Source organism: Mytilus californianus, unplaced genomic scaffold (genome assembly GCF_021869535.1).
Source record: "Mytilus californianus isolate M0D057914Y unplaced genomic scaffold, xbMytCali1.0.p SCAF_6, whole genome shotgun sequence".
NCBI classification, from domain to species: Eukaryota; Metazoa; Mollusca; class Bivalvia; order Mytilida; family Mytilidae; genus Mytilus; species Mytilus californianus.
Window position 1 is genome coordinate 75361272 of NW_026262712.1, and position 288358 is coordinate 75649629.

The 288358-nt window shown below is 32.5% G+C and overlaps 8 protein-coding genes and 1 long non-coding RNA gene across 16 annotated transcripts; 6 read left to right on the top strand and 3 right to left on the bottom strand.

The window, feature by feature from the left end:
* The first annotated feature begins 23543 nt into the window (after window positions 1-23543).
* Window positions 23544-41657, top strand: LOC127705036 (glutamate receptor ionotropic, kainate 3-like). 3 transcript variants are annotated; one of them, XM_052209283.1, is made up of 10 exons: window positions 23544-24162; window positions 27848-28035; window positions 28794-28979; window positions 30079-30264; window positions 32285-32379; window positions 33390-33480; window positions 34334-34661; window positions 35787-36004; window positions 37618-37883; window positions 40307-41657. In XM_052209283.1, the coding sequence occupies exons 1-10, from the start codon at window positions 23988-23990 to the stop codon at window positions 40740-40742; spliced, it is 2169 nt and encodes a 722-aa protein (XP_052065243.1). In that variant the 5' UTR covers window positions 23544-23987; the 3' UTR covers window positions 40743-41657. The 3 variants fall into 3 exon arrangements, with proteins under 3 accessions (XP_052065243.1, XP_052065245.1, XP_052065244.1); XM_052209284.1 differs by lacking the exon at window positions 23544-24162 and having other exon boundaries at window positions 27958-28035; window positions 28794-28852; XM_052209285.1 differs by lacking the exons at window positions 32285-32379; window positions 33390-33480; window positions 34334-34661; ... (1 more) ...; window positions 37618-37883; window positions 40307-41657 and having other exon boundaries at window positions 28794-28852; window positions 30079-30205.
* Window positions 41658-49266: 7609 nt separating this feature from the next.
* Window positions 49267-57015, bottom strand: LOC127704696 (radial spoke head 14 homolog). The gene is made up of 10 exons (XM_052208833.1): window positions 56832-57015; window positions 55313-55418; window positions 54691-54777; window positions 53561-53695; window positions 53102-53178; window positions 52064-52212; window positions 51429-51545; window positions 50988-51102; window positions 50243-50305; window positions 49267-49949 (listed from the first exon to the last, which is right to left on the bottom strand). The coding sequence occupies exons 1-10, from the start codon at window positions 56922-56924 to the stop codon at window positions 49866-49868; spliced, it is 1026 nt and encodes a 341-aa protein (XP_052064793.1). The 5' UTR covers window positions 56925-57015; the 3' UTR covers window positions 49267-49865.
* Window positions 57016-57171: 156 nt separating this feature from the next.
* On the top strand, window positions 57172-83848 carry LOC127706614 (uncharacterized). Its single transcript, XM_052211269.1, has 16 exons — window positions 57172-57236; window positions 60348-60460; window positions 62670-62893; window positions 63467-63529; window positions 64602-64661; window positions 65910-65961; window positions 69156-69276; window positions 69484-69618; window positions 70244-70301; window positions 74490-74562; window positions 76028-76076; window positions 79083-79183; window positions 80501-80976; window positions 82126-82314; window positions 82692-82781; window positions 83265-83848. Exons 2-16 carry the CDS (start codon window positions 60373-60375, stop codon window positions 83472-83474), a joined length of 1989 nt encoding a protein of 662 aa, XP_052067229.1. The 5' UTR covers window positions 57172-57236; window positions 60348-60372; the 3' UTR covers window positions 83475-83848.
* A 14702-nt stretch (window positions 83849-98550) lies between these two features.
* LOC127706233 (sodium channel modifier 1-like) lies at window positions 98551-113961 on the bottom strand. Of its 4 annotated transcripts, none has more exons than XM_052210711.1 (7): window positions 113877-113961; window positions 108435-108510; window positions 107501-107571; window positions 102360-102448; window positions 100959-101059; window positions 99658-100442; window positions 98551-98694 (listed from the first exon to the last, which is right to left on the bottom strand). In XM_052210711.1, the coding sequence occupies exons 2-7, from the start codon at window positions 108483-108485 to the stop codon at window positions 98604-98606; spliced, it is 1188 nt and encodes a 395-aa protein (XP_052066671.1). In that variant the 5' UTR covers window positions 108486-108510; window positions 113877-113961; the 3' UTR covers window positions 98551-98603. The 4 variants fall into 4 exon arrangements, with proteins under 4 accessions (XP_052066671.1, XP_052066673.1, XP_052066674.1 ...); XM_052210713.1 differs by having other exon boundaries at window positions 113863-113938; XM_052210714.1 differs by lacking the exon at window positions 113877-113961 and adding an exon at window positions 113741-113829.
* Window positions 113962-113966: 5 nt separating this feature from the next.
* LOC127706232 (CCR4-NOT transcription complex subunit 4-like) lies at window positions 113967-149005 on the top strand. Of its 3 annotated transcripts, XM_052210708.1 has the most exons (21): window positions 113972-114036; window positions 115612-115662; window positions 116983-117051; window positions 118511-118576; window positions 119769-119815; window positions 120558-120647; window positions 121192-121339; window positions 124703-124867; window positions 125369-125436; window positions 126415-126519; window positions 126990-127220; window positions 127686-127960; window positions 128546-128665; window positions 128978-129115; window positions 129774-129839; window positions 131121-131203; window positions 131558-131678; window positions 134493-134591; window positions 139026-139139; window positions 140407-140499; window positions 147094-149005. In XM_052210708.1, the coding sequence occupies exons 2-21, from the start codon at window positions 115639-115641 to the stop codon at window positions 147102-147104; spliced, it is 2133 nt and encodes a 710-aa protein (XP_052066668.1). In that variant the 5' UTR covers window positions 113972-114036; window positions 115612-115638; the 3' UTR covers window positions 147105-149005. The 3 variants fall into 3 exon arrangements, with proteins under 3 accessions (XP_052066670.1, XP_052066668.1, XP_052066669.1); XM_052210710.1 differs by lacking the exon at window positions 134493-134591 and having other exon boundaries at window positions 113967-114036; XM_052210709.1 differs by lacking the exon at window positions 129774-129839.
* Window positions 149006-157380: 8375 nt separating this feature from the next.
* On the top strand, window positions 157381-159433 carry LOC127705313 (tubulin alpha-2/alpha-4 chain-like). Its single transcript, XM_052209630.1, has 2 exons — window positions 157381-157516; window positions 158168-159433. The coding sequence occupies exons 1-2, from the start codon at window positions 157396-157398 to the stop codon at window positions 159298-159300; spliced, it is 1254 nt and encodes a 417-aa protein (XP_052065590.1). The 5' UTR covers window positions 157381-157395; the 3' UTR covers window positions 159301-159433.
* Window positions 159434-165652: 6219 nt separating this feature from the next.
* Window positions 165653-179889, top strand: LOC127706615 (polypeptide N-acetylgalactosaminyltransferase 13-like). The gene is made up of 8 exons (XM_052211270.1): window positions 165653-165695; window positions 168040-168196; window positions 168845-169008; window positions 169650-169820; window positions 175235-175442; window positions 175720-175837; window positions 178242-178376; window positions 179743-179889. Exons 1-8 carry the CDS (start codon window positions 165653-165655, stop codon window positions 179887-179889), a joined length of 1143 nt encoding a protein of 380 aa, XP_052067230.1.
* A 6303-nt stretch (window positions 179890-186192) lies between these two features.
* Window positions 186193-193261, bottom strand: LOC127706616 (thiamine transporter 1-like). Its single transcript, XM_052211272.1, has 5 exons — window positions 193030-193261; window positions 191714-192367; window positions 190701-190899; window positions 188241-188382; window positions 186193-187062 (listed from the first exon to the last, which is right to left on the bottom strand). The coding sequence occupies exons 1-5, from the start codon at window positions 193259-193261 to the stop codon at window positions 186916-186918; spliced, it is 1374 nt and encodes a 457-aa protein (XP_052067232.1). The 3' UTR covers window positions 186193-186915.
* Window positions 193262-257594: 64333 nt separating this feature from the next.
* Window positions 257595-259702, top strand: LOC127705164 (uncharacterized). The gene is made up of 3 exons (XR_007983733.1): window positions 257595-257764; window positions 258566-258683; window positions 259514-259702. It is a non-coding gene; the product is annotated as an uncharacterized LOC127705164 (long non-coding RNA).
* The last annotated feature ends 28656 nt before the right edge of the window (window positions 259703-288358 follow it).

Below are 288358 nucleotides of genomic sequence, written 5' to 3' on the forward strand. Positions count from 1 at the left end.
CATCAGTAAGTTAAAATCAAACTAAATAATATTGTTATATACATATGCACACTCACGGTTCTACAATCTGGCGATACCTGTGTTTTGGCATTACACAAGGTCATGTTTTTCTCTGACCGTTAATGACGTCTTTACACTAAATTCATTGCATGTGGACTGATTGGTATTTTAGTCTTAGATACAAGCTTTTTAAATTAGTTATTGGCTTTGAACTAGCTGTCAGTAACTGTGAGTACTCTTATATCTGTACTAAGTGTCTTTTTCTCGGGATGTATACATTCCATGCCACATTCGGTCTGTGTATTTGTTAGTTGTTTTTCTGCTTTGTGTCGATCTGATGAGTTAAGCCCTTTTAAACTGATTTGTATAGTTTGTTCGTATGTTGTACTGTTACACCACTGTCCCAGATAAGGCGGAGGATTGCGTGTCAGAAAACATGTTTAATCCCATCACATTCTATCTGTTCCTCTCCCAAGTCAGGAGCCTGTACTTGAGTGTTTTTTTGCTGTTTCTCATATTTTGTTTTTGTGTTGTGCCGTTACACCACTGTCCCATATTAAGGGAAAGTTTGTGCCTTCAGACGTGTTTGATCCCGCCACATTCTGTATGTGTCTGTCCAAGTCAGGAGCCTGTTATCCAATTGTTGTCGTTTGTTGTTGTATATCACATTTCTTTTCGTTCATTGTTTTGTACATAAATCAGGGCGTTAGATTTTTCGTTTGAATAGTTTTACATTTGTCATTTCGGTGCCTTTTATAGCTGACTTTGCTGTATGTGTTTTACACATTGTTGAAGGTCGTACGGTGACCTATAGTTAGCTTCTATGTCGTTTGGTCTCTGGTGGAGAGTTGTCTCATTGGCAATCATGCCACACCTTCTTTTGTTTTAATATAATTTTTAAACTGTCATTGTCGTTGACATATCTAGACTCAAATGAAAACACTGCAGGTAAAGGAGAAGGTATATATGATAAAACATTTTTTTTGGCTTCTTGAATTCGATAATAAAAATGTAGTACAAATGTATAAATCGTCCACATAACATCCTTCAGGCGTTCATAAAACATTAGTCATACAGATATCAGTTTTCACTGAAATACATTGTCAAATATTTTTCTGGGTAAGAGCCTTGACTGATATCTACTTTGTCCGAAAAAATATATGCCAAATTTCCCTAAGGTCTTGAATATTTTTGTAATTAAAGGGGCCAAATAATGGATCTTATCCTTAAATCACTTAGTTTCATGAAATTGTTCTACATGTATAAGACATAACATAAGAGATTTTTTTATTTGAGATTCTTTAATTGAATATATCTAACAAAATCAACTTTGTTTTATCAAAGTAAAATACAATTACAATGTGGTTTCACTACTAGATATGACTGGAATCGTGTGACAGGTGGCGCATGAATATAAGGCACTGGTTACCTTGTCGACGTACCATGACAAATAAAATTGTCCCGAACCTTCATGATAAGGTACATATCCTGCCATATTAGATAATTATGTATATGTTGTAGAACACAGCAACTTCTATTTAAAAAATTCGGTATACTGTAGATAGGCAGAATTAACTGATTTGTATAACTAAAAATTTCTAAATTTAACAATTTATGTATAACGTTTTGATACTAATAAGGGATGAGTAGTGAAATAATTTACTTATTTTGTAAAATAAAGGAGAGATATCCTTAATGGATGTTCAAACTCAGAAGTCAAAAATAAACTGACAATACCATGGTAAAAAAACGGAAAACGACGTAACGACAAACAAAAATAAACAAAACACAACATAGAAAACTAATGACATAGCAACACGAACCCTGCCAAATACCAGGGGTGGTCTCAAGTGTTCATCTATATTTTATTATTTTAACTACATATAACAACTACATCGGTATAAAATGATCGATGACCTCATTTTTAAATTTACGTTATTTTAATCTGAATATGATCGAATAATCGTTTTGTTTTCAAAAACAATCAAAATATCAATTTCAAAATTTACTACGTATGTGGAGAATATAATCAACATCCAAAGGGAAGTGTTTAGGTCAAATCAATTGACCAGATACAAAAAGAAATTTAAAATTTTATACCTCTTGCTCATTAACAAAATAACTCTAACATTGAAATGTATTATATGTAATTGGTTTCTGATAATATTTACCTTTAAGAGTTGTGCATCATAAAGATATAGGTAAATCTGCCTAACACTTGATCGTCCATGCCGTGATATACTTTATTTTTAAACACCAGTTTAAACTCCTACCTTATCAAGAGAAAACGTGAGAAAACGTGAGAAAACGTTAAGAAGACTATCAGGGATATATCATCAACGTGCAATTTCCTAAATGGAAAAACCAGTTAGACATGCCAAAAGAAAACGATTGACGACGTTAGTAACAAGGCAAACTCGTATGTACGTGTAGCGGGTTTTTTAAAACACGTTTGAAGCAACTAGTAGAACAACACAATAAAAAAAATTATACGCCCGTTTACGGGACGTATTATGGTATACCGTTGTCCGTCCGTCTATCCGTTCGTCCGTCCGTCGTCAACATGGCGGACAATACCTCAAAAACGCTTTAACCAATTTGCATGAAACTTTGGTGAGTTGTTTATATCTATTGACGTGAGCTCCCTTTCGACTTTTATAAATTTTAGATTTTACGTTTCCGAGTTACGGGCTTTTATTCATTAAAAAGGGGGATTTTTTTCCAGTTTTCGAACAATAACTCAAAAGTGCTTTAAGCAGGTTTCATGAAACTTTTGTGAATTGTTTATATCTTTTGACGTAAGTTCCTTTTCGATTTTTATAAATTTTAGATTTTACGTTTCCGAGTTATGGGCTTTTATTCATTAAAAAGGGGGGATTTTTCCAGTTTTCGGACAATAACTCAAAAGTGCTTTAAGCAGTTTTCATGAAACTTTTGTGAATTGTTTATATCTATTGACGTAAGCTCCCTTTCGATTTTTATAAATTTTAGATTTTACGTTTCCGAGTTATGGGCTTTTATTCATAAAAAGGGTGGATTTTTCCAGTTTTCGGACAATAACTCAAAAGTGCTTTGAGCAGTTAAATCAACCTCCCTTTAGTTTTTTTTTTATACATTTCTGATATGCCTTTGAGGAGTTATGGAATTTTATTCTTTAAACAATCGACGGGCGTATCATGCGCTCATAGCGCAGCTCTTTATTTATAAATCTTATAATCTTACTTGATATGACAAAAACGCTCAAATGTTAAATTTTGAAAGCCAAGGATGTGTTTGTGAACGTCACATACCGTTCCGAACCCCCTCCTCTCCCCTACAAAAAAAAAACAAAAAATATATCTGAAACTCTGAAAGTCGAGATTTAGATTGAACGTGTTTTGCTGTAAAAGTTAGAGTGTCATAACCACCACCTTTTAGATCAGCGTGCGGAGCTAAATGACCAAAAAATACCTAAACAAAATAGTCAACTCAATCTATGATGGTAAAAATTCCAAGAGTAAATCTATAAAGAAATTCAATGCGGAAATAAAACAAAAACATAAGGCGATCGTATTGATAACTTTGGCTTCGGGTATACCCTTTGAAGATAATTCCATAAACAGATGTAGTACGTGTTTAAATTGGTATTATTAATTTATATGTATAATAACTATCATTGAACTTGATCAATTTAGACATGTATTTTCAGGGTTACAGTAATGTGCGATAAATAAACTTATTAATAATTAACTTGGGAAAAAAGATTAATAAATTTAATCTGTCAAGCGTAACCGTTTTAAACATATAAATTATATAAAATGTGAAGGGACCCTGACTTAAAAATTAGAATTGGGATAAGAATAACTGACATATACAAAACACCATACAATTAAAAAAGGGGATTTCAATTTCTCATTATAGACTTTCTCCATTTCAGTGTAGCAACATTCCAGAAGCGTATACGCATGTAATATGTGTATCCTGATACAATATCCAAGGGCTTGCATTTTTCCATTAACATTTCCTTGATAGAGGGTTGCTTTTAATTATAAAGCCAAAACTCATATCTTTTAAAGTCTTAAGTATGATATCATGAATTGGTTGATTATTACGGAACATGTGTATAGCATACAGATGACCATAGATAAGTCCCAATTATTTCGGGCAAAATCAAGTCTGATTTTCAGCATTTTGCCCATCCATAAAAAAGACGCGTCACCACATTTTTACATTCCATAAGCAACTCAAATCAACTCAATATTGGAGCAGTTAGTGCTCACCATTCCGGAGCAGATCTTTACCGTTGGGTTTTGGTGGCTTTTGTTATTCAAGAATCTTTTTTTTTAAATGTAAAATGGAGGGCTATTTTTCTGTTCGTCGTATTTGAGACATGGCGTTATCTCTTGCTCTTATACATTTTTTTAAACCCCTTAAGTATCTTCTCTCTCTTTCTGTATAATTAGAAGTTTCACTTATGTCCTTTAGAAATATGTCAATGACATTATTCAGTGTTGGTAAGGTTTCATTTTTGTATTGTATAGTTATGGATCGAGTTGCGGTGCCTGTCATAAACAAAGAATAAAGGACTACTTTTTAAATATTAAACATAATTTCAACTGTGTCGATGCACTTCATGTCTGCTGTATTAGTATATAAACGATGGATAGTCTTATAGATGTTTAAAATGATACTTTAACTTTGACAATTTATGAACTTCTAATGATAGTGCTGCACATCAAAGGTGAAAGTTGAACTAGTAAAAGTAATCTTAGGTGAATGAAATTTTTATCTTCGGGGCCTCGCCCATATGTCTTGTTTATTTAAAATCTTAACATTACAGGAAGCAAGATATTTTCTTCTTAGATAAAAGCTTTGTTTTCTTCTGTATGGAAGATTCGTTGAACTTGATCGCGGTTTGGTTGAAAAGCACTTTAAACTCAAACACAATGCATGCTAGAACCAAATCAATCACCGTATTATGTAGAGGCTTATTTCCTTCTACTGACAATTCTAATGGGTGATTAAACTACCAGCACTGACAATAATATTCAATAGTTATAAACCAACCGGCAACTTGATACTTTAAAGTTTATAAATCCTCAACAATCTGTAGATTTGAAATAAGTGGCGGAATAGTATTACAATTGTTAATACTTGTAATTTTTTACTGTCATTTGGGAAATTTCCTTGATTCAACAGTAATTCTGATTTTAATATATTCTGTTGAAATCTAGTGTTGACAGTTAAAATAATTCAAGCTACAATAACAACTGCTGGTAATGTTAAATTCGTGTTTCTTGAAGACTTTTTTGTATTTTATTATATATGATTTGTAACAGGTGCGGATCCAGAACCTCGATATCTAGGGAGGGGGTTGGGGCACCATGAAACCAAAATTTGATATTTGTTCAGATATGTTTATATGCAAGTGCAAGTGTGGGTGGTAATGGTTGTGGTGTGTGTGTGTGGTGGGGGGGGGGGGGGGGGGGGTCAGATCATTGTTTCTATATTTCTATATCTTTTAAGTTTTTACCATTTCACTCTATTCTTTATTCTTTGATCTCTATTATATTCGTCGTAAACATGCATGAAATATTTGCCACTGAACATTAAGCAACCTCCAATCAATCAATCTATTTTTTATATTTCATCATCTCTTTATTCTGTTATCTATAGTTTTTGGTCCTGCTCCTAATCTAACTTTTTGTCCATTATTCTCTTATCTGCAAACCCCATTCATATCCTCATAAATGGTGACCCATTCATAGTCTCATACATGGTAATTGAAACAAGACATATATTCATATATTTATTTACTGTATGCTTGGACTAATAAATAAATGTATCAGTCCCAGATTATGTTATAAAGTAGGTCTTATAAAGGTACAATAGCATTTTATTGATGATTATATATATATTAGATAACGCCAATTCATTTTGTTTATTTTGGAAAAGGGGGGCAAGGCGCTTTTAAAACAAATTGTTGGTTTCCTTTGAAAATAAGAGGGAAAAGAAATCCGACATTCAGTTAAAAAAAATCTTGTATGATATTGAAAATTTTTTTTTTGTTTTTTAAGAAAGTAAAGACAGTTTCGAGAAAAAATGCATTCACAAGAAATGGTAGTGTGAGTGGTTTAGTTGAATGCCAACATCCTTTGATCTACCGACAATTTACCTGTAAAATAATGTTGGCATTCAAGGAATAGGTGTAAGTAGTTATCACAACAGAAGTCAATGCTTATCAAAACAATCATACCAATTAAATAGATAGGTAAATTACAGGTAGCTAAATCTAATTCATGTTCAAGTATATGTAAGAGCGTTAGCGAGTACTTATCATGAAGTAAGGGATTATCATTCTCTTACAAACTTAGAATATTGTAAAGTGCTCAAGGCTCAAATGATCTATTCAAGAATTAGTTTCATTTTCAGTGCAATGTTTATAATTGATGCATGACTTCCTTTTTCGGCATGTCATTTATGGATAAGTTTAAGTGATGTGAGGACTTTCTTATCATTTGGGAAATATTTTAAAAAAAAAATGCGTTATAGATATTAGATGACACAACAGTAGAAAGAAAAGGTATGAATTGTATGTTTCCTGATTGTGAGTATGAATGTAAATCATGTAATATTTTAGTGAGGAATTATCCTGTTTTATTTACAGTTTAAATCAATTAATACATTAGATTGAAGACCCATTTGTGGCCTTCGGCTGTTGTCTGCTCTATGGTCGGGTTGTTGTCTCTTTGACACATTCCCCATTTCCATTCTCAATTTTATTTTTATTAGAGTTACAACTAAATTTTATTTCACAACCAATAATTTGGTCCGGCTTTTTACATCAAATACTGTTTCATTATGTCAGGGAAATGCTAAAAAATAATGCCCTTAAAAGTTTTTAATATGTTTAAAATTTAATTCCTATTTTTTATCGGAATAATTGTATTGGAAATAACTATTCTCCCCAACCGCTGATCAAGTAATCAAAGTTTTGGAAAGCTTAAGATTTAGGTTATTTTTTATCTGACAGATTTTTTTGATTTTTTTTTTTGCATTGCTTTGGTAATGCTTAATTTTATAGTAATTTGAAGTTATTAATATTTCCATAATAAAATTCACGGTACCAATTTTACTGCACCAGTAAACTTCAACTTATTTTGAGATTTTTGTTTGTTTCACAATTCAACTTTTAGTCAGTTTCAATCACTGTGTGATAAAACCTTTCAATCTGATAAATATGCTTCGGGGCAGTTGTAACTCATTTATAGAAACTCTTTGTTTTGAACTGTAAATAGACCCAAATAATAGGATAATCCCTTACTAAGAACATGATTTACATTCATTCTTCACAATTAAGAGGCATCCAATTCTACAATTTCATTGGTCGAGAGTACTTTGCTATATTCTAAGTTGTTGAATATCATTTTTTGCTGTTACTGCTTGAACAAATGTGGATTCTCTTATAATGAAACTTTGAAAAGTGTTGCATCACAAAGCCAACATGTGTATATTGACAGGAATTCCAGTTTGCACAAATTCTGCAATAGTCTTTTTGGACTTTGAAGTTTTTTTTCAATATTTCTATTGTAGTGTGTGCTGTAATATCCTCCCAATTTACTTGATGGAATTTCTTTAAACTTTGTATCACGTGTAAGATTGCTATGTTTAATTTTGTTCAGTTTGTTTAGGATGTTTTTCTTGGGTATAATACTACATCCTTTTTTTTATTGTAAGTGATTCATAAAATATTATTATTTAGGTGTTTAGAAGAAGAAGAAGAAGAAGAAGATTTTTATTTGCATTAAATGGGCTCACAGGGAGCATAGTACAATATAAGACATAAATAAGACAATAACAAAAAGAACAACAATATCATTGGTGTTTATTATGTTCGCACTTCATCGGAATTCTTGTTACCCGATTTTATGGATTTTTCTTGAAACTTTGTAGAGTTTCCAGCTTGGAAGTTATAAATTTACTAAATTATTTCAGATGATTTTTAAAAGTTTAATTAATTATTCAATTGAAATCTTCATATATTTCATATTAACTTTATAATATTTAAAATGATATGGAATTAAATAAATCTCCAATATCCTATTTTAGTTTGAAATAATTGTATTTAAGTAACATGTCTTTAATATTTCTAATATGTCTTATGTTAATAAACATTTGCATTAAAAAAATATCATTTTTTTAATAAAAAGTAATAAAAATGTTTTCATTTTCTTTATTTCTTTAAAACTCATAATAGTTTTAACCCTAAAATCTATTATTTTTTCTTTTCAAAAAGTGATAAAATGTTGCAATTTCATCAAGTTCACTAATTATTTTTAACAGTTAAATACTTATAAAAACACCTATTGTTATTATATAAACATCCATTGAAATATTTTTGTTGGCATTCAAGGAATAGGTAACATATAAAATGTTGGCATTCGAGGAAGACACCGTGTGAGTATTTTGTTGTGAAGACATATCCCATAATGATACCTTCATTCCTGACACTAATAAAATTGAGAATGGAAATGGGGAATGTGTCAAAGAGACAACAACCCGACCATAGAGCAGACTAAACATCTATTTGTACCTTTTCTTTAAAACACATATTTTAGTTGTTAATTTCTTTCCTGATCAGAAGATTTAACCAGTTAATCAATCTTAATCTGTAATATTGTATTAAAATCAATAAAAATATACGTACTATTCCAATCAACATGTGCATGTAGTTTACATAAAAGCTTTTTCAAAGAGACATTACACACAGGTGTCATATTTACAGGTAAACGGACAGAACGTCACAGGACAAAAAGTCACAGGGCATAAAGTCACTAATTTGATAGGACAAAAAGTCACAGGACAAAAAGTCACAAATAATTTGTTGACAACTGTTTGAATATATAAGAGAAAGATCTTGAAATATTTTCTTTTTATTACAAATATTCATGTTTAAGTTTAGGAAATTGTTCATAGGCCTTGATAAATGAAAAATTATTAAATTTTAATCATGCAAAGGAAATATTTCTTGGAACAATGAAGCCATTTCAGTACCAAGCCACTTTCACATTTTTGTTTTCATAACAATTATTTGATCATTATTGATATTTATTGAATAAATTTTAATTACAAAGTTACTTCATATATAATAGTTCAAGAAAAAACAAAAATTTTATTTTTTAAATTAGTGTTTTCTTGTTTAAAGAAAAATAATCTCAAAACTGAATTGTGACTTTTTGTCCTGTGACTTTTTGTCCGTGACTTTCTGTCTGTGACTTTCTCTCCTGTGACTTTCTGTCCTACATTCATATTTACACACCCACCGATAAGTTGTCATAAATGACGCATGTTGAAGATAGGGTTAATTAACGGCCAGTTTAAGAATTCAAATCAAGCTGACCAAAAATATTTCTAACATAATTTTATTGCTACTGAATCTGCTTATCTAGAGCGAAAATTAATCACAGCTTGATTTGACGTCAACAGCGGCGGACTGTCAACAGTGGCGGACTACTGGGGGGTACGTGTCCCCTGTGCCCCCGGTAAATCCGCCACTGTGTAAGGTTAGTATGTTATATATTATGACAAGTTAAGATGAAATTTACTTATGTACATGCCGCAGTTTGTTCAATAAATACACCAATTAACATGCTCTTTATGAATTCGATTAAAACTTGTGATTAGATCCGTAAATCTTAAAAAAGATCAATGTATACCTATACGACTTTTAAGCTTTCATAAAGGACTGTTGTTTGTGGTTTGTTGTCACATTATTTCAATAAAACAAAAAAGCCGACATGTAAATCAAACTATTTCGATTAATTACCAGCTTAATAAGGCAATACCATTGGAACAAACTTTTCATATGTTAATCTTTAAAAGACATAATGTGGTAAACATAAAAAAAACTCGTTGCCTTCGAAGCACTTATATGATCAGACCTAGAACTGTAAATTATCAGAACTAAAATCAAAAGCGCATTGAGCACGGTACGTCTAAACACTGTTAAGGATTCCTTAGTGCACTAAGGACTAGAAGGGGTGCTGTTACATGTATTTTGTTTTCATATTATGGTAGAGATTGTTATTTAATGCATAAATTCCCTATTTTATAGAAAAAGAACCACAAATAAATGAGTAATTGAACAATATTTAGGCACGTGCCAGTTTTTCCTTGATATTGACGAAAATCAGTGAACCGATTGACACGAGCCAACTTGTATAACAACTGATTAAACAATCAGGTCAACAATCATAATCTTTTTATTTAAAGTAATTAACAATTGTAAAGAATAGTGCTAAATATGTATAATCAAATGTTTTGTTTTTATTTACATAGATACAAATATTTTTTTTCTTTTGTTTTATTTCTCTTCCGACAAGGTTATTTGCCATAGATGCACGACTTTTGCGTCAGCTATCAAGGTAGAAAAATATGAGTAAATTATGCAAAACTATAAACCATGATGCTTGCTACTTGCTCCATAGTTCATACGAATTGCGATTATATAAAATTGAAAAAATCATGTGGAGTCCTTGTGGTTTATCAAACCGCTAGTTTTCAACAAGTTTGATAGCTGTTTTTCAGAGGCTTCATACGGTACTTATTTAATTTTTTTTTATCTAAAAGTAAATGAATTTAAAAAAAAACATTAATCGAACTTTAATCAAATGAAGTTTCGTTTTCAAATATATAAAGGAGACAAATATTTAAAAAAAATGTTCAACTGTTTTAAGTACATTAGTAATAATATACGAAAAATTACCAGAAAGCTCACTTTTGTCATGATTGTATATTGTAATTGCTTATTTATTTGTATTACATGAAACTATAATGAAAATTTTAACATTTGTAATACTTGATGCTTCATAATCTGTTTCTTAAACGACTTCTCGTCCTGAATATGCATGAAATATTTGCCATTGTGTGTTAAGCAACCAACAATCTCTCGATCAAATATTGCACTGAAAAATGAAATAAACAATAAAAGCAACAATTTTATCCATCATCTGTTGTCTGTCGTCTGTTTGTACAGTAAACATACTGAATTCTTTTTGTCCAGAAATATATTCCTTGAACGAGTTCAAGTATGTAAATAGATTCATAGGGTATCTTGTGGTAGTTGAATTATTCAGTGCAATCATTTTGTGTCCGTCGTCGTCTGTGATACATATCAAATGTTGTATCCACTGTTTGCTGTTCGTCGTCTGTTGTTTGTGGCAGTTGGGCCTCTGTCTCCAAATTTCAGCCCCCACTTGGGCGCTTACCAATCACTGGGGGGGGGGCTATTCTTTTCGGGACAAACATTTTTCTTTGCTTAAAAAAAACACTAAACAATTTTCTGTTTTATCATTAAGTTAACCGATGTATACTTTAGATTTAAACTATGGACGTTGAATTAAAAAAAGATTTAAAAACAATAATAAATCCCTAAATGTTTTTATGGGAAATATATTTTTTTTTTGGACAAGAAAAGGGATGGGCTTATCTCGGCCAGTTAACACAATCGATAACAATAGGTATTTACCGGGCTTATTTTTGCCTTTATTCTATCAATTTAAATCTAAATTTCTGTGCCACTTCTTCAGTGTCCTTCTTTAATGGTAAGTATATCTAATGTCTGGTTATTTTCTTAGTATATGTAAGAGAATCATAATCCCTTTCTTCATGAATAAGTACGAGCGTTAGCGAGTACTTATCATGAAGTAAGGGATTATCATTCTCTTACAAACTTAAAATCAGTGAACCGTGAGACACGTGTCAAATTACATAATTGATGACACTATTATCTTAAAAAAAAAAAAAGAAAAAAAAATTATTTGCATTAGAATATAGCAAAGTACTCTCGACCAATGAAATTGTAGGATTGGATTCCTCTCTGTGAAGAATGAATGTAAATCATGTTCTTAGTAAGGGATTATCCTATTATTTGGGTCTATTTACAGTTCAAAACAAAGAGTTTCTATAAATGAGTTACAACTGCCCGGAAGCACATTTATCAGATTGAAAGAATTTATCACAGAGTGATTGAAACTGACTAAAAGTTGAATTGTGAAACAAACAAAAATCTCAAAATAAGTTGAAGTTCACTGGTGCAGTAAAATTGGTACCGTGAATGTTATTATGAAAATATTAATAACTTCAAATTACTATAAAATTAAACAATACCAAAGCAATGCAAAAAAAAAAAAGGAAAAAAATCTTTCAGATAAAAAATAACCTAAATCTTTAGCTTTCCAAAACTTTGATTACTTGATCAGCGGTTGGGGAGAATAGTTATTTCCAATACATGTATTCCGATAAAAAAAACAGGAATTTAGTTTTGAACATATTAAAAACTTTTAAGGGCATTATTTTTGAACATTTCCCTGACATAATAAAACAGTATTTGATGTAAAAAGCCGGACCAAATTATTGGCTGTGAAATAAAATTTAGTTGTAACTCAAATGTATTAATTGATTTAAACTGTTAATAAAACTAGAGGCTCTAAAGAGCCTGTGTCGCTCACCTTGGTCTATGTGCATATTAAACAAAGGACACAGATGGATTCATGACAAAATTGTGTTTTGGTGATGGTGATGTGTTTGTAGATCTTACTTTACTGAACATTCTTGCTCCTTACTATTATCTCTATCTATAATGAACTTGGCCCGGTAGTTACAGTGGAAAATACTTTGTAAAAATTTACAAAAATTTACAAAATTTATGAAAATTGTAAAAAAAAAATTGACTATAAAGGGCAATAACTCCTTAAGGGGTCAACTGACCATTTTGGTCAAGTTGACTTATTTGTAGATCTTACTTTGCTGAACATTATTGCTGTTTACAGTTTATCTCTATCTATAATAATATTCAAGATAATAACCAAAAACGGCAAAATTTCCTTAAAATTACCAATTCAGGGGCAGCAACCCAACAACGGGTTGCCTGATTGGTCTGAAAATTTCAGGGCAGATAGATCTTGACCAAATGAACAATTTTATACTCATCAGATTTGCTCTAAATGCTTTGGTTTCAGAGATATGAGCCAAAAACTGCATTTTACCCTATGTACTATTTTTTAGCCATGTCGGCCATTTTGGTTCGACTGCGGGGTCATCGGACACATTTTTTAAACTAGATACCCTAATGATGATTGTGGACAAGTTTGGTTAAATTTGTCTTTATAGTTTCAGAGGAGAAGATTTTTGTAAAAGATTACAAAAATTTACGAAAAATGGTTAAAAATTGACTATAAAGGGCAATAACTCCTTAAGGGGTCAACTGACCATTTTGGTCAAGTTTACTTATTTGTAGATCTTACTTTGCTGAACATTATTGCTGTTTACAGTTTATCTCTATCTATAATAATATTCAAGATAATAACCAAAAACGGCAAAATTTCCTTAAAATTACCAATTCAGGGGCAGCCATCCAACAACGGGTTGTCCGATTCATCTGAAAATTTCAGGGCAGATAGATCTTGACCTAATAAACAATTTTACCCCTGTCAGATTTGCTCTAAATGCTTTGGTTTCAGAGATATAAGCCAAAATCTACATTTCACCCCTATGTTCTATTTTTAGACATGGCGGCCATCTTGGTTGGTTGGCCGGGTTACCGGACACATTTTTTAAACTAGATACCCCAATGATGATTGTGGCCAAGTTTGGTAAAATTTGGCCCAGTAGTTCCAGAGGAGAAGATTTTTGTAAAAGTTAACGACGACGGACAACGACGACGGACGACGACGACGGACGACGGACGCCAAGTGATGAGAAAAGCTCACTTGGCCCTTTGGGCCAGGTGAGCTTAAAAGGATAATTCCTCACTAAAATATTACATGATTTACATTCATACTCACAATTAGGAAACATACAATTCATACCTTTTCTTTCTACTGTTGTGTCACCAAATATCTATAACGCTTTTTTTTTTAAATATTTCCCAAATGATAAGAAAGTCCTCACATCACTTAAACTAATCCATAAATAACATGCCGAAAAAGGAAGTCATGCATCAATTATAAACATTGCACTAACAATGAAACTAATTGATAGATCATTTGAGCCTTGAGCACTTTACAATATTCTAAGTTTGTAAGAGAATGATAATCCCTTACTTCATGATAAGTACTCGCTAACGCTCGTACTTATTCATGAAGAAAGGGATTATGATTCTCTTACATATACTAATTTTTTTTAATTTTTTTTTTAAGATACAAGTGTGGACACAGATGAATGTGGATAGTATGTTTGGATGTTTGACAGTGTTTTATATGACAAAAGGAGTTCTATGTTTTTCCTATATGGTGTTATTAACTGTGTTGCCCGATGACAACCAACCTGAGCATGAGGAGTGTTGTTTATTTAATATTTAGATTTTATGTTCAAGAGGGCATGGAAGAGACACTATTTGCATTAATGACCAAATGATTATGATAGAATATTTTCCACATCTTTGATTTTGGATAAATTTTGTAGCTAGGAGAGCAACACATAATAGGTTCATTTTTTCATGTGATTTTTTTTTAAATGGGAGATGATATCTGAGAACATGATATCAGGAGGCTGTAATTCAGTGGTTGTCGTTTGTCTATGTGTTACATAATATTTGTTTTTCGTTTATTTTGTGTACATAAATAACATAAATGACTATGCGTTATGGGCTTTGCTCATTGTTGAAGGCTGTACGTTGACCCGTAGTTGTTAATTTCTGTGTCATTTTGGTCTGTTGTGGAGAATTGTCTCATTGGCAATCATACCACATCTTTTTTATATGTATTTGCTCACTATTTGTATGGTTCTATTTATATTACTTTGTGGTGGATTGTCAGTATCATTAGTAAAATATTTTGTTAAAATGTTGAAATTGTTTCTCAGATTAGAAGACATTTATTGGTTTTTAGTAATGAAAATGCCTGACATGATGCTTGGGGCTAGATGAGCTAGAAAGTAAACTTCTGTGTTGTTTTTTATCAATTCTTTGATAACATCTCCTCCAAAGCTGGCCGAAGCAAAAAAAAGTTTTGACCAATATGAAAACGATATCAACAAAAAAACCTTTGTGAGCATGCTTCAAAGACTCATAACTGCTCCAAAAGTAATTTGATAGAATTTCAAGCATGTCAAGTGGGTATTATGAAAATCTACTTAATATGTCTAAATATCAAAAAAGTTATAGTATTCAATATGAAAAAGGTATTGCAAAATTATTCTCTTTTCATTTTTTTTTGTTATATGGATACAAATATAAGTGATACCAATACAGTATTTGTTGTGGTATGAAAGTGTAGTAATTAACATTTACTGTAACAATGTTAATTCACACAAATTAAGAAATAAACAAATGAATGAAAAATGTTGAACATGTACAATGAAATATAGTTTTAGAAATCAATTAGGCCAGATAGGCCTTATAAATTTTTTTTTTTTTTTTTAACATACTGAATGACCATTTACACTCAGGACCGAGTCATCAGTAGGCAGTAAAGATGTATTAAAACAACCTAGCATCATATTGCTAGTAGCGAGTGTAGCATTGTCGGGTAAATTTGTTCTTTTTTTAAAATTTGGTTAAAGGACAAAAAATGTTTGGTTCAAATCATAATAAAATGCTTTTATCTCCTTATTACTTACATTGTACATAGAATGGATACTACCCTGACAAATCCTTGTACATGAGAGTTGTCTGTCAAATCTTTATTTCACAAAGAATGAATTGCATAACAATGAACTGAGATCAAAGCAAAGCACTTTAATAATACACTTAGACAAAGAGCTCAATCCAGTGATATACTTTGTACTACAGGTCCTTCATGAACATCCTATCCACCAAAACCATATCTCACAAACATGTCATACTACATGTACATGGTTCAATCAGAAGTCCTGAAAAAGATATGAATTTTATTATCATATTTTAATCATACATATTCAGGTTAAAAGTTATATACTCCAATGGCAGTCTTTCCTGCTAAAATGTCATGTGTAGAATGTGATATATCATTTTTGGGTCTATATGGGTACTGTCCTTTATATTCATTAGGTCATTTTGACACAACAAAATATATAGAAAATGTTAACTTTGATCTGGAAATTGAGTTCTTTTTCACAAAATAAACCCACTTAAACTAAACTTAGAATGCAAAAGACCCCTAAATGGCTAACAGATATTGCTATAAAGAATAGTCCATGATGATTATTGTTATTAAAGAGTTCATGAAATGTACACCGATTCTGTCAGTTGAATGGACTAGAATGAGATAAGTTATATAAACATGAAGGTTTTTTCAACAGTTGTGGTGTAAATTAAATCAGTTTTATTTTATGGTTGACATATGTAAGTATATATGTAGACCATTGGCTTTTCAACACATTGATATTTTACAATATCGATTATCTATTTATTGTTATATTGTTGGTATTTTTCACCTTCCTAAAACAGTTTTAACGCAACATGAACGCAAGCTTAATAGATCTTGATAGGGTGTCCTCACATATTTTGACGTTGCTGAAAAATTTTGGTTGACATATGTATCCTCTTCTCATCGGTTTTCGTGCTATTAAGAATGCATACTGTCGTCACAATTTCCATTGAAAAGGCATGCATAGTACAAATTCATATGACGAACGAAAACATATGATCTGTCCATATACATGTACATGTATGTATAGGTTATCAGCTTTTCTACACATATTAGCCAGTAAGCCGCAATGAACCTATTATGGTGAGTGAGCGCAGGTAATGAGCTAAAATGAATCAAATTGTGTCCTCAGTGGGGGATATTTTAAGGGATCTATATGAAGAAAACCTGATCATCTGTTTATCGTTCTATTACTGGCTTTTTCACCTCCCTAACTTGGCCTAAGACAGTTTTTACAGACGAAAGCAAGCTTGATAACTACTCCTCACACACATGTATAGATTATCGGCTTTTCTACACGAGTCATGAATATCGTAAAATGTTAGCCAGTGAGCAGGCCCGCAATGAACCTTTTTAGAGAGTGAGCCCAGCTAATGAGCTAAAATGAATCAAATTGTGTACTCAGTCACAGTTGGTGATATTTTAAGGTATCTACACAAAGAAAACCTGCTTATATAAATCTCAGTGGCGGATCCACATCTTTTCATAAAAGGGGGGGGGGGGTGGCCGCTGACTGACCTAAGGGTTGCCCACTCCCGTCATGCTTCCCCAGTGGCGGATCCGGGGGGACGGTTCCGAGGGTTGGAACCCCCCCTTTTTTTGGACGATCAATGCATTTGAATGGGGACACATAGTTGGAACACACACCCCCACACCCCCCACCATTTGTCCCTGAGTTGGGAACCCCCCTTTTATAAACTGGCTGGATCCGCCCCTGCTTCCCTAGAAAATCAACCAAATTTTCCCCACCCCCTGGATCCGTCTATGTAACTGTTTATCGTTCTGCGTAATACTGGCTTTTTCACCTCCCTTACTTGGCCCTAGACAGTTGCTTATCTGTTTATCGTTCTGTCACTGGCTTTTTTTAGACTAGAGACTTCATGTGTACAAACCTGACGTCAAACTCGTGTACTATAAAAGAAGAGACAAATAATTTCACATTAAATCCTGTAACATTACATCTAAAGATAATTACAATCCAAAGTAAATTATATTACGATGTCAATGGACTAAATTCCCGCGCAAATGTCATCACTGGGATAGACCAAAACGAATTTTAGGTTTATGTATCATTCACTTTCCGATCAATTTACTCAGTTAAATAAAATATATGTGTTAACTATTTTTATATTGGTTTTGAATTTAGTTAATCTATCAGAAAAAAGGATTTATTTCTAGCAGATAGCCCTCAATACTATACACCAACTCGACACTAAAGCTATAAAACCCTAAAACATAATAGTATATGGAATCGTCCAAACGGATTACCTAATATTGATATAGGTGAAATATGTAGATTCAGAATTGTGTACACAGAAATAAGATCAGAAATAAAGTCCTATGTAAGGTGAAAACAATAACACAACTGTATAAAATCATTGTTTATTAAATTTGCTTGCATAAGAACCATGAAGTTAAAATTTATAACGATTACATTTATCCTGTCAACCCCTTTTCTTCATTGCATCAAGGCTTCCGTTGCTTTACATCGAGCAGCAATTCAACCAATCGGGGAATGTTAAGTTGGGACATACCTCTATTTTTGGAAGCGTGATCTTTACATCGAGGCTTGCGTTGCTTTACACCGAGGCCACAGTAGTTCGACCAATCGGGAAATGTTTATTACGGGCATGTGACCTATTGAACTGCAGGTTTTATAATATTTTAATCGAAATTGTAGAAAAATGAAATGTTGTTAGTACATACAAAACAGAAAATGATGAATACTTTTAGTAAAAGATAAATTGGATCCGGGTTCTGTGTATTCACATCATTTGTACAACTCTCCTTACTGATGCCATTTTTTGGAATTTCTGTGACCTAAATGGTTCGCGAAAATTAATATTTTATTATATATATAGTAAATAGTGTCATCAATTATGTAATTTGACACGTGTCTCACGGTTCACTGATTTTCGGCAATATCAAAGAAAAACCGGCACGTGTCTAAACATTGTCCATTTACTCATTTATTTATTTGTGATTCTTTTTCTATAAAATTTGGATTTTATGCATTAAATATCAATCTCTACCATAATATGATTTTTTTACACGTAACAACACCCCTTCTAGTCCTTAGTGGCATACTATAAGTTCTTAGTGCACTAAGTAGTCCTTAGCAGTGTTTAGACGCACCCATTGAGGATGAATAGCAATTTTGTTGAAAGTGATATACAACTGTTAAAAAAAGAATTTTGAAGTTGTGGAGCCATTAATTAATCAGATTTATCAATTCACAAATCATCGAAATATATGCATTAAAACGTGGCTAGTGCACTGGCATCGATTAATGGTTTAGTGACTCCACCCCTACAGTACCCAACAATCTGCTAACCGTGGTATCGACTTTGTTGCAACACTCCAAAGCAACATAACATAGTCTTGTTGTTTGTCATAGAAATATTATGTGTTGAATTTAGATATTGATAAATAATGTCCACTCTTAATTAGACCAATTTTGTCATATAAATTAAATAAACTGAATTGAAGAAAAGTCAACACAATTAAGGAAATGCCTCATTAAAGCTATAAAACTACGGCAAATACAATAGTTCGATACAATCTTCAATAAAGATTATTTTTATAGAACAGTTATAATGCGTATTGATTTTCATTCTTTCTTGTTATTACATATTAATTTTCAATACTTGAAAAGAGAATTTTGCACCTTAAACTTTTGCTAGGACATCGATAGAAGAAAAACAATCTTTGAAAAGTCTAAGCATAGTGTACTTAAAACATGTCTGTGAAGAATGTTGTTAAGTTCATTTTGGTCATACATATAATGATAATGTTAAAGTCGTTTCAGAATGATTAAATAAATATAAAATTTATTCTCTGGTATTAATTTCATTCTCTATATATCGATTCTATTTTTTAGTTTAAGTAAAACGAAATGTACAAATGAATATATATATAAAACATGACCAGTGCTGAGGCATCGATAAATTGTCAGTAAATACTTCCTAGGAAATAACTCTTTACATATACGTTTTTTTATCTATCTGCAGATGGTGAGCTTATTTTTTGTTTATGAATGTGTAATGGCGAGTTTACCGATCGAGTTTGTCAGCTTCGTTTCGACTGACGCAGTTTTCAAAGAATTGCTACTCTGAAAAGCTCGATCATTGGAACTGATTTTTTCTGGACCATTTCCCCGTTGTTTCTGTAGATATGGAGTTGAACGTTGATTCATTAGAGTTTAATTACAAGTAACAGATCATGTTCAGCATATGACCTATGGTTCATGGAAATACGATGGGCATTCGTGTCTTCCCACATGTCTAGTTTGTATTTAGTTTTAATTTTCATTTTTTAATCACATAAGATTGCTTAATCTATAATGAATTTTACAAGCTGGTTGATAAAGATGAAGATCAATAAAAACAATCAATCGTTGAGCTGTTATATATTTTGTTTTGTCATATGACTGAGATTGCATCGGTAATATATAGTTGTTTTCGCCTCAATTAAAATATCAGATTTAATATGTGCAACGAGTAAAAAATGTGACAATTGCGTTTCTAATGTAGCAAATTATTATTGTCATTAGTATTGTATACATTTTGTCAATATCCATCCAACAGGAACTCGGCCTACTTAAAACCATATAGTTTTACGACTATCAGGTTAATTATTAATATTATTAATATTAATATTATCATTATTATTATTATATGGAATGACCATCCCTACGCGATATTAATGGAAAAGGATTGATATTTCCTAATAATTATGTAAGTTGTTAACTTAGTTTTGTATGTCATTTTCAAGTAAACGCATACCAATATTTCAAATTTGCTCAATTTTTATGGAGATGACGGCTGAGTTTGTCCTAAGTCAGGAATCTGATGTTCAGTAGTTGTCGTTTGTTGATGTGGTTCATAAGTGTTTCTCGTTTCTCGTTTTTTATATAGATTAGACCGTTGGTTTTCCCGTTTAAATTGTTTTACACTTGGAGCCCTTTATAGCTTGCTGTTCGGTGTGAGCCAAGGCTCCGTGTTGAAGACGGTACTTTGACCTATGTTGGTTTACTGTTATAAATTTTGACTAGGATGGAGATTTGTCTCAATGGCACTCATACCACATCTTCTTATATCTAATGACGGCTGAGTTTGTGCTTGTTTAAAGTGATATGTCTTTTTATATTTTATTCTTAACTTTTAGAATGCTCTTAAAGTGGGTGCATGTCATTTCTGGCCGTTATGGTACTAAAATAATAAATAACAAAATCTTGATATCAGTTTATAAGAGGAATCGTTGCTATTTACGTTCAATATATCAATACATTATGGCATTAGGGTGATGACATTTCCATATATCCCAACAATGAAAAAACAAAGTATTTGTAGGTTAATTAGTTCATTTTTAAAATAAAGCAAGATGTTATATTGAGATATATTTACAACAAATCAAGCCATGGTTACAAGATTTATTCCGGATTTTAGTGTAGATCGTTCAATGAATATCAGGGAAATATTTTTTTCGTTCAGTATTTTTTGTGTTTGCCCTGGTGTTATATGTGTAGAAATAGTGATTTTGTTTAATTACCCTCTTAGTGTTCTTTTACTTTTAATGTTTAGTACGAACGGACGTACGCAACGACCAATTTTTTTTTTTTAAAACACGATAACACAGTCGTTCTTTTTACTGAATAAAATCCAACAGATATTTAACTTAAGAAATTGATGATTTAACTTAAGTGAACAAGAAAGATCTATACAGATAGAAGTTTTAATGAAATATATTAACATTATGATTAATGACTGTTTAACGACCATCTATAAATACTACATGCTTATTTAAGACGATAGCATGATCATGTCAAATGAAAATAAAAATAAAGATATGTGGTATGACGGCCAATGAGACAACTATCCCTTTTTGTACAAAACCGACACTGTGAATCGAATGTATTGTAAGGGGCTTACTTGCTCGTAAGGTCCGCAAATAGATATTGGCTTTCAATTAGCTGTCAGTGACTGCGAGTATTCTCAGATCAGTTCTTTGTGTCTATTTTGTATTTAGGGATGTATAAATACACCGCAACATCCGGTCTGTGTTTTTGTTAGATATTTTTCTGCTTTGAATCGATCTGATAAGTTCAGCCCTTTTCAACTGATTTTTATAGTTTGTTCTTTTGCTGTGCTGTTACACCACTGTCCAAGGCTTAACAGGAGGGTTTGGCGCCAGCAAACAAGTTTAACCCGACCACATTCTATATGTGCCTGTCCCAAGTCAGGATCCTGTAGTTCAGTGGTTGTTGTTGGTTCATGTCTATCATATTTGTTTTTCGTAAATTGTTTTGTTATAAATTAGGCCGTTAGTTTTCTCAACTGAATTCTTTCATATCTTTCATGTCGGGGCCTTTTATATCTGACTATACGGTATGGGTTTTCCTTATTGTTGAAGGCCGTACGGTTGACTATAATTGCTTACATCCACTTCATTGGAACTTTGGTGGATAGTTGTCTCATTGGCAATCCTACCACATCTCCTTATTTTTATATAATTTATGTCATCCTGCCTGCAAACACGATATACTAAGTCTTGCAATTATCGCGTGCTTATTAGACATTTTCGAAAACTATTCGATACCGACACCTACGCCTATGCCTACAGGTAACCTTTTTGAGAAGGGGTCATCTCCATATGCACAACGACCACAGGCATTTAAAAACCAGATGGAATATCACAAATTCATTACTTAAAATAATCTAAAACTAATGAGAGCATTCGGTGTTTCTAGCTCCGATTCCGAACAAGAAATTATATATTTTTTTCATATATCTGCAACCAAGTTTTACGAGATCATTCATTCAGTATGTTTTGACATTCAAGTTGATACGGTCCATATATTTTTTTTGTCGGTGTAGGTATCGGTGTCGGTGTAAGTGTCTATATGGACGACTTTTCGAAAATGTCTAATAAAGAAGAAGCTTTATATGCAAATCTGTTAAAATATTCTTTATTTGACCCGCCCATGATCTCCTGCATTTGAGTCGAGCATGCTTCCATGATATCATTGAGTCGTGTTTTTTTTTCTAAAGACAATTATATCTATAGTGAAAACGTTTTATGTAACTAAACAGGGAAATACAATCAGACCAATTAAACTGGTTGCCAAAAAAGTATTTTCAACACCAGCAACACTGAAATCAATACTTTGGCACTAGAACAATTGCTCAGATTATGAAAGGTTGCGGTTTTCACAAGATTTGTTTGTTAAACGTATATAGATTTCGTTTATAATTACTTAACGTTATATAGTTAGATCATAATATAGGATGTGTAGACAAGGAGAACAGGACAATGGCTTATGGTTATATTTACACGAAATATTGAGTAGCTACGATCTTTCATTATCAAACTTACACAAACTTGTTCAATTCAAACACAACAGATGCATATGGTAATGTGGTATCTAGTCGACCCTTTAAAATTCTAGATCTTAATTTGTCCTTCTTTATATAGGAAAAAGACCATAGTTCCCTACAATCAAACTCTTCGGAAATAGAAAGTAGCACATGCTTTTTTTAAAAACAAAACCCTTTTTGTTACAATAACAGACATGAACTATAATATAAGGTATATAAGATTCTTTCCCAGTCCAATTTAGAAGATTAAATTGATGACGTTATAACAAATGCTGATAAATTTATTCTGAACAATTCAGAAGTATTGTATATCCATAGTGTGCTAATATCTATTATCGACGACTTATTGTATTATGATTATAAAAACCGGAAAATTTTATTACAAATAATAATATAATGCTTCATGGTCATTAACATCATCGTAAAACCAGGCTCTTTAATTCACGCAGTAAACATTAAATTGTGTCCTTAATAATCTATGAGAACTAATTATTCACATGTTTCTAACTTCTGTCATTTTATGCTGTTAGGTGAAATGTAAATGGTTTAAAAGTCATCGACGATAAGGCTTTTAATAAAACACATCAAAAGAGCATTTCCTGTACATTAGACACACCAGTAGGGGTTAAATGAAACATATGGAAGGACAAATCAATTAATAAGATTAAACAAGGGACATCACGTCCGAATAAACAACTAATTGGCATCTATTATTAAGTACATTTTCCACAGAGGAGCTTATTAGATATTTATTGTTCAGAAAGATTATTTACTCTTTTTCGATCAAATGGTCTTCGGATCATTTTTCGGATCAATCGATTTCTGGGAATTATAACTATTTATTTAATTGTTTTAAGTATTGATGTAGACCTCATCTGGAAATCTCACACTCGAAGGGATTATTCAATTTGTTTTTTCTAATAACAATTAAAATATAAAGTTTGAAAATTACAGTGTTATAATCTACAATTGTAGTTTTATTTATGGAATAATTGAAACAGGAAATATGACAGCACGTACAATGAGCTGTCCTGTGTTGAACAACTGTCCAAATCCAACCGGAAATATTGCGCATTTAGGACCTGCAATCAACAACATTAGCAGTACTGTTCAGACATTGATATCAGTGATAACCTACCTCAAGTGGTCATCCGTGTGTGTTGTCTTTGATAATGCTACAGGTAAGTTATCCTTTGTTATTGGCATAACCAGTGTTTCAGATAAACACAAGACAATTCAAACAGTTCAGTACATTTATAACCAGTGTTTCAGATAAATACTAAACAATTCAATTAGTTCTGTGTTTGTATCCAGCGTTTCATATAAACACTAGACAATTCAAATAGTTCTGTGTTTATAACCAGCATTCATATAAACATTAGACAAAATTCAAACAGATAATCATTAGAAAATTCAAAAAGTTCTGTGTTTATAACCAGCGTTTCAGTTAACACTAGACGATTCAAACAGTAATGTGTTTATAACCAGTGTTTCAGATAAACATTAAACAATTCAATTAGTTCTGTGTTTGTATCCAGCGTTTCATATAAACACTAGACAATTCAAATACGTGTGTTCTTATAACCAGAGTTTCAGATAAATATTAGAAAATTCAAATAGTTCTGTTATTAAAGTAAACATACTTTTCCATGCGTTTTGTAATCATAGTAGTAGAAGTTTGAATTATTCCTTGTTTGTTTGGAACAAAGCATGTCAGCAGTTTATACGTTTAGTTGTTGCCATTATGCCCTTTTCCCTAATACGCTTTCTTTCAACAGAGAACATAAGGATGGAAAACTGCATAAATTCAACATGTTTTGTCATTTCACGATGAAAGCACATATCATGACGTGGCTGCACAATTAACGTCATTACATAAAAAAAATCTTGTTTAATCATCTTCATTTCTTAATTTTATCAATTGTCCAAACATGATGTGCATATTAGAAATAGTTCGAAAGGCTTCATTTTCTTGGACCAACAATAGGCCTAAATACCCCTTTCCATGATAGTCTGAATTGTTTATGACTTTCTTAGGATTTTTCTCATAGTTTTCGTTTTCGGTTTTCGTGAAAACGGTTCCTGAATATATAAATATTTGTGCAACAGTACTGAAAAAGATACATACAAATATTAGATGCAATAATATCATACAGAAAGGTCAATCGGCTTGAATGACGTTATTGAACAATCACCGAATCGTCTATAACGCCGGGTGACGTAGCAATTTAAGCCTAGTAACATAGGGAACGTACGGGAAACTGCACGAACTTGAGTGTTAACCTATTGACACTGACCATGACCAATTGTTGTGTCGCATTATTTTTTTAAGTCTATAATTATTTTCTGCTCAGGGAGAGTCCTAGCGTTAAGTTTCTCCTGTTATGTTGATAAATGTCACGAAATTTTCGTAATGATTCTATTACAACAAGAAACAAATCTGAAAAAAAAACATTTGTCAAGCATGAAAAACTATATTTCATACACATAATTATTACAGTAGAAATTGTGAATGGTAACTTTGTAAAGAAAATATTGCAGTTCTTAGACAATAATGTCTGCTTTGATAAACAGAAATGATTACTTAAACCACCGTGGAATAAAGAGCTTTGGAATCATATCACGTTTGGTGAATTATATTTCCCTCTCATGACCTAAACATTCATTTTGAATTATTTTCTTATGATTAAACTGAACTCAAACATTGTTGTGATCGATTATTTGCACTTATCTATGTAGTGTAACTTACATTTCATGGACATTTTTGTATGATTGAAAAACATAGAAATAACATTAACTGAGTAATGGCTGCTACATGCATTTTCATTACGGTATCATGTAAATGTGATGCATAAATATCCTGTAGAGTACTAGACCTACACGATTAATGGGATGTTTAAGATATCTGACTCATAATTCTGACTCCGAGCCGCCCAGTCTTTCCTTTCTCTGTTAGATATACAGAAATATTAAATATATAGCAATTTATACAGTCGATAATTTTTAAAAAAGTAAGTGAGCCTGCCATTCGATAAAAAAAACGACAAATGTCCTTAATCCATCTGAAACTATTTCCATATCAAACGCGTGTCTCCGAAATAATCTTTTAAACGGTCACACTCAAGACCACAAGTTGAGAAGCCAAAAATATGTAACACAAGACATGGCCCAAACAGAACAGACAAAAACGTTTAACCTTACTATATGTAGCATAATATTAACTGTTTGTATTTGAAATATGGTATCTTTGTTATCTGTTGGGACATAAAGACAGACGATGTACTTCAAAGAAACATTGCTCTACTCCTTAAAGGTGCCAAAGTTGGAGAAATGTTTTAAATACTACCACCCTAAATTTCCTGATTTCGACTGGTAAGCTACCTTAATAGCGATTTTAAATTCGTTAATTGCACGCGTTTCTCGTCGTACATTAATCCGTTTCTTTGATGTCCAAAATTGATTGTAAAATAGTCAAATATTTTTGCACAATATCGAATTTTGAAGAATACAACTATTCCATCACGAAGAATTTTTAAAAGAAGTTTAAAAATATTTAAAAATCAATTATTGTTATCTTTGTTGTATCTTTGATCAATACAATGTATTATACGCATCTAATATTTTACTGTTTTTTCAGTGAAGAACTCGGAAAACATTTTGAAATCAGCTAATTGTATAGCCGACTATGCAATATGGGTTTTGCTCATTGTTCAAGGCCGTATGGTGACCTATAGTGTTAACTTTGATGTCATTTGGTCTCTGTTTGAAAGTTGTCTCGTTGGCAATTATACCACATCTTCTTATTCTTATATATATATATATAAAGAACATCCGTTGTTCGACCTGCTAGTCAAATGCGTTTTGTTAAAATATATTTTTTCACTCATTTGGTCTTTTGGAAAATGTTGTTTGTGCTGTATTTAGACCCCTCTACCAAGAAATTTGTTTTGCATGCACACGTATAAAAATTGCGGTTTTTATCCAACGCAATCATAGGATAGAACGTCGTTTTCAATTTAGACTTGTATATATATATATACAGTATTTAAAGTAGATATTCAGCTTTAACCCTAGGAATTGTAATTGGGTTTCTATTTTCATTTTATAATTTCAAACTATACAATCACGACATTAGAATAAAACATGTAAAGAAATAATTAATTATTTAGGGTCTGAGCAGCCTGATCAAGCGTGGGCCTTTATGTTAGAAAGAAAATACAGAATTGTTTCGGCCAATTTATATTCGTTGCAAATAGATACAAGTAACATAAACTCGGAAGCTCTTAATGACAATACAATTTAATGTAAAACAAACAGTTCGTTAGATCCACGTCATTTGTACTCTGGTGGATAATTGTCTCATTGGCAATCATACCACATCTCCTTATTTTATGTAGGATGCATGCATGCTTCAAACACAATAGCATTAACAGCATAGATAAAATCATTATAAGCACTGATAAGCATTATAAATCCTAAAGCAAATCTATTTTAGAAAAGACATGTAATTTAGATTATGATAAGCAGCATGTTGTTAGAAAATAAGCGCATACTGCAGTATTCCAGAAACCATCTTCCTTGTACAGTTGTGATGAAACTCATATAAAAATAATGTTTATGCTATTATGATGAAACTCATATAAAAATAATGTTTATGCTATTATTTAGGATATTTAAAAATCATTTAACGAAAGTTATCAAAATTTATTTTAATATCGTTTGCTGTTTTCTGAATCTTAATCTATAAAACCAAGAAAATGTCAATTTTGACTCTTAAGCCTAATCCAAATCAATAAATCTCTTTTTTAAAAATAATTATTCAACTTTTTTAAAGTGTAATAATTACAGTAATTACATATTTTACAGAACATGAGGCAGTAGATTTACAAAATAGTTTATCAACTATTGGAATATTCGCTGTACTGTACAGAATGGAGGAAGTGACATCGTCTCAAATAGATGCACTTTCGCAAAATGAACCGAACAGAGATCCAGATAGATTAAATTTTACAGTCTTATGCCGCCTTAGTTCATGTCAGTCATTTCTTGAAAAGGTAATCATATTCATCTATTGCGGTTATCAATTTTTCCTTTCGTAAATTATAAATTTTGTTTTAAATTTTACGGTAAACATTTTTATTCTCACCTAGACACCAACCTTATCAACTGCAAGCGAGGCGAAATTTCCAAATATTTTGAAATTTTTTATGACACCCATTGTGTTACATAGGGAATGGGAAAATCCGTTGATAAGTCACGGCTATGAAAACTGATTGTATCCGAGGTTACCTGTGACAAAGATAGTATATATATATAATACAATATAAAAAAGACATTTGAGTTGTAATGAGACATCCAATGTTTACAAATGAAAATAACACTTTAAATAAATCTCGGGCGTCCGAAGCGCTTTTCTTGGCTTATCCATCAGGAATGCTCAAATCTAACATTTGAAACCCAGGAATGTATACATACGTACTGAGAAATGTTAGGAGCTAGAACATACCCTATTCCGTATAGTAAGCTATACAAGGCCCCGGGATAACAAAAAAAGAAAACCAACGATTTAAGCTTATGACATTAAACGGAAATATATTATGGCAGACAGTTTCCAATGGACAACCACTGGACTGCAGGCTCCTGTTTTGGGTCAACCATATAAAGAATGTGGTGGGGATTGAACATGTTTGTGAGCACTCAAACCTCCCCAAATCTATGTAAGTCGCGCATTAGGACAAAATCTGAAGAAACTATGAAAATCATGTCCATGTCGTTATTACTCAGATCAAAATAGCTTTTTTTTTTATTTCAGCCTTTCGATTTTGGACGGAAAAACGTTTGGAGGAATTCCTTACTGTATTTTTCCAGTTGGTTAGTTGGTATATTTGACACAGGAAACTTGACGATCCTAGAAAATAATAGTAGTTGTGCGTTTGATAATATAGCTATTATAAAATATCCGACAATAATGTTGAAAAGTCAGCAACAACGGCAAGCGGTAAAAATTATACTATTCGTTATTAATCCAACTTACATATTACCACCTCGGTGGTTTAGTGGTAGCATGATCGTCTCGAGTGCGGAAGGTCGTTGGTTCGAACCTCGGCCGGGTCAAACTAAAGAGTTTTAAATTGATATTTGCTGCTTCTCCGCAAATACGAAGCTTTAAGGATAAAGAGCAAAAACTGGTCGCATCGGAATCAAATTAATGTGTCCGGGGAGGGTAACATGTCTTCTTACGGACTGTTACCGTGTGAACTAGCACGTGTAAAATCCGACTCAGTGTGTCTCTCTAGTACAATGCAGAGCTAATATTCATATTCAATTCGTCCTGATTATGGACATTAAACATCCATCCATCATCATCATCATCATCATCATCATCATCATCATCATCATCATCATCATCATCAATTTACATATTCGAATACATTAATCAAGTAAAATGTATATTAGAAAGAAGAAAAAAACTCAATGTTTACACATACTTCTCCATACAAATTAACTCTAAAACTGAGAGATACAATAGAAACATATGGGACTGCAAAGTTGATATTGAATTTTCACAAAATCAAATCATATTAATGTAGCTTTCAAATCAATGAACTTTTGAAATGGAGAAATGGCGTCAATTGAAACATGTGTTACATATTAAGTACTATTGTACGCTCTTGTGGACTGTGTGATTGTATAGAAGATCTAATAAATACCAGATCAAATCAAACCAGAGCGCTTCAACTCAGCAATTTCAATTGGTTAATATTCTTAATTTTACATTGGCGATCCAAAACTCATTTAAAAAATGATTAACGCTGTCATACAGGACTTTCAATACATTATTCAAGTCAAGTGGTCCAGCATTGAAGAGTATAGTTTCTGACTAGGTGAATATAATATCCAGTAGGGTTCAATAAAAAACCTTTTGGGCACTATCGCCTCAACGTATGCTACTAAATTCGAACATAATGAAATGATTAAGACCTGTCTCTGTATCAAACAAAATACCCTACACAGCTTTTATAATTGTTTTTTTTTACAATACATCAGTTAAGTTGAAAACGTCTATTGATCTTGTAGTATTTCTTATATGCCTTCAGGTTAAAGCTGCTGCTCATGATTGTGAATGGTTCCCAATCCAAACGTTGATGTGGCATAAAACAGGGCGTGGTTTATTGCAGATTGGATTTGTTCATTTAAATGGAAGCTTAATAAAAATAAAAGACATATTTCCGAATGTAAGATTTGGCTATAATCAAAGGAAAATTCTTGTCAGCACCCTACCAGTGAGTAAACTAACATTTTATGTATTGCCAAATAAATAACACAATCTGATAAAGTATGCACCACTATTTCACATTTGAATAATGTTTGGGGGATTAAGGGATCATTAGTTGTCTTTGGGACCAAATAACATTCATTTGACGTCCATTTTCTCTGAACTAGTACATATTTTTGTTTAGAGGCCAACAAAAGCCGGCCTCCGGGTGCGGGATTTTCTCGCTGTGTTGAAAACCCATTGGTGGCCTTGGGCTGTTTTCTGCTCTTTGGTCGGGTTGTTGTCTCTGACACATTCCCCGTTTTCATTCTCGATTTTATGTATTAGTCCCAGGTAGTCTATCATTATATTTCAAAACGTCTGTCACTCAGGATGACCCAGTACGATAAAGATAGATAATAACAGTATATAAATTTGATGCGTCCAAAGCGATTTTCTAGATTTATCTTCATCAACAACATTCAAAGACATGTACTTGAAAGCCAAGATGAATACGTACCTTATAGCCAAACCCATCTAAGTTCAACTTTGCACGAAGGAGTTGGAATCTTAGTTTCTTAATAATTTATGATAAACGGACAATTTTAGAAAGGTATATTTTAAATCATGTCGGTACCGAAGCACTGACTACTGAGCTGATGATATATTGGGAGATTTGTTGTCCACCAGCACCGGTAACACAGTGCTATAAAACATGAAAACGACACTTTATAAATTTGTTGCGTCCGAAGCGTTTTCCTGGATTTACCATCATCAGGAACGGTAAAAGCCGCATATTTGAAAGCCAATGATGTATAAGTACCAAAACACATAAAACGCTATATGACCAAAAGGAGCTAAACATGAAATAACTAAAATAGAGATAAAATTGAACAAGTATGTTTTAAAACTATTTTGTGGTTGAGACAAAGTACAAGCAATAACTAGACAAATGACTGTATGTTATATGATATCAACACATAATTACTGTCTTAATAGCAATTCAGGCTGGAAGCCCATTTTGGTGAACTTTTTGTTTTATATTTAGCATATTCGATATAAAACGAAGTGATTAACAACGAAAAAAATATTTAGCAAATAGCCGATAACAAATACCAATTAGCCACAGTTATTAACTGAATAATCAGTAAAACCACCTTTTGAACATCTCAGGCGAAATCAAAAAAGTATATCAGTCGTAATATGCGTTGGTACAGATCTTGACGACTCAACACATATATAATTCATACGTAGCAATCTCAGGGATAGTTATTAAGTCAAAGTTCAATATGATAGTGCCGTGTTGTTGGTACATTTAATTTCAACTTCCCTGAGGCAAAGGAATACTGAAGTGGTTGAGAGATTTCAAGTCACCGTTAAATCGAGTGAAAAAGAAAACAAACCCAGGAAAAAGAAAAGAAGATGATGATCAAAAAGTATTTACAGGATCACAACCTAAAAAGTAAATATTCCCCCAATCATGCTATGAATAATGATTTTGATAGCAAATGTTTATCATACATAAACTGCAGGTCTCTTTTGGAGAAGTACATCCAAGTTTTTTTTTCAATATTAGAAAAAATATATGTATTATAAACACGGTCCGGACAAATGGGAACATTTTATTATTTTTAATCACACTACAGAATAAGACAAATAAATTGAACATTTGTTCATTAAGTAAATTTTTGGATTTTTTTTTTCAATGTCGGACAAGTAAGAGTTAATGTTTAAAAGAAGATTTAAAATGAATTCATTCCTCTTAATTATCATTTATTTAAGATTACTTCATGTTGCTCATCCTCTGGGCACAGGTAAGGGACTGCGACTCGCTTTTCTTGTCTGTTTAGTGATTGTTAACATATCTAAAATATTTTGCGTCATACTCTTTTAAAGACCATAAAATGTAGGATAAAAAAATATTCTTAACCGACTGAAATGGGTTTTGTGTTGTGTTGTGTTGTGATATTTGCTTTTGTTTTGTTTTTTCTTTATCTCATCACTAAATAAATAATCCACTACATTAATAACATTATCGAACCTTTCAGTGGCCACCATTTGTTATACTGGATAACAAAACAAAACAGTATAGTGGAATAACAATTGAACTGCTGAAAGAACTGTCTAACAGTCTAAATTTTACGTATGTATTTTGACCATATTTGTGTTTCAGTTTTCTGAAGCTGAAACTTATATCAAAAACAGATATATTATTTGTAAATGAAGTAAGTTTTTACAACTTTAATTTAGTTTTCACAAATTTTAAGGGCTTATAATTAGAGATCAAGATGTTTCAACTATCTTATTTTACATATGTATCTGCTACAAGGAATAATATTACATGTTCCAAATACATTGTACTCTTTCCGGTTTTGTCGTATGCGCATATCTATTCACTATGCACTATTTTTTTTTGTGTTCAGAATATCATTCTATACAATGATTTGTACAAGTTTTGGCTTTAAATGAACTATAATACATTGATGTTTTACACTATTTATGATTTGGCTTCTTGATTCTATCTTGAAGAACATTGACCATTTTCTAAAAGAGAAATTAAGTAAGAAGGCATAATAACCTATAGTTGTTAATTTCTGTGTCATTTGGTCTATTGTGGAGAGTTGTCTCATTGGCAATCATACCACATCTTCTTTTTATAATTTATCAGCAACAAATAATTTCTTTTTTCAAACCAATGTCTTAGTTATATTTAGTTGTGTTCTGCTCCAGATACCCACCCTACACATGGTATTAGATTTTCAAAACGGGTGCACCACATAAGCAAGTGTTTACCTCCAGGCGGGAGAGGTCCAAGGATTACCATATTTCTATATCCTAGTCAACCCTTGGAATGAAGCGAGGAACATAGCCCTGTGTGCACCTCCAACGCTTCTATAACCCTCAATAAGTACAAAAACGAAGTATATTCGCTTAACTACATACTAATGCTACAAACATGAAATACAGTGTGACGTTGCCATTAAGAGCAAGTGTAGTTATGGATCTTACATTGTCTTGGAATACATCAACAGAATAACATGTAAGAATGGTCTTGGCAAATAAAAAAATCATTCTCCTGTCTCATCCTCTTAAATTGTCACCTTAGATTTTTGTTAAATCAATTTTAATTCTATCCTCCCTTTTACAATAAAGGTATGAAATAAAACCACCGCCGGACGGGAAGTGGGGTGTAGGATCTGATAATAACACGTGGAATGGGATGATAGGACAACTACAGCGAAGAGTGAGTAAGACAATATTTCTAAATCAAAAGTCAATTTTCCTCATTCAAAAGTTAGTTATTGGCTGTGTTTCAACAAGATAATCCTAGTCCTTTCTTTTTTCTAACAAAATTGATAATCTATTAAAATAGTATTTGCAGGCTGTTTTCATGAAATGTTCATCTTAATTCCAAATATTAATAATTTAAATTTATCTTAGATACCATGTTTCCACAGATTAATTGACGAGAAAATGCATTCATCAAACTAAGTATGCCCTTCCACACTTAATGTAAATGTAATATCGTAACTTTCTGAAGAATATTACCTAAATGGTAGCTCTTAGGTAGGTAATATGAAATTTACTAATAATGTGTCTACATTCAGGGCGGATTTAGAGTTTAATAAATGAAAAAAAAGGCATTTGCATGTATTGTTTAACACCGTATATTGATCATTTTTCATGTTTCTTTGCATCTATTGGTGCTGTCTCAGTAACGTTTGATCCATGTGTTTTTTTATTTGTATGTATACTATGACTAACGATAAGAAAGTCATCAGCACCAGAGCCTCTTTCATTTTGAACTTGAAACAGATCCATGGGAAAAAACATCATTATACATTCTGGGCTTTTCAATCAGGTATTCAACCAATAAAAAATAACAATATGAGCATATTTCGCTGTATCGTGTAAAACGTGAAGAAAAGGCGTTGACAAAGTTTGATAATTGCTTACATCAAAAGATGCACTTTCATTTTATTCTTCTTCAAATTTTGATCAAGACATGTGATAATATCGTAATCTAGTTAAGATAAAATGCTTTGTAAACCACTTGTTACAAAAATAAGTAATTGATTCAGTAGTCTCATTTCCAGGAAATAGATATGATAGCAGCACCTTTGGGAATTCAGTCACATAGGGAAACAGTAATGGATTTCACGCATCCATATTACTACGAGTTTTCTGCTATCCTTATGAAGAAACCTAACCCAAATGATACACGCTGGGCAACATTACTTGATCCTTTCAGTCCTAAAGTATTAATGTACATAGGAATTTCATTACCAGTTGTATCGCTTTTCCTGGTGGCATTCGAGAAGTATAACCCATTTTACGGTTACGTTCAGAACCGAATGAAGACTAGAGGACTTCATCACTTCTCAGATTCGTTTTGGTATATGTATGGTGCATTGCTAACTCAAGGTAAACTGTTATTGTTCTTATTTTCGAAATTTCAAATACTCAAAAGTTAAAATAATAAAAATAATTTCAGACTGTTTACATGAGCTTCAAGTTGAATGGATTTATTGGAAGGTTTTAATGAATCTATCAAACTCCTATAAATGGTAGTAAAGTAAATGAAAAAGTGGAAATATAAACACAAATGAATATTGGGTATCCTCCTCTACATTATGTGTTTTCACAGCACGCAAGACAGTGATACCTCGCTGAAATTACACTAGACGATAAAAAGAGTCGCCATCAATAATCTTACTCTAAGTAATATAGTTCATGCTACAGTTTCTTTGAATAGCACCTAAGCAGAAAAAAAAACAATGAACACCAGATCAGTAATGTTACGTTTACTGGACACTTAAATAGCCGTGCCATATTTACCGCCTCCGAGCTATCTTTCTGACTATTATTTCGCCGACCATGTGAACAAAACGGAAAATATGTTGTTATAAAACAAATGAAAGCATATTAGAATATTTTTGTAGCTTTATTCAATATGGTATTGAATTGTAAGGAATCATGTTGTGTTTTCTTTTCTTCTTTTTTATTTTTCATTCGTAACTGAAAAGAGATGTTTCTGTTATTGAATGGTATGAAATAAAGGAAAATGAAAATAAATATAACGTCAGATTGAAATCCATTCACATGCAGATATGAATTATAAGGATAATACAAATATGCGTTTTACTTTTACAAGTCAAATCATACAAAGAATTGTTTTTATTACAAATACATGTGCCTATATTCGTGCAAAAATTTACTAAAAAAGTATAACAAAAATACCTAACTCCAAGGCAAATTCAAAAAGTAAAAGTCCATAAAAACTGACAAAATCAAATACTATCAATCAACGGAACAAGTGAAAAACAACTGCCATATACCTGATTTGGTACATGCATTTTCCGAAGAAAATGGTGGGTTAATCATGGTGTTATAGCTAGCTAAACTTCCCACTTGCGTGACAGTTGTTTATAGTTACGTTATATTGACAAAATTGGGTGATCAACATTAACAGGTATCATAGGTTAATGTGGAATCAACCTGCGATATAGTTATATTTACTGGTATTTCAGCTATTTCTTTGATTTACAGGCGGAGAACATATAGCCAGGTCTTCGGCTGGACGAACACTCTTGAGTTTCTGGTGGATTTTTTGTATTATAATGGTGGCAACATACAGTGGCAACTTTGTGGCCTTTCTAACAGTCTCCAAAACAAAATTACCGTTTACGAATCTTGAAGGACTAGTTGCTCAGAGTTCCTATAAATGGGGCACAGCAGGGGCAACGATATATGAAACAATTTTCAAGGTACTCCCTAAAATGTTAACAAAAACCAACAGATAAAGACTGACGAAGAAGAAGAATTTTATTAGCTATATCTTTACAATACACGTGATACCTTCTAAATCTCATGCTTATAATTTTTACTTGTTTTCGTTTATTGCAGTCTCATTGTTTAAAAGACAACTTTTCCAAAATAATTTATAATTTTCATTTTGCTTCATTGTCAAACCAGAAGGTTATCATTTAAAAAAAATATTTTCATTTTTGAAGCGATCCCTTCGCCTTATTGCTGGCTAAATTTATTAACATGATATGATAATTATTCCTTTGAGTTTAAAAAATATAGCTAAAATTCCATAAAAGATGGAAGCGCCTGTGTATTAAAAAAAACCAACAGTACTTTACCGATGTTCAAATCTCACAAATCTCATAAATTGATAAAGGAGACAAATCAAGATAACAAACAAAAACTGAGGGAATCGTTTGGAATCCAAAAAGTGCCAGATCGGATGTGATGACAGGCTAAACGTCTCCTGTAATGAATATGAACAGACTACATTCCCGATTAAGCCTTTGAATCAACTCCAAGAAGATTTTTTGCAAATTTGATTTGACGTTTTACTGTTTCCATCGATTTATATTGTGATTCAAGTGATTGATGTTCTTCATAATATCAAATGGCCATAAACACTACAATAAAACATAACTGGACTAATACAAGAATTTAAAAGTTCTACACATGAAATTTACAATACTGATGAAAATTCCAGATGTTATAAATAATATTCCTTAGTATTTGTATTATGTGCAATGTTCAACCAATTCATTATCTAAGAAAATAACTTTGCAATTTTCTTCTGAGTTTATCAAATAAAATAGTCAAGATTGACCGCTAATTAAGTCCCGTTCGTCACCGTAACCATAGGCGGATCCAAGTAGGGGCAGCCCCCCCCCCCCTTTTTGTGGGAAAAAATTGGAAATCACTAGAGCATGACTGGAGCGGGTCCCCTCTTCGGCAGTCAGTGGGCCCCCCTTATGAAAATTTTTTGATCCGCCACTGGTAACCGTGTACCTTGTTTAAACTATATTGTGTAATCCATTTGAGGACTATGCTATAAGTACTGAGTCATTACTGTATGAAAGAAAGGACAGTGTAATGTCACATGATTACAGTACTTTTCAAATGGATGTTAAGTCATTTATATAAACAAAAAATAAGTAAGGGTTTAAAATACAGCTCTTTTATGTCCAAGCTATAGAAGGGGACATTTCAGTAATACCATCAGGAAATTTAAATGCAAATAGAATTTCTAATGGATCTCTTTTAAATTTCCAGAGTGCCCTTTATGTTATGTTTGAATTGTTTGTATTCCTAGTGTGATAAACGCTAACTTGAAATCAATGAAAAGGCATTTATTTAGATGATTTCAAAGCATTATCGATGGTTAAATACTTATAAATATTTTTGTTGAAAAAACGATAAAGAAAATAAAAGGAAGGAAAAAGAAGAAAAATCGAACAATTAACAGTCATGCATGTACTTTTTCCAAAAAAAAAAAATAATGTTTAAAACTTGTTCATTGAATTGAAGCGACATTTGAACAAGTTTTTTTCAAATTTTGGCATTTTTTCAACAGAATTCTGAGTTAGAAGAAAGAAAAGAACTTTGGCGTGGAATTATAACATTCAATGCGACTGATCCGTCCATATTAAGTAGTGATCCTGAAGTACATATTACAAAGGTATTAAAAGGAGAATACGCTTATGTTGCTGATAAAACATTCATGGATCTTGTAATGACGAACAACTGTGATTTAGCCATTGCTACATCCGACATTTTACCTGTCCAATATGCTATTGGTCTACCTAACAATTCTCCATTTGTTCAGATGTTCTCTGATGAGTAAGTATTTTACTGATATGCAATAGCAGAACAAAATGAAAATGAATGTAAATGTATTGAACAAATAAATAAATAAATACATAAATGGCAATAAGATGACAACCGAAGATGGTTATTAGTATCATACTTACTGAAATAACAATCATTTCAAATCAATGTTTATATATATATATATCAAAAGGAATTTTCAATGATTTAAAAGTCTTTGTTTTTAATGTGTTATACATAATGTGTTTAATAAAAAAAAAAGTCTAAATCAAATACGACACATTAGAGGTTAGGATTAGAACTGTTGGATAGATGAAAGACATGGCAATGTTGATACACCTTATTTACCACTGATATTCCAATTCAACAGCGAGTGATCCCTTATTCGTTCTGGTATCAGTTATTAATAACCACAACAGTTGACAACCAGAAGTGTCATAACTGGTAACAACAGTCATTGAATGCCAAGTATGAAAGCATTTACTGTAAAAATACAAATAGTCTCTGAGATCAATATCTTCCAAAACTGATACATTAAATAAATTATTTTGACAGATTATATAATTCGTTCAGAGAAAATGTCTTTTAGATATAATCCTCCCTTTCACACTCAAAACACAGGAAAACAAACATTTTCAACGGAGCATGAAAATTTAGTTAAGTTGGATGTATCATGCACAATCTCATATGAATACAATGTTTGGTTATACAAACAGTTAGTTACCTTTAAGATGCGGTTTACATAATGTTGCACACGTACAATTTTATACTGAATGTATATACCAAATATATGTAGCCCATCACGCATGATTGTTGCGAAAATAACATGGCCACAAACACAACATGGTCACTGGAGTGCTCAAAAATTGAATCAAATCTTACTAAATAGGTGGATGAAAGACGAATATTTACTCCGCACACTTAATTCGTATTACTGATGACCTTTCGGCACCAAATTAGAATAGGGTCTATTGACCCTTTTTGAATGAAATTGTTTATTCTCAATAAAAGAGATAATTTTATTTTGTCGATACCACTGCTTATAGACTGCTATTCCTAGATGGTAGCAACAACTAAGCAGTCAGTGCTCCTGTCGAAAATATCATGTTTTCTAGCAAAAATATCTATTCTGCTCAACCACTTATTTCTTAAAACTAAACTGTGAAACATGATGCAATCTGTATTTGTCTTTATTTTTGTTGATCTTAAGTTAAGAATATCGCTAATTCCACATAAAGGGTCGAACTTTCTATTGTAAAATATTCTTTATTTTGGTCGTTGTCTATCTCGTTTCAGAATAATTGCTATACTTTAAAGTGGTCTTATTCAAATCTGGATGATGCAGATCTGGCCTAGAAATGGGGTTTGTCAAAAAATGTCTGTCACAGAAGCAAAGACAATTAAATTAATTGATATACAAATTGCATTTTATTTGATAGGCATAGGAGTTGGTTTGGCTTGTTTATTACTATTGTACGAATTTATTAGAAACAGGTGCTGCAAATGGCTACGCAGGAGTGAACGAATACAAAGAAGAAAACCAGTCCAATATATGGGAACAACGCCAAATATAAAAAAACTTGTTTTCATCAAATAGCACTGATTCACCTATAAATAGAGCTAATTATGTCCTTTTTTGGTAATATAGCTGGCAATATCTGGTAACAAAATAGACAAAATGCAAATAACTGATGACCTTTAGACAACAAATTGAGGTCACGGTCAGGTGGCCCATTTTTGAATGAAAATGTCTATTCGTGGGATACCTTTTCAAAAGGGATTAGTCTTATAAGACGCTTGTCGTTACTGCTGAGGCTTGACTTGCTAGTCCCCGAGGGTATCCTCAGCTTAGAAGCCAGTGCGTCGACGCTGACACGATTTATAACAAATTTTCCTTAAATTTTCTGTTGATAAAGTTAGAAAATATTTTAAAAATAAGGATCCAACTCACTCATGTAAAGTTGACCTTAGGCGGATTTGGCTATTTTTTGAAGGTCAAAAGTTCCTCAAGTAATCATGTAGGTATACATTCTTTGCTTTCTAAAAACATTTTTTGTTCTTGGTGAATGTATATCCAGTAATTAAACGCTTCGGAAGTGCCAAATACATTAGGCGTATTTTTCATTTGCAACCGTTTTCAGAGTCAATGGAAAAGCAATACATTTTGTATTTTCTATAGAAATGATAAGTTTTAAAGTCGCAGGCGAGATGATAAGAGGAGGATTCAGCCGAGCACATCATCTTTTTTCTTCAAAGTATTAGATCGCTTCACTGCTTTTTTCTCTCAAAACTAAACGCACGTTGCAACCTTCATTTGTCTTGTTTTCATGATATTATGTTAAACTTAAGTTAAGAAATTCTCTTATTCCATATATAAGGTCAAATTTCATACTCTAAACTATTCCTTATTTAGTTCGTTGTCTATTTCGTTTCAGAATAATTGCTATACTTGAAAGTGGTCTCATTCAAATCTGGATGATGCAGATCTGGCCTAGAAATGGGGTTTGTCAAAAAATGTCTGTCACAGAAGCAAAGACAATTGAATTAGTTGATATACAAATCGCATTCTATCTAATAGGACTAGGTGTTAGTCTGGCTTGCTTATCGCTTTCTTACGAATTTATCAGAAACAAATGCTGTAAATGGCTACGAAGAAGTGGACGAATGCAGAGAAGAATACCAGTCCAATATATGGGAACAAGACCAAATATAGAGGACTTCTTTTCATCTAATAGCAATGATTCTCCGATGAATCGAGCTATTTCACAACAAATTGGCAATAGTTGGGCACATAACAGACAAACTGAATCAAATGTGGCTACTGTTTCACCTAGAATAGATGTGTATGCATTGGATGGACTGGTCGAATAAGAAAGAAAAATACAATTGTTATTAATAAACAAGTTTAACTCTAATTATGATCCGTTTAATGCAAAATATGATAGTAAACAATCTGTGTGATTATTTTCTTTAAGAACAGGACTTGAATAATGAATCAGCTATTTATCATTATTTAAACGATTCACATTCAGTTTGGCAGTTTTCATTGTCCGTTCCTCTACCCGTCTGATAGTTAAGATGTATTGCGATGCTACATAATTTCAAATTAACAATTGAGATGATGATTACAATTCACAATTATGTTCTCCCCTCATACATTTTTATTAATATCTTTAGGAAAAAGAGATACAATATAATAATGTCTAGCTGCTTTTAGTACATATTTTTTCTTGGAACGAAATTGCGTCTCATATCAATAGCTGATAAATACTACCTTTATTTCGAAGTCTTTAATGTTTCCATAATTTCAATAATTTTTAAAATGTGTGGTGTTATATATAATTACTTAAAACAATGTAAGACGCAGCGTAAACTTTCAATCAGCTGGACTTACGTGAGTAGGTATCTATCTAGGCAAAAGTAATACGAATACCGATGTGGCGTATACAGCAAAAGGATAGCAACCACACACTCAATCCCATACAAAATATCAACTTCCTGAAAAGTTTTAGATAACAAAGATCTACCTACCATCAACACATAATATACATATGTATTATAACGTTGTTGATGTATGAGTCTCCCAAATTCAAATTGATTCAGACAAAACCAAGAAGCAAGTCGGCCTGTACATGAAGAAAAGTTATTACAAACGGGATATCACATCCTCATTTCTACGGTGATCTTATTTAAAGAGCCTAATTAATTAGATACGATCCATGTAAACTTATCGATCCTTGAATGAACTTTTTTTTAAAGGTTATCAATTAAACACTTTTTATCGGATTTAACTGATTTTGTTTTTAATAATTCAGAATATGATTAATTTGTATTGCTAAAAAGTTGGAAGCAATTATGATCCCACATCCAGTATAGATAATTAAATCATGATGTCGCACAAGGTCATGCTTTTCTCAGTCTGTTTCTGACGTCTTTATAGTTATACTAAGAGATGCACTCTTAGAGATTGGAGCTTTGCATTTTTTTTCTTTTTAAATTGTTAGTTTATTGTCACTGTGTGGCTCTCCAAAGTCAGCAGCATGTAATTCAGTGTTTGGCGTTATTTGCTGTCTGTCATTTTTGTTTTTCGTTTTTTTTTTAATATTTTTAATCATGAATTATGTCCTTGGTTTTCTCTTATGAATTGTTTCATATTTTGTCATGCCGGAATTTTTAACGCTTGGTATACATGCACTTTTGGTTTTGCTAGCTGTTGAAAGCCGTACGGTGGTCTAAAAGTAGTGTAGATTATCGTCCTTTGTTGTTTGATGATGATCATGAAGATAATAATGAATTTGTATTTAACATCCAATGGCAAGCATTTATATCAGGACGAGAACATGTTAATGTGATATGAATATGAACCCTGCTTTATAGATAACCTTAGCCTTATTTGGCACAACCTTTTGGAATTTTGGGTCCACAATTAATGCTCTTCAACTTTGTACTTGTTTGGCATTATAACTATTTTGATTTGAGCGTCACTGATGAGTCTTATGTAGACGAAACGCGCGTCTGGCGTATTAAATTATAATCCTGGTACCTTTGATAACTATTTAAACCACTGGGTCGGTGCCACTGCTGGTGGACGTTTCGTCCCCGAGGATATCACCAGCCTAGTAGTCAGCACTTCGGTGTTGACATGAATATCAATTATATGGTCATTTATATAAATTTCCTGTTACAAAACTTTAAATTTTCCGAAAAACTAACTTTTGGCACAACTTTTTGGAATTTTGGGTCCTCAATGCTCTTCAACTTTGTACTTGTTTGGCATTATAACTATTTCATTTGAGCGTCACTGATGAGTCTTATGTAGACGAAACGCGCGTCTGGCGTATTAAATTATAATCCTGGTACCTTTGATAACTAATTATACTAGACCGACAGTTTAACTTGCGTGGTAGTTCGCAAGGTAACAGTCCGCTTGAAGACATGTCACCATACCCGGCCACACTTCTCTAACTGCGAGCGATCTAGTCTTTGTTCTTACTCCCGAATGCCGTGTGCTTAGCAGCAGAGACGATGCAAATACCAATTTTCAAGCCTTTTGAATTATCCGGTCATGGCGCTAACCCACGACCGACCGCATTCAAAGCGAACATGCTAGCACGAGACAACCTTGAGGCTTCCAGTGTTCTCAGATGGATAGTTGTCTCATTGACAATCATACCACATCTCATTTCAAGAAGTTCAAAAATCTCAGAGGAATTCATACAAAATCTCGTGTAAATAATTTGATATACTAAAATAATAATTTGAATGGATGATTTTATGATCTATTCCGAATTACACTTCAAATTTTTTGCTGCTTGAAATGGTTTTTCCAAGCAAATATTCTGGTTTGCTTAAACGTAAACATCTTCGGTCATATGGTGGAGACTTCAATAATTTGTTATTAGTCTAATTGGAGGCTAACATTACTTGTTTGATCCTCCATTGGTTTTTTTAACCTCTTTTAAAAGTGAAACGATTACCATTTGGCTTTCTACAGAGACATACATATTTCGATGGTATTATAAAGACAGATGACAAATTTGTTATGATAACGTGATGATGATGGGGATTTTTAACGACCTTGACTGGCTATACAGCTCTCGCACGGTCGGCCTTGATAACGTGACAATTTTGTTTAGGCTTATAAGTGTAGGTCATTGTGTATTTTGTTAAGGTTCAAGGATCATGGTATTAATAGGTATGTTGAAAATGATCGATGGAGATCTAGTTTTACTGGTCATTTATGGATGAACCTGTTTAATCATTTCAATTGGATCTGCAAACATTGCTTTACACTGTTTGCCTGGGTTCTATGGTGCATTATATTCTGCATGGTCATTTATGATAACTGTAGATTGGGCCAACAAATATACTTTGAATAGATCGGCCCATAAAATTATAAATTGTTTCAGAATTTTATTTTCCCACTAAATGATAAATGCCTTTAAGAAATGAATCTTAAACCAATGTTATGTAAACCATTATGGATATGTGTCCATATAAAACATAATACCCACTACTTTAGTTCGAATTCTAATAGCAGTTCTGATAGCGTTTAAGTCAATCAAAATTCTTTGGTAAGCATTTTGGATAGTATTTTTTTTTTGTCTTAAATTTAAATTTCGAGTTCACAGCTTAAATTCAAGGTAAACCACCTACACATTGCTGACATACCCTATCGCACACCAATAGATTTTAAAAGTTATCAACATTCACAGCTTTCATAGATTTTAAAAAAGCGTATGATACTGTTAGTAGAAAATTATTGTTTTCTAAATTGGATGATTTAAGAATTAGTACACATTTTTTATGTACATTGAAAGCTATATATTCACATGTAGAATGTTGTATTAAACTTAATGGTAATATGACAGACTGGTTTAGCGTTAATTCAGGTTTAAAACAAGGATGTGTATTATCGCCTGTTATGTTCAATATTTTTATTAATAGTTTAATTGATGTAATAAAAGCACTAGACATTGGTGTAGACATTGATGGTGAAAAAGTTGGTATACTTTTATAAATATGCTGATGACATTGTATTTATTGCTGAAAATGAAAATAATTTACAGACTCTATTAAATGTATTAAGTAGTTGGTGTGTTACCAATTGCATGAATGTGAACTTAGATAAAACTAAAGTTATCCATTTTAGGAACCCTTCGGTTCAACAAACATCTAAATCTTTTTTGTTTAATAATAATACAGTACAAATAGTATCTTGTTACATATATCTAGGTCTACTGTTGACAGAATATCTCGATTATAATGAGATGGCTAAAGCTGTAGCAAGGTCGGCAAGTCGAGCTCGAAGTTTATTGATTGTTAAAAGTAAAGCACATGGTGGTTTCCAGCACAGTACCTTTACAACATTATTTGATACTCTGGTCTGGTCAGTCATAAGCTACGGTGCATCCATTTGGGGCACTCGTTCATTTTCTTGTATAAACGCTGTCCAGAACAGAGCTATCATGTTCTTTGTGGGTGTTGGCAAGTATACGCCAAATGATGCTATTAACGGGGACATGGGCTGGAGACCACCTAGTGTAAAACAATGGATATGTATCTTTAGGCACTGGGCAAGATGTAGTGTCATGACCAATGACAGAATAAATTATAATGTTTTCAAATGATCACATAAAAATGCTGTGAATAATAAGAAAACTGGTGTAATAGAGTCATGAAAAAACGTAAAGATTGTAATTTTGAATTGTATGCTTGTATTGATAGTGTGCTGCATAAGAATATTGTTCTACAACTTGAAAACGTTTTATTTAATAAATATATTGCAGAATGGCAAACGAAAATTTTTTCACAGGGTAATGGTAACAAGCTTCGTACTTATAAGCTATATAAATCACAATATTGTACAGAGTTATATTTAAAACAAAATATGTCTATTAAATTTAAAAGTCCTTATGCAAAATTTAGGTGTGGTGTTGCTCCACTTAAAATAGAAACAGGACGATATGAGAATAAACCAATAAATGAAAGATCTTGTTTTATGTGTAAAAATGAAATTGAAGACGAAAAACATGTATTTACTTTATGTCCTTTATATGCAGACCTTCGAAATATATTGTATAGTGAAGCAGTAAAACATAATGATCAATTTTATAACTTGTCTAATGACGAAAAGTTTATATTTTTATTCAGAAATGAAGAACTATGTCAGGTAGTTGCTAAAACCTGCTTTAATATTTTATGTAGAAGAACAAATTTCTTATTTGTATATAGCTGATGATGTATTTTAAATCTTAGATAATATATAGTTTTAAAATTATGTTAAATATTGTATATAATTAATCATTTAATAGTCTCTCATAATTCTTAATAGAATGGCGCTTGTATATGTTTTAGTATTTAAGCTAATGATATTTTACTGTTAGTTTTAATATACTATATGTTTTATATATGTTTTTCAATATTTTATGTTATACGCAATGTTTTATATGTATATTGAAATGTATAATGTTATACAAGTGGTGAGACTTTAATAAAATATTGAATCTGAATCTATAAATTACCTTAATAATTCTCAAGAACAGGTGCTCTGATAGTATTTTCAATTAGTTCACTACATAAGTGTTAAAAATGTGTAGATGCTAGTTCCAGGCATTTCACTTAAGTGTAAGGACTTAATTTACTTCATACTGTAATATTTAAAGGTTGATTTCACAGTCTTTTCAAGTATTTTCATGTTGCTTCATTATAATGAATAAAACAATATACTGTAAAAACAGAAATGTAAGTTGAAGTTTTAATTTCATGGATAGATATTATCGACGAAATTTAATCTCCAAAGAAATATTTATCTACAAAGAATATTAATTTCACATACTGGAAACTATGAAAACTATTCCCAGTGAAGTAAAATTTAGAGACAAAACCATAATAAAGTTTCTACAGTTTTGCAAGTTTGACATGAATAATGATTAGATATTATATTTTAGCTTTTTATTAAAGGGGCATTAGCTATACGAGGTATTAAACAAAATTTGATATTTTTTGTTCAATCATTAATGAAAGTGAAATAGTGAAATAATAACTCGCTTTTATATTTTATAATAATTCGGAATATGACAGTTGTTGTCCATTCTTTTGATGTATTTTATCATTTGATTTTGCCATTTGATTAGGGACTTTCCGTTTTGAATTTTCCTCGGAGTTCAGTATTTTTGTTATTTTACTTTTTAGCAGCCAATTTGGTTCAATTTTGCCATAATAGGCTAAGAAACATCGCTGATGAATTATTCACTTGCAGGTGAATGATTCGACCTCATTGAATCCATATTCATGTGACCTTCAATTTAGCCCCTAAGCTGGTTACGCATGTATTCGGCTATTAAAAGGGAAAAGGATGTCAACATTGAAAGTGGAACAAGGATGAACAATTTGGTTGACTGATTCGATCCACTAAAAATCATTCTTATACAGGTAAAAACGATGATAGACATACTTTTTAACCTACAATATGAAATTAAACAGACCTAGAAAAATCCAATTGCACGTCGTCGCTATCTATTTGTATTTATGTTTATATTGGATTATATGTCCGTCAGACATCTTCGGAGGTCATCTCAATGACGTCTAGACAAAAAAAACACACGAAATGTTGATACATATTATCGAGTCCATGCATTGTTAATTGTTTATTTTAGACTCACTTTTAGTAATTTGGATAATTATACGTTTTAGTTTGTTATAAATCAAATATGAGAATATGAGTCAAATCGATGGACATGAATTTGACAGTTAATGCCCCTTTAAGGAAAAGGGACAAGTAAAATTAGATAGGATAGTTCTTGACTTATCAAAAACTATGCAGGCGGATACTCGGTTGAAATTAAACAAAAGAAATGGAACTCTTTATTAGAGAAGGTAAAAAAGGCCAAGTTATTATATTTGAATTGTTTACATCTGTTTCTATGGGCTTTAAAAGTTTAATGAAGGTGCATAATTTACGATTTTATGCATCTTTTATACGTGTTTTACTTACATTATATTATGGAGCTTCGAGATATTTGTAAACTTTGAAATTAAAGATAAATTACATGTTGATCTTTTTTGTGCATATACATAAATTCGGCCGAAAAAAATCCGTAGAAAATTACAAGATTGATCTTTTAACAGCATTAATTTGCATCTCTGCCCCCGGCGACAGTTTTTTTTTTTTTTTTTGAAAAAAATCCTTAAAATGGGCAATATAAAAATTATTCGATTATAATTTCATCGAAAAGAGAAAGTTAAGTACACCTTTTATGTTTAGGCATGTTTGTGTTTACTATTTCGTCTTGAAAGCAAAAATATTTGATACATCATATCCCTTCATATTATTTTATTTTTATATATTTAGGCTACAGGTTGACAAATTAACATTAAAAATTCACAGTACCAAATTTTAAATATATGGGTCAAGTGAAATACCTTTCTAATGAGTCATGATAACAACAGAATAACACATTTTTACTAAAAGTACTCAACGTAACAGACTTTACAAGTGGATCTGAAAAATGCATAACTTCAAAAAAGCTTCATTTTTTGTGTGTGTTATCTAGTGTTATTAGTCTTCAACCTGTGAAAATTTTTAGTCTGCCCTTCCACGAAATATTTAATTAGAATTTTTTTAAATATTTTTGAACTGTCGATAATTCCCTTGACAACCGATCAGACAATAGTTTTGAAGTTTACAAAAGACATAAAAGTACATTAAATGATGCTCAATAGCTAGTAGATACATTTGTCTTTTTAAATACAACTGGCATATAAGGATCGTAATAATGCTATGTGGATAAATTTATTGGTTTTTAAGAGCTAAATTGACAGCGCGTCATCCCTACAATGGCCTCCATTATTACGATTGTAAAAATTAGGTGGTGTAATGAGGAGGTAATTTTGACGAAGTAGAATCCTGACTGTAAGGCAATAAGAGAGATCTAGAATGCTAGTCATCACTTTAATACAGCAAAGAAGATAAATATACAGAAAAATTCTAAATAGAGCCCTACATCAAAGCTGGATCCCTATCTTTTTCAGAGTGCCTTTTCATCCAAATATTTTTTTATCACCATTTCTCCTACAGTATGCTTTGCAATTGAAAGAACATTTACATAATTGTTTGATATCAAGTTGAGATGTCATGTCTTATTTTTTTTTTTTTTTTGATAAGTCCTTGTTGACTTATTTGTCTTTCATCGTCAAAAACTTAGATCATCAACATTTTTTTGTGAACACTCCAGTCATATAGTTATCAGACTTTTGACTAAATCTGGTATAGATTTGTTAACCAGAAGCATAATATTAACAGGTACATGTGACTATCATAGAAACAAACTTTTAGTCTTGAAACAGACTGAGGATTTGTTCAGATAGGTTTTCTCTTCATAAGGAATGGCAAACAATCAACAACTGACCACCTATATAACTCTAATAAATTAATAATTATAAAATCATTTCATCACCATATCAATGACAGAAAGCTTAAGATTTTATGGAAATTCTCTGTTATTGGATGGACAGCATTGTATTAATAGTATACAGCTTGTAATGAATGCAGAAGATTTGTTGTCCAGACATCAAAATGTGCAGATTTTCGGCTTGATATAAAAACTTGAGGTTTTGTGTAATGCACTTGTCTATCAGAGTGAAATTAAAGTAAAACTGTAATCTTTATGCTATGAATTCTATAAACACTCTCCAATTCATTTTGATTCTATTTGACACATAAATTTATCATAGGCTTTTAAAAAGTACATCTCTGAGAAACAAAGAATGAAAGGTATGACATGTATGATGGTGGTGTATCACTCTTACTAGTTACAAATCTCTTCAAGAAATGTATGGGAGAACTTTTGTTGTTGATAAATAAGGACAATAATAACAGAAAGGAACACACATAAACAATGTTTCATATTTTATATAAAATATTTATCACAGATATGACATCATAATTACATATGTAATACAATATGACAATGAATAACAAAATTGACTTAAAAATATTATTTTCCTGGTATGGAACATGAATGATTCTTTTAGAAATTTCAGTGAAAATATTTAAAGAACAATCATATTTTTGTGAAATAATCACAACTCAAAACAGAGGGCATAAAATGTAAGATAGCACTGAAAAAAAATAAGGATTCCATTAAAAATTATCTCAATACAAAATATGATAAAATTGGCAGGAATTGTACATTTAATCTACTAAATATATAACAAAAACATTAACATTCTTAAATAAATCTTTGAACAAATATATATTATTGGTCTATATAAAGAGTTCTATATGTTCAAAATAGTTAATCTTAGAAATAAAAGAAAACTTTCATAAAGTTCTCACATAAGCAAGAATCATATTCCTTTTATTCATAACTAACAATTAATTTCATCAGTTCTTAAAGTTTGTTTACAGAAATCATTTTTTCTATAAGAGCAGTTCTCCTGGAGAAATCCAACAATGTCATCTCAATTATCTCCCCTAGCAGGACATTATTTTCAAGGTTTCCATGTGATCACTTTGACAGCAATATTGGCAGCTTTCACCACAGCAGGAATAGAATCTGTTGTTCTATTTTTTATCTGTAACATGATAATTTTAAAGTTAGGAAAATATCAAACTTAAAATAAGGAACTACATTTAACTGATTGATATGCACTTTGTTCAGAAGTTTCATTTTATCTGTCAACCAGTAAACATTTAGATATTATTCAAATTTTTTATACTGAGAAACCAATCAAGTAAGTCTTTAAAGCGAAAGTAATTTATTCAATATTTTTTTATTCTACAAATGATAAAAAAGGAAAATATATATAATATTGTGATAAACTGATGTTTGTTATAAAATTAAAATTAAAAATCAAAATATAAATACCTTTTCCACATGTTCTAATAATACTTTTCTTCCTTCTGGTGCTTCTGATAAACATGTCAAAGCCTAAAAATAGAAAAAAAAATAGTTGAATGAAAAGTACTGATCATCAACAAAAACTTTTTTAATGATAAAATACAATAATCTTGACATTTTGATTCTGGATTTATTAGAAGTGCACTTCTCTGTAGAAAATTAAAATGAACTACATCAAACTAATTGTCCCCACACATATATCCTTTTATCAATTAGGTGTTCAGAATATGTTGCAATTTCCAACCAAATAGCTTGTCTGCAAGTAGGGTTGGTACATACTGTGAAAGAACTTTAATAAATAGTTTCTAATTTTTCGGATTTTTTGGACAAGTTTCTGGTTCGTGTATTTTTTTTATTCATGGTTCCAGGCACTAGGAGTAGGAATCAACAGAACATATCTATTTAATTTATAGCAAAGACCTTTATAACCCATAAATTTGAAAACTTATACCCAAGGAATAAAAATACTTCAAACCTATTTCAGAGAAATAAAATACTATGTAGTCAAAACAGAAGTAAATAATTATATTCTTGGTTCTTTGTCTATAGACTACAATAATCTCCATTTTCAATCATTATCATTGTTGACTGATTTTTTAGAAGAAAAAAAGGACCTCGTATGCCAAACAATGAATACATGATCCAGATATTTATGGCTGTATATTTCTTCAAAAGTTGAAATCAAATTAAAATAAATGGGAGATAACTCTACCTTTAATGCATTCAGTCGAACTTCACTTTTCTCATCATCTACTAAATCTACCAATGGTTGAATTGCTTTCCCTTCATTTATTGCTGTGTATTTTCCTTTTGTTGTAATTGTTATCCTGTAAATACATAAAATAAAAATGGATCTTCTTTTGATGGTGGTGCATGATAATAGTAGGATATAATGTTTGGATAACAAGGACTAAAAGTTGGAAGCTTAGAATTTGTAAACAAGATCATGCATCTTACAAAAACCATGCAACTTTTATAGCTGACTACATGGTATGAGTTTTCCTCATTATTGAAGGTCTTACTGTGACCTATAATTGCAAACATTAACTTCATTTGAACTATGGTGGATAGTTGTCTAATTGGCAATCATACCACATCTCCTTATTTTTATATCCTCTACAGATCTATGGAAAACTAGCATTGTATAACTTACATCATAAGTGCTCCTGCAGCATTGGCCCTGACATCAGCATCTTTATCCTTGAGAAGTTTGACTAATTCTGGAACTGATTTTACTTCTACTGCCTTATTTTTACCATCTAAAGGAACACTGTAAGTTAATTAATAAATAAATCGGTTAAATAATCTGTATTATAACTGGCCACACATAGGGTAACAGGACTAGATTGTTCTTACAAAATCAAAACAGGGTAAATTTCATGGTAAGATGCCAACTGTGAACATGATAAAATAAGATACATACAAAAGTTTCCTGACATATAGAATATTATGAATACTTTAAGGCAATTTATGTATATACAATTGTAACTTCTCAGAAAACGGATGGTATAGTAAACAAATTTACAAATACAGCTGGGTTGGTAGTTCTTCTTAACCAACGATTTCTTGATAATTTTTCAAGTATAAAAAAAATTATCTTCTCTTCAATATTTTTATGAGATTCTTCCTTGCCCGTTTTTTTTAATCAGATTTTATGATATTGAACTTTTTCTTTGAACTAAAAATAAAATCTTTACATCTTTTCACTGATAAAAAAATTGAATAAGCTCAACAAGGTATTTACTTCATCAAATAACTCAATAATATATGAAATAGTGGTAACCTTACCTTAAATTCATTATATCTCTGGAAGCTTTGGCTCTTATTACAGGTGAATTGTGTTCTAAAAGTTTTGTAAACATTTCCATAGCTCCAGCTTTTAATGCTTGTTCTGTGTCAACTGCCATGCAAAAATGAAGTGTATCTAATATCAATATCTGAAAATAAAGATAATTTCTGTGAACTGAAAGTGAATAAAGAATATTGGTTTTTAAATACATTGGTAAAATAATCCAAAAAAAATATATTACTCAGAATAAGGTATGCATCATGATCTAAGAGACATTTGTCTGTAAATTAATAACAATAGAAACAAATGTTTTTATATCAATTTTAAGCTTAACCAGGGTCAAGATAAAAATTTATGTTCATTGTTTTGTAATACTGCGCTCTTTGATAACTGTCCCATAGATATAATATGCATTGCAATCAAAATTGGGTTTAAAGAACAAGCATACAATTTAATTTTAACAGAAATTGATCTGAACATATATAAGTTATCATAATTTAAAATTATGAGATAACAATGTCCAAGTTCTTCTAAGATTAATGTTTCGGATCACACAAATACATAAATGCAGAACTATAAAACATAAATCGTAACACCTTGTGTGAATGTTTCAAGTATTCAAAAGCTTATAACATATCTTCAAAATTTTGAAAGACTCAGTGACTGTTATGAAATGTTGTTCACTAATTAGCTCTTTTTTTTATTTCATGTGTTTTTAGAATATTGATTATTTTGTTTTCTCTAATTTTGCATGCATCTAAACTGGTTCTTATCAGTTTAATAATTTAGAAATATCATGATAAATATGTCAGGTGTAATATCTTGCCATATCTATTCAGAACTCTACACAAGCCATTTTCCATCCAATCGTTATAAAAGCTGATTCTACCAAATTACCTTAATCACTACAGTATTTATCAACTCTCGATGAACAAATTTTCAAATTTGAACTATCTGGAGGGGATAAATATCTGAATAAAAGTGTTGGGTGTGGTATTTATATGTACCATTACAGCAACTACTTTTAAAATACTCACTTTTATTTCTTCTGTTTCTAAAGATAATTTTTTTACTAATGTCGGTACTAATTTGGCATTTACTATTCCTTGTGCCCCTGAAATTAAACAAAAATATTGGGTGAACAGAATTAAAGTTTACAAATAAATTTAACTGTTTCAGTGTTTGCTCATTGTATTAAATCATTTTGAGCAAACCCAACTTTTGTTTTAACTGGTTAGAATCTGTCAATTTATGCTAATGAATATGAAACTTTCATTTTGAATTTGGATTTTATTATACTGGGTATATCATGTTTCCTTTTTCAAAATTATTTCACTATTGATCTCATTTTTTATGTCTTATTATGCTAATATACTTATTGACATAATAACTTTATAAGTTACACTGAAAAATTCACACTATATGTTATACATAAGAAAACATGCTGGAACCTTTTTATGTTAATGTGGACTGTATTTATGTTTGGTTTTATTTACCTAAGGGTGTTTCAGAGATCATTTCTATTGCTTGGTGTGCATTTCTTCTCGCTACATCTTCCTTATCATCAAACAGTTTAGCTACTGGTTCCACAATTCCTTGTGCTAGAAATGAGTCTCTTCCAATTGCATGTCCTATAGCAACAAACAAACAAAATATGAATTTACTGAATTTATGCATAGCTGTTTATTCCTTCTACAAATTTCATATAAAAAATAAACGTGATTAAAACATTTAAGTGACATTCTCAACTGAAAAGTAAGGTTTGAAGAAACTCAGCCATCATTAAGTTTATCAGTTGAAATAATTTTGCATGTGGCTTATAAATGGAAACCTGGGAATTCTATTTACAAAGTTCAAACACACTCAGTAATTAATTTATTATAAAAGACATTTATCTTTTTAAAGGTCTATTAATCTTTAATGCAATAGATTTTATAAATGAGTCACAATCAACATGAAAAAGGATCTTTTCTCTACAAATTTTTGCATTAAATTACAGAGGTACTCTCATCAGTTTTGACATAACTGCAACTTAATATCAATATCATAAAATTACATCTGTTTCATAAGATTCCCTTTTTTTGATTGACTGGGGCATTCCAAAAGTAATTTTCTGTATAAAAAACATCATCTATGACAACACATGCTCTCCATGACAACATTTAAATGATGGATAGAAAAACAAATGAAAGGCTTGATTTAACTCGTAATTTCATGGTTGTACATGTAGCATAAAAATATTATTATCAGAACTAAATGCTTCTTTTTGCATTTTTTTAGGCTTGAAAAAAATGTTGAACCTGCACACATTTATAGTACATTGAAGGGCTTCTTGTTATTCGACAGCTTAGATTGTGTTAAAGGCATCTAATTTATTTGAGAAAATAAGAATATTGTTGAAAAATCTTTTTATAAAGGCTAACTCTCTACTACTACATGTTATAGCAATTTTACTTCTATATTAATGTCATAACATTATTTTTGCAATGTTTTAGAACATTTTTTATGAATATGTATTAGCACAGTGGTGCATAAAAAATCTCCTTTGAATTTTGAGGTACATGTATCATGTGTGTTTTTCATATGGGAAATGCATTATTATTAACTATGATTACACTAAACACACCTCCAATTACAAACAAACACTCTGTAGCTTTTTGTCTAACTGTAAGATCTGTGTCTGATAACAGTTTCTTCAAACTTTCAGCAGTGCCTGTATAGATAAAAAAAATCAATTGATCAATTATCATTTAAACAGACAGGCAAGTGAAAATAGCCTATAAAATCAATGTCATTTCATAATGCAATAAATGCTTTATTTTTTTTCTAAATTAAACAAAAAAAGTTTTTCTTCCGGTTTGAAACTTTTCATCCTAATTTATAATATTTGCTTTAGTTTTTACATTCTAGGTACAGCTGAATACACATGATCACAGTTCAATAATATATTTTTCATGTCTTAAAGGTTATAGGTAATATTTGAAATATTTATAATACTTTTGACAACAACTTATAAATCACACAAATTTGGATTTTTGTTTTACCAAACTGAGAATTAACCTCTTATGCAAATAAGACCTTCGGGCTTCCTAATAGATACTTTTTGCTAACTTTTCTAACTGTGGGCATTACATGTCTATCCTTTCTTTTAAAACTTTTAAATTTTGTTCATGAGTTTTACTCGAGAACTTTTAAGAAGAAAATGTACTAGCTTTGAATTTATAATACAGGTACATATACTAACATACCAATGGCTAGAGCTTCTGCTATATGTTCAGGGTCATGTAGGTAGTCACATAATGACATTACCGCCCTCTGTCTGACAAGTAATGTGGAATCATTTAGTTCTCTGTTCTAAAAGTAAAAAATGTCAATATTTTAACATGATAGTTACTTATTTGTTTGTTTTCATTGTGACAAATATTTTTTTTGTTTAGAATTTATTTTCAATAAATTTTTTGAGATTTCATGTATACTGTTTGTATGTTTGTGACTTTTTATGTAGTATGACTTTTTTTGATAACAAAAATATTGAAAAATCAACCTGATATTTTTTGCATACATGAAGGATTTTGTAATTTGCTGTGAAAATAATTCTGTCCTGTATATATATAATAATTTGTTATAACACTTAAAGACATTATATAAGTATTTGAAGTGTAAATCAAGTGATTTTAAATTAAAAACGTATTATTGACCCATACATGTCATTATTTTCCCTCTGTGAGCCTCTGACATTCTTTAAGTGTTCTGTATAGTGTAAGACTACGTCACATAGAAACGTTCATTATGATGGCGTTGTTGATGTTTCAATTGGGGAAAAAAAACCATTGTTAATACCCCAGCAGTTACCTGAATATATACTGACATATCTGTGTTGTTATCCAATCACAAAACTCAACACATTGGTAATCCGTAATATATACATATATATTGTCAGATCATATGTTGCTGTACGTCATATGAATTCATACTATGCATGTTTTTTCAATTGCAATTGTGACGTCACAATGCATTCTAAATAGCACGAAAACCCATAATACGAGGATAACAAAATTAACATAGACCTCAAGTCATCATAACATGTGTTTGGATATTATAAGGGGACGAAGTCCCCTATAACAGTAGAAAAATCAATAAAAAAAAAAAAAAAAAAAATCGGGAAAATTTCCCGAAATTTTCATTGTACTGCTGAACTCAAAATCGTTAACTTTTTTTTTGTAACTTTTTTTAATTCCCGCATTTGCGCAGAAATCTACTTCCTTCTTCCGGTCTCGTTTGTCATGAGACTTTGAGTGAAATATATATTTATCAGTCCAGTAAAATATAGGAAGGACAACAATAACAATTTCATTTCTAATTATTCTTTGATATGAAAAAACGTTACCTGATGATAGCGTTTCTTTGTTTACATTGAATATGACGTCATAACTAAAATAACGTCACAACTAAAATCCCTAACAACAGAATCAAAATCGGAAACATTACGGTATTTCCGTTTCTTTTTTAACAGATTTAGAACTTAAAATATGTTTGAATTAAAAAAAATAATTTATATAGACTTCGTCCCCTTTCACAGGTAATGCCTGCCTCATATTAGTTATCATTGACAATCAATATCAAACAAACGCTGAAACAACAAAAGCACTCAATGATTAAATTTATGCAATACACACTTGGAACATGTTAATTGATAAACTAATCCCTTATTCATTTATCAGATTAAATCCAATATGAATAAAATAAGAGATACACAATAAAATTTACCAGTCTGGGAACTGCTCTGTCTCCATAAGCTAATGGTGTTCTTGTTGGATCAATGTGTGGAGGATATTTGGCTGAAATAACAGTGTGTGCCATTTTCAACGGATGTTATCATACAAACAACCAAACTGTTACAAACAACCTGTTTATATTGACCAACTTCCGCTTGGTGGTAACTATGGTTTGGCGCATGTCGGAGCGTGTTCAGACAAAGCTAGGAAAAAATAATAAATGTTTGATTATGTTTATTTGCTTTAAATAGTGTTATTTCTTTATAATGAATTAATTACTGAACAATTAATTGATTCAATGATTAATTAAAATGGAAAAGGATTAGTTTCGTAAAAAGAAAAAAAAATGGCCTGCAGCGGGAAGATTTAAAAAGTGTTCAAAACCCTCTCTGTATAAGTAATTTGAATAACCCAGATTGATTATTTTCATCCCTAGAAACAGGTCAACTTTGTCTGTCTGATACACCAGACACATTTTCCCGTATAGTGTGTCAAGGTTGCTAAATATGATGTCTCAATTAAAAAATTTTCCTAGATTATAGATAACAACTTGCATACATCATGTACATGATACTGATAGTGTAGACTGTCCCTGTAACAAGGAGGCTTATACGCATACTTAAAACAAGCTCTATATTGAGCACTTGTCTATATATAGAAAACTTGCAACTAACAGTCAGGGGTGCTACTTAAACAAGTGATTTCATCATCACTTATTTCAGTGATTTGATAAATTCAGTTATCACCTATTTAAGTGATTTTAGTGTTTTCTTTGATCTTCAAATGCTAATTTCATTTATTTTCCATATTTTCACAATCTTTTCTATAATTTTCCTACATAAATCAATTATCCCTTTTTCTTTGTATATTAATTTCACCAGTGCGCTTGGGCAGTAAGTTAGTGCGCTAAAGCTTTTAAAAGTACCCTTGGGAATTTTTCTGTAATCAAAAATTCATTAACTACTCTTACTATCAGACAAAGATCAACAATATTAGGTAACCTGATTGGTTTTCTTTAGAGTTAGAATGATCTACTTCAAGGTTATGACCTGATCTACAAACTATTCCAGTTTTTGCATATTTTAAAAAAACTGTAAAAGTGTCAGGCTTATCAAGCAAAAGACAATTTCTGCATATACATAGTTGTTTTTTCAATGGAATTGTTGTCTTTTTACCAATAAAAAAATCAAGCTTGTGGGAAAAATATCAAGAAAATGTTATAAACACTTATTAAAGTGATTACATTTTAACTTCTAAAATTACTTGTTTCAGTGATTTTAAAAAGTCTGTGTGAAAATTTTTAATATTTCACAGCCAAAATCACTCGAGGGAGTGATTCTGAAATCACTTGTTTAAGTAGTACCCCTGACTGACTAACATTAAAACAAGGGAAAATGACCTCAATCTCTACAGACTACAAGGAATTGCATATTTAAAAGGAATGGAAACACGGCATGAGATCAATAGAGACTCCAGCGGAGCGATATTGCTGATCATCCATGTCTGATTCGGTCGGAAGTATGATGAATAATATAAAGAATCGTGACGGGAGGTCCATTCCCTGTCATATATGACATGTCCCTCATCTAAATTCACTGGGTAATAAACATGATAAAGCCTTTTAAAGGAGAGAAAAAACCAAGTCAAGTATAAACTACTATTCCATGTAAAAGCTAAGGCCTTAGGTATCATTTTAATTACTTTTCAGACATACGTTAGCAATAAATTTTAATGAAAAGTCTTATTCAAATAGACCTCGGTCTTGAAATTTGCGAGAGTTTCATCAGGATTACAATACAAAAAATACAGTGTTTTAATTTTTTTTAAAGGCACGACAACCATGAAAGGCAAAACAAAATAGTTAATATCATTATGAAGCTGAAACTTTATTCTAGAAATTTGGCTATTTTTTATGTTTCTGGTAAAATTTCTGAATTTTCTACGATTTTCTAAAACTGTAGTTTGGATTTCATTATTCAGTCAAAATGTGTCTTTCAATCTGGTAGTGTAATACGATTGTCTTTCAAATGTTGAAAAGTAGAAAGGACAAAGTGACAACGTCAGATATCATTTTAAAGAAGGAACATTTTCCTACAATTTGGTCTTAATTACGAATGCTAAATTAATATTGGTATATTGTATATGATTTTACTTCGAAACATACTGAAAATTTTAAGTAGTGCTTCAAAAATACACCAACACTATATTCTGGTAAGGGTTAAACTATCTCCTTTGAAAAGACACGGCAATGAAATACTATTCAAAAGCTAAATCTTTTTTTTTCTATAACATGGTGTTGGTTTTATGAAAATGGTGCTAGAAAGGAATTTCTATCAAAATCCCTTGTCTATAGTTTACATTGACGCCATTTTGTTCAGTCAAGTTCCACACCGAACGAAGTCTGAAAATACAGGCAAAAAATGTATAGACTTCCACTTTGAAAATGACTGTGTTGTTTTATCATGTTTATACACGATTTAATTAATTTTTTTTCAAATACTACTTTTAAAACATGTTTGAAGGCACCAACCCTCCCTTCACCTGTGATAGTTGTGTAACAGTACAACATAAGAGCAAACTATTAAAATCAGTTGAAAATGACTTAATTCATTGATAGATACAAAGCAGAAAAACATCTAACGAAAACACAGACCAGACGTGGCAGGGTATTTCTACATCCATCACAACACAAAATTTTGACACTAAGTACAGATCTGAGAGTACTCACAGTTACTGACAGCTAGTTCAAAGCTTATAACATTTAATGAAAAAATCATGTATCCAAGACTATATAATTTTAAAACAATTGCACATCAAATCATAATGTATCCATTTGAGGATGATCCATGTGGAATCTCTGATTTTCAATTTTTCTTTGCCTGTCAGAAAGCTATTTCAGTGTGGAAATGAGGTGTATAGTGACTATATAGCTGTTTTAATATGTTTGTTTTTTTTAAACAAGTCTGTTTACATTCAAAATTTTATCAATAATGACAGATTCATTGTTGAAGGGACCCTTCAACATGTTCAATGCACAAATGTACTGCAAATGTATGAAAGTTAAATTTGGCATTTTTTTTCAAAGGACATTGCAGAAGTAGACATAAATCATAACTCTGTTTTTTAATGATGGTGTCACAATCTTTTCTGTAAAATACTTATTTAATAAATGACTAAGTTATTTTACTCTGCATGCTTATATATGCATTTGTACATGTAATATAGATTTATTATATAGATAAATTTATAAACTTTCAAATCCCATTTTATAGTCATGACAGAGCATTTGTATCATTTAGTTTTAGGACTTTTCATCATGTCAGCAAAAGATCAGTTTATGAGTGAAACCTGGGATCGATAGTTTGCCACTGAAATATTCCCTGAAATCCCTTAATATTGATCGCAAATCCATAATTTTCATCATTTGTTTATTTGTACTAAAATATCCCATCAATAAGCTCTACAGTTTAAACAGGTTAAATATATTTATCTTTTTTGTGTGTTTTAGAATATGACCTCTGACACAATGTCTAATGGGAAGAAAAAACAGAAAAAGATATAAAGACCCAATTTTATCTGAAATTGAAGAAAGAGAAAGAATCAAGCAGTCTGTGCTGCAAGGTAACTATATCTTGCCCATGTTTCTTTTAAAATAGTGTTTTATGGATTTGCTTTGCTGCTAGGTTGCTGTCCCATTGACAAATACCCCACATTTCTTTTATTTATATGTGTAAACTCAAACGCACACAAATATCTATGTTTTTTAAAATTTTTCATTCATTATTTTGTACTTTGAACTGATGCTATATTTTGAATTTATATTAACAGATTTTACTTTTTAATTTCTTTACCATTAATTTGTGAAAAAGTATTCGATGTGATCACTACAGTACTCATAATATAAGAATGTGTTGGCGGCGGAGGAGGCATCAATTGTTACCGTTGTCGTCCATACGTACGTCCCAAAATTAGTTCCGTTCTCCAACTTTAGTTTGCCTCAACCAAATGTAATGAAACTTATACACAATGCTAACCACAAAACACAGATCAAGTTAGAATTTGGGTGGCGTCACTTTTATTGTTCTTCAGTTATGCTCCTTTATAACTATATGAAAGCCACAGGCACTTGTCTCAGAAAAAAAATTCCTATATACCTTAATATAACACAAGGTACTTAACTCACTTTTTTAAAAAATGTCACCCTGTTGCGAAATTCCATTATATTATGATTTCTCGGTTGTCAACCCCACTAAAACTTCTTATGCCGTAAATCTAAATTGATTTATCTACACAATGGTGTATAACACGCCTACCTTTGTTGTCGGAATCATTCGTAGCAGGCCTACCCAAGTATGTCAACCGTAATTATTTTGTCTACCAACACAGGATTGGAAATATAAATCTTATATTTCCAATCGAGTGTTGGTAGACGAAATAGAACAAATCAAATAAATTATAGGGTGAGTCCCTGGGGTCATCCCACCCCCTTCAATTTGAAAATGTGCTTTTATCTTGTAAACGGTCACGATCCCCACCTCTAAACCATATTTATACTTGTATGGGACAATAAAACAAATCAAATGAAATATAGGGGGAATCCCCAGTGTCTCCCCACCCCCTTCTTTTCAAAAACTTGTAAACGGTCGATATCTCAAACCCTTCACCATATATATTCTTGTAGTGGACAATAAAACAAATCAAATGAATATAGGGGAGTCACCCCACCCCCTTCTTTTTGAAAACTTGTAAACTGTCGAGATCCCCACCCCTCAACCATATATTCATGTATGGGACAAGATAACAAATCAAATGAAATAAAGTGTAATAGCCCTGGGGATCACACCCCCCCTTTTTTTGAGAACTTGTAAACGGTGAGATACCCACCCCTAAACCATATTTATTCCTGTTCATCATTTCAAGAAGATTTGAATGACATACAGGGTCAATCTCCTAGGCTTCACATATGCATATCACTTTACTAGACCTAACCAATTTGTACTGGACTTTGCTCAATGTCAGGCGACCATGGGAATGATGATGTATGGGACTCTGTTTGGAAGACTTCGTAACAGCATCCTGTTACAGTTATTTCTTGTTTATTATAAAATTTAATTGATGCAAAAATAAGTCTAGGTTAATTGAATTTACTTTAATTATTTTTTTAATTATTTCTGGACCTATAAAAATTTTCATTTATGGCTCATTTTAAAAAAAAACATTAAATCTTTCGAGCAGTGTAAAGCCCAAGAATGTTTGACCAACTGTTTTATAATAACCTGTCATTTTATTCCAAACGTGGGATGGAGTGACATCATGGACTTGGTGAAGGTAATGGTCATTTACATTTACTATGGGCAGGTCAATCAGACCTCACCTTTGATCCCTGTAGTAGTAAACCTTTGGCTGATTTGTATCTCATAACTTTTGTACTGTAGAAGCCAAACTCAGTGTTCCTGCCAGGGAAGCAAGTCCATTCATACTATTACAAACTCGTACTACGTCAACTTGTACCACTAAAAGTCAACTGGTACCAACGTTAACTACCAACTAGAACAACTGCAATTATTGCGAACTTGTACCACTGCAAACTCATCATGAAAAATATACATTGATATATGCATTGCTTTTGAAAATCTTGATAAAATATTGATTAATTTGCCTTAATAATCAATTCGTTTAATAAACATACATGTACAATATACGAATGTATAATGTTTGTTCTTTCAAATCTTTAAAAAAAAATTAAGCAACACTGCCACAGTTTTCATAATTACGTTTGCCTTGGTTTTTGGTTAACTGCATATAGCGCTTACAGTGCTTTGGTTTTAAGTTTTCAGAGCAAGGTATTCAGTACCAGGTGGGAGTGGAGCTATAGTGATTGGAAAGGATCAGCCAAGTTATATAGACCTTGCAGAGACCCATTCAGTTCATGAAGTGGCAGGAGAGAGCTCATCTAGTATGACAGAATCTGAATCATCTACTACTTCTGATAAAAAAACACACAAAAAAAGGAGACGTAGGAAAAGACAAAAACCACAGAGAAAAGAGAAAAAGGTGAAACCTTAAATTATGATTATTACTGTAGTTTCAGGGTTTGACATTATTAAAGGAATTTCAGATTTTTAAATTCACGTTTCATGCATATTTGAACATGTTAAAAAGTACACAGAAGAAAAGAAATCTTGCAATTATAACTGAAAATGGTATTATTCATTATCTTGCATAAAAATTATGCTGAACATGCTTTCTATAGAGGGTGGTTGCCTAATTTTCGTGGACTTTCACGTGATTCAAAATATAATTGATGAAACTGCAGTGGAGGTTTTATTCGCGAGTTCCCCTACTGAATCTTGCAATGAAACAAATGTTGAACACAATTATAATTCATTATCTTGCATAAAAATTATGCTGAACATGCTTTCTATAGAGGGTGGTTGCCTAATTTTCGTGGACTTTCACGTGATTCAAAATATAATTGATGAAACTGCAGTGGAGGTTTTATTCTCGAGTTCCCCTACTGAATCTTGCAATGAAACAAATGTTGAACACAATTTCAGTCAGACTCGGCTTTAAAAACTGTGAATTCATATTAAAATGTTTTCATCTTTGTTTTTCATTTCCATTCAGGTAGAAACGACAGACAGACATGATGTTGCAAAGCATCTGAAGATAGCAAATGATGTTAGTCATGTAAGTTTTCAATTAAGTCAATATTATAATTCAATTATCACTAACTGGGTCAATATGCACAATTCATTTCATTAAGGCAGTAATGATGGCATTTTCTTCAGTTCCTCTGCCCATATCATAAACATGTATGATGGCTAATTTCGATGCTGAGAAATTTTCAGATATGTGGTTAAATTTTCAGGTTCGAAATGAGATTCATTTTCCTGCAATTTTGCATACCAATAAAAACTCATTATGATGCGGCTTCTCAAGGTAAAAAATCCCTATTTTCACACAAAAAGATAATTTTTATATTTAGATATTCAGTTCTTTGCATTCATTGAAATAACTCCATAATTTTTTCACCTTTATTCTATGGTTATCTGTTCTTCAAATCAGCACAAATGGTTAAGCTCAGTCACTTGTTAAAAATTGCAACATATCCAATATCACTACACAGAGATTTTTTGTTTATAAATTATATTTGAGTACCTCAATTTGAGGAGCACTTGGGATATTAACCCAACTGTAAATTTAGAAATTTTTGCAATGTTTTATTATTGTATTCTCACATGTTTTTCCATTGTTCACAATCTCAATAGTAAATGCACTCAGATATTTTTTGAATTTAAAGTATTATCATGATTATGTACAAAAGCAAGAAACTTAAAATCACAAGCACAGATCTTCATAACTGTGATTGTACTTTATGAATATTTATGAGTGTTTTTATTGAATATGAAAATGGAGGTATTGGTAAATGCTTATTACAAATGTTTGGAATATGGCTATATGTAAACTTTATGGAGCAGTTTCCCTGGCAATATATTAAAAGAACTCATAGCGATGAACGTTTGATATATTGTGTTGATACTGAATTATCATTGAAGACCGTACTGATTGACCTCTTGTTGTCTTTTGGTGTTATCTTTTGTTTTAGGTTGACATTGACATTTACACCACATTTATATTTAAAGGAATAAAAAGGTGGTATGTGTACATGGTTTATATTGTACATGGTTTATATGCAAACATGGTAGGGACTAGAAATTGATACATTGTAATTGATTAATTATTTCCTTTCTTCTTTCAGATATTAAGACCCACTATAGATGCATCTAAAGTTAGCAGTATATGTCAAAACAGATTGACCGTATGTTATATCTATTTAAAATGTTTCGTTAATTCTGCTTGCATTAAAAACATGTGTAAACCAGTTTGGAATAAATTTTTGATATACCACATGCCGAATCAACTGTTGCTTGTAATATCTGACGACAATCTGCTCTGAATATCATAATCAAGAATTTTTCATAAAAATCACCAGAGAAATAGACTCTACAACTTGACCTATTAATAATGATATTTTTCCACTGTCTTATAAGTTACATTTTCAATTTGTAAATCTTTTTTATTTAGAATGGATAAGTATCATGATAATCAGGTTACTATTGTGCTATGTATGCTCTGCTTATTAAAGAAAATATAAAATCACTATCAGGTGAAAAAACAATCCAGGTTTCCACTCCCATGGCATAATGCTAGGCAGTCTTGAATTTGGTAAACAGTAAAAGAAAAGAATAAGTTTTGCATATTGGGAAACCAATCAAGTCAAAATTTATAATTATATAGATTTGAACACATCTGTTTACCTTATCAACCATGCAACCATGGCTGATAACAATGATGTCTATTAATTAAAGTTTAATGAGGATTTGAATAGATTTTGGATTTTTATACCCCCGCTTTTAAAAAAGTTGGGGTATACTGTTTTACCTCTGTCTGTCCATCCTTCTGTTCATCCATCTATCCGTCAGTCCATCCATCCGTCCATCAGTCCGTCCGTCTGTCTCATGAATATTTTTTCGTCGCATCTTTCTCAGGAACTACATTACAAGGATTGCTGAAATTTGGTTCCAGGGTTTATATAAGTCAGCTGTACCGTTTGATGCATTTTCAGATTCATCACTAAACAACTTCTTGTTTACCGAACACTTGCATCATTTTACACATGATAGCCAAGTTGAAAATTTTCGTCACATTTTTCTCAGGAACTACAATACAAGGATTTCTGAAATTTAGTTTCAGGGTTTATATAAGTCAGCTATACCGTGTGATTCGTTTTCAGATTCATCACTCAACAACTTCTTGTTTACCGAACACTTGTATTATTTTACACATGAAAGCCAAGTTGAAAATTTCGTCACATTTTTCTCAGGAACTTCAATGCAAGGATTTCTGAAATTTGGTTTCAGAGTTTATATAAGTCAGCTATATCGTGTGATGCGTTTTCAGATTCATCACTCAACAACTTCTTGTTTACCGTCAAGTATTTGGGCGGGGGTATCATCAGTGAGCAGTAGCTCGCAGTTTCACTTGTTTTTCCTGTTTGTTCTTTCAGAGAAAAATGGGTCTTTTCAATGCAGGGAAGAAATCTTCAACAATATCCAGAGGTAAATATGATGAAAACAGCATTGCTAAAGGTTCTGGAAATTCAAAAAAAATTTGCATTCATTTATTATTAGGGCCCCGCATCGAGGATGCAGAAGCCCCTATAGTTTTCACTTTGTCCATCTGTCTGTCCTCAATTTTTGTAAACGCTAAAACTTCAAAAGTATAGGTAGGAGGTCAATGAAATTTTGCACAGTTGTTGTACATAATACGTAGATGTACATATTATATTTTGGTGAAATTCAGCTTATTTATTTTGGAGAAAAAAATCGTTTTGTTAAAAAAAAGTGAAATTCGACTCATTAATTTCTGCAAGACTTTGATTTTGTTTGAAAAATCAAAATTTTGAGAAATGTGTTATGTTACAAAAATCTCCAATTCCTCCAATAGTATGGGTAAGAGGCTTATGAAATTTCACACAGTTGTTCTACATAATATGTAGATGTGCATAATGTATTTTGGTGAAATTCAGCTTAATTTGGAATCACAAATTTTGAGAAATGTCTTTTGTAAGCGAAAAAACTCCAAAAGTATAGGTATTTTGCGCAGTTGTAGTTCTTACGTAGATGTGCATATTATATTCTGTCGAAATTTCGGCTCATTTATTTCTGCAAAACTTTGTTTTTGTTAAAAAATCACAAATTTTGAGAAATGTCTTTTATATATGCAAAATCTCCAGTAGTATACATAGGAAGCCAAAGAAATTATGTGCATATTCATATTTTGGTGAATTTCAGCTCATTATTTTTGGAATAAACAAAAATCAGATGTTTTGAGAAATTTCTTGTAAACGTAAAAACTCCAAAAGTAAATGAATAGGACAAATAAAATTTTGCACAGTTGTTGTGCATAATATGTAGATGTGCATATTATATTTTGGTGAAACTCTGCTGTTTAATTTTGGAAAAAACTTTGTTTTTCGTTTTTAAAAAAATCACAAATTTTGAGAAATGTCTACTTATAATAGAATTTTAACAAAAACTGACATATAAGGGGATTAAGAAATTTCAAAATGATCGACAAATTAAAAAAAATGGTAAAAACTTACTTTTTGATTAAAAATCACAAATTTTGAGAAGCATTCTATTGTAGTAGGATGTCTTCAAAAATTGATATAGAATTTAATAGGCATTTAAAATGCATTCCAAATTGTCTCCTCAAGTCAAATTGTGTCAAGAAATTAGTTTTTTCTTTAAAAAATGATAGATTCGAAAATAGTATTTCTTGCTAGGATTTGAATGGAAAATATCATTTGCTATTACTAAAGGATTCTCTGTGTCAAAATTATTGGAATTCCACCATTTTTGAAAATGCCATCCAAAATACATGTCACAGGGCTTGGATTTTAAAAAAACATATATTAATCAAGAACACATCCTAAAACTGGTGTCAAAAGTTATGAAAATTGACAACCGATGAACTTTTGCTTTGTACATGTTGTATGCATCAGTCTCTTTGTCTCACATAAAAATATGTAAGTGTGGCCCTTGCTGACATGTCAGTTTTCTGTAGTTGTGATTTTTTTAACAATGGACACAAAGTGCAATTAATTATTGCAATTTTAGGAATTGCTACATGTTTACAATGTATGCCATTTTAATTTCAAACAAGAGCTGTTACTTTTGCAGATCCCATATCTCATCGCATTTTTTACAAAGATAAAACATCTAAAAATTCTTTATCATTGTACCATCTGATTGACTTCAGTAGATCTCCAGTGCCTGAGGGTACTTCTCACTATAAGATAAATGCATATATACTAAATAGAAAGAAAAAAAATAATTTTTTTTTACATATGGACATATTTTTTGAAATAAATGTTCAAGAAATTATTATCAACAGGAAAATGTGAATGTTACAGGAAAAGTTTAATATCCGAGTTTTTAGAAATCAATATAAAAATAAGGAGATGAGGTATGATTGCCAATGAGACAACTATCCACCAAAGCCAATTTTTAAAACTGTATATTTTGTTTTCTGCATTTATTGTTGCGATTGATGCTGAATAAAAAAAAAAGGGATGTCAGGAAATACAGCATATAAATATTGTGATCAGGATTTAAAAAGAGAATTGTAATTTTTGTCTCGCCTTGACAAGGTCAAAAAGCGAGACATAGGTATGCTGCTTCCGGTGGCGGCGGCAGGGTCAACAATGTATTAGTTTGTGATTAGGTCTAGTTCATGGTGAACCACTAGTGGTAGGTCAATGATATTTGGTATGCAGTTGTATTAGCATTGGCACATCTCATTACCCATGGAGATTATTTGGCCCCGCCCCCTCAGTCAAGGTCTATTGACTTTGAAACTTTGCTTAGTTTACATGTATTAGTTTGTGATAAGGTCAGTTTATGGGGAACCAGTAGTGGTAGGTCAATGATATTTGGTATGCAGTTGTATAAGCATTGGCATATCTCATTTCCATGGAGATTATTTGGCCCTGCCCCCTCATTCATGGTCTATTGACTTTGAAACTTTTGCTTAGTTTTCATGTATTAGTTTGTGATTAGGTCAGTTTAAGATGAACCACTCATGTTAAGTCAATGATATTCTGTATGCAAATGTATTGGCATTTGCAAGTTTCATTTCCATGGAGATTATATAACCCCACCCCCTAATTATCATGATTATGGTTCATTGACTTTGAAACTTTTACATAGGTTTGTGTTTAGGTTTGTTTAAAGGGAATGACTTAATACATGTTAAAGTATTGCTATTTTAATTTCAACATTTGCATTATCAAAATAACAAATAGGCGAGACATATCTCTGTGTTAACATTTTTTTTTTTAAATGTATCACATTTTTTTGTGACAATAAATTCATAGCAAGTACCTGGCAACATAATTTCCTATATAATATGTGATTTTATTTTCCTGTAAAAAAAAATATGATTAACAAAAAATAACATGTAATAATCCTTGGAAACCATCAAAACTGGACAAAAAAAAGAATATGAAAACTTCTAACATGGTTATATTTTAATCTGAGTTAGACCATTGGTGCACCTTGTCCTTTAAATTTTGTAATTTGAAAATTTGAATGAATAGCTAGTACATGTATTACCATTTAAATCTTTTATCAAAGATGAATGTACTGTTATTACACCAACAAAAATTTTGATTATCTGTTATTTTCTTATATAAATAAAATCAGTACAACATCACTACCAAAGTTATATGTTTTTTTTTCTTCTCTAGAAATATATATCCCTGATGCAGTAAAGAAAAAAACACAAGAAGATTTAAAGAAGATCTTAAATCAAAGTGTCAAAGAAGATGATAATCAGTCACATGATGATCAACTTAATATTAGTCATAGGTCTGTATGTCAATCTCAACTGCAAAATGTTCTGCTGGTGTCGATCTCAGCTTTACAGAAAATTCAATTATTCTATAAATTCAACTTTAATACATAAAAAATTGATAAGAAAGTGAATTCATTTAATTTTTGTTTTATTTTGTATAATTCCTTATAAATAGAAATGCTTTATTGATTAACATTAATAAATTGTTTGAATTTTTGTAGTCCTTTGATATTACCAAAACCAAGTTACAGAGCTTCATCTACAGCTAATAGTAACAAGAAGTCTGATTTGGGATACAGAAGTGCTGGTAGTAATTCTATCACACCTTCATCTCCAAAGATCAAAATGGCAGTCAGGTAGAATTTGTAGAAAAAAGATTTACATATTGTCGAATATTTCTCTGTAAATTATATGGAATTCACTATTTTTGAAAGTAATTGAATTAAAATAGATGCAACAGTAATTTACCCATGCTTAAATCCAATTAACCAAACAAGAATACAAAACTTAAGATGAAAATACAAAATAAAATCGCTTGAATTCATAACGGAGCCACACTGAGTGCATGGATGGGGTAAGTTTCTCCTGCTATGTAAAATCTCACTCCATCAAAATGTCACTATAGGGAATAAGAAAAAGGTGGTAAATGTACAGATCAGATGACTTTTCTGGTAGCTATAAAGATCTAAGACTGAAAACATGTCTCTTGTGAGTTGAGACTGACCTAATTGATTTCTTGATGGATCAATGAAAAAAGTACTCAGTGTGTTGGACCTATATATATATTCAAGAGGATATGTTTTTCTTTATTACCAGATTTCTCTAAAAATGTCAATAGACCAGATACTTTCAGTGCCAAATATATCATTTTTGCATTTGGAAAAATGGATGTTTATTTAGAATGTACTTTATTACTTAATGATTACTTGATATTTGCCAAACCTTTCTATAAAGATATATGCATAAGACTTTATCTTTTAGCTCTGCAAGCTGTTTAAGTGCAGCAAGTTCTGAAGATTTAAGGGAAATTTTACCAGAGGTAAAGGACAAGTTTTTCATGTATAAGTATCTAATTATAAGCTTAGATTAGAATTTATTACTGTAGGTGTAATACCACCAAATCATAGTACGTCACATCCGGTTGCATACGAAAATAGGTCGAAAAAAAATATTCCCTTGAATTTGACAGTTGTAGGTAATTGATCCTACATTTCATTGCAGTAAAACATTTCTGAGTCATAAACATATATCTTGGGTATTTCAAAGCACCATTATTAAGTCTCCCAAACGAAGTTTGGGAAGACTTATTGTTTTTGTTCAGTTCTTATTATTATTATTATTCTTCTTCTTCTTCTTCTTCTTCTTCTTCTTCTTCTTCTTCTTCTTCTTCTTCCGCCGCTTTTAAATTTGAACTTGTCCGCACCCGTTCTCCAAAACCGCTTGTCAGATTAACTTAGGGTTTCACAATATGTTAGACTAACATGTCTAGTGGTGCAATCAGGGTTTTGTTTGTGCAGTGGGGTTTATAAAGGGGTACTTTGAGGGGCAAAAAGAAAAGAGGGTTTTACTATAGAACCCTATGGGATTTTATTTTTTTAAATTTTCAAATGATTATAAATTGAAAACCGTTTGTGATAGACACAATCTTTTTAATTGAAAATGTTCTAAATGACGAAGCCCATTAAATGAAATACAGGGTTAGTCCCCAGGGGTCACCCCCACCCCCTGCCATTTAAGAAAGTTCTAATACCTTGTAAGTGGTCAAGATCCCCACCCCTAAACCATATATATTTTGGTTTGTTATGCTAAGATGGTTTGAATGATATACAGGGTTAGTCCCCAGGGGTCACCCCGACCCCCTGCCATTTGAGAAAGTTCTAATAGCTTGTAAATGGTCGAGATCCCCACCCCTAAACCATATATATTCTGGTTTGTCATGACAAAGCACATCAAATGAAATACAGGGTTAGTCCCCAGGGGTCACCCCCACCCCCTGCCATTTAAGAAAGTTCTAATATCTAAGTGGTCAAGATCCCCACCCCTAAACCATATATATTCTGGTTTGTCATGCTAAGATAGTTTGAATGATATACAGGGTTAGTCCCCAGGGGTTATCCCGACCCCCTGCCATTTGAGAAAGTTCTAATATCTTGTAAATGGTCGAGATCCCTACCCCTAAACCATATATATTCTGGTTTGTCATGATAAAGCACATCTTATGAAATACAGGGTTAGTCCCCAGGGGTCACCCCCACCCCCTGCCATTAAGAAAGTTCTAATATCTTGTAAGTGGTCAAGATCCCCACCCCTAAACCATATATATTCTGGTTTGTCATGCTAAGATGGTTTGAATGATATACAGGGTTAGTCCCCAGGGGTCATCCCGACCCCCTGCCATTTGAGAAAGTTCTAATATCTTGTAAATGGTCGAGATCCCCACCCCTAAACCATATATATTCTGGTTTGTCATGATAAAGCACATCAAATGAAATACAGGGTTAGTCCCCAGGGGTCACCCCCACCCCCTGCCATTTGAGAAAGTTCTAATATCTTGTAAATGGTTGAGATCCCCACCCCTAAACCATATATATTCCTATTTGTCATGTCTCGAACATTTGAATGACATATACGGTCAGTCCCCAGGGGTCCCCCCACCCCCAATGTTCTAATATCTTGTAAATGGTTGAGATCCCCACCCCTAAACCATATATATTCCTGTTCGTCATGTAATGAACATTTGAATGACGTATAGGGCCAGTCCCCAGGGGTTCCTCCCCACCCCCAATGTTCTAGTATCTTGTAAATGGTCGAGATCCCCACCCCTAAACCATATATATTCTGGTTTGTCATGCCAAGATGATTTGAATGATATACAAGATTAGTCCCCAGGCATCACTAATGCATATAACTTTACTGGACCAAACCAATTTTCACTGGAAGTTGCCCAATGTCAGGCGACCCTGGGAATTACGAATTATGGGAGCTTCGTTTGGGAGACTTCGTAACAGCATCCTGTTACATTCATTTCTTGTTTCTTTATTTGGGGTTTCTATAGAATATTTTGGAAACTTGAGGTTACATGGTTACTAAAGCTTGTACACAGGTTAAAAAAGGGGGAAAATTTGATTGGTTAACTTCCAGAGATGGTTATTTTCTTATATGCAATGAAATGTTATGTGAAATTTTTTCTATAGTACTGGACAGGATAAAACTTTACTCATGCCAAGTATTTCTTTATTTGAAACAAAGATAAATTCTGCACAATTTTTTGAAAAGTGCAAATTTAACAAAGACTAATAGGGGAAAATCAATGGTGGTATTACACCTAATATGGGAAGCTGTACATGCACCTTTGACCTTGTGAGTACTCTCATGTGTTAAAATTTCTTGCTATTTAAGTGAAATATTACAAATAATGAAATATTCTGAGTGGATTGAGTCTCCAAAATACATTTTATGAGAAAATTTCCTTGAAATAGGACTTTACCATGAATATCAGTTGACAGAACAAGCCATACTTAGAGTCTTGGGGAGCTTTTTCTCCTTATTTCTTATATTCTGCTATACTAGAAAATTTTTCCTAAGAAATACTTTAATAAATATATAGTTTTAAGTAAATGAAATTATTTTTAAAGCAGTAACAACAATTTATTCACCAAAAGAGAAGTTTTTTATGTCCCTCTCTGGAACGCGGCGTAAATTTAAGTTTTACGTAAGGACTTATTGAAACCTCCTTGGAGACAGTAAACTTTTATACGGATAGTTCATTCAGCTTGAATACTTCAATTAATCATTTATAATAACATTTCTATCATGAATGAGTGAAAGTTACCCCAAAATTTTTATTTATTGGCCTAAAAAGTAGAAATTTTGAGGAAATGAGAGGTATAAATGGACCAAAAGAGACCTTATAAGGAAGACAAAGAGGTCCATTAGTAGTATTTATCATCCTAAAGTCATCTTTTGTATCATATTCAACTGTTTGTAGGCAGATGAGATAAATATTTGGTCATTTATTGGTCCACACTATATTCTATCATTATACGGCTTGGTTTGAATTTTTCGAAGAAATTTTGCTCGAATCGCTGTAGATGTCGTCTTACATTATACTAGATTTTTCTCAAACTATTGAACTGATTATGACAAAACTTGACAGGAATGCTTGAAATAACCAGTATTACAAAGGAAAAAAGTCACATTCAGTTTATTTAACAAAAAAGTCTTCTTTAGGTGTAATACCACCAAATCATAGTACGTCACATCCGGTTGCATACGAAAATAGGTCGAAAAAAAATATTCCCTTGAATTTGACAGTTGTAGGTAATTGATCCTACATTTCATTGCATTAAAACATTTCTGAGTCATAAACATATATCTTGGGTATTTCAAAGCACCATTATTTCTTTATTTGGGGTTTCTATAGAATATTTTGGAAACTTGAGGTTACATGGTTACTAAAGCTTGTACACAGGTTAAAAAAGGGGGAAAATTTGATTGGTTAACTTCCAGAGATGGTTATTTTCTTATATGCAATGAAATGTTATGTGAAATTTTTTCTATAGTACTGGACAGGATAAAACTTTACTCATGCCAAGTATTTCTTTATTTAAAACAAAGATAAATTCTGCACAATTTTTTGAAAAGTGCAAATTTAACAAAGACTAATAGGGGAAAATCAATGGTGGTATTACACCTGTAACTCATATGCTGATCTTTGCTTGTTCAATGCTAGAGACAGCTACTATATTACCTGTTAATGCCAGATCCATTGTTTTATATGGTGCTAGAATTCCGGACCTTAAACATGTTAAAACAAAAATTTGTCAAATTTACCATTCTTATCAAATAACTGAAATTAAATACTGAGAGTTTATATCAAACAATATCAAATTCTCAAGTGCTGTAAAACCTGTTTCACATTGAATTGATAGGCAAGAAATATCTCTACATGCGGTAAATAGATAACTGGCCACATCCATAAGAGAATTTACGTTATATCATATCAAACCTTAAAAGTACAAGAATTTTCACTTTAATATTATAATTAATTAATCCATATTTCATTTGATACTGTGAATAGTTGATGTCAATGGTCAACTTAGAGGACATAGTGCTGTGGAGAAGAAACTCAGAAGAGTTTTGTCCTGTTTTTACTTTAAGCATTTTTTCTGTAAATATATTTATCATTAACTGAATAGACTGAGAATTACTGGAATTTTTATTACAGGAACCTCCAATGGAAGACATTTCTGAATTACTTATCAAGAATCTAAACTTAAAGCAGTTCTTTCCTGGTAGAAGTAAGCATATAAACTAATATATAAATGTATATTTTAATGTTATCTGTTTATATCATGTTATTCCTCTGTCACTGTAGCACTCATTTCTGCAAAATATTTCAGTGGTCCAGACTTTTTTCACTGCTGCTTTACATATCTACATTGTTTTCTTTAATCTTTCAGTTATTGATTTGTTATGAAACCATGTGTAATTGTAATTTGATAGAATTTGTGTTTCAGTCTGGTTAAATTTTTATGCCCCACCTACGATAGTAGAGGGGCATTATGTTTTTTGGTCTGTGAGTCCGTCCGTTCGTTCATCTGTCCCGCTTCAGGTTAAAAAGGTAGTTTTTATGAAGTTGAGTCCAATCAACTTGAAACTTAGTACACATGTTCCATATGATATGATCTTTCTAATTTTAATGCCAAATTAGAGTTTTGACCCCAATTTCACGGTCCACTGAACATTGAAAATGATAGTGCGAGTGGGGCATCCGTGTACTATGGACACATTCTTGTTTTGAATAGAGTTACAGTCCTTTAATAGAGTTAAAAGCTTAAATGGAAATTTATAACTCTTTATACAAAAGTTCATAAGCTCTCTATAGTCTAGTGTTAGCATGCTGGCCTTGAATGACAAGTTTGAGAAATAAATCCCTTACAGCTTCTTACCATGAGGTATTTAGAGATATTTCAAACTGATTGACTAAAGATTAAAGATAATATATCTTGATGGGGTGATCTTTGTTCCTGTTGATCCTAAAGGTGCTGAGCTAGTGTATAGACTTGAACAAACATAATTTGCAGATACAGTTAGTAGACTGTCACTCTTTATAGGAATGATTGCCCTTAAATGAGGATTTTCTTTTACCCTCTTTTGTGTTTTGAACAAAAACTAAAGAAGATAGAGAGAAACTAAACACAAAATGATCAGCAATACAAGAGCAACAAAACAGAGATTTTTGTCATGAATTCTATTCTAGTCTTCGAAGTTGGAAAGTGTCCTTTATTGAATATACACATAGACCAAGGTGAGCAAATCAGGCTCTTTAGTGCCTCTAGTTTATATCCTTCAAATTAGATGCTGACAACATATCCTTGTGGATTATTCAGTCCTTAATTGTATATAAAGTAAGGTGTACGTGAGAGTGATGTGTTGATTTTTTCGAACTTGTATATATATCTTTATCATAAAAAAGGCAAATATAAAACCAAAAATTAGGACACATTTGACTTGTAAGAAACAGTACTGTAAATTGTTGAAAAATAGACACAAATGTGATAATCATTATTGCAATGTCAGGAAATGAGACACATACAAATAATGCTGTCAAAATTTAAAAGACAAGATTATATTTTTGTGAAACTTGTCTCGTTGCAATTTTTAGAATAATAAAAACATTGATAAAAAAAATGAATTCACAGTAGTGTACATCCTTTTTTTATTCTATGGTCAGTTTTGTATTTCAAATATGTATGATTTCAGATTTGTTTGAAGAGACTGTAGAAGAACTGAGGAAGATAATGAAACAGAAGTAAGTATGATTTACAAAATCCCTAAAATCTTAATATCTCAACACTGTTTCACAATTTGTAAGTTACTCACTGTACGTTAATATGTCCTGCTTTGCTGTTGTCATGTTATTATGTGTTTGTTTTTAAAATTAAGATTATTAAGATATTTGAAAAAAAATCATAAACAAATTTAGAATTAGAAAATGTACTACCATAATCTCATAAGGGTGTGATATTCATATAGTGGTGTAATACCACCAAATCATAGTACGTCACATCCGGTTGCATATGAAAAAGGGTAAAAAAAAAATATTCCCTTGAATTTGACAGTTGTAGGAAATCAATCTAACATTTCATTGCAGTAAAAAATTTCTGAGGCATAAACATATATTAGGTGTTTCAAAGCACCATTCTTTTTTTATTTGGTGTTTCTATAGAATATTTTGGAAATTTGAGGTTACATGGTTACTAAAGCTTGTACACAGGGAAAAAAGGAGTGAAAATTTGATTGGTTAACTTCAAGTGATGGTTATTATCTTATATGCAATGAAATGTTATGTGAAATTTGTTCTGTAGTACTGGACAGGATAAAACTTTACTCATGCCAAGTATTTCTTTATTTGAAAGAAAGATAAATTCTGGACAAATTTTTGAAAAGTGCAAATTTAACAAAGACTAATAGGGGAAAAACAATGGTAGTATTACTCCTAGAACTGACAAAGCCATTGATTATGATGTCATTTAAAGAGATAGGACAGTTATTTAAAGCCTGATCACATTTATTAAATGTCAAGATGTCTAGACTGAATATAGATGTATTTACACTTGTATGCAAATTTGTTGCCATTCCTTAAAGTTACACAAGTTCCCGTAAAATTTGACATCACAATTTTAAAAAATTTGACGTCATAATTAAAAAGTGATTGTTGCTTGACGTCAGAATGTTATTTGGAGACAGATCTAAGGTCATTCAGAGACAAAATTCAGCTAATAACAAAAGTGTAAATACGTTTATTGTACAATTAATTGGTGAATAAAATTCAAATTGTCAGAAGATTTTGGTGGTTTATTAGTCTCTAACCAGCAAAAATCAAGGGGACTATAGATTTGTACTTTAGATATTTTGAATAAAGTTATATCATACCAAGATCTCAAAATCTTTTTTTCCCTGGTGGTCTTTGAAGAAAATGTGCTGGTCCTCAGTGATCGGGAAGGACATGCGCCAATTGCGCTTTTCGACCATAAATGGCGCATAGGGTGACAAATGTAAGCGCCCACATGGCGCACAATATTTTTCACTTTGTTTTTAAACTTTAGATATCGTAAAATGGATTTCCGATCGTGAATCGTGTCGCCATGTGTGTGTACAAAACTGTGTAGTGTTCCCTCCAATGATAGGAGCACCACCTATTGATTTTTGGGACGTCTCGGGCGTTTTTCTACGGTAATAATAGCAACATGCGGTATAGCTGATTACCCAAAATACGTAATAAATCATCATTCATGATATAAATTTTTATAAACAACTTTAAATTTGTGAAATTTGGCTAGTACAGTCGAAAATTTTTCTCTAATTATAATCTTTTAAGTAAGCTTGCTATTATTTCGATTGAAAAACCCAAAAGCCTTTTTATGAATGTAGTATTTGTTTCCATAAAAGGCACTTAACTGTCCTTGTCAGTTTTTTGGTCTTTGTCTCGTTTGAACATTTTGTAAACATGCCTTCAGCGAATTGTTGTTGTGTCTTATCAATTAACGTTACTCTCTACTGTTATTCTTGTCATCGCGATGAAGTAATAATAATACAAGTGCAGAGGAAATGCCAGAAACGTCCTCTAATACGGAACGTCTGGAATAAAGTATGGCAATCGACGAAGACCCAAATTTAATGTAAAGAAAAACATGAACATGAACAAGGCAACAGTACCAGTTGTAAATAAAGGTTATCGTAAATATTGCCCGGTTTGGAAGAAATTATTGTATATTCATTGAAATTGAAATTACAAAGCACAGGAACAATATCCATGATATCAATTAGAATCATACAGGTACTGTAAGTACTACTGCCTTGTTGCTGAAATATACATTTTATTTTTTGATTATTTATTGTAAACGAATGGCCCACTCATTTGACAACATGGCCCATTAATTTTAAAATGGCCCATTGAATTTATTTTATGGGGGACCTGGGCCCATAGAGAAAAAATCCTTACAGATCACTGTGGTCCTCACTATTATTTCTATTGCAAAAAAACAAAATTGTGTTGATCCTTTGCAAAATTTTGATGATCAAAATCTTCAAACAACCACTTTTTGTGAAATCGTGGATAGATGTCTCATTGGGAATCATATGAAATTACAGTTCAAATTCCAATGCAGTTAAACAATCTTGCAGAAGTTTTAACCCTGGAAAAAGTGCTTGAAAATTGGTTTTCTAGGCTGGCAGTTGCTGACAATATCCACACCTTTTAAATGAATATTCTGACCTATGCAATGTTGAGCTGGATATGTCCAACTTTATAATTAGTAACAACTCTTTCCAAATATGAATTGAAAGTAACCAGACTTCATCAATTGAATGTATGTCCAATACAAGTGTAAATCATCCAAGTGGGTGAATATAGCTAAAAATATCGCACTTCTAGCAAGTGAAAACTATTCGATCTAAAGGTATGTGGAGACTTGTGTTCATATAAAAATAATATTTTATAAAAGAAGAGGTGTAATAGTATATTTAATTTTTGGCGCAAACGATGATAGATTTTTTTCCCAACAAGCGGTGAATAAGGACTCATCTTTAAGGCAAAGGGATTTCTTTCAAAAACGTTGCACCCAATTATATTAGTATATGACAAGAGCATTTTGATTATGCTTCTTGGTTAAGGTCCCTAATACCCTTCTAAATAGGCATGAGGGAGCACTGATGATGGTGAAGATAATTACTGTAAAAACAAAAGATTAGAACTCTGCAGCTATAAATTATTCACTTTTAAATGGCACATATATTTATTTTTTATCTATTGCAGTTCTTTTAGTTCCACTCCAATATCCAAGAAATTACATGCCAAACAGGTAGATTCAGTGAAAAGATCACTTCTAGACATTTATTCTCCAGCAAAGCAACAAGGTACACATTAAAAAAGTAAAAAGTGGTGGAAATGGGATAAATGTGATATATTTTTCTGTTTTATATAGACTTATACACAAATTTAGGTATAGTTTATTCATTTTGAATTCAAATTTAAGTGAAAATTGGCTATTGCTACCAAGGATCTGGAAATTTTTCACACAATTTCGGTCATTTTGAGATAACTTAAAAGTTGGTGCCCTTTTTTAAAAAAATTGTCGAAATCACACAAGGTTCCTAGCATCAACGAATGTGTTTTGACTGTTCATCGCATTTACTTTATGAATTTTCTTACCATTTTCCTAACAACGTTCAAGAACAGTTAAGGGAAGGCAACATTTTTAAAATGAAAGATTTTAATGACTCAAAACTGTAAATTTCTCGACATCGCTAACGTTTCTTGCTATTTTGAAGACGAAATTAAAACCGGATGTTTGCGACAATACAAAAGTATGAGTAATTCCAGCCTCATTATCGAGATTCGTTTTGTTTATCAAATTGACAGGAAATCACCGTCTTTTTTTTATTATTTACCTTTAAAAATGTTTGAATATTACAGATAATAGTTGCACTTGTTTTACTTAGCATGAAATTATTTTGCATTTTATGATTAAGTGTCTAGTCTGCTGAAGAGAATTTCACGCATGCGTATTACATAGTAAATCAAGCATGTGTGTTACATTTGTACTCGTGAAAAAATACTTTTTTCTACGTAAATTAAATTAAGTTTTAATTTTTAAATCAGAATTGATGATTATCTTTGCCGAAAAGTAATTAGATAATGACTACAGTTGTCATGGAATTTTCTTTTCTTTATAATATTAGTTCTGAGCTTGTGATCAATGTCAGCATGGTCAGGTGTGAATTAAAAACAGGTAAAAAGTGATTAGCTATCTTTAGCCAATATTTCCTGGAGGCATTAATATAGCTATAAGTAGGGCCCTGAGGATTATCATACTATACTGGAGTGGCAGTTTTATCACAAGAAAGGGATAACGAAACAAAAACAAGTGCAAAATGGCGATTAAGAAACCCGATCCCAACGAAATGACCGAAATTATTTCTGTAAAAAAATAAAATTTGACCTAAATCCCAATTTGTTGTTTAGGACAAATAGATTTCAGATTCGGTCATGTCTGGCAAATATGACCGTTTCCGGACCCTTGATTGCTACCTATGTAATAAAAAAGAAAAATCCTGAGAATTTGTATGCAGTATGACTACACTAATGCTTATGCTATCATTACTTTTAGACATTTTGATACAGTTGCTTTAAGGATTAATTATGATAAAAAATGATTTTATATATTTCAACAGGTAATGTCAAGGTACCTTCCAGACCATCAAGTGTCAAAACTACATCATCAACTAATATGTCACAGTCTCCACAGATTTCAAAGATTCAGCCATGTATAACAATGCATAATCATAAATCAACTAGATCATCCACGAACTGTGATAAATATCTTTTCCCTAAAACAACTGGTGTAACATATGAATCTTCATCTTCTCAAGAGAAAGAATATTTAGATGGAAAATCTCTGATTAATAGGTGTAATAATCCTCCAATTTACAGCATGGCTAGTATTAGTTACAAACATTCATCAACAGTAACTCATTCTCCACGTAAATACCTCAGGAAAGACTCAGTAGATGCAAAAACTTTGTTGAAATGCAATGATAAGATGATAGCAGAAGCTTGTCATCAGATGGAACAGTTAGCTTCCAAACCTCAGCCTATGGAAACAGATGATTCAAATGCTTCAGATTCAAATGCTTTGAATTTGTTAAAGGTAATCATGATACATTGGATATCAAAGAACATTCATCTGCAAAGGTAACTGATTGCATGGCTTTCAAAATTAGATCGTAGGTTTCAGTTCTCTACCTGCCACTTTCATAATGTATAAACAACTTTGGTAGAAAAATACATATGGCTATTTTAAAATTTATTGAAAGCCCTGTGATTATATTGAGCTTTTAAAAAAACAAAACGAATTTAAAAAGACCAAATTTAAATACTGTAAATTCAGAAATTATTGCGAGGTTTTTATTAATGCGAATAATGCGACTGAATGAGTATCACGATAATAAAAACTCGCATTCTGATATCTGATACATATAACTGTATGCAGATTTTTCCTGAAATCGCATCAATTAATATCACATCTTAGTCCATTCTTCAAAATTCACAATAATAAATGCATGAAATAATTTCTGAATTTACAGTAATTGACTTAGTTGTATCAGATTTTGCTTCTTCTTTAAATGGATGATTTTAGAAATTTCTGCAGTTATTTAAATTTTCTGATACTGTATCCTATTATGTTTTATGTTTGTACTTGAATGTTTGGATGATATATTATCAGATGAACATTAGTGTTGTTCAAGGTGTTAAGCTAATTCAAATAACAAATGGATCTACAGAAAGCTCTCATACTTTGTACAATGTATTCTAATTCTACTTTTTGGGGGGTCTCTGGTGGAGGACCATTGGCAATCATACCACATCTTATTTTTATATTAGTAGGATTGTTTGCAATCATGTGAAATGTGAAGTTAACCATATTGTACCATCATTGTGATTTAACCACTTTTACAAGTGTTAAGGGACTTTTTACTTTTTTGGACTATCCTTCCAGAATGAAACTTTGTAAAGGCAACTCCTCTGAGACTGTTTAACAGAACACTCTTATACTTGAAAGGTCTGCTTGCCAGCACATCTAGTTATACTATCCACATTTTTACAGGAGTTATTGGACTTTAACCTTCAACCCTATAGTATAAACACAATTGTATTCCTCATTTACACAACAGGGGGAACATTTCGCTATGGCATATCAATCTTGTTCATATGAAAAGGATCAGCTGATAGAAGTACCTTATGGAAAATCAAACCTTTTTGCTTGTTTAAATTTCAATGTTTTATCCATCTCATTCAGCAAGACGAGGCAAAGAAAATGAAGAGACATATGAGTTATCATGGGGATACACTAAGAGAGATTCAGAGAGACATTCTAAGTTTATTACCTGATGACATTGCACAAAACAGTTCCCAATCATCAGGTTACCATGACAGCCAGAACAGTAGATATGGACATGAAGATCAGACATCTAGACTAGCTGATCAGGTATGTATTGATAGAATGGATAGTTATTCTTTGGTTTTTATGTTACCCCTTGAACAGTCAAATGGCATTTTCAAATAATTTGTAAATTTTTAAATGTTTACATAGATTTTTCATATCACAAATCACCAAAGGTTATGAAATTAATTTTACGTTTTTGTTTTTCACCTCTAAGGGTATATTAATTGCTGTCAGATGTTGATCAATTTAGTACTGAAAAGAATTTTAAATGTCCAAAATTAAGTAAAAAAGATGTTCAGATGTAAATAAATTTATATCAAATATTGATGTTTAGTGCAAATGGACACATTTAAGACTTTAAAAAGCAAAGAATAGAAATGCATATCCAATAATTAAATGATTGATTTTATTTTTTGCAGAATACAAGGAATACTGCCTACATGCCACAGTTTCATACAAGTAACCATGGAGATGGCAGTGTTACCGATTACAAAGAAAACATTTGTGAGGTAAATCTCTTTATTTAAAAATTATCATAAAGCTAAAAACATATGTGAAATATACACCAGTAATATAGGATGTGCAAAAATAAGAAGATGTGTTGTGATTGCCATTGAGACAATTATCCAACATAAATGAGGATGTAAACAGTGAACCACAGGTCACTTAGACATGTCTTCATACATTTTGCTGCTTTTATAATTTAACCATTTATATTTTTAAAAAATACATGTTAGTTCATCACAAAGACTTCAAAAACATATGATTAAATTAAAACTGATTTGGCAGGACATACATTCCATTGTGAGCACTCTTGTATAGCCAAAAATTGATGTTGAAAATGGGTCCTCCCAATCAATGTTGATAATTACCAAATTTAGAAAAGACATTTGTGTTACTTTGATTAAAAAATGTGTCTTAAGATTCAGAGGTATATTCTTTGCTTTCTGAATTGCTCAAGTAAAATTGTATGCTAACATTTCTTTTTACAGAATATGGACATTTTAGACTATTTGGATGGTCCACCTCAGCCTGAGACAAGGGTGAGAAAGCAGACAAATCCTAAACAGTTGACATCAACAACAGATTCTGATGGAATACAAATGTGGGTCCCTTCAAATGTACATGTTGTATTACTGCCAAAGAAACCTACATTTGAATCACCAAGTCCTGAGAAAATGAGACCAAGATTTATGCACTAACTATGATTTTCTATCAGAATATTTTCACATTCCTATAGATAATGGAAACTATATGTGAATGATATATGAGCAATAATTATATATTTTCTCTTTATTGATACCATTTTCATAACCCTATGAAATCTGCTAAAAATTGTTTTATTTGAAACATGCAATTTTAAAACATTGCATGCATGTTGTGATAAGACTCTCTATAGAGAATTAATTTGTGATTTAGTCATTTAACTTGGCAATGTGTTTTAGAGTAAAAATGCTGTTAATATGTTAGTGAATACATGTTTATTCAGTTTGTTAGATTTATTTATCATAGAAGTATACCACTGTATTTTATTATCAGTATTTCTTATATTTTATTTATTTAATATGGTTTAAAATTTCTTAGTGTTAATTTTGCTTATACTTTTATTGCCATTATTTGAATAACACATAGCTGAGAGGGTGATAGAGCAGATTGTTACCCAGAGAAAACATAGGCGAAGCCAAGGTTTACAATGTCTTTTCGAGGGGTAACAATCTGCTCTATCACCCTCTCAGATATGTGTTATTTAATTTATTATACTGAATGTTCTGTTATTACGGTCGATTAAATTTCAAATTCAAAGTAATAAACTATGACGTCTTGTACATAACAACCATCCGTATTTATTAAAGCGCACACTTGATCAGACGTCTCCGTGAAGGGTAATAGAGTATTTGCCATAGGATAGATTCGTATTTAATAAAGAGCACACTTGATCAAGCGTCTCTGTGAACGGACGATATTTATCTTAACGCACGCAAGAACACCTGTATCGTTTTAAAAGACCCAATAAATTCAAAAGTATCATTTATCAACATCTTAAAAAGCACAATCATCCTATTAAATATTTTAACAGTTCAACCTTCAGAAGTAGTAAATAAGCAGCCTGGTGAATCTCATTCAAAGTTTGTACGATCGCGGAAAATAATTGAATTAAAATTGGATTAAAAAATTACAGACAGTCTACCCTCTCGGTCTTAATGATAATATCATGGGAATTGGTAATATATCAAGAACCGATTCTGTTAACATTTTGGATATAGTTTCTAAAACTGTTCGTAAAAACCGTTCTCATGGGCGTAGAAAAAATCGCAATCAAAGAAAAAACAACAGCAGACATTATCTATTAACCAAGCTCTGTTCTTTACCTATAAATAAATTAAATAAAATTTTAGAGGATTGCAACACAATTTCATATTGCAGTCCTAAGTATGAAATCGTTCAAATTATAATGGCATATTGTTATTCTAAACTGTTTCCCAAAATTGATCGCCCTGAAGATCATAAAAAACATTTTATTAAAATAAAGTATGTCAATAAAGGTTTTGATTTTGTAAATATTGCCGGTATTTTTAACGACCATTCTGTTAAAGAACAAATTGCTGGATATTTTGATAATACTGAACTCCCTCTTATTTGTTATATTTACAAGAAATCTACCTGAAAATTTGTGTTTAATTATAGCCAAGTCTGTAAAGATGTAAATATCAGTGAAAATACACCTCTGTCATGTAATTGTAGTAATTCCGAATACACTTATGGCCCCATTTCCCATGTTATAACAGCAGACCTTAACATCGTTCGCGACCGAGAGTTAAAATCATTCCTCAGTAAAGGACCTTAATATCGTCCCCGTCAATTATTAATTGGAATGAGTGTCGTAATATCATCCACGACTCACTTCGTGCTTACTGTTTGAAATGGATAAAACGGGAAAAAGCTGACAAAAAATCTTTGGACTCTTTTTTTAATTCAGTAATGAAGATAGTTGATATACGTATACAACATTTTAAAGAACATTTTACTCTTAACAACAACCATAAAAATCCTATCTCTCGTATCAAACATAAACTAAAAGAACTAGCCAAGGAATTTGTTTTTGTCCCGGCTGATAAAGCTGCTAATAATATCATTATAGTTTGACGTAAATTTTACATTGAGGTTCTGCAAAAGGAAATCACGAATTCACCAACATTCCAACTGACTTCATTTTCAGAAAACGATATCTGTAACCAACATAAACTATTACCTACTTCTTTACAAGCAGAACCAAATACAATGAAAGTCCCAACTATGTACTGGCTTCCGAAGCTACACAAATCACCTTACAAATATAGATTTATTTCGTCTTCAAGTCATTGTTCCACTACTAAATTGTCTATTCTACTTACTAGTACACTTGGTACAATCAATAACCTGATAATAAATTGTTCAAATAAGGCCTTTGAAAATAGTGGAATTAACTACTTTTGGAGTGTCAAAAACTCGTTGGAAGTACTTGATAAATTGCATGCATATATTGGTGATTTTGAATCTGTTCAAAGTTTTGATTTTTCTACCCTATATACCACTTTGCCTCATATTCTTATTAAGAAAAAATTCACACATCTAATTAAAGCGACATTTAAAAAGTCGGAATGCGAATACATATGTTCAAACTCTTTTAGGTCATTTTTTATTAGCAACAAACAAAAGAGCTATGTCAATTGGACATGCTTTGATACTATATCTGCCCTTGAATTTTTACTTGATAACATTTTTGTTGGCTTTGGAGATTCCGTATATCGTCAAGTTATCGGAATTCCAATGGGGACTAACTGTGCACCACTTATTGCGGACCTGTTTTTGTATTGTTATGAGTTACAATTTATGACTAAAATCAGCAAAGACCCATCGAAACAACATCTGATACAAAAATTTAACAATACTTTTAGATATTTGGATGATATATTGGCTCTCAATAATGACAACTTCAGTATGTATACTAAAGAAATTTATCCTGTTGAACTTACTTTAAATAAAGCTAATACTAACAATGACCACTGTCCTTTCCTCGATCTTGATATCTTTATCATTAACGGGAAGCTTAATACAAAAATTTATGATAAAAGAGATGATTTTTCATTTCCTATCGTTAATTATCCATTTTTAGATGGTGATGTTCCCTTGTCACCATCTTATGGTGTTTATATATCTCAACTTGTACGATTCGCTCGTGTATGTAACAACGTATTAGATTTTAGCGAGAGAAATTTATATATTATTGAAAAATTATTACACCAGGGTTTTCGATATCATAAACTAGTCAAAACATTTACTAAATTTTATCATCGGTATAAGGACATCATTCGTAAATATAACTCAACATGCAGACATCTTATAGGTTCGGGTATTTCACATCCAATCTTTTATGGTAATATTCTTTACAAAGCACAAAAATGTCAGTATTCACCTCAAAAGCTAACAAAACCTTTAAACAGACTTATTAAGAAGGGATATAGTTACGATACTGTTGTCAGGTCATTAAAAATTGCATATTTTGGCTTTAATATTGATTCACTTATAGGGTCTTTGCATCGGAATTAAACATATTTATTCTAAAACCAGTTGTTGGCATGACACGGGTTATGTTCTTCTCATATATTTTATGAAGGTATAATACTAAACTCCTAACAGGAGGGATTGTGCCTGATATTCATATGATGAAGACATAATCTTTCATTCAGTTTAATTGAGGTCTGGAGCTGGCATGTCAGTAACTGCTAGTAGTCTGTTGTTATTTATGTATTATTGTCATTTTGTTTATTTTCTTTTGTTTCCTTTTCTGACATCGGACTCAGATTTCTCTTATACTGAGTTTTACTGTACGTACTGTTGTGCGTTTGTTTTTTCTACATTGGCTAGAGGTATAGGGGGAGGGTTGAGATCTCAAAAAACATGTTTAACCCAGCCGCATTTTTGCGCCTGTCCCAAGTCAGAAGCCTCTGGCCTTTGTTAGTCTTGTATCATTTTTAATTTTAAATTCCTGTGTATAATTTGGAGTATAGTATGACGTCCATTATCACGGAACTAGTATACATATTTGTTTAGGGGCCAGCTGAAGGACGCCTTCGGGTGCGGGAGTTTCTCGCTGCATTGAAGACCCATTGGTGGCCTTCGGCTGTTGTCTGCTCTATGGTCGGGTTGTTGTCTCTTTGACACATTCCCCATTTCCATTCTCAATTTTATTAATAGAGTATTTACCATAGAATAGAGTAAATTAACACCCTCGTTTAAGCCAATCAAAATATTGCATTTTTACGTGAAGTATAATAATAGATATTATGACATTTGTGTGCACATTATGTAGTTTGATGGTGTCAATTTCTGTCAATCATAGTTTATTGAGTATATAATCATAGCAATTATAACAAAGTAAAAACAGTGTGTTGATTTCATTAAATAAGTTTGAAATGATAAAACAATTTATTTTTCTTGCAAATTCAGACACTAAATAATGGCTTATATTTTAATCCCAAAATTTTCCGATTTAGTGTTGAAAGATAGTCACCAATGTACATACGAAGAAATCAAATAATGGGTCTAATATTTCAAACTTTGTGACACATATACAGCTTTTAAAAAAAAAATCATAAACTAAATTGTATTTGTACAGTTCAGTGATCTATGAAGGTTGTCCTAAATTTTGTTGGGACATTATCAGTGTACCCTGAGGGGCCCTTTGGGATGGGAATTGCAGAGAAATATCCCTATTTTCACACAATGAAATTCAGTTTGTTGCAAACAATAACTCCATAGTTGTTACTTCTTTATTCTGTGGTCCTCTGCTTTTCAGAACAGCACAAATGTTTTAACTCAGTCAATCTATTTTTAAAAATAGCAACATGTCCAATATCATTATACAGATCTTTTTGTTTACATATTATAATTGTGTTCTTCAGAGACACATTAAGGATATTGGCTCATATATCTTAGGCTTGAAATAGTATGTGCTATATCTGAGATTTTGTCTTATATTTTGGTATGGCTCAAAATGTGGTCTGGTAGAGAGAAAAAATAGATTTGAAAGATTGAAACAGACATACGTCAGAAGTTTTGTCATAGGCTGAAAATTAAGTGTTGTAATTGGAGTCATAAAAACCCACATATAGCCTTTTGATATTTAAAATAAACTTTAAAAAAAAGGATTTTTTTAAGATAAAAATGTTATACTAACATTATAACCATTTCATTCTTAAATTACCTAAGATAGGTATTGTGACATATTATATTTTAATCAATGAATTATGACCTTATGAAGCTGACCTGTCTTAATGTGATCATATTTTACTTGATATAATACTCAGAACTATTATTATATTTTAACCTATTTAAAAGATTATTCATTTTAGTGACAGCAGTATTATTAAATAGTTATTGTTTGTTTTTATTTTTTTAAATATGGTTTATGTTTAGATTTTGTTTTGTTTTTACAATGTATTCAAAACTTTTTATTTATGATTTCTTTTTGTGTCTGTTATTGAAAAAAAAATGTTACTAGTAATAAAATCTATAATGGATGTTGTGATTTTTTACCTGCAATACCTGGAAGTTAAAAAAGAGAAATGTTTTATTTTATTTCTCTTCAGAATATGCATCAAATATTTGTGTTTGGAAATTAAACAAAAAACAATCAATCATATTAATAATTTGCATATTTAAAGCTTTTACACTTTTTACTATCTCATGAAAGGCAATATGGTCATTTGTGACATTTCATTTTTGTCTAATGTACAACAAATATTGCAGAATACAAGACAAAGGGATGCCAATTTATCAGCAGTAGTTATTATATATGTGAATTATTATACCCCCGCTTTAAAAAATTGGGGTTATACTGTTTTACCTCTGTCTGTCCGTACGTTTTCCCATGAATATTTTTCCTCGCATCTTTCTCAGGAACTACATTACAAGGATAACTGAAATTTGGTTCCAGGGTTTATATGAGTCGGCTATACCATGTGATGCATTTTCAGATTCATCACTCAACAACTTTCTGTTTACCTTATACTTTAAGCGGGGCGGGGTATCATTAGTGAGCAGTAGCTCACAGATTCACTTGTTTGTATAAAGCGTGGTATTTCAGGAAGTGGAAGAGCTGAAAAATCTAAATCTCTGAATACTGAAGTTAATGTCATGCAAATGTCAGTTGTCTTGGTCAGACCTAATTTTCGTGGTTCATTGAAGTCATAAAAAGGTGTTTAGAAATAGAATACATGTCCGTCAGACAGGGTTCACCTGACCTTGACCTAATTTCACAGTTCAGTGATCAATGCTTAGTTTTTTTATTAGTACAGTTTCACTTAAAACTATTACTTAAAGGGTTTAGATTTGAAATAGTTTGCCAAAAATATTTGGAGTATAGAATGGGCGTAACATGAACATGTCTGTCTGACCTAGACCCCATTTTCATAGTTTAGAGATCAACATAGTCTATGTGATTAGGTCAGGTTTTCGATCATTATAAGTAGATCAACTATATTTGTATTGAATCTTGTTTGGTGAACAAGTATTTTTGATAAGGTTTATAATTCATTGATCAACATTTAGTTTTCTCGATTAGGTCAGTTTCTTTTATACTATAACTAGTAGGTCAAATCTGTAAAATGTGTAGGACATTGACTGAAACATTAACATATTATAGAGAAAAATTATTAATGTATAAAGAAAAGCACATCACTGTACAGATTGAATATACATTGATGTAAATTTGAACCAGTCATTAAAGAATGAAGAGTATAACCTAAGCTACCATACTTAGACAATAATTGACAAGGATTGTCAGTTTTCCTGCCACAGTTCTGTGGTTAACTCTGTTACTTAATTCTCCACCAAAACAAAAATGGGTACCATGATAAATTCAATATAGAAATAAGGAGATGTTGTATGATTGCCAATGAGACAACTATCCACCAAAATTGAAATGAAGTGGATGTAAGCAATAATAGGCAACAGTACAGCCTTCAGCAATGAGCAAAATGAAAAAAGCCCATACCATATAGTTCGCTATAAAAGTCCCTGACATGAAAGATATGAAACAATTCAATTGAGAAAACAAAAGGCCTAATTTATAACAAAACAATTTACGAAGGTTGCTGAAATGGCATAAAACAACAACATCATCTAAATACATGTGTCAGTGGAACAGTGTTTTTATTGCTGTTCTTTATCTTTATGTTTACTATGTCTTCAACTATAAGCTAGATCTCAACTCAAACCATGATCAAAATGGTCCTTGGCATCAATTCGTACAGTACATTAAATGTTTCCGAACAAGATCTTTACCAAACTTAATTCAATAATGCTAAATGAGGTGATATTGATTTTGAGGTCACTGAATCAAAGATCAAAGCAGCAGCTTATAGACTGAAATCATGTCAAAGCAATAGGTTTTGTTTCTTGAATATTTTGAGTATAAATCAGATTTTACCCATCTTAAAGAATGTAACTTGGGGTAAAACCCTATTCTTGGTCAAAGGTAACTCAATATTTTTTTGAATGCATGTGATATCTTTTGAACCAGAAATTAGATCATCTTTACCAGTCTTGCATGGCTAATGCTTCTTCAGGAAAATATCAATTGCTTTGAGGTCAGTAAGATGAAGGTCTAAATTGATTGATATTTGGCTTAAATTGCGGTTTCCAGAAAATTCAGGTAAACTTTTATGCCATGTCTACAGTAATAGAGGGCATTATGTTTTCTGGTTAATATGTTTGTTCACTATCAGTCTGACCTGTATCAGGTTAAAGTTTTCGGTCAAAGTATGTTTCCACGAAGTTGTGATCACATCAACTTGAAACTGTACACATATTTCTTATGATGTAAACTTTTTGAAATATATGCCAAATGAGGGTTTTAACTCATGATTCACTTAACATGGAAATGTGATAATGTATATCAGCTTAAAGTTTTTGGTTATGGTAGTATACTATTTGAAATTTATTACACATGTTCGTCATGATGTGAACTATTAAAACTAGACATCATTGAGATGGGAGCCATCTCTGTGGGCCCCGCTGTGAATAACATGTGGTAAAAAATTTGTATCCATTCGGCGGGGCCCTAATTATATGCCATATTACTGTTTTGAACCTGATTTCACTGAACATTGAAATATTGTCCAAGCGAAGCATGGTGTCATAATGTGACAGATATTTGTTCTTTCTAATTTTTTTTTCTGGATAACACAGTTAATTAGGGCCTCACCTAGTGGCGGGTCGCCCTATAGTGATCAGTCTGTCTGTCCGTCTGTTAAACAAGAGTGCACATGCTGAAATGTCTCGCCTGTTTTACTGACCATTGATTTTATGTTTAATTTAGTCTTAAAGATAAAGGTTTTACTACAAATATCACCTAAACTTAACATTCCTAAAGATCCTTGACAATGAGGTCAAGGTAAGATAAAAACTGTCACACAGACATGTACACCTTACAATTATTCCATACACCAAATATAGTTGACCCATTGCTTATGGTACTTGAAAAACAGACCAAAACACAAAAAATTAACAATGACCAATGAACCATGACACCAACTAGACAAACATGTACACCTAACAATCATTCCATACATCAAATATAGTTGACTATTGCTTACAGTACTTGAAAAACAGACCAAAACACAAAAAATTAACAATGACCAATGAACCATGAGGTCAAGGTCAGATGACACCGGCTAGACAGACATGTATACCTAACAATTATTCCATAAACCAAATATAGTTGACCTATTGCTTAGAGTACTTGAAAAACAGACCAAAACACAAAAACTTAACATTGACCAATGAACCAGCTAGACAGACATGTACACCGTACAATCATTCCATACACCAAATAAAGTTGACCTATTGCTTACAGAACTTGAAAAACAGACCAAAACACAAAAATAAATAACAATGACCCATGAAAAAAATTGAAAACAACACGTTTAATAATTTCATGCGTCCGAAGCGCTTTTCTGGATTTACCTTTATCAGGAACGCTCAATGCCAAACATTTGAAATCCGAGGGATGTATAAGTACCGAAACAGTTGAAGAGCTTTGTTATAAATCATTTCAGTACCGAAGTACTGACTACTGAGCTGATGAAAATGAGGTCAAGGTCAGATGAAACCTGCCAGTCTGACATGTACCCCTTATAATCATTCCATACACCACATATAGTTGATCTGCTGCTTGTAGTATCTGAGAAACGAACCTAATCACGTAACTTTATTATTGATCACTGATCCATGAATTGAGGTCGAGGTCAAGGTTAACCCTATCTGACGGACATGTAGACGTTGCAGGGAACCCATATTCTAAATATAGTTATCCTAATATTTATAAAAAGTGAGAAATTCACATGACAAAAAAACTGTAATTTTTTTCAAGCAGTCACTAACCATGAAAATGAGATCAAGGTCAACGGGCATATGACAGACGGAAACTTCGTAACATAAGGTATCTTCATACAAGGTATGAAGCATCCAGGTCTTCTACCTTCTGAAATATAAAGTTTTATACAAATAGTTTATGCCGCCGCCGGATAGTTATAACCCTGTCTCACATACTGCGACTTTCGTCGCAGGCGAGACAAAAAGTGCTTCATATCAGCTTATCCATACAAATTTTTTGCCACACGTTATTTACAGCGGGGCCCACAGAGATGGCTCCCATCTCAATGATGTCTAGTTACCGTTATTTGAATCAATATTGTCAGCAGATAACACCTGTATCTTGGCATTGCACAAGGTCATGCTTTTCTCTGACTTAATGACGTCATTACACTAAATCCATTGGATGTTGGATGTGTACTGATTGATATTTTAGTCTGAGATGCATATTTTTTTATTAGTTGTTATGGGATTTGAACTAGCTGTCAGTAACTGCCAGTTCTCTAAGATCTGTACTTAGTGTCTTTTTTGTTGTGGATACGTATAAATACCCTACCACGTCTGGTCTTTGTTTTTGTTAGATGATTTTCTGCTTTGTATCAACATGATGAGTTGAGCCCTTTTCAACTGATTTTTGTCGAGCCTGCAACTTCTGTTGCAGAAAGCTCGACATTGGGATAATGATCAGCTTTATATTTCAGAAGGTTGAAGACCTGGATGCTTCATACTTTGTATATAGATGCCTTATGTTTTGATGTTATGAAGTTTCTGTCTGTCATATGTCCATTGTCCTTGACCTCATTTTCATGGTTCAGTGACTACTTGAAAAAAAAAGTTAAGATTTGTTGTAATGTTAATTTCTCTCTTATTATGAGTAATAGGATAACTATATTTAGTATGTGCATACCTTGCAAGGTCATCATGCCTGTCAGACAGTTTTCATCTGACCTCGACCTCATTTCATGGATCAGTGAACAAGGGTAAATTTTCGTGGTCAAGTCCATATATCAGATACTATAAGCAATAGGTCTACTATATTTCTGTATGGAATGATTGTAAGGTAAACATGTCCAACTGGCAGGTGTCATTTGACCTTGACCTCATTTTCATGGTTCAGTGGTTAAAGTTAAATTTTTGTTTTTGGTTTTTTCTAATACTATATGCAATAGGTCAACTATATTTGGTGTATGGAAATATTTTACTATGAACATGACAGTCTGGTAGGTTTTATTTGACCTTGACCTCATTTTCACGGTTCATTGCTCATTGTTAAATTTTTGTGTTTTTGGTCTTTTTTTCTAATACTATATGCAACTGTATCTGGTGTATGGAAATATTTTACTATGTATATGTCAGTCTGGCAATTTTATATGACCTTGACCTCATTTTCACGGTTCATTGCTCAGTGTTCAGTTTTTGTGTTTTTTTTGTGTTTTGGTCTGTTTTTTCTATAAGCAATAGGTCAACTATATTTGGTGTATGGAATGATTGTAAGGTGTATATGTCTGTCTGGTAGGTATCATCTGACCTTACCTCATTTTCATTGTTCATTGGTCAATGTTTAATTTTTTCATGGTTGTTTGTTTCTTAAGATACTATAAGCAATAGGTCAACTATATTTAAGGCATAGATTGAGTGTAAGGTGTACATGTCTGTCTGGCATTGTTCATCTGACCTTGACTTCATTTTCATGGTTCATTGGTCAATGTTAAATTTTCCTGGTTAAGTTTTTTTCTTAAAAACTATAAGCAATAAGTCAACTATATTTTGTGTATGGAATGATTGTAAGGTGTACATGTATTTCCTGTTTGGTTTATCTGACCTTGGCCTCATTTTCTTGGATCATGTTAAGTTTGTGCGATACTTGTAGTAAAGCTTTATATTTAGGACTATCTACATAAAATCAATGATCAGACATTTCTGCGTGTGAACTCTTTAGTATAGTTTGTCCTTATGTTGTACTATTAAACCACTGTCCCAGAATAGGGGGAGAGTTTGGCGCCAACAAACTAGTTTAATTCCGCCACATTCTTTATGTGCCTGTCCCAAGTCAGGTACCTGTAATTCAGTGATTGTCGTTTGTTGCTGTATATCATATTTGTTTTTGGTTCATTGTTTTGTACATAAATCAGGCTGTTAGTTTTCTGGTTTGAATTGTTTTACATTTGTCATTTCAGGGCCTTTTATAGCTGACTATGCGGTATGGGTTTTGCTCATTATTGAAGGCTGTATGGTGACCTATAGTTGTAAACTTCTATGTCATTTGGTTTCTGGTGGATAGCTGTCTCATTGGCAATCATACCACATCTTACTTTTATATTTTAGAGGGCATCACAAAAACAAACAAAACTTGAATTAAGTGATCTAGTGGAAGCTCTTAGATTGAATGACACCTGTATTTTATGTTTCATAGCATTGTGTCAAAGACCAAAGAAGATTTTGTAGAATGATACTCTCATAATCACCTGGAAACAAAAAAAAAATGGGAATTTTATGTTAACTAAGGGGCATATTTCAGGAACGGTACAAGACAAATTCATGAAAATCAAACATGATCTGTAGTTTAAGATCAATGACATTGTGTACAAATTTCAAAAGATTTGTTCAAGTGGTATTTGATCTTCATCTAGAAGGGAAAAAAACAACAAATTTTTAAGGTAGCTAAGGGCATAACTATTGAACAGTAAATGTCAAAACTATCAAAAATGACTTGACCTGTATTTAATGGTTCATGGCATTGTGTTAAAGTTTCAAAAGATTTTGTAAGCTTTATTATCATTATTCTGAAACCCCAAAAAAGCTTTGACTTTTAAAGTATTAAAGGGCATAACTGTGGAACAGATTATGTCAAAACAATCACAATCAAACTTGACCAAAAGATTTTGTCAAGTGGTACTTTAATTATTTTGGAAACTAAACTTGTGACTGAGAGGACAAACCAACAGACTGACATGGTGTGCATGACTTTATACCCCCATCTCCTCCAGTTCTCCTCCAGGTAGGGTTTAAAAACAGTACAATGTAGTGACACTAATACTAAAGCACAAATCAGCTAGGCTTGCATGGTATTTCTGATATATCATTTTGTCTCGTTCAATGTCACCAAGAGTGTTTTTATTATATTTCACTTCATCTTGAAAGTTGTTGCAAATATAATTTGTTGTATCTGGTGTTTTAGGCCAAGGGATAGCTTAACTTGCACTAACAATCTTATCCTTCAGCACTAATGGAGAGGCCCTCTCGAATTTAACATGACCAAAAGTATTGACTGGAAACTAAACCTGTGGCATAGAGGACAAATTAACAAATGCTTTAGTATTTTACACGGATCCTGTGTGATGGCTCTTCATGAGTAGAGTTTCTGATAGCAATACTATTTAGTTTTTGCTCTGGTACATTGACCTTAACCGGTATAACTGTGAGTCATACTTGGTGGAGTTTGATGCCTGTAGGCATTATTCATTGTATAGTATTTCTGATCCATTGATAGACCTTCACACAAATCTTACAATAATTAAGCTTTGGCGATCACTTTTTCATATGTGTAAGCTACATTTATTTAAACCATCTTTGACCAATAATTGGAGGGTGTGGGTCAGCTAGTACAACATGAATTGCTTGAAACAACTCAAACAGCAACATACAGTGTGCATATACATGTATAGCCATAAATGTTGACCTTAAGATGTATTTCAGTTATTTGTGTTGTTTGTTTGCTGTCTCATTGGTGTATTTCCCACATCTTCTTTTATTCATACAAAGACTTAATATAAAAAGTCTGGTTTAAAAGGCTATCATAGAGTATATGAATTAATGATAATAAAAACAATAAAATGCTCCGCTGGGCGCAGCTTGATACGACCGCAGAGGTCGAACCCTGAACAGTTGGGGCAAGTATGGACACAACATTCAAGCTTGATACAGCTCTGAATTTGGATTGTGATTAAATATTTGACACAGCATAGGTTTCTGACACAGAATGAATGTGGTCTAAGAACTTATAATTTTTTAATTTACCTATTATGGTCCAATATCCAAAATCTAAATACATGTTTAAATTCAGCATATCAAAGAACCCCAAAAATTCAATTTTTGTTAAAATCAAACTAAGTTTAATTTTGGACCCTTTGGACCTTAATGTAGACCAATTTAAAAAACGGGACCCAAAATTAAAAATTTAAATACACGGTTAGATTTGGCATATCAAAGAACCCCAATAATTGAATTTTTGATGAAATCAAACAAAGTTTAATTTTGGACCCTTTTGACCTCAATATGAACCAATTTGATAGCGGGCCCACAAATAAAAAATCTAAATACATGGTTAGATTCAGCATATCAAAGAACCCCATCTAGTCAATTTTTGTTGAAATCTAACAAAGTTTAATTTTGGACCCCAATTTGGACCAACTTGAAAACTGGGCCCAAAATCAAAAAATCTAAATACATGTTTAGATTCAGCATACTGTAAATTCAGAAATTATTGCGTGCATTTATTATTGCGATTTTTGAAGAATGGACTAAAATGCGAGATTAATTATTGTGATTTCAGGAAAATCTGCATACAATTATAAGTATCAGATATCAGTATGCGAGTTCTTATTATTGCGATCTTCATCCACTCGCATTATTCGCATTAATAAAAACCTCGCAATAATTTCTGAATTTACAGTATCAAAGAACCCCATATATTCAATTTTTGTTAAAATCAAACTAAGTTTAATTTTGGACCCTTCGGACCTTAATGTAGACCAATTTGAAAACTGGACCCAAAATTAAAAATCTAAATACATGGTCAGATTCAGCATAACAAATAAATCAATGTGGTCAAAGATTTTACAAATCTAATGCGCCATACTGTGCAATTTAAGATTACTTCTTGAAATTTTTCAACATTTGAAATTTGAAAAAAAAAAATATTTGAAGAATAATTCTTTTTAATTTATGAAATCTGAAATGAAAAAAAATTGACCCTCCACAATTTCTTTTTACCCCCCCCCCCCCCTCCTTTTTCCCCTAAAAAATTCTTTCCCTTAAGATATGGTCATAATCTCAATTCAAATGTCCAATGGAATTTGCAACCATAATTACCCATTTAAATTTACCATAGTGCTAACTTAATTTATTATTTTATAATAGAATTTGAAATATGGTGTCAAATCTTTCATATGGATTTTTTTGTAAAAAAAAGAGATGCAACATTTGCAGATATTTTTACTGGTTTTCCTTTATAAATATGCATTTCTTTAAACATAATTTAAAAGCAGTGTAAGGGAAGTAATCAAAACGTTGTATTTGGATTACCTCCCTTACACTGTTTTAAATTGTCTTAATTGTTCATTAACCATTACTTTATACATAATTTAAAAGCAGTGTAAGGGAGGTAATACAAATGATGTATTTGATTTATCTCCCTTACACTGCTTTAAATTATGTTTTGTACTAAAGTATTTGTCCATTAACCAGGACAACCTTGTTTTTCCCCCTTTTTTGCCCCTAATTCCTAAACAGTTTGAGCCATAACCCCCCAAAACAAATCCTAACCATCCCTTTGTGGTATGGAAACTTGTGGTATAATTTCAGACAGATCCATACACTGTTCCACAAGTTATTGTCTGCAAACTAGAAAATGCTTATTTTTGGCCCCTAATTCCTTAACTGTTGGTACCATAACCCCCAAAATCAATCCCAACTTGCCTTTAGTGTTATTCAACCTTATGGTAAAATTTCATAGAGATCCAGTCACTTAAACTAAAGTTATAGTGCAAAAACCTATGTGTCTTCGGACGACGACGACAACGCCAACGTCATACCAATGTACGACCGCAAAATTTTTTTGTGGTCGTATAAAAATGGTTTAATTATTTTGATAACACTTTGTATTCTGTATAACATTTAATCTTTCTGTATCAAGGTTATGGTAAATCTGGTTCTTCTTCATCTGAATCAAATTCTGCATCTTCATCTTTAATCCACTTTCCAAATAAATCTTTCTTCCACCCAGCCCTGTTACAAGAAAAACATACTTAAACAATTATGACATGAAAGGAAAGGAAAGAATCATTGAGACCTTTAACAATTGTTATGCTGGTACTGGTAACTAAAATGCCAGCAAAGGCCCCGCTCGCAAGCTTTTGTGTGAGGCACAGAAACAAATAAAACTGATACAAACAAAGCAATACATGTTCCTCAGGTATCACATTTTCTAGATTTCGTGGTACAAAAGAAACATGAAATTAAATCCTTTTTTTGTGAATTAATATTATTCATCAATTTCTTTTGTATTGATCATGCCATTTAAAAAAATGGCAACCAATAGATCTTTTGAAAATGGGAGCCGTCAGATAATTTTTACACCAAACATCAATTCATGATATCATATTCTATGTAGATATCAAATTTCATTGAAATAGGTGCAGTCTGAATATATTTTGGCGACTATTTTGAAAATAGCAGCCATGCTAAGCATAATTTTTGACAGTGGGAATCATTTTGGAATAGCATATTATTATACATCAATTTGTGATGTTTTACCAAAAGCTAAGTACTAACTAATTGATTTGAACACCTCCATAAACTACATGAACTATAGATTACAGATGTATAGCTTTTTTAAACAATCATAATCTTTAAATCAACAATATGTGTTTTGAAAAGTTTATAATCTTGTTTATCCTAAAATGTCTTCATCAAAGAAAACATTGAGAATATGTTTCAAAGTGTACATTTTTTGTTGTTGAACACTCTTCTGCAGACCACTGCAGATATAATCAGCTTAAGAGCTGTGGCTCCATATTCAAGGAGTAAATATGAAGCAACTACCATTTTTGTCTTTACGTTTAACATTATTAAATATAACATTTTTTTTTCAAATTACTTGTCTTTAAAATGGGATCAGAGCATTTTCAGAATGCTTCCCTGCACCAATATTTTATTTTACTGACTAAAAATTAAGAATAAAAACCTTACCCTCTTAAATGCAGGTATTTTTCAGCTTTTTCTTTCTGTGCCTCAATGTCACTGTTTGATACTGGAGTATTTTGTTTTAATATGTTATCAGGAAGTTGTTTTTGATGTTTTTTCTTCGGTTTATCAGAAGGATCTTTCATAACAACACTGGATTTTGCTGACAGATTCATATTGCATTCTTTATTTATAGACGACTTTGTTATTTTAGTTTGTGAGTGAGATGGGTCATCTAGTGTATTCCTTTCCAGGAGACTGGAAGACAAAGTATGTCTGGATGATAGCTGGGATTTTAAATCTCCCGCTGGTTTTACTCTAACCTTTTTACTTTGATAAGGAGTAATACGTATTGGTTCATTTTTTGGCTGAACAAACAGATTCTTCAGTTGATGTGTATGTAAAATAGGTCCTTCCATTTGTTTTTCCAGTATCATATCAAAAGCTGTGCCAGTCTGTCTAAGTTTTAATTCATCCTTAGAGATAACCTCAGATGCATCTAAATCTGTGTCAGGTTTTGATGGTTCAATAATACTGCATAGTTTATGTTTGTCAATAGGTTCTTTATTGTCATCAGATTTCTTAGCATAACTGTTGTTCTTATCCTGACTGTTGCTATGGGAACTATATCTGTTGCCAGGCAACTGATTTATGTCTGTTGCTTCAGGAACTGTAGTCTGTCTATTATTCAAGTCTAGTTTGATCTTTGGTTGTTTAGCTTTAGTTCTTTGACATCTAGAGTCATATGAAGGTCCTAGACAAAGCTTCTTATTGTCTGAAACCTCAGCTGCCTAAAAAAGAAAAGAAACTAATAAATGTATATTACAAAAAAAAATTCATGCTTTAAAGAGTCCCAATCACTTGACTTGCCAGTGTTTTCATAAGTGTAGATCACAGTGTCAGAAATTAGTCTGTAACAAGATATTTCCTGCCTAAATTTTCGTTTTTTATCGGTATATTAATTTCTTCTTTTTTCAGACTATATGCAGGCCTCTTAGTTTGATACAGAGAACCAACATAATTTTGAAACTTTCATGGGGGATTTTTTTTATTGGGTAATATATAATAGATAGATTATGAATGTCAAATAATGGAAACAGTTAAGGACTGACCTTAAATCAAATTGAATGCCTATATGGACATGTCAATTAATATTGATTTTTTTAGAAGAAAAAACAACATTTCAAGGAAAACATAGAATTTAGAAATACATGTACAAAAACAGCCACTTAAAACCAGTGGTGAACTCATGTGCTCGAGAACAGTTTACTTTCAGAACCATTGTGTAAACTTCATATTTACAATACCTGTTTTATATGTGTGGTTCCATCCTTCAGATATTGCTCATGTTTTCTTTTCAGAATCAGCTGCTGAAGTTCTTTTTTCTCCTGTTTCTTATATTCAACAGCTGAAATATATATATTGTTCCATATACAGTAAATAAAATAGGCTTTAACAAAAGTCTTATTTAAATCATTTGCAAATTTGAATTGACAATGTGCATTCAATACAAAAATTTATAAGTTTCTAGTTTGAAATAGAAACGTTTAAACTGTTTCAAAATATGTATAAAGTTGCACTGTTTTACAATGAAAATTGCTTTTAAAGGCAAGCCATTTAAAACTTTCATATTTCAATATGAACAAGCATTCTGAGAGTATTGCATGGCAATACATAGTCCCCTACCATTTAAAATTAATTGTACTGGAACAAAATGCTAACTTAGTCTTTAACTTGTCATGGTGTAAACTATATAACAAATATCAAGTCAATATCTTCAAGCATGACAAAAAAAAGTGGAAAGTCCAAGGAACATAACTCTGCACAGAATCATCAGACCGAAACAAAATTCAAACTTGATCTGTAACTTGTCATGTTAAAACAATGTACCAATTATTAAATCAATATCTTCAAGCATGAAGAAAAAAGTGCGGAAAACTGAATATTTGAGTGAATTTTCTAAGTCCAAGGACCATAACTCTGCTCAAAATAATCAGATCGGAATAAAATTCGAACTTGATCTGTAACTTGTCATGATAAAACAATATACCAAATATCAATCAATATCTTCAAGCATGAAGAAAAAAAGTGTGGAAAACTGATTTGCCGGACTGACAGATGGACATACAGACAGACAGATGGATGAAGGAGCGCAAACCTAAAGTCCCCTTCGACTTCGTCGGTAGGGGACTAATAAAAAGAGAATATGGGGAGACAGCAACCAAACAACATAATCAACCCAGAAAGACATCTAGAAGTCAACATATGCCTTTCAACAATAGATTATAGTGTGCATAATGCACTAAATCTGCCCGAGTTCAGTCAGAGTTGCTTCCCTTTGGATAAAGTGTTTTCTTGTATGTATTATCCAACTTTCTCAACTTGAATCCACACTTGAATGCAGCTATAATAACATACAAAGATGAATTTGATAATCCCAAGTAAACTTTTATCATCAAGACTTGAGTAGATAATAATTGTGGGAAAATATGCATGGCTGTTGGTTTTTTGTTTATATTGTTTCACATTTTGTCTTTCCAGGATTTTTAATGGCTTAATAAATAGTATATACTTTGCTCTTTTTGAAGATCGAATAGTTGCCTAAATTCAAGTCCTTTGGTCTCAAGTAGATAGTTTTACAATCATATACCATATCTCCTTATTTTCATATGGTATTAATTGTTCAAATACAAGTATTTGGTAAATACCTGATGAATGCTTTTTGCCTTGTCTATGAATCAACAACATTTCCAGAGTATCAAATATTGGTCTGTGATAACATACAGTACAGGACAATCTAGAAAATAAAAAGTTCACATTTCATTTCAAGCAAAAACAAAATCAAATTGTAAATTTGTATTAAAAGAATATAATACACAAATAATATTTAAACAAAAACCAACATTCTGTGGTATAACTATCACCATTATGATTAATAAATATAGTAAAAAAATATTGGTAATCTTCATATTAGATACTAACTTAAAAAAAACAGCCATAATGCTCACCCATGCAAATAAAAACCTTTCAATACAAGAACACTCTCCCATCCTATGAAGAAAATAACATGACTTGTCATATCTAATGATATTCACATAGGTCACAGCTGGTAAAAAGCATTTTCCATATCAGCTCAGTTGTCATCACAAGACTCCCATATCAGACCTCCAGTAGAGTCTTCTGCACAATATGGGAATCTAAGGAAATTACACCAGCTGATATCGGAAATAATATTCTATCCTATTTTTCACTTTTTTTAAATATCAACGATACTTATAATTAAGGATTTCCAGTTTGATAACATAAACTTGAAACTTTTAGTTTCCAAAAAATGTATGCATTACTGTATGAAAATCAGTTAAACTTTTCTATTTTTCTGTAGTTTTCAAGTAACACAGTATATATTATAAAAGAAATGTCATTGACCAAAAACTGTTTATTGAGCATAGAGCATGGCATGATAGAATTATTTCAATTCTAATAGGAAAATTTAGAACTTTTTTACTTCGAAGCTGACCTATTATACACGTTCGAAAGGAAGCCATTTTGATTTGAAATTGATACAATATGGACAATCAACCGTTTCACAATAAAAATTGAACAGATACATGTACACTTACTTTTAGAATGATTTTATTTAATTTCCTTCAATGTCCTAGTGAGCAACAACAACACAATTGACCATTTTGATCTCCAGCGTTGTTAAAAAAAATAACTGATGTTGCAATTTCAATTGTGACATCAATCATGGGCAGCCCATGTTGCCAATGCGAAAGAAGACCTTCATATTAGAATTGATTCTAGAGAATTTTTATTAATAGGGAAAAATCAAAAGTAGAAAGTACAGAAAAAAATTATCAATACAAATTTCCATGTTCATGACACATGTTTCTAAAATAATTTTTGACCTTAAATATAAAAAACTTTGAAAGCATAACATCAGAAGGGCTTAAACTGGACATTCAAATTAAAAGTAACAATTTATACATTTGGTGCATTAGATGTGCTTTTTGGGGTTTAATTTCATTAGATACCCCATAACACAGACTTGATGGTAAGAAAATAATGTTTGGTACTGAATTCTGTGTTCATAACACATTTTTCTGTAATATCATTTATCAAGTACACTCAAGACCAAAAGGCAAAAAATTAAAAAAAATAATCCAGAAACAAAAGGAGGCTAAATAGAACAGACAATACCACTGTAGATCAACTTTGCATAAAGGAGGCAAACTTTGTTTTAGTATAATTTTTTTATTTCAGAACTGATAATTTGAAGAGGAAACATGATTTATAACAACCAAGTACAATAAAATGCTCCGCTGGGCGCAGCTTGATATGACCGCAGAGGTCGAACCCTGAACAGTTGGGGCAAGTATGGACACAACATTCAAGCTTGATACAGCACTGAATTTGGATTGTAATTAAATATTTGACACAGCATAGGTTTCTGACACAGAATAAAAGTGGTCTAAGAACTTAAAATTTTTTAATTTACCTATTCAAACCATATCATTATTATTTGCTTTTATATATAAATCAGAAATAACCAATTTAAAATGAAAAATTTTCAAGAAAAAAAATGAAAAAAAAAATCCCCCCCCCCCCAATTTTTTGAACCCCCTTATGATTCATCACCCCCAAACTCAATCCCAGCTTTCCCTTTGTGGTATGGTACCTTGCAGTACAATTTCAGAGAGATCCATACACTTGAACACAAGTTATTGTCTGGAAACTAGAAAAATGCTTGTTTTTTTGGCCACTTTTTGGCCCCAAATTCCTTAACGTTTAGGGCAATTACCCCCAAACTCAAACCCAGCTTTCCCTTTGTGATATGGAACCTTGCAGTACAATTTCATAAAGATCCATACACTTACACACAAGTTATTGTCCTGAAACTAGAAAAATGCTTGTTTTTTTGCCCTTTTATGGCCCCTAATTACTAAAATTTTGAGGGAATTACCCTCAAAATCAATCCCAGCATTCCCTTTGTGGTATGGTACCTTGCAGTACAATTTCAGAGAGATCCATACACTTGAACACAAGTTATTGTCTGGAAACTAGAAAAATGCTTATTTTTGGCCCCTTTTTGGCCCCTTATTCCTAAACTTTTTGGGCAATTACCCCCAAACTCAATTCCAGCTTTCCCTTTGTGATATGGAACCTTGTAGTACAATTTCATAAAGATCCATACACTTACACACAAGTTATTGTCCTGAAACTAGAAAAATGCTTGTTTTTGCCCCTTTTTTGGTCCCTAATTCCTAAAATTTGGAGGCAATTACCCCCCAAAATCAATCCCAACATTCCCTTTGTGATATGGAACCTTGTGGTACAATGTCAGAGAGATCCATACACTTACACACAAGTTATGTCTGGAAATTACAAAAATGCTTATTTTTGGCCCCTTTTTGGCCCCTAATTCCTTAACTGTTGGTACCATAACCCCCAAAATCAATCCCCTTCCTTTTGTGGTATTGAACCTTATGGTAAAATTTCATTGAGATCCATTCACCTAAACTAAAGTTAGAGTGCGAAAACTAAAGTGTCTTTGGACGACGTCGACGTCGACGACAACGCCAACGTCATACCAATATACGACCACAAATTTTTTTTTGCGGTTGTATAAAAACTGGACCCAAAATTAAAAATCTAAATACACGGTTAGATTTGGCATATCAAAGAACCCCAATAATTCAATTTTTGATGAAATCAAACAAAGTTTAATTTTGGACCCTTTTGACCTCAATATGAACCAATTTGATAGCAGGGCCCACAAATAAAAAATCTAAATACATGGTTAGATTCAGCATATCAAAGAACCCCATATATTCAATTTTTGTTGAAATCAAACAAAGTTTAATTTTGGACCCCAATTTGGACCAACTTGAAAACTGAGTCCGAAATCAAAAATCTAAATACATGTTTAGATTCAGCATATCAAAGAACCCCATATATTCAATTTTTGTTAAAATCAAACTAAGTTTAATTTTGGACCCTTTGGACCTTAATGTAGACCAATTTGAAAACTGGACCCAAAATTAAAAATCTAAATACGCGGTTAGATTTGGCATATCAAAGAACCCCAATAATTCAATTTTTGATGAAATAAAACAAAGTTTAGTTTTGGACCCTTTTGACCTCAATATGAACCAATTTGATAGCGGGGCCCACAAATAAAAAATCTAAATACATGGTTAGATTCAGCATATCAAAGAACCCCATATATTAAATTTTTGTTGAAATCAAACAAAGTTTAATTTGGGACCCCAATTTGGACCAACTTGAAAACTGGGCCTGAAATCAAAAATCTAAATACATGTTTAGATTCAGTATATCAAAGAACCCCATATATTCAATTTTTGTAAAAATCAAACTAAGTTTAATTTTGGACCCTTTTGACCTCAATTTGAACCAATTTGATAGTGGGACCCACAAATGAAAAATCTAAATACATGGTTAGATTCAGCATATCAAAGAACCCCGTATATTCAATATTTGTTGAAATCAAACAAAGTTTAATTTTGGACCCCAATTTGGACCAACTTGAAAACTGGGCCCAAAATCAAAAATCTAAATACATGTTTAGATTAAGCATATCAAAGAACCCCAAGAATTCAATTTTTGTTAAAATCAAACTAAGTTTAATTTTGGACCCTTTGGACCTTAATGTAGACCAATTTGAAAACTGGACCCAAAATTAAAAATCTAAATACACAGTCAGATTTGGCATAACAAATAAATAAATGTGGTCAAAGATTTTACAAATCTAATGCGCCATACTGCGCAATTAAAGATTAACTTCTTGAAATTTTTCAATATTTGAAATTTGAAAAAAAAATAATATTTGAAGAATAATTCTTTTAAATTTCTGAAATCTGAAATGAGAAAAAATTGACCCCCCACAATTTCTTTTTAACCCCACCCCCACCCTTTTTCCCCAAAAAAATTCTTTCCCTCAAGATATGGTCATAATCTCAACTCAAATTTCCAATGGAATTTGCAACCATAATTACCCATTTAAATTTACCATAGTGCTATCTTAATCTATAATAGAATTTAAAATATGGTGTCAAATCTTTCATATGGATTTTTTTGTAAAAAAAAAAGATGCAACATTTGCAGATATTTTTACTGGTCTTCCTTTATAAATATGCATTTCTTTAAACATAATTTAAAAGCAGTGTAAGGGAAGTAATCAAAACGTTGTATGGGGATTACCTCCCTTACACTGTTTTAAATTGTCTTAATTGTTCATTAACCATTACTTTATACATAATTTAAAAGCAGTGTAAGGGAGGTAATTCTAATGATGTATTTGATTGATCTCCCTTACACTGCTTTAAATTATGTTTTGTACTAAAGTATTAGTCTATATAAAAATGCTTGTTTTTTGCCCCTTTTTTGGCCCCTAATTCCAAAAGATTTTGAGGCAATTACCCCCAAAATCAATCCCAGCATTCCCTTTGTGATATGGAACCTTGTGGTACAATGTCAGAGAGATCCATACACTAACACACAAGTTATGTCTGGAAGTTACAAAAATGCTTATTTTTGGCCCCTTTTGGCCCCTAATTCCTTAACTGTTGGTACTAAACCCCCAAAAGCAATCCCCACCTTCCTTTTGTGGTATTGAACCTTATGGTAAAATTTCATTGAGATCCATTCACTTAAACTAAAGTTAGAGTGCGAAAACTAATGTGTCTTCGGACGACGACGACGACGACGCCAACGTCATACCAATATACGACCACAAGAATTTTTTTGCGGTTGTATAAAAATGAAGGCTTAAAAAACAAATTTCTTTTGCTTTTATGGACAGTAAATCATTTTTTTCAATGAAACTTGCCTGCCATTGCTGGTTAATAAGGCTTCATCTTCAGGAATATTTACAGCTAACAAGTCTTTTATTCTTCTTTGCTATTAATAAACAAATAAAAGTTAATTATAAATTTGCCATTACCATCATTACTGACTACCTTTTAAAAGCAATGGTTTTTGTACAAGAATTTAATTTTAATAGCTTTAGTAAAAAAAAAATATTAATCTTGAAATTCACAGAGTTCTAGATTATCAGCATGATGGTTACTACAGAGCAATGTAGAAATCATGTAATAAAACTATCTTGATTTTCACTTTTTTAGTATGATAAATTGGGTTCTGTAGGATTGAATTTTCTTTTTTTCTGCTTTTAGTCTGGCTTCCTATTGTACAACTGAATTTTGTCTTCTGAAATTTAAATATCCATTAGATGAAAACATATAGTTGCTTTATGCTAGTTTAACACTGGACAATTTAATTTGTTGAACTTTTCCTTTACCAAATAGAATATCCTATCTTTACATGCTTTAGTCTGAGAAATTAGACCTGTACAGGCAGATCTCTGACATTAACAAGTCTTCATGAGTATTCCATGGAACTGAGCTATCTAAAAGTAATGATCTTATCTGGCATATTTCCGTGGCAACTAAGTATTATATCTTTTATAAGTGGTTATACATGGTTGCAGTAGAAAGTTAATTGAAATTGTCAATCGAAAAAAAATAAGATTCTCTTTATAGTTTTCTTCAGTGGAAAAAGTGTTGGATAATAATGAATTGTTAAAGTTTAATGAAAATGCATGGACTTTTTATATTTGAACATGGGTCTTGATGTTAGCCAATTTTGATAACTTATCAACTTGAAGAAGTCAATATTCAAAACAGATACATATAGTATATATTCTAATGGATTTTGTGATTCAACCTGTACCTTTATTTATAAATCTAATTTATGAAATATACCCTTAATATTCCAAGCAAGCTTTTGTCATCACCTTCTCTTTTGAATGACATTTTAAAACAATACTTTCAGTTGCCCCTGAAAAATAAAAAAGAACATTCTTAATGTTTTCATCAAAATCAGCTATTTTAATGATACAATGTATAAGTACAATCAACCATCAACGAGAAAACTAGTTTGATAATAATACCTGTTTTTTCTACTAACAAACTGAAATAAACATTAGGTTAGGTAGGTAGCCAAAAAAAAAATCATCTTTTAAAAAGTTTTGGACTGGTATTAACCATGTTAACAGGGGAAATAATTATATGACTTCAATAGTGATTGTTAAAAAATGACCAAAAAAATCATCAAAGTTGTAAATATTATTGACCAATTCAGTGTATTTGATAATAAAACATAAATTTTTAACATGCATGACATGTTTAAGAGGACATGCTCAAATGCAGGCAAGACTCCTTGATATTGAAGAATGGACTTGAGCAAAGACATACAGTTTCTGAGTAAATCCCTTGAAATGATGTGGAGTCAACTAACACAATGAGAAATATCAACATTTTCTGTAATAATAGATTGGTGAAAAAGTGAAAAAAAGGCTGGGACTCAATAAAGTATAAGAATATTAGGTCCCAGAAAAAGGTCAGGACATTTGTGGAGCCAAATTAGTAAATCATTTAGTTTTGCATCATCAGTGGTTTGGGACAAATGAAATATATATATAAAGGATAAAACTCTCAAAAGCATTCTATTAAAATATGGCTAAAAACATCAAATAAGCCAAATTTATTTTATCAATTATCCTACTTTCAGAACTTTACCATTCATGCCAATCCATAGTTTTATATTAATAAAAAGACTTAAAGATTAAACTCACAATTAACAAACCTACCAGGAAAAATACCCTGACATTAAAAAATATAATCATCATGAGCAATGGAGTTGTAAAAATAACAGATGATCCTAATGCACATGAAGAGGTTGGGACTAGTCACCCAAATGAATTACATGTAGATTCTACCACTGCATCAAGTGTGATACGATATTTATCCACTCAATACAATAAAATTTTCAAATTTAAAACTTGAGGCTCACCAAGCATTTTAAACATTTAAAATTTAACTGTTGAGAGTGGATAAATATTGCATTGCACAAGATTCAGTAGTGGAATCTGATTCTCTAATGATCTTCGATGATATACAGACAATCTTAATCCTTTTTTCGAATGACCTTTAAAAAGATGTGTTTTTTCTATAGTGACTTCATCGGGCATGGTCGCCTTTTTTCATGACATCACAATAGGAATATTCTAAGCTGAGAATTTTTTCTCAGCGATGTAAGCGGTAAAATGGATGTTTGAAAACTAAAAAAGTGTACTAAACTTTTCGAAAATGCAGGTTTTACCTCTTTTGCAATAAAATAATGTAAAACATAAAAGGAACCTATGATAGATAAAATCACAAGTAGCTATAATACACAGGACATGGACAAAAATAAAAGTTTGGGGCTGCCACATAAGACATATACCCCACATATCCTTTTATTCAAATATACATGAGTATACTAAAATGCAGCAATGGACGTTTGAGTGTCAAAACTTTAGGACAATTGTGCAAAAATAAAGATAAGTATAGGACATTTGAGCAAAAAAAAAATAAGAATGATGAAGGAGAACCTCTTCCGTTCGCGAGATTTAATCTGTTCCCCCTGCTCACCACGGGGAAGATGAAGTAGGATTTTGATCAGGATATAGTTAATAAAATGTGGAGTTTAAAATGCACACAGTTAAAAACATCTTTTACGTGTAAACAAATATCAAAGCACTGTTATAAAACTTGAAACTTGGCAATGGCATTATTTAAAAGTCACATAGAAATTGATATCCTAGCCTTTTGACATAAAAATCCCTCGTTATTTCCTGCTGGCAGTACCAGAATACAAGTCCATGAGATTCTGGTCCATTAATTGTTTGTACGTTTTGACTTCTCCTTTTAGTGTTTTGTACCACTCTATATCGGAAACTGTCACAAACAAAGCTCTTTTTTCCTTTATTAGTCTCGGTCAAAATTTTATCAATTCTAACATGTACATGTATTAATATTAAGATCTCAAGTGCCAAGGGACATTTCATTTTATAAATTTAAGAAATTTAGAACAAAGAATATTTGAAAAGCCAATGAATTATAGTAGAATTGATTGGTAAGTAGAACTTGCCAGAACCGGTCGAATTACTCGGGTAATTAAAATATATTCATTTTAAAACATAAATTCTTTTTTCTTACTTTTTGTCGACATTTAGGTTCAGTCTGTGGTTAAAGTTTTTTAAGACTATAATAATCAATAACTTGTAAAACCTTCATGGAATTTTATGAAATTTGGGCAGAAGCTTGTTTAAGACCAAAATAATGTATCCAGAGCAAAATTTTGAAAATATTTATTTTCATTTTTCCGTATTTTACTGCTAAATAGACTTTTTTTTTTTACAGTAATCATTCAGATTGAGTTTGAGGCTAAAGTTTTTTTGGGCGTCAATAACTTTGTCAAACCTTCATGGAATTTTATGAAACTTGGACAGAAGCTTGATCATGTCAAAAATACAGTATCCAGAGCAATTTTTGAAAATATTTATTTTCATTTTTCCATATTTTGATGATCAATGAATTTAGTTTATTTCACAGTTAACAAGAAGATACAGTCTGGAGTTAAAGTTTGTTACACATCAAATACTTTGCCACACCTTCGTACAATTTTACGAAACTTTAACAGAAGCTTTTTTATGATTATCAGATCTATAGTCATGATAGTGTCAGGTGCAAAGTTTTGAAAATATATTTTCATTTTCAGTATTTTTCTGATAGATCATGAACTAATTAGTTTTTTACAGTTAACATTTACAGACAGTCTGGGATTAAATTTTTTTGGCATGATAAGTTTGTAAACCTTCATGGATTGTTATAAAATTTGGACAGAAGCTAATCTCCAACACCAAAAAATAGCATCTAAAATATTTTTTTTTTTTTAATCTGTATGTTACTGATAAATAGACTCACTTTTTAAGTCAACATTACACTTGTACACTGACAGCAGCAATTGTAGGCAATACGCAGGGTTTATGTGGAACCCCTTACGAATTTTTAAAACTATTTTCTGAATTCATATACAAGTATCACAGAATATTTCACTCAAACGTCCTATTTGAAAATATAGGTAAGGTTAATATTCCGGCGATCAAATTACACTATGTACATTTTTTATTTTCGCTCAAATGCCCTATGCCCACTAAAATATAGGTGATTTCATACAACAACAAAAAAGGAGCAGTGAAGCTATTTCACACTATGTTTAAAAAGTCTTTCAATCTTTTCTAAAATTCATAGTATCACAGCACTGTGCGTAATTGCTTATTTCAAAACAGATCAACAAATTAAGAATGCCTGAAAAAAGCCTGAAACCTCTATTTTGACAGTTTTTGACAGAATTGATATGGAGTATTTATCCTAAAAAAATATATGAGAAGGACAACATTAACCAAAACAAAATTAATGTTGGACTGAGTAAAGATGTGTATGTTCTTTCGGATACAATTTAATTTGTGTTGATTAGTGACGTTCTGCAATGCAAATTTTAACAAAAGCACTATTAACAGTTGTAATTTTATATCAAAATACCTTCAATAGCAACATGTAAGAACTTTTTATATATACTTAAGTATGGTTTTTTCATCTGAGCGTCACTGGTTAGTCTTGTGTGGACGAGATGTACGTCTGGCGTATTAAATTTTAAACCTGGTACCTTTTGTTAGCTATTATTTGTGTGTTTCTTTGTCCTATATGTTCTCCCATTTATTTGTATTGTAGTCATGACATGTAATGTTGTCATTTTAATGTTATATTTAACCTTGCCATAAAAGCGGGAGGTTTGGCATGCCACAATACCAGGTTCAACCCACCATTTTTTTCTTAAAATGTCCTGTACCAAGTCAGGAAAATGGCCATTGTTACATTATAGTTCGTTTCTGTGTGTGTTACATTTTAATGTTGTGTTTTTGTTGTGTTGTTGCTCTCCTCTTACATTTAATGCGTTTCCCTCAGTTTTAGTTTGTAACCCAGATTTGTTTTTATCTCTATCAATTTATGAGTTTCGAACAGCGGTGTACTACTGTTGCCTTTATTTTCCTATACTCAAAAATTTAAGAATATTCTTAATCTTGAGTAAGAAAAAATCTGAAATTTTTTTAAGGCGGTGTATTTTGCTGAAAATAAAAAAATTGAGGAAATTCTCAGGCTGTAGTATTTTTTTTTTCTTATTAGTTTTTGACTGGTTTCAACAGCGGAAACAGTCCGACTTTAATAGTGTGTTCAAAATTGATAAAACAATCTTTAGGGTTGGCACTAAAAATAAAGGTTAAGGTAGGATTAGCTGAAACACAAGTATTTTTTATAAAGCCTGACTTAGCAGGTGGCAGGTGCATTCAACTCCAATCTTAATTGACACATGTGACAAGGATTGTCAGTTTTGTGAACCAAAGGTCAGTGGTTGTCTCTAGGCACTCCAGCTTCCTCAACCATTACAAACTGCCCGCCACAAAATAGCACAATTAAGTACTGAAAGTGGTATTAAACATCAATCAATCAATTATACCATGCATTATGTGTTTAAAATTGTGTTGTTTTCACGACTTTTTAAAGTGTGTATATATATATATATATTGTTATTTATTCTATTTGAAAAGCTCACAAGAGCAAGTGTTTAAGTAGTTTATACTCATGATACTGAATATCTACTTTAAAAAAGAGCTTATTCAACATACTATTTTAAAGCAAACAAAATGTGTTCTCTGGGGAAACTCACATCAGATCAATCAGGCAGATTTTTGTATCTATACAAAGATCAGTAATAAGCCGACTTAAACATGTTAAATGTATGTTCGTTGTTATTAGGTATAAATTATTATGTTTTTAATTAAACTATACTTTAAAAAGAGAGAAAAAAAACACTACCTGAAGATAGCGTTTCTTTGTTTACATTAAAAATGACGTCATATATAAAATTCCTAACAATAAGAAACATTGGATACTTCTCAGTAATTGACAGACTGAATTTCAGTTACTTTTTCACCAGAAATTATGCTGGGATTTTTTTTTACAATAAATGCTTATATATATAAATCTGCTGTTAACGGGTTATCGTAAAGTATTCTAAAGGTTTGGTGACTTCATCCCCTTTCACAAGTTACACCTGTATTATAATATTAAAATTGTATTCTCCTTCTGAATCAGACCATAACATTTAATAATTGTGGTGCTCCTACCCAAGGAGGATTTTACAGAGCATACATATGAACTCATCTATTGACTGTTAGTTATAGGACATCCTTTTTCCACATATTTTCTATACTTTTTTGGGGGGAAATATTTGGTTTTTTTTACAAACTGGGAGTGTTTTACCCCTCAGCCTCAGGTCAATATTTGTGTTGTTTTTTTTAGAAGAATCCAAACGTGGAAATTGTGAACGAGAGTTGAACGATACATCCGGGTATTCTTATTGCGTTAAATTAATGCGCAAGAGTGATATTACTGTCATCAGTAATTTTTGAAGGGGAAATTTGTAAGAAATAGACGAAAGTAGAACCATTTACACACTTGAAATTAGGGTTTTTTAAATGAATAATAACATAATCAAACATTTAAAAACAAACAAACGTCGTATTCCCTTCGGTTGAGAGGGACGAGTGGAATATTCTTGAAACGCCCGTCCAAAGTCGGTAGTTTGGCCAGATTTAGAAATTCCCTTCGATTTGACTTCCCCTATATTCTGAAATCCTAGTTCTCAAATATCTCATTTTAGATACGTAAAAAATCTGTTTTTATAATTTTAAAGAATGCAGACTCTGTAATTTAGAAGTCATTAATGGTAAATAGATACAGTCTGTTGGCATCTTGTATACTGGATGTTTGCCAAGTAAATGTTGACAGTTGGTGATACATATTTGCATTCAGCTTATATATATGTATTGAGAATTCATTGAATTCACCTTGTTAAAGTAAGACAATTTGTTTTTGATGATAATACAGAACCATATGCAGTTTTCATATTTCTTTTTACTGGATTCAGCTTCTTCTTGTGTTTTTGTACTACTCATGACTACATATACACTGGAATGAAAGAAAATATTTCATAAAACTTGTTTCTTTTGAAATAACTTACGACCAATCTGTAAAGTCAATGCTTTCACCTCTGTTCTAAAGAAAGGAATTGTTTATGTCTTTGAATTCTTTACTTATGAATAAACAATTGCTGTTTCATCGACTTGGTAAAAATGGAAAATTGCCAATGAGGAAAGCGACCATCGTGAACACTGGGGTGGCTAGATATTGCTTTTGACGGTCGGGTAATGCAAGTGATGGACGGGAAAGTGAATTCTTCGACCTTTAGGGTGAACCCAAATATTACTGAGTCAATTTCTAAGTTTGACCAGATGTAATGGCAGGCAATTGATGTACATTTCTTCAATAACAATTGTGATTTAAATGTGAATGATTTTCTTGCAGTATCCTTGCTTCTTTAACAATGATGACATACAAGAGCACCACAAAAACATGAAAGAAGTCAAAAGTTGACAGACATTAGGGGAGGGTTGGGTGCCTTCTAACATGTTTAACCCCACCACATTCTATATGTGCCTGTCCGAAGTCAGGAGTCTGTAATTCAGTGGTTGTCGTTTGTTGCTGTATATTTGTTTTCTTTCATTATTTTGGACATAAATCATGCAGTTAGTTTTCTTGTTTTACATTTGTCATTTCGGGGCCTTTTATAGCTGTCGATGCATTATAGGTTTTACACATTGTTGAAGGCCGTACGGTGACATATAGTTGTTAATTTCTGTGTCATATGGTCTCTTGTAGAGAGTTGCCTCATTGACAATCATATCAAATCTTATTTTTATATGACAGAAACACATTGAAAAACATCACAATAATATTCTGCTGTTTGAATCATAAAGATATTTTCATTAATGAGAAATGACATTTACAACTGAACAATGTTCCATTAAAGTTCTTAAACATTCAATCATTAGATTAAGACTCATAACATAACAAATTAAAAGTGTGATTTTAAACAAGCACACCAGCATGATCTGAGACATTAAAATTTAAATGCTTGTTTTTTTTTCTTTTTCAGATTTTTGTCTGAGCATAAAAAGATAATATGGCTGGAGAAGAACAAGTAGAAGTAAGAAGAAATATTGTATAAATTTTAAACTGTTGGCTTCAGACATTTTTTTTTTTTTCATATACAAGGAAGTGCACAAACTAAACCTGATATCATAATTTGAAAATGAATTTTGCAACATAATTTATATCCGATCTCTTAGGCAAAAAAGGACTAAAACGTGGTTGTCTTATTTAATTGCTTGCATCCTCTTCATTTTAACTGTGGTGGATAGTTGTCTCATTGGCAATCATACCACATCTCCTTATTTTTTTAAAACTATGCCTTTGCTTCTGATCCTGTATTCATCTCATGACTTTAATTGTGCTTGGAGATTTAAATGATGTAATCAATACAGAGAGACTAAAGTATCTTTAGATGTTAATAAATGTCTGAATCCCTGCTGCATTCAAAAGTTTAGTATGGATTAGTGTATCATCACGGTTCATACATGTATATCTATAAAAAGAAAATTCCTCGAGAGACATCTCATAAGTTTTAAACAAAACTTTGAATTAATGTAGCATATAACAACCATAAGAAAAGCTAGAGATGTCATAGTTACCTTTCTTCATACCAAACGTTTAGTGATATTGCTTTCAAATTTATAATTCATAACATTACAAATATGAGATATCAAACAATCTCATTGTCAACTTTAACTTTTCTTCATGCAAATAGATAAGAAAAAAAAAAGAAATTCAAGGGTAAAAATTGTGAAACCATTCAGAACAAACAAGACACATTGGTGGCCTTCGGCTGTTGTCTGCTCTATGGTCGGGTTGTTTTCTCTTTGACACATTCCCCATTTCCGTTCTCAATTTTAAGTTCTTGTTATCTGTTAAAATTTATCTGATACTTATTGTAGTATTGAGAAGTATTTACTTCATAGCTTGTTTAAAATGGAAATGCTAGATATATATGGGTACTGTGAATTCATTATTATTCGTGGGATACTAATTTTCGTGGATTTCATGGGTATAGATCAACAAAGAATAAATGTTCAAATAGTACCCAACTTTCTATACGCTAGTATGCAAACTTTGACAAAACCATGAAATCAGATATTCACGAAAATACAATATTTTCTAAATCTACCAAAATTTGTACCCACAAAAATGAATGAAATCAACAGTAGAGGAACTTGGTCATGTTGGTATTGTTGTAAAAATCAGATAAAACATATGTATATTTCATTACTGCTTTGTGTGTATCAGACAACCTCAAGAAAATATTGAACAACTGAATTATTTTATGTTCATCATTGACATATGAATATTATCTTATAATAATATGCATCATCACATGAATATTAAGTTATAATAATATGCATAATTTCAGTGTCCTTTGTGTATGGAACCATTAGAAATAGATGATGTCAACTTTTTTCCATGTACATGTGGATACCAGGTATATTATTCATTGTTATTCCTGACTTTATTTTTATAGGTAATAGAATAGATTATTTATAGTCATGGTAGAATTAAGATGTTGTTATATTCAAAGAAGTGATAATTTTCAAGTCAACCAAAATTCAACTTGAGAGAGGTGGAAGAAAAAATTAGGACGATCACCTTGATATGAACAAGCTGATCATATTGAATTGAGCATGCAGTAGGTAGATGATAAACATGTCTAACCATCTTTAAAAGTGTTGAAAAAAAACTATATATTGATCACAGGATTATGGTGCAGATGTATTGTGAACTATGGTGAAATTTCGGCTCATTGAAAGGAGTAGGCCCAGTAAGACCCCTTTTTGGCCCCAAAATATAGCAGTTTTACAAAATTGGGATAATATAAATTTTTATCTATTTATTGGAAAGAAGAATACTTCTGTTACATAAATATGGGCTGTTTTTGACAATACAATGCACATGTATCGGGTACTAGCATCATTAAGTCATGCTAAATTACTGAAATCTTCGTAATTTTAGCATTTTGGTTAATTTTTAGACGGTTTCCGTCTGAAATGGAAGTGGCCGCATTTGTGTTCATTCTTAATATTTAAATGTAAGTTGTATTTGATGATAATACATAACATATATAAAGGGTGAGAATGAACACGGATGCGGCCACTTTCATTTTTGACAAAAACCATCTGAAAAGTGACATATTATGGCATATTTGATAGATTTTTCATATTTAAGCTTGAATTTGAGCGTCTTTAATGACTAAATCAGTTCAAATCTTTCACATAGACTAATTGAATCGACTGAAGTAGACACTTAAGTGTTTAAAAAGTGTCCAAAATCTTTCATCAGATGAACCTGAATTTTGAGGCCAAAATCGGCCCTTACCGGACCTACTCCTTTGACTTAAAAGGAGTAAATTTATATAAGTAACTGTATTTCAATGGGAGAGAATCAACCCAGTTTCATGATGAGCAGAGGCAACTTTATATTTGCCAAGAAGAAAATAGAATAAATAAAACACTAAAGTCAGGGCTGTTCCAGAAAATACTATGTCCCCCCCAGGGACGGCACTTATTTTTAACCCCCACCACCTACAGAAATAAAAATAAATTAGAACAACACTCCCTTGGCATTTTGGTATTTCATATACAACCACAGACATAAAATTTTAAAAAATTGCCTTCGCTGGGGGGTACATAGTATTTTCTGGAATAGTCCTCAAGTAGCTATGCCAAACACAAATTTTAACTGAGAACTTTTTTCAGTAAGAATATTAAGCTTAAGTATTTCAGATTCTTGTCAAGGAATCGTAGTTTGATATTCTCTTGTTACTAGGCATTTTGGAAAATTTGATTCAATGCCAAATTTTGGTGTTGTGTTTTGGGTAGATGTGTGATTCACATTTACTTCATGTTTTCCTTTAATTCATATATTTAATATCTTTAATGTTACAGATTTGCAGATTTTGTTGGCACAGAATTAGGACAGACGAAAATGGTCTGTGTCCAGCTTGCAGAAAGGTAAAATTAGAGTAGTAAACCTGTCTTAACTTTAAAAATCAAGAACATCTAAAACTGCATAAATTTATAACAACAAATTCTGTCCATAAGTGACATATTTCTGAGATGGATTTGATATCTGACATGTTTGATTTCTTCTGATATTCCTAGAATGTAATATAAAAAAACAAGAAAAGAGTACTTAAGATCTGTAGCTATAAAATAAGAATTGAAAAGTATTTACAGTCAATCTGAAGGACTACAAACATTTACAGGACATAGGTCAGATGAGCTGGAATAATATTGAAATTGTTTTAACAGGTGGAAATAGAATTTAGAATTGACATTCTGACATAATGTTGGAAGTGCATATAAACAGGGTTCTCACTAAGGATTTTTGAAGGTGAGTCCGGGGACTCGTCATTTTTGGCCATGGTGAGTCCAACAGTAAGAAGAAGATATTTTATTGCAATATAATTTATCATTTTAGTCTCCATGACCTAATATAGCAATGAAATGACATTAAATTCAGATGTGTTCAGTTTATACAAAATATTTCAATCTTGATGCATCTTTGGACTCACCAGTTTTGATAATGGTGAGTCCAGACAGATTTTCATGAGTCCTGGACTCATGGACTCTCCTTAGTGAGAACCCTGTATAATGTTATTGTTGATATGTACAAACATGTGGAGCAAATTAATTTTTTTATATCATATATGATAACACAACTGTTGTATGGGAATAACATAGTAGGGGAAAAAAAAGTTACATTCAGGGTTTCCTGACGAACCCGAACGTTTTTAGTAGGATTTCTTCAAAACATTTTCATAAATATATCAGCTGTTGTAATCGCTAACTTATAATTTCAACCAAGTACATGACAGAAATGTTTAAAAACATTTTAAACAGCATGAGATATATTATTAACAAATGGTACAAGTTCAGGTTAAGTCGTATGTAAAACACTGGTACCAGACTCTACATGAAAACATGATATTTTCTGGATTCTTTCTATAAAAAACCTGATGCTATAATTTTGAGGAAAGAAAACCTTAAACACGTACCAGTATTATTTTTTGGGGCATAGTGAGTCAAGTCTGAAATTGCTAAGTTTACTCATAAACTAAGAATGAGAGAATGAGAAAGTTAAAATCTACATCCATAATAATAGAACTGTGACTGATTATCTACTTTGTTGTAACCATTTCAGCAATATCCAGAAGATCCAGCAGAGTTTAAACCCCTGACAGAGGATGAGTAAGTATCATGTTATATAGGAAAAAGTCGGACTGTCTATTCTTCTGTAGAATACCTCTAAATATTAGTCTGTAAAACTTAATTCTCTATAGCACATGTTTTTATAAAGATTTCGGGTTCTGTGCAATTCCCACATAAAGAATATGTATTAATAAGAAAGGAGTCACATGATAAGTTGCTAGGGACATTTTATTATAGAAAATCCCATATTGCATATATTCTTATAGTTGTCACTCCAGATTCCCTCTATTATTTTCAGTTGTTTTATATAATGTTGCTGTCTCATTAAAGTTCCCTTTACTTCAGTATAGTCATGACAGTTGTGTCATACTCTTCACAGCATGGATATACATCATTCCTACATTTCTATTTCTGAAAGTAGTCAGTATATAGACATTCACATTGTAATCCATTCATTGTAAAACAAAACCTGAAGCGATGCAAATAAACAAAGAAAATGTTCTGTGAAGTAGCTGTTTAATAGTGATTGTGTGTTAATTGCTGTTCAATATCTGTTATACAACACAAGCGTGTTAGGTTGAAATTTTGTAAGACATAATACCTGAAAATGTCACTTGAAACTTAGAGTGATAACTTCTAATTCAGTAATGAACATTCAGTAATTGAAAAAAAAATGAAGAAGAAATAAGTTTGATCGTTGAATTAAGAAATATAATTGTTAGTATCTATGTGTATTTTGAAACAGTTAAAACAAGTCATTATGCAAATATTACTTTTGCAGACTCCAAAGAATCAAGAAAGAAAGAAAACAAAAAGACCTCCAGAGAAAACAGAAAGCTGCAGAAAATAGAAAACATTTAGCAAATGTCAGGTAAAACCAATGTTTTAAGTTTTCTTTTACAGTTGAACATGTTGAATAGAGATAAGGAAATAAAGACTTGGGTAAAAAAATCTTGGGAAAAATATTCATGAAAATGGACTGTAGAGAAACCCTTTGATAATAGAGCAATTCTCTTCAGTTTATGATTGTAATTTGCTGTCCAGGTTATTACATATGATCAAGTCACCTGTTATTAAGAATTACCCCTACCTAGTGAGCTATTTGATGAATAAAAATGTGAGCTTCATCAAATTGAAGAGTTTTACATGTTTTACTTGGCAACATATTTTAAATCAGACATATTTAAAGCAATGTATTTTGATTTCATATACATGTATAATACTTTTAAGCTTAATTTTAGATAACACTCACTGTATGTCAGATATTATTTTCTGTTACTGAATGGTGCCAACAAAATTGTATGTTGGAAAATTGAAGTGTGTAGAAAACTAAAGTTAATGGACTTAAAATACAACCAAATAAACTGAAAAAAAACTTTACATTAATGATTCAAAGAAAAATTCTTTTATTTCAGAGTTGTACAGAAGAATTTAGTGTTTGTTGTTGGTCTGTCTAAAAAATTAGCAGAGACAGAAACATTAAAAAAACAGGAGTATTTTGGAAAGTTTGGAAAAATTCATAAAGTTGTGATAAACCAAAGTACATCTTATGCTGGAGCACAGGTAACACTTCCTTATAAACAGGTCATTCTATAGCTCTAGATTAACATGTAGTTTCAAATTGTAGACGGAATACTATAGATAAAAGATTAAAAAAAATTCAAGTCCTTACATTGTAAGGTATCATTTCAGATGAAATTAGAAAGAAATAAAGACCTATGGTAAAATATAATTCTAAAATTTTACATATCTACAGAGCATGAGACCAACAGATGAATATGCCATTCCGTTTATTACGTTAAAAAAATAAGGTCATTGGTTTTTATACGACCACAAAAAATGTTTGTGGTCGTATATTGGTATGACGTTGGCGTCGTCGTCGTCGTCTGAAGACACATTAGTTTTCGCACTCTAACTTTAGTTCAAGTGAATGGATCTCAATGAAATTTTACCATAAGGTTTAATACCACAAAAGGAAGGTGGGGATTGATTTTGGGGTTTATGGTACCAACAGTGAAGGAATAAGGGGCCAAAAATAAGCATTTTTGTAACTTCCAGACATAACTTGTGTGTAAGTGTATGGATCTCTCTGACATTGTACCACAAGGTTCCATATCACAAAGGGAATGCTGGGATTGATTTTGGGGGTAATTGCCTCCAAATTTTAGGAATTAGGGGCCAAAAAGGGACAAAAAACAAGCATTTTTCTAGTTTCATGACAATAACTTATGTGTAAGTATATGGATCTTTATGAAATTGTACCACAAGGTTCCATATTACAAAGGGAAAGCTGGAATTGAGCTTGGGGGGTAATTGCCCAAATAGTTTAGGAATAAGGGGCCAAAAAGGGCCCAAAAATAAGCATTTTTCTAGTTTCCAGACAATAACTTGTGTTCAAGTGTATGGATCTCTCTGAAATTGTACTGCAAGGTACCATACCACAAAGGGAAGGCTGGGATTGATTTTGGGGGTAATTCCCTCAAAATTTTAGGAATTAGTGGCAATAAAAGGGGCCAAAAAAACAAGCATTTTTCTAGTTTCCAGACAATAACTTGTGTTCAAGTGTATGGATCTCTCTGAAATTGTACTGCAAGGTACCATACCACAAAGGGAAGGCTGGGATTGAGTTTGGGGGTGATGAATCATAAGGGGGTTCCAAAAATTGAGGGGGGATTTTTTTTTCCTTTTTTTTCTTTAAAATTTTCCATTTTAAATTGGTTATTTCTGATTTATATATAAAAGCAAATAATAATGATATGGTTTGAATAGGTAAATTAAAATTGTTTTAAGTTCTTAGACCACTTTCATTCTGTGTCAGAAACCTATGCTGTGTCAAATATTTAATTACAATCCAAATTCAGTGCTGTATCAAGCTTGAATGTTGTGTCCATACTTGCCCCAACTGTTCAGGGTTCGACCTCTGCGGTCATATCAAGCTGCGTCCCAGTGGAGCATTTTATTTCGTTTGAATTGTTTAACATTGTATATGTTAAAGGCCTTTTATAACTGACTTATATGTTATAGGTTTTGCTCATTGTTGAAGAATGACAGTGACATATATTTGCTTAAATCTACATCATTTGGTATGTGATGGATAGTTGTCTTACTGGAAATTAAAACACTCTACCGACTGTGGCCTAAATTTCAACTGAAAACACATACACGTAGAAAATAGTATTTTCAGTACAACTCGAGTACTTCTCGTATTTAAATTTGAACTTTATTACTTACAGTGTTCTCCCCAGGATTTTTTTAAGGCGCAGAATTCAAGGGCGCGTAACTCTTTTTTTAGATTGAACATTTGTGATCTGAAGCAATAAGTCATAAATCATGACATGCAATATGAATTATAATGCTTTGTGTTATGTGTTTAATAATGCAGAGTATTAATGAATTACAAGAATATATATGAAATAAATTGATTTTAAACACAAAAGTTATTTATATTCAGTCAATTTAAGAAGTCAAAATATAAATATTCACCTCTTCTCTCTGCTCCTTCTAGGGATATTGTTTCAAGATAGTGTTATTTTGTTTGAAAGTCTGTTCCTCAACTTTGTCTTTATTCTCTTCAAGGTTAAAAATTAAACCCCCACTCACAATAACTTTTGCTTATACCCCCTTTAACATTTCTAAGCCATGAAAACTCAGTCAGCCACTTGTCATTGAAACCAGAAACATGGTGCTTGCTTTTATCAATTGCTAAAACTTGAGCTTGGTTGGGATTAGGAGAAGCAATGAAATCTGCTTATACTGACAGTGTAGACGGTGGTGTAATCCCCTTTTCATTAGAAATCACTGGTGTGAAAAAAACTTCTACTTCCATCATCTACCTTTTGCTTATAATTCACCCCTTTGTTATTTGCAGAGAACATGTTCATTCAGAATTAATAAAATCGAATATGGTTAAGATATTTGGTATACAACTTTTTAAAACATTTTTTTTTTATAAATGAACAGCTGACCAGTTTTCGTAGTTTCACATTACGCTTCCGTGCGTATTATTGTTTAATTCTATCTTTGGCAGATAGATATAAACGAAACTTTACAAATTTGTTAAAGTTAAAACCATTGAAATTATTTACCAGTGACATTATACAGAAGCTGTGGCGATTCTGTACCCGTGTTGATTGTCACATATTTCCGACGCACGGATTCACGATCGATGTTCAATGATCATTTTATTTCTAAAAATATGACAATTTCAGACGAATTTGCCTTGCAAGCAACATTTTTTCACTTTCTATTAAAGTAAATCACTCCTCGTTATCTTTAATCAAACTTTATTTTAATTTTTTCAACTACTTTCATTCATAGTTTTCATCGTAAATATCTTTAGCAATGTGTATTCAAATTTATCATGTGTATTCAACACGTTCATTGGTCGTGTTTAAATAGATTCTTCTTCTCGACCAATGAAAAAATTCGTTATATAAATGGTCAAGTGATCACTCACACGATGCGTATATACAATGTATTTGCGATCTATTTCTTCAATTTCTGCACTGAAGTTTTTAAAATTTTTAATTTTCTTCAAAAAATATCTATCTTCTTGATGATCATTTACGCTATTACCTGATAACATAGTCCGATAAGGCTGAGATAAGCGTGGCTCAGGTAAAACTAATTATCAGTTATTGCGTAACACTGACGGACCCATCAGCGGTGATCAGTAACTTGACAATTTTAACCAACATTTATAATGAAAATGTGAAAATTAACACGCTGTGGGATCAAGTATTAAGGGACAGCGGCCAATTAAGACGCTGCCGGATCTACAAAAATATTATGAAGGCGCTCATATCGGCCTGGGGAGAACACTGACTTAATAACTATGTTGGTAAGTAGATGTTGGATATACCTCACTTTTAACATTGATGTTTTGCATGTTAAAAAAATGGACAAAATTTTCATCCTTTTTTACAGGGTCCTAGTGCTAGTGCTTATGTTACATATAACAAAGCTGAGGATGCTTTAAAGGCTATATTGGCTGTCAATAACGTACATATTGATGGACGGACGTTAAAGGCTTCATTGGGGACTACAAAATATTGTAGTCATTTTCTTAAAGGTTCCCAATGTCAAAAACAAGTAAGTTTGTGTAACATGTTACTGACCACTAGCTGCACTAAAACATATATCATCATTTGTTGCTCTGATTATAGAGTAGTGTATGAAACTTGAGAAATGCATGCAATTGTTTAAAGAGATTAAGTACTTTTACCCAACATTCATAAATGAGGATCTTGAAGCCATTTTGAAGGTAGAGTTAGGATATCAATTGTAATGGCAATGTAATGAGTCAATACCTTTATAGGTATAATAACATAATTTATGGAAACCTTGACTTATTTCTACAAATGCTACAGTAGCAGTTTGATTGCAAATAAAATATTGACATAGTAGGAATGATTGAATAGTACCAATTTCAAAGTTTAAAAGAAATGTATTATGATATTTATCTGACTATTGTTGTATTTTTAGTATTGACATTACACATGAGCAGTAGCAGGTTTTAACAATATTCAAGTAATATTTTTTGTGTCATATTGATATATTGTTATAACAATCAGTTACACATTGTTCTTAAAGGATTGTATGTACTTACATGAATTGGGTGAAGAAGCAGCTAGTTTTACAAAAGAGGAAATGCAGTTAGGGTAAGTTCACCAAGATTTTACTGATATAAAGAGATTGAATTACAGGAGTTTTATTTATTTTTATCAACTGCATTTTGAATGTTCATTTATTTATGAAGAAGTTGGTAGATATCAAAGTATCCAATGACATAACACCCTTCTATTTGTCTTATGCTACAGTGAAAATCATAATAGCTAATCTCTCAAAATTATATAGCCAGGCAAAATAGATTAATTAATGTATTGAACTGAGTGGAAAATCAGGTTAACCATGCAATATTCTTTATTAATGATGTTTGTTATGCAATTGTATGTATTTGTGTTATGTTTTGTTCTTGGAAGGAGAATATGGGAATGTGATGTTATATAATATATGAATTTCTGCATATGTTCATGCCCCATGGGACCATGTTTTAACAGAGTTCGCGAAAATGGTCGGTCCTGTCGGTCAAAATGAGGCTCGGATTTATTATAAACAAACCAAAGCGGCGATCTACACGTGGCCTACTTAATTTGTTCATAGAGCCATCCCTGGCAAACAATCGGCGATTGAACCCTACAATGGAGCAAACAAATACTGTAAAAGCTGAGAAAGTGATTCAGATGATGAAATGGATAGTGAAGATGACTTTAAATAAGAACAATCAGAAGACCTGAACTGGTCCTTCATTGTAAATCTGCCTGTGGGTGCGAAGAATAAAACTAATATTAATAAAGTTATTTTTCGATAAAATATGTTATTAATTTTATTTCAGGATAAAATTGACAGATTTTGTAGGACTGGCTAAAATTTTGTAGGACTGACAAATAATCATTGCTTTGTCCGTCCCATGACCGACAGGTCAAAATAAGTTTTCGCGAACTCTGATTTAACAATGATTCTTATTATTCCTCATCTGTATCTTTGGATTGTGTCATATATGGTATCTAGCAAGGTTATACATTTGTATAAGATACTTGTCATGTGAATTAAATTTGTAACTTCGCATTTCATTTCAGGAAACACCAAGAATATGAACAAAAGTTACTAGAGAATTATATGAACATGCAGAATTCTGCCAATAACCATGTGATAACAACTGGTAGTAAACCCATTCCTACCAGGTATATATATATATATATTTTATAACTCTTCACATTGCCTTTGATGACCATATAGGAATTATCTAGATTTAAATAAACTTCTAACAGATGTATTATGATTTGATAATTTTTAAGGATGCACTCTAAACAAAATAGTTCTTCATATATCTTGAAGGAAAGGTTTCACACTATATCTTTTTTCCATTTTTTTTTTTGTAACTTAAAAGATTTACAAAGTTTGCTCATGATTTTATTTCAATTAGTACAGAATACTTTTTAGTCTGACAGATCTTTTTATTTTTGTTATTAAAGCAATTTATGATAAGATGTTATTTTAAATATGATGTTTATTGTTTTGCTTTGCAATGGTAAATATAAAGGACATTTACCTACAGTCTAAAATCAGGAAATCAATTTTAAAACAAAAACAAAAATTACTATAGAAATATAACTTAATGTATTTAATTATTTCCATACTTTTCACTTTGCAGAAAGAAAGAGACTTCTCCATTAACAGTAACAACATCATCTTCTCCTGAATCACAGGGAACGCCTCCCTCAATTATGTCTAATCACAGTCCAAACTCACCCTCCAGTAATAAAGATGCATGGCCATCGTTACAACCGGGTAATAAACCAATTAACAAACCAACCCGTACAGATCAACATAATAGGGTGAACAATAAAATTAGAACAAAATCAGAAGAGGACACAGATCACAGGTATACATATAATATAAGAATTTTAATTATTCTTTTATAATGACAAGAGGGCTGTACCAATACAGTGGAACATAAAAAATCATTGAAGTAAGTAAGAAAATCAAAATCAAGCATACAGCATCATTTAAAATGATCTACCTGTTTTACTGCACCAGGAACTGGTACAGAGAAAATTAAAGTCAAAAGTCCCAAGTTGGACTGACAAAGAACAGCCAAATATAATAAAATTTGTAACCTAAACAACATATTTAATGTATAAATCAAATTTTGAGCCCAGCACTGTACTTGTCTTTTATACTGCTGTTTGCCAGTAAAAAGTACAACTGTATGAATAATATTGAAAACAAAGTTGATATGAATATTCTCTGATTTGATTCATCAGTAGAAGAACTTTACAGTGTTATTACATATATTATAAAACGAAAATTCAAATGTTTGAAAATTGAGACACTTATATGATTTCAGTTCACAGATAACAGACAGATTTAACGGTACTAACTCAGTCCATAGAACTACAGACCCTCAACATAGTAACACAGTACACAGAACTACAGACCCTCAACATATATCTCCCCCACAACAGACAAAACCTCCATTAAGTCAACCAAGAATTGTCAATTCAGGGGTACCAGGAGTTAAAACTGTTGTGTTTGACAACCCAGCCCAAAGTCTTTCATTATTTAGTGGAAATGTATTTTATGGCAACAGAAATCAGAAAATACCAGTACCTACACAAACAGGTTAGATTGATGTATAAAACTAAACATTGATAGCTAAAACCTAAACAAATAAAAAGAATACACATAAGACAATTTATATTCACTGGTACTTATAAAAAGGAAAGTAACTATTCCTTGTTATTCCTTCTTAGAAAGGAAATATAATCTCCTTAGTTTAGGAAAATGCAAAACAAGCTGTTAGTTACTATGTCAATCTTGTGTAAATAAATTTTTAGATGAACACGTAATTGAGTGGTTGTGGTTTTTTGTTGTTTCTCATATCAAATCTCCTTATTTTAATATAGCTATTTTCAAGTGTTTATAGTTTAAATTTTCTGTAACAACTATTATCTGTTATTTTTATTCTTGATACATTTTGATATAAAAGAAATATGTTATTCTGAATACAGTGAGATTATAAGAATTTCCTTTGTTAGGCCATTCCCATCCTGGCGAAATGAAAATAGAAAATGAAGCAGCAGTATATACTGATTAAACTTACTAGAGGAAAAAATACAAATTATCTAAAACTTATGCCATATATTAATTATTCCATATTTTCAGAATTATTTCAAATAGAACATTATATTTTCAAAAACATTTCAGAAGTACCAGACATACCAACAACAGAAATTTCAGAATCAATACAAGTGTCAAGTTGTACAGATTGGCAAGCAGCATTCGGTTTTACATCAAAATCTAGAGAATCACAGGATGATGACTTAGGTAATTTATACTATAGATATCACTTTCATCTTAAAAATCTATGTTTTTGATCTTTAAAAGGACAAGTCCAAAATAGTAATAATTCTGGTACAAAACCATAGTAAAAAGCATGTAGGTGGTTTGCAGTACAATTATAATATACTTAACTTAAAAGAATATTTGTCAGGGGAGAGTATCCTTCGACACTAGACTGGATGAAAAGGTAACTCATTGTGGGACAGGTGTGCTCTTCTATCTTGACTTAACAATACCTGATGAATAATGTTGAAATCATTGAATAAATGATTGACCTTTTTCTTCATTATAATGTAGGTTTTGATCCCTGGGATGAATCATCAAAAGGTTTAGCAGATTTGCTGGAAAAAGAAAATGTAACTACAAATATCCATCAGCAAAACAATACTCACAATCAGAAATATGACCAGAGACCAACACAGAATCTTCCCCCAGGTAGGTGTGGGAGGAGCAAAACTATATTTGCACAATATTTGTTGTTTATGTTGGATTGTTTGGCAGACAATGAGTCATTTAAATGTTTCCTTTATTCAAATATTTGATTATTACTGTTATCAACATGAGAAATTTTATTTTGACTACCTTTTCAGATTGTTCTGCCTTACAATTTCTACCACCTGTAAAGTAAACCTACCTGTAATTTATACTTATGTGTGGGTGACTATTTCAGAACATTTTACATCCGCTGAAGAATATTCACAAAAAATTGTCATGTGCTTATAGAACTTTAGTTCTAGTATGTAAACATTTGAAAGCAAATACCTGACATTTGCAAACTTTTTTGTGGAGAATAGGTAGTGGTTATATGAGTTTAGTAACAATAATGATTGTATAATATTAATTTTGATAGTGTTTGGTAAGTGAAATTTTGTCAGTTTTAATATGGATGCATTATGTATTAATAACAGTAATCATTTAGCACAAGACCTATTTTCGGTGGCATTTCTTCAGTGAACAATGCATCAAGATTGCTGGGAAATATGTTCATTTTGTTATTGTTTTATTAAAACAAACTGTTAAAAGTTTTACTAGTTCTACATAGAGAGTAGAATTTTTGCAAATTTAAAAAAATCCATTTTGGGGCCCATTTCAGGTTTTACACTAAGTCACATACAGAATCAACAGAGACCTGTACAGCACCCAGCATTCCTACAGAATGGTACGATATTTTATATTTTGACTAAGATCAAGCATAAGATACTTCTGAATAAATGAGGAAATGTTTTATGTGATGGTCATTGGTCAGACTTCTCTATAAATCTAGTGTAGTAAAAACAGGAACACAACATGAGAATTTGGGGATTACTTTTACACAAAATCAAATCTGTGAATTCTTATCTAATCTACTGGATAGATTAGGGAAATTGCATTAATGTTAGTCTATATATGAATTGAAACAGTACCAAAATAAGGAAAAATGTTAAAATTTGATGTGCAGACAAAATATTGAAATAGAAAACTTAAGATAAGATGGCACTTGAATTTATAAATACTGTCATGACTGTAATTTTCTTGAAATTTTCCGAAACTTAGATATATGTAGACAATTTTTTTAATGAAGGTCGCCAGACTTGTTTAGAAAAATTGTTCAAACAAATTTGACAATTTTATAATAATCTTATGGCAAGTAAAAATTTTGGTGTAATTTATATATTAAAGTGAATCAAAAATGGAAAATGAGGGTACTAATACCTGTTTTCTTGCATTAGCACAAAATGATGTAAATTATGGTTGATTTGTACTTTCCAGATAACAATGATTTGTACTATCCAGATAACAATCTCCCTTGAATTCACCACATTATTGCAATTTTTTCCTCTGGAAAATCACAAATTCTTTGATTCATGAACATTTAATGGTTCATTTATTATTTTCAAATTTTAAAACATATAAGGGCTATTCCAGAAAAAACTGTATGGGGGGGTTGGAAGGCACTTTATATTAATAATACATGGGTGATGGGTATCAGTGCAACTTTTCACACTTTAATGCACTATGATTCTCAATTACAATTGTCTGGGTGGCGGGTTCTGACAAAAACTGCCTTCCAACCCCCCCATACATTTTTTTCTAGAATAGCCCTAATACTAACTTTCAAAACAAACACCAAATCGAAGGTGGCAACCCAAATATATGCTCAGTGGAATGTTAAGTGTTTATTTACCTTATAATGGTCTGAAATAAACAGTTTATTTAGTTTCAAAACTTATAGCATTTATTCATGTAAATACAGTTCACTTTTACTGAAATGATTGTCAGAAAAAAATATCAACTGCATTCTTATTAAAATTAACACTAAAAAAGATTATAGATACACTTGATTTTTTGTTGGATTTCTATGCAATGCCTCTTTTTAACCCGATGAAAAACAATGAACTGTTTACTTAAAGATTTAAGACTTGATAACTTAATACAATGGATAGAAATTTTCTATTTTCAGAACTAGTCGGTAGTAGAATGATGGGGTTTTTACAACAAAATCCATCAATGATGTCAAACAGACGAGAACAGACAAATCTTCAGGTACAGTATTACATCATAAAAGGATCAAATAAACCACCATTTTTTTGGATAGGAAAAACAGAAAAACTGAGTTCATAGTATAATTCATTATATCATTTCCACATTTATTACTAAATAGTGTATATTAGCTGATAGAGATTATGTCACAGGAAATGTTAAAAAAATTATATTAATTAATTTTTAGTAATTTTAACATTTGTACCAGTCAGAATATTATTTTCAAGGTCTTGAACAAATCTTGAGATTAATTCCTGTTTGTAATGGCAAATTTCTGCTATACAGCAGTTTTTCATTGGTTATTTACACAGAAATTAATCATTCGGTATATATTGCAAAAGTATTATTTATTTTCAGCATCCAGAGTCATACAATAAAGATTGGCAAGATGGTCTTCGGGCATTATTACCAAATATAAATATTAGTTTTGGTGCACCACCACCAACAAGTGCTAACTCACAAAAATCATCACAAAACAGTAAGTCTTCGCATGATCAGATGTTTCATATGTTTGTTTGTATGTCTGGAGTAATAGATTGCACTGAGCTTTTTTAAAAATGCAGGTTACATTTCAAATAGATGTATTGAAATAGAACATATAATCTATTGCCGTAGTGGTGGGGACATTAAGTTTTACCCTTGTTCGTCTGTACGTCTGTATGTACGTCCCAAAATTGGTTTCCGTTCTCTAACTTGAGTTTGCCTCAACCAAATGTTATGAAACTTATTCACAATGCTTATTATCACAAAACACAGATCAAGTTCTAGAGTTATGCCCCTTTATAATTCGAAAGAATGCAAAATTTTTTAGTTTCCATTCTGTAACTTTAGTTTGCCCCAACCAAACATTATGAAACCTATATATATATACACAATATTCACTACCACAAAACTAAGATCAAGTACAAATTTTTTGTTTCTGTTTTCTAACTTTAGTTTGCCTCGACCAAATGTTATGAAACTTATACACAATGCTTATTACTACATAATACAGATTAAGTACGAAATTTGGTGGCAACACTTTTACCATTCTTGAGTTATGTCCCTTTATAAATGAAAAAATTGCTGAATTTTTATCGTTTCCGTTCTCTAACTTTAGTTGTCTCAACCAAATGTTATAAAACTTATACACAACCGTTCTAGAGTTATGTGTGTTTACAAATAGAAAATTACTGAATTTTTAGTTTCTGTTCTCTAAAGTTAGCCTCAACCAAATATTATGAGACTTACACACAATGCTTATTACCACAAAACTCAGATCAAGTTCAAATTTGGGTAGCGTCACTTTTACCGTTCTTCAGTTATGTCCCTTTATAACTATATGATATGCAAGTGGGGGCATCATCTGTGTCCACATGTGGACACTATCCACATTTATTTTTAAATGTTATAAAGATCAATTAAAAAAAAAGATATCAATTGTCTAATTGATTTTTTTATGCCCCCACCGTCGCGGTGGGGGCATTAAGTTTTACCCTTGTCCATCTGTACGTACGTCCAAAATTGGTTTCCGTTCTCTAACTTGAGTTTGCCTCAACCAAATGTTATGAAACTTATACACAATGCTTATTACCACAAAACACAGATCCAGTTTGAATTTTGGTGGCATCACTTTAACCGTTCTAGAGTTATGCCCCTTTATAAATGGAAAAATTGCAAATATTCTAGTTTCCGTTCTCTAACTTAAGTTTGCCTCAACCAAATGTTATGAAACTTATACACAATGCTTATTACCACAAAACGCAAATCAAGTTTGAATTTTGGTGGCGTCACTTTAACCGTTCTAGAGTTATGCCCCTTTATAAATGGAAAAATTGCAAAATTTTTAGTTTCAGTTCTCTAACTTAAGTTTGCCTCAACCAAATGTTATGAAACTTATACACAATGCTTATTACCACAAAACACAGATCAAGTTTGAATTTTGGTTGGGTCACTTTAACCGTTCTAGTTTACTGATCTATTAGATCTGCTATAGTATTGCACATCTTAATTATACAAATTACAATATAGCATACACAAACAAACTTTGTGGAGTTCAAAAAGTTGGGTTACTTTTTCCTTTGATTCTGAAGTAGTGTGAGCCCTGTGTTCAAAGTTGAAATAAAGAAGTTAAAAGATCTTTATATTGTTACTTTTGAAAAAATTAATTGAAGATTGCAAGACAATTCATAATGATGCTAGGAATAAACATCTTTCATGGTAATTTATGATGTTTTGACATATTATGATGTAAAATGACAGCTGAAACATAAGGATTAATTAAATCATAGCTTTTTAAGACTAATTTATTTAACAAGACCTTATAAATTTTATGTATCATTGGCATTTCATGTCATTTATTAGAGTTGAATAACAAGAAAAGAAGTTGATCAAAATCTTAGCTAATAGAAAGATTAGGGCTATTCCATTAAAATGTATGTGGGAGGGTAGGAAGGGACTTTCAAAATATCCCTACAACCAAGAACCATTTTTTAGATAATTTTGCATAATGGTAATAGATGCATACTGAAAAAAGACCCATGACCCACATTCAATAATTAAACTTCCCTTCCTACCCTCCCACATACATTTTAATGGAATAGCCCTTGATAGCTCACCACCATTGTTGTCATGATTTGCTTTATTTACATTATTGAAATTCCTTTTTATAAAGAACTTTTAAAACTTCAGAACTAACATAATGCAGCCTTAAGATTGAGCACAGTTAAAAAGTATTTTGTCCCCTTTCTTCAAATTAACAAAGAACAGTTGTGATTTAGTAATGTATAGACATTAGGCATGTAAGAAGTGGAAACAAACATCACATTCAAAGAAAATCATAAAATTTCAAAACTTTTTTCACTGTTCAGCTGATTTTTTTTTCACATCTGCATAGTTTATATCGATGTTTTTTGTTGTTGTTTTTTTATGGCTATGATAAGCTGTGTGTTTGTTTTACTACATTATGAATGTTGTGTGTACATATTTATGATTATTATATTTGTGTGTGAATTTTATGTTGCAGTCAGCTCCAAAGCTTTTGCTACAGTGTAGATAATATTTATCAAGTGCTACCTGAAAAGCATGATGTACCTTTTAGTCCCTGTGGTGTTGAAAATATTAATCAGTTTTTGCACAAGTACATAATCATATATCTATTAATTTATGGTGTTTATAAAGTATAACTTATAACTTTATTTTGATGCAAAGTATAAAAAGATAAAATGAATGTAACAGTAATGTCTGACACATGATAGAGTAACAGATTTTTAAAGTTAAATTTTACGGAGTTGACTGTTCATAAATTTTGCAGACCACAAATCAAGGCGGTGTTTGTCAAAGAATTCGTACTTTGATGGGCCGAGGACAATATTTGATCCAGCCATTTTATCTTCAGGAAAATACTCAGACGGTTGGTATTTTATGGGTATAGTTTACATGTTGATATTGCTTTGATGTTCATCAATTCTTTTCATCATCACCATTATATATTATTTTGAATTTTTCTTGCCTTCAAATTACTTTGAACAAAGTGAGACTTTGGTGTTACTTTGCCAGAAGATATGGTGGTATTGTCACTAAATCCTTTTAATTCATGTTTCCTGATAGAACTATTTCAGAATAACCACTTGCGATAGACAATTGATAGAATTGCTGTTTCATTAACATCCATGCTTCTCAGATCAGAGTAAGAGGATTTCTTCTCCCATTTTCATGCTTCCAAGACTGAATTTTTTGACATTGTTAAAAATGTTCTTGTTATTAGGGAGGTCAGAAGAATTTGTTGTTTTCATAATTTAGAACATTAAGCTAAACATTCTGGCCCTAGATTAAAGGTTACACATGTTACATACGTTTAGAATCAATTTATATAGTAAGCTCTTTTTTGTTGCTTATTATTTGACAAATGATAGTAGTTATTCTAAAAAAAACAATTTTTTTCATTGTGTATTTCACTTGTTAAATATAAATATAGTTCAACTGTGAGATGTGCTGTCCATTTATCATAGAAATTATACCTGTTTTTTTATGTACAACAGGCTTAACTTGATCATGGTCAATCAGATTTTGAAATTGTTATATTTTGCTATATGAATTTTCTAATCGGGTTTCGAACAAGTCATGTAAGAGGTAATGGCTTCCATATATCTAGTCAAGTCTGCCTAATAGCCACCTCGTTTCAGTGGTCACCTGCCTCTAATGGTCATTTTTAGACCCTTCCAAAGGTTTTCTCTATACAATTAAACTCTTTTCAGTAGTCACCTGTCTAACGTGGTCAGCTGTAATCTAATTTTTGTAAGAAATTGTCATTTCAACTTTTAACAACAATTAGTTTAATGTTTTTTAAACAAATATAATCATGACGAACAAAATATGAGTGCAGTATTGAGGTTAAAATGAGAATTGGAACCCGTTTGCTACTGATATCGCCTATTAGGAGGTGAATTTGTGAATTTCTCGTGATCCACTCCTTTCTGTTTCGATTAAAAACCGTAAAATCGACTTCTCCATGACATTAACTATTTCAAATATTTTTTCTAATTAAGAACACCTGTATCCGCTATTTTGTATTTGTCTGCTCGCATGAACAATAACTCTACCGATTAAAAACACAAACAATTTGGCCTGATCCCTGCCATGTGCGATGTCGGAATTTGAATTTTTATCGGAAACTCATTTAAAAGGTCACCTCTCTTGAGCAGCCACCTTTGATACTTCCCTTTAGTGACTACTTAATACAGGTTTGACTGTATGCACATAAAATGGCTTGGTCTGTGAATGCTTGTCTTTGGATTAGCTGCAAAGCAGGCGAAATATATTTCTGTGTTAATAGTTTGTGAAGTAAACATTCCAGTTTTGTCACTTTCTGAAATGCACACTTTGACTTGGTTTTCATATTAAAACAATTTTTTTTTTTTTTTATTTAGACATAATCATATTGTTATTGAAGGCCTGGTAAAGCCAATTTATTTCTACCTGACCTTTTTTTATCAGAAATGATAAACAGTTTTCGTTTCACTGTTCCAGTGCCATTATAGCGACCTTTATATGCCTCTTGCTTCACCTATAAAAAATAGAAGAAAAGATGAGGCTAAATGAATTAAAATGGCAATTGATTTGGTGGAAACAATGTTTATTTACCCAAGAAAAATTGATTTTAACCTAAGTCTACTTCCTTTGTTAATATGATATTTTTATGCCCCCGGCCGTAGCAGAGGGAGCATTAAATTTTACCCTTGTCTGTCTGTACGTACATATGTCCCAAAATTGGTTTCTGTTCTTTCACTTTAGTTTGCCTCAACCAAATGTTATGAAACTTATACACAATACTTATTACCACAAAACACAGATCAAGATTGAATTTTTGGTGGCGTCACTTTTACCGTTCTAGAGTTATGCCCCTTTACAAATGGAAAAATTGCTGAATTTTTTGTTTCCGTTCTCTAACTTTAGTTTGCCTGAACCAAATGTTATGAAACTTATACGCAATGCTTATTACCACAAAACACAGATCAAGTTTGAATTTTGGTGGCGTCACTTTTACCGTTCTAGAGTAATGCCCCTTTACAAATGGAAAAATTGCTGAATTTTTCATTTTTCGTTTCTGATCTCTAACTTTAGGTTGCCTCAACCAAATGTTATGAAACTTATACACCATGCTTATTACCACAAAACACAGATCAAAATTTCAATTTTGGTGGCGTCACTTTTACCATTCTAGAGTTATGCCCCTTTACAAATGGAAAAATTCCTGAAATATTTGTTTCTGTTCACTAACTTTAGTTTGCCTCAACCAAATGTTATGAAATTTATGCACAATGCTTATTACCACAAAACTCAGATCAAGTTCAAATTTGGGTAGCGTCACTTTTACAGTTCTTGAGTTATATCCCTTTATAACGTTATATGCAAGCAGGGACATCATCTGTGACCCATGGACACATTCCTTATTTATTTTGGATGACTTATCCACATTGATAAAAGTTATTGAGTGTGTTGCTGTAAATTCAGAAATAAATGTGTGCATTTAATTTTGGCAAAAATGTAAAATTGCAAAAAATTGATGCAGGAAAGTCACTACTGAAATTTTGATTTCAAGTTTTTACACGACCGCAAAAATTTTTGTGGTCGTATATTGGTATGACGTTGGTGTCGTTGTCGTCGTCGTCCGAAGACACATAAGTTTTCGCACTCTAACTTTAGTTTAAGTGAATGGATCTCTATGAAATTTTACCATAAGGTTCAATACCACAAAAGGAAGGTGGGGATTGATTTTGGGGGTTTATGGTACCAACAGTTAAGGAATTAGGGGCCAAAAATAAGCTTTTTTGTAACTTCCAGACATAACTTGTGTGTAAGTGTATGGATCTCTCTGACATTGTACCACAAGGTTCCATATCAGAAAGGGAATGCTGGGATTGATTTTGGGGGTAATTGCCTCCAAATTTTAGGAATTAGGGACCAAAAAGGGGCAAAAAACAAGCATTTTTCTAGTTTCATGACAATAACTTGTGTGTAAGTATATGGATCTCTCTGACATTGTATCACAAGGTTCCATTTCACAAAGGGAATGCTGGGATTGATTTTGGGGGTAATTGCCTCCAAATTTTAGGAATTAGGGGCCAAAAAGGGGCAAAAAACAAGCATTTTTCTAGTTTCATGACAATAACATGTGTGTAAGTGTATGGATCTTTATGAAATTGTACAACAAGGTTCCATATCACAAAGGGAAAGCTGGAATTGAGTTTGGGGGTAATTGCCCAAAAAGTTTAGGAATAAGGGGCCAAAAATAAGCATTTTTCTAGTTTCCAGACAATAACTTGTGTTCAAGTGTATGGATCTCTCTGAAATTGTACTGCAAGCTACCATACCACAAAGGGAAGGCTGGGATTGAGTTTGGGGGTAATTCCCTCAAAATTTTAGGAATTAGGGGCCATAAAAGGGCAAAAAAACAAGCATTTTTCTAGTTTCAGGACAATAACTTGTGTGTTAGTGTATGGATCTGTATAAAATTGTACTGCAAGGTTCCATATCTCAAAGGGAAAGCTGGGTTTGAGTTTGGGGGTAATTGCCCTAAACGTTTAGGAATTTGGGGCCAAAAAGGGGCCAAAAAACAAGCATTTTTCTAGTTTCCAGACAATAACTTGTGTTCAAGTGTATGGATCTCTCTGAAATTGTACTGCAAGGTACCATACCACAAAGGGAAGGCTGGGATTGAGTTTGGGGGTGATGAAACATAAGGGGGTTCAAAAAATTGGGGGGGGGATTTTTTTTTTCTTTGTTTTTTTTTTAATTTTCCATTTTAAATTGGTTATTTCTGAAATTATTTATAAAAGCAAATAAAAATGATATGGTTTGAATAGGTAAATTAAAAATTTTTAAGTTCTTAGACCACTTTCATTCTGTGTCAGAAACCTATGCTGTGTCAAATATTTAATTACAATCCAAATTCAGTGCTGTATCATTCTTGAATGTTGTGTCCATACTTGCCCCAACTGTTCAGAGTTCGACCTCTGTGGTCGTATCAAGCTGCGCCCCAACGGAGCATTTTATTATTGTTGTGAATCTATTACTGTCACATTTTTCACATCTCAATAATTTCTGATATTACAGTGTACTTAATTGTACATCCCATAAAAAAGGTATATTGTAAATCAAAACTGCAAGGTTTTATTATAGTACATTGATTAAAACATTTGATTCTACAAAACAGAAACAGTTTGAAATACATTTATTTAGAGACCAACTTGTACCTTCTCCTTTACATTTCTACTATTGAATTATTAATATGTATTTATTACCTATTTCTAGAAATTAATATTAATTTGCTTTAATTTTTTTAAAGGTTCTATGACAGATTGTCCTCCACATTGGTTAAAGTCAATTACACAATTAACAGAATTAGAAGGACAGAGTCAAAACCACAGATTGCCATTTGTACAACAGTTTCCAATCAGAAGTAGGTTTGAAATAAAATAGTTTTCTTATTTGTATTTAGTACCACACATAAGAGTTATATTGTAGTTATAAAGTGAACATTGACTCAGCAGACTTGAGGGTCTGCCTTCATTGTATATTGTAGATCATAATTTTAAGAGGTACTATGCACATTGTTAGTCAGAAGGAGTAATGGGATCATTGTTCAATACTCATAGGCCATTTGTCCAGACAAATAATTATAAATCAAATGATGGGGAATTGATTTGCCATTGTTTGTTTTGTTTTTTGTTGCAATTTTACTTTTGGTACTTGATTATTCCTAGTATCTGTTGATTTTTGGGTAAAGATTGCATTCATACACTCAAAACCTTAATGGGTCTGACTTGATAGTTATCAGTTTTCCAGACTTTATCGCTACTTTTGAAATAATAAAAAGCATAGTGCATTGAGCACAACATTTTAAAGTGTATACATCCTATCCTTGAACATTTCAAGAAATTTATCAATGAAATACATACTGAGATAGTCAAATACCAAATGATGTGTATTTGTATAATCTTGACAAGAAAATTACAAAAATTGTGCATGGTGTATGTTTCTAGCATATGCTATAACACATCAAGGATGACATTGTTAAAGTAATATTTAAAATTGAAGTTTTCTTCCTTTAATTTATCCATAGTTGTACTACAATTTTGGACAAAGAACATATCTCCAATTCTTAGTATTGCCTTCCAATGCTTTAATACAATACAATGTTTAATCTTTAGAACCCAATGCAAAATGAATGCAATATTACCCATTTAGTGCTAACAAGCACTGCTTAAAATGTGTTGTAGATGTAGATGCCTCTTCTTCATCAGCATTTTTGTTTGGAAAATGTCTGTTATCGAAGAAAAAAATAAATTCATCCAATGATGAAGTGAACATACTGACAATCTTTATATGTGTTGTCACATGACTTATCAAGTATCATAAAAAACCAGGAAGTTGTAATCTGGTAGCCAAATCTTTTAATAACTGATGCCTGAATAATATTGATTCTGTTCAAAAAATTAATTCTGGTATGCAAAAGGGATATTCTGTGTCGTTTTTTTTTTACACAAACAAAGGTCAATTTGTTGCTGCTAGTGACTAGAACCTTGGTTCATTTGAACTCCTGCTGATTCTGCAATATAAATGTTTGAGTATATGACAAAAACAGATTTTCAGATAATTGTCATGATAGACTTTTTTTGGCATTATGATGACATTGTGATCTTATGTATCATTTTCATTTATTGTAGATTCTGGCTGGCCCACACAAACACAGAATCCACCCCCAGGTTTCCAGACTAGACCCCCCACACAACATTCAGAACCACACAAAATTTCAGAAGGTAAGAAGAAAATAGATTTTCAATTATAATACTTACACATGTACATGACAACTAGTATAATTTATCCCAAAAAAGTAAAATGAACATTGTTTTTACTGATGATATGTAGGGTTAAAAAAAACAGCAAGCTTTTGGATTTGAGAATCAACACTAGCCTATGAAAAAGCAAAAAATAAAAACTTCATTTAAATATCATAATCGATATGATGTCACATGACTAATGATGAGGCCTATATTTTTTGGGAGTCACAGCAGCATGAGAAACACAGAATATTAGTCAAGATCAATGGGGAAAAGTTCAAGCATCAATAATGCCTACTTACAATTAGTCTAGAGGACTGATATTGAAGTTCACAAAATCCCGGGAACAGTCAAGTGGTCACAGTATTCCACCAATGAAAAAACATATAATTTGAATTCATCTTAACATAATAGAGAAAGTTTAACCCTACACAATCTTTTAGTTTTACATCAAATATACACTCGACACTACATAACATCAAATATTCACTCGACACTACATAACATTGTTTTTAGTCCCCTACCGACGAAGTCCAAGGGGACTTAAGGTTTGCACTCAGTCTTTCTGTCTGGCAAATCTGTTTTCCACACTTTTTTTGTTCGTGCTTAAAGATATTAATTTGATATTTGGTATATAGTTTTATTATGTCCAGTTACAGATCAAGTTTGAGATTTGTTTCGGTCTGATGATTTTGTGCAGAGTTATGGTCTGTAGACTTCGTAAATTCATGCAAGTGATCAGTTTTTCCTCACTTTCTTTTGGTTATGCATTGATTTGATATTTGTTGTGTTGTTTAACCATGACAAGTTATAGTTCAAGTTCGAATTTTGTTCTGTTCAGATGATTTGTTTGCAAAGTAATGGTCCTTGGACTTAGAAACTAAATGCAAGTAATCAGTTTTTATGCCCTCGCCGTAGCGGAGGGGGCATTAAGTTTTACCCTCGTCCGTCTGTACGTACGTACGTCCCAAAATTGGTTTCCGTTCTCTAACTTTAGTTGCCTCAACCAAATGATATGAAACTTATACACAATGTTTATTACCACAAAACACAGATCAAGTTTGAATTTTGGTGGTGTCACTTTTACCGTTCTAGAGTTATGCCCTTTATAAATGGAAAAATTTCAAAATTTTTAGTTTCTGTTCTCTAACTTAAGTTTGCCTCAACCAAATGTTTTGAAACTTATACACAATGCATATTACCACAAAACACAGATCAAGTTTGAATTTTGGTGGCATCACTTTAACCGTTCTAGAGTTATGCCTCTTTATAAATGGAAAAATTGCAAAATTTTTAGTTTCTGTTCTCTAACTTAAGTTTGCCTCAACCAAATGTTATGAAACTTATACACAATGCTTATTACCACAAAACACAGAACAAGGTTGAATTTTGGTGGCGTCACTTTAACTGTTTTAGAGTTATGGCCCTTTATGAATGGAAAAATTGCAAAATTTTTATTTTCTTCTAAATGTAAAGTAATTTTAAAATTGGAGTTATCTTCCTTTGTCCATGATTATAGTTGAATCAACTACAATCATTGCTTTATACAATACAATGTTTAATTTTGACTTCCAGTGATAAAACACAGATCAAGTTGAATTTGGGTAGTGTCACTCTAATCATTATTGAGTTATGCCCCTTTATAATTCGAAAGATTGCAAAAAGTTTCCATTCTGTAACTTAAGTTTGCCCCAATTAAACATTATGAAACCTATACACAATATTCATTACCACAAAACTGAGATCAAGTACAAATTTTTTGTTTCTGTTTTCTAACTTTAGTTTGCCTCAACCAAGTGTTATGAAACTTATACACAATGCTTATTACTACATAATACAGATTAAGTATGAAATTTGGTGGCGACACTTTTACCATTCTTGAGTTATGTCCCTTTATAAACATAAAAATTGCTGAATTTTATAGTTTGTCTCAACCAAATGTTATAAAACTTACACACAACCGTTCTAGAGTTATGCATGTTTACAAATAGAAAAATTACTGAATTTTTAATTTCTGTTCTCTACTTCAGTTAGCCTCAACCAAATGTTATGAGACTTACACACAATGCTTGCTTATTACCACAAAACTCAGATCAAGTTCAAATTTGGGTAGCATCACTTTTATTGTTCTTGAGTTATGTTCCTTTATAACTATATGATATGCAAGCGGGGGCATCGTCTGTGTCCACATGTGGACACTATCCACATTTATTTGTTTCTGTTTTCTAACTTCAGTTTTCCTCAACCAAATGTTATGAAACTTATACACAATGCTTATTACTACATAATACAGATTGAGTAAGAAATTTGGTGGCGACACTTTATCATTCTTGAGTTATGTCCCTTTATAAACACAAAAATTGCTGAAAGGAGTAGGATTTTGGCCTCAAATTTCAGGTTCATCCGATGAAAGATTTTGAACACTTTTTAAACACTTAACTGTCTACTTCAGTCGATTCAATTATGTTATGTGAAAGATTTGAACTGGCTTAGTCATTTCAGACGCTCAAAGTCAAGCTGAAATATGAAAAATCCATCAAATATGCCAAAATATGTCACTTTTCAGATGTTTTTTGTCAAAAATGAAAGTGGCCACATCCGTGTTCACTCTCAACCTTTAAATATGTCATGTATTATCATAAAATACAACTTATATTTAAATATTAAGAATGAACACAAATGCGGCCACTTCCATTTAAGACAAAAACCGTCTAAAATGTACCTCAAATGCTTAAATTATGAACATTTCAGTAATTTAGCATGACTTAAGGGTGCTAGTACCCGATATATGTGCATTGTATTGTCAAAAACAGCCCATATTTAAGCAGCAGAAGTATTCTACTTTCCAATAAATAACTAAAAGTTTACATTTCAACAATTTTGTAAAACTGCTATATTTTGGGGCCTAAAAGAGGTCTTACTGAACCTACTCCTTTTTATACGACCGCAAAAAAATTTTTGTGGTCGTATATTTGTAGGACGTTGGCGTTGTCGTCGTCATCGTCGTCCGAAGACACATTGGTTTTCGCACTCTAACTTTAGTTTAAGTGAATGGATCTCTATGAAATTTTATCACAAGGTTCAATACCACAAAAGAAAGGTTGGGATTGATTTTGGGGGTTATGGTACCAACAGTTAAGGAATTAGGGGCCAAAAACAAGCATTTTTGTAACTTCAAGACATAACTTGTGTGTTAGTGTATGGATCTCTCTGACATTGTACCACAAGGTTCCATATCACAAAGGGAATACTGGGATTGATTTTGGGGGTAATTGCCTCAAAATTTTAGGATTTAGGGTCCAAAAAAGGGGCAAAAAATAAGCATTTTTCTAGTTTCATGACAATAACTTGTGTGTGACTGTATGGATCTTTCTGAAATTGTACTACAAGGTTCCATATCACAAAGGGAAAGCTGGAATTGAGTTTGAGGGTAATTGCCCAAAACGTTTAGGAATAAGGGGCCAAAAAGGGGCAAAAAAACAAGCATTTTTCTAGTTTCAGGACAATAACTTGTGTGTTAGTGTATGGATCTTTATGAAATTGTACAACAAGGTTCCATATCACAAAGGGAAAGCTGGGTTTGAGTTTGGGGGTAATTGCCCTTAACGTTTAGGAATTTGGGGCCAAAAAGGGGCAAAAAAACAAGCATTTTTGTCGAGCCTTCGACTTTTGTCAAAAAAGCGAGACATAGCGATCCTACATTCCGTCGTCGTTGTCGGCGGCATCCACAAATATTCACTCTGTGGTTAAAGTTTTTGAAATTTTAATAACTTTCTTAAACTATCCTGGATTTCTACCAAACTTGGACAGAAGCTTGTGTATGATCATAAGATAATATTCAAAAGTAAATTTTGTAAAAAAAAATCCATTTTTTCAGTATTTTGCTTATAAATGGACTTAGTTTTTCTGCCAGTTAACATGACATTCACTCTGTGGTTAAAGTTTTTAAAATTTTAACAACTTTCTTAAACTATCCTGGATTTGTACCAAACTTGGACAGAAGCTTGTTTATGATTAAAAGCTAGTATCTAGAGGGAAATTTTGTTAAAATTTTGTTCCATTTTTTCCGTATTTTACTTATAAATGGACTTAGTTTTTCTTCCAATTAACATTACATACAGTCTGCAGTTTAAGTTTTTAAAACATTTATTAGATTCATAAACTATCCTGGATTTTTACCAAACTTTGACAGAAGCTACTTACAATCAAAAGATAGTATAGAGAGGAATATTTTTATTAATTTTTTTCCTCATTTTTGTTGAGCCTGCGATTAACAGCAAAAGTAGGCGAGACACTGGGTTCCGCGGAACCCTTACGAATTTTTCTAGTTTCCAGACAATAACTTGTGTTCAAGTGTACGGATCTCTCTGAAATTGAACTGCAAGGCACCATCCATTGTAACACAAAGGGAAGGCTGGGATTGAGTTTGGGGGAGATGAATCATAAGAGGGTTCAAAAAATTTGAGGGGGGATTTTTTTCCCCTTTTTTTTCTTTAAAATTTTCCATTTTAGATTGGTTATTTCTGATTTAAATATAAAAGCAAATAATAATGATATGGTTTGAATAGGTAAATTAAAATTTTTTTTTTAAGTTCTTAGACCACATTCATTCTGTGTCAGAAACCTACCGTTCCTACTCGCTTATTAGTCGGAAAATTGGGAGTAAAATTCATAATCCAGAGAGGGGGACCGACTATTAGACGAGATCTAGCGACCAGAGGAAAAATCCAAGCTTGAGAAAAGTGGTCAGGAGTGAATTTCCTGTTCAAAACTACGTTTTTGATTGCCAAACCTACATAAATCAATAAATAAAAAGTTTTTGTTGAAAATAAATGACTACAATACTGTCTTTGTGTTTTATTTGTTCTTTGGTTAACATTTTCTGCAAATTCGTGTTGAAATTCTACTGTTTCCGGTTTGTGTATTGATTTTCATGGTCACATGGTTTTCCTATAAACCCAAAAGAAGAGCCAAGAACCAAAAATGAAAAGGAGATAACAATGTACCAAATATGTGAAAGGATGTTTTCAGCGGAGTTATTGTGTCATTATTGTGATATCATGATATCAATTCAATGTTTATAAATCATATAATAATCAAAAAATAATTTTAAGATTCATTCCCAAAATCAAAATATTATTCATTAAAGTGTCTCAGGTAAACAAAAATTACAAAATTGATTGACAAGCCAATATAATCCATTGATAACCCCAATTAAGAGACAAAGAGTTGTATTTACTAAAGGTGTGAAAACTATCAGTGATAGGTAAACAGGTGACACTAATGAGTTGGAGTTAGTTATTTTAATATATTGATTAGCTTCACTTAATTTTTTGAATCCTTTAATCATCACAATATAATAAGAATTATGAAGTGTACATGCTCATTTAACACCGAGTTATGTATGCTGTGAAAAATATTTTCATCAAGTGTTGATTGACTTTAAATTTTTCAGGTTCATATTGGTTTATATTCGCTTTTCTCAAACAATAGGTTGTTAGTCATACCCTACAAAATCATTGATGCATTACGTAAACAACACATGGCTAATCTAACATTTGAACAGTGAACAAAACAAGAGAAATGAATATATCTTTATTATTAACAGCAATATAAATTATCATGATCAGCATCAACTAAATTCAAACCAAACAAACATTAATGCAGAAATGAATATTATTCCTGGATTTGCATTGGTTTTACCGGCGTTCAGTTACTGTCAGCTGAAAAAAAATGCCCAAATTTTGTCCGACTTATACGAGGGTCAAGACTAAATCCTTAGAATTTGGAGCTGAAAAGGGCCCCCGACTTATAGTAGGATCGACTATTAGGCGAGTTTATACGGTATGCTGTGTCAAATATTTAATCACAATCCAAATTCAGTGCTGTATCAAGCTTGAATGTTGTGTCCATACTTGCCCCAACTGTTCAGGGTTCAACCTCTCCGGTCGTATCAAGCTGGGCCCAGCGGAGTATTTTATTATTTCTGTTTTCTAACTTTAGTTTGCCTCAACCAAATGTTATGAAACTTATACACAATGCTTATTACTACATAATACAGATTGAGTACGAAATTTGGTGGAGACACTTTTATCATTCTTGAGTTATGTCCCTTTATAAACACAAAAATTGCTGAATTTTTCGTTTCCGTTCTCTAACTTTAGTTTGTCTCAACCAAATGTTATAAAACTTATACACAACCGTTCTAGAGTTATGCATGTTTACAAATAGAAAAATTGCTGAATTTTTAGTTTCTGTTCTCTACTTAAGTTAGCCTCAACCAAATGTTATGAGACTTACACAATGCTTATTACCACAAAACTCAGATCAAGTTCAAATTTGGGTAGCGTCAATTTTACTGATCTTGAGTTATGTCCCTTTATAACTATATGATATGCAAGCAGGGCCACATTTATTTTTATTTTGTTCCAATACAAAGAATTTTTAACCAGTAGGGGACTATGTATTGCCATGTAATACTCCCGGAGTGCTTTGTTTGTTTTTTTAACTTTTGTTGAAATATTTATAGGCACATAACAAGAATTGTGTTTTATTTGTGTTTTTATTTTGCAGGATTACAATAGAAACAACTGTGATTAAGACAAAGACATTAAACCAGGACCGTTCTCCTACAGCCAGTCATCATCATTGGAACCAGTGTTATTTATATACATTTTGTCATCAAAAATACTTAACTGTATTTGACTAGCATTTAAATATTCTTTGCTAAATCCATTTTCAGTTGAATTATAGAAAGATGTATAACATTTGAATGAAAAAGAAGGAGGTTTAGTGAAAAATCATTTTCATCTGGGTAAAATTAAAACATTTCTTTTACATATTACACATTTTTGTCAGTCTCGATTCCTATAGTTTTCCCCATAAAAATATGAATTTAAATGTTTTAGTTATTCTGGGTTATTCCATTAAAATGAATGTGGGAGGATACACATGGAAGTTTTATTTTTGTCATGGGTTGTCCATTGGATGTATGCAAATTTATTTACAGAAAGTATTTAGGTTGATGGGAGATTTTAGTAGTACATGTACCTTCCTGCTCTCTCATATCCATATAATGGAATAACCCTAATGAATCTTAAATAGTTTTTCAAAATGAAATTTTTTAAAAATTAAGAATTCTTTATCCACATTGACAGGTGAACTGCTGCATTATTCTCTTCCAGTTGATTTTTCAAGCTACGCAAGAAGTATTGCTCCTTTTGAATAAACAAGGGAAACTCTTACCAAACTTTGTCAGACTCTAGTGATTCAGATCTTTTATTTTCTGTGAGCATTTGCCTATATATGCATCCTACCAAAAAAGTACTTTTTGTTGCAAAGTACATACTTTTATTTTATTTAAGTTGATACAAAAGTGATGTTATTGTTAGATATGATTATTGATGTAACAAACATTTTACATTTTATTGAATGAAAAAGAACAAAATGCTTTATGAAAGTCCAAGATTTATAGAGAAATGATAAGATTGTCATATTGTTTACATGTGTATGTTATGTTATAATATCACAAAATATGCACATAGTAATGAGTTACAGATGCTTTGACAGAAATTAACAATATAGAGCATCAATCGCCCAAGAATTATCATTTTCAGAATGCTTTGATAGGTTAAAACATTTAATTTACTACACTTGTTCACAAGTCTTCCATTTACCTTCCCTTGAAGATTCAGTATTCATTTATGATTTTAATGTTATTTACTGTTTTTGTTGGTATCACTAAGAATTGATGGAATTTTCTGGCTTTGGTAAATTTGATTTTACTTTTAATTTTTGCAGCCACTATGTTCAGTAAATTATTCTTTTTTAGCATGAATTGATAATCGAACACTTTCGCTAATCTTTTTTAATAAGATTCAATTTAGGGGGCTGATTTTTTGCACATCTTTCTTGATCTATTATAACTTGAGTATTTTAAACTATTGTATTATTGTGACTTGCTAATCTGTGATACAAAGAAGTTTCCTCAGAAAATGATTTTCATTAGGTTTGTCATACACTTTTCTTCTTTTCTTTACTACATTTGCTTAAAGCTTTTAACAAACAATGTCATTGCAAATAGAAATATCAATAAAAAAGGTTGAGTTGTCCAGATAACCACAGGTTTTTAGGAGAAAATAACTATCCAAAAGTTGAGATCTGTATTCTGGTTTGTCTACTGAGTTATATGAAAATGGTCGTGATTTTATTTTATGGATATGATTTGAATGATCAAATGAAGTTATTTTCAAACTGAAGAATTAGACTAACCAATGCTATTTCGGTTGAGGGGAATAGCAGACTGCTAAACATGACAAAAATGTTATAGAGGAAGTATTAAAGTGCTGGCAGTCAATTGTAATTTTAAATGAATTTTAATAGTGATGGGTTAACCATATATCTGTTGTGTATTGATTCCAAATAGAGAGCTGTTATCAACAGCAACAAGGTGATAAATAAAAAATAAACAGAAGGATTTATCTTAGCTGTTGTTTGTTTTTTTTTTTTTTTTTTTTTTTATCATTTTTGGCGAGCATGTGATATGTCCTTGAATCTTTGAATCTGATTAAAATGCAGATTCTGTGTCTACTGCTTGATTACAAGGAAATGACATCACTCCGTTATACTTTCTGTTCTGGTAATCATTCCATCAGCCAATGAAATTTTTGAAGATGTGTATCAGTACGACAAAACCAGATGACACTGAAAGGTTTTTATATTTTAAAAACAGAAACTAGAACCAAGTGTTGTTAGATCCTTGTAAGCATATTGTGGACACAGGGTCTGTATTCAATCGGATTGTATGCACCTGAAATGGGTAAATTGCAAAATTAAAGATCTTAAGAAATAATAACCCTTACTATAGTTTGCTTTAAATGCAAGACTTAAAAATTGTCAGGAAATGTCTAGGATAATACATAAAAATTTCACAACTGCCTGTAACTGCCAGTCTCCAGATTGATAATCCATAATTCCTTATCACATTCATGAGTGTTGACAATATTTTCTTGTTGATGGGGAAAACATTTTAGAAATTGTTTAATTTGTTTTTATGTCCTACTCACCTACGATAGTAGAGGGGCATTATGTTTTTCGGTCTGTGCGTCCGTTCGTTCGTCCATCCGTCTGTCCCGCTTCAGGTTAAAGTTTTTGGTCAAGGTAGTATTTGATGAAGTTGAAGTCCAATCAACTTGAAACTTAGTACACATGTTCCCTATGATATGATCTTTCAAATTTTAATGCCAAATTAGAGTTTTGACCCCCAATGTCGCGGTCCACTGAACATAGAAAATGATAGTGCGAGTGGGGCATCCATGTACTTTGGACACATTCTTGTTTCTGCAGTCTCTGTAAGATGATATGAATGGAAGGTGACATAGGTTATTCCAATGAGACACTAAGAACAAAAAAACAAAATGGAGATGATTTTTTTCTGACTAAAAAGATTTTACAGTGTACAAGAATCAACTGCAGGTTGAAAATAAGGAATATAATTTCTTATATTATATTCAAATGTCTCATAAACATTAAGGTCATTTGTCTCTGAAGATCCTATCTGAAGTGAAGTCAAGGATAGTAACTTTAAGTAATATTCAGCAATTTATTCAGTTAAATGTAGTTTCAAAGAAAACTATACATAAATCAGGCAGTAAGTTTTCTCGTTTGTATTGTCTTACATTTGATATTTTGGGGCCTTTTATAGCTGACTATAAGGTATAAGTTTACTCAATGTTGAAGGCTGTATGGTGACCTATAGTTGTTAATTTCTGTGCTATTTGGTCTCTTGTGGAGAGTTGTCAAATTGGCAATCAACCCACATCTTTTTTTTTATACGACTGCAAAAAATTTTTTGGAGTTTGTATCATGTCGTCGTTGTCTTCCGAAGACTCATTTAGCTTCCGGACAATATATTAAGTTTAAGTGAATGGATCTCTAGGAAATTTTACCAGAAGGTTGGGATTGATTTTGGGGGTTATGGTACCAACAGTTTAGGAATTAGGGGCCAAAATAAGCATTTTTGTAGTTTCCTTACAATAACTTGTGTGCAAGTGTATGGATCTCTTTGAAATCGTACCACAAGGTTTCAAATCTCAAAAGGAAGGCTTGGATTTAGTTTGGGGGTATTTGCCCCAAACGTTCAGGAATTAAGGGCCAAAAACAAGCAATTTTCTAATTTCCAGACAATAACTTGTGTTCAAGTGTATGGATCTATCTGAATTTGTACTACAAGGGACCATATCACAAAGGGAAGGCTGGGATTGAGTTTGGGGGTCTTTTACTCCAATGGGGTGGGGGGGGGGATTTTTTTTCGAATATTTTTGGGGGTTCAAATTTTTTTCTTTTGAGTTTTTTTTACAAAATTTCAAATTTAATTAAAAAAAAAATTTTTTTTTTGGGGGGGGGGGGGGGGGGGGGGGGGGGAATTTTTTCCATAATTATTTTTTTTTTTCTAAAATTTTTTTAGTTTTACATTGATTATATCAGACGATACTTCAAATTTTTATGATCTTTAACTACATTTATTTTGTGTCAGAAACCTATATTATGTCAAAAATTTGACCACAATCCAAATTCAGACAGTATCAAGCTTGAATATTGTGTCCAAACTTGCCCCAACTGTTCAGGGTTTGATCTCTGCAGTCGTATCAGGCTGCGCTCGGCGAAGCATTTTTATTATATATTATAGTGGAGCGTAAATTGCAATCTTTTTTGTCAATATCAACAGAAAAACGACAACTTCTCTACTTTTGATTGTTTTTGCCAACACCCATTATACCCTTCTTGAAATGTGCTGACATCAAGTTTTGTGAATGCTAATTCAAGGTTTAAAGGGTTCAAAGACTGTTTTGCAAACACATTGCATGTAAATTAAATTAATAATAGATAATAAAAAAGATAATAGGAATAAGAAATATAGGATAGAAAAACTGACCACACATTCCTACAACAGTTTAAGAATATATTTGGACCTATGAGCCAATTTTCAACCTGGCAAATTTAAGTGTAGAAGTGCTATTAAATATACTTATTAAAGGTCGTTGGGAAACCAGATCATTTGTTGAAAATTTGCATGTAGAAAGTGATATATGGACATTTCAGGATATAAAGGGTTCACATGAAGTTATTTTTAAGGTAAAAAAAAATTAGCCAGTAATAATTTAAAATGTTGACGCAATATTTGGTCATAATTAAGGTGAAGTTTTTTGGAATAAAGACATTTAACTCGGATTAATCAACAGTTAGTACATCATTAAGGTGTCTGGTATTGTTAGAAATTAGGTCGATAACCGTACATAAAGAGCTTTACAATTCCCTGAGGTAGATCACAAGCAGTTTGTCTGAAATTGCATCCATCTTCTTTGTAACTTTTGTTGAGATTGTATGTCAAAATGTCAACTGGAACTAGAATATTATGATGAAATGTGTGACTCCATTTTAATAAAGAGAAAATTGCACACACGAAAGTATGGATAAAACGGTCCGATATGACGTTCTCTTTTTATTTACCTTTTTAAACTTTCATAATTCACGCTAATTATACATTGACAGCAACCAAGTGATGCACTAAGGTCAACCTTTTAGCAAATTTTAATAAAAAAAATATATATAATACTCGATGAATGACTATATTATTAACATGTTGAAACCATGTTACATCTGACCCTCTACTTTATAAAATTGCTGTAAAAACTAGTCAAGTTTTCAACGGTGACAATCCAGATATCGTACCATTTTAACTTGAAAACAACAAGAATAATTATTGTTTAATAAAATCCCCAGTATTTTTTTCTAGAACACTTGATAACAGGTATTCTACTTCTACCATTTTGCGGCCACCATCAATAAACTGATTATTTTGCCACTTTTGAATGCGCATGTAAATGTTTTATATTAAAAGTATGTGAACATTTTGTGCTATACATTCTATATACAGTAACAGTGAGGTTAAAAACATCCTGGACGGCGGTCTAAATCATCTCATGTAGGTCAGTCCTGAAACATCCTGGACGGCGGTCTAAATCATCTCGTGTAGGTGAGTCTTGAAACATCCTGGACGGCGGTCTAAATCATCTCATGTAGGTGAGTCTTGAAACATCCTGGACGGTCGTCTAAATCATCTCATGTAGGTGAGTCTTGAAACATCCTGGACGGTGGTCTAAATCATCTCATGTAGGTGAGTCTTGAAACATCCTGGACGGTGGTCTAAATCATCTCGTGTAGGTGAGTCTTGAAACTCCTGGACGGTGGTCTAAATCATCTCATGTAGGTGAGTCTTGAAACATCCTGGACGGCGGTCTAAATCATCTCGTGTAGGTGAGTCTTGAAACATCCTGGACGGCGGTCTAAATCATCTCATGTAGGTGAGTCTTGAAACATCCTGGACGGTGGTCTAAATCATCTCATGTAGGTGAGTCTTGAAACATCATGGACGGTGGTCTTAATCATCTCATGTAGGTGAGTCTTGAAACATCCTGGACGGTGGTCTAAATCATCTCATGTAGGTGAGTCTTGAAACATCCTGGACGGTGGTCTAAATCATCTCATGTAGGTGAGTCTTGAAACATCCTGGACGGTGGTCTAAATCATCTCATGTAGGTCAGTCTTGAAACATTCAAGACTACCTGCACTGGTGGGGGTGAGTGGTAGTGCGTTCCAGTCCCTTATTGTTCTTGGATATAACAATTCTTTCCTCACTTCTGTTCTACATGTCGGAAATTGGAAACCGTTGCTGTTTAAGTTACGGGATTTTCTGTCTGGTGGAATGAGAGTGTCTTCTGTATTAACATTTACCATCCCGTTGGCAAGTTTATACATCATTGTAAGTCTTGCTGCTTTTCTCCGATCTTCAAGGGCTTTCCTTTCGAGTACGGTAAGCATGTCACTAACAGATGAGGTGTTGTGATATAAGTTAGTGACGCATCTTGCTGCTCTTCTTTGTACCATTTCCAGCCGGAGTTTGTTGTTCTGCTGGAAAGGGTCCCATACTGTGCATGCATACTCCGACTAGGGATTTGTATACAGTTTCCTTTATAGTGGTGTTATTGATGTTAAGATTTAGTTTCAGAAATCCAATGGTCTTGTTTGCTTTGTTACAGATGTTTCTGATGTGTTCGTTCCATTTCAAGTCTGAGGTAATTGTACAACCTAGATATTTTGCAGATTTTACAGGTTCCAGAGTGTGGTCATGCAGTGTGTACTCTCTAACAATAGGTTTGCGTTTTCTTGTAATTGTTAGTACAATGCATTTAACTGGATGAAAGGCCATTTTCCATTTTGTTTCGCAGATTGCAAGTTTGTTGAGGTCCTCTTGTAGGTTCTCACTGTCTGCGTCTGATGCAATGGTCAGATATACTATGGTGTCATCTGCAAAGAGTCTAACCCTTGAGCGAATACCTTCTGGCATGTCGTTTATGTAGAAGAGGAACAAACTGGGTCCGAGTACTGAACCTTGTGGGACACCTGATTCTACATTGATGTATTCAATTCTGATTTCGTCAATACAGTTTTAAGATAACTTAAAAATGAGAATGTGTTCAACGTCATGCGGCCGATAGTTTTACTAAATAAGATAAGATAAGAAAATTTTATGTTGATTCGGCATAAGTCAAATATACAACACAAGCTCTAAGGAGCTTTTTTACTCTGTGTGCGAAAAATACACTATCTAATATTGGAATATCTATTTGCCATGATCTAAATGTTTAGGAAGCTTACTCTAATAACAGGTCAAAAACTTTGGACAATACTTGCTAGTGTTATGTCAATCTATTTAACGTAAGCCACAGCCATGAAAAAAAGGGGTAACTGGAATCGCAAAAAATACCCTTTAAAAGTAACAGTTTCAGTGCAGATTTACGATTTGTACAATTGATGATAGTCTTCATCAACCACCAACACAAGAAGACGAAAGGCCTCAAACATGAATAAAAGTACTTAAAAGAAAAAAACCTGATTTAATTTTACAAAAAAGATTAGGGCCTGTAGCAACTTTTTTTGCAGGATTAAAATTCGTAGACAGAATCTTGAGTAATAATAACGAAATAACAGTTCTGAAGATCATTTTTGTCGAGCCTTCGACTTTAGTCGAAAAACCGAGACATAGCGATCCTACATTCCGTCGGCGTCGGCGTCGTCGTCGTCGTCGTCGGCGGCGGCGGCGTCCACAAATATTCACTCTGTGGTTAAAGTTTTTGAAATTTTAATAACTTTCTTATAAACTATCCTGAATTTCTACCAAACTTGGACAGAAGCTTGTTTATGATCATAAGATAGTATCCAGAAGTAAATTTTGTAAAAATAAAATTCCATTTTTTCCGTATTTTACTTATAAATGGACTTAGTTTTTCTGCCGGGAAATATTACATTCACTCTGTGGTTAAAGTTTTTAAAATTTTAATAACTTTCTTAAACTATCCTGGGTTTCTACCAAACTTGGACAGAAGCTTGTTTATGATCATAAGATAGTATCCAGAAGTAAACTTTGTAAAAAAAAATCCATTTTTTCCTTATTTTACTTTTAAATGGACTTACATTTTCTGTCAGGAAGCAACACAGTCACTCTGTGGTTAAAGTTTTTGAAATTTTAATAACTTTCTTATAAACTATCCTGAATTTCTACCAAACTTGGACAGAAGCTTGTTTATGATCATAAGATAGTATCCAGAAGTAAATTTTGTAAAAATAAAATTCCATTTTTTCCGTATTTTACTTATAAATGGACTTAGTTTTTCTGCCGGGAAATATTACATTCACTCTGTGGTTAAAGTTTTTAAAATTTTAATAACTTTCTTATACTATTTTGGATTTGTACCAATCTTGGACAGAAGCTTGTTTATGATCAAAAGCTAGTATCTAGAAGGAAATTTTGTAAAAAAATAAATCCATTTTTTTCCGTATTTTACTTTTAAATGGACTTAGATTTTCTGCCAGGAAACAACACATTCACTCTGTGGTTAAAGTTTTTAAAATTTTAATAACTTTCTTATACTATTTTGGATTTGTACCAAACTTGGACAGAAGCTTGTTTATAATCAAATGCTAGTATCTAGAAGGAAATTTTGTTTTCTTCCAGTTAACATTACATTCAGTCTGCAGTTAAAGATTTTAAACATTTATTAGATTCATAAACTATCCTGGATTTTTACCAAACTTGGACAGAAGCTTCTTACAATCAAAAGATAGTATCAAGAGGAATATTTTTATTGATTTACTTCCTCATTTTTGTTGAGCCTGCGATTAACAGAAAAAGTAGGCGAGACACTGGGTTCCGCGTAACCCTTACGAATTTTTGTTAACAAGGATCAAATAGATTCCACTTAAGTTAACACAGACGCTTTTCAAATAAGTATCTCAGAGATTCAATATTTCAATACTTACTATGGAAAGCCACAGTGAACCCCCGATTATTATTATTTTTTCCCTTAGAAATACATGGCCGAAGATTTTATTATTGAAAATAATCGGCGGGCTCTTGATTTTTAAAAGCCAAAGATTTTGAGTGCATTTCTTACACAAACGATGCAAACGGCTAAGCGCGCACATGTTTTGATCATTTGTTTCTAACATACGTTTGCAAAGTTTACATAAACTTTGACAAACTATGCACTCGCTAAAAATGCGTCTACAGTTTGTCGTTCATCGTTTGTAGTACAAACGCTATATTTGTTTCTAACTTAAACCTGATTAAACGATGTATTTGTTTCTACGTTTGCAAAAAGTCTGTTTACCAACAACATATGCATGCATTATTGAAAGTTCAAACAGGGTTAGTAAAACCTGTTGGTGACCTTCTGCTGTTGTCTGTTCTATGGTCGGGTTGTTGTCTCTTTGACACATTCCCCATTTCCATTCTCAATTTTATTAGTAAACACTGATTTAACGATGTATTTGTTTCTACTTTTGTAGCGTTTAGAAAACAACAACAAACGCCACACAACGTTTACAAAATTTTGGTTAGAAAGAAATGCACTCTTTATAATTGATAATAATCGGCGGGGTCGTGAATTTTTAAAAGCCGAAGATTTATTTATATCCATGTATTTCTAAGGGAAAACATAATAACAGGGGGGTTCACTGTGGCATTCCATAACATACATTATCATGAAACATCTTTGTTCTCGATAACTGTTTTTACGATGCAAACTGCTGACTTCACTTTACACAAAACAAACATCCAATTATGTATCAGAAGGTACTGAGACCAAGATCTATGATAAGAATATCACCAATACTGAGATGAAATGTACCATTTTCGGAAAGGCACGAAGATGAATAATGCAGTATATTTGATTTAGTATGTATTCTGTTTTTGGTTACAAATGGATGTTCGTTATAAAATTAATCCTTTATCAGAAAGTTATTTATTTCGTCCCCACGATTCGTTGTAGTCACTGAGACCAAGGAAGAATACTGAAAATGGTGAGTTTTAAATTCTTAACTTTTTAAGATTGAATAAAAGTTTAAAAATTCTTGAAATCATAATTTCTTGTATGACTCGAAATTCAATCATAATGTCTTTTTTTTCTAAATATTGTTGCCATAGCTTTCCGTGCAGTCGTTATATAAAAACTTCATTAATTCTATTATCTATTTTGGGTTTGCATATTATATAAAGAACTCTTGAAATACTGTTATTGAAGTGGGGTAAAAACAAAACCTTTTAAACTGTCTAACACCACTACAAATTTTGTATTTTTGATGTTTCTACAATACAAACTAACATGGTGTCATTTTTAAAGAACGCTTTCAATATATTTTTTTCTCATTCTGTAGCGTGAAGTAATAAGTATCCAAGTCGGACAAGCCGGATGTCAGATTGGCAATGCTGCATGGGAACTATTTTGTTTAGAACATGGAATTCAACCAGACGGACTGATGCCGTCAGATAAGAGCATTGGTTCAGAAGATGACTCCTTTAATACATTCTTTAGTGAAACTGGAAGTGGAAAACATGTCCCAAGAGTAGTTTTTGTAGACCTTGAACCGGGCGTCATTGGTAAGTCGTAATAAAACAAATATTTCAAGACTAAATATTTTTAACTTATAAATACAGTGCATAGACATAAGTATTCGTCCATTGCAATTGTTTGCTTTCCGGCATTTCAAACATAAACCTCGTTTTAAAAAATATTGTTCGGGTCATTTATTGTCGGATTTTAATCAATGTGATACCACTAGAAAGAACATTGTCACATATTTATTTGTTTATTTGGTTAAAGTTTTGTAAATTGATTGTTAGATCTGCGTCTCGTGACTTATATTACAAGCATTTTCATATCTTTTTTGATAAAGCTATTGCTCATACTTGATTTGACGAAAACTACGTGTAAATTTACCATTTCATGTCAAATATGAAAATTTTCACATTAATATCGATGTCACAGCGACACTACAAATGGCAGCTAGTCCTAATTCTATCAGACTAATAGAATTAAACTTTATCAATTTCACGTTTCAAATAATTATAGCTGTTATCATTTCTCTTATATTTTTCTTAAAACAAGTCACCTACACATCCCTCAAATATTTTCTATTTCCGTTTTTATCTTTCTCAATTTCGACGACATCGTATTAGCGAACTGAAAGTCTTCTTTGCTGTTTTAAAATTATAATATATTTTATAGAATAATATTATCATATCTTGTAGATGAGATTCGAACTGGCACGTATCGTCAGCTATTTCACCCAGAACAGCTAATATCTGGCAAAGAAGATGCAGCCAATAACTACGCTAGAGGGCACTATACCATTGGAAAAGAAATGATCGACTTAGTAATGGACAGAATCAGGAAACTTACAGACGCCTGTACCGGGCTTCAGGGTTTCATGATTTATCATAGTATAGGAGGAGGGACTGGTTCTGGATTTGGATCTTTGTTGTTGGAACGGCTTGCTGTTGACTATGGGAAAAAGACGAAGCTGGAATGCAACATATATCCGGCGCCTCGAATTTCAACGGCAATTGTCGAACCATACAACTCCATCCTTACCACTCATTGTTCATTGGAGCACAGTGATGTGGCATTTCTATTGGACAATGAAGCAGTCTTCGATCTATGTACCAAGAAACTTGATATTCAAAGGCCTACATATACCAATATAAATCGACTGGTCGCACAGATAATAAGTTCTATTACAGCATCACTTCGGTTTGACGGAGCCCTAAATGTTGACCTTACAGAATTCCAGACCAATCTGGTACCATACCCAAGAATTCATTTTCCACTTATAAACTTTGCACCAGTGATATCAGCAGAAAAAGCATACCACGAAAGTCTGACTGTTGCTGAACTAACAGAAGCGTGTTTTAACCCCGCTAATCAAATGGTAAAATGTGATCCCTCACATGGGAAATATATGTCATGTTGCATGATGTACCGAGGCGACGTGGTTCCAAAAGACGTAAACAGTGCGATTGCAACCATTAAATCAAAGAGAAGCATCCAGTTTGTTGATTGGTGTCCAACAGGTTTTAAGGTTGGCATCAACCATCAACCACCACAGGTGGTACCGGGAGGAGATCTAGCTAAAGTTCAAAGAGCGCTATGTATGATAAGTAACACGACGGCTATAGGAGAAGCATGGGCATGTCTTGATCATAAGTTTGATCTAATGTATTCTAAGCGTGCGTTTGTACACTGGTATGTCGGAGAGGGAATGGAGGAGGGAGAGTTTTCTGAGGCACGCGAAGATCTTGCAGCACTTGAGAAAGATTACCAAGAAGTTGCAGCGGATACGGTCGATGATGATGAAGATGAGGATGAACAAGAAGAATATTGACATTAAGATGAACAAAACACTCTTATGTTGTAAACAACAACTCTTTATTTTAATTCTAACCAAATTTGACAGGAATAATGTATGAAACTAAATAATGGTTCTTCTCTCTATATAGATATTAGCTACTATCGGATGGCCGCAAGAAACATGCAATAATTGATTGATTCTGATTGACTATTTTCTTTAAATTTGCTCTGATTTTGTTTTTTAACTTGGGGCTCCAAAAATATTTTATTTTAATTTGGGACTCAATTGGTTTTTCAACATTTTTTTACGACGAATACACACAAGATGAACCAAGTTAGACTAAGTATGGAAAGCACTTTTCAAACTTTTCACATGGTGTTCTGCATTGTTAAGGCACTATCAGCAGTACCATGCTCTTTCTAACAGCTTACTGGGACAAACAGGAGCCTGTACTTCAGTGGTTGTTGATGGTTCCTGTCTGTCATATTTTTTTATCATGTCGAGGCTTTTTATAGCCCACTATATGGTACTGGTTTTGCTCAAAGTTGAGCATCGTACGGCAATCTAAAGTTGACCTTCACGTCAGTGTATCTCTTGGTGAGAGACGTCTCATTGACAACCATCCTAATAAAACTTGTGACAAAACAAGATAGCTAAGTAGTGACATAGCGCATATATATTATTGATAGGTAATTTAAATGGTTTTGGTTAATATTAATATTTATAGAATTTGTATTGTTGATCATTTATCTGTTAAATTCCTGTTTATCAAAAATAGTTTTCAAAAATAATAGCAAGAATAAAAAATAATTGTCAAAAATATCCATTATGTAGTTTTTGATTTAGCTGATCTTCTTTTGCTGTAGACAGTCCCTGTCCCTGTATAACAGTTTTCAAGTTAAAAGACGAAAATACAAGAATTTGTCAAAAACCGTCACTGAAGTGCGATATATAATGAGTTATCTGATAATTTTGGTTTAAATAGAGAGTTGTTAGATCTTGACATTCTGAATATTTTCACCCCTGTCAGAATTTCTCTTTCTTATTGTTTTGAAGATGTTAAACACTAACTTAAATTTAACCCATAGGCTTCATGTTTATTCGTGATGGTCATGTTGCTTGATGGATCATTACATATTATACAAAATCCTTGGCTTAAAATGTTTCAGTTTTGGGCGCTCCTGATGAAGGTACATCCAGAAAAACCGCTGCAGATGCACCAAATGTATCGTGTTATTTTCATCTATAATCTATAGCCTTATAAAGGATAAGTCATGTAAATATCTGTTTAAATTAATTCTGTATTTTCGGAAGGAAGATATGTGAAAATTTTAAGACAGACACCAGACGCAACGTCATGGCAAAAGTCCATCATATGCTACTTGTCAGATGAGCAAAAATGACAATCTTTACTGAATGCTAAAATTATCCACCAAAAGGTATATGATTCAGAATTTAAAACACTTTCAACACAACAATTTTCATAGTGTTCCTGATACTCCTACGTACAAAGCAAAACAAACTAGAACATGATACATGGCAATCACCCTAAACATGATGTTAATATGCACAGGAGGAAAAATACAGCCATACATGATGCAAATTTATATGGGCTGCACGGAAGCTTCAAATCGTATCCTGAAGGTGTTTGACCGATATTATTTTCTAGTCTTGAGAGTTTGGTTCATTATATATTTTTTCTCAGATCATCCAGAAATCGTCAGATGAAGATCAGCAATAAAACATTGTTCATCTGTATGGAACGCCATGACTGTCTTCTGATGTTGATTGTTAAATATGTTCGGTGCTTTATGCATTACGTTCAGTAGTATTTATATTTTGTTCAGTAGTTTTCATATTATGTTCAGTAGTTTTGACATTATGTTCGGTGCTTTGGTTATTATGTTCAGTAGTTTCATTATTATATGCAGTGGTATTTAAATTATGTTCGGTACTTCTGACGTAATATTCAGTGCATTTTTTATTATGTTCAGTACCATCGACATTATTGTTCAGTAGATTCAATATTATTTGCAGTACATTATGTATTACCTTCAGTGGTCCCGGTTTCTTTATATTCGGCAGATTATTCATTATGTTCAGTAAAAGCATCAGTATTATACTCGGTTCAATGAACTATATGTTCAGTAGTTGTATCATTATGATGATGCAGTGAAAGTCGGGAAATCAATAACGGAAATTTTCAGAAAAAAACGAACGCGGATATTTTCGACGGACGTTTTCTTCATGGACACTTTAACGGGATCAGGAATGAAAATGGAAGAACTGGAATCAGTATTAAACTTGGTTTGGTTTACGTTGACACGTTGGCAATTTTCACAAGGAAAAAAAATACTCCTGACTTAATTTGTAAGATGTCATGATTGATTGATTGTTTGTTGTTTTCTGAACGTACTTCTTGACGGACGTTTTCTTCATGGACACTTTTACGGGATGGAATGAAAATTGAAGAATTGGAAGCAGTATTAAATTGGTTTGTTTTACGTTCCCACGTTGGCAATTGTCACAAGGAAAAAATTAATCCTGACTTAATTTGTAAGATGTCATGATTGATTGATTGTTGTTTTCTGAACGTATAGTGGCAAATATTTCACGCATATTTATGACGGAGAGAAGAATTTTCAAACAAGAAATAAGAAGTTGCATGCGTTGTCGTTGATACACCATGACCTTAGAGAGACGACAAAAAGACAAACAGCAAAAAATAAAATATAAAAACATATTCTATAGCTTTTGTATTCCTTGCAGGTAACCCTTTTTGTTGGAAGGTTGTAGCATATTTATCTCATTCACCGACTTTTAAGAGACCACGCGAAATCTCCTTGCATATACTTCTATAGTATTCTGCATCCTACCCCGCTTATAGGCGCTTAAATATCAGATATTTATTTGAAATAACCCAAGATAAATGAGGTTGTGGATGAGGTTTACAGAATACAGAAAGTTGATTCATAAATAAGACCATATCAATGATAATTCATGGTAACACGGATTAGCCTCAAACCTGTATCTGGATATTGTCAATCAATTCCTCTTTAATTTGGCTATCTTTGGTGGATCTAGAGACTAAATCCAGAAATGTTTTTAAACGCTCTGTTCAAAAACAGATATTAAGTTATTGGTTTGGGTAGTTTCTAGTCTCTTATTAAACAAAAAGGGCCATGTTTTATGCATTACTTTAAAATAATAAGAACCATAACTGTACAGAAATGGTGAAAATTTGCACAATTAAAGTTTTGCACTTTGTATTTTGATATTCATTACCTGTCTAATGTAATCATATTTACACTTAGACCTAGTTAGTTTTTGTGTATACAGCTTGAATTTGGAAGATTAAAAAATCTTAATAAATGATTTTAAAATGACAATCAAACTGATACTCAATGTTCATTTTTTGTAGCACTTTGTACAATATTTCATTCTATACCCTTGCATACCAGCATAAATTTCAATGTAGCTATTTGAATGTATGAAATTTATGACTAGTTGTTTTCTGGTTTTTCTGCTATTGCAGAGCTTTTTGCTGTCATTTTTGTCTGAATTCTATCACGAATTGTTTTATCATTGTTGTAATAATTTCTGACACAATACAGGAGAAGAATGTAAGATTATCTTTGTCTGCAATAGTGGACGAAATAGTACGTCAAGATTTGTTAACTCGTGCAAGATCGTGATTTTCGAGGAAAATATCGAATGTACATAATTTGCATGGTAACATCAATTAACCAGTTCTGATTACGACCAGTTCAACATTTCATTCCATATCAATAATAAATTCGGTATGCAGAAAAAGTTTAGTTATTCTGTTAATCATTTAATTCTGTAATCACTTTTTTTTTACCTTTTCCAAAGTTTTAAACATTTTTTTTAAAGCACCCCTTTATTCTCTATTCTTTATTTTTTTGCTCACCTTTTCTTTTTTGGGGGTAGGGGCATTATTCTCTATTCTGTAAACCTCATCCACAACCTCATATATCCTGGGTTATTTCAAATAAATATCCGATATTTAAGCGCCTATTAGCGGGGTAGGATGCAGAATACAATAAGAATATCCAGAAGGAGATTTTTGGTGGTCTCTTAAAAGTCGGTGCATGAGATTAGTATGCTACAACCAACCAACAAAAAGGGTTACCTTCTAGGAATACAAAAGCTATAGAATGTTTTTATATCATTTTTTTTTGCTGTTTGTCTTTTTTTCGTCTGTCTATAGACATGGTGTATCAACGACAATGCATGCAACTTCTTATTTTTTGTTTAAAAATTCTTCTCTCCGTCATAAATATGCGTGAAATATTTGCCACTATACGTTCAGAAAACAACAATCAATCAATCATGACATCTTACAAATTAAGTCAGGATTAATTTTTTCCTTGTGACAATTGCCAACGTGGGAACGTAAAACAAACCAATTTAATACTGCTTCCAATTCTTCAATTTTCATTCCATCCCGTAAAAGTGTCCATGAAGAAAACGTCCGTCAAGAATGTCCGCGTTCGTTTTTTTTTTCCGACAATTTCCGTTATTGATTTCTCAATGTTTACTACATCATCATAATGATACAACTACTGAACATATAGTTCATTGAACCGAGTATAATACTGATGCTTTTACTGAACATAATGAATAATCCACCGAATAAAAGAAACCGGGACCACTGAAGGTAATACATAATGTACTGCAAATAATATTAAATCTATTGAACATAATGTCGAAAGTACTGAACATAATGCAAAATGCACTGAATATAACGTCAGAAGTACCGAACATAATTTAAATACCACTGCATATAATAATGAAACTACTGAATATAATAACCAAAGCACCGAACATAATGTCAAATTTACTGAACATAATGTCAAAACTACTGAACAGATTATGAAAACTACTGAACCTAATATAAATACTACTGAACATAATGCATAAAGCACCGAACATATTAAACAATCAACATCAGAAGACAGTCATGGCGTTCCATACATCTGATATCTTGGTTGCTTTATGGTATTTTGACATTTTTATGTCAAATGTACACTTACCTGTTGAATACATTTACACGTCAGGGCCTTTTATAGCCGACCACACGGTATGGGTTTTTCTCATTGTTGAAGGTCATACGGTTGCCTATTGTTGCTTACATCCACTTCATTTGTACTTTGGTGGATAGTTGTCTCATTGGCAATCATACAACATCTCCTTATTTTTATAATGTCTCCATGTAACAGGTGTATGTTTTTTCATTTGTCTAAAAGGAGATGCGGAATATACATAAATGAGAAACCAACCTAACAAAACCAACAAAATTGTTACGCCGTAGCAAAATGTTCCCCGCCGATGTGTAAATGATGAATAAAACAATGTCACAAGGTGTCATTGTGGAAAGATAGTCAACATATGGTTAAAGTCCCATATCTGCTTTTGAACAAGTCTGTACAATATGGTCAACTGCACACGCTGGCAAACAATCCTACTTACTATAATTAAGGTCGACATTTAGTTCGACACAATGGACGATTTTGTTGTAAGAGTTGAGCTTTGTAGCTAATCGCCGAAGACTTTAAAGATTCTATCAAGATGAATATCAGCAATTTTATTAATAAAACAATACATAAAAAGATACAAGGGATCGCCAAAAATATAGGATAGCACAACAGACAACACAAACCACTAACACCGACTCCATCCGAGATAGCGCACACACAAACAACAAGCACCATCATATGGTAGCTGTACCCCTGTAAAAGTAAGTTGTGTGTTCAAGTTGGGTTACGCTAATCAAAATTATATTATAACAAACCGTATAAGTAGTGAAAGTACACCCCATATGATGTCTAAGTTACATCCCCGTCTAAGGTGTACGGTTAGAATCCATATGTATCTCTTATCTATTATTCATATAATAATATACTTGTTGAGTGTTGCATGTAGTAAAAAAAAGGAAACTATAATTTGAAGATTTTGGTTTGTTTTATTTGTTTCTTGGTGAATAAAATTAAAACCTACAACAAAAATAATCTCTATCTAATGATTGTTTTAAATAACATAAATCGTCATCTTACAATAAGATAACATGTGTTGTAAATAAGTAGAGAGCATTTGAGACATCTGTTAAAGAATTAACATAAATAAACCTGTGTTTAACGTATAGTTGACTTCTGCTTTAATAATGATAAAAACGAGGATTAAGTTTGGAAAAACTATTTGTTTAATCAACATTTTTATGTGTTCTATGTACATGTTTTTGACAGCGTATTACATAGTATCAATGACCACAATTTCAGCAAACGTGAAAGAAGCAAACAGAAAACTGCCAGAAAAAACACAACATAAAAATTATACAAAAATTGATATCAAAAGGAATGAATTCATGAGGTCAAACAAAGGTGAAAAGGCTAATTACTTTGGACCAGGTAGGTGATAACTCGACATTAACTTAGTTGTATATGACAAAACCTTCCGGAATTTTAGGACCTATGCTCTCCAACTTCTTACTTTTTTGGGCCTTTTTAACTTTTTTTATTCGAGCGTCACTGATGGGGCTTTTGTAGACAAAACGGGCGTCTGGCATACACAATTTTAATCCTGGTAACAATGATTAGTTTAATAAGACAAGAGATACAGAAACATTATAGGTGGGTAAAGTCAGTCTCGCGATTCTATCAAGTACACCATTTACCAGACCCAAAGGCGCCCGAATATAAAAAGCTGTAAAGTTGATAGTTAAAACAGAAAATATAAAACAACTGCCATCAACTATACATGTATTGAAAGCTCCAAATAGGATAAAGTATATCCAAAGGTTCTGAAAAAGACTGGAATGTTTACATAGATTCTATTCTATTAAAAGGCCGAAGATACAGTGTTTTCCTATAACTCGGCATCCTCAAATATCTTGTATTTTTTATAAATCCACTAAAGCTGTTTATTTTTCTATACACGAAATGAAAACATGCATCTGGAAGCACATGATGTAGGAATCTGTTTCATTCTGCCAACAAATACTTTCAATGAAAATCCTACAAGGACTATTTTTTTTGGCATGCAAAATCCCTAATTCAGAAATGTAAACATTATATATTTTTCTATGTTTATTCAAGTTGCAACTTTGATCCCAGAACGACATCTAAGTGGGCAATACCTTTCTATTGAGCAAAGGAATACTGAAATCACATCTTCAAGTCTAATAGTTCTAATGTGTATTATTTTGAAAAAAAAAAATATGTAATTATATATAATGTGAGGGTATCCAAATTGCACCATTTTGACAGCTTTTTCACCTACTTTTATGTATGATCCAAACAAAAGTTGCCATTCTGTGTTTATTTTCTAGAGGTCTCCTTACTTACTGTATATTCCACCAATTTAAATTTGAACCCATATTGAATCATAGAAAAGTGGGTTTTAACCAACCTCCAAAGAGGGGGGTCGGTCCTTTATCGGGACTCCGGGATCGGGTGTTTTTAAGATCGGGATTTCGGGATTGATCCTTTCGGGATCCGGGAATTCTTTTTTCGAATTTCGGGATGTCGGGATTTAAATTTCTTTAAATTCGGGACCTCGGGATTTTATGTTTTTAAGCCCTGGATTTCGGGATCAGGACCCCCTCCGACCCCCCCCCCCCCCCTTTCCAAACGATCAACAATTGATGATGCCGCTATAATGAGGAGTACCCAAATTGCATCCATGCTTAAATTCGCATCCGTAAAAATCGAATAACTGATGTTTTGTTTTATTTATCCAAATATTTATAGTTTTAAGAAATGGATGCCTGTTACATATTTTAATTGCCAATTTTTAAAAGTTGACTTTTTGTGGACGTCGCATGGCCACATTATGTAGATGTTACTTTGTCCATTGAATACTCCATTTGTTGATATATACTGTGAACGTTTTGTGTATGTTTGAATATGTTTAGCTATGATGAAAGATGTACATAATGTCCAATCATAAAAGTCTATAAGAAAACTTGTAAGATTTCCACCGCTATTTTTTGTTAAATGGGTGCAATTTGGGTACTCGATGCAATTTGGGTACTGTGACGTTACATTATTCAAGTGGTAAAAGGCCAAACTTGAATTCAATTGCATTGATTCTCTACAGGTGTTGCATTTTTAAAAACATTTATAAATTGATTGAAAATAAAGAGAAATTTGTTTGAAACATAAAGTATATTGATTTGAAGAAACGAAGAATATGTTTAAAATAAATCGTTTTTCCACCTATTTAATAACATTAACGTACCAAGTTAACTGCACCAGATGATTAATCCTTAAATCATTTAGTTTCAAAGCATAATGAGTGAATATGTTTGTATTGGGGTAAATTCAGTAAATGACAAATTCCTCACGCACCAGCATCCATTTGTTTGATTTTTTTTTTTTTTTTTTTTTTGGTTTGAAACTTATTTTCTTCTGACACGTCACTGGAACACGCAAGTTTCCGTAATAAGTGAAGCCAAACCCGACCTTTCCAGGATAAATGTATCAGCAATATCGATTCGATTGATATACCAGAAAGATTAGCAGTTATTTGTAAAATTCAAAAGGACCTCAGTCATATATAAACCTTTCAACGGATAATCATTTTTGTATGAATGTTTTCCTTTAGTCTTGAACAAACATAACTTTACAAACTTTAAATTGATGTCACAAATTGTATTGGGTCCCTGCCTTTCCTATAGCTTGTAAGTTCATTTATAATTTACCAAAAGGACCATCTGTGCCATTTATACGGAGTACTTATTTGTTATTTCAGGAGAATTAGGCAAACCAGTTAAACTTGACAAAGATGATTTGGGTCTCTCCGACCTCAAAAGATTGAAAGAAGGATTCGAAAAGCATGGATTTAATGAGCTTGCCTCGGACCTTATATCCTCCCACCGCAGAATTGGTCCCATCAATATAGATCCTAGGTATGAATATGGTACATCTTAAAACAGCAATGAGTCAATATCAAACATATGAGTAAATATGTAGATAGATATAACGTTAACACTACCGTAACGGTGGTCGGTATACGTATGTAAAAAGATGGCTTAATTATCATTACCAATAAAACATTAATAAAAAAAACACCTTGAAAAAACAAAAAACAAAAAACAAGAATTAAAGCACAAAAGAAAAACTGAAATAAACAAAAAAAAAAAACAGTAAAAAAGAAAAAAAAATACAAGCCAATAAAGAGTTGAAAGAAAAATATCAATTCTAAATCTATAATCTGTTATCCGTATGTTTAAAACAAAAAGGTCAACAGCTAATTCAATATGAGAAAACAAATGTAAAACAACAGTTCACATCTACTAACCTTTATCATAAAACAGTAGTAGTAATCCATTGTATTCATGCATTTTTTTAGCTAAGACGAGATCCAGTGCTTTTATATGCTATCAGAATATAATTAACATATAATTACAATTCAGGCGGGATGACTACATTAAAGTTTCAAGAATCAGATACGTCTTATATTTCAATTATTGATTTTTACACTCATTATATATAAAGTCACAATTTTAAATAGATTCAAATCTGGGTTTTTTCTCTCTTTCGTGCAACACAATCAGATGTGCAAATAATATCTACGACAACCTGTCACCAGCCAGTATAGTTATTCCAGTCAGGGATGAGTCTTGGAAAATTCTATTGAGAACACTTCATAGCATTCTGTCCAGAACACCCTTAAATCTTTTACAAGAAATTATACTTGTGGACGACAATTCCAAAATGGGTAAGTTAACTTGTGAACCTTTTTCGATATTTATTCGGCATTAACTAAAAATTCTTTTCGTTTGGTTTTTTTTTCTTCTGTTAAACTATTTCAACGCCAAGCATGATTTGAAAGAGGAAACACAGATGTTTTTTCCTGGTAATAATTTTCTTTTATACCTTGGCAATATATCAAATACCCAAAGTTTGATTTATTTAAGTATGCGTTTGGTTTTTTTTTAAAGTTGGAACTACATTGCATAATGAACATATTTGCTTTTCAAAACACATGAAAATGAAAAATACACGTTATAAATTTTGTGCGTTCGAAGCACGTTTTTGGATTTTCCATATCAGTAATGCGCAAGCCTAAACATTTAAAAACCAAATATATATAAATACCTTGAAACGCAATAGAGAATAATCAAAAAGTTAAATTAACCTCAGCCTGCGTACTTTCTCAATCTCTGAAAATTTAATTTACAAAAATATAATACAGAACAAATTACAGACAAATGCACACATTAAATATTCCTGTATCACGATTTTCATAAAGCGACAGGCAAATGAATGTTTACCAAAGAAAACTTGAAATAGATAACGCTCATACTTTGCGATTTAATGTTTGTCTTGATTTAATCAATTTTGAAATTCTATTGTAAGATTACATGAAAGGCAGACTAGACTGGTATATTTCCCATCTACAAAAAGTAAAAATAATTCGCCTTGAAGAAAAGAAAGGAAGAAGTCTCATGGTGGCAAGACAAGAAGGGATAGATAAAGCTGTATCAGATATTGTCATAGTCATAGACTCGCATACAGAAGTAACCGAAGGTTAGAATTATAAATTGTTGTCATGGTAACACAATGTTTGCAAGAAAAAGGCTTTTACAATTAGGTAACTGCCAAAGAAATATAGCTAAGTGAAAAGGTACGTATTTAAGTATAATAATCATATAGCCATAATAGACATCATACACCTACGAATAGGATTATAATTACACTTTTTACAGGTAGCATTTAAACCTTGGATCATCTCAAAGTGTAAAACAAATTCTCACTTCTATTATGTTTTTCTATAGTTGAACAACGGGGATTTTAAGAAATATATGTAGAAATGTGTACACCTCAGTTATTGTACATGGTGTTATCCAATTAAGTTGAACATGCTGTAAATGCACGAAGTATGATATTGAATGGACAACCAATATTTAATAAATTTTACATGAGACGCTGATTTTTTTTTTACAATTTTCGTTGGATCGGTTGGAACAAATATAAATTAATTTCAGCATAGACTTGGCGTTAAGAAATTGCGATCAACTGAGGAGCATGTTGACAACATTTTATATTTATGGTAAGACATACACTTTCTTTTTTTTCTTTTTTTTACGAAAATGAAGGAGAAACAGCGGGTGGGCGTTTATTTTTCATGATATTATACTTGCCGTTTGGTTTATTTTTATTATATTTTATTTTTTTCCGAATAGGACAAACACTTTTGTCCACGTTTTTGGCGTAAAGTAATCAAAAATGTTCACAACACCGATATCAATGAACATCTTTGTGTCGAATAAACAATTTAAAATCTTCGTCAGCCTCTGTTGAAATATAAAACAGGTGTACTCAAATAGTTGTAATTTTACTATATGTCTTCTTAAATAAAACAAAACTAATACCGAGTCTAGATGTAATACTTGCTTACACGTTACAACTCATAATTATTAAGCTGCAGACCAAATATAAAAGCATTCCCTTTAATAGAAGTCAAGAAAACTTTGAAAGTTTTCTACCAAAGTCTTTCGGACAGACAAACGGACGGACGGACGTATACATTGATTGATTGATGATTGCTTAACGTCCAGTGTCAATTATTTCATGCATGTTCAGGACGAGAACAAATTTACAATATATACAATATGTAGGGCCTGCAATATAGACCGTCCGTATATGTAGAAAAGTGATTGATGGCTGGTTGCTTAACGTACAGTGGCAAATATTTCATACATGTTCAGGACGAGAGCAAATTATCAATAAACACATAAGTAGCAGTAATAAAAGCCGTCCGGGATAAGGGTAGAGGAAATTTGTACAGACAAACGGACGTACATGGTCGAGCGGTTACTAGATCTGCTTTTGCCTTCAGTGACTTAGGTAAAAATGAATACCGGGTTGTGAGTTGTTTGTTTATGTGAATTTTTTTATCGAGAACTAAGAAATCATATTAGTATGGACGTTTTCACACGGTGTCGGTAATTATCTCCCATGAACATGGGTGGGTCTGGTCTGCTCGAAGCATGAGCAGTAACTCATGAATCGAGACCGGTACAATTTTCTTGAAATTGTCCGAAAGAGTACGCTTATGTCTGTCCCTTTCAACACAAAAATTATCCGCAAAATTATACCGTAGATTTAAAGGGATAAAAGGTCCTAAGGTATATCAAGCGAGAAGGAATTGTTAAAATAAATCACACATTATTATGGATACAAAAGTGTATTCGTGAAAACGAAGGACATTAATATTTCAAAAGCACTGCGCTGCGGCGGCATTAATAATTATAATGTGTAACTGGCTTATTGCATTTTCCCGTTATTTACAAATGAACCGTTTGTAGAGTACCCTCTCAACGAAATGTATGCTGTTTTTGCTATACTGGAATAGGGTGAGACACCTTATACAAGACAACACATTGCTCGAAAACCCCACTATATGTAGAGGAAGTGTAGATAATTAAATAGACTAGAAAGCGCAATCGGAGAGTTTAAAAAATATAAAGTTATGGGGAATTTTTGGTGACATCCAAAACAGTGATTCAAATCTGTAATGATTAAATGCGCTGTATGAGTGTGTCATCGGAAAGACTTATTTAAAAACTAAAAATTTCACTTTTCATATCTATATATATTTATTCAAGATAAAAGGCATGAATTTGACATATACAGTAAATTAAAATGACATAGGTATAACACTAGACATAGTTTATAGACACTAAAATGATTTACATGTTTACTAAAAACTATAATTTAAAAAATAAAATTATGAAAATTGTCATGATATTTTGATAATACGAATAGACTAGATTAATAATGAGTGAAGTTTAAATTGACTAGATTTTCACTGTAGCCTACTACCTTAGGATGACCCACAAAAGTTATTGAAACTTATTTCCAGAGGGGTCATTTTATGACGAGACTTCCAGTTCACACCAAAGGTTGACACATGGAAATACAAACAAAAATCATTAAGAAATTATCACTGATAAATGGTCAAAGCCTCAGTATAATTAATAAAAAACAAATTCACTATTAAAGATGGATTTAAATTTATCCATCAAAAACTGTTTCACTTGTACTTTAAAATTATATTTCTTAGAGCAACTTTTAATTATTTCTGGTAACAAATTCCAGTCTTTTATTCCATTATAAAAGAAAGTGGTGGATTCACACCCTTTAATTCCTGGTATATATAAGTTTTATCTATATTGTTTTTTTTTTATATTTTGAGATGACCCCTTGTTTTTCGTCAACTGTAATCGTACGTCAAAGTGTAAATCTCTATCTATAGATATTTTAAGATAGCCCATACTTTAATATATCATTTCCAAGCCTTTGTCAAGAATTGTCACTTTTTCTTTTTTCCTTAGCTTACCTGACCCAAAAGACATGTATTAGCAATCAAAAAAATAGACATCTGTCGTCTGTCCGTTTTCATTTCATTATTTATTGAGTGGCATAAAATTAGACCTGACAATTCCAACCAAAAGTTAAAGGGCTAAAGACTGGAATTTCTTAATTCAATATTTTATCCCGTGTGATGAGACAAAAACATTGGAACATGGTCGTCAAAACAATTGTTGATTCGACTAATTGGATTTCAGGTCTTTTCTATGAATGTATTAAAAAATCAATAAATAATATAAAATAAAGAGGTTATCTGGTCGCTACTTCAAATAAGCTTAATATATAGTAAATAATATAGATGACTATAATAAAATAATGAAGTTTACCAAACAGTTTAACTGTAAAAACAAGTACACCGAATGTCATGGTTTTTTAGACGTGTTAGGTAAATGATAACTTTTGACAAGTCGATAAACATTTTAAAGGGATCGTCTCAAAAGACGTATTGATTGTTTCTATCGTTGACATAATGTATTACGTAAAGTCAAATGAAGCATAATAAAGTAAAGATTTTATCCTTTTCAGTCAATTAACTCGTGTCCTCTTTCTACCAAACCAGCACAAAGTTTAACAATCTAAATTATTTTCCAGCGCGGATGACGCCACATTGTACCAAGTACTTTATAACACTTAAGTCTGCCAATAGCATTAACTCGTCATTATGGGAGAATGGTTAGCATATATTTTATCCGCTAATTCAAAAAGTTTCTCTATGAAATCAAGCTGAAGTCCGTGTCCTATATCTGGCATCGAGTTGAATTGCTGTTCATCATTTTGGTGGCCCAGGAAACCGGTGCGTACAAGTCGAATGTGGTTTTGGTTGTCAATCAAAACCTGGGTGTGAATACAGTACGGAATAAAACTGTTCATGTGCCTCATTTTTCGGTCGATAGATTGCATGAAATTTACCGTCTACTGCCGCTACTGCGTTTGACAGTTCTGGCCATTAGCCTGGCAAGGACAACCACTCGTTATGTGACGGCCAATCCAATGGCGAAAATATCTCCAACCACAACGGTACTATACCATCAATTGTATGTGAAATAGTGAAGTAACACGAATACAATTATGTTCTTAGCCACAAATACTATCAAAAGGCGATTTCTTGGAGACCAGTTGCATATGACCGATTCATAAGGAAGCAAGTGCCAAAAAGTTTATAGGCTTTTGGTGTTGACACAGAATCAAATTTAAATAAACAGAATATCCTAGTATATGGCTCTAATATATCGCTATATGTAAAAAAAAAACAACTATAGATATAATACAGACGTTCTAATTCATGACATGTTGAGTCTGTTCTCTGATTTGCAAAACATTATCTTCGAGTGAGGTAGTATTGGCGGGTCCACGGTGGAGGGGTGTCCGGGGGTTGGAACACCCCTTGAATTCCATTTTTTTTAATTATGTGAACGTTTCATGGTGTACAGGTTGTTGGAACACCCTTTTCCCCCTTTTATCAAAATCTTTTTTTTCAAAATGGCTGGGTCCGCGCCTGTGCAGCAATATTAAAAGTTATTATTGTACCGAGTAACATCAGATATCCGATGTTAGTAACCAGGAAATTGCGTATATTTAAATATTGGATTAAGATATTGAATTATAACAATTATATATTACTTGGTTGTTACAATTATTTATTTAAGATGTGTTTGAAGAATCCAAATGACAAAAATAAATGGGTTTGTAATATACGAAAGGAAATGTTCCATCTTTTAAATGATTTGTGGTATTCACAAAATTCTGTATGTAAAGAACATATTGTGGTTATTAAATAGAGACTGTGTGATATTGTCAAACAAGAGTTTGATTGATACTTTAGATAGTTCATCAAAATGTTTTTTGTATAGATATATGATATCAAATTTGTCTTTGCAGACATATTTATGTAAACCAATACCCGAAATTTACAAAAAAGTGTATTGTTAAATAGAGATTGTCTTCACATGATTTAGCTATCGAGAAGGGAAGGTATTCTAATGTAAATAGATACCTTGGAACTTGTACATTGTGTACTGATGATATTGAGGATGAAATGCATTTTATTTTATCATGTCCTGTATATTCAAATTTGCGTGAATGTTTGATAAAACCATATTATTGGCGTAAGCCATCTGTTTATAAACTTTTACAAGAATTAAGCACTACTAATATAAAAGACTTGTGCAACTTAGGAAAATATATATTTCGAGCACTGAAGCTCAGAAATGACTGTTTTGAAGTTAATATGTACTTCATTTGTTTCATATATTTGCTATTTGGAATTATATTTATATGTATTAAATCTTATGTGTATTTACTACTTCTGTCTGTTTTGTCATGATCGTCTATTTTTGTAATCTTTATTTAGTATACATTAATTATACCTATATATTGTAAAACATTTGGTTAATAAAGAATTGCATTGATTTATGAAGCTACACAGTAAATGTATTAAGAAATAAAAAATAGAAAATAGAAAACTAAAATAAAGAGGTTATCTTCTACTTCAAATAAGCTTAATATATTGTAAATATTATAGATGACTATAATAAAATACCAAGGCTATCTATTTATATTCACTATAGGATGGATTGAACCATTAATTCAAAGAATCAGAGAAAAACCTAATTTTCTAGTAGCTCCCATTGTTGATCAGATATTTCCTGAAACTTTAGAGTATGACTACAAGAAACCCAAACCTAGAGCTATGTCATTTGACTTTCATTTGGAACAGGACTGGATATCATACAAACAGGAATACCTTGAGTCTATTTCATGGTCCAAACCTTATAGGTGAGTCATGGTTTATGTCTTTGTTACCAAAATAGAAAGTTTACAGAACTTTTATCTTGTTGCTTTATCATATATAAAATTCATGCTGATATTAAATTTCAAAACGAATTAAAAGATGCAGAAGTCTAATTCTTGAATTTTCCACACATGCAGTTGTATGAGTTGCATCAGCAAAATGATACTTCACAAATGTTGGCCTAGTTAAGCGAAATACTCCCACACTTTATCTTGCCATTTCATCACATATTATTCAGATCGTACCCATGTATATTTTCAGAACAACAGGAATCCAAGGCAATGCACTGGTATTCAACAAGACGTTTTTCAATAAACTTGGTGGACTAGACACCGGTATGAAGGTCTGGGGAGGAGAACAACAGGAACTCATGTTTAAGGTCTGTTCTGTTAAGATGAAATGCAACAACCCATCTCTGATTACTTTTTTTAACAGCAATTGTCAAGTTCCAGGGTTCGTTGTCTTTTGACCAAATTCATTTTGGCGATAATTTGTTCCTTTTTTAACTTTACATGACTGTGTGTTATATTTGTTGTGTCCATTTAATGTGATTATTAAAACAAAAATAGAATTGAAGAGTAAAAGTTAAGGATATCAGAAAGTTATAAAAAAAGTTTTAAAACGTGTTACATGCCGCGAAAATAAAACATATATTGCAAGGTTTTTTTTTCGTGAACTGTCCATGTAGTACTTTTTTTTATGAATAATATTTTTTCTTGCATTGTCGAATTATACATATCGTTTCTGTGGTCGGTTATACATATCATTTGCTCGTTTGCGATCCCAGTAATATTATAGCTTTTCTTAAGTCAAAATTAACACCTTGCTAGAAGAATGTGTTGGGTACACATTCGTGAAATTTGTTGTATAGATTGTTAAGGTTTTTTTTTAGTAAAGTTAACGTATATTTTTAGTATGTTATGTGTGGCGGTGATATAGAAATTGTACCATGTTCTCATATCGGTCATGTATACAGACAAAAACTTATATGGTCTAATGAGCTGAACAATAAGACCATAATGGATGAAATGTGTAACCAGTATCGAGTAGCAGAGGTATGGATGGATGAATATAAGCATCTAGTCTTCCAAAGACTTGGTAACTACACGGCAAGTATTTACATTTGCATCTGACTTCTGTAGAAGGTATTTTGGGATGTCAATTACTAGTAAATAGGACGTTGTAATTAATTTCAGTAGAGAAATGGACAGAACGAAACAATTGATTTTTCCCCCTAGTTTATCATAGTTTTAGAAAAATAAGCATAACAGGTTTAAGTATATGTCACCGGGGAAACTGGGTGACTTGAAGGGTTGTGTAACAAGAGCCTGACTGAATGGCCTCTTGTTACTGAAACTGTGTGATGTACCTGATCACACAACGAACGATTGCTGTGAATAGCAATGAGAACTTTGGCACTGAAACTCTGGTGAAAACTAACTCTTGAGACTCTGGAACTAGCGATGAATAAATCAATAATTCAGCATGGAATACTTTTATTACAGATGGACTGTGTTCAGTGTAAAGTCCTGAGTCCAAATCTTCTGTATCAAAATTATGAACAAGTATTTATACACAATTGAATTGACAAGTATAGACATAACAAATAACAATTAATTTGAGGAATATTGTTCACTGACAAGGATTAAACTATTTTTAGAACTTGAAGAATAAAGTTAATTTACTAATCTGATTATGATATTTAAAAATATATAATAATGAAAAAGGTATAATGTCACTAATTAGCTAATAGAATAAAACATGTCACTCAATGTCCAAACTGAGAATTAAATTGCATATCAAAGCATGTTGATTTTAAGTCCTGGATATTAAATGTAAATAGAAACGAAAATATAAAATTAAATGAATTTTAAAACACATAGAAATAAAGTCTAAATTATCAAAATTGAGAATTTTATATTAAAGTCCAAAATATTAAACTGAAGCTGCATTTTCCCTGGTCACATATACACCTTATCGCTATTTAGTCAATTCAGGAAAAAAAACCAGTCACTTAGATAACTTCCTGTTTGGGTCAAGTGTCGCATAATCGAAGGTCACCAGTAACGAGCTGAGGGAGGAAATGTTTTTAGAAAGCCAACATTTTGAAACTTGGATAGATTATGATCCACTTTTTTAAAACACATCAAAATCATATAAAAGCTTTATTTGAAGTATCTACAATGGTTTAATGGTCTCTTTACAAAGTTTTATTCATAATACATTGTTTAAACAGGGCTCCAGATAGCTTCAACTGGATGAAAAAGTTGTGTAATATCTGAACTTACCCGGATTGGAATAAATAGCGATAATGTGTATTGACTATTTGGAAACACGAAGTTGTGGCTTAAATAGCGCGTGTTTGCTTATCATTTAATTTTAATCGGTCCTCGATCTGTTTATAGACATTTCTTTTGAATTGTCTTTTTTGCCTAAGCCTGATATATAAATGGTAAATGCAGAAAAAAACATTTTGTACGGAAATTGAGCACGTGTACCTATGTTTTCGTTTTATTGTAGTAACAGTAACAAAAAAACGTACTATTTTTGTTATCTTCTAAGAGGGTCAACATAAACAATAAATTAGAAGTTGTCGCCTTTGCGTCTAAATTTATACAACTATACATAATCTGAAAACTCCATAAAGTTGCATGTTATATTTAGCTTTAAACAATGTGTCCTTTTGGGGATTTAGATTCTTTGAAGATAATTGCAGGCTACAGTAGTCGTTTAATTTAAAAGACAGTCCTTGACTTGTAATACCCGACATAATTTGTTTGCAGAGGAAATCCGGCGATGTATCCAGCAGGAAACGAATAAGAGAAGAAAACAAATGTAAACCATTCCAATATGTCCTAGATAGAATAACACAGATGATAGATTTATATATACCAGTTAATTTACAAGCTTCAGGAGCAGTAAGTACAGCAGACTATATTTCATACATGGTAAATACAAATCGATATCTAGATAATTCTGTAAACATTTTTTAGCTCACCTGGCCCACTGGGCACTTTAAGGAATTATTGCCCTTTATAGTCAATTTTTAACAATTTTCGTAATTTTCGTAATCTTTTACAAAAATCTTCTCCTCTGAAACTACTGAGACAAATTTAACAAAACTTGGCCACAATCATGATCTAGTTTTAAAAAAATATGTCCGATGATCCCGTCTGCCAACCAACATGGCCGACATGGCTAAATATAGAACATAGGGGTAAAATGCAGTTTTTGGCTTATATCTTTGAAACTAAAGCATTTAGAGCAAATCTGACGTGGGATTTAAATGTTCACCAGGTTTAGACATATCTGTCCTAAAATTTTCAGACGAATCAGACAACCCGTTGTTTGGTTGCTGCCCCTGAATTGGTAATTTTATGGAAATTTTGCATTTTTGGTTATTATCTTAAATAGTATTATAGATAGAGATAAACTGTATATAGCAATAATGTTCAGCAAAGTACGATCTACAAATAAGTCAATATAACCAAAATTGTCAATTGACCCCTTAAGGAGTTATTTCCCTTTATAGTCAATTTTTAACAATTTTCGTAAATTTTTGTAATCTTTTACAAAAATCTTCTGCATTTAATCTACTGGGTCAAATAGAATTAAACTTAGCCACAATTTTCAATAGGTTATCTTGATTCAAAAATGTATCCGATGATCCTGTCATTCAACCAACATGGCCCTATGGCTAAAAATAGAACAAAGGGGTTTACGATAGAAGTCTAATGGAAATTGTAAAAAACAATTTCAAATGGTCACAACTTGAAAACTAATTTAGATAATGATAAATGGTCTTCCGTAACTATTGTAAGACTACAATGGGATGACCTGCTTTTAATTTTACCTACTGGGCCAAATCAAACCAAAGTTGGCCTCAATAATTTTTAGGGTATCTAATACTATTTATTATGATTTTAATCTTATTTTACATGATTTCCAAAACCACAGTAGTGAATAGATACAGGCGAGCGACACAGGCTCTTGAGAGCCTCTAGTTATTGAAGATATTCCACAACTGAAATAAAACTGGCATACAAGCCTGGTCATATGAATCAGTCAATAGATAAAACACAAAAGAATATATTAATTTTCATATTTTGTGTCAATAATCCGACTTTTTTCTTCTCTCTTATTTTTACGCTAAACAGGAATTAAAAAAGAAATCTCGATATTCCAGTAGGACTTGGAATTAGATATGGTCGAATTAAGTCTTAATGTTGCTTATATCTGAAAAGACTTTATATAACATATTATATAATATAGTATATTCTACAGATTGTACATTCAGAAACAAAGCTTTGTTTATCTTACTGGGGAGAGGAACCATTTGTAGAGAAATGTCATGGACATGGATATTTACAGGTATCTATAACAACCTATGTAGAAAATGTGAAATGTGTGAATATTCATGTATATAAATAAAACGTATGTTATGATAGTTTTCCCTTAGCTTAAGGTTGTTGAGTTTACTGTTCGCAAGGAAGAAAAGAAGAGAAAAATAAATTAAACTTTTCAGAACAAAAAAAACCCAGGGGCATTACACATTAACGAGAGACTTGGAACAACACATTAAAACAATATATTAATATTCTGAAGTGGAAATTAGCAGACAAAATATACAATTTGAGTCATCAAAACTGAAACATTGGCCACTGGATGAATTCTTGTTCTCCACCAGGAACGGTATTAACCAAAAGTTGGTCAAAACTGTATATGTTGTAACTGATTTGATTACTTTAGGCACAACAAGTGGTTCTGGAAAACATTCACCAGATACGCATAAAATTAAAAGTTTTTAAAGCCAAACAATACAATTTAAACTTTCATGGTCTCAAAGTTTCTGATGAAGGTAAATCCAGAAAAGCGCTTTAGGCACACGAAATTTGTGTTATTTTTATCCAATTTACATATATTCTTCAAAATTTCTTTTTGAAAATGGCTTCCGAATAAGCTTTTAAAACTATGAATTTAAATATAAGCTTAACACAACAAGAAATGTTGCAATAAACATTGTTTCCTAGGTTTCAACCCATTTAATGCCAGTTGTAAAATGATTTTATTGTCAATATGACACTATATCAAAATCGTAGTGCTCTCAAATGACAGATAATGATTCTAGTTATTAGTTTGTAGGTTGTAAAATTTAAGGTATTTAGGACTAAAATCTTGGTTATTTTAAGGATCAAATCATGTGACTTCATTTTTTAAAATCTTTATTGTTTCAAAACATAATAATACATTAAGATTATTGCAAAAGAAAAGAAGATGTAAGCCCTGGCCTTGAAAACAACGAAAAGATAATAAAGTCAACACTACACAAAAAACTAAAAGTGAAAACTGAGCAACATGACCATTACCAAAATCCGGAAACATTAGAAAACAAACCTAATGATCAACAAATTCTTTAATGGAAACCGTCAGAATTTTTTATGGAGATGTCAGTTCATATGTAATAACCCTGACTATTCAATGAAAAAATCGCCTTATGGTTAAATCCGTGTGAAAAACAAATCAACTGTAATATGAATACAACATACAAGGTGGTACAGGATTGTGTTCCTTAAAAAAGGGACTTTTACTATTTATACAAAAATAAAAGCATGACGTTTGTTATGAAAATTGGGGTTCAAACAGTCTTTGGCAAGTGAAATCAAGAAATGAAGGTTACTTGGTTGTTTCCGATTTGTACTTCTGTGAGTAAGCTCATGTTTGTAAAGAAGTTGCTTACTATCAAAAGAAAATGCATAATAATAATATTTATCTTACCTCATATACATTTCTATGAATGTGATTGGTTAAAAGCAACCGCGTCGAGACCGTTTATATTTCATATAAGGTTAGTAGGCGGGGCTTATTTCAATACACGGTTAGTAGTGGTGTTATGTCCCTTTATAAAAACAACACGGTGTTGAGGAAAAATCTGAAAGGTTTCAACAGACGAAGAAATTGATGATGAACGATTGAAATAAATTCATAAAACACATTTAAAGCTAACAAGTTGTTATGGTTAGCATTTGTTTTTGTATAGACCAATGGAAGTAGGTTCTTAATACTTAGTATTGATGACAATCACTTTGATAGGCCACTAGTCTAAATACCACATGTTAAGATAGTAAGTAAGATGAATTCGTTACACAGTGTGCTAGTGACCTAATACGATATATATGGGGTCAGAAAATTCCATATTGGGATTCTTCGCTCTCATCCCATATGGCTAACATCTTCTTTTCCTTTGCAATAATCGTTGTTTTCGTTTGTTCCTAATCTTTATCTCTATGGAAATCTATGAAAATGCCGAATAGTGCTGTTGTTTCTTGTTTATTGCTCTTTTAAAATTTGCAATGTACAGTTTCGTTTGAAGCACCACTCACGAATGATGTTTCACAATGCACATATGCTGCTTCTTGTCCATTTCGGCATCATGTTATTCGAAATACTACCATTAAGTCGACACCACTTTGATTACACTGTAAATCGTATAGGGAATTATTAGCCCGGTAGAAAATGATTTAAACTTGTATACCGTTTGCTTTAATATTAATGATCGGGAAAGTTGTAATTTACCAAAAAATGTTAACTGTATTTTGTATCCCTGTCCTTAGGTTTTCTTTAGTGGATTTTGGTGTCAATTATTAACTTACAATTTCTTATTTATTACAATATAAATTTGATGAAACCATACCTTTATCAATCTAAAGACTTTAGATCTTGAAGTCATACTTACAAGTAATATATATATTCTGTTTTGTAAAGTTGTGGGTATAAAACTGTTCCGCAGCGACTTTCATAACAAAATTAAATGCTTTCAACTGTATATTATGAAAATATCAATATTGTTGATTTGGCTTAGAACCACTTTGTTTCTGATGCGTTATTTTACGTGTCTACCTTTTCATTTCTTTTTCAGTTTTGGGACTTGTCAAAAGATTTTCAAATACGATGTGAGAATCAATGTCTTGTGTTTGAGGATAAAAAAATTAAAACTAAACGATGTGAATACTTTAAAAATCAAAAATGGAAATACTTACAGGTGATTAATTTTTGCGTTTTATTCTCTGTTCATTGAGGTTTGACTGCGTAACTTAGGATAACCATGTGTGAAATACATTCAAACCTAGCCTTAACTTTATATAATCCGTTCTTGTACCGTTTTTAAAATCAATTAAAGCAATATTTTAACCAAAACATAGGAAGAGCCATTAGTTGGCAAACCAGCAACAACAATGAAAGCAAAACAAGCAACGAACATACCATCAACAAATTTAACATTCCCAAAAAGCTATGGAGTGCTTCTCATTATCACAAATTAAAGTGAGTTTTTTGTGTTTTTTTTTAAAATTTTTACAGAAAACGATTTTTCATCAGAAGTTTTTATTATTTTTTTTTATATTTTCGGATACCTGTGATTACATATCGGTCAATATCGAGCAAACGCAACAATGAACAGAGCTATCATACTATTTAAAGCAGAGGAAATGCGTTATAATAGATATTTCAGTATTGGCTATCTGCGCCTTTTTAACAATATGTGATCTTATAACAACATATGCATCGATTGGTTCTCGAATACCCATACTGTCAGACCACCCGTATATAGTATCTTCTTGGAATTTTATGCGACTGTCATACAAGTGAGAGATTTAGCTAGCTATAAAACCAGGTTTAATCCACCATTTTCTTCTTAAGAAAATGCCTGTACCAAGTCAGGAATATGACAGTTGTTATTCATTCGTTTGCTGTGTTTTAATTTTTGATTTTGCCATTTGCTTATTGACTTTCCTTTTTGAATTTTCGTCGGAGTTCGGTATTTTTGTTATTTTACATTTTACATTTTTCTTCCGTTCCTGGCGTGTTCTCTATGTTATAACTCATTCTAGCCAACAAAATCTTAGCAATATCAACAATCAACTTATCCGAAACTAACTGTTGTTCAGTAATAATAACAAGATTGCTTATTTTTTTTGTGTTTTTTTTAACCATTTTATTGCATTCAATTCAATAATTATCGACCTTTAAATGTGATATTGCTTATTTGGTTGTAGAATAATGGGATACAACATATCAAATCAGGAATGTGCTTGACAGTTGTAAATGCCTATACACTGATATTAGAAGGATGTTCACAAACAAAACAGCAGACATGGTATTGGGTGAGGAAATCTTGAAAACGTTGATATATCTATGGCTTTTAAATGAAAATAGTTTAAATGTATTATCAAAGAATATTACATAATAACATTGAATATATACAGTGTATAGCATTACGTTTTCAATCATTGTTTACTTGATATGGGTTATGTTTTCATATATTTTATGATGGTATGATACTTAACCCCTAACGGGAGGGATTGTGCTTGATTTTCATATGATGAAGACATAATCTTTCAATGAGTTTAATTGAAGTCTGGAGCTGGCATGTCAGTAACTGCTAGTAGTTCTTTGTTAATTTATGTATCATTGTCATTTTGCTTAGTTTCTTTTGCTACCTATTCTTACATCGCACTCGGACTTCTTTTAAACTGAGTTTTACTGTGCATTTTGTAGTGTGTTTGTTTTTTCTACATTGGCTAGAGGTATACGGTGAGGGTTGAGATCTCGCTAAACATGTTTAACCCTGCCGCATTTTTGCGTCTGTCTCAAGTCAGGAGCCTCTGGCCTTTGTTAGTCTTGTATGATTTTTAATTTTAGTTCATTTATATGTTTTGGAGATTATTATGACGTCCATTTTCACTGAAATAATATACATTTTTGTTGAGAGGCCAGCTGAATCCCACCTCCGGGTGCGGGATTTTCTTGCTGTGTTGAAGACCCATTGGTGGCCTTCGGCTGTTTTCTGCTCTTTGGTCGGGTTGTTGTCTCTTTGACACATTCCCCATTTCCATTCTCAATTTTATTGTGTACAAATGACTTGTCATGACGTTGGTTAAAGAAATCATATATATTTGAACACGGTGGGAGTATATGTTTAAGGCTATATCTAAGACTTTTGATTCTTTCTATCTTGTTAATTGCCAAAATGTGTACGCTATTTGTACATGTTGTACTCTTCACGGATATATGTTTTCCTTTCGGCGTTAGATTAAATGCCACTGTTTTTTGCTAACATCTAACGATATATTGCCAGTGATTAGTTGTAATAGGCTTTGCTAGTACTTTTACACCACTACTTTGTTTCTTTTGTATTTTTGTCTTTATGTTTTGGTCTTTTCTGCTTCGTACAAAGAATTTAGTTCTTGAAAAATACCATATATATGATAGATGTGATATTACACAGTCATCGTATTAGAAGTGTTGGCACAAATACTCCAGCAGAACGGATTTGAATTGAATTGTTTTACATGTCATTGCGGGGCCTTTTATAGCTGACTATGCGGTATGGGCTTTGTTCATTATTGAAGGCCGCACGGTGACCTACACTTGATAATTTCTGTTTATTTCATTTGGTCTCTTGTGAAGAGTTGTCTCGTTGGCAATCATTTCACATCTTATTTTTTATATTGAACATATGTGAATGTGCCTTCTAACTTTATCTAAAAGAGCTTTTTAACGGATGATGTAAATAGCTTGATAAATCAACTTTTTTTGCTCGAAATTTCATCCTACCATCTCGCAGTGAGCATGGACCAGATGATAGGCGGATGGGGTATTGTCTGTAATCATATTAATAAATTATATACAACTTATGTTTCCCATGACTTGTGTTGCATGTAAATTGTCTCAAATGAAGAAAATGAAGTGGCGCAATTAAAATGATGTGTGACGCAAAAGCAAAACGCCGTTAATAGGATGGTATTTTAAGTTGATTTGATATTGTTAATATGTTATGTCAAGGTTTTCGACGAAAATTATGATCAAATAACGCAAACTCAATGAGAAGCTATAAAGAGCGCATACTATTGACATCCGCGTCCTAATTTTACTTTTATATGTTTCTATCAAATTTTTAATAATACCATCTTCTGTTTGGAAAATCTTGTTTCGTATTATGACAACTAAAAATGTCATATTTTGGATTTATAGATCGTTTGTTGGTGTTTAAAGCAAGTTTGATCAATCTTAATTTGGTTATATCATAATGACTGGGTTATATTGTCGGAGGAAGTTGGAGTATTTCGAGGGAACCTGCTACCTTGAAACTATCATATTTCGATTTTCATTTCTTATGATAGAAATAGTTTTTACCCAAATGTTTTGACGATTTTGAAAGAAAACAATGTTTAATTAATCACTTAAGTTCTCATTCTTTGGGAAGACTGTGATTCATTGGAACAGCTTGAAGAAGATATAGTGTGCATCAAGTCAGTTGAGAGCGTCAAATCAGCACTCAAACACCGTCAATAGGTGCTCTCTCTTTACATGTGTAAATGGCAGAATTGGTATCTTCAACGTACTGATACAGATACAGATAATGCATATCCCTAAACATGTGACAGGACAACATTTCGACATCAGTTTATTGTAGAAGACAATAATTTGCCATCCATGTGTCTTTATTTTTGGTGCCATTGGGTTACAGACTTAATAAAATATACCCAAAATTAGCCTTTTTACATAATCAAATAAGGAAAAGCAAAGCACCTTCAACGTTTCATTTAACCTGAACATCAAAACAGCAGACAAACAAATTCGAAAACAAAAAGTTTTATAAGTCGCCGGCGTGAAAACAGGAGTTAGTTTCTTCACTATCTACTGACATATTTTGATGGTCAAACGTTGCACTGTGTATGAAGCATAACTACTACTTTATTGGCTGTGAAGAAATATACAATTGTTCTTTGTCTGACTGATATCTCCAAGTTTGTAGTCCCATCATCATGTGTGTTGCAGTAAGGCTGCATAAATATACATAGCTATCTATGGTACAGTGTAATAGAGCGTACAAGTAAAAGTAATACATAAGAAAAACTTAAAAATGAAACAGAAAATAAAAAAGCAGAAATGTATTTGGGTTTAAAAGACAATGTCATGTTGAGAAAAGTTACGGCAACTCGGACTCCAACAAATGAAAAATATAAATGCTCAAATATATTGTTAAAAATAAAAACCTTATAACTGGAAATCTTAAAACACACGTACATCATGATAATTGAGTACAATAAATGATAATTGATATTAAACCACTTCCATATTCAATCGAAACAAGTATCAAAAATGTAGTCATTCTTTTTTTTTAATTTGAATTAGTGTCGATTATCTTCTGGGCACGCATTTGCTATAGAGGTTATACTTAATAATAAAATAGGTAAGAAAAACAGAAATTGCATACAACAATCAGCAGTGTGTTTCCACCAGTCAAAATATGGTAATTATTATTCTTATCTATTGTGAATATACAGATTAGATGTAAATTTTATCTATATATTGCTTTACAATGTTTCTTTTTTAATTTCGAATTTACAAAATAGGATTAAACATTATAATTGATATTAAATCTAGTAATCAAATTTGTCATGCAGGGTTAGGATTAGGTTTATACACGGTATAACTTTGATCTCCGGCAACTCGGCAAGAACAGCCGTTCATGTAGCCTGTGTAGAACGCCACTGCTAGGAACAAACAACCAATAACACCAAAATATCCACCATATACTGTAAACTGAAAAGTAAACGTCAGTGTTTGGTTGTGTCTATTTGTATAGTACATTGTTGTGGTATCAAAACTGTCACCACGAATGTTGAGTTACAACTGCACATTAAATATTCATATTTTGTTTTTTTTATTCATTTTATATAATTTTGAAACTAATGTAAATACGTACAAATTCAGGATTCAAAATCATATCCACTTAAATAAGTTGTCTATTGTTTTATGTAGTTAACTTGCTGTTTTACTGACATGCCCCTAATATATCCTTATAGTCCAAATCAAATGAAACAATTTTCCTTAGACGATGTAGTTTGTTTTTATTTTAACATTTTCCACAGGTGGAGCAGGATCTGCCTACCCTTCAGGAGCACTTGAGATCACCCCCGGTTTTTGGTGTGGTTCAAGTTACTCAGTCTTTAGTTTTCTTTGTTGTGTTGTATATTGTATACTGTTTTTTGTCTTCTTCTTTTTTACCATGGCATTGTCAGTTTATTTTCGACTTACGTGTAGAAATCCCCTTTGGAAATTATTGCCTCTGTTATCCTTTTGATTAAAATACTTAACATTATGCTTGTAAAGGCAACGTAAACGTAGTTCGATGACGTTTTAGATTTTTACGAAATTTTGTGTGCATTGAAAACTCGTCAAGCTGCACTTCCTAATCGTAAAAATGAAACTGATAAAGGTAGCATTTATACTTCTAGAGACACAGTCAAGGTGAAACAAAATTGCCGCCCCCTCCTTGTGAAATTACAGTTTGCGAATCATGGTTCCGTGCAAAATATTTTACTAAAGAAAATTCTATCATATTGCTGTGAACGTTTAAATGATATGAACATAATTGCTGTCTAAATCCATTTTGTTTGAGTGATGTACATAGAAATAAGAAGATGGGCATGAGTGCCAATGAGACATTGAGACAACTCTCTATCCAAGTCACAATGTGTAAAAAGTAAACATTTATAGGTCAAAGTACTGCCTTCAACACGTATGAAATAACATAGAAAATGATATTGAGAAACATAACGCGTAACGACGTTACATTAATTTGACATTTTTTTGTTTTTTTCACTCGACCTATCGATCGAGCCTATTGGTTTCTAGTGAAAAAGTTGTTTTCCTCCCTTAATAAATCCAAGGAATTGATTCATTATTCCGGTTTTTTGATCGAATTTTAAATGTTTTACCTGTGTCTGTACGTCCACACCAAGACCTACTTTATCTACTACAATGACTGTCAGTAGTGTTTCAACTACCAGAGCCATAAACGTGTTCACTCCGAACACAAACCCATACCGTTGTTTGGTAAGGGATTGAGCAATCTGTAACCTGTAAGGTAAAATATATTTACTTAATTTGTGTACTGTTTCTATATTAAAACTGCTACGATTGAATTGCATGCATAATGTATGCATGCAATTTTATTCAAACTAGCAACAGCTTGGTAACATCTGAATCATGGAACACACGTAAAAACGCCAGTGGTCAACTTGTTTTTGTTATTCAGGAAATATGATATATGGAAGACTTTTGAAAGTTTCTGTTAAAGCGGGAGGTACGATAAGAGCCATTATGTTGGTCCCTGAAAATTAGTAAAATCAAAGTTGTATAAATTTTATTGATAAATGAACACTTTGATATAATCTGACCATTTCAGTAGAGAAAGGCAATTGTGATGGCACTTTGACGCCCTAAATATATCGAATTTATTATATAAAATTACGCGTAGATTTTTGACAACATAGATATGAGTCCAGATCTTACACAAACATATGCTTTACAGATAGTTTAATTTTTACACATATAAAGGAGAGGCGAAAGAAACCAAATGGACATTGAAAATTCGAAAATAAACAGACAACACCATGACAAGAAAAGAAAAGAATCAAAAGACAAACAACAGTATAAAAAACACAACATAGTAAACTAAAGACCGAGCAACACGAACCCCACCAAAAAGGGGAGTGGTCTCAGGTTTTTCCGGAAGGGTAAGAAGATCCTGCTACACATGTGGCACCTATCGTGTTGCTCATATAAGAACAAATCAGGTGATAAGTCTAACTGGGTAGATCACATTCGGAGAAGAGATGTCGGGACTTTGGTTTCGACAATTAAAACGTATCCGTCAGATACGATTAACCAACTCGTGATGGCGTTCTAACATTTTTCGAGGGAACGATTTCAACTTCACCACTTGTGAGCAGCGACCCTTTAGAAAGGAAATCATGATAGAAAATGCAAGCCCTGGAATAACGTATCAACGAGAGATTGCCATTTTCTAGGTGTTAGTCAATATATGAGGCAGACTTAACTGTATCTGTTGTATTCTTTATTTCAAGTTCAATGAGATAGATGCGTTCAACATCGTCACCAAACGTTGAATTATAATGAAACGTTATAACCATCTTTGTAAAGACCTCACGTACCAAATATCTTGTTGGATTATATCTGAATATTAATGATAAGATCTCATAATGCGGCTATTATGGCAGTTCAAACTAATGTTTCGTGAACATCTAAAGGATGTTATTTGGCATATAAATATAATACATCTGATTGCCGAATTTAGCAAACAAAACAATAGATCTTGTCATGCTTATTCCTTTATTTAAAACGTTCTAGACTTGGTGCTGAATATCTTGAAACACCCCTTTCATTGATAATAGACTTGTTAACAGTAGTCATGTGATAAGTATACCTTCCTGACTGCCCTTAAATCGAGATTTGAACTCGTCTATGTAGAAAGTAAATAAAGCAGCAGAGACGGTAGTTCAGATACATTGTGATCAACACTCTCCAGAGATTTATATAAACGTGAGTATTATTTGTTCTTTAGATAAACATAATGAATTCCACGTGAAATGTGGATTATTAATAAAAGTTTTAACAATAGGAATTTTTATAATATATTCAAGGAATACATACGTGATACTTATTTTACAATGTGAATATACAGTGTTCAGTTCGATAGTAAAGTTGTGTATAGTTGGATTACTTAATTTTGAATAGTGTATACTAGTAGTGTAAAAAAAATCATATTGGCGACGTTGGAGTGTTCCTTTTCTGTGTATCATTCATATGTTACAGTGATTACAGGGTATAGTGTCTCATTTACTACCAAGTGATCTATTTGATAAATAGTGTAAATTGGCAGTGCCGTTTGACTTGTTTTGTTTCATTGTTTTGTACAAAGTGATATTTTGCTACCGTGTTTGTTGTCTTGCTATCTGGATGTTACTTTGATCGATAGTATAAATTGATCACTTAGTTTAAAGTACTGTTTGCAAGCGGTTTTTCCTCAGAGTTATACATATGTTGATTTCAATTAGCTTTGTTAATCAGTATTTTATATTGATGTGACGTGCAGATACCGATTCAGATTGGTATTTTAAGATGTATTTTGAAAACTGGAATCCGTTTATTTCGATATAATTCCATTTGAACGTTCAGGTTTACAAGTAACACTTGGAAAACATAAGGTCAAAGAGAAAGTTCAAGAATATGACAAGCGGAACTAAAAGCTTTTGGAAATGTCGAAAGCTATTCACCCAAGTCTTACAACATTATCAGCCGGCAATTAAAAAATATTTAAAAAAGGTGGAACAAATTTTGATTATTACTTACCTTGCTTGATATATAAAACTTACGTTGCTAATGTTATCACTGCATGATACGTAGCTCTAAAGCCGCTGTACAATGCATACGAAACCCATATATTTGTTGATTGTCCCATTACTATAAGGCCAGCGGTATTCAAAACGCATACGATGGCCATTATTGTTTCTGATAATCCTGGGCGAGACCAATTCACGGGTAAAAACCCAAATACTAATACACCAATGAAACCTGGTGAATACAAAATATATAAATATAGATATAGGAAGATGTGGTATGAGTGCCAATGAGACAACTCTCCACCCAAGTAACAATTTATAAAAGTAAACCAGTATAGGTCAATATAGCTGCATACATAAAAAATCAAACTCTTCGGCTTGCAAGTTGCAAGTGCATTATATGTATAAAAATACCATCAAACGGTATAAAGAAGCACGCATGAAACTTCAGTATTTTAAGTATTTTCCTAAGTGTTTAAAAGGTATAAGCATATAGAGATATATTCTAATATTCACGAACCGATATATTCGTGTGATGCTCATCATAGTTACACACTTGAATATTTAGAATACATATTTAAAGTAAATAATTAACGAAATGTTTTTGTAGATTTTTTTTGAATATAACAGTATCATTTGATTTACTAACACATGTAAATTTTATTTCACTACAAGAGGGGTGAAAGATACCAGAGGGACATCTAAACTCATAAATCGAAAAAAAAAATTGACAACGTCATAGCTAAAAAAGAAAAACACTCATATCTAACGTATCAAAAATCGCTTTGTTTATCATGGTCACAAATTCTCTCTTCTCGGACAATTACCCACTTTTTTGTGACAATTGTTTCCTTGATTATAGTTTGAAATGTTCGCAGAATCATCGATAACTAATATAATGAGAAACACAAATAAGGTGGTTTGTATGAGCATATTTTAGTACCTAGTAAATGGTTTAGACGATCAAACCTTACAAAATAGAATTACTAAAGTGACAATATGTGTTAGGCATACAAATACTTGTTTGAAATTATTTAAAAACTCACTTATTAGGGTTCCAAATGCCTCTACAGCTCCGTTGTAAATAGTTCCTTTTTGATCTTCTGGTGTAATTACTTCCCAAAGGTTCTGAATATAATTCCTGACTTGACCATGTCCACATGATGCAAATGCCCACCAAACTGACCAAGCTATTACAGACTTATCTGAGTAAGCAGTTTTCAGTTCATTCCATAAGAATAAAATTCCTCGCTTAAAAGTGGATTTTTGAACATTTGGACTTTCTTGAATGGCTGAAAATCCAATATTGTTGTCCAACTCTTTGTTCGTTACGTCTTTGTTTTCATCGTGCTTTCGAGAGTGAAATATATCCGAATGGCTTGGTCTTCTTAATGTTACTGCTAAAATGAATGCCAGCGAAACACTGACCATTGATATTATATTAAGTTGTTTATAGTCCATTAAATTAAAAGATACGAGCAACTGCCCAGTCAAATATGCAGAACAACGACCGATAAGAAGTGCAGCTCGTGTAAAGCTTGTTATTATCTTGTACTGTTCATTAGAAACCATTGCAAAGAGATATGAATAGTAAGCTATGTCAGTAGCTGTTATGAGACCATAGCATACTTCCATGAATTTAAAAGCCAGAGCACCTTGTGCCCACAAAAGAATTGACCATGTTGCAATGTATGTTGCACCTGAAATGTATAAAATATTTTCTAAATATCGATGGACTTTATTCTTATTGATATATAAAGAAATGCCTCTCAGTGTTCTCTCTATATTATGCCAAAAACACGTGGTTGCAAACATGTATTATACCAAGAGGTATGACTTCGATCTGACCTTTATTATTTAATATTGTTTTTTCATATACTGACGATATGAATTCGATACAAATTAGAACTTTTGTAGAACTTTTAAAGTGTGTGTGTGTGTGTGTGTGGAAAGGGGGGGGGGGGGAGGGGGTGAGTCTGAGCGTGTGAACGTGTTTACAACTTTTAAATCCCAACAAAATTGATTGATTGATTGATTAATTAATGTTTATTGCCACATTTATCACTATTGTGCTTTTTACTGATGGTAAAGTTTTATTGATGGAGTAAGGCGGAGTGAACGGAGAGAACAACTGACCTTTGGTGGGAAAATTGACAATCCTAGTTAATGAAGATTGGAATCGAGCGCAGCTGCCACATGTGGGGTTTAATTTTACAACCTCAGTATTGACAGGCTAGTGACACAGTAGTTCGACTACATAGAATGCTCGACCACCGAGGTCCCTCAATAAAATTGAAGTAACCAATAAGTGGCACATTTCTTTTTTTATCTGTTACCAATGATTGTATATCAAGTAACATACCTTCAAGGACTAACATTGGCTGGTAGCGGACATAATCAGTCAGAAGAAATACAGGTACGAGCCATAGCAGGTACGCATAAGTCCATATAGGATATATTTCATTATTGATTTCTTCAACTGTAAGATTTTTCCATGGTCCGGTTAGATATGCAGACATATAAGCCTCAGATGGTCTGAATTCTTTTAAAAAGCCAAAGAGGCATACCAAAAATGTCAACACTTTCCAATGCATGATTTATCTGTCAAAAGAAAAAAAAACAAAGAAAAAAAACAACAAAAAAAAAACAACAACAACAACAACATCACACATAATCGACAGTCTCTTGACAAAAAGAACTTATTAAAAGTAAGCACTAACGACATTTTTTAAAATGGGACAGACACATGCAATGGTTTATCGAATTTTGTTCAGAAATGAAATTATCTCAGTGAAATGGATTGACCAATGGTTCATAGAAGATGGGATAACGTACGAAAGTCAGTTCAATTTTTGCTGCTGGGTCCCAATTATTATTACTTTAACCTATTATGTCTGTTTGAGATGCTCATCCAATTCTGTCAATACAACCGACTATAAACAACTGTTCGACAAGTGGGGGCTTGGCTAGCTAAAAACCCACCATTTCCCCCGAAAAAAAGATATCACAGGCATAAACGATATTACGCTGATGAAATGTAAGATTGAATTGAATTAATATTTTGTAAATCTTCATAGGGTGAGCACTCCGAAGATGAACAGTTTTTGTTTACCAATTTGCTTTAAATAACCCATCAAATGAAAAAGAACTGCTAGTGATAATATTGTGTTGGTATTTTGATGTTTTTGGGACCCAACAAATGTAAAGCACTATGACACAATATAAGGGGAGGCTCACGTTCACGATAGGAGGCTGGAAACAACAACAGGAAAGAAAACCAAACTATAATATCAAGACGTTCGCTATTATTTGATAAAGAACTATGAAAGTGATTACAATATAATTTCAAAGTACAATTTTAAAGTTAAAATAAATTGAAAACAATTATGAAATACTACAAACAATTCCGATTAAATATAAAAATAACAATTATGATTTATGTTAAATTAAACCTGTTTAATTAAAATTCTAGTTACTAATAAACTTTATTTAATCTATTCAAAATAAAATCAAAAGAAAAATGAATTTAAATCTAAACTATTTTCGAACTAAGAGACTAACGCAAGAAATTAGCTATTAATGTTATAGCAGCTTGATCAGTTTATATACTTATTTCTACAGGCCCTACTAACATTTATATTATTCATGAACCCGTAAACCATATAAAATAACAAAAGAATTTATGAAATGTTAGCAAAATGAGAATACCCAATTATGGCTGTGGTCCAAAACCTATCCAAAAAAAAAAAAATTGTTTTCTTTAATTTCTAATATTTCTTATTTCAAGATTATCAAACTATGTTTCAAATATGTTCATTAATATTTTTCATATTATAATGTAAACCAATTTACAACTTAAAATATATAACATAATGTAAAATGATTATATAGATATTAATTAAGATATCAATAAAAAGTAATTATGGTACTTACTAGTTTGCGCCCTATACATTGACACTAATCGGATTGTAAACTCGGGTTGACCATTGTCCAGAGATTTATGACATTTTCTCATTAACTTGATTATTACTGTCAACAAATGAAGTGTTATTTGTAGACAAGACAAGACAAATATTTAATTAAACTTATGTACATACATATAAAACATAGACATATATAATTGGTAAACAACAGCGTTAGCATAAGCCACTCTAACAAGAGTTACGAGAGATTGATAAAAAAACAAATATACAAAAAAGAAATGTATATACAAGAGTTAAACATATTGTTAAAAGTAAGCGCTGAAGAGATTTGTATTCTCACCTGTATCCAAAGTTCATGTCTTAACGATGACTAGAGAATATGTGAAGAAAGTGAATCAAAATTCTGTATAAGTAAATATACCAAATCTAAAGGAGGTAAATTTGACAAACGTGATGTTTAACATATTGACCAGAGATATATTTGAAGTATCGCACTCTTTTAACATTTACGAGAAAAGTTTGCCTTTTGAAAGAATAAAACAGTTAATCAATAATTGCATATAAAATATTTGTTACAGTAGATCATACATACATTAATTAATAAACTATATCAAATAAAATAATTATAGGTTTCATAACGAGTGAGAATTGGATATCGCTTGATATCAATAGATATAAGAAGATGTGGTATGAGTGCCAATGAGACAACTCTCCATCCAAGTCAACTCTAGTTATTTAATTTCAATATAATAACAAACGAGCGTTCGTCGAGTTTATTATTTCAATTCAATTCGATATTTTATTAACGTCTCACCTTATGTATATAATTACATATTGCAAATATAAAAGATACATGTTGTATACATAAGCCAATCTGTACAGATTTATGAGAGACAACAACTAAAACAACATGTATGTCCATTAATAAATATCAAACATGAATGGTAAAATTATACAGCATAAACATATAATTTTCGAGCGCACCTTTTACTCCAAGGACATGAAGTGACTCGAGAGAATAAAAAAGTGTATAACTAGATAAATTGAGAAAGTTGATACAAAAGAACGATACAGATAACATTAGCATTGATCATAGAAAGGAGGGAAACAAAAGTTTTTACATACAAAATCAAAATAAAGTAAAATGGCAACTCAAAATGATAAACAATATGAACAAAAAATCAATGACAATATGGCGTCCTACGCTGAGGTCGTGAGAACCGAGAGGCAAAGTAATAAAGTTGAAGATCCGGTTGGACTATCATCAAATTTTCAAGCACAGAAGCCAGTGTTTATTCTAGAAGAAGTGTGGTTTTCCGTTAAATCCATGGAAAAAAATACTGGAATTTTTCCAACACAGAAATGTACTATAATCTCAGGTACTAAAAAACATGCAATACGAGGGCTGCAACGAGTGAAAGGTCTATGGCGAATACATTTAGATCGCGAAACTCTCATTTCCAAAGGCCTTTCTATTGGAGGTCAGCGTATGACAATCTATACACGAAATCCCCGCATCACAGAACATGAAAAAGAAAACAGTATTAGAATAAGGGTTAAAGATGTACCACCATCAGCAGACAATGAAGAAATACTATGTTTTTGAAAGATACAACATTAGAGTACTTTCCCACTACAGAGAACGGTTAAGGTATAAAGATCTCATTACAAATTGTCAAACAGGAGACAGAATAATTATTTGTATGAAACTTGAAAATCCTCTTCCAAGATTTCTGAAAATAGGGAAGTACACTGCCAACATCATGCATTATGTGCAGCCAAGGAACAACCAGAAAATAATATATAGAAAGTGTCTTGAAGAAGGACACATAGCTAGTGCGTGTGAAAACGACTGGAAATGTAAAGGATGTGGAAAGTTTGGACACAAACAAGACACGTGTACTGAAGGAATGTTCACAGAGGAAGAACAACACACAGACAATACAGAAAGTTCAGAATCTGAGGAAGAGAAAGAGAACGAAACATCTAAAAACAAAAAACAGGCGATGAAGAAGGAAATGAAACTGATAGTCAATCAATAGAAACTAATGAAAATCAAAATGATGAAGGAAATCAGGAGGCGAATCAAATCCTAGGTGATACAGGCAATATAAATCCCGCGCAGTCAATTTTGGCCCAAAACATCCCAAAGGACAGTGTCAGCAGAAATGAAGGAAAAGGGAAAAAAAGAAGGCAAAAAAAAAAACCAGAATCCAACTCAAAGCAATATGTCAAGCTATATAGTTAAAACGTCAAATGTTACAAGTGAAAAAGAACCAAATACACCAAATTCAACAAATGTGAAATGTCTTTTGAATGTATTTGAAAAGTCACTTGTAACACCAACAGAAGAATTACATCAGAGAGAGAATCGGTCAAAAAAGCAGAAAAAGTAACTCCAAGAATAATACTATGACACAATAACAAATACAATATACAATGTTTTTTAAATTGTAAACATCACATTGTATTGACAATGTTCTTATGTTTAAACAAAAAAATGCACAAAAATATTTAGTCGACATGTGGTTTAATGAAATCAATGCGACAAAAAGAAGTCACGTTATAATATAAGTTGGTAAACAAAAATAAAAGATGCAAATATTTAAATTTAAATGCTGCTAAATTGCATGCAAGCATGAAAAATATTGTTAGAAGATTAAAACTGGTAATAGGACTTCAACTGGAAATAAACAAACTTGAATCAATTGATGTAGAAAACACGTGGTATAGTTTATATTTACACATGTCACATGATAGCATAAGCACGTGGTATTGTTTATATTTACGTACATCACATGACAGTGTGAAAACTCATATGCGACATTACAAAGACCAACAAACTGGGTCACTTAAATCAAGGCTCGAGTTAATAATTGATGAAAGTTACCGTACCGGAATAAATAAAATAATCGGAAATAACAAACAAATAAACTAACCTTTTCAAACAAATGGCTACTAAACCACTTCACATATGTTCTGTTAACACTCAAGGTTTACTGCAATCTGAAAAAAGAAAAAGACTAATTGAGTTTTGCAAACACCAAAAATGCCAAATGATGATGCAGGAAACGCATTTCACCAAAAGTTTAAATGACACTTTAAATAAAGATTTTCCAGGAGAAATTTTTCATAGGTGGGATAGTAGCGCATCAAGAGGTGTAGCTATTTGGTTTTCAAAACAAACAATATATAATATTATAAATGAATATAAGATCAGGAGGGACGTTATCTATTAATTAATGTTGAATTAATGAAATATAGATAATGCCTATTCTCTTATAAACATATATGCACCAAATATAGCAAAAAAAAAAAAAAGAAACGCTTTCTTTAAAAAGGTAAAAGACTGGACCCAAGAGCATAGTTTAGGACATATTATAATGGGAGGAGATTTTAATGACATTCTAACAATTAATGATACAAAAAAATAAAAGAACAAAAAACAAATTTGACAAACCAGTTCACGGGCTAAAAACGCTCATAATAAAATAAAATATTTCAAATTTATAGACATATAGACAGAGAAAAACCCCACACAAATTCAATATACCTGGCGTAGAAAGTTAGGGCTAGAAGCAGACTAGAATTGACTTCTTCCTTGGAAGTAAAGATTGTAAATCACAAATAGTCAAAGCAGATATAAGGCCTATTATATTAAAATCAACAGACCATAATGGTATTTCATTAAAAATAAGAACTCAAAAAGTAAACAAAGGGAAAGGATACTGGAAATTAAACTCATCAATACTGAATGACAGGGACTATTGCTGTAATATAGAAAAACTAATAAAATATTATGAAAACAAGGAAAAAACTGCAGAAAATTTAGGTATATGTTGGACAACTTTAAAGCTGAAGTTCGGGAAAGCAGTTTAGATTTTTGCAAAAGAAAAACAAAACAAAAAAGAGATACAATTCAAACTTATGAAGAAGACCTCAATAAGCTAAATATTAAATTAGATCAAAGTGAAAGGAATAACAATTCTGATCTACTTTCACAAATGAATAATATAACCGACCATTTAGATCAATTATACCTTGAAAAAAAAAAGGAGCTCAAATAAGGTCAAGAGCAAAATGGATAGAAGAAGGAGAAAAAAATACTGTTTTTTTCTTGAACCTAGAAAAATCAAGACAAGTAAATAAAATTATAATAGAATTGTATGACAATGAAGGTAATATAACAACCGACCAAACTGAAATTTTAAAACAAGAAGTAAAATATTATGAAAAGCTATATAAATCATCAAATCCAGATAAATTACTAACTAAAGAGTATATTCAAAACACTAAAATAGAAAACAAAACTTTCAGATAAAGATAGCAATAGTTTAGAAGGGTTAGTAACATCTGAAGAAATTACAGAAGCAGTGTTTAAAATGAAACTTAACAAAGCTCCAGGTTTAGATGGACTTAATGTAGAATTCTATAGAAAATTTTGGCCCCAAATCCAAAAGTTACTATCCAAAGTATATAATGAGTCCTATAACAAGAAAAGTTTGACAAATTCACAAAAAGGGAGCAATTTTAAAAAGAATGATCCAAAATCTCTGGATAAATATAGGCCAATAATTTTATTAAATGTAGATGTTAAAATTCTTTCTTATACACTTGCACAAAGGCTAAAAATAGTTTTACCCAATATCGTTAATGCTGACCAGAAGGGCTATGTAAAGAACAGATACATTGGTTTTAATATTAGACAAATTCAAGATGTCATTGACTATGCTGAAAAATCAATGTAGAGGGGGCAATTTTATTTCTGGATTTTTCAAAAGCTTTTGATTCAATTGAATGGTTTTTCATGATACAAACATTAAAAAAAATTAGGATTTAAAAAGGATTCTATACATGGGGTTGAGACTATATATAATGACATATCAGGGTGCATTGTAAATAATAGGTGGATATCAAACCCCTTTAAGATCTGTCGTGGAATTCGACAAGGATGTCCGTTGTCCGCTCTGATTTTTGTACTAGCGGTGGAGGTACTAGCATGCAGAATTAGATCTGAGAAAAATATCGAAGGGTTCCAAATTAAATTAAATGGTAAAGACTGTTATATAAAAATTTGTCAATTGGCAGATGATACCTTATTTTTAAAATCCAAAAAAGAAATATCTTTAGTCATGAACTTAATAGAAACGTTTGGCTTAAAATTAAATAGAACTTAAACTGAAGGAATTTGGCTAGGCAGACTTAAACATACTAAAGACAAATTCGAAAGAATCAATTAGACGAAAGAACCATTAAAGAGTTTAGGCATTTATTTTGGCTATAATAAAGAAAAGTGTCAAAAACTTAATTATCTAAAACAAGCTGATATAATTGAAAAGATTATAAGAATGTGGTCAAAAAGAAAACTAAGCATGCTAGGAAGAATAACTGTAGTGAAGTCTCTCATACTCCCAAATATAACAAGCAATATGATATTACCAAAAGATTTTATACAAAAAATAAAAACTATGATATATAACTATATCTGGAATGGGAAAAGAGATATTTTGTCACAAAATTATACTGAAGGGGGATCAAAAATGATTTGTATAGATACTTATATATCAACAAATCAACTCAAATGGATTAAACATATATTGTTTGAAGAAAATTCTGAACAAACTTGGAAGATAATGCCAAAATATATTTTGGATAAGATAGGAGATAACTTTTTAATTTTCAAGATGAATATAGACAATATAAATTTTATTGAAAAAAATATAATAAAACAATTTCCAGAATTTTATCAGCAGTTAACAAAGACCTGGATAAAAGCAAAAGAAAAAACAATACAAAAGCCTACCATGTTTTGGGAAATAAGGAAACAAATAATATGGGGCAATAAATATATTAATATCAACAATAAATGTTTACTGTTCAAAAACTGGATACAAAGCAACATTCTGGTTATAAATGATTTATTAGATAATGACGGAAACATATCATCAGACATCATATTAAGTAAATTTAAAAATAAAGAAAACTGGATTGTTGAGCTAATAAAACTGAAGAAAGCTATTCAAAAACACTGGACCAATATCATAAAAAACTCATCATCTAAACATATACCCAAGTTAATATAAATAAAAATGAAAATCTTAACATCATAAACACAAAAACCTATTCAATTCCTAAATAATCATGACATTTATACCTTTTTACTTAAAACAAGAGAACTACAAACACCTATTGGCTTTTTAAAATGGAAATCATATTTGACACTAGAAAATACTAACCAAGCATATGAAATATTGAAATTGATCTTTACATTTCTAGATGATAATAGATATAAAATATTTAAATGGAAACTGCTCCATTATATACTTTCCTGCAATAAATTATTAAAACCGTGGCTAATAATAGAAACAGATACTTGCTAACACTGTAAAAAAGTAGAGAATTATGAACATTTCTTCCTCAAATGTTTTCATATTTTGGATCATTCTGGAAGGAAGTACAACACATTCTTGAGAAATTAAACATTGGAAGGCATGTTATTAATTTGAAAAGCATAGTTTTGGATATAAAATGTATGATAAAGAGTATTATAAACTTAATTTACTTTTAACTATAATTAGTTACACCATATATAAAGTATACTATATGTCAGACAAAAAAAAATATACAACCACTCAAAATATTAAGACAAGAGATAAGAAATTATATTGAAACAAGAAACTTTTTAGGATACAAGATTGGCAGACTATTAAAGAATGCAAGCAATTTAATGAACTGATTGTCTGATTTAAAAAATAAAAAATATGAAGAAAGTGAACATGAAGTCATGAATTTGACTCTGGCAAAAATAATACCTCACTCAAATATAGAAAGTATTACTGTAATTTTCGACATGCATTGTACAGGTATGTCTACCTGTTTATGTATAACTATATATATATAATTATATATATTATAATGTTTATGAATTTTGGTTAGAGCTTTGACTGTATTTTTATACAACAGTAGTTTTATTCTTGTGTTTTTATTTGTATTATATTATTTGTCTCTTTTTGTTGTTGTCAACCAAACATTTACTAGTTTAATTTTATTCAAGATATAAGAAATCTAACATGACAAGAACACATAGTAAATGAAAATTACCTTCAACTGAATGAAATAGCATCCGATTTTACTGTAGATATATTTTGTAAAACACATATATGAATTTCAAACAAATATTCACAACAGAATAGAATAACGGCATATCATTAATCCTCCAAAAACAAATATTTTGGTAAAATTCCTTGGCTAATACATATCAGATCAGATACAAATGTGCATTACATATATAAAGCACTACACGTAATATCAAGCTATTTTGTAAACAAAGCAATTAGTATAAAAAATCATTCAGGTGAAGACATAAATTATATCCGGACTAAAGAACATCTGTGTACTAACACGACTAACCAAAATATGTGTTCTATACTAATGTTAACGAGGCCGGGATAAGGTACCGGTATTTGATGTATCTATTAACAAATGTAAATATGTTAATAAAATTAAGTTTAGATAAATAAAAAAAAAAAAAAATAAACAGCATAATTATTTATTTATTATTTACAATATAAATCTTCTCGGCGTCTTTTCAGAATAAAATTACAGGTTTTGGCACATAATCTTATAATATCTTGATTCGAAAATAAAAATACCATTTTCTGACAATCTTTAAAACTATTAAAAGATTCAGTAAAAAGAATTTGTCTAAGATCATTATAAATAGGACAATGTAAAATGACATGATATTCATCTTCAACAGTATTAAAACAATTAAAACAACATCTCTTTTCAAGTAGCAAATTTTCATACCTCCCAGTTTCCAGCCTAATAGGAGGCACCCCACATCTTAATTTTGCAAAGGCACTTCTTTCACTAAAATGCATCAACAGTTTGCAGTACTTTTCAACAACATAATCGTGCTAAAAAATAGTATACGTTCTCAACTTGTAACGCCCATTTCCCGTCTGGAAGAGGATGAATTACCAATGCTTTTCCATTCATCAATATATTTATTAAACATTCTTGACATGACTGTTTCATCAAACATATTTTTATTAATATTAGTGTTGATATTACAAAAGTCAACCAATTCAAGTTAAGTGAACCATGAAATTTCATTTTTTTACAACTTTATGTTTCAGACTGACCTCATCCGCCCATATGAATATTTTCCTGTTAATACGATCTGGCTTTATATCTACTAATCTATGCCAGTGTCTTGCAATTACCTTCCATTGTGTATTGAAAATTGGAACCAACCCCATGTCTTCCATGACAGCTGGATTTCGTGTGTATTTACCAACACCAAGGATGAATCTAGAAGCTCTCATCTGAATCGCATTAATTAATGAAAAATTCTTGCAGCCCCAAATCGCGGCACCATATTCAACAATAGGACTTACAAGTGAATCAAATAGTTTTTTATTGACGTCATATCAATCGCCACTAATAGCTTCATGCTTTACACTTAGCTATTACCAGACATATAGCTCTGTTTGCTGACCTAGCCGCTGCCTTTGCTGTAATACTAAAGTCAAAAAATTCATTTAAAACAAGGCCCGGACAGATAAGCATATTCACTGCTAGTAGCAATATTCATATCCCCACACTAAAATTCGTGACTTGATCGTTCAAATGACCTCGGTCTGAAATGGACAACATTACTCTTACATGCATTAATCGTCATTTTATTGTCAGTACACCAATGCTATAACTCATCCGAGAGGTTTTGTAACTCATTTTCAATATTTGCTAACAGTACAATATCATTAGCATACATTAAAATAATACTTTTTCTCCCCCAATGTCAACACCAAAATCAAAAGATTTTAAGTACATAGCTAATTCGTTTATGAAAATGTTAAAATAATAAAGGAGACAGTGGATAACCCTGTTTCAAACCACAGTTTACAGTAAACCAATCTGTGTTGAAACTAATAACTCTGATCGAGCATCTGACCCCATTATAAAGGGACTTAATAGCCATTATTATTACTAATCAAATTAGATAACGAGAGTTGATATCAAGCGATATTCAATTATCACGAGTTGTTTTACTTATTTCTCTTATGGTCAACACTCTTTTTGTGTTAAATTAATAAATCCGCGTATCGTTGATCTAGTCTTTTGCACATACCATGAGTGACGTCATAAAAAAATATGTCCTTTTTCCGGCGTCTAACTTTAACATCAGACATTTTTAAAAGTTTTGTACGCTTCAAAATGCAATATAATTTGACAAAAATAAGATTTCCAGGTGAACAGTTTCAGTGTTTTGTATATTATTGAAGAAATCACATATGTTTGTTGCCATGGATGAAATGTACATCGGCTTAACCTTTGAGAGTTATCAATGACCCAGCGAATAGCCAATGAAAATGTCATAATATCGTCTTATAATGCTGGATAAGCCAATCCAATTAACGCAGTTTTAGTATCAATATTTCGTATCACATTCCGTACAGTGTCATACGAGATATATATATTCATGCAGGAACTAGATAACATGCCACAACCATAAGAGAAACTGCATTAATCTATTACTATAGTAATGTTCTAATGTATATATATATAATCAAAAAAGAAATCTGTAAGTAAAACAAACAATTGATAATATTATTCAAATACCTCTTGGTTTCCTCGGGTACATAACGACAATATAATGTCAATACTTCTACCCTCTAGTTGATACTAACTTGTGTAACAATTGTGGCGAATACAAATGTCAGTAAGAATTTACTTTGAATGAAATAAACTTGTTTTCCACAAATTGATTATTAAGCTACAAATAATTGTATATCTAAACAATAATAAACCAACATCTACTTCGCACTACATGTATCATCGCTACCGGAAATTGGGTAGCACCTAAGTGGAGAGAAAGGACCAAAAAAAGAAAAACACAAGATAAGAATTTCTTTTATTTAAACCATTTCTTTAGATTTTATGAGGTCTACGCTAATGAAATGATTTTTTTAATAAATAATTCTTTATTTTTGTATGCCAAAGAGTAACAAAAAAGCAAAGACTTTGTGTTATACTCCAAATTGTGCACTTGGTACCTGAAAATTAATAGGTCAATTGTCCTCCGTCGCCTCGCTGGCCAGATATTTTACAGTTTTTCACTCTTTTTCCAGACAAATTTTAAGATTATGATACATGTGATAGTGTGACTTCATATTCTCTGAAGTTTTCTACCAAAAAAAAGTTTTCTTAAGAATATATCAAGTGAAAAGCACAGGTGCACAGAGGTAACCTTAACAGAAACTGTTAAAAAGGTGTTTCTACGCGACAAAAAATAATACATTAATTTCGGTAAAAAGTGAAAGTAGGTTACTAAGTGGGTAATCAGTTTATCAGTGAAGCAATACAATATGAATATGAGTTTTCTGCAATGTTCATGAACAGCCATATTTTAAAGGACACTGGTATAAGAGATTCAAAAAATAAAACAAAGATATTTTACGCAAACAATCAATGATTCACTCAAAACCATAAATTGATTGAAAATGAAAATAAGTTATAACAAACACTATATTTAATTCTTATATATGTAGAGATTGACACTGTTTTTTCTTCGGAAAATGAATGGGCTGTCCATTGCATTTATTGCATTATCATGACATATTAATGTAAAATTTAACCCCACACAGATATTGGCGTTTGTTACCTCTGGTCACCCTACACCGATGTTGGTTTTGGTTACCACTGGTCACCCTAAACAGATAGTGGCTTTGGTTATCTCTGGTCACCCTACACATGTATTTTATTTGGTTACCTCTTGTAATCCTATACAGATTTTGACTGTGGTTAACTTTAGTCGCCTTACACAGATCTGTACGTACATTGGTTACCTCTGGTCACCTTACCCATATATTGGCTTTGATTACCTCTGGTCACTCTACACAGATATTGACTTTGCCCTACACAGATATTGACTTTTGTAACCTCTAGTAACCCTACACAGATATTGACTTTGGTAATCCGGTCCCCAAACAGAGATATTGACTTTGGTTACCACTGGTCACCCTAAACAGATATTGGCTTTGGTTACCTCTGGTCACAATACACTAGTATTTAATTTGGTCACCTCTTGTCATCTTATACAGATTTTGACTGTGGTTAACTTTAGTCACCTTACACAAATCTGGACGTTGGTTACCTCTGGTCACCTTACCAGTATATTGGCTTTGATTACCTCTGGTCATTCTACAAATATATTGAGTTGGTTACCTGTGGTCACTCTACACATATATTGACTTTGGAAACCTTCTGGTCACCCTACACAAATATTGGCTTTGGTAATCTGGTCCCACTACACAGATATTGGCTTTGGATACCTCTGGTGAACCTACACAAATTGTCTTTGGTTACCTCTGGTCACCCTACACAGATTGTCTTTGGTTACCTTTGGTCACCCTACGCAGCTATTGGCTTTGGTTACCTCAGGTCACCCTATACAGATATTGGTGTTGATTACCTCTTGACACCCTACACAGATATTTAATTTGGCTACCTATGGTCATCCTGCACATATTTTGGCTTTCATTAGATATTGACTTTGGTAACCTGTAGTCACCCAACACAGATATTGGCTTTGGTTGCCTCTTGTAACTATACAGAAATATTGACTTTGATTACCTCTGGTAACCTCTTAACAAATATTAGCTAGGGTAAACTCTGGTCACCCTTCACATATATTGGCTTTTGTTACCTCTGGTCGCCTGTAGTTTCCAATCTGGCAGTAAACCAATGATAAAGAGGGGAGGTAATTTGAATGTGCGGGATGTATCAAGACGCAGCGCGTATGGTCGGAATAGGTTAAATTCGGTGTCTAATGAATGGAGAGTGCAACGTCATCTGCACGTTAAAGAACCATTTCAAGGGGTCTGATGATTGCCTGTTGCAAGATAAACGGCTGTTCCTACCCAACATACCATATTTTTCAGTTGCTGTCTAAATATCCAGCCAATTCTAATCAACCAACTTAAAAAATCTACGTATTGAATTTATTTTCGTCCTGAATTTTTATGAAAGATTTGCCACAGGACGTTAAGAAAACAACATCCATCATTTTGTATGATGTCAGTATCATTATGACAGTGATACTGTACCTTGACTTTCAAAAGTGTTTATGCAACTTAACTTTCAAAAGAATTTATGCAAATTAGGGAACATTTTTCATTTGTGCTTAAACCCTTAAATTAAAGGATTTCTATGTGAAGACTTCCAAGTCGTATTTCTGCAAAATCGTACATCTTTTACATTTTTGAAAAAACCTTGTGTGTTAAGTTAGATATATCTGATTGATTTTGTGTAATAGGTAAAAATGTTGTTTGATTTTGTTTGAACAGTCTTCTGTTTGTAGTACCATCGTCAGCTATTCAAGTGTAAAGTAAGATATTGTGCATACTAGTTACTTATTTTATAGAGTAGCATTTATATTTCTTGTCATGGAGGTCCGTGTTCTTTGCGGGATGCACAAGTTACAATAAGCAATTGAGTGGCATGGTGCGCAGCCTTTTAATGCTAATCAGAATTAAGAGTTGGACTGATTCTGATTGGTATCAGTGTACTAGATATCTTTTTTTCTTATTATTTACCTCGTAGACTCTTCTATAAAAGCAATTGAGACGAGACGTGTATTTTCTAAGCGGAATTAATTGGCAAGTAAGATGATTAAAAATTTCAGGAGGAGTGAGACTTTATATTTTTTGGGACAGAAAAATATAATTTCTAATGAGGTTTGTGTCAGAAAGTATGAAGCCTATTTAATGAAAAAAAGTGCAAATATATTACCGCCTATTTGACAGCTATGTGTGTTTAGTTCCTGTAACAACTCATTTTAAGAGTTGCCCGTTTGCTTGTGATGGATTCAAAAATACCAGTAGCGTCCAGTCAGAATGAGAACGTTAACAAATACGGGTCCACAGGTCACCATGCTCCGCTCACACTTAAAAATTGCATTTTAATGAACCACGATATACGAGTTAAAACTTAATTTGGCATAAGATTTATAAAGTTCACTTCTAAATGAAAATGTGTACCAACTTTCAGTTGGATGTAACTGCAAAGTACCTAAATTTTAACCTGATACGAGAAGGACGGACGAACGGACACATAGACAGAAAACATAATGGTTCTCATATTGTAGACGAGGCATACGATTGCTACTATTTGAGGAAACCAGGCTCACTTTCGCGATACTTTTCTCCAACGAGCTTCCTACCAGCTTCGCATGATATGTAAATACGCTAACACGTATCTAACTAAATGTTTGACACTATGGATATGTATTTAGTAAAATGTTGCACTTTATGTTTTGCAGAAAAGTGAAAGTCTAAATCTCATGGAAAAGCAGTTTTCATCTACAGTTAGGGTAGTATTTGTAATAACATTAGTGATACCATCTGGCATTGGTATGTATCATGGAGTTACCGGCGGTAGACAGAGAACGAAAAAAGAATTTCTTATGGCTGATACAAAAATGAGTTGTCTGCCTGTAGCCATTTCTAAACTGGTGTCTTTTCAATCCGATTTACTCATGTTAAGTAATCATTAGTGCACTAGACTTTTTACCATCCTTTGTTTTTATCTATAAAGTTTAATCAGGAAATATATATAAAAAGTATTTCAATACCGCCGTATTATGTTCAAGAACTTTTCCAAACCCAGGAACATAGTTAAACTAATAAATATTTAAACGTTTTTGATTTTTAGGAGATTAAGTGGTGATGCCAGATCTGTGGTAGTCTTTGTTGAATTTATTTTTTACTCCCCTAGTCTCGTGGCGATAGCACGTTGACATATTGTATAATTGTATAAATATTTGTCTTTTGTAGGCGACAATAGATCTTTCTACATATTTTTCATGAAGACTTCCTAAAAAAATCCACAAAGTAAATGATTGGAATTGTTACCGTAAAAAAATGGAACAGAAAAGGGACATAAAACCACCAATCTTTCAGGATTTGAAAGCTTTTTGTCTAAATATACTAAATGGAGCCATTTCACAAAAGAAATCATGACTGAGCAAGACAAACATCAAAATAATTAAAGTTTTCTACTAAGCAACAAAATGACATGTTTGAGGTAAAGATAGCAAACAGAATTATGTACTTTTAGTTCACTTGGCCATATGGGCCATTTGAGCAATTGTCATCGCTTGATACCCATGGTCACCGTATGTTGTCTTCGTCAAGTTTAATAGCATTTTCTATGAAGCCTCATAACCAATTTTAACCAAACAGTGGCTGAATGTGCCTTAGAGTATTTAGTATTTTAAAATTTTATATTTTGTTCCTTATGATTAACCAACATGGTCGTCAAGACAAAACTTAATTCTAATGCAAAAAATGCAAGCTATTGTCTACTATCTTCGAAACAACAGTTTTAATGCCTATGATATACAGAGAAAAATCTAACGGGGCAAAGTTGATCAAAACAATACATAGAAAAATAAGGATTGACTAACACAAACCCAACCCAAAACTCTAAAATTTGATCGATAACGAAAATTTATGATAACTTTAAATGAGATACCAAATGGTCTGGTAAATCACAAACGGGTTGAAACAGCAACGTAAAAATTTCTAACATATATAAATGGCTATCTAGAAATGACCGTGCAGTCTTCAACAATTCTATATCCTAAGCCCTAAACACCGATACACATAATTATAGAAAATATTATACTATTAATTTAAATTTATTTTACAGTTCTTGGAGCTTCGTTTTAAGTCAAAGGCTGCGAGACTAACAGGAACCATTATTAACAACTTGTCAACGGTAAAGTCATCTAATGTTGATACCAATAGCTCTATGAGATTTCCCTAAAAAATAGTTTGTATTGTTATGTTTGTTAATGTGTTTGTGTCAATGTGAACCTGTGTCCAACCACGTGATTATATTGGTCTAATTGCGGTTTTCTGAAATATGTGTAATATGAATTATTGTAAATAAATCGTTTTTAAAACGCATAATTTTTAAATCATGTTTTGCATTAATTAACTTATTTCTTTTTGTTCACAGTTAATTTATACATGAAAAGCAAGTTTTTCACCATCAACAGCACTTCAAGCAGGTATTCGTTTTGGTTTGAAAACAATGTTAATTTCTTAAAGGGAAACTTCGCAAAACAAAATGAAAAATTTATATTATGTTCTAAGAATAAAAAAGCATTAATTCATTATTATTATTAACGTTTTATTCCCATAGATAAGAGATCAACATCGATTTTAAATTGAGATTATCAATTCTCTACATGTCGCCATCTTGGCGGCTTCCCGATTATAAAACCACGTGATATGTATAAACCTCAAACTACCAAAACAAGCAGGGACTAACGTATTTGTAATTCAGTGTCGAAATCACTTGTCAGGCGTACGGTTGTTTTATCCCGACAAGGTAATGACAAAAGCAACCACAGTTTCCGGGGCAAATAATTATCCCAAATATTGTTGTATACTACCTATCGGCAAACTTTTAAAACTAACTTGATATGGAACAATTTTAAAAAAAGATTTAAGAGTCGGAAAAGTCGGACGATTTGACATCTATTTTTCTTATAGGGGAATAACTTTAGAGCAATTTCTTTTATGGATTCTCTCAAAGTTTAAAGTCATAATTAACGAGCTTGTTTTCGTATAAAATTGTTTTCAAAAATCTAATTTGGTCATAAGTCTGTCATGCAATACATTTATTCAAGTCTTCTCTAATTTGATCATCGGCATGGCTAAAGGAATTGTTGCCAGAGGTATTGTGAGGTGACACGACCAGGTATTCAAGTGATTTCCTGTCGGGCTAAAAAAACTTTTTATTACACAATTACTTAATGCAGGTTCATACATTACGTTACTGCTGAGTGTATCAGTGTACGGTAAACGGACAGAAAGTCACAGGATAGAAAGTCACAAATTCGATAGGACAAAACGTCACAGGACAAAATGTCACAAATAATTTGTTGACAATTGTTTGAATATATAAGAGAAAGATCTTGAAACATTTTCTTTTTTAGTACATATATTCATTTTAAAGTTTAGGAAATTGTTCATTAGCCTTGATAAATAAAAATTTATTAAATTTTAATCATGCAAAGGATATATTTCTTGGCATCATGAAGCCTTTAAAGTACCAATCCACTTTGATATTTTGTTTTCTTAACAATTATTTGATCATTATTGACATTTATTAAATAGATTTTAATGACAAAGTTGCTTTGTATATAAAAGTTCAAGAAAAGGTTTCTTCCTGCTTTTCCTACATTTTAAAAATACATATTCCTTTTAGTCCTACAAACAAAGTACAATAGCTGTTGTTATAAGGTAATTTGTTGTTTTTGCAATTTAGATTTAATTGATGTACACCCTTTTTACTTATTGATGAAGAATTATGATAATAAAGATAAAAACAGGGATGCATTGGAGAGAATAATACAGAAAATTAAATAGAGAAATGTACTTTGAAATTATATAAAAGGAAAATCTGAATGTTTCAAATACGAAAAGAAATGAGGAAGAAAAAAGGCTTAATTGGTGTGGTTCATAAGTGTTTCTCGTTTCCTGTTTTTTTATATAGATTAGACCGTTAGAGTTCTTGTTTGAATTGTTTTACACTAGTCATTTCAGGGCTCATAAGGCCGTACTTTGACCTATAACTGTTTACTTTTTACAATTGTGACTTGGATGGAGAGTTGGCACTCATACCACATCTTCATATTAGATACAGAACAAAGGTAACAAAAAAAAAAAAAAAAAAACAGGCTGGTAACAATCGTTGCCGTATAGTTTTTCTGCACGACTGTCAGGTCAAGTCCGAGACGATAGCCAAGGACCTTGACCTGACTACAAGTGCAGAAAAACTATACGGCTGGTTGTTACCATCCCGTTTATTTTGTTACTTTTGTTTTGTATCTGACTTGTACGACGTTTTTAATTAGAAAGTAACACATTTTGCATTTAAGACGATTGTATAATTGAAAAGATTGAACACAAAAAATTTGCTTACCGGTTTATTTGCCACGATGTTGTGGAAATATTCAGTCTTTATTAGATTAGGGATTTTGCGTTAGCACTTCTCAATTCTAACAGGTGTGTGCGAGTAAAATTAATGCTTATTCATTTGATACATATCAGTGAAGTAGGAATGGATTTAAAAATTGAGAAAGGGGTGGGGCTTCTTAAAGTGACCAGAAAAAAAGACCTTTAATCTATATTGTCTATCATAATAGTCTAGAAATAAGTTAATATCCTCTTTCGTAGCCACTTTATATTTTAATAAAATAAATTGCCAAAGGGCTGGGGTGGGGTTCTTATAGTTTTATCCCTCACCTTTGCAAGTGTGTAATGCGGTTACCCGGCTCCTACACCCCTACATTTATATAAACCTCTCCACACCAAGATAAAAAGCATACAAACGTTCAAACAAAACAAAGCCAAACGAAGAAATATGTTTTGCCTCATCCATCCCCCATTTTGAAAGGGGAAATTGCCCCCTTCCCCAGTTCATACCCCCCCTCCCCCCAAAAAAAAGAAAAAAAAAAGAAAATAAACAACAAAAATATAAAAAACTAATTTAAGACATTTAAAAATTCAACGACGTATCCAAATGCAATAAGAAAGAATAATCAGACAAACGTAAATACAACATGTATTAATATTGTCAAAATCAATAAAATAAAGAACAACATATATAAATATAAAAAAAAACTGTTTCTCTTTTATGGAGAATAACATTCAATGAAAAATAATTTATTTTGTCTTGTTTGAAATTTTGATCCACTTATTTTGGAAATCTTTTTGTTTTTGTTTCATTTCCTGCTCATTACAGTAATGTGAAATTCGTGTAGACCCAAGTATTGATCACGTGATACAATAATTTTGTCATTTTCCATCCCTATATCCAAAATGGGTGGACGTTTATTGACGTATTATTTATTTATTTATTTATCGAGCGCGGCTTGAAGACTACTTGAAATGTGTATGGTCATACACAGCTCGGGTTCGTGTTTCTCAAACTGTTTTTATGCACTGATGCATTATATTGATAGTTTTTATTAAGTTGTCAATTCTTCTTCCATAGGAGTTTGAATGTCCAATTAGTAGCTTCTGTCTCGGTGTTACACAGGTGCTCCTAGAACGGAGGAAATAACTCAGAGAAGAAGAAGACAAACTATAACACTGATGATCAAAACATTTCTCAGTTGTGCTAGTTTGTAGTATTTCTCTTTTTTCGAAAGGTGCGAGTCAAGTTGTGTCTCTGTGTGATACGGATGCTCCAAGAACGGAGGAAATAACTCAGAGAAGAAGACAATCTAGAACTCTCTGATGATTTAAAACATTTCTTCAGTGGTGCGAGTTTGTAGTATTTTTTTTTTCGAGTGGTGCGAGTTCTGTCTCTGTGTGACACGGGTGCTCCGAGAAAGAAGGAATTTACTAAGAGAAGAAGAAAACAATCTAATGATTAAACACATTTCTTCGAGTTTGTTATATTACTTTTTTTGAGTGGTGCGAGTTTTATAAAGTGATGCAAGTTGTAGTAATTAGTGTTTGAGTGGTGCGAGTTGGCCGTGGGGCGAGTTGGCCGTGGGTCGAGTTGTCGGACAGTACGTCGACTGAGCAAAAAAAAAACGTGGCGCAATTAAAATGCTGTTTGGCGCAAATGCAAAACGCCGTCAACAGAGTGGTATTTCTGGTTGATTGGATATTGTTTCAATGTTATGTCAAGGTTTTCGACAAAAATTAGGAACAAATTACGCAAACTCCATGAGAAGCTCTAAAGAGTGCATACTATTGGCATCCGTGTCCTAACTTCACTTTAAAATGTTCTTTGGATTAATTGTTTCTACTAATATGATACCTCTTCTGTTTAGAAAATCTTGTTTTGTATTATGACGAACAGTTGCTTCCATTGTTTCCAACTTAAAATGTCATTTTTTGATTGATAGATTGTTTGTTGGTATTTAAAGCCACTTTGACCAATCTTGGCTATATCATAATGACTGGGTTATATTGGCGGAGGAAGTTGGAGTATCTGGAGGGAGACAACGACCTGGAACACTATCATATTTGAATTTTCATTTCTTATGATAGAAATAGATTTTACCTAAATGTTTTGTCGATTTTGAAAGAACACACTATTTAACTAATCAATTAAGAATTCATTCTTTGGGAAGACATTGGAACAGCTTGAAGAAGATATAGTGTGCACCAAGTCAGTCGAGAGTCCCAAATCAGCTCTCAAACACCATCAATAGGTGTTCTCTGTTCCATCTAGTAAATGGCAGAATTGGTATCTTCAGTGTACTGATACATATACAGATAATGCATATCATTGACAAGTTATTGTTTTTTTACATAATCAAATAAGTAATAGCAAAGCATCTTTAACGTTTTATTTAACCTAAAATCTTTATGAGCATGAAAACAGCAGACAAGCAAATTCAAAAACAAAAACTATTTTATATATAAGTCGACGGCGTGAAAACAGGAGGTAGCTTCTTCACTAACTGCCGACTTATCTTGATGGTCATTTGTTGCACTGTGTATTAAGCATAACTACTACTTTATTGGCTGTGAAAACATACACAAATGCTCCTTCTATGTGTGATTTTACCAAGTTCGTAATCCATAGTATCATGTTTTTTACAGTAAGGCTGCAGAAATATGACGTACTATTCGTCCTTTTTCCTAAACAGAGTCTACGGTAAAGTGAAATAGGGCGTACAAGTAAAAGTAATACAACATTTAGAAAAAAATGCAAGTGAAACATAACGTAAAAACAAAAAAGAAATTTTGGTTTAAAAGACAACGTTATATTGAGAAAAGTATAGTTTACGGTAACTCGGACACCAACAAATGAAAAATATAAATGCTCATATATATTTATGAGGTTAAAAATAAAAACGTTATAACTGAAAATCTTAAAACACGCGTACATCATGATAATTGATTACAATGAATGATAATTATATTAAACCACTTCCATATTCGAAACAAGTACCATAAATCTAGTCATTCTTTTATTTTAATTTGAATTAGTGTCGATTATCCTCTGCGCGTGCATTTGCTACATATATAATACTTTATAATACAATAGGTAGGAAAACGGGAATTGCATATAGCAGTCAGCAGTGTGTTTCCACCAGTCAAAATAATTTATGTATTACTCATATTTATATGAATATACAGATTAGATGTAAATTTTATCTATATACTGCTTTACAGTGTATCTTTTTTAATATCGAATTTACAAAATAGGATTAAACATTATAATCGATATCAAATCTATTAATCAAATTTCTCATGCATAAATTGTATAGCTTTGATCACCGGCAACTCGGTAAGAACAGCCGTTGTTGTAGACTGTGTAGAACGCAACTGCTAGGAACAGACAACCAATAACACCAAAATATCCACCATATACTGTAAACTGAAAAGAAATCGTCAGGGTTGGTTGGTTCTATTTGTATAGTACATTGTGGTAGCTTATATGATTATAACTAAACATTTCAACACGAATGTTGTGTTGAATTACAACTGTTTAGTAAATTCATTAAATATTCAGATCTTGTTTTTTTTATTCATCTTTATATAATTTTGAAATACATTGTAAATGTAAATACGTAAAACTCAAATCCACATAACTAAGTCTATTGTTTTATGTATTTTGCTTGTTGTCGTACTGACATATCCCGTACATCCTTATTATACAAATCAAATTAAACGAATTTCCGAAGAAATATAGTGTTTTTTATAAACATTTTTCTACAGGTGGAGCAGGATCTACTTACCCATCCGGAACACCTGAGATCACCTTCGGCTTTTGGTGGGGTTCATGTTACTCAGTCTTTAGTTTTCTATGTTGTATTTTGTATACTGTTGTTTGTCTTTTGGTCCTGTTTTTCTTTTTTTACCATGGCGTTGTTAGTTTATTTTCGACTTATGAGTTGGAATAACCTTTCGGCTCTCCTATTCTTTAATTCAAATACTAAAATTATGCTTGTAACGGCGAAGTATACGTAATTCGATGACGTTTTAAATTTTGACGAAATTGTTTGTACATTGAGAATTCGTTAAGCTGCACTTTCATATCGTAAAACTGAAACTGATATAAATAGCATTTATACTTCTAGAGATACAGTCAAGGTGAAAAAACATTATATAGTATATACGTAAAAAGTGCCGCCCCCTCCTTGGGGATTTACAGTTTGCGATTTCTCGGAATTATGGTTCCGTGCAAAAGATTTTGTTAAAGAAAAATTCTATCATATTGCTGTGAACGTTTTAATGATATGAAAATATTTGCTGTCTAAATCCATTTTGTTTGAGTGATGTACATAGAAATAAGCAGATGTGGTATGAGTGCCAATGAGACAACTCTCCATCCAAGTCACAATGTGTAAAAAGTAAACAATTATAGGTCAAAGTACGGCCTTCAAAACGGATTAAATAACATAGAAAATTATATTGAGAAACATAACGCCGTAACATCGTTACATTAATTTGACATTTTTTGCTCTTTTGTTTCACTCGACATATCAATCGAGCCTATTGGTTTCTATTGGTAAAGTAAATTTTCCTCGCAGAATGATTCCATAGGATTGATATTATTAATTGTATTCATTAATACGGTTTATTGATCGAATTTTAAATGTTTTACCTGTGTCTGTACGTCCACACCAAGACCTATTTTATCTACTACAGTTACTGTTAGTATTGATTCAACTACCAGAGCCATAAACATGTTGGCTCCGAACACAAACCCATACCGTTGTCTGGTAAGGGATTTAGCAATCTGTAACCTGATAAGCAAAATGAATTTACATAATGTTTGTAGTTTCATTATTAAAACTGTTACGATTGAATTGCATGCATAATGTATGTATGCAAATGCAATTTAATTCAAACTAGGAAAAGCTTGGTAACTATTTAATCATGGAACACAGGTAAAATCGCCAGTGGTCACCTCCAGTTATATTTTGATGTTTTAATTTGCTATTCAGGAAATAGGCGGAGGTACGATAAGAACCATCATTTGGTCCCTGTAAAATAGTTAAATTATTGACGCCTTTCAAAGTTATGTTAATTTCATTGACAAGTGAAAGCGTTGATATAATCTGACAATTTTAGTACAGAGAGGCATTTGTGTTGGCACTTTAATGCCCTAAGTATGTCGAAATTATTAAAATTACGCATATATTTTTGATAACATAGATATATGAGTCAAGGCCTTACATCAACATACATTTTACACATATAAAAGAGAGGCGAAAGATACCAAAGGGACATTCAAACTGATTAGTCGAAAATAAACAGACAACGCAATGGCAACAAAAGAAAAAGACAAAAGGGCAAACAACATAATACAAAACACAACATAGTAAACTATAGACAGAAAAAGTAGGGGTGATCTCAGCTGCTCCGGAAGGGTTAGCAGATCCAGCTCCACATGTGGCACCTGTCGTGTTGCTCATGTAAGAACAAATCCGGTGATAAGTCATTTGGTAGGTCACATTCGTAGAAGAGATGGCGGGATTTTGATTTCGACAATTGGAACGTATCCTTCGTCATCTGTGAAACAGATATTTTATAACGGTCAACGAACTCGTGATGGCGTCCGAAATTTTGTCGATGGAGTGAATTCAACTCCGCCACTTGGAAGTCTAGGTTTAATAGCTTCTTTGTGAGCAGCAACCCTCTAATAAAGGAAATCATGATAGGAAATGCAAGCCTTGGAATATCGTATGAACAGGAGATTGTCAATTTCTAGATGTAAGTGAAGATATGAGGCAGACTTAACTATATTAAGTTCAATTTGATAGATGCGCTCAACATAGTTACCAAACATTGAATTATAATGAGACGTTTCAAGCAACTTTATATTGACATCATGTACCAAATATCGTTTTTGCTAATATCTAAATATTAGTGACAATATCTCATAGTTTTGCACTCACCGAAAGACGTGTGAAGCCCAAATGCAAATACAGATGTATGTAAGACACATTTCAAAAATATAAATACTAACGTCTGACAGACTTGATGTCTTGTAAACATATAAAAGATGTAATTTGGCATGTTTATAATACATATGATTGCCAAATTCAATGGACGAAACAAGAGACCTTGTCATGCATATTCCTTTATTCAAAACGTTCTAGACTTGGTGTCGAATATATTGAAACACCCTTTTCGTTAATAATAGACTTGTTGGCAGTCATGTGATTATTACTTATAAAAAAGAAGATGAGGTATGATTGCCAATGAGACAACTCTTCACAAGAGACCAAATGACACAGAAATTAGCAACTATAGGTCACCGTACGGCCTTCAACAATGAGCAAAGCCCATACCGCATAGTCAGCTATAAAAAGCCCCGAAATGACAAATGTAAAACAATTCAAACGAGAAAACGGCCTAATTAATGTAAAAAAAAAATGAACGAAAAACAAAAAGTAACACAGCAACAAACGACAACCACTGAGTTACAAGCTCAAGACTTGGGACAGACACATACATACAGAATGTGGCGGGGTTAAACATGTTAGCGGGATCCCAACCCTCCCCTAACCTGGGACAGTGGTGTCACAATACAACATAAGAACGAACTTTAAAAATTAGTTGAAAAAGGCTTAACTCATCAGATGGATATCAAATAGAAATACATCTAAAAAAACGTGGCCGGGTACTTGTACATCCCAACAACAAAAAGACACTAAGTACAGACCAGTTACTGACAGATAGTTCAAAGCCAATAACAACTAATAAAAAATCATGCATCTAAGACTAAATTATCAATAAGTACACATCCAACATCCAATGGATTTAGTGTAAAGACGTTATAAACAGTCAGAGAAAAACATGACTTTGTGCAATGCCAAGATACTGGTATCGACAGATTGTAGATCCACGAAATTGCATATGTATATAACAAAAAAACAATAATATTTACTTTGCTTTTAATTTATTGATAACAAAATCAATATCAATACCAATAAAAACAATATTCAAAGATCTAATTACAGTGTTGAATTGGTAACCTTTTAGAATAAGTTTATTTAAAGGATCGATAAGTTTACCAGGATCGTTTCAAAATTTCCAGGTACGGTAAACAACATCTCCGTAAAAATGAGGATGTGCTATCCCGTTTGAAATAAGTTTTTCTACAGGTACCACCAAACTTGAAAACCAAATCTTTATATCTGTGGAAGAATTTAGTAAAGGTTTTAAGTAATTTGTGGTAACGAAATCCCTGACTTACTAATTTACCAGTGATACATAGATTAAGTTCATTAACATCTAAAACGTCACAACAGACACGGACATAGAACAAGTTGTGAAATATAAACACCGTTAGATAGTTCCAAAGGAACATCACCATCCAAAAAGGAAAATTAACAATAGGGAACGAGAAATCGTCCCTTTTGTCGTAAATTTTAGTGGTGAGTTTCCTGCATAAAACTGAAATATCTAAATCTAGGAAAGGACAGTTATTACCATTAACATTTGATTTATTTAAAGTAAGTTCCTTTGGGTAAATTTCGGCAGTATATTTAGAAAATTCTTGATTATTTAACGAAAAAATATCATTAAGATAACGGTAAGTGTTGTTGAATTTATCAATTAAATGCAGTTTAGACGGGTCTTTACTGAGTTTGGTCATAAACTGTGTTTCATAACAGTACAAAAAACAAGTCTGCTATTAAAGAGGCGCAACTAGTGCCCATAAGAATACCTACAACCTGTCGATAAACTTTGTTGCCGAAACGTACATAAATATTATGAATGAGAAAATTAACAGCTTCAATCATCTCATCACATCTCCAGTAAGTATATCTAGCATATTTACCTTTCTCATTAGAGAAGAAGGCTTTAAATGAGTTGCATCAAATATTTTTACATTCAGATTTACCGAACGACCATTTAATTAAATAGGAAAACTTTTGTTTTGAAAAGATTGTGTGGAAGTGTAGTGTAAAGAGTTGAAAAGTCAAAACTGTCAACAGAATCAAAAAGACCATCAAAAGCACGCAATTTATCTAAAACTCCCAAAGAATTTTTTACACTCCAAAAATAGTTAATTCCACTATTTTTATATATTTTATTACATGTATACCTTCCTAACTAACCTTAAATGGAGACTTGAATTCGTCCATGTAGGAAGTATATAAAGCAACAGAGACAGTTGTTCAGAATCAGTGTGTTGGAGATTCAATTCATACAGTGAAAAGTGAGTAAAATTTGTTCTTTGGATTACCATAATGAATTCCAAATGAAGTGTGGATTATTAATAATAGTTTTGAGATTCGGAATTCTAATAATATATTCAAGGAATACATAAGTGATACTTATTTGACAGTGTGAATATACAGTGTTCAATTTGATAGTAAAGTTGTGTATAGTTTGGTTAATTGATTTTGAATAATGTATAGTGTAAATAATTCATATTGCCGACGTTCGAGTGTTTTTTTTATCTGTTTATCATTCATGTATTACTGTGATTACAGGTTATAGTGTTTCATTTACTAGTTAGTGATCTTTTGAAAGATAGTGTAAATTGGCAGTGCCGTTTGCCTTGTTTTGTTTCATTGTGCTGTTAAAAGTTATATTTGGCTACCGTGTTTGTTGTCTTGCTATCCGGATATTAGTTTGATAGATAGTGTTAATTGGCAGTGTCGTTTGACTCGTTTTGTTTCATTGCGCTGTACAAAGTAATAGTTGGCTACCGTATTTGTTGCTATGCTACCCGTTTATCAGTTTGATAGATAGTGTTAAATGACCGCTCAATATTATAGTGTTGTTTGAAAGTGTATCTTTCTTTCAAGGTTATACATGTATTGAGGTGATTTGCAGATAAAAATTTAGATTGATTTTTTAAGATATTTTTTTCTGTTTATTTCTGTATAAATTAATTTGACACTTGTGAAACACTTGTGAAACAATCCACAGTAGTAAGTCATAAAGTCAAAGAGAGAAATTTCAGATCTAGAATATGAAAAATGGAACTTATAGCTACAACAGTAATCAGCTGACAATTAAAAAAAATATTGAACATAGATGTAACAAATGTTAACTATTACTTAAGTTGCTAATTATATAAAACTTACGTTGCTAAAGTTATCACTGTATGATATGTAGCTCTAAAGACACTATACAATGCATACGAAACCCATATATTTGTTGATTGTCCCATTACGACAAGGACAGCGGTATTAAAAACACATACGATGGCCATTATTGTTTCCGATAGTCCTGGGCGAGACCAATTCACGGGTAAGAACCCCATTACTAATACACCAATGGAACCTAAGGATTGAAAATATATATAAATATATCTGCATATATAAAAATAAAACGTCTCATTCGGCTAGCATATGCATTATATGTATCAAAATTGCATTGAAGAGTATAAAGAAGCACGCATTAAAATTCAGTATCTAAATTATTTTTCTAAGTGTTTAAAATTTAGAAAACCTAGACATTTCTAGAATATCACATTAGTATCTGATTTACTAACAAATGCTTTGAACCCTGTGTAAAATTTTCACAAATTAATGACACATATCTAACGTATTAAGATTAATTTTGCTTCGTTTACCATGGTCTGAAATTCCCTTTTCTCGGACAATTACTCTCAGCTATTTTTTTGACAATTGTTTCCTTGATTATAGTTTTTTTTTATCTGGAAGAAGTAGTTAAAATATAACATTTTAAGACGTAGATCATCGAGCCTAATATATTGAGAAACACAGAGTTTCCGTTTAACGTTTGTTTGAATATATTTTGGTATATATAAGTGGTGTCGACGATCAAAGTTGTAAAAAATAGAATACCAAGATGACAATATGTGGCATACAAATAATTTGCAAACTCACTTATTAGGGTACCAAATGCCTCTACAGCTCCGTTGTAAATAGTTCCTTTTTGGTCTTCTGGTGTAATCACTTCCCAAAAGTTCTGAATATAATTCTGGACTTGCAAATGTCCACATGATGCAAATGCCCACCAAAATGACCAAGCTATTACAGACTTATCTGAATATGCAGTTTTCAGTTCTTTCCATAAGAATAAAATTCCTCGCTTTAAAGTGAGTTTTTGAACATTTTGACTTTCTTGAATGGCTGCGAATCCAATCTTGTTCTCCAACTCTTTGCTCGTTACATCTTTGTTTTCGTCGTGCTTTTGAGAGTGAAATATATCCGAATGGCTTGGTCTTCTTAATGTTACGGCTAAAATAAATGCTAGCGAAACACTTACCATTGATATTATATTTAGTTGTTTATAGTCCATCAAATTAAAAGATACGAGCAACTGTCCAGTCAAATATGCGGCAAAGCGACCAATAAGAATTGCAGCTCGTGTAAAGCTTGTTATAATCTTGTAGTGTTCATTAGAAACCATTGCAAACAGATATGAATAGTAAGCTATTTCAGTAGCTGCTACGAGACCATAGCAGACTTCCATGAATTTAAAAGCCAGAACACCTTGTGCCCACAAAAGAATTGACCATGTTGCAATGTATGTTGCACCTGCAATGTATAAACCATTTTCTTAATATTATGAACTTTCTTCTTATTGATACTTAAAAATATGCCTCTCAATGTGTGTGAGTGTGTGTGTGTGTGTGTGTTTGAGCGTATAAAAGTGTTAAAAACCTTTAAATCCCAACAAAATTGATTGATTGATTGATTAATTGGTATTTAACGTCACTTTCAGGACTATTGTGCTTTTTCGCGGTGGTCAGTTTTTATTGGTAGAGGAAGCCGGAGTGCGCGGAGAGAACAACCGATCTTCGATAGGAAAACTTACAGTCCTAGTTAATTAAGATTGGAGTCGAGCACACCTGCAATGTGCGGGGTTTGATCTCACCACCTAAGTATTGACAGGCTAGTGACACAGTAGTTCGACTACTTAGAGCACTCGACCACCGAGGATCCTAAAAATTAAAGTTACCAGGTAAAATATGTGACACATTTCTTCTTTTATCTGCTAACACTGATTGTATATCAAGTAACATACCTTCAAGGACTAACATTGGCTGGTAGAGAAAATAGTCAGTCAGGAGAAATACAGGTACAAGCCACAGTAGGTACGCATAAGTCCATATAGGATATATTTCATTATCGACTTCTTCAAATGTCAGATTTTTCCATGGTCCAGTTAGATATGCCGACAAATAAGCCTCAGATGGTCTGTATTCTTTTAAATAGCCATAGAGACATACCAAAAAAGTCAACATCTTCCAATGCATGATTTATCTATTAAAAACGAAAAAAAAAAAATAAAAAATACAAATACAAAATTTATAATGAGGATCTATTTCTCAGAATATCTTAGGAAACACGAGATGTCAAAACTCATAATCGCCCTTGTCTAGGCATAAAGATCTTATTATAAGTAAGCACGAAATAATTTTTTTGAAATGGGAAAGAAACAAGCATAGGTGGCGGGGAATTATGTTCAGAAATTACCTGACCTCAGTGAAGTGGAATACCAAAAGGTTCATAGAAGATGGAATAACGTACAAACGTCAGTTCAGAAAGAAAGGGAACTTAATTATATGATTCCGATATAATGTATATTTTATAGTTTTGTTTTAATTGTTTTCACCTTTGTCTTTAAATTTTACTTAATGTGTACTTTATTGAGAAAGCGTATATTGTATGTACCATCAACTACAAATACCTTTTGTGTCTTTGTCAAATTTACTTTCAACTACAAAAGCCTCTTTCGTTTGCGTCTTCGTTAGATTTGTTTGTACGTTTGTTTGAATTTTTTAGTAAGTTAATGTATGTCTTTGAGCTTTTGATTTTGCCATTTGATAAGGGACTTTCCGATTTGAAATTTCCTTGGAGTTAGGTATTTTTGTTATTATACTTTTTGATGTATGTTTACACAGTTGTGGCTGCTGGATCTCAATTATTGTCACATCAGACTAATATATCTGTTTGGGTTGCTCACCCAAATGACGTCAAAATTACGAAACTATAAACAACGATCACACAACTGGGAGGTCAAGCTAGCTATAAAACCAGCTTTAACTCACCATTTTTTTTCGGAAAATGCATGTACTAAGTCAGGAATATGATAGTTGTTTTCCGTCGTTCAGTTGGTTGATAAAGTCTAAAGCTTAATTTTGTCAGCTTTTATGGACTTCCCTTTTTTAAATTTATTTTGGAGTTATGTATTTTTGTTACACTTCTCTTTACCCTCTACAAGAAAAAGAAACGATCAGTGTCTCATCCAGTGACATTTGATGATGTAAGTTCACTAAATGCAAATACTGCCACAACAACCATTGAAATAAATGATTCAACAATTCAAACGGATGCACCAAATGTGCCTAATGAGCAAGGTAGAACAATCATCAGACAAAAAGTCAACTCAAATAGGCAGCAGTCTTCGCAATAACAAAAAAGATATCACAGGCAAATAAGATATATTATTATACTTCATGTCAAAATGCCAGATTTTTATTGGTTGATACGAGGGTGACAATTTACTCTATCCTATGGTAAATACTCTATTACCGTTCACGGAGACGCTAAATCAAGTGTGCGCTTTATTAAATACGGATGGCTGTTATGTACAAGACGTCATAGTTTATTACTTTGAATTTGAAATTTAATAGACATTAATAACAGAACATTCAGTATAATAGATTAAATATCACATATCTGAGAGGGTGATAGAGCAGATTGTTAACCCTCGAAAAGACATTGTCAACCTTGGCTACGCCTCATTTGACAATGTTTTCTTGGGGGTAACAATCTGCTCTATCACCCTCTCAGCTATGTGTTATTTATATAATGCCGATAAAATATAAGATTAAAAGTGAAAGTGAAAGAAAGTACGAATTTAGTAAATAGTCCGTGTATACGAAACAGCAGCTGTATAAAAATGATTTGCAAAGATGGTATAACAAAGTACTCTATAGCTTTGGACATTGATGATCTAAGATTCACACGTAGATTACCTCCTGATATAGACCAGACATATGATTGGTGATAGTCCGCCAACTCCAGACGTAGAAACATCGCATGAGCAACACAGAACAAAGATGAAGGCTAAACGCTAGTTAGAAGATTGGAAGTAAAAACCCATAGTATTGACTGCACAATAACTTAACAGGTAGTCGCAGGTTGAAAACCAACGACGACCACATCCAGAATTGATCTTCAGCGATCATTGTTAGTTATTAGTTTATTACAAACCAAGACGTTTTTAGACGTTGCATATCAACAAAGAAAACTTATTGATTTTGAAAATCGGCTATGCCTTTTCGTAATATATCTTATGAATTTGATATCGATTCTTTATAAATTTTCAAACACTTTATAAACGTATTTCTGCAGCTCGGCATGTAGTCTGTCTGGATAAAGGCAGATTTTTACAACAGTTCTTAAACGTATACATATGTATCCAAAAACGTCGTGCAGAACTATTACAGAGAGGGACACAAAATACATGTACGAATAATCTGAGATGTGTATAGGATGTAAGTAAAATGCATAATTATGAGCAAAACTCACCACACTAACGTGTTCCTGATGAGTGTTATACTCAACGGAGAGTTTCACATTAATAGTTATAGTGTTCTATTTTCAAATATATTTATAAGTGGTAGCCAGATAAAATGATTTAAAAAACTTGTATTCGACTGTACAGTCCAGAAGTGTTTATATCAACAATATACAAAACATGTTTAGTGTGATGTGGTTATATGAAAGTAAAAAACAACTAACCTAAAACCAAAACCGTACATACTTTGAAATGACGCATATAGTGTTTGCGTAACGTAACACCAATTTAGTTTCGGTCGTTTTCACTGAAGCTTTTTGGATGTATATAAATGGAATAGCTTCACACATTTACCACTGAGCCAGGGCATCATAATCTATTATATCAAAAGTAAGGAACGTATAAATTCGACATTAAATAATTTTCATACTGTGTTTTTGTTAGATTTTTTCTTCTGCTTTTAATCGATATGATGAGTTAAGCCCTTTTCAACTGATTTGTATAGTTTGTTCTTATGTTGAATGTAACAATACTGTCCCATGTTAGGGGGCATGAGCGCTCTCAAACATGTTTAACCCCGACACATTCTTTATGTGTCTGTCCCAGGAGCATGTAGTTATTTGTCGATGGTTCATGTTTCTCATATTAGTTTTTCGTAAATTGTTTTGTAATGAACAAAGCCTTTGATTTTCTCAATTGAATTGTTTCATATTTTTCATGTCGGGGCCTTTTATAGCCAACTATACGGAATGTGTTTTCTCATTGTTGAAGGCCGTACGGGTGCCTATAGTTGCTTACATCCACTTCATTTGAACTTTGGTGGATAGTTGTCTCATTGGCAATCATACCTCATCTCCTTATCTTTTTTAAGCAAATCATGTATGGTCGTAAATAAAAATAAAATTACTGAATTTTGTATATTACTGACAATTGACAACATTTCTTGCCGTAATTTATTCTTCAATCCTCTTAAATTTTGTTGAAATCGTATATCATATGACCATGCGCCGACATGCTGAACAAACAACATCGAATTATTCTTGAAATCTGTTTATAAAATTGATAACGTCGTCATGGTCGTGAAAAAACAAAATTCTCAGCGAACCTTACATGACAGAGTCGATCAAACTTAGAATAAAAACGATGAATCGAGTAGCATCTACATGAGTTGGTCTATGTTCGCCAGCGGACTCATTGGCAACCACACCAAATCTCATTATTTTATAGTTTCAACAATTAAGACATATGCATGTATAGTACGTATCGATGTCCATCATAAACATCGTTTTTTTTTTTTTTTTTGGGGGGGGGGGGGTATGGACAAGTGTTCAGTTCAGGTTCGGGTTTAAACTGAACTCCTGCAAATTGTGATGTACATTTTCTGTATTCTGAAAAAAAATGTATTTCAAAACTTAATCAAATTATCGCCTTTTCATAAGTTGTCTTAATATTTCATATTAACACATTTTATGTGCTTAGCATGTTTGTAATATTTGTTTTTCGTAAATTCTTTGTTATAAATAAGGTCGATATATTCCACTTTTCGATAACATTTGAAATATCGACTAAGTTATTACGTAATCTTTAATTGAAAACAAAAGGTTATCTCCTTGGATGTTTATATGTTAGTTTGATAAATGCATTTGTTCTTTTTTTTCTCTTAACGGAGAGATAAACGAATTTAAGAAGAAAGTGGACCTAAAATCCAAATTTAGCACGAAAATAATTTGATCTATTGAACCTTTTGTTAATCACATTGAGAATGAAATACTATATGAGCAGACATGGTAAGATTGCCAATGAGACGACAAATTACACACTAAAGGACAAAGATGTGAATAATAACTGGTCACTGGATTGCATTTATAAATTTGCAAATTCTAAATTGTTAAATAGGAAAAGTGGCGAACTAAGTTCGCAATACACACTGAAAGGGTATTAGCGAAAATTAATTCTGACACAAATAAACAGTGATTTTTTTTATATAGCTTAGACCGTTTGTTTTCCCGTTTGAATTGTTTTACAATGGTCATAGTAAATGTTATTTCAAATTCTCCTTTTAATTAATTTTCTGTGTTCTGCTAGCTAAAACGAGTAAAATGGCTTTTTATTTTTGAAAATTGGTTGAGTAATAACTATTTTATGAAGGATAGCAGTTGACAGTGAAACGCGACAAAAACTGATTTATAAGGTGCCAAGTCAAAGTGTAAAATCTCATTTCTACCTCAATTTTTGGTAAAATTTTAAAAACTATACCTCTTGTGTCAGTTTTTCAATGTTGAAAATCTTAATAAGATCTCTGAAGATGCAATATTGTACAAAATGTAGCCATTTTTAAGCATGAAAATGTTAATCTGTATGTGTATTGCATACTAAAGCCTTAATTAAAAACTTTGGTAAAAGAGAATCAATTTCTAACAGTTGAATCAAATATTCATTTAATATATGCCAAAATGTAACATGAAATCTTGATAAAAATGATAATTTGATATATTTGCAAGAAAAAATACAAAGCGTTCAATACTTAGGCTACTACATACAGCGCAATCCTTCAGAAGCAAGGGTTAAGCCAATAGAGGACAAATATAAGCTTTTGTGTGTCAAAATGTCTAGTTTTGGTTGCTAAGGACTGTAAACAATAAAATTGATATGTATTGTCATTCTTAAACACTTTATCCCCTCAGAAGTTGATTTAGAATCTAAATAACAATAGATTTGTGGTATGAAAAGTCTTTAATTATGCAATTCTGAGCTTTGTAAGTATGCCGAAAGGTAGCAATATACAGTTAGGAAAAAATATTAAAATTGTTGTGTAATTGCCCTGTAGTACAAGGGGGTTTCCCCATCCTGTCATGAGGGTACTGGTACAGCACCGAAGGGATACATGACACAAGGGTAACAGTTGGGTACACTCAACCTCTACTTCGAATGCATCCCTCTCTTACTGCGGAACGAGCAAGGCAAGGAGCCATATATTTAGGACCTGACGAGGTTAGCAGGAATTGAAACCTAGTAGGAAGGTAAAGGCACATTTACACCAAGCATAGCTTGTATAAACCCTTGGGGTAACCGTAGAACCAAGCGAGACAGGCCAAATTACACGTTACTGGTAGTTGCGGGTGGTTTAAATTTTGGTCCTGCAGGGGTTTGGAAACACTCCAAAATTTTGAGTGCCTACAGTCAATCCTGACAATTGGTATTTTGTCTTAGGGAGACATACCAGGTCCGGTGGTTTACTTTCTGGGTGGTTTACTTTCTGGGTGAAAGTCAGTGGAAATACATCTTATTTGAGTACTTTTTGGGCTGGGAAAAACTTTTTAAAAGTTTGCTAAATTCATAGCAAGGTCACGCAAGGTTTTTGCCGCGAGATTTGGACTCCATCTTGTATTCTGGATTTACGGATGTAAACAAACACGCGAGTGGTTACGTTTATATTGTTCCGTTGTATATTGTATTATTGAGTTGACTTTTTATTGAATAAAGATTTATTGTTGATTACACTACATAGAATAGTATATATATTGCTTTGTAAATTATTGTGAAATAAAGTAAATAAATTTAATAAATTAAGAAATACAAAGTCACTATGCAGAGTGGTTAGGGATAGATGATCAACATTAACACCTGTCCTAAGGTCATACTTACCTGCATAACTGGCATAGGGGATGCCATAGCAGCACGGATCATGGATATGAGGGGAAAAGGTATACACATTGATCGGGATGTTTTATTCCAAATTCCACACCTGAGAGTGACAGAGGGTACCCTGGGCATAATTGATTTTTCACCGAGACCACAAGCTGAGGTCAGTAAAGCCAGCTGTTGCAGAGCAGTTTCTGTGAGTATGTCGACTCCAAAGCCTGATCATGTGATTATTGATATGGACCCAGATGAGTGTCATGGTGCGAGTTGGAAGGATACAGATATGTCATGTATCACAGAGTACGAATCACCACCTTGTCACCCTGTCCCAAAAGATAGACGGACAGAAGATCAGAAACAGATTGCACATCTGTAAGAATTCAACTCTAACATAAGACACTGGTTATGTATGCGATCCACAAGATGAGGTAGCATCATCTTGCTCAGAGGAAGGAGCCAGCTCCAGTCTTGAATGGGAGCAACGTAGTTTGGAACAACCACCAAAGCATTCTGAACATTCAACTATGTTAGAGCAATCACTTTGTAAACCACAACAGGAGAGCCTCTCTACAGAGAGTTTGAACTCAGAGCTTGAGAATCTGAGTGTTTGTGAAAACAGTGAGTATCGTACTCCATCACCAAGGACAGGCTCCACCAAGATATAACAACCCTGCACCAACTATCAATTATAACCAACAACCAAGGTTCTTACATACACCGACATCTGACCATGTTCACTTTTCACCACGTGTACAACATGAGCACCACCGTCAACAAGACGGCAACAGTCCTCTTCACCAGTTATTTAGTGTTGCGGGTCAACCAACAACACTGTCAAATTTTGCACAGCTTCAGCAACAAATTTTTCAACACATTCATCATCAAGATGTCAACCAGTATCAACATGGCTACAACAGTCCACACCGACTGGAAGTCGACATGAGTCAACAACCAACCGTACAAAATCAGACTAATGTTTTGAGTCATCACCAGTTATCCTGTCTTCAACAGCATCATAGTAGTCCCACCAAGCAACAACCAGGTGTCAACAAGGTTCAACAACCTTTGTTGCAAGTTCAACAAAGTGTGCAAATGCAACAAGTACAAGGCCTACAACAAAGGCTAGACCAGCTTCAACTAGGGGTCAATATCTATGCACAATCTGTACGACAACAACATCCAGCTGCAGCGCCGGTTTCTTTACCTCAACAGCGGCCACAACAACAACAGGTTATTGCGGTTGTTCATCAACAACCAATTTATCAAGAACCAAGGTTTCAACCGCCCAGTTCTGTACCAAGGAGCAAACCACCTAAGATGATTGGTCACACAACATCAATGTTCCAGTCTCCTAGAGGTGGACCACCGCCACAGGCACCAACAAATTTACCGCCTTACAACCAACAATACATATCTGGTTTCACGTACCCAAGCTTGGGTCAGCCTAACCTTTCAGGACCACCAGGTATGAGTAGCTATCAGCCACAGTTACAACCATCACATGTGTCATATCAACAGTTATCTATGTCTGGCACACAGCAGCAACCTCCACCATCAGGATTACCACAGCCACATTATAACCAACCTTCAGCTAGACCAAAGGAATATACCTATAACAGTGATTGCTATGGGAGACAACGAAAAAGTGATCCTGGTCATAAATATACAGGTGACTCTGACACGTGAGATGTTTCAACATATCGCCAGACCAGGAATAAGCGAAGGTCACGTTACACCATAGTCGTTATAGTTCTAGAAGGTCCAGAGAGTCTAATGACTCCCAATCAGAATCTGACACAAATGGGCGACATTCTCAAAGCTGTCGGGGAAGTAGAAAAAAGAAAGAGAAAATAGAGAAAAGGCAATTTCTGTCCTCGATCCCAAAAACGCTCCGTTATAGTAGGAAAGGTAACTGGAAAGCCTTTTATACCAAGTTTTCTGGTTATGCTAAAATTGCCGAGTGAACAGATGAACAAAAAAGGGAACAGCTCTGCTGGTGTTTAGATGATGCAGCCAGTGAGTACTACATCTTACGCCTAGAAAATAATAAAACAGCGAGTTTTACTGGCATCATATCCAATATGAACAAAAGATTTGGTTTTCAAGAACTGCCAGAAACCTCACAAGTTCAGTTCCAGACTAGTATTCAAGGCGAAGAGGAGACCTTGGAGGAGTGGTCGAAAAGAGTGTTTTCTCTCGCTACAAGAGCCTATAGCAGGTACAGCGAACAACTGATGACTGAACAAGCTATCATGAGATTTTGTCAGGGTTGTAATGATACAATTGCAGGAACAGAAGCCTGTATGTCAAAACCAAAGACCATGAATGCAGCCTTGGTTATGATAAGATGGTGTCAGTGCAATTAAAAAAACTGGCAAGAAGGCAGAGGAGTCTCCTTCAGAGAAGCCAGCCAACTCACCAGTAGTTCTTGGTGTAGGAAGCTCCAAGTCCAGCATCTCTCACGGATTGAAGAATATATGGAAACAATTATTTCCACAGTCACCAGTTTGGTTCAGGAAAATTCAGCCAAACTACCATCCAGTCCAAGTTCTAGGTCACCTAACCAAGACAATAGATCTTCCGATTATTCGCCTAGACGTAAATATGGACGAGGACGTGGGCGAGGGAATAATTCAGGTGACAGGAGATATACCAGACGTGGTTATTATAGTAATGAATGCTTTAATTGTCATAAGCAAGGTCATTATATCAAAGACTGTCCAGACCTACAAGATACGGGAAGTCGACAGTCAGTGCTGAAAGAGCCAACATCTCAACAAGTATCTTTTAATGAGAAAGGCATAGATGATTTTTATGAATCTGAAGGAGTAGTATCAGGAATCAGTACAGTGAGATCACTAGGAGCAGCCAAACTCTTCAGAGTTGAAGTAGATATAGCAGGAAAGAAAGTACTTGCTCTATGTGACTCTGGTTCTGAAGTAACTATTCTAAAGGACACAATTTTTGACACTTTGGAGCCTAAGCCCTATGCTATCAGGGAGACCACCATGCATGGTGCTGGTACCAATATGACAATGCCATGCAGGCTTACTAGTCCTACTAAGTTCAAGATTGGAGATCTACACTTCAATCAACATCTGTATATAGCTCCAGTTTCATGTGATATGATACTTGCATGTGACTTTATCATACAAAACAAAGTTTTCATGAATATTGGAGAATTAATTATAACTGTACAGAACAGGAACATGCCACTAATCCTAGGAGATGAAAATACTGATCATGAACCAAATGTTAACACTGTTCATGGGCAGAGCACTTCAGATTCATCATCTGAGGAGAAATCCAGTACCAAAGAGTCAACACAGAGGCTCCCAGCCACTCAACTCAGCAGGCAAAGTGCTGATTTTCATTTAAAAACAGTCATTCCTCAAGTAGAGTCTAGCCTAGGCATGATGGCCTCAACATCTACCCAAGAATCTGATGAAAGAGGAACACAGGAAGAGCCTGATCAATTTACGGACAATAAAGACCAGTGCTGTATTAACAAAGTAGAAACAAGAGAAAACCTTGGGTTTTATACTTGTCCCATAAGTGGGAAAAAGGAGAGGACATGTGTTCAAAGTCTAACAGACCGTAAATGTCCTGTAAAGAACTGCCCCGTAGTGGTAGATAGACGAGACTTAAAACGACATTGTTTTGGAGAACATCTTTCTGAAATCTTCTAGACCTATCATTCCACAAGACTCACGAAAGACAGTGGATTTCATCGACATAGAGCTTATGTGGTTATGCTCAGGAAAATGGTTAACCAGGCAGGAAAAGGTGACTGCCAAGGAATTGGTGAACTTCCTTAATGAGAAATCTTATGTGCCCCGTTTTACACATATTACAGGTATACAGATGCAAATCCATCGTTCAGTATGTAGAGAAACAGTCCTGCTTGTTTACTCAACTGGAGAGTCCTAACTTCAGTTCTTCACTTTTTAACCCCTGAACAACAAGATATGGTAGCCGAAGGATTCAACTACGATCCTAGGAATCCTCCAAAACCAGAGGAACTTGCTGAGATGAATGTCATTTTTTGGCCGGTCTTTGATAATAAAACTCAAGTTGAGTCAGCAATCCTTCAAAAAGAAGGGGAGGACGACAATGTTGTGTCTGAACAAGAAAAATGTCCCATAGTAATTGACGAAAAAGAGGAAATTCACTGTGAGAGTGAAAGTTTAAACGTAAATTATACGGACACATCGAGCAAAAAGAGAAAATTCCATTTTAGTATGGCAGAAAATGACACAGATGCACACCATACTCCGGAGAATGAAACAGCAATTCTCCTGGGACACCAAGTTTCACAACTAGCTGAATCCCAGATAGAGCCTTCTTCTTCGCAGCTCAAGTTCAGTCCGAGCACTCAAGTTCCAACGATTGTGGTTATACAGTATGAAGGTTTGCAGTGTATGGCAAGGGTAAGTTCTATGACAGAACTGTACAATATGTGGTTACCGAACGTTTCCCTGAAAGTGGGAATGTTACACTGATCTGTGAAGGAACAGTCTTAGATGACAGTGTATGCTTTGACTTGTTGGGTCACCGTCCTCATATTGAGGTGATGCGCAGTCAGTAGTAGGGAAGTCATAACAGAACAGTTTTCCCAGATTGGGATTTACCGTCATTGGTATTGTGTTGAGTGTGAACCATGTTTGTATTTTATTTATTTTTTTTATCAATCGTTTGCTTCACACACTCTCATGTAAAGTTTACAAATATGTTCAATAGTTGCAACCGATATTAAGAGCGGTGTCATGACCCTGATATTATGTAAGTTGTAGTTATACTATAAATATATATATATATATATATAGGTGGGATTTTTGACAAAAGTCAAATTATTCATGGTCATGTACATCCTTCCCAGTGATGGGATTATAGACATATAGTATTTAGTCGGTTGTAAATTATGTATAAGGGTATACATATTAGTTAGTTTCATTCGGAAATTCAGGGCGGTATTGATGAATTTGTCATTAGAACTTTGAGATTGTCTTATTTAGTGTATTTATATTTTGAAGTATGTTTTAATCAGTTCAGGTCTGAACAGTTGATACATGTACATACATGTTAATGTTACACAGAGTCAGGGATTTAAGACGTGTAGAGCACGCAGTCGGTCGTCTTGTAGTGAGACCTGTTTCCAGGACCTTATAAGTTGGAATAGCATATGGCTATGGTCGACGTGGAGCTCGGCTGTTAATTGTCCTGAAGAACCTGTTAAGGTTAGCACCCTGTGGCAACTCTGGTGTGTAAATTATTGGAAGTTTGATACTCCCTAGCTAGATAGCTGTTCAGAGCTGGATTGTCATTTGCAAGTTTAATATGTTAACATGGGTAATTTTGTTTTCTTAGGGAAAGATTATGTTTGTTCAATTTTCCCCATATTCAGGATTTAGGGGGTGGATATTTTAGATACCCTGTGTCATGATTCAGTTAGTAAAAGACGCTGCCAGTCTTCCCCTGGGGAGTTTGTGTAAGAATTTACAGTCATTCTTTGTCGGAACTGTAGTTCCTCATTTTTATGGTAGAGGGGGGTGTTGTGTAATTGCCCTGTAGTACAAGGGGGTTTACCCAGCCTGTCGTGAGGGTACTGGTACAGCACCGAGGGATCCGAAGGGAAACATGACACAAGGGTAACAATTGGGTACTCTCAGCCTCTAATTCGAATGCATCGCTCTCTTACTGCGGAACGAGCAAGGCAAGGAGCCATAGATTTAGGACCTGACGAGGTTAGCAGGGACTGACACCTAGTACGAAGTTAAAGGCACATTTACACCAAGCATAGGGTAATCGTAGAGCCCAGCGAGACAGGCCAAGTAACACTTTAAAATTTACTCTCATAAATTTTACCATTTCCTTTTCCTTGCTTTCTTGCAAATCAAGCTTCCTGTTTGTGTCATATATGTGCATATTTATGTAATCAGTATCTTCCATAGATTTGATATCCAGTAGTTAAAATGGTAAAATATGATTTCTTTTTGGTGTTTCCATGGCAACAATCTGCATTTATTTGCTGTAAAATATTGCAAAAAGGGGGGTTAAGATGTCACATATTTCCCCAAAATTTGGCCAGAAGTAGAATATCAATCCCTTTGAGTGATACCTTTTCTGAAACTGTTTACATATATCTATCAAGAAATCAAACAAAAATCATATGTCTTTCGTCTCAATTTTTCGTAAAATTGCGTCAAAAACTTCGTGTAGAAAAAAGTGTTTGTAAACATTACATTAATTTCTGGACCTATGGTCGGTCTAGCTATGAAAATACGGACAGTCAAACAGAAAATAGCCCATAAAACATGTAAAAAATAATCTTGATGTTCTTATATACCAACTTTGAAGGCTAAATAAGTACTCAGCTGTCTAAAAATGAATTTTATTGCACAATAACTTTCATATCTGATTAATCCACAGGGGCAACAATGAGAAACCACAAAACCTAACTGTGTATTGCTACCTTGTAACTTGCTGTTCAGTGTGAGCCAAGACTCCGTGTTGAAGGTCGTACTTTGACATACAGTTATTAACTTTTTATACATTGTGACTTGGATGAAGAGTCGTCTCATTGGCACTCATACCACATCTTATTTATATAAACACCGGAAAAGTAGAGCATTAACATCCAGATCCATATTTGATATTCGCAGTATCTTGTGACGATAGTTTATCACATAAACTCTGGATTCAAAGTCTAAGTTCAATTGTATGATATACTAAGGTTTCAACTCCTCAGGCATCTTGACCCTAAGATGAATTTGGCTTACATTTGTTAGGTCCTCTTTGGTAATATAGCTCTTCAACTGTTTCGGTTCTTATACATCTTAGGATTTTAAAATATTCTGCTAAGAGCGTTCTTGGTGAACGTAAATCCAGAAAATCACAACAAGAAAATCTGTTGAAGGAACAATTATAAGAGATTTGCGAACCTTCCGCAAAAAAAAATATCGACTTACTGAACATCGACTTCAGTATGTCTGAATAACAATACATGTACAAGAAAATCTGTTGAAGGAACAATTATAAGAGATTTGCGAACCTTCCGCAAAACAAAATATCGACTTACTGAACATCGACGTCAGTATGTCTGAATAACAATACATGTATTCGGAAATAAATGCTATTAAGTATCTTTTAGTTCTTAGTTGAACTGCAACATTGTTGTTTGTATTGTATAAGGAAAAGTTTTTAATACCATTAAAACAACACTTCAAAAATTGTGTGTGCCTGAATAGTGCATAACATCTGACATCTTTGCTCTTTACACAAGTATTACAAATTCTAAACGTTGTGAGATTAAAATAATGACTCGACATATTTCATAAAAATGAATAGTAAATAAATATAAATACAAATTGCTCTAGAAAATGGCAAATCTTACTTTATGAAAAAGAAAACTTTTTTGTGTGTCTAAAAATGATATCACTAAGTTTCTCAGTGATTTTATGTTACATATTTGTCATGTTTGGTGGATTTTTTTTTCAATAGACAGTCGGCTTTCCTATTCGTATATAGCAGACTTCATACAGGGGCTTCTATTAAATATAAGATTAAAATTAGAGTATTTTTTTAAACAATTATCGTGAAACATTACTATTTGGTTATTTTTTTAAGCAAAAATTAACTTACCGAAGAATTTATCATAATATTCATATTTTCTTACAGTTCTTTATGATATATATGTTTCTTCGGTAGTGTACACGGGAAAGAAAATTGTATATTTGTACATTTTAGAAAACTGATGTATATCAATAAAACTAAACTCTGGTATACACAGGATGTTAGTGTCACCTGATGGCTTTTAGTTTGACGTGATTCCTTTACCTTACCTGACAATTTGTTCTTATGTAACATTATAAATTAAATCTGAGTTAACCTGGTCATAGTGGTCAAAGATTTAAAGGAACATTAACTTTAATAGGAACAGAGCATTTATCTATTGTTGTGCATGTATTGTTTTCTCTCGAGACGAAAATATTTATTTTTCTAAAAAGAATATACTATTTTTCTAAATAAAGATAAATTATACAAAAAAAAGGCAAACAATCTTTAAAAAATTGAAAAATATTTTTCTTGGAAATTTCAGTTGTAACTATTTTTTCACTTAACACTTGAAATTAATTTATTTTTTTATATAAGAAAGTTAGAAATCAAACCTATCAGAATATCAATGAGGAAAATAACGGAAACAGAACAAAAACTGCATGAAAATATATATACACATATATGTATATATGTCTCTGATGAAAAATACAAGATGTATAAAAATGAATCATAAAAATACATGGGGCACTTCAAAACACATCCGCCATTTTGAAAAATCCAGAAAAATCACTTTTTTAAATTGATATGGGACGTAATTTGATCTCGATTTAAACTGCTTTAAGTAGAATAATTCGCCAGATATATGTTTTAATATTCTCTATCGAGTTGCAAAGTATTACTTTTATTTACGGAATTTGTGAATTTGATGTACAAGCAGACATGGGGTGGTCGCTAGATTTAACATTGAGTCAACAGGGAAATAACGTACGATTTTTACGAATCTGCAGGGACGTAGTTTATTAAAAAATTACACTGTTTGAACCAACATTATAAGGTAGAATTGTGTTCGAATACCAAGGATATAGTTGCAAAAGTTAAAAAAGGGGTCTGATTAATGAGAAAATCGAACTTTATTGAAGCACCTATGCATTTTATATGGGACAAAATGACACAAAAGGCGGCACACTACGTCACCCTAGTCACGTGATGTCTTAATTTGTTGGATATTTCAAGATCAAAAACATATAACATATATATTAACTTTTGATTTTATCAGTTTTTATGAACTTCACCTTTGTGAATTTACCTTGGAATTCGGTATTTTTGTCATACTTTTTTATGTTTTTCCACTCAATATTTCAAAGTTTGGTTGCACTGTTCATCGTATATCTCCCATTTAACTTGGAATATATGACACGATAGAAACACGCAGGGAATGCTTCGTCTCGTCGTTTTTTCTAGAAGTTTATAATAGTTGAGCACAAAACGGAAAAAGACGACTAAGAACAACCTAACAACACCTGCCTATGGAGTAAGCATCTCCAAGATGATAACATTTTAAGGATTTATATTTTGATTTATAAAATAGGATACAGTTCCTTACGAGACCCTATTGAATAAGTGTGTTTAATCATCTGTTCGATCATCGTGATGTGATTGACCGTTATGGACTGTCAGTCTGTGTCACAGATTATGTACAACGAATTAACGAATAAAATAGACATTCTTGTGACGGCGCTTTGAGAATAAAATAGTAATAAATTATTAATCATAGTTCAAATACGTTAGGTATGCTTGTGCGAAATTATCATTTAAAATGTCTCTGAAATATACCGTTTGGTGGGCGAGAAAAAGAGAACAGCTTTTACATTTGACTGAAAAGGTCTAACCCCGTTCCCGCCACATCGGTACAGTCACAGCCAACATTTTCGTCTTCAGGATTGTTAGTTACAAAGTTACGAAACCGACTCTACCCTTGATGTGGACAAATTCGTCGCACCCAGTGGTAATGTCAGTGACTGGTTAATCGGATCATTGACTTTACTCACATTTGTAAATGTGTTTTCTTTACGATTACAAAATGTCATTGTTGTTAGATCACATTTGATTTTGAAATCATTTATATTCAAAAGGTGTTTATTGAATCATTTATAAGATTATTGTTAACTTAATTAGTACATGTAGTAAATGAGCAATTAATTATTGTAACCAAACAAACATTTTAATTTTCGAGTAGTCTCTAAGAATCAGTTTTCGTAAGTTGTTAGCTGAAGGGATTTTGAATATCACTTATTTTTTTAGGTCGGTCATCTACAGTGAATTAGTATTTTGTAAATCTTCATACAGCGAACAATTATGGTTCCAAAGATGAAAAGTTACCGACATTTGTTATACTATTTTACTTAAAATAACTCATCAAATAAAAAAGAACTGTGGTAACATTCTACATAAGTATATATTATAAAAAAAATCTGTAAGTGAAACAAACAGTGATAATAATATTCACATACCTCTTGACGTCCACATGTACATAACGACAATATTATGTCAATACTTCTACCCCTATAGTTGATACTAACTTATGTAATAACTGTTGCGAATATATTATCAGTTAAAATTGTCTGTGTATCAAATAACATAGACATGCATATACCCTTTCTTCAAAGTCATCACTAAAATAATTTGTATTTGATTGAAAAATTAGTCAATTCTATACGAGCAATTTAGCCAACAAGGGAGATGTAGCTCGCTACAATAATAATAAGCAAATATTTTATGTAAATTAAACTTATCAGCGCTTCGTTATATTCAACATATTTTCCACAAATCGATTGTAAAGCTAGGAATAATTGTATATCTAAATAATTATAATATACCAACATCTACTTCTCACTTCTTATATCACTGTGTATCATCGCCATCGGAATTGTGTACCACCGAAGCAGACATCTACTTCTCACTTCTTATATCACTGTGTATCATCGCCATCGGAATTAGGTACCACCGAAGCAGACATCTACTTCTCACTTCTTATATCACTGTGTATCATCGCCATCGGAATTGTGTACCACCGAAGCAGACATCTACTTCTCACTTCTTCTATCACTGTGTATCATCGCCATCGTTATTAGGTACCACCGAAGCAGACATCTACTTCTCACTTCTTCTATCACTGTGTATCATCGCCATCGTTATTAGGTACCACCGAAGCAGACATCTACTTCTCACTTCTTATATCACTGTGTATCATCGCCATCGGAATTGGGTACCACCGAAGCAGACATCTACTTCTCACTTCTTCTATCACTGTGTATCATCGCCATCGTAATTAGGTACCACCGAAGCAGACATCTACTTCTCACTTCTTATATCACTGTGTATCATCGCCATCGGAATTGGGTACCACCGAAGCAGACATCTACTTCTCACTTCTTATATCACTGTGTATCATCGCCATCGGAATTGTGTACCACCGAAGCAGACATCTACTTCTCACTTCTTATATCACTGTGTATCATCGCCATCGGAATTGGGTACCACCGAAGCAGAGAGTAAGGACAAAAAAGAACAAGGTGAGAATTTATTTCATTCAAACCATTTCTTAAGATTTCAGTGATAAGATTTACGCTAATGAAATGATTTTTTTTAATTAATAAGGCTTTACTTTTGTATTCCAACAAGTACCAAAAAAGCAAAGACTTTGTATTATACTGTACAAATTATGATTTCTTTATCCTGTACATCGTAAGGTCATGATGTAACTTCAAGGCAATCCTTCCTCGGGATATCACTTACTAATGACAGAATCAATTAACTGTATCAAATTGATTATTTCCAGCTACTTAAATAAAGGTAGAGTTTATATTCCTCCAAAAATTCACCGTCTTAAAACGGAGAATTAAAAACAAATACAACAGGCTAGATTAAATGAACTAAAATTAAATCTCACCAGGTAGACCAATCATATCACAGTGTGGTTCAGTAATTGAACTTATCGGCCATTATGAAGATTATTTTCTTATACCAATTATAATAGTTCAAAATGTATAGAGCCCCTTCATAGACCTATACAGAGAACAAAATATATTGTACGCTCAGTATACATTTTGTGCGCTCAATATAATTATAGTGTGCTCACAAATTATTATTTTGTGCGCGCAATGAAAATATATTGTGAGCACAAATAATTATTGTGTGCGCTCAATTTAATATTTTGTGCGCTTGATATAGATATATTGTGCGCACTATATAGTACATTGTGCGCTCAAATTCATAGAGCTTTCACGAGGTAGGCTGCTCTTTTGACTCCTTTTCAGATAGAATGAAGAATGTTATAAGGTATTATTTTGATGTTGGGTTAGATTCAAGGTTGCATTTTTCTTTTCTGCAACTCATATAAAGCCTTCTTCCGCAACTGTGATAAGAGGATTAATGCTTTCAATTTTCATTTATGTACGCTTCGGCAATAAAGTTTTTCGCCAGGTTGTAGGTGTTTCTTCGGGCACCAATTGCACTCATTTAATAACAGACAGTTTTTGTTCTTGTATTATTATGAATCACAGTTTATTGCCATCTCAGTAAAGATCCGTCTGAGGTAAATTTAATTGATAAATTTAAAACCTCTTACCGTTTCCTTGATGATATATTTAAATATATATTTAAATAATAAAAAAATTCGCATTTTCTGCGGAAATTTACCCAAAAGAAATTGCTTAAAATAAATCTTAAACAGACAGCAATGATTGTCTTTTTCTAGACTATAGTCAAGAATATTACAGAATATTTCAGTTTCACACGGGAAACTCTTACTATACAAAAAAGAGACAATTTTTCGTTCTTGATTGTTAATTTTCCTTTCTTTGGACCCCCCTTACGGTGTGTATTTTTTTTTAAAAAATCGCTATATGCCGGTGTCTGTAGTCTGATTTTAGATTTCAATTAACGTAATTTATTTATAATTGATAATAAAACTGAAAAATGTTGATTCAAATCAGCTGCATTAAAATCAAAACAAAGAAACCCTAATCGTTTGTTAAAAAACCTGGACGTTTTGAGTATTGCTCTCGAAAAAACACGGACAATGTTAAACGCTGAATTTGAAGTAAAACAGTGCTCAAAATGGGTGTTGCTAAAAGGCGGAAATAGAATACGGAACGGAATACGGAAAACGGAAACAGAGGAATACATGTAAGAATGTAGTCATGTCAGGTTTAGGAATTTTTGTCAACTGTTCGGACTTCTTGTTTTTTTTGCGGTACAGGGTAAAATATGTTGCCCCATATCACCCACTTTTCATTGCATTTAAGACTTCAATAGCTCATAAAAGGTCATTTACCAAATTCAAGCCGATTCTAGATTTCGTTTCTTACGATTTGAGAGGCAAATATTGCCTATGCTAAATAAGGTAAAAGTCCGAGTCAGCCTTTTCCAGCTATTTTACAAAAAAATATCTCGAAAAGGAGTTCCATTACCTTTCATATTTTTAGCTAATTTGTTCTTAAACTAATGCTCTTCGGATTTATAGTACTAGTATCAATTTTAAATTCCAAATATTTTTTAATTTCACCTAACTACATCATTAAGAGAAAAGATTTTAAAGCATAAAGTATCGAAATAATTGGCATGAGATGATGAGACTATGTTTTTAAAATATTTAAAAAGGGCATGCATATTGTACGTAATTTAATTGCGTAAACCACTTGCAATTGTTCCAGTGGTTCATTTATTTTATATTCTACTTGAGATCATGAACATACGTCGTCCATGCGATTCACTAAAGTCTGTTTGACTTTTCTTATTTCCAAAAAAAATAATAAAGATGTTGGATAAACATCAATTAGACAGTAACCCAACAACACAAACAAGATCTACATACGGCCTAAAAAGATGGGTATTCGCCTCGATTCTAGATAGGTTGTGAAGTAATACATTTTTTGGGGAAATGCTTTTCATCATTTTTTCTTTCAAATTGTTTCTTTTTTAATTGCTTTCAATTAGGGTTAGTGATGTGGCGATCTTGTTGTGTTGTTCTGCATTGGCGATTTTCCTTCCAGTATCCTTTCTTTTGTCGTTGCTATCTTCTACAAAAATCTTCTCCTCTTAAACTACCGGGCAAAGTTTTACCGAACACATGTCCTATAAGAAGTCGTCTGGCAGTTTTGGTTAAACTTGGTCACGTTCTATAACTCTGCCTGCCAACCAAGATGGCCGACATGGCTAAAAATAGAACATAGGGATAAAATACAAGTGTTGTCTATTATTTTGAAAACCGCTATGAATAGAGTAAACCTGACCGGAAAGACATGTTCAGAATGTTGAGCTATACCTAATATACATTCACGTCAAAACGGTCAGACGATTTGTTATAGAAGTAATCGGCCTTAAATGACGAATTTTACCATTGTTTTCATATTTGCCTATTATATTAAAATATAAATCAAATAGATAGAAACTTTTAATAGCAAAAATTATCAGCAATACAAGAACTACAAAGAGGTAAAAATAGTCGAAATAGTTAGTCGACTCGTTATTGGTGTTTTTGCTTATTATCTTCTCTTAAACTATAAAAGATTTATAGAAACTTTAAATGACAAAAATGATCAGCGAGACAAGATCATTCTATAAACAAGTCAAATTTTGCTGTAATAGTAAGTAGACTATTTATAAGAGTGATTGCCCTTTTTGGGTAAAAACTAAAGATAGAGAGAAACTGTAAACAGAAAATGGTCAGCAATTCAAGATCTACAAAAAAAAAGATTTTTGTCATGAATCTATTGAGTCTATAATGTTGGAGAGTTCCCATTGTTAAGATGCACATAGACCTAGATGATCGACACATGCTCTTCTAGGTCTATATTAAAATAAGGAGATGTGGTATGATTGCCAATGAGACAACTATCCACCAAAGTTCAAATGAAGTGGATGTAAGCAATAAGAGGCAACCGTACGGCAATGAGAAAAGTCGTTGCGTACAGTTCCCTACGGCAAAGTTTTTACCCACTCCTAGTGGGATTGAAAGCTTGTCCCAAGCCCTTTTATTCATGAAAATGCCCGGGTGGGAAAGTGCACCGGAAGCTCACAACAACATACCAAATTTCTCATTTTTCAGCACAGGGGTGTTGGCAGGAATTGCTATCCTCCCGTTTCCCTACGACAAAGTTCTTAACCACAGGTGGTTAGATTGAAAGCTATTATCCATATCTTCAACTCATATGAATACCTGGGTGGGAAAGTGCACCTGAAGACTTCACTGGCCACCCAAAGTCTAAGTTACCTATCAATTAAGGGTATGAGCACACTTTTCCGTCTTTGTGTACAGTTCCCTACGGCAAAGTTTTTCCCCACTCCTAGTGGGATTGAAAGCTTGTCCCAAGCCCTTTTATTCATGAAAATGCCCAGGTGGGAAAGTACACCGGAAGCTCACAAAAACATACCAAATTTCTCATTTTTCAGCACAGGGGTGTTGGCAGGAATTGCTTTCCTTTCGTTTCACTACGGCAAAGTTCTTGACCACAGGTGGTTAGATTGAAAGCTATTATCCATATCTTTAACTCATATGAATACCTAGGTGGGTAAGTGTACTTGAAGATTTTGCTGGCCACCTAAAGTCTTAAGTTACCTATCAATTATGGGTATGGGCACACTTTTCCGACTTGTGTACAGTTCCCTACGGCAAAGTTTTTACCCACTCCTAGTTAAAGATGCAAATAGACCTAGATGATCGACACATGCTCTTCTAGGTCTATATTAAAATAAGGAGATGTGGTATGATTGCCAATGAGACAACTATCCACCAAAGTTCAAATGAAGTGGATGTAAGCAATTAGAGGCAACCGTACGGCAATGAGAAAAGTTTTTGTGTACAGTTCCCTACGGCAAAGTTTTTACCCACTCCTAGTGGGATTGAAAGCTTGTCCCAAGCCCTTTTATTCATGAAAATGCCCGGGTGGGAAAGTGCACCGGAAGCTCACAACAACATACCAAATTTCTCATTTTTCAGCACAGGGGTGTAGGCAGGAATTGTTATCCTCCCGTTTCCCTACGGCAAAGTTCTTGACCACAGTGGTTAGATTGAAAGCTATTATCCATATCTTCAACTCATATGAATACCTGGGTGGGAAAGTGCACCTGCAGACTTCGCTGGCCACCCAAAGTCTAAGTTACCTATCAATTAAGGGTATGGGCACACTTTTCCGTCTTTGTGTAGTGGGATTGAAAGCTTGTCCTAAGCCCTTTTATTCATGCAAAAGCATGGGTGGGAAAGTGCACCGGCCCTTTCACCCAGTATGGTAAAAATAATAACCATTGCCATAAGTTCAAATAATGTGACAGTAATTTGTTGTTAAACTATACATGATCATTACTTCTCCTTGAAAAATTCAACATACCTTTATGTGCGCACTTGTTCACGGAAATTTGGAAGTAGAAAAACAGGTACTGAGCAAAATCTGAGCAACAGGGCAAATATGCCCTCCTTTATATATTTTTTTTCATCATTCAAAAGACACTTTCAACAAGGGTCCTATAGTTTCTTTCTTTTTGGCAAGGAACGAATATCTCGATTTCATCGGATAAAAATGTATAATGCCATGTAATATAAAATCTTCAAATACCGAATTACTGATTGAGATCATTTATAAGCCTTGAGCAAACACGCTACTCACGTTAACTGTTAGAAAGATTGAAATTAATTACTTTTTCCTTTCTTAAAAGTATATGTATTTGTTGTTTCGTCCCTATTTATTGCAAATGTAGACATCCGTGGTCAATCAAACATTTAAAAGCGCTATATTACGTATTTGTGGCTATACATTTTTTATTAGTAGAACGTTGTAACATAATGTCGATTTGTGATTTTCAGACATATCTCTGAATGGTTTTCTAGCGTGTTGATTCTCATTGTTAACTTTAGTGGTCGATAGAATTGGTCACTAGCTTGATTGGTCGCTGGAATTGGTCGCTAGCTTGAGTCTGGTCATTTGTACTACTTTTTTTCGGATATTTTGCTATTATATCTCAGAATGTAAAAACATTTCATATTTATTTTTTTCGATATACATGTGTAATTTCACATGTTCTATATACTATCCGAAAAAAAGTAGTACAAATGTATTGAATACACGTCAGAATCATCAAAAGTGTTCTACAATTTTAACTTAGAATTTTATTTCTCGAAATTCTAAGCTACAAATTTTCTTTAAAATTGATATGTTATTGCACCTAAAATTTATTGATAAACATTAGAATATTTGCCATCCCTTAGCGTCCGTCGTCCGGTGTAGACTTTTTCAAAAACCTTCTCCTCTGAAACCGCAGGACGAATTTCAACCAAACTTGGGCTGAATGATCGTTAAGGTATATAGTATAAAAGGCGAAGAGCCAGTAACCCCAATAAACGGCCCTTTAAATGTGCAGTTTTTAAACAACTTCAATTGTTTGAGTAAATCTAATGTATTATTGAATGGATTATTTTTGAAATAGTATTAAGAAAAAATGCATATCTGCGCTATATATTAAAGATATATTAACCTGTAGTAGGAATACATTTCATTCACCCATTGGAATTTTTGTTGAAAACTAAAGAATGTGGTGAGGGATGGCACCACTGTTAATTTTTCAGAAAATTGACTTTTAGTATTCCAATTCTTTAACAGAAACAATAGGCCATTTTAACATATATTTTCATCAAATTTTCACAACATCATCGCAGTTAAAAAAAAATCAGATTTTTAGGGCCAAAATTATGAGTTCGTGAATCAATTCTTTTGTGTGTTTTTTTTATTCTTGTCCAACAAGAAACATGGCTAAAAATAGAACATGGCTTACATATATTTCAAACACTACAGCAGTTGAAGCAAAACTGACATAGGTTAAAATGATAAACATGATAAAATCCTTTTGCCACGAAATTTTCAGACAAATCGTACAACCCTATTTGGAGTTATTGTCCCTGAAATAATATAATGTTACCAAATTTTTCTGCTTTTGTTATTATCTTGAAAACTTTTATAGATAAAGAGAGAAATTTCAAACATCAAAATGTTCATTAAATTAAGATCTACGAATAAGTCAACTGACTGAAATTGTAGCTTGATCCCTTAAAGGAGTTATTGCCCCTAAAAGACAATTTTTAAAATTAAATCTTCAGGTTTTTCGTAGAATCTATGTAGAAAGAGACATACTTTGAGTTACAAAATTGTGGAGCAGAGAAATATCTACGAATAAGTTAACATGACCATAATTGTCATTTGATCCTTTATAGGAGTCGTTACCCTTGAAAGATTATTTTTACATTTAGTTTTTGGAAGAAACAATGATAGTAACAGATAACTTTAAAATGACAAAGATTTCTTGGCAAAGTAAAAGCTACAAATAAATTAAAATGACAGAAATTGTAAATCGACTTCTTATATGAGTTATTGACATTGTTTGGTATTTCCTTGTCGTCGTTTTAAAAACTATAGATGCTATGTTAAAAGTGTAAATTCCAAAGATGTCCTACCCTGAGGATTTGAGAAAAATCGAAGAAATTATTGCCCCTGAAATATCTATTTTTTCTAACTTTTAGCAGTGGTTGGCTGTATCCTTACGTGACATGTTGATGTTCTTCTTAGAGAATATGAACCAATGCTTTTGTGACAACGCAATTATGCCTGCTGCGTTATACGCTGTACCCATCGCACTAGACAAACCCGCCAACTAGGCCTGTTTTAAGGGAAACAAAATATCCCTAATCAACATACACTTTTTTCAAGTGACAAGCAAAAATAATGCTCCCGCCCTTCATCCCGGTCCATTCACTTTGCAGAATCTATATACGAGTGTCATTGTCAACTTTTTTTCGTCTTGAATATGCATGAAATACTTGTCTCTTCAGAATGCAACTAGCATGTCCTCCCTTTAACCTGATTTTGAACCTGTGTTACCTGATTTGAACCCGTGTTACCTGATTTGAGCACGTGTTACCTGATTTGAACCCATGTTACCTGATTTGAACCCGTGTTACCTGATTTGAACCCGTGCTTGTGTGACATTTTAACCGTGTTCAGCTCACTAGTTCACACAGTCAACTAGGTAGATTGGAGAAGAGTTTCAATGACAATAACGATTTGTAGCTTCTAAAGTAATCTTTTTAGGCACCGACCGTTCTTATTTTGTGCATGGAGACGGAGTTTTTTTTATTGTTTGATTAGAAATTCCTTACAAAACATTATTTCGTTTCTGAAGGGAAGTAGTAAAAACAGTGTTTCAATTTAAATTCAGGAAGCACATAAATTCAACACCGAGTTTCCCCTTGAAAAATTGTTTTCCTGTAACAAAAAAAAAGAAGCTGTTTTTGATAAATAAAAAGTCGAAATTAATTGTTTTTTCCGTGCAGAATTCCCATGATTTTTTCTAACGTTTTGCAGCTGTTGGCTGCTATCAAGAAAATTATAGTATCTTGTGTAAATTGCAAAAAGGTCCACTAGTCGAGCGATACAGACACATGTGTGCCTCTTGTTATTATATCTCTGCAATAGATATCGAGGAGCAGTTAACAAGAGTTAAAGATAGACTTAAACCAGAATAGTAAAACTGAGTAACTTTCAAACTATAAATGATCAGCAATACAAGATGTTTGCCCACACGCCTTCTATTAAAACACAAATATCATTGTTGCTTTGAATCATTAATGCAAAAATGCCAACATGAAGAGACCGTTTATATTTCCGCTTAACATATTTCATTTTCGTTGTCAAAATTGGAATTTGAAATGCTCAATAATTCAAAGTTTTCGTATATCTTGGAAAAAAGTGATAATTGAAAAGTACTCATATTTTCTCACAGCAATAATCATGAGTAGATTGAAAAAATCGGTTTTTAAACAGTTATATTTACTTTTATTGCTAGAGAAAACGAAGAAAAATAAATTAAATTTCTCACCATAATACCGTTTTAATGTGGTATGATTGCCAATGAGACAACTCTCCACAAGAGACCAAATGACACAGAAATTAACAACTATAGGTCACCGTACGGCTTTCAACAATGAGCAAAGCCCATACCGCACAGTCAGCTAAAAAAGGCACCGAAATGACAATGTAAAACAATTCAAACGAGAAAAATAACGGCCTAATTCATGTACAAAAAATGAAAAGAATAACAAATATGTAACACATAAACAAACAACAAGCACTGAATTACAGGCTCCTGACTTGGGACAGGCACATACATACAGAATGCGGCGGGGTTAAACATGTTATCGGGATCCCAACCCTCCCCTAACCTGGGACAGTGGTGTAACAGTACAACATAAGAACGAACTATAAAAATCAGTTGAAAGAGGCTTAACTCATCAGATGGATATAAATACAAATACTACAAATACAAGTGGACGTGGCCGGGTACTTGTACATCCAAACAACAAAAAGACTAACTACAGATCTGAGAGTACTCGCAGTTACTGACAGTTAGTTCAAAGCCACTAACAACTAATAAAAAAAATCATGCATCTAAGACTAAATATCAAAAATTACAGACCGATATTAATTAGTTGTGTTGGAAAAGTAATGGAAAGAGTACCTATACCACCATTTACATGCTGATAGACTAATTTATGAATATCAATCAGGATTTCTTCCTAAGAATTCAACTGTCTATCAATTGTTAGAAATATATATGTACAACTGCATATTAAACTCTTTGGAAAAAAAAGAAATAAATTGTTTTGTATTTTGTGACTTTTCTATAGCTTTTGACAAAGTTTGGCACAGAGGCCTTATATGCAAACTGAAAGCTTATGGTATTGACGGAAGCGTATTACATTGGTTTGAAGATTATCTACATGATAGAAAACAGAAAGTAGCATTGCATAATTCTTCTCTTTGTCTTATATATTAATGATATTGCTGGTAAGCTTACATCACTGTGTCGGCTATTTGATGATGACACTTCATTCAGTTATTTTGGTAACGACGAAAAATAGATTAGATCTGTTATCGACCACGACTTGAAAGAGCTGGATGATTTGTCAGCGAAATGGCTTATGTCATTTAACCCTGATAAAACCGAAATTATGATTTTCTCAAATATTGAGATTCCAGACCTCAACTTTTCCTTAAATGGTAATAATATTCCTTTAAGTACATCTCATAAACACTTGGGAGTTAATTTCAGTAGTGACGCAAAATGGAACAACCATATTGAAAGTATAATTACAAGCGTAAAGTGTTTAACTTAAACTTAAATACCGACTATCTCGAAACAATTTAGACAAACCGTACCTTGTTTTTATTCTACCCATTTTTGAATATGCCACGGAAGTGTGGGATAATTGTGGAATATGCTATTCGCATTAACTAGAAAACTTACAATTAGAGGCCACAAGAATTATAACCGGTCTACCAATTTTCACTCAAACTGAAACCTTATACTTGAGGTTGGATGGAAATCTCTTTTCGAAAGAAGAAGAAGACGAAAATTGCAGATGTTTTATAATATGAATCACAAACATGCACCAGAGTACCTATGTAATCTTGTCTCTCCGTGTGTACAAAGTATAAACAAACTATCTGTTGCGAAATGGTCAAGATATTATTGTTCAATTTTGTAGACTTTCCCTTACTACTGAATCGTTTATTCTCTCCACAATACGTGAGTGGAATAAGCTTGATCCAAAATTCGCAGAGTCGACTCTATATCTAAATTTAAGAAAGAATTGAAAAACGATTGTCTCCTAAGTAAAGTTGAAACGTTTTATTTGTACGGTCCGAGGAAATTGAATATTATTTAAACCAATTGCGATGTTTTGCTTCATTCTTAAACTATAACCTTTTTCGAGCTAACATTATAAATGATCCTTCTTGTCAATGTGGGTCAGATATTGAGGATGTTCATCATTACTTTTTCGTTTGTCCAAAATACGCTTCATGTATAGGGAAACTTTACTCAATAATCTTAATTGGCTTTCCGAAAACTTTGTTTAGATAGAAAACTATTGATTTGCAGAAACTTGGAACTTTCGAATGAACAAAATATCCGAATTTTCAAACATGTTCAAAATTTCACTAAAATGTCAAACAAATTTCTTACATACATTCATAAAGCGTTATTGATACTGACACGGAACATCATCATCATCGACATCATCATCAACACCCATGTCAACAGAATTATTCTCTTAAACTGTTTGCTTTAAATGCATGTTCATTATATATTATTATTGTATATATTTATATTGTATAATGGAGAAGACTTCATAAGTATGATTTACGTGTGTTTAATCCATTTTGCTTGAATTTAGCACATAAAATATGTTTAAATCGACATTTAGGTCGACACAATTGGCGATTTTGTTGTAGGGTTGAGCTCTGTAGTTTATCGCGGAAGACTTTACAGATTCTATCAAAATAAATAACACCAATTTTATTAATAAAACAATACATAAAAAGTTACCAGAAATCGAACAACAGACAACACGAACAACTAACACCCGACTCCAACCGAGATAACAGACTAACAAACAACAATGAACATCATGTGGTAGCTGTAACACTGTAAAGGTAAGTTGTTGTTTCAAGTAGGGTTACGCTAATTAAAATTATATCATAAAAAATCGCATAAGATGTGAAGGCACACCCCACACGATGTCTAGAGTTACATCGCTATCTAAGGTGTACGGTTAGTAGTATCCATAGGTATCTCTAACCTGCTGTTCAAATAATGAAGTACTGGATGAGTGCTGTGGTCATAAAAAAGTAACTTTAATTTGAATATTTTAATTTGTTTTATTTGTCGCTTGATGAAAAATTGAAACAAACAAAAATTGATCACCGTTTAATGATTGTTTTTACAACATGCATCGTCATTTTACAATAAGATAACATATGTCGTAAATCTGTGGTGAGCATTTAAAACATCTGTCAAAGAATTAACATAAACTTGTGTTTAACGTATAATATATTTGTGATTTAATAATGATAAACATGAGGATTAAGTTTGGAAATACAATTTGTTTAATCAACATTTTTATGTTTTTAATGTACACGTTTTTGGCAGCGTATATCCTATTATCAATGACCACAATTTCATCAAACGTGAATGAAGCAAACAGAAAACTGCCAGAAAAAACACAGCATAAAAATGATACGAAAATTGATCTCGAAAGGAATGAATTTATGAGGTCAAAGAAAGGTGAAAAGGCACATTACTTTGGACCAGGTAGGTGATAACTCCACACTACCTTTGCTGTATTTTACAAATCGTTCGGAATTTTGGGTCCTGAATTCTCTCCAACTTCGTACTTTATTTGGCCTTTTTTTACTTTTTTGATTCGAGCGTTACGTATGAGCCTTTTGTAGACGAAACGCACGTCTGGCGTACAAAATTTGGATCATGATATTGTGATGAGTTTAATTACACAAGTGAAATATCATTCATAATTTAACTATTCCGTATCAAATAGATATAAGAAGATGTGGTATGAGTGCCAATGAGACAACTCTCCATCCAAGTCACAATTTGTAAAAGTAAATCATCATAGGTCAAAGTACGGCCTTCAACACGGAGCCTTAGCTCACACCGAACAAACAAGCTATAAAGGTTCCCAAAAATGACTAGTGTAAAACCATTCAAACAGGAAAACCAATGGTCTAATCTATATAAAAAAAAACGAGAAACGAGAAACACTTATGAACCACATCAATAAACGACAACCACTGAACATCAGGTTCCTGACTTAGGACAGGTGCAAACAAATGCAGCGGGTTTAAACGTTTTAATAGGCGCCAACCTTCACCCTACCTGAAACAATAGTGTAACATCACACTCGTAAAGCTTGTTGTAATATGCAGGTTTGAAAGTAATGTAGAATTTAAAATTAGTGTGTAGTGACAAGAGATGACGAAAAATCAGGGAGGAGGGGGGGGGGGGGGGAGGGGTATATCTATGGCAAAAGTCGGTTTCAAATCATAGGTTAGTATATCTATGGGACATGTCGGTCTCAAATCATAGGTGGGTATATCTTTGGGAAAAGTCGGTCTCAAATCATAGGTGGGTATATCTATGGGAAAAGTCGGTATCAAATCATAGGTATGTATATCAATGGGAAAAGTCGGTCTCAAATTATAGTATATCGACATATTATTTTTCGTACACTCGGCATCCTCAAATATCCTGTATTTCTTTTAAACCCACTAAAGACTTCTATTTTTCTCTATTATATGGAATGGAAAATCTGGAATATTTTACTTTTCCAGTGAATACTTCATTTGTTGATATATACTGTATAAAAATAAGGAGATGTGGTATGATTGCCAATGAGACAACTATCCACCAAAGTTCAAATGAAGTGGATGTAAGCAATTATAGACAACCGTACGGTCTTCAGCAATGCGAGAAACCCATACCGTATAGTCGGATATAAAAGGCCCCGACATGAAAAATATGAAACGATTCAATTGAAAAAACTATCAGCCTAATTTATAACAAAACAATTTACGAAAAATAGATATGACCGACCTGAACCAACGACAACCACTGAACTACAGGCTCCTGACTTGGGGCAGACACATAAAGAATGTGGCGGGGTTAAACATGTTTGTGAGCGCTCAATCCTCCCCTAACCTGGGATAAGAACAAACTATACAAATCAGTTGAAAAAGGGCTTAACTAATCAGTGAACGTTTAGTGTATATTCAAATATATTTAGCTATGTTGAAAGATGTGCATAATGTCAAATTATAAAAATAAATTTTTTTTAGTCTCTAAGTAAGCTTGTGAGATTTCCGCTGCTACTATGCTAAATGGGTGCAATTTGGGCACAGTGACGTTAACTTATATTATTCAAATGGTAAAAAGACCAAATTTAAATTTAATGGCATTGATTCTGTACATTTGTTGCATTTTATGAAATATATATAAATTAATTGAAAATAAAGAGAATGTGTTTGAAACATGAAAGGAAATTGATTCAAGTTAAAAAAAAAACGATGAATATGTTTACAATTAATCGTTTTTACCCATTTAATAACATTAACGTACCAATTTAACTGCACCAGATGTTCATTTCTTCAATCATTTATAATTAAAGCATAAAGCGTGAATATGTTTGTATTGGGGTAAATTCAGTAAATGACAAATTCCACACGCACCAACATTCATTTGTTTTCTTTTTGTTGTATACTTCTTTTCTTTTGATACGTCACTGGAACACGCCAAGTCTCCGTAAGTATATGAAGCTAAACCCGACATGTCCAGGATAAAAGTATAAGCAAAATTGATTGATATGCCGGAAAAATAGTCACTAGCAAAATCCGAACGGACCTCACTCCTATATAAACATTTTAAAATACGTGTTTCATCATTTATGTATCAATATTTTCCTTTATTTTTTTTAACTTGAACAGACATAACTTTACGAACTTTAAATCGATACCATAGATTGTATTGGGTCGCTGCCTTTCATACAGCATTTACATTCCTTTTTAATTTATTAAATTACCATTTGTGCCAGTTATACGGAATAATTATTTACTCTTTCAGGAGAATTAGGCCAACCAGTTAAGCTTGACAAAGTTGATTTGGGTCCTTCCGACCTCAAACGATTAAAAGAAGGATTCAAAAAGCATGGATTTAATGAGCTTGCCTCAGATCTTATTTCCTCCCACCGCAGTATTGGTCCCATCAATATTGATCCTGGGTATGAATATGGTACATCTTACAACTATAATGAGTCAATATCAAACATATGAGTAAATTTTGAGAAATATGAGGATAATGTTAACACACAATACGATGTACGGTATACGTTTAAGAAAATGGCTTATGATAACCAATAAAACAATGGGAACAATACACACAAGTATTCCCCATATAAAAAATCTTAACAGACCAAAAACCAAAAACAAAAACCAAACAAAAATAATAACGATAGTCAGGTCACTGCATACGTCCTTTAGTGATGATCAAATACTAACAACTTAGATATGCTTTATAAGATAGCTAATGGTCCATTGTAAGTCAATTATTTAAGACATAAGATAAAAGGACAGCATACAACAACCAATAGTCGAAAGGCTCCATGCTTGGAAAATAATAAAGTTTATAGTGGGATCGAAGCATAAGAAAACTATTATTGAAGAAGTGCATATATTATACACAGTATCAACAATGTACTATCTTAAATGAATGCATAAAATACAAATCCATAGAGATTTACAAAACATCAATTGTAAATCTATAATCTAAAATTAAAAAAAAATCTTTTTGAATAAATTTAAATCTAATTTTTTTCTTTCTTTCATGCAACACAATCAGATGTGCAAATAATATCTACGACAAGTTGTTACCAGCCAGCATAGTAATTCCAGTCAGGGATGAGTCTTGGACAATTCTATTGAGAACATTTCATAGCATTCTGTCCAGAACACCCTTAAATCTAATACAAGAAATCATACTTGTGGACGATAGTTCCAAAATGGGTAATGCCTATAATTGCTTCCACTTCATTTGAACTTTGGTGGATAGTTGTCTCATTGGCAATCATACCACATCTCCTTATTTTTAAGTTAACTTGTGAACCTTATTCAATATTTGTTCGGCATCAACTAAAAATTCTTTTCTTTGATTTTTCTGTTAAACAATTTTAGTACCAAACATGACTTGGAAGAGAGAAAACGTAATTGTCATCCTGGTAATATTTATCTTCTATTCCTGAACAATATTTTTAACGCCCAAAGTTTGATTTATTTAATTATGCGTTTTGTTTTCGAAGTTTGAACTACATTTCTTCATCAGGAACGCTCAGACATAAACATTTAAAAGACAAAGATGTATAAATACTTAAAAACGCTATTATAGAGAATAAACAAAGCGTTATATGAACCCCAACTCTTTGCAATCTATATTGCAAACGACCAAACAGGACTCAAGGGTAACTATGTTTTTAATGTAGGAAAACAATTTCATTTTTTCCCCTAAATAAACTCCTTTTTGTCAATTTGCATAACGGGACAGACAACGCTTACCAAAGAAAACTTGAAATAAATAAAACTCACTTATAGCAGTTTAAAGATGATTTTTTTATTGGTTTATATTCAATCCAATTTTAAAATTCTTCTGTTAGATCACATGAAAGGTAGACTAGACTGGTATATTTCACATCTACAAAAAGTAAAAATAATTCGACTAAGAGAAAAGAAAGGAAGAAGTCTGATGGTTGCAAGACAGGAAGGGATAAATAAAGCTGAATCAGATATTGTCATAGTCATAGACTCGCATACAGAAGTAACTGAAGGTTAGTACTTCAAATTGTCATAGTCATAGACTCGCATACAATAGTAACTGAAGTTTAGTATTTCTTATTGACATAGACTTGCATTGAAAAGTAACTGAAGGTTAGTATTTCATATTGTCATAGTCATAGTCTCGCATACAGAAGTAACTGAAGTTTAGTATTTAATGTTGTAATAGTCATAGACTCGCATAAAATAGTAACTGAAGTTTAGTATTTCTTATTGACATAGACTTGCATTGAAAAGTAACTGAAGGTTAGTATTTCATATTGTCATAGTGACAGTCTCGGATACAGAAGTAACTGAAGGTTAGAATTTCATATTGTCAAAGTCATAGACTCGCATACAATAGTAACTGAAGGTTAGTATTTAATATTGTCATAGTCAAAGACTTGCATAGAGAAGTAATAAGTAAAATAACTGAAGGTTAGTATTTATATTGTTGTAGTCATAGACTTGCATAGATAAATAACTGAAGGTTAGTATTTCATATTGTCATAGTCATAGACTCGCATACAATATAACCTGAAGTTTAGCATTTCTTATTGTAATAGTCATAGACTCGCATAAAATAGTAACTGAAGTTTAGTATTTCTTATTGTCATAGACATAGACTTGCATTGAAAAGTAACTGAAGTTTAGTATTTCATATTGTCATAGACATAGACTCTCGTACAGAAGTAACTGAAGCTTAGTATTTCATACTGTCATAGTCATAGTCTCGCATACAGAAGTAACTGAATGTTAGTATTTCATATTGTCATAGTCATAGACTCGCATACAATAGTAACTGAAGTTTAGCATTTCTTATTGTCATAGTCATAGACTCGCATACAATAGTAGATGAAGTGTAGTATGTCTTATTGTTATAGGCATAGACTCGCATACAGAAGTAACTGAAGGTTAGTTTTTCACATTGTCATAGTCTTGCATAGAGTTATATTTTCAGAGTGCCATTGTCAAAGACTCTCATACAGACGTAAATGAAGGTTAGTATTTCATACCGTCATTTTCATAGACTCGCATACAATAGTTACTGAAGGTAAGTATTACATATGGTTGTAATGATACAGATTGCAAAAGATGCTTTTAGAATTAGGTTTCTGTCATAGCAAAGTGAAAAGGTACGTATTTAGATATATCGGATATTGCCATAACAAGGGTAAGGTAGAAAGATGCACATCAAGGTGGTTATGCAATTAACATATTGTTAATCTCGGATTATTATCAGTATCAACATTATTCTTCGAATATTGAATGCGCTTTTCTGAATTTACCCCTTATCAGGAACGCTGTGAAATTAAAACCAAGGATGTATAAATACAGTTCAAAGAAACATTTGAACTACTATGTATATGAATTAAAGGGACATACAACAATGGCCAAATTCATTCTAGGTCATCTTTGCCTGAGTGAGTTTGAACCTAAGTTTTTTAGTAACTTCTTAATTTTTCAACGGGAAATTTTAGAAAATTATATAAAAAATCAAGTCAGTACCGAAGCACTTACTATTGATCTGATGATACCCCGGGGACAAATAGTCCACCAGCATATTCAAAGTCTTTAAACGAATAAGCGAAAACGTATGTAATCATACTTGCATATTAAGAAACTTATAAGACCGATTTAAGTTCGTACTTTTCTTGTGTTTCTTAAGCTTATTCGGTTATGCTCAATACTAAAAGATTAATCTAAATACTTATAATGCTTTGAAACATAGGCACTAAAGAGGCGTATACTGAACTGACGAATCAAGTTTGCCAAAATAATAAATTCCTATTTCAACACTGTCATAGATATAAAAGATATTTCATATAAGCAACACTTTAATATATCATTTCCAAGCCTCTGTCAAAGATTTCACTTTTCCTTTTCTCATTAGCTCACATGAAGCAAAGAGCATGTGTAAGCAATCACACACAATAGACGTCCGTCATCTGCCCGTTTTATTTCAAATATTTTTTTTCATTCCTTATAGGATGGATTGAACCATTAATCCAAAGAATCAGAGAAAAGCCTAATTTTTTGGTAGCTCCCATTGTTGATCAGATCTTTCCCGAAACTTTAGAGTTTGACTACAAGAATCCCAAACCTAGAGCTATGTCATTTGACTTTCATTTGAACCAGGACTGGATATTATACAAACAGGAATACTTTGAGTCTATTTCATGGTCCAAACCTTATAGGTAAGTCATGGTTAAAATCAAAATTACCAAATACAAACTGTTTTTACAGTGTGGTTTTCATTTTGTTTACCTTTGTCTTTATATTTAACTTAACTTGTATTATATCGAGAAAGTGTATACTATTTACTGTATGTACTATCAACTACAAAACATTTTTTGTTGGCGTCTTTGTCAAATTTAGTATCAACTATAACATTTTTACCGTTGGCGTCTTTATTAAATTTATGTGTATATGTTTGTTTGATTTTTTTTAGTCAGTTTTGTTGTATGTCTGTGATGTATATTTACACAGTTTTGACAGCTGGATCCCAATTAGTGTCACATTAACCTATTATATTTGTTTGGGTTGCTCACCCAATTTTGTAAATATAATGGACCTATCAACAACTGTCATACAAGTAGGAGATATAGCTAGCTATTAAAACAGGTCTATCCCACCATTTTCTTCGGTAAATGCCTGAACCAAATGAAACCATATGCCAGTTGTTTTCCCTTCGTTTCTTTTGGTTGATAAAGTCTAATGTTTGAGTTTACTTTGGAGTTCGGTATTTTTGATAAAACTTTTTTGTGACAATATCATATTTAAACTTCATGCTAATTTTAAATTCAAGACGAATTAAAAGATGCAGACGTCTAAATCTAGTTATTTGCACATAGTTGTGTGTCTGTTGTATCCCTAAAATGATGCTTCACCAATGTAATATTATAATAGAAAATTTGATATAATTTTAAAAAACACTACCATAATTTATTTTGCCTTTTCATCACGTATTATTTTTATCGCACCCAGTTAATTTTCAGAACAGTAGGAATACAAGGTAATGCACTGGTATTCAACAAGACGTTTTTCAATAAACTTGGCGGACTAGACACCGGTATGAAGGTCTGGGGAGGAGAACAGCAAGAACTCATGTTTAAGGTCTGTTCTGATATAAGTTGTAAAGGCAATACCCTATCTATTCGTACTTTTAACTGAAACCTTTAACATAAGTCGTCAAGTTTCTTTTTCAGTGTCATTCGATCTCATTCATTCTGAACCCCATGACGAATCAACATTATATAACTGTACGACTCAAACTGTTTTTGTCACATTAAGATGATTACCAAAAAGGGAAATTGAACAGTGAATATATATGATGTAAATAGTATTGAACGTTAGAAATGTTTTTATTGCAAGGTTGCTTTTACTTCATGAAGTGTACTTTCACTTTGTACGATATTATTTCTTCCGTAGTCGTTGTTATTGCCGTTCAGTGGATGTAAATAATCTGTCCAGTCATGTTTATTCTACATTGGCTAGAGGTATAAGGGGAGGTTTGAGATCTCACAAAACATGTTTAACCCCGCTGCATTTTGCGCCTGTCCCAAGTCAGGAGCCTCTGGCCTTTGTTAGTCTTGTATGTTTTTTTGATTTTAGTTCATTTATATGTTTCGGAGTTTAGTGTGACGTCCATTTTCACTGAACTAGTACAAATTTTTGTTTAGGGGCCAGCTGAAGTCCGCCTCCGGGTGCGGGATTTTCTCGCTGTGTTGAAGACCCATTGGTGGCTTTGGGCTGTTTTCTGCTCTTTGGTCGGGTTGTTGTCTCTTTGACACATTCCCCATTTCCATCCTAAATTTTATTTGTTGATTCATAACCAGCGTGATATTTTGAATATTTTGACCTAACCTATGGCAAAACGTAAACGCGTTGGTTACGAATTCGAAGGTTTTGTGGTTTTATTTACAAAAATCGACATATATTTTTAGTATGTTATGTGTGGTGGTGATTTAGAAATTGTACCATGTTCTCACATCGGTCATGTATACAGAAAAAGACTTATATGGTCTAATGAGCTGCACAATAAGGCTATAATGAATGGAATGTGTAACCAGTATCGAGTAGCAGAGGTATGGATGGATGAATATAAACATCTGGTCTTCCACAGACTTGGTAACTACACGGCAAGTATTAAAATTTGTATATAACTTTTAAAGAATATATGTTGCGATGTCAATTACTAGTAAATATATGACTGTGTTTAAATTTTTTACTACAGAACAAGTGTGGACACAGATGAATGTGGATAGTATGTTTGGATGTTTGACAGTGTTTTATATGACAAAAGGAGTTCTATGTTTTTCCTATATGGTGTTATTAACTGTGTTGCACGATGACAACCAACCTGAGCATGAGGAGTGTTGTTTATTTAATATTTAGATTTTATGTTCAAGAGGGCATGGAAGACACTAATTGCATTAATGACCAAATGATTATGATAGAATATTTTCCACATCTTTGATTTTGGATAAATTTTGTAGCTAGGAGAGCAACACATAATAGGTTCATTTTTTCATGTGATTTTTTTTAAATGGGAGATGATATCTGAGAACATGATATCAGGAGGCTGTAATTCAGTGGTTGTCGTTTGTCTATGTGTTACATAATATTTGTTTTTCGTTTATTTTGTGTAAATAAATAACATAAATGACTATGCGTTATGGGCTTTGCTCATTGTTGAAGGCTGTACGGTGACCCGCAGTTGTTAATTTCTGTGTCATTTTGGTCTGTTGTGGAGGATTGTCTCATTGGCAATCATACCACATCTTTTTTATATGTATTTGCTCACTATTTGTATGGTTCTATTTATATTACTTTGTGGTGGATTGTCAGTATCATTAGTAAAATATTTTGTTAAAATGTCGAAATTGTTTCTCAGATTAGAAGACATTTATTGGTTTTTAGTAATGAAAATGCCTGACATGATGCTTGGGTCTAGATGAGCTAGAAAGTAAACTTCTGTGTTGTTTTTTATCAATTCTTTGATAACATCTCCTCCAAAGCTGGCCGAAGCAAAAAAAAGTTTTGACCAATATGAAAACGATATCAACAAAAAAACCTTTGTGAGCATGCTTCAAAGACTCATAACTGCTCCAAAAGTAATCTGATAGAATTTCAAGCATGTCAAGTGGGTATTATGAAAATCTACTTAATATGTCTAAATATCAAAAAAGTTGTAGTATTCAATATGAAAAAGGTATTGCAAAATTATTCTCTTTTCAATTTTTTTTGTTATATGGATACAAATATAAGTGATACCAATACAGTATTTGTTGTGGTATGGAAGTGTAGTAATTAACCTTTACTGTAACAATGTTAATTCACACAAATTAAGAAATAAACAAATGAATGAAAAATGTTGAACATGTACAATGAAATATAGTTTTAGAAATCAATTAGGCAAGATAGGCCTTATAATTTTTTATTTTTTTTTTAACATACTGAATGACCATTTACACTCAGGACCGAGTCATCAGTAGGCAGTACAGATGTATTAAAACAACCTAGCATCATATTGCTAGTAGCGAGTGTAGCATTGTCGGGTAAATTTGTTCTTTTTTTTAAATTTGGTTAAAGGACAAAAAATGTTTGGTTCAAATCATAATAAAATGCTTTTATCTCCTTATTACTTACATTGTACATAGAATGGATACTACCCTGACAAATCCTTGTACATGAGAGTTGTCTGTCAAATCTTTATTTCACAAAGAATGAATTGCATAACAATGAACTGAGCTCAAAGCAAAGCACTTTAATAATACACTTAGACAAAGAGCTCAATCCAGTGATATACTTTGTACTACAGGTCCTTCATGAACATCCTATCCACCAAAACCATATCTCACAAACATGCCATACAACATGTACATGGTTCGATCAGAAGTCCTGAAAAAGATATGAATTTTATTATCATATTTTAATTATACATACACAGGTTAAAAGTTATATACTCCAATGGCAGTCTTTCCTGCTAAAATGTCATGTGTAGAATGTGATATACCATTTTTGGGTCTATATGGGTACTGTCCTTTATATTCATTAGGTCATTTTGACACAACAAAATATATAGAAAATGTTAACTTTGATCTGGAAATTGAGTTCTTTTTCGCAAAATAAACCCACTAAAACTAAACTTTGAATGCAAAAGACCCCTAAATGGCTAACAGATATTGCTATAAAGAATAGTCCATGATGATTATTGTTATTAAAGAGTTCATGAAATGTACACTGATTCTGTCAGTTGAATGGACTAGAATGAGATAAGTTATATAAACATAAAGGTTTTTTCAACAGTTGTGGTGTAAATTAAATCAGTTTTATTTTATGGTTGACATATTTAAGTATATATGTAGACCATTGGCTTTTCAACACATTGATATTTTACAATATCGATTATCTATTTATTGTTATATTGTTGGTATTTTTCACCTTCCTAAAACAGTTTTAACGCAACATGAACGCAAGCTTAATAGATCTTGATAGGGTGTCCTCACATATTTTGACGTTGCTGAAAAATTTTGGTTGACATATGTATCCTCTTCTCATCGTTTTTCGTGCTATTAAGAATGCATACTGTCGTCACAATTTCCATTGAAAAGGCATGCATAGTACAAATTCATATGACGAACAAAAACATATGATCTGACCATATACATGTATGTATAGGTTATCAGCTTTTCTACACATATTAGCCAGTAAGCCGCAATGAACCTATTATGGCGAGTGAGTGCAGCTAATGAGCTAAAATGAATCAAATTGTGTCCTCAGTGGGGGATATTTTAAGGGATCTATATGAAGAAAACCTGATCATCTGTTTATCGTTCTATTACTGGCTTTTTCACCTCCCTTACTTGGCCGAAGACAGTTTTTAGACGAAAGCAAGCTTGATAACCACTCCTCACACACATGTATAGATTATCGGCTTTTCTACACGAGTCATGAATATCGTAACATGTTAGCCAGTGAGCAGGCCCGCAATGAACCTTTTTAGCGAGTGAGCCCAGCTAATGAGCTAAAATGAATCAAATTGTGTACTCAGTCACAGTTGGTGATATTTTAAGGTATCTACACAAAGAAAACCTGCTTATGTAAAATCTCAGTGGCGGATCCACAACTTTTCATAAAAGGGGGTGGCCGCTGACTGACCTAAGGGTTGCCCACTCCCGTCATGCTTCCCCAGTGGCGGATGCGGGGGACGGTTCCGAGGGTTGGAAACCCCCCCCTTTTTTTGGACGATCAATGCATTTGAATGGGGACACATAGTTGGAAACCCCCCCCCCCCCCACCCTTTGTCCCGAGTTGGGAACCCCCCTTTTATAAAATGGCTGGATCCGCCCCTGCTTCCCTATAAAATCAATTAAATTTTCCCCACCCCCTGGATCCGTCTATGTAACTGTTTATCGTTCTGCGTAATACTGGCTTTTTCACCTCCCTTACTTGGCCCTAGACAGTTGCTTATCTGTTTATCGTTCTGTCACTGGCTTTTTTTAGACTAGAGACTTCATGTGTTCAAACCTGACGTCAAACTCGTGTACTATAAAAGAAGAGACAAATAATTTCACATTAAATCCTGTAACATTACATCTAAAGATAAGTACAATCCAAAGTAAATTATATTACGATGTCAATGGACTAATTTCCCGCGCAAATGTCATCACTGGGATAGACCAAAACGAATTTTAGGTTTATGTATCATTCACATTCCGATCAATTTACTCAGTTAAATAAAATATATGTGTTAACTATTTTTATATTGGTTTTGAATTTAGTTAATCTATCCGAAAAAAGGATTTATTTCTCGCAGATAGCCCTCAATACTATACACCAACTCGACACTAAAGCTATAAAACCCTAAAACATAATAGTATATGGAATCTTCCAAACGGATTACCTAATATTTATATAGGTGAAATATGTAGATTCAGAATTGTGTACACAGAAATAAGATCAGAAATAAAGCCCTATGTAAGGTGAAAACAATAACACAACTGTATAAAATCATTGTTTATTAAATTTGCTTGCATAAGATCCATGAAGTTAAAATTTATAACGATTACGTTTATCCTGTCAACCCTTTTTCTTCATTGCATCAAGGCTTCCGTTGCTTTACATCGAACAGCAATTCAACCAATCGGGGAATGTTAAGTTGGGACATACCTCTATTTTTGGAAGCGTGATCTTTACATCGAGGCTTGCGTTGCTTTACACCGAGGCCACAGTAGTTCGACCAATCGGGCAATGTTTATTTGGGGCATGTGACCTATTGAACTGCAGGTTTTATAATATTTTAATCGAAATTGTAGAAAAATGAAATGTTGTTAGTACATACAAAACAGAAAATGATGAATACTTTTAGTAAAAGATAATTTGGATCCGGGTTCTGTGTATTCACATCATTTGTACAACTCTCCTTACTGATGCCATTTTTTGGAATTTCTGTGACCTAAATGGTTCGCGAAAATTAATATTTTATTATATATTTATGAAATAGAGAGATTGAACATTTGTTTTTTCTCTGTTTTTTTCATAGTTTTGATAAAATAAGAATAACAGGTTTGAGTATTGACTAGTTGCTTACACGAACCTGTTGTTAAAATATCACGTGTTGCGTAACCATTCAATTTTAATCGGCCATCGATCAATTTATAGATATACCAAGTCTAATGTTTCTCTTGATTTTTCACTTTTTGTCTAAGCTTGAAATATTGATGGTGAATATAGAACAATGATTTGTACGCAAATTAAGCATCAGTAACTATGTTATCTTTTTTTTATAATTTTAGTTACAAAAAAATAGTATTGTTCCCATCTTTTAAGAGGGACAATATAAACAATGCATTTGCGTCTGAATTTATACAAACTGTACATAATCTGAAATCTCAACTCCATTAAGTTGCATCTTATATTTTCCTTTGAAAATGTGTGCTTTTTGGAATTTGGATTCTATGAAATTAATGTCAGGCCGCAGTTGTTGTTTAATTTAAGAGACGTGCAGTTCTTTAAACGTCGGACATAATTTGTTTGCAGTGGAATACAGGCGATATATCCAACAGGAAAAGAATAAGAGAAGAAAACAAATGTAAACCATTCCAGTATGTTATAGATAGAATAACACAGATGATAGATTTATATATACCAGTTAATCTAAAAGCTTCAGGGGCAGTAAGTATAGAAGGGCAAATTGTATGCACTGTATTTCTTTAAGAGGTACGCAAATTGATAATAAGATTAATCAATAAACACTTTTTGTTTATAAAATCCACAACTAAAATAAAACGTTCAAATAAATTATTTATCAAAATAAACCAATATGGAAAGCACCGAAGAGTGTTTTAATCCTTAATTGAGTTTCAACAATGGGATTTTTTTATTTTTTCCCCACACGGTGAACAACCGTTAAATAGATCTCAATATTTCTGTAGGACATGGAATTCATTAGGATCGAAGTAAGTGTTAATTTTTCTTATGTTGAAAAAGAAAAGACTATATATAACATAATATTCTACAGATTACACATTCAGAGACAAATCTTTGTTTATCTTACTGGAAAGAGAAACCATTTGTAGAGAAATGTCAAGGACGTGGATATTTCCAGGTATGTATAAGTACAGAAATGCGCTTCGGACACACGAGGTGTATAAATTGGTATTTTCATTCAATTACATAATTATTATATTCTATATATCCTTATATGACTCTTATGTCCAGCTTAAATTTAAAATTAGGATTTATTGACCAACATCACAATGAGTCATAGCTTAGTCATTAACTAGATAAGAAATAGGTCTTTTTGAAGAAAATTTGCGTATAAGCGTTATTTTCATGACATCACAAATAGCACAAATTTTGATTTCCATGAAAGTTTAATATAAGCAGGTCAATTTTCATCGATTGTTAAGACTGGAAGCTGACTGAATATTTAGTTTGTCGAGGTCTGCGCTCATTGTTCTTGAGGCCTAAATATGGTTGAAATCCAGGGTTTTGTAAAGTATCATAAAAAATTCTATGTTTGGTGTGGGAATGTGAACGCTTTATAAGAAAAATAGACGAAATTGTACTATTTTACTTGCTTACATAACTTTTCATCAACTTGATACAATTGACTTAATATTTGGGGCCAATATTTAAGCATATTGCACTTTCCGAACTTGCTCATTTTCAGTGTCTGAACAGAAATTTGAACCAGGGTAATGTCAAAGAATGTTTCGTCCTTTTTGTAAAAAAAAAGGTCATCGGAAGATACCAATACCTTGTTGATAAATATTCCGTATCAACTTCACAAATAATACATGATGGTCTTGAGTATAAAAATCAGGAGATGTGGTATGATTGCCAATGAGACAACTATTCACCAAATTTCAAATAAAGTAGATGTAAGCAATTATAGGCTACCGGACGGCATTAAACAATGAGAAAAATCCATACCACATAGTCGGCTATAAAAGGCCCCGATATGAAAAATATGAAACAATTCAATTGAGAAAACTAACAGAAGTATAGATTCTAGGTACTGACGTTGTTAATTTCCTTAATTACGTGTTATAGTGTTTTTTATTTGTCTTTGTATATTTTTAACCTCTACTGTTTAGTCCATTTTATGTAATATCTTTTTGGCGTGTCTCGTTATTTATACATCCCGCCATTGTGTTATTGTGCAATGATAATTTTCTTATATTCTTGTCTTTCATTTGACTTATGTGTTTTGTCTATAGAGTGCCTGTATGCCATTTTGTTTTTCTTTGTTGTAATAGTTATTTGTTTTTATAATCATTAAGATTGTAACACAATGTTGACTGCTGTACCCCAATTTTTGACATTTTTACCTTTTATGTCTGTTTTGCTCACACATTGTTATCAATAAAATGGAATTCAATGCAACTGTCATACAAGTGAGAGGTTTTAAATTAGCTAACGATAAAACCGGGTTTAATCCACAATTTTCTACATAAGGAAATGCCTGTATAAAGTCATGAATATGACAGTTGTTTACTGTATTCGTTTGATGTGTTTGAGCTTTTCATTTTGCCATTTGATAAAGGACTTTCCGTTTTGAATTTCCCTTGGAGTTCGGTATTTTTTTTATATTTTACTCACTCTAAATTAAGGAATGTATCTCCGTAAGCATAGCTCTGGTTCTTTGTAATGTTTTGGTTATACGTTTTAGTCCTTTTCTGCTATATCAGCTCTTCAAAGTTTGTCACTAGGATATAGACTTTCCAATTATTAGAATATGAAATAAAAAGGACTTTCCGTTTTGAATTTTGGGAAAAAATGGACAAATGGGAAACAAATAAAGTCACTTTCATACCTGAATTTTACTTACTAAAGACTTTTTGAACACAAATATTCTAACAGTTGGTTTGTTTCTCAAGCCATTGTATCCGTTAAAGTGATTTCCACGCTGGACAGTTAAGGTTATTAAACATGATATAATATCACCAAAAAAAAAGTTTGACGATTGTCAATTAAGAATTTGTCGACTATTATCAGATTTGAAATAAGTATTTTCCAATGTTTCCGGGTTTTTTCCGGACTTCGTGATGACCAGGTTTTAGTTTTCTGTGTAGTGTTTTGTGGACATGTTTGCCTTTCGTCGTTTTTCGTTTTTCGTTTTTTGACTTTTGTCGTTTTTCATTTTTAGCTCACCTGACCTGAAAGGTCAAGTGAGCTTTTCTCATCACTTTGCGTCCGTCGTCCGTCGTCCTGCGTCCGTCATCCGTCGTCCGTCGTCCGTAAACTTTTACAAAAATCTTCTCCTCTGAAACTACTGGGCCAAATGCACCCAAACTTAAACACAATCATCATTCAAGTATCTAGTTTAAAAAATGTGTCCGATGACCCCGCCAACCAACCAAGATGGCCACCATGGCTAAAAATAGAACATAGGGGTAAAATGTAGATTTTGGCTTATATCTCTGAAACCAAAGCATTTAGAGGAAATCTGACCTAGTAAAACTGATTATCAGGTCAAGATCTATCTGCCCTGAAATTTTCAGACAAATCTGACAACCTGTTGTTAAGTTACTGCCCCTGAATTGGTAATTTTAAGGAAATTTTGCAGTTTTTGGTTATTATCTTGAATATTATTATAGATAGAGATAAACTGTAAACAGCAATAATGTTCAGCAAAGTAAGATCTACAAATAAGTTGTCATGATCAAAATTGTCAGTCGACCCCTTTAGGAGTTATTGCCCTTAATAATCAATTTTTAACAATTTTTCGTAAATTTTTGTAATCTTTTACAAAAATCTTCTTCTCTGAAACTACTGATACAAATTTAACCATACTTGGCCATAATCATTATTAGGGTATGTAGTTTGAAAAAAATTGTCCGATGACCCCGCCAACCAACCAAGATGGCCGCCATGGCTAAAAATAGAACATAGGGGTAAAATGTAGATTTTGGCTTATATCTCTGAAACCAAAGCATTTAGAGGAAATCTGACATAGGGTAAAACTGATTATCAGGTCAAGATCTATCTGCCCTGAAATTTTCAGACAAATCTGACAACCTGTTGTTGGGTTGCTGCCCCTGAATTGGTAATTTTAAGGAAATTTTGCAGTTTTTGGTTATTATCTTGAATATTATTATAGATAGAGATAAACTGTAAACAGCAATAATGTTCAGCAAAGTAAGATCTACAAATAAGTTGTCATGACCAAAATTGTCAGTCGACCCTTTTAGGAGTTATTGCCCTTAATAGTCAATTTTTAACAATTTTTGTAAATTTTTGTAATCTTTTACAAAAATCTTTTTCTCTGAAACTACTGAGACAAATTTAACCATACTTGGCCATAATCATTATAAGGGTATATAGTTTAAAAAATTTGTCCGATGACCCCGCCTTCCAACCATCATGGCCAACTTAGTTAAAAATAGAACATAGGGGTAAAATGCAGTTGTTGGTTTATATCTCTGAAACTAAAGCATTTAGAGCAAATCTGACAGGTGGCAAAAATGTTCATCAGATTTAGATTTATCTGCCCTGAAATTTTCAGACAAATCCGACGACCCGTTGTTGGGTTGCTGCCCCTGAGTTAGTAATTTTACAAAAATTTTGCAGTTTTTTTGTTATTATCTTAGATATCATTATAATATCTAATATCTAATACTATTAATTATGATTTTAACCTTATTTTACATGATTTCCAAAGCATCAGTAAATACAGGTGAGCGACACAGGCTCTTGAGAGCCTTTTTAGCTCACCTGGCCCGAAGGACCAAGTGAGCTTTTCTAATCACTTGGCGTCCGTCGTCCGTCATCGTCGTCGTTAACTTTTTACATTTTGAACTTCTAGAGAACCACTGAATGGAATGAAACCAAACACGGCATGAATGTTTCTTATGAGGTGCTGACCAAGTGTTGTTACTTTGTAGCGGATCCATCTTCCAAGATGGCCGCCAGCGGGGGACTTAGTTTAACATAGGACCCTCAGGGAAATACATACAAATGTCTTCTTATAGAGAATCACTGAATGGAATGAAACCAAACATGGCATGAATGTTCCTTATGAGGTGCTGACCAAGTGTTGTTACTTTGAAGCTGATCCATTATCCAAGATGGCCGCCAGCGGGGGACTTAGTTTAACATAGGACCCTATGGGAAATACATACAAATGTCTTCCTTTAGAGAGCCACTGTATGGAATGAAACCAAACATGGTATGAATGTTCCTTATGAGGTGCTGACCGAGTGTTGTTACTTTGAAGCCGATCCATAATCCAAGATGGCCGCCAGCAGGGGACTTAATTTAACATGGGCCCTATGAAATACATACAAATGTCTTCTTTTAGAGAACCACTGAATGGAATGAAACCAAACTTGGCATGAATGTTCCTTATGAGGTGCTGACCAAGTGTTGTTACTATGAAGCTGATCCATAATCCAAGATGGCTGCCAGCAGGGGACTTAGTTTAACATTGGACCCTACGGGAAATACATACAAATGTCTTCTTTTAGAGAAGCACTGAATGGAATGAAACCAATCGTGGCATGAATGTTTCTTATGAGGTGCTGACCGAGTGTTGTTACGTTGAAGCCGATCCATAATCCAAGATGGCCTCCAGCAGGGGACTTAGTTTAACATGGGCCCCTATGAGAAATACATACAAATGTCTTCTTTTAGAGAACCAATGAATGGAATGAAACCAAACTTGGCATGAATGTTCCTTATGAGGTGCTGACCGAGTGTTTATCTTTGAAGCCGATCCATAATCCAAGATGGCCACCAGCGGGGGACTTATTTTAACATGGGACCCTAAGGGAAATACATACAAACGTCTTCTTTTAGAGAACCACTTAATGGAATGAAACCAAACATGGCATGAATGTTCCTTATGAGGTGCTGACAAAGTGTTGTTACTTTGAAGCTGATCCATCATCCAAGATGGCCTCCAGCGGGGGACTTAGTTTTACATAGGAGCCTATGGGAAATACATACAAATGTCTTCTTTTAGAGAACAACTGAATGCAATGAAACCAAAAATAGCATGAATTTTCCTTATGAGGTGCTGACCAAGTGTTGTTACTATGAAGCCGATCCATAATCTAAGATGGCCGCCAGCGGAGGACTTAGTTTAACATAGGACTCTATGAGAAATACATACAAATGTTTTCTTTTAGAGAACCATTGAATGGAATGAAACCAAAAATGGCATGCATGTTCTTTTTGAGGTGCTGACCAAGTGTTGTTACTTTGAAGCTGATCCTTCATCCATGATGGCCGCCAGATGGGGACAATGTTTAACAAAGGATCCTATGGACAATACATACAAATGTCTTCTTTTAGAGAACCACATACTGAATGGATTGAAACCAAACATGGCATGAATGTTCCTTATGAGGTGCTGACTAAGTTTTGTTACTTTGACGCTGATCCTTCATCCATGATGGCCGCCAATGGGGGGACTTCCTTTAACATATGACAGATTCCATATAAGAAATTGAAATGTCTGTCAAAATGAATAAATAAATAAAAATAATAATTACTGTTATTTTAAAGATAATCTGTGAATGTTTTGAGGAATAATGATGTTAGAAGAAATTATAAAAATAATTTTTGGATATGATTGTTTCCGTTTAAAGTAGAAATGATTGAAACAAGTTGAAAAAATGCAAAAATTTTGACAGAATTAACTCCCATTTTTTACACAATGTTTATGTGTTGCAATGCTTTATGTTGACACTTGTATACTGGTATTTACTAGTGTAGTCTGGTTATTCAAACATCCCTGTTCCCAAATTTGTTACTTTTTTTAGTCAAAAACATCTGTGATATATATTTTTTTTCACTTTCAAATATCTTGCTTTATAGCTCAGCGTCTGTCAATAAATCTTGTGTCAGGAACATCGCTGTAAAAACTTTCAAAATCATTGTAGGTTCCAATATATGCCAGTTAAAACTGTAAGTCATGCTGTGCATAAGAAAAAACACATGTTGATTCTTTCATTTAACTTTATTCAAGCAATAGTTTTAACTTATATGTTTCCTACATATAAGATCTGTCAAACTTGTTTTCTTATGTCTGAAACATTTGAATGTGCTAACAGTTAAAGTTCTTTGACCTGTAGGGAAATCTTGTTAGATGTTAGGCTGCAGTATTTTCCAGGAGTTTTAAAAATGACTTTCAACTTGGATTTGATTTCCAATGTCAGTCAAAAAAAAACAAATATATATTGTCTGTCAAAATATCTTATGTATGAAAAATCTTATGTCAGAATCAAGTCTGTCAAAATCTTATGTCAGATACTCAATTTGTCTGTCAAATCTTATGTCAGAAATAATAAAGTCTGTCAAATCTTATGTCAGAAATAATAAAGTCTGTCAAATCTTATGTCAGAAAAAATAAAGTCTGTCAAATCTTATGTCAGAAACAATAAAGTCTGTCAAATCTTATGTCAGAAACAATAAAGTCTGTCAAATCTTATGTCAGAAACATAATATTTAAGGCTTCGTTTATTTAAAAAGTATGATGCTCATAATTTTTTTTTTGGACAAATTGTCTTTATCTTTATTAGTAAAGCATGTATTCAAAAACAGAAGTTCATTGCTTATGATTTTTGCCTAACGTGCTTATGGGAGTTGTTTCACTTTCTTATATGGAATCTGCCATAAGACCCTATGGGAAATACATACAAATGCTTCTTCTAGAGGTGCACTGAATGGAATGAAACCAAAACATTGCATAAATGTTTCTTATGAGGTGCTGATGAAGTGTTGCTAAGTACTTTGTTGCCGATTTACTTTTCAAGATGGCCACAGGATTTTTTATTAAATTACAGGACCAATATTAAACCAAATTTGGCCTCACTCATTATTAGGGTATCTGTTATGATTTTAATCTATTTTTACATGATTTCCAAAACCAAAGTAGAATCAGGTGAGCGACACAGGCTCTTGAGAGCCTCTAGTTTGGCTTTGCGTTCTCAGTATCAACTGTACAGATCCATTTTAGTTATTTTTCCTTAAATAAAAAAAAGTATAACAAAAATACCTAAAAGGCAAATTCAAAAAGGGGAGGTCCACAAAAACTGACAAACGTTATCAATCAACGTAACAATTGAAAAAAACAACTGCTACATTCCTGACTTGGTACAAGCATTTTACAAAGAAAATGGTGAGTTAAACCTGGTTTTAAAGCTTGCTAAACCTCCCACTTGTTTATAGTTTCGTTATATTGGCAACATGGGGTAAAATAATCATAGATAACAGGCTAAATATTTTGTACGCCAGACGCGCGTTTCATCTATGAAAGACTCATTAATGACGCTCGAATCAAAAAGGTTCAAAAGGCCAAATAAAGAAACGAAGTTAAAAAGCAAAGGTAATCGATTCCTGGGTGTAGAAAGTCCTTAGCACTAGTATTATGAAAAATTCTAAGTTTTGTTAACAGTTGGAACCACTGTGTAGCTAATGCGTTGTTTTAATTTTGTTTTGCAGTTTTGGGACTTGTCAAAAGATTTTCAAATACGATGTGAGAATGCTTGCCTTGTTTTTGAGGATAACAAAGTCAATACTAAACGATGTGAATACTACAAAGATCAGAAATGGAATTATTTACAGGTGATTTATTTTTGCGTTTAATACTCGCTTCATTGAAGTTTAAATACGGCGTAACCCTGGATAGACGTGTGAAATGTTTCACCTTCAAATCAGACTTGTATTCATTCAGTTTTAATAATGCGTTAAAAAATTCAAATGAATCGTGTGTTTACAGCAAATCTGTAATGCAAACAAATGAAGCTTCAGTAACCACCAGAATAACAGCAACAACAATGAAAACAAAATGACATAACATACATAACAACCACTAAATAGTTCATAACTTGAATACTGAATTCAATTGACATCGTAAACATCGTCACATAGTATACTACTATGTTTCACAACGAGTGAGAATAGGATATCGCTTGTTATCAACTCGAGTTATTTAATTTCAATATAATTATAAACAATAAAATTGCGACTGAAAACGGGAATTGTGTCAAAGAGAAAACAACTCGACCAGAGAGCAGAAAACTGCCAAGGCCACCAGCATTGTGCGACTTTAATATATAAATCAAATAGCAAGAGTTGATGTCAAGCGATATCAAATTCTCAAGAGTTGTAAAACCTTTTTCTCTAATGGAAAATATTCTTCTTGTGTTAAATAGAAATTCTGCGAATCGTTGATCTAGTCTTTTGCTCATACCAGTGTGACGTCATATGTCATGTTCCGACGTCAAACTTTAACATCAGACATTTAAAAACTTTTTAACTTCAGAATGTTAAAAATTTGACAAAAAGTAGATTTTCAGGCGAAAATTGTGAGTGTTTTGAATATTATTGGAGAAATCACAGATCTCCGTTACCATTGACGATTGTTCATTGTTTTTAAGTCATCAATGACCTAACGAATAGCCAATAGAAATGTCGCAATATCGTCCCATCATGATGAATTATCCAATCAAATTCATGCATTTTTCGTATCACGCACACTCCTTGCAGTGTGATACGAGAACTATCTCTTCATTCGAGAAATAGAAAACAGGCCACAACCATAATATAAATTAATTTCCATCTCAAGCTTGGTCATGATTTATATGTATATCAAATAACATAAAATTGGGGTAAACGTCTACACAAGAGAGGCGGAAGATACCAAAGAGGCATTATAAAAATCATAAGTCGATGACAAACTGATAACGTTATGGCAAAACACGAAAAATGACAAAAGACATACAACAGTCTACAAAACACAACATAGTAATCTAAAATAAAAACTGAAACCCACGAACCCCACAAAAAACCGGAGGTCAACTCAGGTGCTCCGGAAAACAGAATTCCAAAATCACAAGTGTATTAACAACAGACATGTAAACTAAACTTTTAGTTTGCGACGATAGACAAGTGACCATAGCATGTGTGCAGATGAAATAACACTTTATAATTTCGTGCATCCGAAGCGCTTTTCTAGATTTACCTTCATCAGGAACGCTCAAAGCAAAACATTTGAAAGCCATGGATGCATACATACGTAGAAACTTCTAAGGGACCTAAGAGGCAAAGAAAAAAATCTTCTGTGGCCAACTTTGGCTGAGTGAGTGGAACCTTAGTTTTTTTAAAAATTATTTCTAAAATTATCAGCGGGGATTTTTTTAAGCTATGCTATACATGTAAATCATGTCAGCTCCGAAACACCTACTACTGGGCTGATGATAGTCCAATAGTTCAACAGCAAAGTAAATGAGAAAAGAAAAAAAAACTTTATAAATTTCGTGCCTCCGAATAAAGGCAACAGTAGTATACCGCTGTTCAAAAGTCATAAAGAAACGCCTATTCGGATTTACCTTCACCAGGAAAGCTCGAACCTTAACATTTGGAAGCCATAGATGATGAATTACATTTTTGAATAGTGATTTTTAGGAAGTTGTATATACCTTAACTTTATATTTTTTGTTCCGATTCGTTTCATTTCGTTTTGATAGTTTTTTTTCTTCTTTTTTACAATTTTGTATATACATTCAATTTAATGATTCTCGACTTTTTAATGTGGTATTTCATATATTTTTGTAGAATAATAGGATACAACATATCAAATCAGGATTGTGCTTGAATGTTTTAAATGCCAAAACACTAAGATTAGAAAGATGTTCACAAACAAAACAGCAGACATGGTATTGGGAGAGGATATATTGAAAGCGTTAATTCATATATTGCTTTTAAATCAAAATAGTTTCAATTTATTATCAAAGATTATTGCATTACACACATTGAATATACACTATGTAAATAAATAAATTTTAAGTCATGACAGTTGCCATGTATTGACATCAACCTCTTTGATTTAGAGATCATGCAAACCTCCTATGTAGAGCTATCGCCTTCTATACACCAGTGTATATCACTGTGGTACGTGGTGTACACTTGCATATTACCACAAAATACATGTGAAATAGTATATATATAATATATAGAAGTCTATAAAAAAATTATATAAGTCTGAAGATTTGCACAGCGGTACTAATATAAGATGGTAATATACGAAGATGATGCTATAAAATCGTGTTGACAAATATTTCGGCTTAACAAATAACCTTCGTTAGAGTCAATAATTTTAACAATACTAATTGTTTGTGTAAAATAGCTCAATAATACAGGTAAGTTTTGGTCTATTGATTTATCCCAAATCTTGAACCACATCAAATAAAAAAAATCTCAATACTCAATAGACGTGCCTGTGTATATATCTATATATATCCCAATTTGTCAAAATGAGTGTAAAATAATAGAGGAGTCCTCTATAAAACTGCTAGTACTTGTTTTAGGTGCCTTTTGGATGAAGTACATTTAGTTCCTTTATCCAAAAGCTTTCCCGAACCTGTCACTGGGCATCACTCCAGTGAATGTTCTGTTCAATCACTAGGATTTTCATGCTGTTAAAGTCATCAAGTTTGTGACCCGACTGTCTGATATGCTGATTAACTGGGAGAAGTAATTGCTTAGAGATATCACTCCTATGGCCATTGAGGCGTTTATGTGAAAGGCTGCTTTGACTCACCAACATATTGGAGGCCACAAAATGTACATTCTAGAATGTAAATAACATTCATACTTTTGCAGGTCACATTGAAAAATATCCTATAGTTATTTTCGGTTGCCTTACTGTGAAAAGTTAATGAGTGATGCATCTGTAGGCAGCATTTGTAGCGTTTTTCATCACACGAACGATATTCTCCAGAAGTACCTCTCGGATCAGATACTTCAGCCCGCACCAGCAGGTTCCACATACGATTGGGTTGCCTAAAAGCTATCATGGGGGGCTTGGGAAAAATCTTGGATAGTTTGGAATTCTTTTCAACTATTTTCCAATGCTCACGAATGACACCGAAGCTGTTTTTGAGAGATGGGTGGTAAGTAAGAACGATCACAAAAAGACATTTGTTTTTGTTTTTATCTTTGTATTCTAACAGTTTTCTCCTTGGGACAGTTTCCGCTTTCTGAAAACTATTTTAAATAGTTCTGTGTTTATAGCCCCTTCTCCTCAAGCGGGTTTCGAGTTGACTCAGTCGTTTTTTAGTTGTTTCTGTGTTGGAACATACTCGCCTGACTCTGAGTGCCTGACTGTACGGGATGCTCTTAGTACAGTGAGCGGGATGTTAACTTTTAGAGGACAGGTATTGGTGAGTATCAGAAGGCTTAGAATATAGGTCTGTGGATATCATGCCATCTGTTAGGGAGCTGGAAGTATCGAGGATGGTGATTTTGGATTTAGATCTCTCATGAGTAAATTTGATACTTTGCTGTATGTTGTTGGCATGAGTGATGAATGTATCTAAATCCTCGTCACTTTTATTCCATTTCATATCCACATCATCTAAAAATCTAAACCAGGAAAGCGGTTTTTCGATTGAAGATTCAAGGAGTTGTTTTTCTAATTTGCCTATAAATATGTTAGCATATGATGAAGCCATTTTGGTACCCATAGCAGTTCCATTTTATTTTCTCTAAGATCCAATAACGTGTTTTCAAAACGTTCCCAAATCTATTGTTAAAAGTATCCCTAATTTGCAGATAAAGAATAATCAATGTAAATCTTAACATTTTAGATGATAACCATGTCGAATTATAATTGTTATCACGTAGTTTAGATCACCAAACTATTCGCGGTAAAATAAAATAAACGGAAGCATATTCAGTATTATAAGGATTTATATAAATATCATGGATTCTAATTGGTTGACTCATCAGTGACGATCGAAACAAAGTTAAAAAGGACAAATAAATAGGACCAGAGATTCCGAAAGGATTTGCCAAATTACTGCGAGTAATCTTAGATCTCTGCTTTGTGTATTTTTTTTTATGTTTTAGTTTTGACTTATTAGTGACGATCGAAACAAAGTTAAAAAGGCCAAATAAAGAGGACCAGAGATTCTGAAAGGTTTTGCCAAATTACTTCGAGTTAGATCGCTCGCTGCTTTGTGTATTTTCTTTTTATGTTTTTATGTTTTAGTTTTGACTCATCAGTGACGATCGAAACAAAGTTAAAAAAGGCCAAATAAAGAGGACCAGAGATACTCCACCATAACGAATTTCAAAATACGTCAATGGGGCTACTTACTTTATCGAACAGTGTTATTTTACATGTGATGTAAATAGCTTAAGAAGCTTATCAAATAAATAAGTTATAAAGGTGCACAAATTTTCACTTCCTCCTTCCTTTGGTGAACAGGGGGAGATAACAGACGGATTGGGTATTGACTATCAACAAAGTCTATACAACTCATGTTTCTCGGGACTTATGTTTACCTGTAAATTGTCGCAAATGAAATCATCTTAAAGACGCAGTTGAAAAACATTGGCGCATTTAAAATGCTGATATGCACAAAAGCGAAACACCGTCAAAAGAGTTGTATTCCATGTTGAAATGTATTATTGTTTCAATGTTATGTCAAGGTTTTCGACGATAAGTATAAACGAATTACGAAAACTCCACGATAAGCTCTAAAATAGCCCATACTATTGACACCCGTGTCCTAATTTATCTTTATAATTTACTTTTGATTAACATCCTAGATTGAATCAACGTTGCATCCCTACTGATATGATATTCACTTAAAGTTTAAGGTAATAACTTAAATAAAATTTTAAGTGCAGTTTTCACTCAGATTTCATAGCTGAAAATTGAAAATAGATAAGTGGTAGATATTCGTAGGGCGCAGAACCATGATTTTCAAGTGTACAGTGCTTGGGTTTATTAAATTATGTTTACAAATTGAATTAAGAAATTTTCTTGCAGGATACCGGTATGTTAAATGAAACTTAAAACACCATAGAAAAATCAAATGATATTATGGAACAGCTAAGTTATCATATTTCCATATAGACACAATTTATATGTAGAGTTTCTAGGTATTAACTTTGGTACAAATGCAGGAAATCGTTTGAGAGAAGAATTGTTATCCAATTAGAGTCGTATGACATGATGTTTTCCTACCAAAGGTCGGTGGTTCTCTCCGGTCACTCTGACTTCCTCCACCAATAAAAACTGACAACCACGAAATAGCAAATAGTGCTGCAAGTGGCGTTAAACTCCAATCAATCAATCAATCAATCAATCAATCAATCAATCAATCAATCAATCAATCAATCAATGACACGATGTATAAAGATTTTATGCGACATTGGATAAAAATGATATATGTTACCATATACGCCCATCAAATTTTGAAAATATTAAAATGACATTTATACATGTGCTTGATTGTAGGCGTAATCTTTTCCTAAGGAGGCGGAGCTTACCCATGCAATATTGGTTTTAGTGTTGTTGGCTATTGCATGGCTGTTTTCTTATTGAGTCATATAGGCCCATGTGACTTTTCATGCAATATTATTTAGTTGCTTCATTTTAAAGCATACATTATGGTATATGCTTGTCGTTTCTATTTTATTCCATAAAAAGATCAAAGGAAAAAAGAAGATTCATGTTACAATTATACCTATACAGTTTTAAGCCGATACTTATATTTTGATATTACACAAGATTACGTTTTTCTCAAATTGTTTTTGACGTTTTACAATAAATCTAATAAATGTGTACTGATTGATTTTAATTTGGAAAACAGATTTATTTATTAGTTGTAGTTGGCTTTTAGTTTAAACAATATTTTATTTCAAAAGTGCACAAAATACAATTATACAATATAAATTCTGGGATTCGGAAACAAGAATAACTTATATGAATCCGTCTCCCTTTAAAAAAAATGACAAAATTAAGAACATAGTAAAAGAAACTCGTATAATGTAAATTTCAATTCACATTACATGTTTATTCAGTGGTTTGCCCGTTACTCAAAAGTCAGTTTGATCGAAAAATGTTATCAACTCATCTTTTTTTATGATTGTGGTCTCACATGTAGCTGTGAAATATGTAAATGTTTGAAAATAAGGTAAATTAAATTAAAGTTTTCAACATCTAAGTCGACATAAAAATAATTGTTTATGAACCAAATCTCCCTGTTTCTAAAATAAAACTTTGTACAACTTTAAAAATATTTTCGTTTTCCTCATCACTGATGAGTTCACTACCTGATAATAATGTTTGTATTCTATATCTTGGTAGTGTAGAAATGGTTTGTGTCCTTATGAGACTATAATTATTACATTCTAGCAGATAGTGTTTGGTGCTCTCAACCTGTCCACATATACAGAGGCTGGAAAGAACAATATTTTTCTGGAAAAGGTGTTCATTTAAGCCACTGCAGTTCAACCGGAGTCTGGCGTGAAGTATTTGGCCTTTTCTACAACCAGTATTATAATATGAAAGGGCTTTCTTAATATCTCGATTTATATAATTTTTAAGTGTAAATTTAGATGGATTACATCTAACATCTTGTGGAAGGCAGTTCCATTCACGAATAACAGATGGTAGGAAGGAGTTTTGATAAAAAGTAGTTCTACAGTTCATATTTTGAACATTAAATGCCCCTCTAGTATTATAGTTATAGACTTGATAAAGTTGTTGAGGTACGAGACTACAAAGATAATTAGGAGCTTGATCATGAAACATTTCGTGAAATTTAATAATTTTATGTCTGGATCTTCTTTCACTCAGAGATACCCAACCAGTATCATTATAAAGTTTAGATTTAGAGCAAAGTTTGGTGGCACCTGTGACTATACGAGCGGCTTCTATTTGAATATTCTCTAGTCTGCCCTTTAAATAAATTGGTATGTTATCCCACACAGTATCCGCATATTCGAGAATAGACCTGATAAAACTGATATAAACAACTTGTAGATTATTACGCGATAACTTAAACTTTAAACTCCTCATAAGATTTAAGCGCGGCGTAGCTTTATCAATAATATAATTAACATGACTTTCCCAACAGCCGTTTTCTTGAAAAATTAACCCTAAATGTTTATGTTCTTCAACATCTTGTATTAGTGTATCATTCATATATACTGGTGGATGATGGGGTTTTGCTCTTTTTCTAGATATGGTCATGGTTTCAGTTTTCTTGGATTAAAATTAACAAGCCATTGTTGAGACCATAAGTGAATTTTTCCTATATCAGAATTCATTAATTCAGCCGTAGCATACTCGTCCTCAACAACTATATATAATGATGTATCGTCAGCAAAAAGTCTGATGTTGCATGATATGTCACATACAATATCATTTATAAATAAAAAAATAATACAGGTCCTAAAATTGAGCCCTGGGGGACACCTGCTTTAATGCTATAAACATCAGAGGTCTGTCCTCCTATGACAACTCTTTGTCTTCTCTGAAATAAATAACTTTTAAACCATTTTAGTTGGCTTTTAACATTGAAATATTCTGCAGTTACGATTATCTTTCCAATTTTTGTCCAAAAGTTACGATTATCATTTTTGGAGTTACGATTGTCTTCCTAAAATTTTCGATGGCTATTATTTTGGTAACGAGGTAATATATGATATTTATAATATACACACATAACAAAACCGTACATATCAACCTGGCGGCTTTCTTCAAAACAATACGTATAAATGGAGAAATTAGCAGAAAACGATTTTACCTATTTCTACCTCCGCCATATTGGGATCGTGGTAACTGCAGTTACCACGATCAGTTTAACACCAGTGATTAGTTGAGCCTTCTGCTCGTTTGTGTATTACGGAGTTCTCATACTGTTATATAGTTTCAAAACAGGAAATATACTTAGTGACGTGCTATTTTGTACAGATACCCGAAGGAGGTGTCTTTTGCAAAAAATACTATTTATTATTTCGTTATACCTTTTGGAAAAAGAAGATTTTGTAGCAAATCAGGTCAAACCTTCTGCGGAGGGTCCATGGACTTTATTACACACAATGTTCATTATAACACGTTAAACGTCTATTTATGCTTGATTGTCCATGCTGTGCTAGTATTTGAGGATTGAAAGTTTCGAGGAACTTCAATTTTTCCAAAAAAACATCATGCTGGTCACTGACGTCGAGAGCATCCAAAAAGGTGTACTTAAATAGGTCTATACTTGTACTTAATTTTAACTAATATCATTATTTTAAACCCTGTTTTAAGTATGTAATTATTAAATGTAAGAGTATGAGGAGAAAGAATGTGGGTTTTCTATAAAATGTCCATATGTTTACTTTGAAACATCAGAAGGAACATAGTCCTAATTTCGAATACTGAAATTTATGATATTGAACCATTGATTTAAAAGTCAAATTATATGAGCTTAATTTTTTTACATGTTTTGTTTATACAAATGCCTAGCCTTTTAGGTCGTCGGGAGGAGGGGTGGAAATGGGGACGCACGAGTGCCTGCAGATGAAGCTCAACTACCAGAGAGACGACGTGGAAAGAGGAACCGTAAGTTCGCTGCACCGGCAAAATCAAGATATTGAAATGGTAGCTGCAGGTGAAGTCCGAGCACTTTTTTCTGTACAAGTGCAGTCTCCCATGCCATTTCAAGGACAAAATCACATGTAAGGGCCTGCAAAACCAGCATTGAACGTGCAAGCGCCATTTCCGCAAGTAGAGATACCAGCACCTGTACCTATGCATACATAATAAAAATTTTGAGATGAATAGTGATAATATGTTGACACCTTATAATGAAGTGATGTTTAAAAAAAAAAAGATTGAAAGAAAAAATATAGGGAATAGGGAATTCATTGACTTATCGCTTATCAAATTTTGTCAGTCAAATTGACAGGCCTCAAAATTTAATAAATGCGCTGGGCAGGCAAGTCTGGTATGATATGGGATAATTTTGTTGGTACAGTTTACAACATATTCAATTTGTGCAGCAAAATTCTACATGCTTTCATATTGCATAGTGCTGGGAATATGATATTGGAAAGGTACCGTGTGGTGCTCTCCTTTGTCACTTAAATTTAAAAAGCAATTTCATCTCGTATGCATCCAAAATGTTCACTTATATGGTCAAACATTATTACTCGGCGTTCATGGCGTAACTCAATGATGACCATGCCATGGGAACTTAACGAAAGGGGTGAGCTCTTAATCGTTTGTACTAAAACATGGAGGATATGTGATTATGTATCCTGATTTTGACGACCGTCATCCAGTCTTATATTTTGACGACGGAATACATTTGTTATTTATTGGAAATCATATTTATTTTAAATAAAAAACAATCATCAATAGGAACATTTATAAAGCATCCACATTGTTTTGTATTTAAAAAAAAACAACATAATTTATGTTGACACTAAAAAATAAAACTTCAATACATAGCCGGTAGTGAAATTTGTTGTAAAAATGATTAAAACACATGTTTAATTATTATGATTGCTTGAAATGTTGTTAAAATTGCTCATAGCTATAATATGGCTTGAATTGTCATGGGTAAATTTTTGTGGCGGATTATCATTCTTTACTTATAGTTCGAAAAATAATTTTGGTGTAATTTACTTGATTTTATGCAGACTATGGATATCCCAACTGCTACTAGTGAAATATTGCTGACTGGACCGCCCTTCAGTACAACAGCTTTGGATCGCCCAGCTGTAATACAATGATTAGTTCAATCTCGTCAAGATTTTATTTTGACTGAAAATAATTTGGTTGTGTAATATATATATATTGTTGTTGTTGTTTTTGGAATTTTGATTAAATGTTGACATGACGGTCCGTGTAACACTTGCCAATTCAAAATTTCAAAAAGTTTTCAAATTTTATTTTTTTTTTATTTTTGATTAAAATTTTAAAATCATAAAGATCGTTTAAAAATTTAATAGTTCAGATATTTAAGCAAACTTTTAAAATACTAAATTGAACGTACAGTTTTGATCATTTCGCTTTTTTGAGAGTTTGATTTTTTTGATTTTTGATTATAATAGAGGAAAGGGGAAAGGTCTAAAAAGTGGATATCTGTTACAAGAACGGATTAAGAATGAAGGGAAACAAAATAAAGTTTACTAATACAAATCAAAACGAAAACAATATTTTCTGAAAAGCTAAATATAATAAAAATTATAAAACAAGAGGCTAACTTGTGACCTACCGAATTACTTATTGCCGTGATTGTAATAACATGAGCAACACGACGGGTGCCACACGTGGAGCAGGATCTGCTCACCCTTCCGGAGCAACTGAGATCACCCCTAGTTTTTGGTGGGGTTCGTGTTGCTTAGTCTTTAGTTTTCTATGTTGTGTTTTGTGTACTAATGTTTGTCTATTGGTCCTTTTCTTTTATAGCCATGGCGTTGTCTGTTTATTTTCGACATATGAGTTTGAATGTGCCTCTGTTATCTTTCGCCCTCTTTTGTTTGATCTTGATTTTGACACACTTTGATTCTCATATGTCGAAAATAAACAGACAACGCCATGGCTATAAAAGAAAAGGACCAATAGACAAACATTAGTACACAAAACACAACATAGAAAACTAAAGACTGAGCTACACGAATCTCACCAAAACTAGGGGTGATCTCAGGTGCTCCGGAAGGGAAAGCAGATCCTGCTCAACATGTGGAACCCGTCGTGTTGCTCAGGTTATTACAAACCCGGTAATAAGTAAGTCGGTAGGTCACAAGTTAGCCTCTTGTTTTATATTTTTTATTATATTTAGTGTTTCAGAAAATATTGTTTTCGTTTTGATTTGTTTTAGTAAATTTCATTTCGTTTCCTTCCATTCTTATTCCGATTCGAACTTGTTATAGGTATCCACTTTTTAGTCCTTTCCCCCTTTCCTCTATTTTAATCAAAAATCAAAAAATTCAAACTTTCAAAAAAGCGAAATGATCAAAACTGTACGTTCGGTTTAGTATTTTTATAGTTTGCTTAAATAACTAAACTATTAAATTTTAAAACGAATTATAATTTTAGAATTTTATTTTAATTGTATTGACAGGCTTGGCAAATCGAGTCGTCCTTTAATTTACTTCTATTGTTATGCTAATTCATGCATGTGAGAGCTACCGTAAAACTTCGTGCACTTTAGTTGTTCACATTTACTTTTAAAACCAAGCTGAGAAGACGTATGAAAATTTAGACCCACCCTACTCGGACCTTATAAATTGAACTTTGTTTGCCGCTGTTTTTATTTATTTTTCAGATGCTCAAGTCTTCATACATCTATCCGTCATGGTAAGTTGGTTGTGTAATGTATATTGTTGTTGTTGTTGTTGTTGTTGTTTGAATTTTTATTAAATGTTGCCTTGACTATTCATTAGACAAACACAATCAGTGTTTGTTATTTGTTGTAGTGATACACAAATCCGTCATCAAGGATGTCTGTTCGTATAAATTTTGATATTTGATATACATCAAGTATATTATTTTGATAAAAGGATATATTCAATAAAACGGAACTATAAACAACCGTCATGCAAGTGGCGGGTTCAGCTAGCTTTAAAACCAGGTTTAACCCAAAATTTTCTTCGGAAAATACCTGTACCAAGTCAAGAATATGATACATGTAGTTCTTTTCCATTTGCTCCTTTGGTTGACAAAGTCTAACGCTTGATTAGTTTGTTTTTACGGACGTTTCCTTTTTGAATTTACCTTGGAGTTCGGTGTTTTTGTCATACTTCTTCACTCTCTACAAGGAAAAGAAACGATCACCAGAAGCCACTACTGCCACAACAACCACTGAAATAAATGATTCAACAATACAAACGGATGTACCAGATGTGCCTTATGAGCAAGGTAGAACAATCATCAGACAAAAAGTCAAACCAAATAGGCAGCAGTCTACGCAATACCAAAACGATATCAGAGACATAAGATATAATGCCGATGAAATATAAGATTAAATGCAAAGTGAAAGAAAGTATGAAATTAGTAGACAGTTCGTGCATACTAAACAGTAACTGTATAAAAATGCTTTACAAAGATGGTATAACAAAGTACTCTGTAGCTTTTGACATTGATGATCAAAGATTCACAAGTAGATTTCCTCCTGATATAGACCACAAATTGGTTGGTGATGGTCCGCAAACTCCAAACGAAGAAACATCACATGAGTAATACAGAACAAAGATGAAGGCTAGACACAAGTGAGAAGATGGGAAGTAAAACCCTATAGTATTGAATGCACAATACCTTACCAGGTAGTCGCAGTTGAAACAATTGATCTTCAGTGATCACTGTTAGCTATTCGTTTAATACAAACCCAGACTTATTTAGACTTGCATATCAACAAAGAAAACTTATTGATTTTGAAAATCGGGTATGACTTTTCGTAATAAATCTAATCTTTTTCATATGCATTCTTGATAAATTTTCAAACACTTTATAAACGTATTTCTGCAACTCAGCATATAGTGTATCTGGATAAAGGCAGATTTTTACTACAGTTCATAAAAATATACATATGTATGCGTAAACTTCGTGCAGATTTATTACAGAAAAGGACACTAGATACATGTACGAATAATCTGAGATGTGAATAAAATTAAGAATGGAAACGGGGAATGTGTCAAAGAGACAGCAACCCAACCAAAGAGCAGAAAACAGCCCTAGGTCCATAATGGGTCTTTAAAACAGCGAGAAATTCTCGCACCTTGAGGCGGGTTTCAGCTGGCACAATAATGTATACTAGTTCAGAGAAAATGGACGTCACACTAAACTACGAAACATATAAATGAACCACAATAAAAAGACATACAAGACTAACAAAGGCCAGAGGTTTCTGACTTGCGACAGGCGCGAAGATGAGGCGTGGTTAAACATCTTTTCTGAGATCTCAACCCTCCCCCTATACCTCTAGCCAATGTGGAATAAACAAACACACAGCAATACGCACGGTAAAACTCAGTTTTAAAGAAGTCCGAATCCGATGTTAGAATAGGTAACAGAAGAAACTAAGCAAAATGAAAATAAGATGTATATAAAATGCATATGAGCAAAACTCACCAAACTTACTTGTTCCTGTTGAATGTTAAACTCAACGAAGAGTTTCACATTAATAGGTATAGTGTACTGTTTTCGGTAATATTTATAAGTGGTATCAAGCTAAAATTATATAAATAACTTGTACTCGACAGTCAAGTCTAGAAGTGTTTATATCGACACTATACTAATATGTTTAGTGTAATGTGGTTATGTGAAAAGTAAAAAACAACTTACCTAAAACAAAACCGTACATATTTTGAAATGCCGCGTATATTGTTTGTGTAACGTGACACCAACCTTATTTTCGGTCGTTTTCACAGAAGCTTCTTGGATGTAAATCAATGGAATAGCTTCATATATCTATCAATGTGCCAGTCCATCATAGTCTATTATATCAAAAGTAAGGAACGTGTAAATCCGACATTACATACTTACTTTTTCATACATGTTTTGTTAGATGTTTTTCTGCTTATTATCGATCTGATCTGAAGAGCCTGTAACTAAGTGGATGTCGTTTATTGCGGTTTCTCATATTTGTTTTTGTGTAGTTTGTTCTTGTGTTGTGCTGTTGTACCGTTGTCCTAGGTTTAGGGGAGGGTTTTGGGCTGGCTGTCAGTAGCTGCGAGTACTCTCAGATCTTTAATTAGTGTATTTTTTGTTGTGGGATGTATAGATACGCTGCCACGTCTGGTATGTGTTTTTGTTATATTGTTTATGCTTTGTATCGATCTGATGAGTTAAGCCCTTTTCAACTGATTTTTATATTTTGTTCTTATGTTGTTCTGTTACACCACTGTCCCAGGTTAGGCATTCGAAGGAGGGTTTGGCGCCTTCAATCATGTTTAACCCTGTCACATTCTATATGTGCCTGTCCCAAGGCAGGAGCCTGTAGTTCAGTGTTTGTCGTTGGTTCATGTCTGTCATATTTGTTTTCCGTAAATTGCTTTGTTATAAATTATGCCGTTAGTTTTCTCAGTTGAATTGTTTCATATTTTTCATATCGGGGCCTCAAATAGCCGACAATATGGTATGGGTTTATCTCATTTTCGAAGGCCGTACAGTTGCCTATATGAATGAATGAATGACTGAATTTAATATTAAAGTGCAACTTGAATTATAACAAACAATTATATATTCAAATATACAAGTGATTTTTAGCCAGTCAAATAGGCTTATGATGCACTGTATATAATATATTACATCCACTTCATTTGAACTTGGGTGGATAGTTGTGTCATTGCAATCATTCCACATCTACTTATTTTTATATTGATAAATTTCACTTCAATCATAAGCATAGTGATAGCATTTTAATTCACCTGCTTTTTTTTTATTTATTCATGTTCGTCTTTTAGTCGTTTTTTTATGATCATGGGGTGGTCTATTTTTATTGGACTTGATATATTAATTCTCTCTTAAAATATCCGATTGCGTTGAGATGGTAAGCATTTCCTTCTATCCGTGCATCATCTACACGTGAATACACACTCCGTCAAAATGTCACAATAGGGAATAGGACATCCTACACACGAATACACACTCCGTCAAAATGTCACAATAGGGAATAGGACATCCTACACGTGAATATACACTCCGTCAAAATGTCACAATAGGGAATAGGAAATCCTACACGCGAATACACACTCCGTCAAAATGTCACAATAGGGAATAGGACATCCTACACGCGAATACACACTCAGTCAACATGTCACAATAGGGAATAGGACATCCTACACGCGAATACACACTCCGTCAAAATGTCACAATAGGGAATAGGACATCCTACACGCTAATACACACTCAGTCAAAATGTCACAATAGGGAATAGGACATCCTACACGCGAATACACACTCCGTCAAAATGTCACAATAGGGAATAGGACATCCTACACGCGAATACACACTCCGTCAAAATGTCACAATAGGGAATAGGACATCCTACATGCGAATACACACTCAGTCAAAATATCACAATAGGGAATAGGACATCCTACACGTGAATACACACTCAGTCAAAATGTCACAATAGGGAATAGGACATCCTACACGCTAATACACACTCCGTCAAAATGTCACAATAGGGAGTAGGACACCCTACACGCTAATACACACTCCGTCAAAATGTCACAATAGGGAATAGGACATCCTACACGCGAATACACACTCCGTCAAAATGTCACAATAGGGAATAGGACATCCTACGCGCTAATACACACTCAGTCAAAATGTCACAATAGGGAATAGGACATCCTACACGCGAATACACACTCAGTCAAAATGTCACAATAGGGAATAGGACATCCTACACGCAAATACACACTCCGTCAAAATGTCACAATAGGAAATAGGACATCCAACACGCGAATACACACTCAGTCAAAATGTCACAATAGGGAACAGGACACAACCGGTAAAATTACAGATCAGACGACTA

What these genes read in the sequence shown, in the direction of transcription:
- LOC127705036 (XM_052209283.1), top strand. Translation starts at nt 23,988, where the DNA reads ATGACAGCACGTACAATGAGCTGTCCTGTGTTGAACAACTGTCCAAAT. An exon ending in GTCAGTCATTTCTTGAAAAG is followed by an intron (nt 28,036 to 28,793) that starts GTAATCATATTC and finishes TTTTTATTTCAG; the next exon opens with CCTTTCGATTTTGGACGGAA. An exon ending in TTCTTGTCAGCACCCTACCA is followed by an intron (nt 30,265 to 32,284) that starts GTGAGTAAACTA and finishes CGAACCTTTCAG; the next exon opens with TGGCCACCATTTGTTATACT.
- LOC127704696 (XM_052208833.1), bottom strand. Translation starts at nt 56,924, where the DNA reads ATGGCACACACTGTTATTTCAGCCAAATATCCTCCACACATTGATCCA. An exon ending in GATCTCTGAAACACCCTTAG is followed by an intron (nt 53,179 to 53,560) that starts GTAAATAAAACC and finishes GTTTAATTTCAG; the next exon opens with GGGCACAAGGAATAGTAAAT. An exon ending in AGAGATATAATGAATTTAAG is followed by an intron (nt 51,546 to 52,063) that starts GTAAGGTTACCA and finishes ATTAACTTACAG; the next exon opens with TGTTCCTTTAGATGGTAAAA.
- LOC127706614 (XM_052211269.1), top strand. Translation starts at nt 60,373, where the DNA reads ATGGGAAGAAAAAACAGAAAAAGATATAAAGACCCAATTTTATCTGAA. An exon ending in TATGTCAAAACAGATTGACC is followed by an intron (nt 64,662 to 65,909) that starts GTATGTTATATC and finishes TTGTTCTTTCAG; the next exon opens with AGAAAAATGGGTCTTTTCAA. An exon ending in AAGATCAAAATGGCAGTCAG is followed by an intron (nt 69,619 to 70,243) that starts GTAGAATTTGTA and finishes TTTATCTTTTAG; the next exon opens with CTCTGCAAGCTGTTTAAGTG.
- LOC127706233 (XM_052210711.1), bottom strand. Translation starts at nt 108,485, where the DNA reads ATGTCATTCAAAAGAGAAGGTGATGACAAAAGCTTGCTTGGAATATTA. An exon ending in TTATTAACCAGCAATGGCAG is followed by an intron (nt 102,449 to 107,500) that starts GCAAGTTTCATT and finishes TTTATTTTCTAG; the next exon opens with ATTGTCCTGTACTGTATGTT. An exon ending in AGGCAAAAAGCATTCATCAG is followed by an intron (nt 101,060 to 102,359) that starts GTATTTACCAAA and finishes TATATATTTCAG; the next exon opens with CTGTTGAATATAAGAAACAG.
- LOC127706232 (XM_052210708.1), top strand. Translation starts at nt 115,639, where the DNA reads ATGGCTGGAGAAGAACAAGTAGAA. An exon ending in ACCAGTACCTACACAAACAG is followed by an intron (nt 127,961 to 128,545) that starts GTTAGATTGATG and finishes AAAACATTTCAG; the next exon opens with AAGTACCAGACATACCAACA. An exon ending in AACACAGAATCTTCCCCCAG is followed by an intron (nt 129,116 to 129,773) that starts GTAGGTGTGGGA and finishes GGCCCATTTCAG; the next exon opens with GTTTTACACTAAGTCACATA.
- LOC127705313 (XM_052209630.1), top strand. Translation starts at nt 157,396, where the DNA reads ATGCCGTCAGATAAGAGCATTGGTTCAGAAGATGACTCCTTTAATACA. An exon ending in CCTTGAACCGGGCGTCATTG is followed by an intron (nt 157,517 to 158,167) that starts GTAAGTCGTAAT and finishes CATATCTTGTAG; the next exon opens with ATGAGATTCGAACTGGCACG.
- LOC127706615 (XM_052211270.1), top strand. Translation starts at nt 165,653, where the DNA reads ATGAGGTCAAACAAAGGTGAAAAGGCTAATTACTTTGGACCAG. An exon ending in TCATGGTCCAAACCTTATAG is followed by an intron (nt 175,443 to 175,719) that starts GTGAGTCATGGT and finishes GTATATTTTCAG; the next exon opens with AACAACAGGAATCCAAGGCA. An exon ending in ATTTACAAGCTTCAGGAGCA is followed by an intron (nt 178,377 to 179,742) that starts GTAAGTACAGCA and finishes TATATTCTACAG; the next exon opens with ATTGTACATTCAGAAACAAA.
- LOC127706616 (XM_052211272.1), bottom strand. Translation starts at nt 193,261, where the DNA reads ATGCATTGGAAAGTGTTGACATTTTTGGTATGCCTCTTTGGCTTTTTA. An exon ending in GCCAATGTTAGTCCTTGAAG is followed by an intron (nt 192,368 to 193,029) that starts GTATGTTACTTG and finishes TATACATTTCAG; the next exon opens with GTGCAACATACATTGCAACA. An exon ending in GGCATTTGGAACCCTAATAA is followed by an intron (nt 190,900 to 191,713) that starts GTGAGTTTTTAA and finishes TGTATTCACCAG; the next exon opens with GTTTCATTGGTGTATTAGTA.